General features: G+C 42.8%; 1 protein-coding gene across 11 annotated transcripts; it reads left to right on the top strand.

Annotated features, from left to right (window-relative positions):
• The first annotated feature begins 94,898 nt into the window (after window positions 1-94,898).
• On the top strand, window positions 94,899-236,418 carry tns1a (tensin 1a). Of its 11 annotated transcripts, XM_056233628.1 has the most exons (34): window positions 94,900-95,152; window positions 95,229-95,412; window positions 112,824-112,938; window positions 142,148-142,185; window positions 168,348-168,386; window positions 173,968-174,014; window positions 175,779-175,950; window positions 181,856-181,906; window positions 182,026-182,148; window positions 186,679-186,743; window positions 186,855-186,938; window positions 187,471-187,583; window positions 187,702-187,762; window positions 196,544-196,619; window positions 196,755-196,884; window positions 196,985-197,053; window positions 197,169-197,285; window positions 216,577-218,106; window positions 219,304-219,381; window positions 219,929-220,116; window positions 220,289-220,364; window positions 221,352-221,435; window positions 225,224-225,371; window positions 225,861-226,501; window positions 226,603-226,692; window positions 233,539-233,667; window positions 233,749-233,844; window positions 234,004-234,081; window positions 234,407-234,478; window positions 234,576-234,605; window positions 235,363-235,531; window positions 235,621-235,689; window positions 235,810-235,839; window positions 235,936-236,418. In XM_056233628.1, the coding sequence occupies exons 2-34, from the start codon at window positions 95,317-95,319 to the stop codon at window positions 236,075-236,077; spliced, it is 5,046 nt and encodes a 1,681-aa protein (XP_056089603.1). In that variant the 5' UTR covers window positions 94,900-95,152; window positions 95,229-95,316; the 3' UTR covers window positions 236,078-236,418. The 11 variants fall into 11 exon arrangements, with proteins under 11 accessions (XP_056089607.1, XP_056089605.1, XP_056089603.1 ...); XM_056233632.1 differs by having other exon boundaries at window positions 94,899-95,412; window positions 142,148-142,179; window positions 175,782-175,950; XM_056233630.1 differs by having other exon boundaries at window positions 94,899-95,412; window positions 175,782-175,950.
• The last annotated feature ends 51,940 nt before the right edge of the window (window positions 236,419-288,358 follow it).

Genomic DNA, 288,358 nt, shown 5'->3' with positions numbered 1-288,358 from the left:
GGAGCAATCAGGTGGATTACAAATCCGGTGCACAGGTGTGCCTGTCTAGAAAAGCATCCTGACTTGCGTTAGTGATGGAGCGATTTTCTCTTTACTCCATTCCCTGGCGAGGACCGAGACGTAAACCGGCACTGCTGCGTACTTTGAAAGGCCTCGTAAGCAAACTTTTGTTATTGAATGTCTGAAATAAATATATGTTTTGTAACTGCCGTCCATGCTTCCTCCTCCTTCATTGTTCCTCCCTGCTAAAACAACAACGCAACAGAGTGCGGCGCGGGACTAGATTTGATGGTCGAGTGCGGGCACAGGCGGTAAGGTACTCGTGTGTGTGTGGGTTGCTGGAGAATAAAACGATTTGTGGGACTCCCGCAAAATAGAAATATCTATTAATAAAACATCTAAAAACTAATAAATGCGGGCTTTTGCTGGTAGGAGCTGGACAAAACATGAATGTTGCAGGTGGGAGCGGGAAAAGGTAACATATTTTTTGTGGGAGTGGGACAGAATCCTGCGGGAGCGGGACTGAAAAATTCGTTCCGCGCAGGTCTCTAGTCCGAACCTTGCGTACTTGGTATTAAGAAACGCCCACAGTCATTATCTGGTCTCGTTGCTACCACACTTCAACTTACCTGACTACCTACCTGTTGTCCTTTGACTCGTCTCATCCGACTTCAGTCATCCAACTTCAGTCATCCGACTTCAGTCATGAGTCTTCTGTCATCTGTCTTCATCCAGAGCTTCATGCACTCTTCCAATACAGGAAAAGACAATCAACGTTCAGCTAAGTGTCTGTAATCAATCTGACTGTCTCATACTCACCCGATATCCTCGCCTGCTTCATCTCACGAAACCTGCAAAAAAATATACTTACTGGTTTGAATTCCCTATGTTGTCTCTTCTGTTACTGACAGAAGACCAGACCAATTTGCAGAGTGCCTCTGAAGCAAGCGAGGAACACCAACCGGATCAGTTCGCTAAGCTCGTCCAAGCCACGGACATTCATCAGTCACTACCATCCACAATATCCACTCACTCATTGACTGCCTCTGCCAGTTCCATGGCCCGACCAGCAGCCTAAACTGGTGAGGCGGAGGATTTCAGCGGGGGGGTTTTTCTGCGGTGCTCATTGTATTTTTAGATGCAACCTCAACAGTTCATCACTGACCGAGCTAAAATCGCCTTCAAGATCCCCCTGCTGTCGGGACATGGGCTACAATGGGCCCAGTCCATTTGGAATGCTCATGGCCCAGATAACAGCTCTTATACAGTGTTCACCGACCATTTTAAAAATGAAACTGCCTCTTCGCTGTCAGTGCACGACCAACTCTTTCGTCTCCGACAGGGCAGATCCTTAGTCAGTGAATACACTCTCCATTTCCACACCCTGGCGGCCACTAGCGGCTAGAATGAAACCACTCTGTTAACAGCGTTCCATCAGGGTTTAAACAACGACGTGCGCCAGCAAATGGACATCTATTCCACCTCAGATTGCACTCCTAACTCGTACTTCTGTTATGATAACCCCGCAACACTCTGTTTCGTATCGATTCCGGTTCCGCAGGGAATTTCATCTCCCCGTCTTCCTACAAGAGGTCCAGAAACCGAGTGCCAAGCGGAGATCCCCCACAAGTACCGGGTGTTCCAGGATGTCTTCAGTAAGCAACTGGCTACCCAGTTACCACCTCACCGGCTATTGGAGTGTGCCATTGACCTGCTGCCTGGGGCACATTTTTCCCAAGCTGGACCTGTGGAGCGCCTATAGGGCCCATCTTGCACCCAGCGCAATTGACTTTGTACACCGACGCATGTATCATTCCTATTTTGCACCCGACACACAACGGATTTTCCCGTCGTACATTAGAGAATGAACTTGCGCTCCCGGGGGTGGTTCAGCGAAAAGAGGAGGCGTGTTCTGGCGCAATCGTTCCCTGGTGCTATTTTGCAGTTTCTGAAAACAATTCCGCCACAGATCAGGAAAAACCTAGTCTAAAGTCAGTGGCGCGTTATTCAGATGCTATTTTAAGGGCTCATGCTTGGCCATAATGTAGCGTGTGCACAACGCGCATACACTTTGCTTCTCTCATTTACACAGACGCAGCAGTTCCCATTTTTGCAAACCATACATAATTACAAGGAAAAATATTACCACACGAGGGAAATCGTTGTGGAAAAAATAGGCATAAATCTAGCTTACACATTTACCCAAATTATTATACGCCTGTTTAACCGAAGCTAATTTGGGTGGGGTTTCTCCCATCTCCATACAATCTCACTTCTCTGTCTTTTACGGCCCTGGCGAGAACGTCAGTCTCCTCGGCTGTGAACCGCTCCTGGCGTGCGCCTGGCAAATGCGCCATTATAATAGCAATCCGCCATGGAACAAGCGCGCCTGCTTTTAAAGGTAATGTGAGATGACACTCTGATTGGTTTATTGCACGTTACGCCCAAACCACACCTATGAGTAATGTAGCTACTTCAGACCAACCCATTTTAGATTTACGTCGGTCGCAAGAGTCATTTATCCCGCCGGTATAGAGATCCGCCCACAAAGTTACTTGCATTTCGCGTTTGATTCTTGCGTTTCAGATCGTTAAAATAAAAGGTGTGGGGAGAGATTTTTTGTCCTAATGAGGCGGCATTTATTTAATAAATATAACAATTTACACTCAATATTTTATTATTGCATAGGCCTACTGTTTTATAATGTACTAAAATCCTGAGGTGCAAATAGTATCTAACTACTATTTACACTTGTTGCAAAGAAAATACTGCTATTTTTAAAGTGTAAAAATAATCTATCGCTATTTGCACTTAGTGTAAATAACATATATCGCTATTTGCACTTAGTATAGAATATATCACTATTTGCACTTATTGTAAATAGTATCTATCGCTAAGAGAATATGCTATTTTCACTTAAAGGAGAACTCCGGGCAATTTTTAAGTTAATCTTGATCGTTATACCTTGTGAGTACTGTCTATAAAAAATTAAAAAACGAGCCGGATTGGTGTTTGCAACACGGAGCTTCTAAAGCTAATGCCCAGAGCTCCCACTCAGCTAAAACGGCAGTTATGGGGGCATATTCATAAAGAGTGTCTTTGTGCCTCATAACAGACACAAAATGCAATTAAAATGTCTGTCCAACATGAACAGGGCCCTTACATGACAACAAGATGCGTTTAGCAACTTAGCCATTGTTTAAATTCACCTAAATAGTGTTTTAGACGGCTAGCTGTAGTCTCGCGCTGAAGTCCCGTGGGAACTCAGTTGTAGCCAGAAAAAGTTAAATAGCAGTGTGCAGGTGGGAGGAGCGTTATAATGACTAAAAGGCACATAGATTATGTCTTCTAAATATAACAATAAAATACGTGAGGAATACAATAAAATACGTGATCCCCGCCCACTGAATTGAGTCTGACTGATCGAGAAAGCAGACGGATGCAAGCTGTACTGTAACGATTTATCTTTGCTAAAGTTGTGTGCGTGCCTGTAAAGTAAGTAGTCTGTTTATAAATTGTTCTCTACTTAGTTTATGAACGTTTGAATAGCCCCGCATGTGTAAAAGTGAATGTATGCGAGTGACAATACGAACTAGCTCGTAAAGATGCCCATGTGTATAATTGCATACTAGTTTCCTCACGTATTTTATTGTTATATTTAGAAGACTATAATCTATGTATTTGTTACTCTAATAACAGGGGAGTTTTAAATTATCGCGTTAGGTAGAGATCTAGCCGTGTTAGATATAGATCCAGGTCACTAAAGACTCGAATATGTAACAATAATTGGCGAAATCCCATTTAAGGGTTAAAATGGAATATGAAAACCTAAAATAGGCCTTCAGAGGAAAATTGATATGTTTGTCAAGTGGGATATTCCTTTCTCTCTCAGTGTTGCAGTTCCTTTGGGAGATATAACAATGATGTCTGGGTCACCGGACAGCATTGCTTAAGCCATATAAAAGTTGAAGCATTGTCATTGTTTAATGAAATTGAAGCCACAGCTCTGAAAAGACAAATAACTAAAGCATTAAGTGTGTCACAAGAACTGTTTTTATTTAACAATCCTGTAGTTTATATAGAGATAAATACCAAATCCCAGAATGATATATGACACTTTTCCTTTATTTTGTAGGACAGTTGAGGAATAGTAGGGTAAGACAAGAGTGTAATTGGGACATGACCCAGGTACAGTATATAGTATAGTATACTGTGCAACTCTAAACCAGATCTCAGAACCATCACTCTCTACTCTGTACATTATTCCTGATCTCATTGTCTCCCACTTTTTCTCCATTCTCTTTTTTTGTAGCTTTACTTTACTCTTTAGTCTCTCTTTGTCTCTCACTTATGACATACAACATGTATTTTATGTGCTGACCAAGCAAGACTGGCTGCATTGGCTGATTTTATTTTAGTGTTTATACAAATGCACACCTGACTCCACAATCTGTGATAAACTTTCAACTAAACAACTAAACAGTTGCTTTGTTTTCCATGTTCCATAAGGACCCGTCCACCACAATTTACACACCCTTGTAGTCAAACTTGCAAATCATTGTAATACACATTCATTTGAAAACATAATTTTTGAATGAATTGTTTGTGTTTGTTTCATTTCAGTGAGCACATAAATGTCCTAGTATTGTTGATAAATTATTGCACACCACTATTCTTTGGTTACTGTGGTATAGTGACATTTCCAGACTGATCAAATGACATACACAATGATCACAATGCACTTTGACTTTCCCATGCTCCTCACTTACAAATACAGTTTGATGAGTTTGTTTAGCTCTCTCGCTCCCATTGTTGAGCATGTGCAAAGAAAGGCAGTTTTCAGTCAATTGAATAACTCTAGACGTGAGCTGTTTTTCTAAAGGCAGTTTTTCCAATAGACTCTATACTGATACTATAACTTTTGATTGCCACATATAAATTATTTGTATAATGCATAAAACATACTGACAGTTATGTATAAACAAAGTGGGTACTTTTGTGTTCCAGTAAACCCTCAAAGTGCACATTTACCCTGGATATATAGTTCAGTGCTGTTAAGATATTAAAATGTGATGTATACTTTGGTTAAACTACTGACTCCAGTGCATGTTCCTTCATAAGGAGTAGGCTATGTGAATTGATGTGAATGATTAACTCAAAAGAATTAAATGATTTACGTCAAATTTAACTAAAACAATGAAGCACTTTCACACACTGAATGAAGGTGTGTGAATTGCAAATAAAATATTTAAAACAAGTACACAGACATGTTATATACAGTACACATATATAACCTTGAAACACCTGCATTAATTTGTACTCGGCCTTGTATCGTAACCCATGATAGACAGAAAAGACAGAGATAAGAAGATAAAAAAACTAAAATAAGCGGTAATATAAGTTATTTCCGCTGATATAGCAGATTCTTACCAGATTTGCCATGAAAGGAACATCGCTCAGCTCAAACTGAAGGAAGGAGTTTCATATGCAAGCCAATCATATCTTCCACTAAACCGTGTAACCAGTTTCTAGCTCTGTGAAATACATGGTGATGTTTAACAGACCATTTCCTCTGGACTGCTTGCTCAGCTGGAGGAGTCCCCCCAGGTCAAGAGATGCTAACTAATAACACTTATCAGCAAAGTGTGCTAATTAGCAAAGGTGAAAAAGTTGAAGCTCCAGTGAAAGCAGTAATTAATTTTGTACAAAAAGTTAGTTAGCCACTCATTAATCAATTCATTGCTTGGGATAACCAATTATGTAAGTTATAAAATATATAGTATAATATATAGCACTCTTCACAGTGCACATTTCAAAGAAGATTTACAGAAAAATATACTTTACAGAACACATAAATCACCATTCAATAATCTTTGGTTAGTAAGATTTTTTTTTTTATATTTAGAAAGAAGATTTGGTAACACTTTCAGGTTAACACATCAAGATTAACACATCAAGATTAGTTAACTACATTAGTTAACATCAATGAAAAATTATTCTAAAGCATTTATTAGGCTAATCTTAGTTAATTTCAACATTTAGACTACCAATACCTGATTAAAATTTTATTCAATTGACCTAGGCTAACATACTAGACTAGACTAACTAGAATAACACCTACAGTCGTAACCTGAGATTAAGCTAATAAGCTCTGTCTTTCATTCTAGCTCAAAAACGTATTTCTCCTCCTTATCCATACAATCAGGACGAACAGATGCTTGAACAAATATACACAAACATAGTGTTTAAGCTTTTTTGATCATATAAAAAAAACATACATTTAATATAAAAATTTTAAGTTAAACAGTATAGTGTTATTACTTTAACAGTTATTTGTTCTTATAATGTCTTTTTATTTCAATTATTTGCCAATTTAGATGATTATATCCAACACATCAGGCTCTAATTGTATAGGCAGGCAGACTATATAAATTAATATTCTTATTCAGCTAGAGCCAAACTAGACTGGCTCCGCCCTCCTACGTACTTCCGCTCAATTTTCTTTTTCCTTCAGTACTACGTCTGGGCTTGTGGTGTATTCTTTGGTTTTCTCCGGTCAATTTTTTACCGGTCCAATCAGCGAACAGAGGGAGTGGCTGATAACGATGACGTTGATGTCGTGCTCTAGTTTGAGTCGTCATACGTCACGACCAAACGTTAGCGATTGGTTATGGCAGATCCAGAGTGGCTCTAGGCAGATCCAATAGTTTTAAACTTCAACAGAGGACCCGCCTACAAGGAAGTTTACGCTTGTCAATGGAGCGAGGCCAGACTCTCTGTAAAAATGAAATGTACGAGAGTCTGGTGGGACCAGGGGCGTAATTTGTGGGGGGGATGGGGGGGATATAACCCCCCCAATATTTAAATTATGCATTACAACCCCCCCCCCCATTATATATACCATGATCACAATATCAGGAGGCATACCCAAACTTCAACCCCCCCAATGTTCAAACCAAATCTACGCCCTTGGGTGGGACCATGCTAGAGCATTCATTATTAGAATACTTAAACTTCCACTCAGTCCACAGTCAGACTTGTTTCTTGCAGGAGGCATAACTTTCACTGTAAACACAAATGCTCAAGTTAATTAATTATATTGAGCCAGGAACTATTAAATCATGCAATTAGTTTTAAGAAATTAGCCTTATTGAGTATTTAGAACTTTCTATTTATTTTGAGTTCACCAAACTGACACCAGAACATTTTCTTACATTTACATAAACTAATATTTTGTCAGCTTGCTTTTTGATGATCATGTGGTCAAAGGATCAATTGGGGGAAATTAAAGGGCGTATAGTTCCCTTTCAAGGGAACTCGAGCTGCGTCGAGACACTGTTGGAACGCCCCAGTGTGATTGCGTCGTGAAGCATGTGTATAATCAGTCCAATGGAGAGACGAGACATAGGCGGGTGACGTCATCGACCAGGAAGCTATAAGCACACCTGAAAACAGACCACGCTAGCTTCTGTGCCTTCAGCAAGCACTCTCGTTGTACTGTCCCTGTCTATTTATTGTTGTCTGTCATTGCAAGCACAATATTTCACAGAAATATATATATATATATATATATATAATGGCGAGCAAACAAGATTTTAAGCGGTGTGTTGTTCCCTGCCCTCATTTAATCATGGGTGGGGACACACATCAGCTTTTTTGTTGCTTGTTTGGGAGTGGAGCATGCCCAGTCAGTTCTCGAGGGGGTTGACTGTGAGCATTACGAAAAGATGTCCATGAGGACGCTTCGCTCCCGCCGGGCGTTCTTCGAGGAGGACGGTTCAGTGCGTGCTCCCCAGGGTGAAGGTCCGGCTGCTGCCGAGGCACAGCAGCGACGCACATCTTAGGGTTCGCAAATGAATCTGACAGCAGGGTTTGAGATGGGTGCAGCCCTATCTCAGCCTTCACCTGCCAGATCCAGTGCCTTATCTCAGGGAGAAGCACGCGCTGCGGTTTCTTCTCCCCGGAATGAGGCACCAATGCTGCGATTATACAGTTCTGAGGAATTGGATGTCGTCAGCATTGATGCAGGGGATTATGAGAATTCGCCATCTCATACCCCTGTTGTGACTCGTGCTGTGGCTAAATTAAATATTGATTGGCCAGCCGAGAAAGAGGATGATTATAAAAAGAAAAGTTTGCTGGATGAAAGATACCTACCATCTAGATCACAGCCTCCTTGTCGAGGTTTGCCGTTTTTTCACAACCTCCACACTGAGGTGTCGAGGTCGTGGAATAAACTAGTCTCATATCGTGTTTTTAATTCACAAACATCGAATTATAGCAATGTTATTGGTATTAAATGATGATGGTTATGTGACGATGCCTCAGGCTGAAGAGACTCTCGCGAGCTATCTCTCTTCCGAGTCAGCATCGTCATTAAAAGCCCCGACGTTACCCACCAAGCCACTAAAATCCACTTCAGTGCTGGTGGGTAAAGCGTATTCGACAGCGGGTCAGGCTGCGCCATGCTTGCATACCATGTCAATTTTGCAGGCATACCAGGCTGATCTGCTTAGGGACATGGCTGATTGTGAGGAAGTCAGCGCTGACGCAATTCGAGAATCACGCCGCGCAAGAGATTTGTCTCTACGATTTGTCTCTATTTGTCTCTTTTAGACGCTCCGCTTTCGCCTTCGGGTCTATTCGGCGACGGTCTAAATACGGTCGTCGGTAGATTTCAGGAGGCGAAGAAGCAATCAGTGGCATTCCAGAAGTTTCTTCCTCGCCGATCTAATGTCCCCGAGACTGCTCCCACCCAGCACATCTTAGCCATCCACAAGCTACTCACAGCACATAGTGCAGCAAAAACAAAGCGTCGCCACTCGGGCTTCTCCACAATCGGGGGCGAATCGGGGACTGACGCCAAGGCTATCAGACTTCAAGGGTGGTCCCCTCCGGGGAGAGACGGGTTCCCGTTTCACCTCGGCGCCCTCTGGGGGATGACTCTCTGAGGAGGGTCACAGTGCTGCCAGTTCGGTTGTTCCCTGCTGGTTCGCCGCTTCAGGGCACCAAGGTGTCAGCGTCCCCAAACGATCCTCCGAGGAGGTTCGTAAAGCAGTCAGTTCGGTTGTTTCCTGCCGGTTCGCCACTTCAGAGCGCCGAGGTGCCTGCACATCTCAACGATCCTCCGAGGAGGGTTGTAGAACAGTCAGTTTGGTTGTTCCCTGCCGGTTCGCCCCTTCAGGGCACTGAAGTGACTGTTCGACCAAATCCAGAGGCCAGTCTCGAGAGACAGTAGATTTTCTGGCAGCGTGGAAGCTACTGCCAAATATATCTCATTGGGTCCTGCATACAATAGAAAAGGGCTACAGAATTCAGTTCGGTTCTCATCCGCCCAGATTTCTAAGGGTCCTCCCTACGGTGGTGGACCCCGAGCAGGCTCTGGTTATGGAGCAGGAAGTACAGACTCTTCTACGAAAGGGGGCTGTAGAAAGGGTTCCTCCTAACAGCATGGAGTCAGGGTTTTACAACTGGTACTTCATTGTTCCAAAAAAGGATGGGGGGTTGTGTCCTATTCTAGATCTGCACCAACAAAACCGCAGGGTTCAGAAACTCAAGTTCAAGATGCTTACACTCAAAGAGATCGTGTCACAGATTCAGTTCGAGGACTGGTTTGTCACGATAGACTTGAAGGACGCTTACTTCCATGAATCCATCAATCCTCATCACAGGAAGTGCCTGAGGTTCGCTTTCGGGGGCGAAGCGTACCAATATCGGGTTCTTCTGTTCAGCCTAGGTTTATCACCCCGCACCTTGACAAAATGCGTGGATGCAGCTCTGCCTCCCCTGAGACTCCAGGGCATCCGCGTGTTGAATTACATCGACGATTGGTTGATTTTAGCTCAGTCCGAGCAGATGGTGGTTCGGCATCGAGATGTCGTTCTGTCCCACATAAAGATGCTGGGGTTGAGGCTCAACGCTAAGAAGAGTGTGCTCCTCCCGTCTCAGAGGACCACTTTTCTAGGTGTGGTATGAGATTCGACAACGATGCAGGCACAATTGTCACCTGCACGTATTCAATACTCTCAGACGTAAATGGGGTAAAACTAGGCCAGTCACTCACTGTGAAAAAGTTTCAGAGACTGTTGGGTCTCAGGGCAGCTGCGTCCAACGTAATAACTTTTGGCCTCCTGTACATGAGACCCCTAGAGTGGTGGCTCAGGACCAAGGGGTTTTCTCAGAGGGGAAATCCGTTTCACATGATCAAGGTCACCCGGCGATTCCTACGTGCCTTAGTCATGTGGAACAAACTTTGGTTCCTAACTCAAGGCCCAGTGCTGGGGGCTTCTTGTTGACGCGTAACGCTATCAACGTATGCTTCCCTCACAGGTTGGGGGGCGATCATGAGTGGTCGCTTGGCGAAAGGTCTATGGCAGGACCATTTACTTTATTGGCACATAAATCCGCTAGAAATGATGGCGGTCTTTCGAGCTCTCAAGCACTTCCTGCCAGAACTGAGAGGTCACCATGTGCGTGTCCGCATGGACAACACATCGGTGGTCTTTTATTTCAACCATCAGGGGGGTCTGAGGTCACGTCACCTATGCAAACTGGCTCATCAGATCCTCCTATGGGCCCAAGGGAAATTACTGTCTCTCAGCGCAGTATATATTCCGGGGCATCTAAATCAGGGAGCAGATATCCTGTCAAGGCAGGGGCTGAGGCCTGGGGAATGGAGACTTCACCCCAATGGTGTGAAGCTCCTTTGGGAGAATTTCGGTCTAGCTCAAGTCGACCTTTTCGCATCGTCAGATACAACGCATTGTCTCATGTGGTTCTCTCTCACGCACCCAGCACCTCTCGGGCTGGATGCGATGGTTCAGGTGTGGCCGAGGCTACACCTGTACACTTTTCCTCCGATATCCATGCTTCCGGGAGTACTGGAGAGGGTTCGTCTGTTATTAGTAGCCCCGTACTAGCCAGCCCGAGTTTGGTTCTCGGACCTGGTGTCCCTTCTAGACGGCTCTCCGATGGAGATTCCGATCAGGAGGGACCTACTGTCCCAAGCAGAGGGCACAATTTATCACCCTCGCCCGGAGTTGTGGAAACTGTGGGGGCCCAGCTCATTGAATCAGGTCTCTCGACCGAGATCGTGGAGACCATACTCCAATCTAGAGCTCCCTCCACGATAAGAGTCTGTATGCAGTGAAATGGAAACTGTTCTCTGCTTGGTGCGGAGAACGCCAACTGAATCCCGTTTACCGCCCTGTTGGTACAGTACTTGATTGTCTGCAAGAACGTTTATCTGCGGGGTTATCTCCTTCCACCTTGAAGGTGTATGTGGTGGCTATATCTGCTTACCACACTCCTATGGGTGGTGCATCATTGGGGAGAGATCCTCTCATTACTTGTTTTCTTCATGGCACCCTGAGGCTGAGCCCTGCACAACGCACACTAGAGCACCGGCTTGGGATTTGGCCATTGTACTGGAAGGCCTGGCTTTGGCTCCCTTCGAGCCCATTGAAGAGGTTTCAGAAAAGTTCCTTACACTAAAAACATTATTTCTCATTGCTATTTTTTTCTATCAAGAGAATTGGAGATTTGCAAGCCTTGTCGGTTGCTCCTTCGTGCCTAGAATTTTCACCTGGTATGGTGAAAGCCTTTCTTCACCCTAGGCCGGGTTGTATTCCTAAGGTCCCTACTAATTTTGCGGGCCCAATTGTGCTGCAGGCCTACTGTCCTCCACCTTTTAACCCCCTGGGGTCGGCAGTCGCGCCGGCGATACCAGCTCGCTTTTTTTCTTATCAGTGCAAAAGAGACTCAAAATACTCTGTTGATTTTGATCTTACATATAAGTAGCCTGGGAAAACCCAGACAACTTCCGCCAAATTTAGATTTGCTCTGAAAGTTAGTCTGGCAAAGAGCTCATTCAAACCCATTTCCAATCCGTCGAAATCGAGGCACCAATCAGAAACGTTGGGGCGGGCTTTACATGATGACGACAGCGCTGGGATTTTGAAGCAGATTTTGTAGCCTACATTACAAAGATGGATGCCGCCGTCGAACATCACTCGTTCGAATCAGCTATCGCGTCTGTTTTAAGCGATTTGAACGTTTCCTTTTTGTTAAAAACCGAGCAAAGAACAACACTCGGAGATTCTCCGCCGCTCTGCAAACGTCATCTCCTTCATCGCTCTGATTGGTTTTAGGTCTATCCGCGACGTCTGTTGGTGACGCCCCTCTGGAAATGATTTGTCTATGACGCTTTGCCAGACCATAACTCAGTTACAACTGAGAATGGTCTGGTTTTAACCAGGCTAACATATAAGTGTTATACATCATTCAAAACGGCTAAATGTCTTCTTTTATTTGTGTACACTCATAATAAAAACAAAATGTTGTGTTTTTCATAAAATAAAGAAAATAAACATGATGTGCGTTCTGCCGTCTCTCTAAAAAGTTCATTCGGAAATGCAACAGAAAATTAACTGTAACTCAGTGATATGTTTGTCACACAGACTTGAGACGTATGTCTTTGCATAGCTTGCTTGGAGTCTCTATTTTTAAATGATGTAAATTATATCCAAAACAAATATTCTCTAAGTAATCAGTATGAAAGCAATGACATGTATAGTTTCTCAAAGGCATCCTGATTAACTCTAATGCATAGGTCTTCACCCCTGCTCCTGGAGGCCCACTGTCCTGCAGAGTTTTACTCCAACCCTAAACAAACACACCTGAAACCGCTAGCTCTTCAGGATCGCTTGAAAATCATAGACTGAAGCAGGTTTGATATAAACCCTGTTGATATAAACAGGGCAGTGAGCCTCCAGGAGTAGGGTTGAAGACCTCTGCTCTAATGTGACCATTGGGGTGCAAACGAGCGATTGACATGCAAATGTCCACGTGAAGGAATGCAGACCTGAAAACGCCCTAATCACCTCAAAACAAAGAATCAGAGACTTCAGTAACGTACTCCTCTACTTTTCATAGAGTTTGGAAGACTGTGTTTGTGCTGTGCTGTGCTGTTCACCTTGGATTTACCTCAGAAGAATTAGAAGAACGCTATCTGAAGATGAGAAAGATTTTTAAGGTAAGACATCCACTCATAATAGTAAGCATGTTATTGTTATATAAACTTTACATTGTAGCAACTAGTCAAACTGGTTCCAGACTAAAATGTATGTTATGAAATAAGATTGGAGTAAAAACATGAAGCCTAATGCTAAATTTATATACATGTACACAATGATGTTTTTATGTTCGATAATAAAACACAGCATGATATAAAAGTAGGCTAGTATGAGTGTTTAGTCTAATATGGTGAATATTATAATGTTTGTTCCCACTTTATATTTAGTGACCCTAATACCTGTGAACTTACATGGTTAATATGTACTTAGTATGTAACTACAGTGTAAATACACATTGGTACATAGTATTTACAACTGTAATATTTGTGTAACTACACATATGTAACAACCCACGGAAAGGTATGTGTAAGTACAAATGTGTAACGGGACATTGGTAACAACACTTTTTCCACTACAGTAAGTACACATGTGTAACAGGCATTATGTAACTACATTTTGTAACAACAATATGTATTCACACAAGTTGTTCCACTTCCACACGCAGTCTTCTATACTGTAGTTACCAGTTAAGAACACACTGAAACCATGATGATTCCTATGTGTATACCATGTATTTACTATATGACCGGCAGGACTTATGTTGAATTACAGCTAAAGTTTTCCCTTGTGGTACCAGTGTTCTTACATGGCAACTCCTCAGGAACTCTGCACTTGATACAATGTGTTAAACTGTCATAACTTACATGTATTACCCTTGTGAAAATGAAGTGTGCTTAATTGTATTGAAAGCGTACTTTTTGTGTGCTTAAACTCATAAAAGTATACTTTTTGAAAAGTGCACTTGCAGATAATATAATATAATTAAAAATAAAGACCACTTAAGTGTACTTAAAGGGAATACACTTTAATGACAATATTTATTAACACACTTAAGTGCACTTTTTACAAATGCACTTTGTAATAATATCTAATTAAGTTTAACTTAAAGAAAGTACACTTTCATCACAATATTTATAAACACACTTAAGTGTACTTTTTAAAAATGCACTTTGTAATAATGTCTAATTAAGTTTTACTTAAAGAAAGTACACTTTCATGATAATATTTCTAAACACACTTAAGTGCACTTTTTACAAATGCACTTTGTAATAATATCTAATTAAGCTTAACTTAAAGTAAGTACACTTTCATCACAATATTTCTAAACACACTTAAGTGTACTTTTTAAAAATGCACTTTGTAATAATGTCTAATTAAGTTTTACTTAAACATGCATTTTATAGTGTTTTAAAGTTATTAAAGTTAAAGTTATTAAATGAATTTTATTTTGATGTATTGACTAATATACTAAATAAAATAAGAATTTTAATGGAAAACATGGAAAATAATTTATTTTAATTTCAACTCAAGTGTGTGGTCCAAAAATAATTTGTTAATGTATTTTAATGTGTTTAGTCTATAATATATACTGTGTGCATTAATGCACTTGAAATGTATTTTTCCAATACATTTGCTTATACAGTAGGCCTAATCCAGTACAACTTATTGTTGACATTTTTGTAAATTTTTTACATAATATTTGACAATAAAATGTAATTTATGAGAGGAGTCTTAGCATAACAGTAATGTGTTGTACTTTACATCTGTGAACAGAATACTTTCAATATCATTATGTTGTTCTAAGTCAATTAAACACATTTAATTGCAATCTACACTACACTGAACAAAAATATTGACTTTTAGTTAGGTGAAAGAGTAAAGTTTTGTGAACTTACAGAGTCTAACAACACAATGAGTTAGAACAACTTCAACTTAAACATAAAAGCTGAAATAAAAATATACTGTCTATGGAAATATGCATGAAATATACGAACATGGTGTTTAATGCGCATGCGCCAGAAATACCACGTCATGATGACGCACTACTTCACTAGAATTTGAAAAATGCGCTGTTATGTTTCTGTAATGGCGGTCCGTGAGGAAACTGAAGCTTCCCAAACAAGAAGAGAACAGAAGGAGCGCCACGTTTGGCTGTTTGCAGATGAGATGTTATACTGCAAATAATCGGTCAAGTAAGTATATCTTGATGCTTTCTTTATTTAATTTTTTTCACCGTAACATGGCAGTTGATTTTGCGATTAAGAGTGCTTTTTAATCGCAGATAGTAGGCTACGCAATAGATTCGGGAGGTAAATTAATCATGTTTCCAATAATTTATCTGATGCATTCTAATAATGACTTACATCATAATGTGCTCGCGTGTGTGGGCGTGTTCGAGGAATTTGGCTGCTGAAATGTTTTTTTATTTTATTAAACCGACTTTTTAAATAATTGTATACAAACTAAATGACTTAAAGTTAAATTTGCATGCTGAATGCTGATCCAATATTGTAACCCTTAGAAGACATTTATATACATTTAATATTAATCAATCTTAACCACCATACATATTTAATATATCACCCACCTCTAGAAATAATGCTTGTAATCAAGGCCGTAACCAGGGTTTGAAAATTAGTGAGGTCCGGGGTGTTGTGTAAAGAATTTTGCTATAATAATGGTTAGGCCATTGGACCCACATTTCCCCATGGACATTAAGCTGTGACCCCTTTTTTTAATGGAATTTGGCATATATATATATATACACTCACCGGCCACTTTATTAGGTACACCTGTCCAACTGCTCGTTAACACTTAATTTCTAAGCAGCCAATCACATGGCGGCAACTCAGTGCATTTAGGCATGTAGACATGGTCAAGACAATCTCCTGCAGTTCAAACCGAGCATCAGTATGGGGAAGAAAGGTGATTTGAGTGACTTTGAACGTGGCATGATTGTTGGTGCCAGAAGGGCTGGTCTGAGTATTTCAGAAACTGCTAATCTACTGGGATTTTCACGCACAACCATCTCTAGGGTTTACAGAGAATGGTCCGAAAAAGAAAAAACATCCAGTGAGCGGCAGTTCTGTGGGCGGAAATGCCTTGTTGATGCCAGAGGTCAGAGGAGAATGGCCAGACTGGTTCGAGCTGATAGAAGGGCAACAGTGACTGAAATAACCACTCGTTACAACCGAGGTATGCAGCAAAGCATTTGTGAAGCCACAACACGCACAACCTTGAGGCGGATGGGCTACAACAGCAGAAGACTCCACCGGGTGCCACTCATCTCCACTACAAATAGGAAAAAGAGGCTACAATTTGCAAGAGCTCACCAAAATTGAATAGTTGAAGACTGGAAAAATGTTGCCTGGTCTGATGAGTCTCGATTTCTGTTGAGACATTCAGATGTTAGAGTCAGAATTTGGCGTAAACAGAATGAGAACATGGAACCATCATGCCTTGTTACCACTGTGCAGGCTGGTGGTGGTGGTGTAATGGTGTGGGGGATGTTTTCCTGGCACACTTTAGGCCCCTTAGTGCCAATTGGGCATCGTTTAAATGCCACGGCCTACCTGAGCATTGTTTCTGACCATGTCCATCCCTTTATGGCCACCATGTACCCATCCTCTGATGGCTACTTCCACCATGTCACAAAGCTCTAATCATTTCAAATTGGTTTCTTGAACATGACAATGAGTTCACTGTACTAAAATGGCCTCCACAGTCACCAGATCTCAACCCAATAGAGCATCTTTGGGATGTGGTGGAACGGGAGATTCGCATCATGGATGTGCAGCCGACAAATCTGCGGCAACTGTGTGATGCCATCATGTCAATATGGACCAAACTCCCTGAGGAATGCTTCCAGCACCTTGTTGAATCTATGCCACGAAGAATTGAGGCAGTTCTGAAGGCAAAAGGGGGTCCAACCCGTTACTAGCATGGGGTACCTAATAAAGTGGCCGGTGAGTGTATATATATACAGGGGTTAAATTTGGATTTAATTATGTGTGGGGTAGTCTCTCACTAGGGGGGTCCGGGGGTATGCCAAAAAAATAAACCAAAATGGCACTTTCTGGAGAGTTTTGTGCAAAGAAATATAGAAAAAAGTAGGTCTAGCAAGTCTTATATTTCTGTAATTCACACAGATCAAACACAAATATGCTGACTGAATAGATTGCTAGTTGAGAAACACTGCTTTAATGAATGTTTTTATGATGACTTTGTGAAAGGTTAACTAAACAGCATGAGCCGTCTTCCAGCTGGCCAGTAAGTTATTTGGCAAATTTCATTCTGTAGGCTAACATACAGATCTGTATTATGCTATTGTTTTTGATAGTGTTATACATTTCCTACAGATAATCACGATGATCATTGCGTTTGTCTTACCGAATGTGGTAGCTTTATGCAATTACAGTTTGTCTATAAGCTTTTTTTAAAAATGTTATTAATGCCGACAGTAAAATGTTGCCAGATATTGCTACGAAAAACAAGCAAAACAAAACAATAATAATAATCCGAAATAAGTTCAAAGCTTGTATTTTGGAAATAAGATTAATATATCACTAAACCTAACATGCAACTTTCCACTTTAATAACTTCCTAAAGTGTCACATTAACTCAGAAAAACAGGTCCAGGAGACTACTGCCACCTTTCCATTAGGTGGATCTGGCAACACGGAGGCTGCACCCGCGTTCACAACGCGCTCAATCTCCGTTCACTGCGCTAGCTTCTCGCAGCAACATGAATTGCAAACACTCATATGAGGTGGTTTAAACACGGCTAATTAATCATTCAGAGAGCTTGACATTTTATTTTTGAATGTAAAAAAAATGACCGAGGTCCGGACCTCGGTGACCTCATAGCTGGCTACGGCCATGCTTGTAATGCATTTAATTTCGTTTTGCATTTGATTATTTGTTTTTAAAAATATGCAATATTTTTGTGCTTATCTGGATTTAAACATTCATTTTGCAGGATCAGTTCACATTGGAGATACAGTGCAAGCGGTGTGGAATCACAGGCCTGTATTGATGAGGTGATGTTACACGATTTATTATGTATTTTTGCCCAGCCAGCACACCTTGATCAAGCTAAAACACTGCTATCAAGTCACTAACTATCCCTATAGCTTTTGATGCTTTGTATCTTTTCCATTTGCAAGTTATACATTCCCACCTGCCCATTTACATATGCCCCTATAATCATCATATATTTTACAGGTTACACACCAAGTGAAGAAGGCTGCCGCATTACTGTGTCAACCGTGGTAAATACAGGAACATCCTTCATGAAGATACTAAGATGCAAGCTTAAAATTCAAGATTACCTTTCTCAATTTGCATGGGTCTTGGGTTTGCATGGGTCATTAACCTATATTTGTGTAATTGATAAAGTTATGTTTAATTCCCTGTAAAGTAGGAATAAAAATGTTCTCTATTTTTAACGACTTTAAGACCAGTGTCAGTGAAGATGGCGTGGTCAGTGCAATCCTGCTGTATGTGGGAAATAGAGGAACCTTGCCCAGCTTTGCTACGGTGTGGCCCTGATGAGGTAATTCATCACATCACACATTCAACTGCTTCATCAGGGTAGTACTAAATAAAAAGAGAACATATACATTTTTGTGATCCCTCTTATTGCTAAAACTATTAACATTTTGCAGATACTGCAAGGTGTATATAAACTTTAAAGCGCAAATCTCTCACTTTCATTCATTTGAGCCAAATATAATAATGGACTGGATCGGTTTTATAAACAAATGTTTTCCTTCACTCCCCCCCCCCCCCCCCCCCCCCCTAAAGGTATTTTTCCGACTTTCCTGCCTCTTTGGAACAAATCCATTCACATTTACTTTGGAGAGCACCGGGACATTGACATAAACAGCACTTTCCAACTACTGCAAAACATTTGGTGACAAATGATTTTGGTTTTCTTGTTTTTGTGCCTTTGGATTTCTTCAGTTTTTGTTTTGTTTTTTGTTTTTAGACAAACTTCTATTCACTGTAATGCTGGAGTAAGCATTTTGTCCTGTTTAATGTTGGTGCTATGAAAAGGTTTAAGAGCTAAAATTAACAAGGTTCAGTAACACTTTAATTAGGTCTCATTTGTTAATATTAGTTTATGGATTAGCCAACATGATCTAACAATGAGCATTTTTTAAAAGTATTTATTAATCTTTGTTAATATTAGTTAATTAAAATATAGTTTGTTAAAGTTAGTTAATACAATTTATAGTCATTGTTCATGCGAGTTCACAGTGCATTATAATTTTAATACACAACTTTTGAATATAATAATGCATTATTAAATGTGGAAATTAACATTAACTAAGACTAATAAATGCTTAAAGTATTATTCATTCTTAGTTCATGTTAACTGAAGGAGTTTACTAATAATACCTTTTTGTAAAGCATTACCCGTTTTAATCTTAGTGTTCACATTTTGCAGTAGAACGTCACATCACATTTTGTTTGTATTAATTAATGGGTTGTGTGTTTGAGGTACTGTGTGTTTGCTTCTAAAATGATGTGTGTACTGAAATCATACAGAAGGATGTTTTCTGAAAATTTAAAAACACAAAAATGTTTTCTGTGATGATAGGTTTAGGTACCTTTGTATAAGGGAGAACATGATTGTGCATATAAGCATCATTGCCCTCCAGACTCTTTCTAAATGAGAGTTAAAGGGATAGTTCACTTTAAAATGAAAGTTCTGTCATCATATTCTCACCCTCAACTTGCACTTAAGTGATCTTATGAATCACTGACAACTCTTAAATAACTGGTTTGTAAATAATGCTATACTGCATTTAGAAATTATTAATTGATCATTAACAAAGTATGAAAATACAATTTTTAAAAACATTATAGATATGCTTATAAATCAAGAAAAAAGCATTTATAGCTGTATTTAGAAACTTCTTATTAATGTCTATTAATGCTTTATAAATTATGAATTAACTGTTAACTCATGCTTAACTAATGAATAATAGTGTGCAGTTATTATAAAGTGTTACCTTTCTTTCTTCTGCTGAACACAAAGGAAGATATTTTGAAGAATGTCAGTAACCAAACAGTTAACTGGTCCCATTGACTTCAATAGTAGGAAACAAAATACCATGGAAAATGGAAGTCAATGGGACCAGTTAACTGTTTGGTTACTGACATTCTTCAAAATATATTCTGTGTTCAGCAAAAGAAAAAATCATACAGGTTTGAAACAACTTGAGGGTGAGTATATGATGACAGAATTTTCATTTTAAAGTGAACTATCCCTTTAAAGTGTTGTAACTGTTTATGTATAGTGTTTCTTGGGTTTTTCTTGTGCATCAACAGAAAGGTTTTTATGTATTTATTTTAGAGATTGTGTTGTCGGTAAATGTAGAGGGTTTTAAATTGAATTTGTGTTGATTGTAGCTAGGTTATTAAGACTTTCTTTATTTAATTATATAATAGTGTACATGTATATTACATTAAAGTATATTTTAGTTCACATTAATTGCGTGTCAGTATATTTGGAAGTACACTTTTACCATATTTCAAAGTTCATATAAAAATTTATTAAAATCCCACTTAATTTGTTCTAAAAAATAACTCTTTAATTTCAACTAATAGCATTTAATTTGAGCTTAATCTGTGATACATTTGAAATCAATTACATACAATATGCAATTCGTTTGTCGAAAACATTACACTTAATTCACATTTAAGTGTATTGCTAACTGACATTAAAGTACATTTTAGTTTACATTAATTGCTTGTCAGTGCATTGAGCAGTGCACTTTAAATACATTTTAAAGACACTAGAAGCAATTATGAAAGTAAATATAAAGTTGTATTAAAGTCCCACTTAAGTGGTACCAAAAAATCACTCTTAATGACAGCTTATTGCATTTTATTTGAACTTAATATGTGATATATTTGAAATCAACTACACTTAATGTGCATTCAGTGCGCCAAAAACATTGCATTTAATTCACACTTAAGTGTATTTTTAACTGACATTAAAATATATTTTAAATCACATTAATTGCGTGTCATTATATTGTGTAGTGCACTTTAACTATATTTTAAATACACTAGAAGCAATTATGAAAGTAGATATAAAGTTGTATTAAAGTCCCACTTAAGTTGTTCCAAAAAATCACTCTTAATGGCAACTTATTACATTTTATTTCAACTTAATATATGATATATTTGAAATTAATTACACTTAATGTGCATTCAGTGCGCCGAAAACATTGCATTTAATTCACACTTAAGTGTATACCTTTAAAGTATATTATTTGTGTAATAAGTACACTTTATAAAAGTACACTAAAGTGCACTTTTTTTTCACAAGGGTATGCAAAACCCAAACCTCTGTGCAACACTGTATTAACAGTGTACTTACATGGTAACTCTTCAGGAACTGTCCACTTAATATAAAGTGTAAAATGGTCATAACTTACTGTCTATTATGCAAAACCCAAACCTCTGTGCAACACTGCATTAACTGTGTACTTACATGGTAACTCCTCAGGAACTGTCCACTTAATATAAAGTGTAATTGTTAGGGTCATTGTTGTGTACCACAGTAAATGCAAAACACAAGGTTACGTAGTGGATAGTAAACTCTGAAATATAAATGTGATAGTTATGCTTTGATAGATTCTGGGATATTACGGCATAGCACTTTTAAAGATTTACTCTTTATTTTAGATTTTTTTATTTGACATTGTGGTGACCTATTTGCCTTTACAGTAAATTACAGTGTTCTGTAAACAATAAACAAGAATAGCCTGCACTTTAAAACCTTAAAAATACATTGTTTAATCGTTTAACCATTTTGTAGTATTTAGTTTATACCGTGAGACACAAAAAGGTTTTCTCCAATAAAACACAACATAAATTCACAAAAAAACATCAATTGTATTAGCCTGATGTAATCCAAATCTTTAGAATCCATACGTTGTTTGCAAGAAACAGATCCAAATTCAGCTCTTTATGATCTTCATCTCCATTTCTCAGCAGCGACCGCCAACGTCAAATCCCGCGCTCAGGCGCGCTGGTGATGAATTCAAATTAAAAAAATGCGCCTTCAAGAAGCGTTACGACATGTTTTACGGCCGTGATATCAAACGCTCATTGGCTCTCGCCTGCCTCGTCACAGATTGCGACATGCCGTGTTTCAGTCGGTGTAGTACATTTGAAATGGAGAAGCGCGCGCGCCTTCACAGAGCGAACCGAAACCGGATTAACATTTTCATGGATTAATAATTTATATTCCGATCTGTACCTCATACACAACTATTATAATACTGTCAGAGAGGACTGCGGCTGCAACGCATCATCATGTGAATGACTTTTGGTACCAGTTTTGACATTTTCGCAATAAACAAATTATTGTGAAATTTATAACGTTACTTGTCTGTCTGTTATGTTTTTATTTTCTTCATAAGTGTAGCCTACGTAGTTTTAAGGAATGGTTATGGGTAGGTTTAGGGGTATGAGTAGGATTAGTGGCTCAAAATATATTTTAATGCTATTGTTAATAAAACTATGAGAGGTTTGGGTTTGCTGAGATGGTCTCTGTTATAACCGTTTTACACTTTATATTAAGTGGACACTTCCTGAGGAGTTACCATGTAAGTAAGTTACACTGTTAATACAGTGTTGCACAAAGGTTTGGGTTTTGCATAATACACAGTAAGTTATGACCGTTTTACACTTTATATTAAGTGGACAGTTCCTGAGGAGTTACCATGTAAGTACACTGTTAATACAGTGTTGCACAGAGGTTTGGGTTTTGCATAATACACAGTAAGTTATGACCATTTTACACTTTATATTAAGTGGACAGTTCCTGAGGAGTTACCATGTAAGTACACTGTCAGTACATTTGCACAGAGGTTTGGGTTTTGCATAATACACAGTAAGTTATGACAGTTTAACACATTGTATCAAGTGCAGAGTTCCTGAGGAGTTACCATGTAAGAACACTGGTACCACAAGGGAAAACTTTAGCTGTAATTCAACATAAGTCCTGCCGGTCATATAGTAAATACATGGTATACACATAGGAATCATCATGGTTTCAGTGTGTTCTTAACTGGTAACTACAGTATGGAAGACTGCGTGTGGAAGTGGAACAACTTGTGTGATTACATATTGTTGTTACAAAATGTAGTTACATAATGCCTGTTACACATGTGTACTTACTGTAGTGGAAAAAGTGTTGTTACCAATGTCCTGTTACACATTTGTACTTACACATACCTTTCCGTGGGTTGTTACATATGTGTAGTTACACAAATATTACAGTTGTAAATACTATGTGTATTTACACTGTAGTTACATACTAAGTACATATCTAGTAACCATGTAAGTTCACAGGTATTAGGGCCACTTAATATAAAGTGGGACCGAAAAGCAAAATGCACCAAACATTAGGCTTGATGTTTTTACTCCATTCTCATTTCATAACAAATGGAAACATTTGAAGTAACATATGATAATCCATATATTTTTCTCTAGTGTAGTGTTACTAAAGTGTTAATTTTTAACTATTTATTGGCCGCCTGCTATTGTTATTATTATTTTATGCAGCCCTACACGTATTTGCCTACAAGGCACAACAAACCTAGTGTTCATTATATATCTATATAGATATAAATATAGATATATGTATTTGGTCAATTTTAAATCGTAATTTTAACCAGAAAGATCTCAAATGTATTCCCAAAATCGTGCAGCCTATAGTTTATCTTGATATCAGCATGCCCGGTATTTTTTTTTTTTTTTTTTTTTTTTTACAGGGACCAGATGCCATTGAGTCCTGCTGACTTAAACATTCACATGAGACTCTGTACATGAGCATGGTAAAATGAAAAATCAAACACCATGGAAATGACAGGTATTTACTTTGTTTCAGGAATGGCAAGTTATGTGACTGTTCAAGTCTCTGTCTTTAGATCAGTGTGTTCAATAATGTGTTTTTTTGTCCTTTGTTGTGTATCTTTGAAATATGTTGTGTTGTAAATAAATCCAAACAATCAAAAAGCCATTCTTTTTTCAAATCTTTCCTCATTATTTGTGCAAGGTTCCTCGTAATGATAGGGCCTGATAGCACCTGATAGGGCCATTATGGGAGGGTCTTTGTCTTTCTCAGGTGTAAAACACATCAATATTCATGATGATTCACGCCTCCTCGCATAAAGCTTTCTTACACAAAACATGTCTTACAAATTTCAAATCAATGTAGTGTTTTATCTGAATGAGTACGCAGGATGATTTTCACATAGTTTTGAAGCAAATATTTTAGGCTACGTGATACAATTTTCAAAAGTCTTGTGAAGAAATAATCAGTATGGGTTTCATGACCTTATTTCAGTGATATATTTTTTTTTTTTTCACAAACCACGCATAAACGTCATTATCTCAAAACTACAAACTTTTACATACATGCTTCTGACATATTATTGTAGCAGAGTTTGTGCTGAATACAGTGTAATAAGACTTTAGCCATGATAATGTCACAAGTAACAGAAATAAGCACAAATGTCAGAGCATGTCAGAACACCTCCAGGACCAAGAAAACACCTCAGAGGGTTAATACACCAGATCAGGAAAAACTTATTCTGCTGTGCCCTGTGCGGGCTTTGGATGCTTACGTACACAGAGCTGCCCTGTGGCGTAAATCAGATCAACTATTTGTCTGTTTCGGGTCACCCAGAAAAGGTTAACCTGCATCCAAGCAGAGGATGAGCTAGTGGGTAGTCGAGACTATCTCACTTGCTTATGAAGTGGCTGGTCAGCCTTCACCTTTGGCTGTCCGGGCCCATTCTACCAGGAGTATGGCTGCCTCAAAGGCTTTATTATCGGCGGTTTCCCTTCATGATATCTGTGATGCGGCAGGCTGTTCCTCACCGCAAACATTTGTTAGATTTTATGACTTGAATCTAGGCTCCACTCCGGGGTCTAGGGTGCTTGCTTCTTAGTGTACGCAATGACTTCACACAGAACAGGCATTTGCTATTATGGCGTCGTGGGTATAGTGTTCCCACAGCGTCTCGACGCAGCTTGAGTTCCCTTGAAAGGGAATGTCTCAGGTTACGTATGTAACCCTGGTTCCCTGAAGAGGGAACGAGATGCTGCGTCACCCTGCCATACTCCCTGCATGCCTGTGATCAACTTGCTTCGGCCTATCAGAAGCTAGCGCGGTCTGTTTTCAGGTGTGCTTTATAGTTTCCTGGTCGATGACGTCACCGGCCTATGGCGTCTCATCTCTCCATTGGACTGATTATACACGTGCTTCACGACGCAATCACGCAGGGGCGTTCCCACAGCGTCTCGACGCATCGTCTCATTCCCTCTTCAGGGAACTAGGGTGACATACGTAACCTGAGACGTTTTCTATTCTGAAGATATATCAAACCAATTATATTTTTCGGAGTAAGATTTTCACATCACCACCTCCCTTCAACACTGAACAGCTTCTTGGCCTTTTATGATCGCAAAACTGAATTTTGATGTTTGTGATCTTTAGTCTGTCCTCTAAAAATTGCCATATTTCATAAAATGGTTTCCTTTAGTGTAATCTTGCAATTTAGATAAATGTGTTTGGTAGTCAGCAGGGTACAGTTGAAACACTACCTCCATTCTACCTCCTGTAGAATCCTATTGCCTCCATTGTCCTCACTGATGTTCTCCGGATAAGTAATTTACTGTTATACTGAGGGGTGTCAGTAAAAGGAAAATTCTCAAGCAGTGCCATTATTTATAAAGATTACTTTATTGTAGCCTATTAAGGCAAATTCTCAAGCAGTGTCATTATTTATAAAGATTACTTTATTGCAGCCTATTTGAAGAACACTATAATGTTGCCATTAGCACACTACAAGTTTACTTGGAATGCCATTGCAATGTGTTTTAAAATCACTAAGTTTGTTAATATTAATGTATGTTCAACACTCTTACAGTGTAAATGTACTCTACACACACACACACACTTTGAACATAGTGGTTATAATCTAAGAAAAATCACTTATAATGTAAAAATAATTCATTACTTTGGTTATCTGTATCAGAAATTGCAAACAAAGTAGAAACTATATCTATAGAATACGTATCTATAGAAATATATAGGTGTACCAAACGATTCATTGATTAACCATTAAGATCAGTTGGATTAAATAATAGACAAATGTATTAAACTGAACAAGAAGAGATGCGAATAAAAAGTTTGATAGTAATGGCATTATGAAAGGCAGCTACTGTGACTGAAACATTATATAGATGAAACAATTATTTTGTGTTGTGAAAAGGATACTTTGTGATTTTGAGTATTGTACTAACAGAATTGAAAACATGATACAATGTTTGAAAAAAAGTGCACTTTTGATGATCTGTTTTGATATTAGCACTAAGAGTTTTGAAAATGTACACCTTACTGGTGAAAATAGTACCACAGTGATTAAAAAACTGTAAATGTAATGAATTCTTTTTACATTCTAAGCAATTTTTCTTAGAGTATTACCGATTTCCAATTTGCGAACATATAGCAGGATAGAGTACAATGGAGAGGAAACAGTCAATAACTGTATAACATCAGATTGATCAGAGATGCATCAGAATAAGGGAGACAGATGACATCAAATAAAGTACACTACAGTATGTAAGCCATGTGATATTGTAAACTGGATTCAATTACATAAGTTAGATAATGTAAGTGTATTTTCTAATGTGGCAACTGTAGCCTGTACTGTGATTATTTCAGCAACAAGGGTAAATTCAATCTTGCATTGTTTGCTGTTGAATTAATTGGTTGTTAAAAGTACTAAATTGAAAGAAGACCATATACTTTTGTGTTTCGGTGATTAAACCAAATGTTCTCATTACATATTACAATAATATTGTGTTTGAAACAATGATTATGTGGACTGAAAAGTGTATAACTGCAATGAAAGCACAGGATCATGTTTTGAAAAAATGACTAGCTGTGTTACAAGTGTGAAAATAGTACCAAAGCAAAAAAAAAAAACCTGTAACAGACTTTAAGTATATCAATTTATATTATGGCATAAATGCATTTAGTTATACTTAATAAATTGTGCTTAAGTATACTATTTTTTTCACTAGGGAAAGAAGGGTGAGTTACATAATGTGGCAGTCTCTACAGTCTCTGTTTGTAGCACATGGCATACTCTAAAGTAAACTGCTGTATTTAATGCCACCTGTCTCCCTTCTTCTGAAATGTTTGAAAAAAGTGCACTTTTGATGATCTGTTGTGATATTAGTACAATGCGTTTTAAAAATGTATGTCTTGCTTGTGAAAACAGTACCATGGCGAATAAAAAAACTATAAATTGAAAAATTGTGGGATTAAGCGACATCTAGTGGATATCTGACACTGCATTCACAACGAAAGGATCATCTGCCATTTGTCCTCTTTAGAAAGCCAGTGTCCCCCAAGGTTCATAAGTTTGAATTTAAATTGAGTTGGCCACACCCAAAAGAAAGTAGAATTTAAATTTAAATGGAAATGACAGGATTACATATTCTGTATTTGACAGATGGATTTCATGAGATTCTGCAGCTGGAGCACAACAGTGATGCACACATAGCCTAAGAACAAAAAACTGTTGATAAGAGATAATTAAAAAAAAATGTTTAATAAATAATGAGATTTAAAGAACACAAAGGATAATTCAGTTATTTACTCACCCTTGCAATATATATGTAAGCAATATCACACGAGTAGCCGTGCGATCATTCGGTCGTTGGCAATCACAGCCGTGCTGATATATAGCCATATATCGCACGGCTACAAGTGTGATATTGCGTTTATACAACAGTATAGACCTTATTTAGAGTATATAAAGAATATAAAATAGAAAGTATAGAATATAAAGTATAGACCTTAGGGCTATTTCCGGATAACTAGAGTGCATTAAGTACAAAAATAGTTGTTACAATTTAGTAGACTTTAACTATACCAATTTAGAATACCAAAAGTGCAATTGCAGAGTATTTATATTTATATTATATTTTATATTTTATATTTATATTAAATGTACATGTATTTGTAGTATAATTAGCATTTAAATGTATTTTCAAATACATTTTAGTATATTTATTTTTTACTAGGGTTGTTACATTTTGCCACATAAATAATTGTGGGGATAAGAGATATTGATTTGAGATGAAACTGTTTTAAAATCTTACCAGTTTGTTACCTTATAATCCATTACAGTGTACAAGAAAATCGTTGCAAAATGGCAGCAGCTGTGTTTGTATGAAACAAGAGTGAGTCATGTACACAACATATTGATTTGAGTTTTAATATTTTATTAGGCAAGGCAAGGCAAGTTTATTTATATAGCACATTTCATACACAATGGCAATTCAAAGTGCTTTACATAGAAGAAATTTAAATAATCAAAACAAATAAGAATAATTAAAACAGTTTAGAATAAAAAAATCAAATAAAGTAGTACTGGTCCACCCCTATCTGAGATGGAAGAGATTGAGACGGTTTACGGTGCCACTGGACCTCTAGCCCAGGGACGTACTCTGCTGGGGTGGTGCTACACCAGTAATGCCCAGCGGGGCCCCCACAGAGCACGCTTCGTGTGCGCTGTCTGCTGCCGTTACCCTTAACGACGCTCTCAGCGACTTCTTATACAGCAGTATAACTTACTCCTTCACTCGCCTCATCGGAGTGAAGACTCTCCCGCTCTCCTTCAAAATCTCTTCCAGAGATTATAAAAATAAATAAATTAGAAATTAGAAAACAAACAAAGACAAAACCAGTACATAGAAGAAATTAAAATAATCAAAACAAATAAGAATAATTAAAACAGTTTAGAATAAAAAAAATCAAATAAAGTAGTACTGGTCCACCCCTATCTGAGATGGAAGAGATTGAGCCGGTTTACGGTGCCACAGGACCTCTAGCCCAGGGACGTACTCTGCTAGGGTGGTGCTACACCAGTAATGTCCAGCGGGGCCCCCACAGAGCACGCTTCGTGTGCGCTGTCTGCTGCCGTTACCCTTAACGACGCTCTCAGCGACTTCTTATACAGCAGTATAACTTACTCCTTCACTCGCCTCATCGGAGTGAAGACTCTCCCGCTCTCCTTCAAAATCTCTTCCAGAGATTATAAAAATAAATAAATTAGAAATTAGATAACAAACAAAGACAAAACCAGTACAGTAAAAACAGTCGGACGGACAGTGGCACAGTGCTCATTCAGTAAATGCATAGCTAAACAGATGTGTTTTGAGTCTGGATTTGAAAGTGACTACTGTATCCTGGTAACTGAAATTATCAGTTACCAGGATACAGCTCACTCATTTTATTAGCTCACCAAACGCAATATTTCCACAAAGAAAAAACATTCCTAGCAAGTATAGCCCTGACTTCAGTTACCAGGATAAGCCGTTATCAGTTTTTACCGGTTTTTACCAGGGATTAACATACTGCTGGACGGCACGATTGACCAATCAGAATCAAGTATTCCGCAGCGCCCTGTAGTAATGTAGAGTATTATGAGAGTGAGAGATCAACATAACGAGTACATTACCTGCATCTAGCTGATATTCTTCAGGTCAGTCTTATATTCATAATCACACAATCAGTTTGAATGTCCGCTGAGGAAAGTGATTGTCTTTGTCCTTTTAACAGAACCAAAGGGCCCTGATATTTGTTTTAGCTTATTATGAATATGTTAGCCTTGAGGTTATGAATAAGCTGGTGTGTAACAAATCAGTGACAAAATTTGCATTTATGAGACATAAGCATTCAAAACTTACAGTCTCTCACTTCCGCTAAAATGGATCACTGATTTTCCAATCAGGAATTTAGGCATTCAGGAATGGCAGCCACATTAAATCATCTAATGACCCGATTTTTCTAGCCGTGCATTCACGTGAACATGCGCAGATGGTGCGCATCGTGCCGTGAATGTCAGTTGGTAAATCCACCGGCCGGCCAAAAGCGCCCTCTCCCTCTTGTGCAGGTCCCCTTCGAACGAATTGGTATGGACCTCATCGGGTCATTGGAACGATCAGCACAGGGACATCGCTTTGCATTAGTTCTGGTGGATTATGCAACTCGATATCCGGAGGCAGTCGCGGCATCTCAGCAAATAGTGTGGCAGACGCGCTGTTTCGTTTAATCTCCCGAGTGGGAATCGCGAAAGAAATTCTCACTGATCAGGGCACAGCGTTTATGTCACATACGCTATGCGAAGTGTACGAATTGTTGGGCATTGAATCGATTCACACTAGCGTCTATCACCCACAAACAGACGGTCTAGTGGAACGATTTAATCGCAGGTTGAAAACAATGATACATAAGTTCGTTCAGGTCCCGCAAGCGTCCATGGGGTTTTCCCCCTTCAAGCTTCTTTACGGACGTCAGCCCCGTGGGGTTTTAGACGTCCTGACAGAACTTTGGGAGGAAGGACCTTCGGATAGCAGGAATGAAATTCAGTACGTTCTAGACCTGAGAGCAAAACTCCACACTCTGGGGTGGCTCTCTATGGATAATTTGCTACAGGCTCAGAAAAAACAAAGCCAGCTGCACAACAGGGGGACTAAGCTATGAGAATTTGCACCAGGAGAGAAAGTGCTTGTATTGCTCCCAACGTCGAGTTCAAAATTGTTAGCGAAGTGGCAAGGACCTTTTGAGGTCACACAGCGAATAGGAGATCTCAATTATGAAGTGGTTCGAACAGACAGGGGCGGAGCATGCCAGATATACTACCTCAACCTCCTTAAAAAATGGAGCGAAGGGGAATCAGTGATGCTAGCGACGGCAGTGAGTGGAGAGAAGGATCTCGGACCAGAGGCGAGCCACAAAGTACAATCTTTCGCTCTGGCCCCGGGAGGAGATTACCTTTCTCGCTCGCAGCTCAATGATGTAGCGAAATTACAAGCAGAGTTTGCGGACGTGTTTTTCGCCCCCCTACCTGGCCGAACCAATTTGATTCAGCACCATATTGAGACAGAGCCGGGCGTTATAGTGCGCAGCCGGACATAACGGTTACCTGTGCACATAAAAAAAGGTTGTGTTGACTATCGCAAGGTGAACGCTGTGTTGAAATTCAACGCATATCCAATGCCTCGGATTGACGAGTTGCTAGATGGGCTGGGTACGGCTCGCTTTTATTCGACATTGGACCTAATGAAAGGATATTGGCAGGTCCCCTTATCTCCAATGTCTAAAGAAAAAACAGCCTTGACAACGCAGTTCGGATTGCACCAATTTGTTACGCTTCCTTTCAGGTAGTTTTGGGCACTGGCCACGTTTCAGCGCCTCATGGACCGAATTCTTCAGCCCCATGCCGCATATGCCGCTGCTTACTTGGATGATATCATCATCTAATGATTGGCAGCGATATGTGGGGCATTTGAGGGCCGTTCTGAGAGCGCTGAGGCTGGCAGGTCTGACGGCCAACCTGAAGAAGTGTGCAGTTGGGGGTGTGGAGGTCAGATATCTGGGCATCCACTTGGGTCACGGACAGGTGCGTCCCCAAATTGACAAGACGGCAGCAATTTCAACCTGTCCGAGACCCAAGACCAAAAAGGAGGTGAGACAGTTCCTGGGGCTGGCAGGCTATTACAGAAGGTTTGTACCTACCTATTCTGACCTCACCAGCCCGCTAACTGATCTCACTAAAAAGGAAGTACCAGATACGGTCCAGTGGACAGAGCTGTGCCAGCAGGCTTTCACCCAGATAAAGGCTCCTCTGTGTGGTGGGCCGCTCTTGTATTCACCTAACTTTTCTGTTCCTTTCTTGTTACATACTGACATGTCGGACAGGGGGCTGGGAGCGGTCCTGTCACAGGAGATAGAGGGTGAGGAACGGCCGTTGCTGTACATTAGTCGGAACCTCTCTAAGAGAGAGACTAAGTACAGCACCATAGAAAAGGAGTGTTTGGCCATCAGGTGGGCCGTTCTCACCCTCCGCTATTATCTCTTGGGGTGGGAGTTCACCCTCTGTTTGGACCACGCTCCCCTGCAGTGGCTCCACCACCTGAAGGATACCAACGCGCAGATCACCCGTTGATATCTGGCACCAGTGTTGTAGTCGAGTCACCAACTGATGAGTCCGAGTCGAGTCTCGAGTCCCAGTGTTCGAGTCTGAGTCCAAGTCCGAGTCACCAAAGAAGAGTCCGAGTCGAGTCCAAGTCGAGTCACCATTCAAGTCCGAGTCGAGTCTCGAGTCCCGTGTTCGAGTCCGAGTCGAAATTATATAGGCTATACTTAAGCCAAATCAAGCAACATTTTTCAGGCACTCTTTCTTGCAGCTAGAAATGTGTATGATATCACTAGAATTGCCTTTGACCTTAGTTCAAATCATTGTTGCTGTGGCACGATTATATTTATCTAATTGTTTAAATACATTTTTGGATGATCAGTCAACTGGAATGGATAAAGAAAACAAAAAAGAAAGCCTAACTGGACAGAGGAGGAGAAATGCATTCTTCTTGACGAATATGGTAAAAGAAAAACAATTTTGAAATTTTGAAAAGCAAACTAAATCCCAATGTAACTGCGGCAAAAAAACAAAACAGAAAATGCAGTGCTATAAGCAGTTGTAACTCCGCAGGAAAAGAGTGGTTGCGATGTGTGACATAGTCAAGGTCGCCGTCTAGTTTGTTAGCTAAAATAAACATAATTGTGTTATTGTATGATAAGCGGGATTAAGCGCTGAGCGCGTCCGACTTTGGCTCAGTGCAGCCATAGCACGAAAGCACAGTTTAAACCTGGCAGTTATGTCACGTCACTGTACGTTCGCTCCTTAGTTGTCAGCTCAGCTGCTGCAAAGTGTGCCAAAATCGAAATTGCTGATTAGATGTAGAGGAACTCATCTAGTGTTAAATGACTGTTACGTTATCTCTCTCACGAGAATGCAGCGTAAAGTGAGTGACGTCAGTGAGTGTGTTGTCAAGCAAGGAGAGCGAGGGAAAAATAGATCACGGCCGGTCTTGGACCCCGAAACAGGAAAAGTGTAACATCTTATATCAAATTTTTATAACCTATTTAGTCTGAAACAACGTCATTCATTTGATGAATGCTCAAGTCCGATTTTATATATTCTCAATCTCGAGTCCGAGTCCAAGTACTAGTCATCAGTCCGCGAGTCCAAGTCGAGTCACGAGTCCAGAGAATAAGTCCAGGACTCGAGTACTCCATCACTGTCTGGCACTACAACCCTTTAATTTTCAGATGACCAGGTGAGGCCTGTGGCGCAGATGGCTGTGGCGGATTTTCTCTCCAGAAATGGGGGGGGAGGACTCCCCGGCCTGAGTCGGGCGGTGGGGGTATGTGGCGAGGGGGGCGTGGTTCAGTGAGGTCTGTGACAGGAGAGAGAGTTGGGAGACGAGCGGCACGTTAGTAGGTCAAGTGCAAAATGACGTACACCTGGATCTCGTTGCAGTAATTGCCATGGGGAGCCGGATAAAATCCACCTGGAAATGGGAAATTGCCATGGGGAACCGGATAAAAGCCACCTTGAAATGGGAAGCAAAGAGAGAGAGAGTGGCTGTGGAACAGTGTGGACGTTTGTGCTGCTGGAGAAGCCAGAGAAGCTGCTTGTGGAAATTATTGGAGAAAGACTGTGTTTGAGAGCACTGAGAGCACGACTTTGTTTTTGGTTGAGAAAGTATTGAATAAACAATCCACACGTTCCACAGCAAGCCGACCCTGTCTCCTTCCTTCAATACTTCATTGAACTTTGCTACACATACATATATAATTAACAGTAAATAAGCTTTTCTCAAGTTTTTTTTTAGCTAACTAATGAACCGTGAACACTGGTTAACTTTTCTGAGGTAAATGCCACATTAAGTGATATTGTTCACAAGCTGTTTTATTGACGTCTTTCGGCAGTTGAAACACAGATTGAGTGATTATGTCACGGGTGACGATTTTGGAGGCAGAACTTTTGAAGCGGAACCTTTGATTCCGGAGGCGGACCGATGAGATTGCCGGTTCCGGGTGTATGCGCGAATGACCGGATTGATGAGTGGAATTGCAAACAGGTGCAGGAGGAAGAAGAACAGAGCGGCGATTGGGGCGCGTGCTGTAATAGGGGAGTATAAAAGGGCATTTTGGTCGAGTCCAAAGGGTGCGTTGAGTTATTCAGGTGGGAGAAGAAGAGAGAGATTTGGACTCGGGCAAGGAGAAAGGCGGGCTGGTGGAGAAAGGGAGAAGCTAAAAAGAAGTCAGCATCTTGGGTGAGATAATTGTCGAACTTTAGCTGGATTATTGAACAATTGACGTCCCTGTGAATTGTATGGAATCGTATGGGGAGTGAAATTTCGCTGGAGGACTTGTAAGTTAACTACATTGAGTGAATTGTGCTTCACAGCTGTTTTCCAGCTAGCTTAACATCAGCGAGTGGTGGACGAGACCTCATGCCTGCGCCTTCTCTGTGAGTTGTGAGATTTGCAGTGCTTTATATATATATATATATATATATATATATATATATATATATATATACATATATATATTCACGTGTGATTACTTGTGTGGGTTGCAGTGAAGCACGAGTGTGGGAGTGAATTGCGGAAGCATTGGTGGTCCCAGCCAAAATACTCGTCTCTCTGTTTGAATCCAGTTGCAGAAGACGCTAAAAGCTGTGAAAGCCCATTGATGTGGTTGAAAATACTCATCTCTCTCTCTGTTAGAATCCAGTTGCAGAAGACGCTAAAAGCTGTGAAAGCCCGTTGATGCGGTTGAAAATACTCATCTCTCTTTCTGTCTGAGTCCAGTGAAGAGCCTGTTAAAGCAGGGAAGTGTACTTAACTTCCTTCTCTCTGCCTGAGTCCAGTGAAGAGCTGCTAAAGCCGTGAAGTATACTCTCCTCCCTTCTCTCTGCCTGAGTCCTGTGAAGAGCCTGCTAAAGCTGTAAAGTGTACTCACCTTCCTTTTCTCTGCTTGAGTCCTGTGAAGTGTACGCACCTCCCTTCTCTCTGCCTGAGTCCCGTAAAGAGCCCGCTAAAGCTGTGAAGTGTACTCGCCTTCCTTCTTTCTGCTTGAGTCCTGTGAAGAGCCGCTAAAGCTGTAAAGTGTACTCGGCTCCCTTCTCTCTGCTTGAGTCCTGTGAAGCGCCGCTAAAGCTGTGAGGTGTACTCGCCTCCCTTCTCTCTGCTTGAGTCCCGTGAAGAGCCGCTAAAAGCTGTGAAGTGTACTCGCCTTCCTTCTCTCTGCTTGAGTCCTGTGAAGAGCCGCTAAAAGCTGTGAAGTGTACGCACCTCCCTTCTCTCTGCTTGAGTCCTGTGAAGAGCCGCTAAAAGCTGTGAAGTGTACTCGGCTCCCTTCTCTCTGCTTGAGTCCTGTGAAGAGCCGCTAAAGCTGTGAGGTGTACTCGCCTCCCTTCTCTCTGCTTGAGTCCCGTGAAAAGCCGCTAAAAGCTGTGAAGTGTACTCGCCTTCCTTCTCTCTGCTTGAGTCCTGTGAAGAGCCGCTAAAAGCTGTGAAGTGTACGCACCTCCCTTCTCTCTGCTTGAGTCCCTTGAAGAGCACGCTAAAGCTGTGAAGTGTACTCGCCTTCCTTCTCCCTGCCTGAGCCCAGTGAAGAGCCCTCTGAAGCCGTGAAGTGTACTCACCTTCCTTCTCTCTGCTTGAGTCCTGTGAAGAGCCGCTAAAAGCTGTGAAGTGTACTCGCCTTCCTTCTCTCTGCTTGAGTCCTGTGAAGAGCAGCTAAAGCTGTGAAGTGTACTCACCTTCCTTCTCTCTACCTGAGTTCAGTGAAGAGCCAGCTAAAGCCGTGAAGTATACTCATTTCATTCTCTCTGTCGGAGTCTAGTGAAGAATACATCAAAGCTGGGAAGCATATCCACTCCTTCCTCCATTCGAATCCTGTTGAAGAAAACGCTGAAGCGGCTACAGTAATTGTTTTAAAGTGAGGTTTTAAAGTAAATAAAGAGATTTTTATACTTACCATTTGTTGTCCTGCCTGCTGTGTCTTGCGGTGCAGCTCCTCACAGTGGTGTGTGCGTCAGGGGTGACGGCCGGTTAGTTCAGCGTTAGTTCAGCGTCACCCCGACCTGTGACAATTACATGAGTCATGAATCATGATACGGATTTCGGTAAGTTGTACTGTTTCAACATTCCTTCTGATATTCATGCATGTTTTTCTAGATATAACTTTAAAGTGGAAGAAAAGACTCGCACTCTGCGCTGCTGCTTGAACAGGCGCTAAGGCGATCTGTCACGTCGCAAGAGCGTCAAAACGCCATTGTTTGAATTTCGTGATAAAATGTACAGAATTTGAAAGCTGAGACTTTGTTTCTTGTCAGAAGTAACAGAGCACAAAGCTCTCTGTGATTATTGGACGGGAGGTGCTACAAATAATTTTTTGATGTATGGAAAAAAACGTAGACCTGGTTGAAATATGGGTGATTCATAGGGTCAAAAAAAGCCTGCATTAACGTCACTATTTTTTAACTGTTAAAGCATTATTGTTGCGTAAACTTGCCCTAAATTCAACACAAGAGAGAGTTGCAGTCTGACACGGTTTTCCGCACCGTTTTGATTGACAGGATATAACCGGCACTGATCATCGGCTGTTTTTAAACAATCGACCAAAATAATAGCTTTAATTGCCCGATACCGATTATTTGCCAATACATCGGCACATCCCTCTCCAAATCTGCACACTTTTGAACTAAAAACCCTGAGGGACCATGTTTTTTTCAAGCGATTTCATGACGACCGGCTCCTGAATGGGAGCAGCTGAGGTATCGACTCCTTTTTCATTTTCATAACTCCTGACACAAATTAAGACATAACTGCCACTAAGATCTTCAGAATAAAATAGGGGTCAAATACTGAAGCTTGAGTCTTAGATCTTTTTAATAATGTATAGTTTGTCTAGGTAATTACAAACGTTTATATTAAAACTTTTTTTGTTTACATTTTATCTATAACAGTTTAGTGTCAAATTAAAAGTGATAATGTCAATATATAATGTAATTCTTTTGAGTAAGAGGATTTTTTTGTAATACAGCTATGTCATAATTATTTAACCCCTATTCAACGCTGCTGTTTTTAAAGGGATACTCCACCCAAAAAATGAAAATTCTGTCATCATTTACTCACCTTCAAGTTGTTGCAAACCTGTATGAGTTTCTTTCTTCTGCTGAACACAAAGGAAGATATTTTGAAGAACGATTGGAACTTTGGCACCATTGACTTCCATGGTATTTTTTTTTCTACTATGGAAGTCAATGGTGCCAAACAACTGTTTGGTTCCAATCGTTCTTCAAAATATCTTCCTTTGTGTTCAGCAGAAGAAAGAAACTCATACAGGTTTGCAACAACTTGAGGGTGAGTAAATGATGACTGAATTTTCATTTTTGGGTGGAGTATCACTTTAAGTCAATACAATTTTCATGGTATGGTATAAAATTGTGTTAAAACACAGTTAAGCCTTTGGAAACTCTATAACAAAACTGAATTATAGCTTGTGCTGTTAAACATGCATACATTAACTTGTGCAGCATGTGCATGTTGAATAGGAAATATAGCACAAAAGCTATAGAGAACTAATTATTTTATTACATTAGACTTGGCTATGGCTACATTATAGCCATAGACTTCTTATAGTCTATGGCTATAAGAAGATTTCCAAAACACTAAAAGTTTCTAGAGACAGGTTTTGAAGAAAAAGCATGACATCATTAAGGGGAATAAAATGTTTGATCAGAGCAACTGAGAAAAACCCTCAATTTACTGCCAAAGACTTGCAAGATGACCCGATGAAAGGAAGAAAAAAACATTTCAATTCAGAGTATAAGAAGATCACTTGACAAGCATGGCCTTCATGTTGGGACATCTTTCAAAATGCCACTCTTGACCAAGAAGAACATAAAAGGCAGACTTGAATATGCTAAAATTAATTTGGATAGGCATGTGGAGTTCTGGAATAACGTTTTATGGAGTGATGTGACCAAAGTGAAACTTTTTGGACCCATGGATCAGTGGTATTGCTGGTGCAAAAAGACAATGCTTATAAGCAGAAGAACACCATCTTCATGGTAATACATGGAGGTGGTCCAGTCTTGTTATGGGGGTGCTTTGGTGTTGCAGGAAGTGGAGATATTGACTGTATAAAGGACATCATGAATTCTTTTAAGTATCAGGGCATTTTGACAAAGATGGTGATTCCTTCGATCCAGAGACTGAAGCTTGATGATCAATGGTCTTTCCTGGAGGATAGCCATCCCAAAGTAAATGTCCAAATCTACATAAGCTTGGTTCAGGGATCAGTTGTAGAATGTTCTTGAGTCGCCTGTTCTGTGTACAGTCTTCAGATTTAAATCTCATTGAAAATATTTGAAGAAAGCATTGGTGCCATGAAAACCAAAGATTATCAGTGATCTGTAAGTTTTCTAGAGCGAGGAATGGGCCAGGATTGCAGTAGCGAGGTGACAGAAGCTTCTAACACTTACAGGCAGCGTTTATTTTTGGAGGGTTGGCTATTGGGGGTTGACTAATTTCGAACACGAATGTTTACAGCCTATTTTATTTTTTATTTTATTTTTCATTTCTCATCAACTTAACCTTCTCAGAATCACTCAAATGCATATTAATAAGCGTTATATAATAGTTTGCTGATGCATTTGTTAAATTGTTTTCATCTTTGCAGCAAAATGTCTTGCAGGTCAAGGGGGATTTTGATTTTTTTGATTGCAACTGTATAGTGGTCTACATAAACTATGTATTATTTATTGTGTCAGATGAAGAGGTCTGAAGCTATTACCTGCAATGGTCTGGTTGGTATTTTGAGAAATCATGGGCTTCTTAGTGTTTGAACAACATCTTTCCAGGCAAGTATCGCAACTTTCGATCATGTGTTTAATCTGATTGCACATGCTTGGCCAGAATAACACATCTCATGCTCTTTGCTTAGACTTCTCTTTGCCCATGTGACTGATGTGAATGCATGTGAGCATTTATTCTCTGAGTGAGGTGGGTATGACTAATTTCTCACTTTGAGAGGACATTGCAGGACACTGTCTCCTCTCCCCAGGCCATCCATCACCTCTTTTGAGCTGAACGAGCTGGTTGTCTGTCTCAGTCTCTGCACGGATCTGTCTCAGCTTTCCGTCACTGACTGGTCAGATTTTGTATACCATGTGAACCTGCACACCCATTCTTTCACTGAGATTGTCATGGTCTGTCACTATGGATTTTTTAGAGGGTTTCTGCCACAGGAATTATCTTTTACCTGGATGGTGTGTGATGGCGATTGTTTTATTTCAGTAGTTGCAGAATTATCATTTGAAGTTGTGGTCATGGGGCTGCGGCTAGTGGTTTTTTCATCACTGATTCAAGTGGCTTGTGATCAGACTCCACTCTGACTTCATATCTATACAGATACTGATGAAAGCGTTTGCAGCCAAAAACAACCACGTAGAGGTCCTTCTCTATTTGAGCATACTGTAGCTAATTTCGCATTCAGTCAGCGATCTTGATGCATAGCTGGGTATCTTTCTTTCTTGCAACAGGACTGCCCCATGACCATATTTCGATGCATCCATTTAAAGGTGAAGATCTTTCTTTGGTCATAGTATGCAATTACTACTCTTTAATTTAGCAGAATGCTGTGCATGCTCTCATACAAACTGGCTGGACTAAGCAGTGTGCAAACTTGGATAGGTAATTTACTATTCCCAGCACTGTTTCAAGTTCTGCTTTGTTCTTTGGTGGCTCCATGTGCTTGATTGCTGAGATGTTTTCGGGATCTAGCTTGATTCCTTTAGCGAATAAGCAGTGTCCAAAGTATCATAACCTTTGCAGCATGGTGTACAGGTTGTCATGTTCTTTTTTTTCCTCAATAAACCAGAATATCGTCGACAATGATTAAGACCTTCAATGCTATTTAGACCTTTTGCGGGTCTCATCAATTTCACATTGAAATTCATCCTGAGCTGAAATTATGGCAAATGAAAATGTATCGTCTGAATAGTGTTGAATGTCATCAGTTTGGAAGATTCTTCTGTTAGCTTTATTGCCCAGTACCCTGAAAGGGTATTTAAAACACTAAAGTTGCACCTGTTAGCTTGGGTGTGATGTCTTCTATCATTGGCAAGGGGTAATGTGGACGTTTGATTGCTTTATTGAAATCACGGGAATCAAGGCATATTCTGAGATTCCCAGTTCTCTGTTTTTTTTTCACAACTATGAGGGCATTAACAGTAGAACTACCAAGGCAGTCATTTGGACCTTTTTTTATTTTACAATGTAATAACCTTGTTGAAATAAAACCCATATAGCTATTAGTACCCTGACTTTTCTTAAAGGTGTGCATATTTTATTCTAACATTTTTTTTTTCATTAAAATTACAAAACACAAAAGAGTTCTGAGTATTTCTACCTTGAATGGCCGTAACTGTCAAATTGACCGTAAACACATTGCAGACGGTGTATCATTTCAGCTTTTTCCCTGCCTTTGAAGATGTGTCACTGTTGCCTAGCAACATTTTTTCTAGTTGGTTTTATATGCTATTTCTAAGCTAAAACTTAGCTTTGCCTTTCAAATATCAGCAAGAAAGAGATTGGCTGCCACAGAGGTTGTATCCTTGTTTCAGAGCCTTGATGATGCTGAGTCTGATGGAAGGAGCAGGTTCAGATAGTGATGTCTCGTGGTCTCTTGACAGTTCATCTGACACTGACTCTGAGAGTGATTCAGAGAGCACAATGTCCTTGCACTGCGTATCTATAGCACGAGTTCATGCTTTCATTTTGCATGCTCTTTATATGCAGACATTACCTTTTACGTGCATGCATCCGTGCATATGATACAAACGATAGGCAACACACCCAACAGGTAAATTTAGCTTACCAGATGCACGTAAAAGATTACTTTTGCGTATAAAGAGCACGCCAAATGAAAGCATGAACTCGTGCTATACTGTATACGCAGTGCCAGGAGATCATGTTACATCTGCTACTGTTCAAGGTATGTTAGATGGTTCTCAACTGGTTTGGCATAAAATGTAAGAATATGACTACACACAAAAAATTTTTGGTTCTTCAGTGGTTCTTCAGTGGTTCTTTGGGTTGGTTGAGGTGCTATATAGCACCACTACCATAAAAAGAACCAGTTCAGCCCAGTATGGTTCTTTAGTGGTTCTTTAGTGGTTCTTTAGTGGTTCTTTGTATAGTTGAGGTGCTATATAGCACCTCAACTATACAAAGAACCTGTTAAGGCTCTGTCTGGTTATTTAAAGGTTTTATAAACTCTGTCTTCTCATATTTTAGAAATTTAGAAATAATTGAATACAATAAAACAATGTAGCCTATTTCCTGATGATAACATATTAAAGCAGTGGTTTTCAACCTTTTTTCCCCCAGCTTCCCCAACATTTATAAAGATATATTCCATCACCTCAGAAAGTGATTTGAAACAGCTTTTGCCATTGAAAATTAATCCCTGTTAAATGTAAGAGTGTAGACCTAGTGACCACCCGAAATTTGAAGCTTTGTCCCGCACGTTATAAGCAGTGTCCCGCATTTTAATTTTGTCTGCATAGGCTAATTTTATTTCATCGTCTTTTAAATTACAATTCTACAAGAAATTTTTTTTAATAAGAAAACACTGAACATGCGCAGCGCAGCCATTAGCCTATTATTTGTTCTAGCCAGTGCGTGAAAACAAACACTGAGAAAAAACACACACACACACACACACACACACACACACACACACACACACACACACACACACACACACACACACACACAGATAAATAAAAAAAATAAAAAACTGCAACAGAAAAATGGATCTATCCGGAGCTCCCGAGAAGAAAAAGCGTATTTGTTCGTAGCCTATAATAAGGAATGGGAGAAAAAATATACATGGTTTAACCAGTTACAGGTGACCCTAAAAAGGGAGATTGCAGTGTTGCCACCGAAGTTTCACCATCACGCATGGAGGTGAGGGGATTTCCTAATGGAATTGATGTGCTTATTTCGAAATGTGCTTTTTAGCGATTAGATTTTCAATTAATTAGATTGACCCGTGCTGCTAAAATTAGTTTTATATTATTAGTGACGTTCACAGCGCCGTCATTACTATTTTTTATAAAGCCTATTAGCAATTTAAAGCATGTTAACATCACTGCAAAAAGACATCTAATATAAAATCAATATTTATTCACCTAGTATAATAATAGCCTAGTAAGTTATCTCCCTCGTGTCCCGCAAAATCAGGTCTGCTGACCTGCAACAGGTCACCCTATGGAGTAACATATTTAAAATATATGGAGATTTGGGTGGCCAGGAGAATGCAACAAGACAGGATACTGAAAGCTGTCAGTTGCAGTTTAAATTATACAATGGGCACTTGTCATTAAATGTGTTTTTGACACGGAACTACATTTGACCAGAGCACGCAGAGCCACGTACCCCTGCGCGCCTATGTGCAGGTCAGTGCGCGAGAGCGGCGGGAAAGATCTGGAAAGATCTGGAAAAATCTGGAAGTGGAAACTACTGCACCGTTGGACTCGAAAACTTGGAGGAACCGGCTTCAGAGTTACAGTACGCAGATATTTTTTTGAGGTGAGTGTATTAACTATTAACGTAAAGTTACTTGCTTGTCAGGGGAAATTTTCATTGGTATTTTCAAACATTTTAGTGCTACGTGTTTTGTAACTTTAATGAGTCATGCTAACGTTAACGTCAGCTGACCGTGAAGCCTGACCAACGGGGCGAACTTAAGGTTAACGTTAAGTTATGTTTATGGTAACTTGCGGGTAGATATTACATTGCGATATTATAGTAACTTAAGTAATTAACCAAAGATAACGTTAACGTTACTGAAATGCCTTTGATCTAACTTAACTGATCACTCTGGAGAGACAGAGAGAGCGATAATTTAATATTCTGTAACTTAAAATATGATTAATATGGACAGATTTGTTGCTGTACAAACACTTAAGTGTAAGTTAGTGTAACTGGGGTCGTTCATTTATGTTATGCTCCCTTTAAATATCTTTTATATCGCTGATAGTGGTGACAGGCAGCAGATGGCGGTGAAAATAAAATGGCGTTGGGCTAACGGCTAAACCGCATGTTAGCCAGTTGACTCCTAGAAATGATGTCTGATCCCGTGGTGACAGGCTTTATAGCTGCATGTGTAGCAGAAAAGTACTAAATATGAACAACTTAAGAATATGAAAGTAAAAAAAATGACTGACAAAATTAAGTATTAATGTTATATTACAAGAATTAACTAATAGATATAGTAACGTTAACCCACCGGTCACAATAGTGACCGTAAAAAAATGTTTCATTTCTAAGGCTATAAAAATGTTACTGAATGATCTATCAGTGCATTTCCAACAGATATTGAAATAATAAAGGGTCTCAATGAAATATGTGCAGTGTCACATGTTTACTGTAAATTGTCACATGACCAGAGCTGTTTATTTCCTGTTTGTGCCAAGAGAAGAGGATGGCAGCAAGAAAGCTCCCAAAGAAAAGATCAGTAAAGCATGTTAACATAAAGATAGGACTTAGATTTTTGATACACATCATGTTTAAGGTGTCTAGTATTGATATATGCATTTGCAATTACTCAACTTTGTTTAATGTGGTCATAGAACTTACAAACATGTCACCGGCAACAATAGTGACCGGTGGGATAACCCATTGTATCTACATGCTAATACACATAGGCTAACTGTTCCACCTTACTTTCTGCTGCTACTAACTTTCTACCTAATTTTACACACACACACACACACACACACACACACACACACACACACACACACACACACACACACACACACACACACACACACACACACACAAAGACTAGCTAGCTAACTAATTCTACCTAATTTTACACACACACACACACGCAATTACAGGTAGGCACACACACGCACACCACACACTCCACACACGCACCCCTCACACACCCCACACACACACAACCCACACGCACCCCACACACACGCACCCCACACACACGCGCACCACACACCACAGACCCCACGCACCACACACACACCACACACCCCACACACACGCACACCCCACACACACACACACACGCACACCCCACACACACACACACACCAGACACCCCACACACACACACCGCACACCGCACACCACAGACCCCACGGACACCAGACACCCCACGCACCCCACACACCCCACACACACACCACACACCCGCACACACACAAACCAGACACCCCACACACACACACACACACACCGCACACCCCACACGCACGCACGCACACCACACACCACAGACCCCACACACACACACACCAGACACCCCACACACACACAACGCACACGCACGCACACCACACACACCACAGACCCCACGGACACCAGACACCCCACGCACCCCACACACACACCACACACACCACACACCCGCACACCCCCCAAACACACAAACCAGACACCCCACACACACCCCCCACACACACACCACACATCCCACACACACGCACACCCCCCACACACACACACCAGACACCCCACACACACACCGCACACCCCACACGCATGCACACCACACACCACAGACCCCACACACACGCACACCACACACACACACCTCACACCCCACACGCATGCACACCACACACCACAGACCCCACACACACACACACCAGACACCCCACACACACACAACGCACGCGCACGCACACCGCACACCACAGACCCCACACACACACCACACACCCCACACACACGCACACCCCACACACACACACACACACACACGCACACCCCACACACACACACACACCAGACACCCCACACACACACACCGCACACCGCACACCACAGACCCCACGGACACCAGACACCCCACGCACCCCACACACACCCCACACACACACCGCACACCCCACACGCATGCACACCACACACCACAGACCCCACACACACGCACACCACACACACACACCTCACACCCCACACACACGCACACCACACACCACAGACCCCACACACACACACACCAGACACACCACACACACACAACGCACGCGCACGCGCACGCACACCACAGACCCCACACACACACCACACACCCCACACACACGCACACCCCACACACACACACACACACACGCACACCCCACACACACACACACACCAGACACCCCACACACACCAGACACCCCACACACACACACCGCACACCGCACACCACAGACCCCACGGACACCAGACACCCCACGCACCCCACACACACCCCACACACACAGCACACACCCGCACACACACAAACCAGACACCCCACACACACACACACACACACACACCGCACACCCCACACGCACGCACACCACACACCACAGACCCCACACACACACACACCAGACACCCCACACACACACAACGCACACGCACGCACACCACACACACCACAGACCCCACGGACACCAGACACCCCACGCACCCCACACACACACCACACACACCACACACACCACACACCCGCACACCCCCCACACACACAAACCAGACACCCCACACACACCCCCCACACACACACCACACATCCCACACACACGCACACCCCCCACACACACACACCAGACACCCCACACACACACCGCACACCCCACACGCATGCACACCACACACCACAGACCCCACACACACGCACACCACACACCCCACACACACACACCTCACACCCCACACGCATGCACACCACACACCACAGACCCCACACACACGCACACCACACACCACAGACCCCACACACACACACACCAGACACCCCACACACACACAACGCACACGCACGCACACCGCACACCACAGACCCCACGGACACCAGACACCCCACGCACCCCACACACACACCACACACCCCACACACACACCACACACCCGCACACACACAAACCAGACACCCCACACACACACACACACACCGCACACCCCACACGCACGCACACCACACACCACAGACCCCACACACACACACACACCAGACACCCCACACACACACAACGCACACGCACGCACACCACACACCACAGACCCCACGGACACCAGACACCCCACGCACCCCACACACACACCACACACACCCGCACACCCCCCACACACACAAACCAGACACCCCCCACACACACACACACACACACCGCACACCCCACACGCACGCACACCACAAACCCCACGCACACCACACCACAGACCCCACACACAAACCACACACCCCACACACACCACACACACACACCAGACACCCCCCACACACACACACACCCCACACGCACGCACGCACACCACAAACCCCACATGCACACCACAAACCCCACACACACACGCACACGCACACACACACACACACGCACACACAAACACACTGCACAGGTCCTATAGACCTATATTCAGTCTCTCCAATGGTTGATACAACACATTATCCCACCGGTCACAATTGTGACCGATCATAAAACTCAATTTTTCACACACTTTTCCAAGAAAATTTAAAAAAATTATGATTGATTGTTTCAAAGGGATACTAATGACACATGATTTGGATATTTTTATGTCTGGGAAAAATTTGGGATTAAATGGCTTAAAGCTCAAATAATGTATTAACGTTACCATGCAAGAGGCATATGTTACATTAGCCAGTGTAACCTAATGCTAAACACTTCTTTGCAAGTGTACTAGAATGGAAACAAACAATAATGCTGTTAAGTTAAATGTATGCTGAATTTAGGCTATTTATCATTATTTATTGATGTAAACCTATATCTTGTCATGAATATTTTAACGAATCGTGTTAATTAATTTTATTCAGTTAACAATTTAACATTACTGTTACTGTAGCTACTGTTCTTTTTATCTAGCTAGTATTTTTGTTTATTATAAGTTAGCTAATATGAGTCATTCATGTTTCCATGAGGCCTAATGTTTGTCATCACTATGTTGCAGATAGAGCTAAAGGCTAACATTCATTAGCTAACATTACAGTTTTATAATTTGATTTTTTTTTTTCTCTCTCTATCTTCAGGTTATGACGGACTTCACATGTTGGACTTTTGTCCAAGTTTGTCAATGGTTGAGAGATATTGACTTGGGGGAATTCTGTGAAACATTTGTGGGTGAGCTTCAAGTATTTCGATGCACCAGTGCCCTAACTGCCATGTAAGAACAGTCTCTTACAACAGATACCTCAAACACCTGCAGTATTTCCATGAGAATGAGCCAAATTTCATTGTTGTATGTGGACACAATGGCTGCCAAAAAAGTTACAAAAGAGTGAGTTCTTTACGTGTCCATGTTTTTCGGACTCACAAAATCTTGAGGAACGCAGAGGATTCGGAGAACAATCAGGAGATTCCCGGCACCTCACCTGCTTTTAATGATTTCGAGGAAACTTTTGATTCTGAAGAACCAAATATCTCTTTTTCTGAAAAAATATGTGGGTTCAGATCACTAATTGAGAGACATTTTGCATTGTTTTGTTTAAAACTTCAAGAAAAGCACATCCTCCCCAAAACTGTTCGGCATACTGTTACTCGTGAGGTGAAAATACTGCTTGAACTTTTTAATGAACAGTCTAGAGACCTTCTACGGTTCTGTCTTGAAGAAGCAAATATCAAGATTGACAATCATTCAAACTTGAAGTCCTTGGTTGAAGACAACTTCTTTGGGAAGTGTTTTGATGCTATTGTGTCAGACTATCAGTTTGAGAGGTACTGTATTAGAGAGTTTGGGTTAATTGAACCAGTCGAGTATTTACTTGGATATGACTCAGTAGGAAGAAAAGAGACTTTCCAGTACATTCCCATTTTGGAAGTTTTGAAAAATATTCTGAGAAGAGAGGATGTTTTTCATTATGTTGTGGAGGACACGTTGTTTGATGAGGTAACACTAAAAGACTTAACAGATGGATTAATTTTTCAACAGCATGCCTTTTTTGATGGCTCTGAGACTCAGCTGAGACTCCAGTTATACACTGATGAATTTGAAATTGTAAATTGTTTAGGATCCAAAAAGCAGATTCACAAAATTTCAAGTGTCTACTTTGTTCTTGGAAATATTCCTTTGAAGTATCGTTCCAATCTTCAAAATATACATGTGGCTGTTCTTGTCAGACACAGACTGCTTCAGAAGTATGGTTATGAGCCAATTTTACAACCTCTTCTTCGCGACCTTTGTGAACTTCAGTGCCGCGGGGTATCAGTTGAAATTGAAGACTGGTCCTGTGTTCTCAAAGGCTCTGTGATTTCCATTTGTGCTGATAATTTATCAGCCCATTCCTTGGCCGGCTTCAGTAATTGCTTTAGTCAAGGACGGATCTGTCGTTTCTGTCTGTGCCACCACCGTGACATCGGTAACAAAACTGAGGAAAGTGAATGTATTCTCCGGACTCCTGACACACACCGTAGACATTTACAAGTGTCAAATAGTAAATCCTTGTATGGTGTTACTGGACGCTGCCCTTTTGATAAACTGCCTAATTTTGAGGTTACTGAATCCTTTCCGCCTGACTTGATGCATGATATTCTTGAAGGAGTCATCCCACAGGTTCTGAAGTTAGTCTTGCTAAAGCTTAGCTGTGAAAGACTGGTAACGCTGCAACAGTTTAATGACCAGCTACAACAGTTCCCGTTTGGACAAAATGATGTCACTCACAAGCCTGTTTTGCTGAAGCCATCTGCTCTGCAGCAAGGTGTCATCCCAGGAAAAGCAGTTGAAAAACTGACCCTTTTCCGACTCTTACCTTTTTTGATCGGAAACTTCGTCCCTCAGGAAAACACTTACTGGGGTCTCTATTTGCTATTGAGATCTATATGTGACATAGTGCTGGCACCTGTGATCAAAAAAAGTTGGCTGAGTCCACTGTCTGCTCTCATCACAGAATTTCTAAAGAGCTTTCAGAAGCTTTTCCCTGACAACTTCACTCCAAAGATTCACTTTCTGCTTCACTATCCTCGATTAATCCAACAGCACGGTCCGCTGAGAGCACATTGGTGTCTCAGGTATGAGTCCAAACACCTATACTTTAAACGTCTTTCATCGATTGTAAACAATTACCAGAATATTGCAAAGACTCTGGCAAAGCGCTATCAAATGCGCCAATGTTGGGAAGCACAATCAACTAGAGACCATGGCTTGGAAGATGTCCCGTACTCTTTAATAGAGATACCTCTGCATGCACTACCCTTGCAGCTTAGGGAGATTATTGCAAAGGACACATCTGAACTGAGTGAGACTCTTTGGAAAACCAAACAATTGCTATACGACAGAGTCAAATACACCACTGGAGACTTCTTAATCCTTGAACTTGTGCATGCTGAGGAGATCCCAATTTTTTTAAAAGTTATACATATTGTTAAGTACCACAGTCAGTGGAAATTGTGCGGAAGACTCTACAAAACTTGGTGCTTCTCTGAGCATCTGCATGCCTACGGGGTCCAACCAACAACTCAGTGGGTGGCCATTACACCTGGGGAGGAAACTGACTTCCATGCACTTGACGCATATGCAGATCAAGAGGACAACCTGTACATCTCAGTGCTTCATAGGCCTGTGAGATATACTAAGTTATTTGCAACCTCAAATTGATTAAAATTTAATGATTTGTTTGATTGCAGTTAGGGATGCACCGATCTGATACTCAGTATCGGGTATCGATCAGACGAGGCCGATCCAAATCCGATATTGTGCATATTATTCTGTGTTATTGTTAAGCCCAACAACAGGCACAAAAACATTATAAAGCACCATAAAGTTTTCGTGCACTATATTATGAGTGTTTTTAAGGCATTATATATTATAATGTTAGATATATATAAATATTTAAGACATTAAATTCAAGATCATGTAAACTTTTCCCTCTGCTGTGGCTGTCAATCATTCAGCATTCAAACAGCGCGACGCGTTCGGTTACGACAGTCGATGAAACTCTCAAAAAGATGATTCAATGTTACTATTATTATACTTGATCTGTAGATAAAGGTATATGGTTTCGAATAAAACAACTGTATCTTGCTGGACTTTATTGCTGTAACTTAATCATGTTACTTTCTACCGGGTCTGTTAGATCACAACACTAGAGCAGAGTCAGAGCGCTATAATTGTTCTTCACGCGCACAGTAACTGAAATTTTAAACTGTTAAAAGAAAAGGCTCAATAAAATATTGCATAGATAGATAGATACTGTATAATACACAACGCATCAATATGTCTTTCCTTTGTGCTTTGAACTTTTCTATGCAAACTCGAAGTGCTGCGTGCTGTGACTCCATGTTGCTTCAAGCACATCAATCTGCGCTCGAGATGCGCATAAGCGCTTTGTGCCGCACTTATTGGAGCCTAGTTTCATATTATACAGTGACGCAATGAAAGATTATTAATAGCCTTTCTTGTTCTGTCCTATCTATCATATGTTGCTGCCTCATTAAACAGCTGTGCTATACATTTAAAACATGTCTCAATTTTATAGTAGGCTAGGCTATATTTTTTATTTTTGTTGAATGCATTTTACACCAATACAAAGAGCAATGTGTAAAGTTTTACCAGATTTAGTGTTACACTTATTGTCTCTTATTTATCTAAATGTTCAGATTTTATACAATTACTGTGCACTCGTGATTTTTCTAGACAAAATTTTACTGCTGAATTATCCACTAATCTGGTTTATAATAGCATTTTTGTCATAGATTATGATCATAAATTTTTTTAGTTTGCTGTTTTTCTTTATAATGAAGTCTGTGCGCGGCATCCAATAACCACGTAGAGGCTATGTAGCGGGATGGCTCGTGACTCGCTCGCACTCTGTCATCATATCTTATCAAAACAACAGACTGACGCTAACGCGTGTCTTCTCTAGGTCGTGCTTACCAGGTTGTTCATAAAAGCCGAAATGTGCCCAGATGTAGGCTTTTAAAGTAGGCCTAGTTTGAGGATTTTTAATTACTTGCGATCGTGTCTCGCCTCCCTCTGTATGCTACCGCGACAAAGCACATACGTGACAAATGACGTCAGAAAAGCGTCAGTACAATATAATCGGTTATGGTCTATTACTGAACCGATACCGAATCGTCCTCGTCTGCATCGCGATGCATCGTAGAAACGATTCATTTCGACACCCCTACTGGTATCGGATCGATTCTGAAAAAAATGGTATCGGTGCATCCCTAATTGCAGTGGTGAACAATCTGATTGAACAAATGCCTCATTCACAAAGTATAACAATAATAATAATAATAATAAGCTTTATTTTATAGAGCGCCTTTAAAAGCAGCTTCTCAAAGCGCTGTACATAAAATCACAATCCACCTGGAAAGACAACAAATCAAATTAATAAAAACAAAAAACAGGAACATTAATAATAAAAATAGCTGTAAAGCGATCACGAAGGGACATCAGCAGTCAAATGCAAGTTTAAAAAAATGTGTCTTAAGAAGAGCTTTGAAAATGCCAAGAGTTTGTGCTTCCCTTAGTTCAGGAGGGAGAGAGTTCCAAAGTCTAGGAGCATAAACAGAAAAAGCCCTGTCACCCATAGATTTTAGATGTGTTTGTGGAACAGTTAATAAATTACACTGTGAGGAACGCAGTCTGCGATTAGGAGTATAAGCAGTTAATAAGCCAGATAAATATTGCGGAGCTAAGCCGTGTAAAGCCTTGTATGTCAGCATCATGATCTTAAAATCAACACGGAACCTGACCGGGAGCCAGTGTAGGGACTTCAAAACTGGAGTAATATGGTCAAATTTCCTGGTTCCCGTCAGGATTCGGGCGGCAGAGTTCTGAACATATTGTAATTTGTTAATAGTGGTTTTAGAAACTCCAGCTAAAACAGCATTACAATAATCCAGCTGTGAGAACACAAATGAATTAATCAACTTTTCAGCGACAGACAAGTTTACCATTGGGCGTAGTCTGGCTATATTTCTGAGATGGAAAAAGGATGCCTTAACCGTGCTATGAACAAAAAAATCAAAAGTGAGGCCAGTGTCAAAAATTACACCAAGATTCCTCATCTTACTTTGGGTCTCTAAAACAGAGCCATCAACAGACAGGGACAGTGGAGCCGCTTTGCGAATTTGATGACGGGAACCTATAAGCATAACCTCAGTTTTCCCACTGTTCAGGCAAAGAAAGTTATTGTTCAACCATGTTTTTATCTCAGAGATACAGCCAGAAAGATAACAAGCATCAATATCTTCACCAGATTTAGAATGGATGTAGATTTGGGTATCGTCAGCATAAAAGTGATAATGGAGACCCAGCGATCGCAGCAGATGCCCAAGTGGAGACAGATAAATGTTGAATAGTAGAGGGCCCAGAACTGATCCCTGAGGAACACCAGTGAGCACTGAACAAGTGTCAGACCTAAAGCCACGCATGGAAATAAAATGGGAACGGTCAGTAAAATAGGATTTAAACCAGTTTAACACTGTCCCGGACACACCAAAGACACTTTCAAGACGGGTAAGTAATAGACCATAATCCACAGTATCGAAAGCAGCTCGAAGATCAAGGAGAATGAGAAGTGAGGTAGCTCCAGAATCAGAGGCCATCAACAAGTCATTGGTAACTTTGACCAATGCCGTTTCGGTGCTGTGTAATTTACGAAAACCTGACTGAAGGGGTTCAAAAAGGTTATTAGTTGTAAGATGATTACAGAGTTGAGAGGCAACAACACGCTCAAGTATTTTTGCCAAACAGGGAAGGTTAGAGATGGGACGGAAGTTGTTCAAATCATCCATAGAAACATTATCTTTCTTTGGTACAGGCGTAACAGCAGCAGTCTTTAGTACTGCTGGAACGACCCCAGTTTCCAATGACTCATTTATAATGCCAAGGATAATAGGGCACCACACCGGGAAGCATGATTTAAATAAATTCGTTGGAATTGGATCCAGCAAGCAAGTGGTTGATTTCATGCTAGAAACCTCCCTTGTGAGAGCCTCAGAATCAAGCAGTGAGAAATGAGTGAAATAAACACCAGTGAACCCAGATGAACAAAGGAGTGAGGTGGCACAGTCAGAGTTAACAGAAATGTCTTTGCGAACACTGACAATCTTCGAATTAAAAAACTGTAGAAAAGAATCACAGAGCTGCTGAGAAACAGGTAAAGTGCTAACAGGATTAACTTGAAGCAATCTGTTTATGGTTTGGAACAATTGTCTTGGATTATTTTGATTATTTACAATAATCTGCGAGAAAAAAGAGGATCTTTCAGTCTCCATAAGAGCATGATAACCCCCCAGAAGATCCTTCCACTCTTGGTAGTAGACACTCTGACCAGTACGGCGCCATTTGCGCTCCATTTTCCTACAAGCAGCCTTTCTAGTGCGCAGATTGTCATTATACCAGGGAGCAGAGCGGGCGAAAGTGACCTCACGTGATATTAGAGGAGCAAAAGTGTCAAGATTAGCAGCAAGAGTGGAATTTAGCTGCATAACTTTCTCCTCCAGTGATAAGGGATGAAGATCGCTTAGGATGGAAGCCACAGAATTGGAGAAAGCTGTCTGGTCGATAGACTTCCAGTTCCGGAAGGTTACTGTTCGGATGCTAGGCTCATTTGAATGATACAGTTCGAGGTTAAAAAAGACAGCTGAGTGATCAGACAGTCCAATGTCAATAGATGAAAACGCCGATACAAATGAGCCGTTAGCGATCACAAGATCCAGCGTATGACCCTTGTTATGAGTTGGGTCAGTTACAAACTGTGTGAAACTAAAACAGTCAATTAACGACAAAAATTCCTTAGCCGCTACTGAGTACTATACTGAGGACAAAAATTCCTTAGCCGCTACTGAGTACTACTGAGGACCTCACTAGAGTCTATAGCATACATGTAACAGCATAACAAGTCCACCAGGAATTTGCCTTAATGTCAATGGCATACAACATAGATTCACAGTTACCTATTCAAAACCTCACTAGAGTCTATAGCATACATGTAACAGCATGCTAACATAGATTTTGTTCTTGGAATGTAGCTCAGCCAATCACAATGCAATGTATAATTGATAGATTCATAACAGTGCTGGCCATTTATGAGTTATTAAACCTCTCGTTCTTTGTTAAATGCTTTCTCCTTCCCAGAGCATGAAATAGATGGGGCCACTCTTGCTGTGATTTCAGAGAGGATGTCTGAGAGGCTCATTCCAGTCATTCGCAAGCAGGGTCTGTTTTTGGCCCAGTTGGAGAAACTTAAAACCAACCGAACGAGCAGGTAATCAAAACGGTATCCCATACGTCAAAATGCAGCACTGTGCCCACTCTGTTTCTACATTGTTGTTCACCAGTTATTTGCTAACTGTTAATTTGCTATTTTTATTTTTATTTTTATTCCAATCTTTGATGGCCATCTCTCTATTCAGTGTCTCTTTTCTCCTCCTATTTTTCCTCTGTAGAGAGCACCCTTCAACAAGCAGTGATGACTCCAGCCAAGCACAGTCCAGTCCTAATACCTCTTTAGTATTTCCAACAGTGCTGAGGATGGCCATAGACAGAAGAGATTCTGATCTGAAGAGTGCAAATAAAACAAAACTACGGACTCTTTTGATCCAAACTCTTTTTGACCACCTGAGTAAGAAGTCAATGTAAGTTGCTACTACTTGTGCCTTTCTAGCATTTAGGATCAAATGTAACATGGTGATTACCACACAGTAAAATGAGCTGGAAGCCACCTCTTTACATATTGTCAGGCCAGAGCTTCCTGCCGAGTTGCAACCACATGGATGGTCTGATGGTCACACAGACACAGTGGAGAGGCCTGCCGGTTGCAGGTTTTTACAGGAGTGATATCTCCATTCAGGCGTCGTGAATTTTGAAACCGCTTTATGGTCGTGTGTATGCAGCTTTCAGTACTCCCTCCAAAAAAAAAAAAACGTAACAAATGATCGACCAATAGGTGAAGGCAGCTTTGCAGCAATGAGCTATGCGTGTGCGGCTACTCTTAGAATGCACTGTTCACTTCATGAACACCATGCTTTTCTCCTTCTGATTTTCCTGTTAGGTACCCAACTCATCTTCAGTATATTGAACTTCTGTCGATTGTGATAATGGACCATCCATTCCTCAGGGAAAGTATTGGGTCAGGATATGTAAGTTTTCATTTCATGAATTGAAACGCTATCCGATTGTAAAAGTGTGTATGCATGTGTCTATATAGAACAAACAGTCTAGAGAGCTGTATGCAAAACGCAATAGTGTTACAATGATTGCAATATTATGTTTTGTGTCAAAATGATCGCAATGTTTACCTCTCTCTCTCTCTCTCTTTTAAAGAGACTGTAATGATGCTAACATTATGGTACTAATTGTTTTCTAAAATGTTCTGATGTACAGTAATAGAGATCAATTTAATATAGCCTATGTGCGGGGTTTTTTTTAGCAGTAACAATGTTGAACATGTTGAGCACATCAATACAATAAAATACAGACCCAAATGTACAACTAGAAAGGGTTTTGATATTGTGATAATAACTTTATTTTTCATGGCAAGGTTGACATTTGCATGGAATAGCCCGTTAACTAAAACACTAGAAATAAAAGTGATCATTCAAAATGAATGCATATTTGCAAGTTATGGATTTACTTTCTAACCAAGTAGGCAGTAAAACGTTTTAAGAGCAAGATGGCTCTGTATTTAGATATGATGCATTAAGTGTTTTTTTACATTTATAAATCAAACTTTTTAATAACATACTGCAAGTAAGCATGTACCCAAAATGTAGATAGCCAAGAAGTACAGGTGAAGCTCTAATAATTTGAATATCGTGCAAAGTGAGATTTTTCATAAGATGTACGCAATCATCAAAATTATATCAAATTAAGGCTTGAAATATCTCACTTTGCATGTAATGAGTATATATAATATATTAGTTTCACATTTTAAGTTGAATTTCTACAAAGTATGTTGTCTCCCACAAATTTGCGTCTTTTTTGTGTGTGTCTGGACTCCTTTATTAAGGGAGTATGGACATATAAACAGACGTTTAAATATATTGGTATTAAATGCATTTTCTGAGAATTTATATTTTACGTTTTGACTGCAAATGTCATGTCCATAATGCTGGAATTGCTCATTACTGAAATAATTGAACTTTTGCACGATATTCAAAGTTTTCGAATTTCACCTGTATATACAACCCAAACTTGCTCCAACAGTTTTGCAGTGTGGCTCACTGTGTTAGCATAAAGTTAAGTGTTTCACCAAATCTACAATCCCCTTCTGTTTAACAGGACTCCCTGCTTGAATCGCTAAGGAATAAGTTCAAGAAGGAAAGGCAGCCACTTGTGGCCAACAGTGAAATCCAGCGAATGAAAGGGAGATTGGCAGGAAGGAAGCGGCCTCACCAGACAGCTAACCCTAATCCAAGCACCACGGTAAAAATCTCAAATTCTGCAGTAGACATTGCAATTTCTCAATTATTCACTGAAAAAGTTTTTAAGGGATTTAAAGGGATCGTTAAATTTTTTTTTTTTAACTAAGCGGTATACAATACTTGTCAATTGATGCAGGAATTCAAAAAAATAATTCAAATTTGGCTGGGTGGCTAATAACACATTTTTCTGTGGTGTGACAAATTCAGACACATACTTAATTTTGACTTTACAGGGACTTTAAGGTTTCAAAGAGTTGTCTTTCTATATATATGGTGGGATAACAACTAGGACTTTACATTTTACTGACAGCCCCCAATATGTAACAATTTAACTACCTCAATAGGTTGATGCAGGAGAAGATGAACGAAGCATCAGGGAACATCTGAGAGTAATTAAAGTGGAAACAGAGAAGCTTAGACCAAATTTAGAGCTCCTGAAAGAAAGGATGGCACTGATAAAAGGCTACAGAAGAAATTTTGTGTCAAACCACAGCACAGAGGAAACTCTCTCTGAGTTTCCGTGCTTCAGACTAGCCAAAATGGTAAGTGCAGTAGTGTGCTAACTACCTCATTATTTAATTGTATGGGTTGTAACTATATTTTAATACATGTCTTTTCTACTTTGCTTCATCTTAACATAAGCTCCTTTGGGACCTGCGAGACCACACAAACATTGATGCAGACCAACAGATTGTCACACAACTCTCTGCAATGGCACCTCAAGTCCTTCAGGTTTCACGGAGTCCACTTAAGGAGAAGTTGAGGTGCATTATTGATGACTGTGAAGATGGCAGGCTGAAAAAAGGTAACTAAATCTGCACTGCTTAGATTTTCAGTGTACCACTTAGTTGATGGACTGACACCCCTACATATTTTCCATATACCTGTGACCTATATCTTACTGTCTTCTTTTCAGCAAGGAGCCGTCTCACACACAGTAATAATTTTTTTATTTTTTTAAAGGCATTAGGTACAAGCGTCCAACATGTTATGTTAACTTAATGTTATTTTGTATTAAGGCCTACAGTTGGAAGCAGCCATTCTGCTCTTGCCTGCCCTGTTCAAGGAGGACCCAGGGTTGATGTTTGAAGTTGAGGTGAGCCATGAACAGTTGACTACAATGCAGAGTTGTAGACTCGAGTCACATGACAAATATGACTTTAAAAAAGACTTGACTCAAAAGTTATAACTGCTATAACTTGCTAGCCACCGTTATCAGGGATTTCCTACAGTTTATCAATAGACAGAAGGCTGAGTGTTAGGATGATGAGAATCAAGTACAATAGGGTGCACGGTAGCTGGGTCAAGAACTTCCACTCTCCTCAGTTGTCCTCCGACTCTGATGAGTTTGGTTTTCAGGGTCAAATACAGGAGCAGGGCTTAAAGTATTCCGGCACCGTGCCGGATCTCCGGCGTGCGGTCGTGAGAAGAAAAAAATTGGGAACTTGCATGCGGTTTAATATTTTCAAGTCAATTGATTTCACCTACCAATCATATGAGAGGAACGCAGTTCTAACTAACGTTACAAGCCTATCAAAAGCAGAGCAGGGCGGGTCATCAAAGTACCGCGAGAGTAATTAGAGAGCAGACGCTCATGCTTTTGAATCGCTCTTGCGGTACTTTGATGTCATAAACCAATCGGTCTGTGCAGCGCCGGCTCAAGTCAAACAAGCCTAGTGTGATTGAGATACGTCACGTTAGCGTCGTCGGTGAAAGCATGGAGCACAAGTTCATTAAGCCTTTTTTTTTACACGTGAAAATTTCAGATGCGAATTTCCAGACTGATCTCATGAAATAGCGTATGTATGACACGCCAATTCGTATTTCCAATTTTGGCGTGCTATCAACACGCATAATCGCTTTTCAGCGTGTTTATCAACGCCGTTGACTTAACGTACATTACTGTATATATAAAATATATGACCTACCCCAACCCCGTCCCTAAACCTACCCGTCACTGGGGTTAATACCATTTATGAGTCTTCCCCTACCATCCTAGGAAAAAAAATATCGCTCCCCAGATGTAGATCTACATTATGCTTCGTTTCGCTCGGACATTTTAACGGCGTGTACATGCACGCGGAATCACTCGGACATTAACGGCGTAGACATACACGCAAAAGATGACGGTTCACGCGGATAGCTCAAAATGCGTATAGATAACACGCCACTTGACTTGAAAGTGTCGTGTATGTTTACGCAAAAGTCATGATGTCATGTTGGAATTTCGGACTCCGTTTGCAATGGCTTTTACAGACCTAATTTCAACGCAGACATTAGGTTTTTGTTTGTTGCTCTCTACAAACTATGCTGTCAAAGAAAATTACATTTATTTTCAGTTAATGGCCAAAAGTATTTGAGCAGTTGTATGATGGTAGTTCAATTAATTTGTTTACTCATAAGGTTTGCCTTCAAATGAATGTGAGAGAAGATGGTTAATGCTAGTGTCCTCTCTTCCCCAGGGCCATGCTCAGACCAGCACTCATGGGATCTCAACACCCAAAATGGTGCTTAAAGGCTGCAGGGAAGGTCATCCTATGCAGTATGACCACATTGTGCTCATTATGGATGGGCAGGTAATCACCGAAGAGAGCGAGGACATCTCCATGGCATTGGGTCTCCTCCTGTGTGTTTATTTTGTGTTTGGGATCCAGTATCCTAAAGGGCTCAAGAAGACACTGACTTTTTTGGAGTGTGTTATTTTGAAACTGAAAGATGCAGCCGGACTTCCTGTCACAATAAAAAGAGTCTACAACTCAATCTCTGAGTAGACTGTAAAACTCAATCTCTTTCTGGATGGCCAGTTCAAGAGAACAAGGACTTTTACACTGAACTCGTTCTCTTCTAGTTCCACTTTCTTTTGTTTTTGAAATCCTTATAAACATCTTATTGTGCTGTTGACTGAACAATACTCGAGGACTGTATACGTCAACTGTATTAGCCAGTTTCACTTCTTTCACTTGCTAATTTAATGTTAAAGAAATATAGATTTTACAAATAATATATATATAGTTAAGAAGTAGGCTTATGCCTGAATAAGCCACAAAGAGATCAGCTTGCTGGGCTACAGTAACATTTTTATTTATTATTTATTTTTTTAACATATTTAAAATGTACATATTACAGTATAGCTTGTTGGATTATTTTGTGTCTATAAAAGGGAAGTATATTGTGATTGTTTTTATATATAGATATATAGTGTATATATATATATATGTGTGTGTTTGTATATTATATAAATGTTTTTTCTCCGACTTGTCAGCTCGGAATATACTTGCTGTGGAAAAAATTAATTAAAAGGTTTTTGTAAGGGTAATGCATCTTGTTTCTTAAGTATTTAGTACATGATTTAGATTTTTTTTTTGAGCCACTGTGGTAACAAATGACTATCATTCACCTTTTAAGTAATTGCAGTTGCCATTTTGAAGCATATTAACTTGTCTATAGGATCTGCCATGATTTAAGAGTCCTACTAGGGCAAAATTCAAAAACAATAAATGGCACGTAATGGTTCTATAAAGTCCCATTTGAAAAAGCTCTTTAAAAATAGGTGCCATATAGCACCAAAACAAGTTCCCCTATGATTATGAACCAAAGAACCACTGTTGGGTACTGTTAAGCACCATTTTTGTTGAAGCAATTCATCTATTTTTACAGGTGCTATATAGCACCTGTAAAGATGGGTGCTATATAGCACCTGTAAAAATGGGTGCTATATAGCACCTGTAAAAATGGGTGCTATATAGCACCAAAACTGGTTCCCCTATGATTACGAGCCAATGAACCACTTTTAGTGCTGTTTAGCACCATTTTTTTTTAGTGTGTAATACTGATGAATAAACACTAGGCCTATAATGTAAGGCTATTAAATAGCAGTCCCAAAATAGTTTTTGTTAATAAAATAAAGTTGGTATGAGCCACCAGTCATTTAAATATATACAAAATAACACAAAGTGAAAATAAAGTGGCATTTTGGGGTTATGGAAAAACATCAGTTAATATGATGAATACAAAATAGCAACATGAACTGTTAACGAAACATGGAAACTGCTCCAGATGAATAGAATACCTGCATGCAAATCCTTCCCAGCTAACACACGACGTATGTGATTTATTGGTAGCCAATTTATCTTTATTTCATGACTCACTAATTGACAACGTAACTACGACTTTGCATGCTCGTATTTTCTTTCGCGCTTTATATTGAAGTGATATACAGCGCATGTCGCCACACAGAGGTGGAAAGTAACGAATTACATTTACTCGCGTTACGTAATTAAGTCGTTTTTTGTGTACTTATACTTTAAGTAGTTTTTAAAATCTGTACTTTTACTTTTACTTAAGTACGTTTTGTTTGAAGTATTGTACTTTGCTACATTTGAAATCATATCGTTACTGAGTAAAAAATAATAATATAAGGGAGAAAAAAAAAGAAAAAAAAAATCACACTCCGGAAACTACTGCATTGATTGAAGGGCGGGAGAACAAACGCGCAAGAAAGGTGACGCAGACTCAGCTGAAGCTGAAAGCGAAGCGCCCTCGAATTCTTATGAAGCGGATTTTGGCCAGTATGGAAATACTTTGTAGAAAAAAAGCGTGGTTCTCCTCGAGGATAGATTTCCAATTTGCAAAAAATGTGGACCCAAAGTAGCTGCAAAAGGAGGATACATAGGACACCACCATCCCTCCTGCAGATAAAGGTAGGCTATGTCCCGATTATAACTTAAGGCCGAATGACTTACGTGATGCAGAGGGAATCCCGGTGTTGTGCCTAGTTTCGACCCCCTGCCAAATTATTACCTTGGGCGTAATAATTTGGCGGGGGTCGAAATTCGGCACAACAGAATCCAGTCATGAAAATGGAATTTACATAATGCAGATGTCACGTAAAAACACGCAAAATAATGGATGGATGAATACATGGAAAGTAGAACTGTGCAATAAATCCAATCGCGACTGTGATTATTTATTATCCAATCTGTGAATATTTAAGCACAAAAATACTACTATGTAAATATATAACCTATTTGTTCTGCTGAGCTGCGCCGCTTTGTCTACTACATAGCTACTCAAGTACGCGTGACGCAGGGCCGGCGATTGCTATAGGCGAACTAGGCGATCGCCCTTTGCCTACTTCCCATTAATCATAGAATTAGAATGACAAGCGAAATAAAACATGTTTATTAAACATGATCATCATAATGCGCCCCTCAGCCACACGTTTAATTACTTGTCAACTCGATTATCAGATTGAATTGATGATTATTGACGATCATTTCCTAATGGGGGGAGTTGCGTTGCGTTACGTTAGGTTAGGCAAGTGCTGGCGCGTTGATCGAAAATGAAGCGGTCTAAACCCTCTGGTGCACAGGGAAGAAAAGGAGAAAGGAACAAGATAAAAAGAAAGCCCAGTATAGAGGTAAGTCTTCCCATCTCAGCCATTAAGGTGTCAAACGAAATAAATTTACTTAGTATTGTGCAAAGGCATGTACTGGCCATCGGGACTACCGGGAGATTCCTGGTGGGCCGACGTCCTTTTTGGGCCGACGTGCTTTTTGGGCCGATACATCTCGAATACTTTTATATATTTATTTATTTTTTGTCTGAACGGCCATAAAACTCGTACATCGGCGGCCCATTCGTTTTGTTTTGTTTAATTGGTGGCGCTGGGTTATAACTTGCTTTTAAGTATAGAAATGTGTACAAAACTTATTAGGCTATGAAAGTTTCCTTTATTTTTCATTGCATTTGTTTTACAATATATGGCTATTAGTGTCATGGGATTAATATTATAACTATTATTATGCAGTAGTGTAACGTAGACAGACACTGTAACAAAATAATAATAACCTTTATTTTATAAAGCACCTTTAAAAGCAGCTTCTCAAAGCGCTGTATAGGCCTACACAATGGGCAATTGTTAAAAAAAAAAACACATCAACAAGTGAATGCAAGTTTAAAAAAGTATGTCTTAAGCTGACCTTCAAAAATGGCATAAGACTGGGCTTCCTTAAGTTCAAGAGGCAGAGAATTCCAAAGGACAGGTGCATAGAAGTGTAAGGCAGTGTATTGCCTTGTCCACAAGATGTCCCCATAACGCTATTATATTAAAACCGATTCAGGTGCCTTTAGCACTGTTTGTGCCTCTTGAGATCCCGTAGTGTTGATACGTGAGTAGTGCGTAATTTTTTCCTCAGTTCATGTTGTCAACGTTATAGACACCGTGCTGTGGAATAAACGGTCAAGCCACGATCCCAAACCTTTCTACCACCACCCACGAATATTCATAAACACAACGCAGAGCAGCAGCGGCGGTGCTAGAGGCCAGTGAGTGCGTGGAGAGAGAGAAAGAGGGTTACATCTTTGGTGCCGTGACCCGGATTGTGGCACTGCTAGACCGAAGAGGAAGATAATTCTACTGCCAGTGGTTTGAATGCTGAAATATATTTTATGAACAAACTGGAATTCTTTACCGAACTGGTGCTTTTGGGGATTTATATCTGCCATCACAGTTATATCCTTTACAGTCTGCTGGGAATCTTAACTGCTATTGAACTGTTTTAATTTCAGTAACTAGCTGTGATGTAAAACATATTTGATAGGTTTATGGAAAATTTGTAATATTTTTTATTTTATTTTTTATATATATATATTTTTGAGATTTGTGAAATTTATCTAGGATTACTGTGCATCTGCTTGATACTCAGTTAGATTTAAGTTCCAACTGACAAGCCATTTTAGTTGATGAGTCAATGAGTTAAGTGTCACCCCCCTTTTTTTGAATATACATGAAAATGCACATTTCGAATTTAAATGGTTGTAATTCAAGAATCCTTTGGAATATAGACGTAAGATTGGTCTTGTTTTAAAGAAGACATTTGGCAGATTTTTGTAGAAGTGAAATAAATTAAGAAAGTGAAACAGAAAAAAAGTTATAGAAGTTTGAGTTTATGAAAATGTACAATGTAAAAAAATTAATTATTCATATTTTATATAAAATACATATTTTCAAAACCTGGGCGACTCTAAAACTGCAAAAAAATCAAAGCCAAAAATCTGAACAAGTTGTGTTTCAAATTTTAGGTTGATATCTCAAAAAATGAGCTTTCAGTAAGATTTTGTTTGGGCGCAGTACCAAACTTTTTCACTAGATGACAACCAGACTCCATTACTGCCCATATAAGGGCGCCTCCATTTCCATATGTGTTTTGAGTGATATGAACCATTATTTCCACAATTTTCATACAATTTATGAAGTAGACATCCTATTCAGAAGTAATATGAGAAGTTTGGCAGATTTTGATATGATTTCAACCTCTAAGAAACATAAAAAGAACACGCATGTGCATTTTAGCTTCCTGCCACATCATATAATTGTTTTCTTTATATAAAAAAAAAAATTCAGACCTTTTTTTAAAAAAAATAATTGAATGGATGCTATCTTTTGAACTCTTGGCATGAAAACAAACTGAGGTTTCTACCCTTCTTTCATGATTTTTCATGTTCATCACTATTTCAAAATAAAGGTCTAAGAGTATGAAAATATTATTGTTGCAAATTGATAAATTACGGCTCCTCTGTAATTTATTTTGAAAATCAATCACCAAATATGGAAACTAGAGATTGTAAGCTTTCAAATGATATATAGTTTGTCAAGATTAGTTTAGGTTTCGTATAGGATATTACTGTTTTAAAAATGTAAAGGATTTGGGCCCACCGGTGGGCCCGTGACACTTAAGGGGTTAAGTTTTTGGGATAAGTGGGTTCAATTTTTCATTTGGCTGATCTCACTGAAACGCATAGCTTACTTTTGGACACTTTTATTTCTCTAGGACTGTATCATTTTATATTCAGCACCTCCACATAATCTAATTACACTGCCATTTAACCTGCTTGCACACAGTAAATACAGTTGGATTTTAAGACGTCACAGACCTATGCAAACTCACCACAAGACATACAGTGCTCCTCCACCAGTGCATCTAGTCTCCTAACGCCAGCGGGGCATGTCACCATTGGCCCGCCAGCCCCTACGAACTTGCCCTATGCTGAGCAGTATGTGACGCCAGCCCAAGCACGAAGGCTGCCAGGCCCTGGGGCCTCAGGGCAGGTACCGCCACTTTGCTTCGACAACAGCCCCGATGCAAGACCAGGTGGCCAGATAGATAGGACGGTTGATGCCTCTGTTCGCAAACGTAGAAGACATGGGCCCTCAGAAGCTATGACTTGGCAAAATTCTTCACATCATGTCTTTGTTGAGATGCCAGTTATGCAGCAGTCGCTCAAACCCTATCCAGTTGCCGCGCCCCATCCAGCCCAGCCTATTAGGCCTGGCCCCCAGGTTTACCCTAGTTATCCGTATCCTCCTCCTGTGCCCGCGTCGAGTCTTCAGAGCCCACCAGTAATGAATACTACAGTTAAGCACGCAGCTGCTGAGCAGGCCTTTCAAGTGCGTTCCCCCGAGGGCACATTTCTCCCCGCTCCAGGTCCAGGCTATAGTGGAGCCACTCCGTCACCCCCATCTGCTTATGCATGGGCTCCCAACATAACTCTACACAGCCCTCAGGTAGCGTTAGACCAGGCAGCCGCTGATGCTTCTACGGAGCTGTCTCCTCAACAGACGCTGATCCCAGCTTCCCATATCAACATGCATGCTGACGCTCGTTTTCCAGTCCCCCCTCCCCCTGCATCTGCTAGCCAGTCCGCCCACCCACACATGACACAATTCAGGCCTCCTGATCGGGCAGTAGCCAACCAGATCCTTCCTATGACAGCCTATGGGGGTTTCATGCAAACACATCAAGTGAAAAATGTCCAAGTCTTCACTGGAAATCCAGACTGTAAGATATTGGTGGAAGACTGGATTCGCGACATGCAATATCTCTTGGAGGCAATAGAACTCCCAATGCACCTTCGCTTCTCCACTGTTGTGCGGCACCTGGGGGGTGAAGCCCGAACTCTCATCCTTAACCTACCTCCACATGATCAGACCCCAGAGAAAGCACTGGAGGAACTGAGGGCTGAATACAGCGACACGCGAGGCTCCTTAGACCCTCTGGCTGACTTCTATGAGCGGAACAAGTATTCAGGGGAGTCTGCCTGTTCTTATGCTATAGCACTGGAGGCAAAGTTGAGAACAGTAGAGGAGAAGTAAAGAGGTGGTAAGCACTTCCTGGATCGAGATAGCAAACTAACACGGCAGTTCATGAGAGGTCGGAACGAGGAGGTGTACACCAGAATCGCACCAATGGCACCCAGGCTCTTGAGCTTCCGAGAGCTGCAGGCAGAGCTCCGAAGTCTAACTAGAGAAACTTAGAAGTTCCAGACGCGGAGTACAGCAAAGAAAACGTATGCTCAGGTGCATGTAACATCGGCAGGTGGTGGAAACACCAAGATAGATAGGCCAAAACACACATCTGAATTATCCGAGCTGACGGAAATGGTTAAGAAATTAGCCCTCGTTCAGGAAGAACAAGTGGCTAAGCTGTCACAACTAGAGTTGAGAATGACCTCTCCTCCCCTTTCCTCCCCAGTATCTGTCCAACCAGCAAAGGGAAGAACCGGCCAGAATCCAAGCTTTGTCTGTTACCGGTGTGGGGAGCCAGGCCACACGGCCAGAGTATGCCGAGCAGTGCTTCCGGATCCAAGCCTAGCTGGAGCCCAGCAGCCTAAGGTTCCTGCTGACGGACACATGCACTCTGCTCAACATTTAAACGCTTAGTACCCATGGCAGCTGGGGCGTCCATGGGTACACAGCAAGGGCCCCACCCACCGGTCGAGAGGAGTTGCACTGAAGGAGGGAAAACACCCCTAGTGGGACCCAGGAACGAAGGAGATGTAGAAGTCAACGGAAAGGCATGCAGGGCTCTAATTGACTCTGGCTCACAGATCACCAGTATTACGCACAGCTACTGGCAGAGCCACCCAGCTCTACAGAAGAAAAAGCTACGGCCTTCTAAAATACCAATAGAGGGTGCAGCAGGTCAGACCGTGCCCTACCATGGTGTTCTACACATCGACCTGAAAGTACTGGAGAAAGAGCTCAAGGCCGTACCTGCCTTTGTTGTTCCTGATTCCGACTATCGCTCTTCAGTCCCTCTGTTGGTGGGAACCAATGTCATTCGAGCCTCCCGAGACCATCTCCGAACAGCCTATGGCCCGCAGTTTCTGTACCAGGTCAAAGAGAAGCATCCAGGGTGGTACACAGCTTTACTGAAGGTGGGGAGTGCCGAGCAAAGTGAAATGCATGACGTTGTAGGTCCGGCGGTTTACAATGGTCGCACAATAAACATCCCTGGTGGAAAAGAGATGGATTTAATGTGTAGGATTAAAGAGGGCCCCCAAAGGAAGGTTTATACAGACCTGATAGAAGGCCATCCTTCCTTACAGCTCCCCCGGGACATCCTGGTGGCTAAAGTGTTGCAAATGTGAAAAGAGGTTGTGCTCCAGTTAGAGTGATGAATCTTTCCCAGCAAGTCGTTACAATCAAACGACACACAAATCTGGCCAGCGCAGTTCTGGTGGACAAGGTGGTGGAGTTCCCAGACAAAAAACATGGTGAAGCTGGGAACAGAGGTGCATGTCTCAGCCTGGACCAAGTGGTGACTAGCTGCCGGGTTGACCTAAGTGAAGCCGTGGTGGAAAGTGAGGACCAACGTGCTCTACTGAAGGATCTGCTGGACAAAAATGCAGATGTGTTCTCCCAGCATCCCCTGGACTATGGTCACACCACAACTGTACAGCATGAGATTCCCCTGGTTGACCCGAGGCCTTTCCGACTGCCATACCGCAAAATACCTCCCTCTCAGTGGCAAGATGTGAGGCGGTTATTAATGGAGATGGAGGCAGCAGGAGTCGTTCGCCCCAGTAAAAGTCCGTATGCATCCCCCGTGGTGGTTGTGACCAAGAAGGATGGTTCACTTCGATTGTGTATCGACTACCGGAAGCTCAACGCCTGCAGCACCCGGGACGCATTCCCTCTGCCAAGGATAGAAGAGGCTCTAGAGGCGTTAGGGCAGACAAAATACTTCTCCACCCTTGACCTTACATCGGGATACTGGCAGGTAGAGATCGCGGAACATGACAAGTACAAGACAGCATTAGGCACTCCCATGGGGCTGTTTGAGGCCAATAGAATGCCGTTTGGGCTGCAAAACGCGCCCTCTACCTTTCAAAGGCTGATGACCTCCTGTTTTGGGGACTTAAATCCCATCTACTTATTTATCTTGACGATATTATTATTTTCTCAAAGTCCTTTAATGAACATCTAGAGAGGCTCCAGCTGTCTTTTGATAGGCTTAGGGAGCATGGTTTAAAACTGAAACCCTCCAAGTGCCAGCTTGTAAGGAAGGAGGTGCAGTACTTAGGTCACTGGGTGTCTGCAGAGGGCATCAGGACAGACCCAGAGAAGATCAATAAGGTTAAGGATTGGGAGAGGCCTACTAATCGTATGGAAGTGCTGCGGTTTTTGGGGTTTGTGGATTACTATAGGAGGTATGTTAAGGGCTATGCTAACTTGGCTGCTCCGTTATACCGCCTTACCTCCGGTGACCCTAGAAAAAAGAAAAGAGGGATCCAGAAACGCCTAGGCCCTGAACTGCCATTTCTGTGGACTGCCGACTGTGAGGAGCCCTTTCAGTCTTTAAAAGATAAGCTGATAAGTGCGCCAGTGCTTGGTTATCCAGAATACAGTCAACCCTTTCTGCTGCAGACCGATGCTTCAGGGATGGGGCTTGGTGCTGTGCTAGTGCAGGTACAAGATGGGGTGGAAAGGATCATTGCGTATGCGAGCAGAGGCCTGAGCCCACCTGAAACGAGGTGTCCCGCACATAAGCTTGAGTTCCTCGCTCTCAAGTGGGCCGTGACGGAAAAGTTCCATGACCACCTCTATGGGCACAAGTTCTCTGTTCTAACAGACAACAACCCTCTGAAATATGTAATGACCTCAGCCAAACTCGACGCCACAGGTCAGCGATGGGTTTCTCATCTGTCCATATTTGACTTTGACATCCAGTATCGGAGGGGACAGGACAACACCAATGCGGTCGCCCTCTCGCGTATGTCCAATCAGGAAGTGGTGGAGACCCTGCAGTCATGCCCGCAGCAGGTGAGGACGGGTGGACCGAGACATGAGGAGGCACAAACCATCCAGGAGCCTGGGGAGGTCTCAGGCAAGGACACAGCGGTCACAGAGGAGCCTACAAGCGGTGAGTCCCTGGAGCCCAGTGAGGCGTATGTGGATGTGGGGATGGAGGCCCTGCCTGCTATGACCACACAGGAGCTTCGAGCGGGACAGAAGGAGGACACAGTTATCGTTCCTATCCTCCACTTTAAGAGCAGGAATCACAAGCCGAGCCACAGCGATAGGATGAAAGTGGGCGCCACTGGGAGTCTCCTCTTAAAAGAGTGGAGGAGGTTAGTGGTAAGAAAAGGGATCCTGTATCGCAGCTTCAGAGACTGCCATAAAGGGGCAGTGGAGCAACTAATACTGCCAGAGAGGCTGCGTGAAACCGTCAAAACAGCCCTTCACAATGACTCAGGGCATCTGGGATTTGAGAGGACACTACAGATGATAAGGGAAAGATTTTACTGGCCAAGAATGTTTCAGGAGATCAAGGCGTGGTGCGAACAGTGTGAGAGATGCTGCCTTAGAAAAACTCCCACGGTCAACGTCAGGGCCCCTCTTGTCAGTATCCATACCAGTGCACCCATGGAACTGGTTTGTGTGGACTTTTTAAAGCTGGAGAAGTCCAAGGGTGGTATGGAGAATGTACTCATTGTTACAGATCACTTTTCTCGTTACGCACAGGCCTACCCCACCAGGGACCAAAAGGCAGGCACAGTGGCCAGGGTCTTGTGGAGGAATTTCTTCTGCCGTTTTGGTTTCCCTGCTAAATTACACACAGATCAAGGGCGTAACTTTGAAAGTGCAATAGTGAAGGAGCTATGCAAGTGTATTGGCACCACTAAAACCCACACCACACCCTACCATCCCCAGGGCAACGGGACTACCGAAAGATTCAACCGTACCCTGATGAACATGCTGGGAACACTAGAGCTGCACCTGAAGCCCCGGTGGCATGAGCATGTGGATTCCATGACGCATGCATATAACTGCTCGCAACATGACTCCACTGGATATAGCCCGTACTACCTTATGTTTGGTAGACACCCCAGGCTTCCAGTGGACCTCATCTTTGGGTCCCCCACAACAAACCAGCCTTGTGAATACAGCGAATATGTCCAGACCCTGCATGTCTCCTAGTCGCAGGCCACTGGGTCTGATTAGCCCTGGCTAATCAGACATCTCAGCTGGCAAAAGGACAGCAGAAAAAGTATTATGACAAGAAAGCTAAGGGTGAAGACTTTAGTTCAGGGGATAGGGTCTTAGTCAAGGTCTGTCATGTAGAGGGGAGGCAGAAGTTGGGAGATCGATGGGAGAGATGGCCATATGTTGTGGTAAAGAAGCAACCTGGTTTGCCTGTGTACGTGGTGCGACGAGAGAATGGGGGAGCGGAGAGAGTGGTTCATAGGAACCTTTTGACGCAGTGTATGTTTCTCCCAGTGGAGCGAGACGAAGGAGTGATCGTAGAAGGAAGCGAGTCAGATGGTGAGATATGTGGGACAGGCATTGAATCAGAGGCAGAAGAGGGAACAAGGGGTGACGGTTCAGAGGAGATGCTGGACAGAGTCCTAGTTGGAACACCAGATAAAGAGGAGGAGCAAATGAGCACAGAGGAGGCTGACATGTGGACAGAAGAAACAGGTAGCGGAGAGGGAGTGCTTGTGACTGGTAGTGATGCCACCCCCACTCAAGGGCCCAACCCCCCAAGAAGAAACCCGAGAAGGAGCCGGCATCCCCCAAATAAGCTCTCACTCGAGACCCAAGTGGTGAATCCAGAGAGTGACCACCAAAAGATAGAAAGAGGGAAAAAGTTGTGGCTAAAGTCCAGAAATAAGAGGAGCAACAGGGCACACGTGGAGCCATACTGCATGTACCCTGACAATAGTTAGCTACCCACGCTTATTACACACATCATGTGCTATACATTCACTTACAACACATTTATTATTTTAATTGTCATAGATTAGACCACCTTGAGTTTTGGTTAATTAGATGGCTGAGACGCCATCAATTACAGAAGGGGCGGATGTAAGGCGGTGTATTGCCTTGTGCACAAAATGTCCCCATAACGCTATTATATTAAAACCGATTTAGGTGCCTTTAGCGCTGTTTGTGCCTCTTGAGATGCCGTAGCGTTGATACGTGAGTAGTGCGTCATTTTTTCCTCAGTTCATGTTGTTAACGTTATAGACACCGTGCTGTGGAATAAATGGTCAAGCCACGATCCCGAACCTCTCTGTGTCTGAGTCCCAGCTTTCTACCACCACCCACGAACATTCATAAACACAACGCAGAGCAGCAGCGGCGGTGCTAGAGGCCAGTGAGCGGGCGGAGAGAGAGAAAGAGGGTTACAGAAGAAAAAAGCCCTGTCACCCATAGACTTTAAGCGAGTTTTAGGAACAACCAGCATGCTCGATTGTGAGGAGCGCAATCTGCAAGAGGTTTGAATTTTTCTTTGTTAAATTTGCACACTGAATTTGGGTTGGAGCTTTTAATTTTGAACTCTCAAAGTGCACCAGATTGATGAATTTAACATTAAAATGCACAAAATTTTCTTAAACCCCATTAGCCTTGTAGCAGACCATTAGATTAATAATAATAGTAGTGGTGGTAGAAATTGTAATTTATCTACTACAAGTTACATGATCAGATAAAATGTATTTGTACAATGCAACTGGGGGGGAGGGGGCGCAAAACTCAATCTCGGCTAGGGCAACCAAAGGGCTAGAGCCGGCCCTGGCGTGACGTTCATGGTGTTTTCAACGTCTCACAAACAATTTGAGGACATGAATACATGAACATTTCCAGAGCTGCTCTAAGAGAACGCCTAATGAGCATTTTCATAATTTTATTTGAGAAAAACCATTGTCAAATACACTTTGAAACAGGTCTTCACTACAACCTGTCAAAATAAAAGTTCGGTTTTACTAGGAGAAATTCTGACAGAATATTGTAGGCATACAATAGAACGTACTTCTCAAAATAATAATAACAACAACAATAATACTTTTTATTTAAACATTATTTAAAGGAATATATTTTTTGTCCATGGTTTAATTTAGTAAATCTGTTTTTGCAGCGCTTCCCCAAAAAATAAAAGGACACAAGTTTAAATTTACATCGGATTACCACCGTTTTTGATAATATATTTGGATTAAATCATAAAAAGAAAATTTTCTGAATAAAATACATTTCATAGGACTATATTATTCTTAAACATTTGAATAAATTATTAATGTTAAAAATAAGTTGTTAATCTAATTCATTATCAATTATTGAATTTAATTGATTAGACATGTTTTATTGAAATTTTATTAAAAACAAACAAATGGTTTCAAGTTTGTTATAGTGAAAGCATTTGCTCAACAAAAAAACCCCCTGTTTTCATTCATTTAAATTTCATTTTAACTGATGATAATAATAATAACCATAATTGAATAATACCGTTTATTTATTTAATAATTGATTAATAAACCGTGGTATTTTCTGAGACCTTATCATACTGTGAAAATCTCATACCATTACAACCCTACACGGGAGAGTCCCCCACCCCACGCCCGCTGTTAAAAAAGTAACTCAGTAACTTTTACTCTGAGTAAATTTTAAATGAGCTACTTTTTACTTTTACTTGAGTAGATTTTTAGACCGGTAATTTTACTTGTACTTAAGTAAAATTTCATTGAAGTAGTAGTACTTTTACTTGAGTAGAATATTTTATTACTCTTTCCACCTCTGTCGCCACATTTGCGCGTGCAGTGGAAGAGTGCCCATTACGAGCACAGTATAACGTCTGACAGGACAGGAAAGTTCGTTTTTCTGAGGTGAGAGTCTTTTTATTTCGTAGCAAGCTACGAAAATAACGTTAGAATAATGACACTGACATATAGCCTGACAACATCTCATTCACATCTGACCATTAGGCACTCTTTGCTTGGACTGCGTCTGACAGAAGCTTTCACGAATGTGTTTCCAAATAAGTTTTGCATCAGAAAAAAACATTTAGAATTCTTTTTTTTTTTTTGCTGATGTTATTTCTTTGACTACACACTCCGTGATCCACTCAGAACAGTCTTGCGATCGACCCACTTTTGGGTCTCAACCCACCAGTTGAGAAACACTGTGTTAGGCTGATCCTATGAACACTATAGCCTGACTGTTATCAATAATAGTGTACTTCAATGTTATGATGAAATAGCCTATTTGTATGAAATGTTATAGAATGTATTTGTTGTGGTTTCCAGGGTACATACATACATCCATACATGCATATATAACACAAGTGAATAGAAAGAACATTTAAAGGGAAAATTTATATAAAAATAAAAAGTAATATACATCTAAACCAGAAGAATTAGATGTGTGCATTATGTACAGTACATATAAATAAAAATATGTATTTACATTGTAAGGATTTATTTATTGCCTAACTTTCAGGTGGCATAAACACCATGAGAGTATTGAATCATTAATTCTAAAAACAGGTTGTGATTGGTGTGCTAGCTAATAAAGGTGGTGATAGCCTGGGGACAGAAGATGCCTAGATGCTGTAGTGCACAGAGATCTGTAACATCTGCCTTAGGGCAGAGGTGCAAACAGGCTGTGGCCTGGGTGAGAGGGATCTGTGATGATGTTACCTGCCTGATTCTTCACTCTGGAGATATACAAGTCCTGACAATTAGACAATGTGAGTGTCCCACTTCAGGTCCTGAGAGATGGTGGAGTCCAGGAACCTGGATGACTGCTGCCACAGTGCTGTCCATGATGGTGTGTGGGGGAGTGCTGTTTCTCCTAAAGTCCACAATCATCTCCACTATTTTGAGTGTGTACTGCACCAGACAGCCAGTTGTCCAACTACCTGTCTGTATGCAGACTTGTCACAGTTGTGGATGAGCCAGTGGGGAGAGAGCACACCCCTGAGGAGCACCAGTGCTGATGGTGCAGGTGTTGGATGTGAATTTTCCCAGCCTCACTATCTGCTGCCTGTCTGTCAGAAAGTTTATGATCCACTGATGGATGGAGGTGGGTACAGAGAGCTGGGCTAGTTTAGTCAGGGTGGATATCTGAGATGATGGTGTTGAAAGCCGAGCTCTACAAACAGGATACTTGCATAAGTCCCTGATTTGTCCAGATGTTGCAGGATGTAGTGCAGTCCCATGTGAACAACATCATCCATAAACCTGTTTGCCTGATAAACAAACTGAACAGGGTCTAGCAAGGAGCCAGTAATGTCTTTCAGGTGGCCAATACTAGTCTCTCAAATAATTTCATAACCACAGGCTTGTGATTTTGGGTTTCTCGGGTACAGAGATGACTGTGGAGCGTTTGAAGCAGGAGGGGACTTCGCACAGCTCTAGTGATCTGTTGAAGATAAGTGTGAAGATGGATGACAGTTGGTCAGCACAGGCTTTTAGACAGGCTGGTGAGTCACTATTGGCTTTCCTTATCTTCTGTTTCCTGAAGACCCGCATACATCCTCCTCACAGATCTTAAGTGCAGGCTGAGATTCAATAGGGGAGGGAGGGGGTAGGGGTGTTAATGGTTGTGTGGAGAGACGGTCAGAGCGGGTGTAGGGTGTGAGACTGGGATTTTCAAACCTGCAGTAAAAAAACGTTCAGGTCTTCGGCCAGTTGTTGATTCGCCACAGTGCTGGGGTATGGTGTCTTGTAGCTGGTGATTGCTTTCAGGCCTTTCCACACAGATGCAGGGTTGTTGGCTGAAAACAGTTTTTTCAGCTTTTCAGAGTAGCTTCTCTTAGCAACTGTTATCTTATTTGTCAGTGTATTTGGTCTGTTTGTACAAGGATTTATCCCCACTTCTGTAGCCATCCTCTTTGGCCTGCAAAGCTGTTTGAGTTTTGCAGTGAACCATGGTTTGTCATTGTGTCACAGGTCGGGGGGGCCAAGCCAGACTGCGCCCACCCCTCAAACCCAGGACCACCTCGAGGAGCGTACCAGAGACCAGGCAGACAAGAAGAATTTCTAAAAGTAACAATCTTTATTGAATAAAAGCAAAAATTAAAAGTCTTAATGCGGGCTTCGTCTCTCTTTCCAGGGAGGAGGAGGCCGAGGGGTTCACTGCGAGGGCCCGGGTTACTGGCAGGCACAGAGGAAGAAGGAGTCGAACACCCGTCCGGCGTGCAGGTAAGTAACGTGGTAAGTAGACTCTTTTCGGCGTAATACAGGCGGGCAGCGACCCGGGCAGACCAGGGCCGGGGCCACGGGCCAGGAGGGGACTCTCTCCACAGGACAGGTGGGTAGCAGGTAAGTTTTTCCCAAGCGTCAGCTATTCGGTAGATGACTGGCACAGGGGGCGATGGAGTCCAGGAGGGGGACTCGCTGCCGGCCAGGTAGGTAGTCGGGCAGGCAGATCTCCTCCGTGTAGGGTGCTCTCCTCCGTGGCGTCACTGAGCAGCAGGTGTGAGGTCCTCCGGGTGCCTTTCCGCCCTTGACGGCTCCAGCCAGAGACAAGGGTCCCCTCTAATCCAAGATAGAGACAAGTTTGCAGGTTCAATTCTATTTCGGTGAAGTAAGGACTTACGGCTGGAGCGGGTGGTTTTGAACAAGCAGCGTTGCTGCTGGGATGTGTCTCTCCTCTGAACAGGCAGCACACAAGAGGCCGAGGCAGACGAATCTTCTATTTAAATGGACAAAGCCTTTGATACAAGAACGAACATGATCCTTTCGTATAATGGAGAATTGGCTTATGGCTGGACTGGGTTGCTCCACACAGGCACTAGGGCTGGGATGTGTCTCTCCTCCGACCAGGCAGCACCCAAGAAGGCAGTGGTTGCTCCACACAGGGACTAGGGCTGGGATGTGTCTCTCCTCCGACCAGGCAGCACCCAAGAAGGCAGTGGCAGGAGAATCTTAAATAGACAGAGCATTTGATACAAGAACAAACATGATCCTTTCGTATAATGGAGACTCAGGCTTACGGCTGGGCTGGGTGGTTCCCACGCCAACACTAAGGCGGGGGTGTGTCTCTCCTCCGAACAGGCAGCACACACGAAGGCGGTGGCAGAGGAACGTTCTATTTAGATAGACAAGACAAGTTAAACAGGACAATCACACTCCTCTCTCATATCACAGGACCTGGTGGCCGAAATGGAACATACACATTCAACCTGAGGGCTTTGCTCCGCAAACACTGGGCGAGGACGTGAACTGGAGAGTACTGGCGGTTAAATAAACGTGTACATCCACACACTGCAACTTCACGTCAAGTCCAATACTGTGTGACACTTCAATTCAGGCACCGCAATCCACTCTCAAATCTTCATGCAATAAGGCCAGCACTCACCCACTGTTCAATCCCTCCACTGTTGCGCTGGATCAACACTCAGAAGCTGAAGAGATGCAGAGGACTTCACACCGCATGGAACACAGCGTCTTCAACACTCTTTCACACTCAGAAGAAGATATCAGGGTTTCACGGATGAATCAGTTCACACTCTTGGTGGTAATTATATTTGTGGTCAATACACTTCACAATTCCTCATTCAGTTCAATACACGGCATACATTCACACGGATCCGGTGTTTCATTACTTATCTTTCTCTCTCGAGTGATGACATTCTCCAATCTTGACTCAATCTCCAAAATACCCTCACTTCACATCCAATTCACGTTCCAGCTTGTACTCCCACAATCACCGTTGCACCCCTTTCCAGTCAGATCCTCACAGCCGCTCCAAAGATCCCAGCAAATCCAAGCCACTGCCAAAAGAACCAAATCACAAATTCCCACACCAAACGCCCGCACCTGGTACCGCTTAGCTAATCAGCTGCCACTGTCATGGCAACTGACAACAAGCAAACCAGCACGGTGTGTCAGTGAAATCGTCCCGGGGGGGAAACACACTCCTAGCGGAAATTGGTTCCGCTGGGTTTGTCACCTTGTGACAATTGTTATATGTTAAATAAGTCCTAGTGGGAACACGCATGTCACTACAAACAGGCTTGTAGTGCCCTCTTTATTTCGTTGGTCCATCTCTTTACAGTCCTTACTACAGACTTAGCATATTTAAGTTTCATCCTGTAGGCTGGGAGAAGATGAACCAAACAGTGATCAGTGAGTCCCAAATCTGCCCAGGGGATAGAGTGATACACATCCTTTTAAAACAAAGGAGAAATGGTCCAGTATGTTACTGTCCCTGGTGGGGCATGTGATGAGCTGTCTGTTTTAAGTCAGTTTGCAGGTGGGATTATCTTTATTAAAATCACAGAGAATGATAATAAAAGTGTCCGGGTATTGTGATCAGATCAGCCTGTGATCAGATCAGCCAGTTGTTGCAGCGCTGCACTCAAACACGCTAGTGGAGGAATGTAACACTCAGCAGAATAAATGAGAAAACTTCCATAGTGAATAAATAGGCTTACAGTTAATGAAGAGAGCTTACAAGTTAGGGCAGTACATCTTCTTTAACGCTGTCACATCTGTATAGCAGAATTTGTTGATGTAAGAACATAATCCACCACCTCTGGTTTTTCCCCAACAACTCGACAACACAAACTGCTCTGAATAGCTGGAAGCCCATTAGATAAAATGCGCTGTCTGGAATGGCTTCATTCAACCAGGTTTCCTTGAAGCAAAGAGTAGCAGAGTTTGAGAATTCCTTGTTTGTGTAGGTGAGAAGTAATTTTTCATTTGTTTTGTTTGCAAGGGAGCGGAGATTTGCCAGATGAATTCTCGGCAGTGGGGTCCTAAACCCGCATTGTTGGAATTTCACCAGCGCACCAGCTCGCTTCCCTCATTTGCGTCCCTTGGTGCACTTGTACAGGATCGCTGCTCTTCTGACTAGAATGTCCAGTAAAAGTTTTTTTGGTGTGCTATGTCTGATGTCCAGGAGTTTGTCCCTAATAAAACTAATCAGAATTGCATCGGATTGCCCCTGGAAATAATCAGATGCCATCAAATACAACAGCATACTACTCCGTGATGAATTTATCCTCTTTAAGTACTTTCACTGCGAGAACTAGCTTGATTAAATCCAGGTCTACATGCTTTTAGAACGGACACGCAGACAGTTGTCTGAACTTACACCATGTATCCGGCAAGTTAGATGATTCCCAATTCATGTTCAGTGATGGTATTCCTGCAAAAGCCATTTTCTACTGACACCATGTGTTGTACACAAGTGCACTCTTTACTCAGATGCATGCAGAATGATAAGTGATGAAAAGTGGAGTTTTTTGAAGGGACAAGTGAAAGATAATTTTACATGCCTGATTAGACAAGTAGCGTCAAAAAAAACAAAACAAAAAAAAACTAGGGAATCATAAATGCGAGAATGATTCTGATTGTATTACATTTAGTGTAAGTGGTGATTGATAGTGGATAATATATAATGTATGATGTACTGATGGTAACAAGGTTGCGCTGTTGAGGCTCGCGCAGCCTTTCGAGGATAAATCTAAGGATAAATCTAAACAAAAGAGCACAGCACACACAAAGATGCTCAGTTAACAAACTGCGGTAAAAGCTCTGAGTTGTGGCGTTTGGAAAAATGTGGAGTTTTTATATTTATAACATATGACAGGTAAGTCACATCACATGACCAAGAGTGCTGTTTTCCTGAATACCATCACGATTGAAAAAGTGACACTGATTCCATACAACAGTTCAATAAATAAGTAGTTAATATTAATGTCAAGCAATACTGACTGCTTTGTTCTATTTCAGGAGCGAAAATAGTTTCAAACAACGATCAAAGCAGAACCATTGCGCATCTCATAGCAACATAATAACATACTAAACACTCATAGCGTTTTGAACGAATCGGTTGAGTCAAAGATTCAATGACCCATTCATAAACAACTGCAATCTACTGGTGGTTTAGTTTCATGTTTAAAAGTCAAATAATTTCCCCCCAAACATTTCTTTTTTTTATATAAAAAAATATTGAAAACAAACTCATAACATTATTTAATGAGCCCTGCAGTAGTATATACACAGCAGCATTGGAGGACAAAATGGTCAGCATTTGACAAATAACTATTCCAGTTCTATTGAACAGTTCTGTAAAAAAAAAAAAAAAAAATCACATCTCTGTACCATATTATTGATGATGCAGTAACTCTCTTCATTATTTTTCCTACATGATTAAGTCTGATCAGAGCGGTATAAAAATCAGTCTGGCATGTTGGGACTCTTGAGAGCGGTAGTGTCTGTAGACTTGTTGTCAAATGACGACAGAAGAACACGGAGTATAGGAAACGGAAACCCTCCAGACCTGTGACTCCATTTTTGTTTTTCACTCAGGTGAGTTATGTCGCTGTCTTTGTTTGCAGTAGACCTATGAAGGGGTCTGTATGTAATGCTTTGACTTGACGGGGATAGTTGCCTCAGGCAGTGCAACACATCTCCTTCGCATAGAGTTGTTCAGGTTGTTGATTGTGGCCTGTGGAATGTTGGTCCACTCCTCTTCAATGGCTGTGCGAAGTTGCTGGATATTGGCAGAGCCTGGAACACGCTGTCGTATATGCCGATCCAGAGCATCCCAAACATGCTCAATGGCCATGCAAGAACTGGGATGTTTTCAGCTTCCAGGAATTGTGTACAGATCCTTGCGGCCATGGCGGAAATGTCCCTTCGGGCGGCCATGGTGGAGACCTCCCTTCGGGTGGAGACTTTCCTTCAGGTGGCCATGGCGGAGACGCCCCTTCGGGCGACCTTGGCGAAGACTTGCCTTTAGGCGGCCATGGCGGAGACGTCCCTTTGGGCGGCCATGGCGGAGACGTCCCTTTGGGCGACCTTGGCGAAGACTTGCCTTTGGGCGGCCATGGCGGAGACGTCCCTTTGGGCGGCCATGGCGGAGACGTCCCTTTGGGCAGCCATGGCGGAGACGTCCCTTTGGGCAGCCATGGCGGAGACGTCCCTTTGGGTGGCTATGGTGGAGATGGTCTGGCCACCCAAATGGCCAGCATCGGCGGGCATGACGTGAACAGTCTCTGGCTCGGCAGGACTGACATGAATTTCAGGCTCGGCTGGACTGACGTGAAGAAGCTCAGGCTCGGCGGGGCTGACGTGGAGCTCAGGCTCGGCAGGGCTGACATGGAGCTCAGGGTCTGTAGACATGAAATGAAGTCTGTAGACATGAAATGAAGAAGCTTAGGCTCAGCAGATATGAAGTGAAGAGGCTCTGGCTCTTGAACGAGGACAGGAACTGAAGATTCATGAGGGGCGATCTCGGCAGGAGAAGATACTGGACGGGTGGTCTCAGCGGGATAAGATACTGGACAGTTGGTCTCAGTGGTCCCAACTGATTTGAAGGTCCGTTCTTCTGTCCATTTTGTGGTCGGTTATTCTGTAACGCTTAGGTTCTCAAATGAAGAAGATGATCAAGTAGATGAAAATAATAAGAGGATTTATTCCAAAACAAGATAATAAATCAACAAGCAAAACAATGTGTATAAGACACAAACAATAACCGACACTGAACACTGACATGAGAGGAACTTAAGTACACAGGGGAATAATGATACCAACAGCTGAAGACGGTGAGTGGTGATGATGATTGCTGGCAGGTGCGGGTAATGGTGAAGGGGGTGCAGGTGTGGGCCAAGGAGGATGTTGGGAACTATAGTGCAGACGGGGACTAACACATGACAGTGACGATGACAGTGAAAGAGACATTGACGAAGACAACTTGGTGGTGACTGTGACAGTGGCATTGTGCTGTGTGTTAAAACTGCACATTTTAGAGTAGAATTTTATGATGGCCAGCCTAAGGCACACCTGTGCAATAATCATGCTGTCTAATCAGCATCTTGATATGCTACACCTGTGAGGTGGATGGATTATCTCGACAAAGGAGAAGTGCTCACTAACACAGATTTAGAGAGATTTGTGAACAATATTTGAGAGAAATAGGCCTTTTGTGTACATAGAAAAAGTATTAGATCTTTGAGTTCAGCTCTTGAAAAATGGGGGCAAAAACAAAAGTGTTGCGCTATCTTACCAGTTATTTTGAATTCCTTAATTTAAAGCATGGCTCATGTTTAGGACAAATTGGATTATGCACATTCCCAGCAGCAGTTGACTATGTGTCCTGTGTGTTTTTCAGATGCGCTCACATCAAACTACTGTATATCGACATAAATACCATGTATATCGACATAAATGCCCGCCGATGCTGCATACCAAACCATGATCACAGGAGGGGTGGGATGTTGGTCAGCCAGCAAATAACCCACCCAAACAAGCAGTGGAGAGGCTTTGGCAGGTTCTCTCAGGTGAAAAGAAAGGGAGACAGCGCTCCTCGAGTGAATGACAGGCGCTCTATGGATAGTAACCATGGCAACGGCTTCTGTGCGCTACGCAGCTGTAGCCTTTTTAACTTAAATTAAAATTATACATAACTTTACCTGATAGGCCTGCGTTTAGTTTAGCTGGGATGCTCTGCCATGTGAATTCCCTCCTGTTGATGTCCTGATAACTATTTAGATTCAGGAAACTCACAAACAGCGAGCTGAGGATCAGTCTCTCTTCCAATGATTTGTGCTGCGCGTCGTGTACAAAAAGTTAGACAATTCAACTTCGGCAACGCGCGGGCGCGTGCGTGAGGCGAGCATGACCGCAACAATTTCACAGGAACGCAACCGCTTGTCGCTGCACCTGTGCTCGACCACTTCACCTCACTCTAGGCTGATTTATACTTCTGCGTCGGACCTACGCCGGAGCCTCTACGCTATAGACTACGCGTTGGTTTTCATTTATATATCTGCGTCGTTGTCCACGTTGCCGCGCAATTACACATGCAGAGGGAGAGTGTGAAACCCGGGGAGCGGTTCTAGCAATCACAGCGCTTGCGGTACGCGTAGAATTGACGTTACATTTTTGGAGAGATGCACGTCAGGGTACGCACGCTACACAGCTACGGCGTGAGTTCGATGCAGAAGTATAAATTGGGCTTTACCTCTGTTTAATGTAATCTTACGTGGGAAACCATGGCATGCCATAACCAAACCTAAGCTGCTATCAGAGAAGTAACGTTGGTCGACTTATATCTGTAGTAGTGATCATGACCCTTTGACTACATAGACTGTTTCTGCTGCTCCCTGATACAAGATACCTGTTCAGAAAAAAAAGAAAAAAAAAGAAAACTGGACTCGTTTTAACAAGCTAGATAAAAGGTAAAGCCCTGGCAGTGGCAAATAGCTTTGTTTAAATATTTGATTTGATTACATTAATGTTTAAGTTGAGATTTACAAGAAATATTTTATTGATACTGTGTAAAGGGAATACTGCTGGTATAAAAGCACCTTATTTGTTTAAAGTTTTTGCAAACCACATGTTATTGCACTTTTGTAGCAGTACATTTAAATCAAAAGTGCGCAATACACTACTTTAGAATTCATTATTCAATTTTGCGCGTAACAATCCGATTAATCGCGATTACATTTTTTAATCGTTGCCCAGCACTATAAAAAATATATCAATATACAAACTCGATATAATGCCCAGCCCTAGCTGACACTGTGTTTATTTACAACAGAAAGGGAGGACGCGCGTGTTGTATTGTTCATCAAAGTGATACTTACTTGTGCTAATCCTGGTTACATTTCCAATCCAAAGATTACATTTGCCTACACAATCTCAGTCGGAAAGATAGACTCCCCAACATGCCAATCAAGATCCATAAAGACATGGTTGGATGAGTTTGGTGTTGAAGATCTTGACTGACCGGCACAGAACCCTGACGTCAACCCCATTAAACACCTTTGGCATGAACAGGAATGGAGATTGCGAGCCAGGCCGCCTCGTACAACATAAGAGCCTGACCTCTCAAATGCTCTACTGGATGAATGGGCAAAAATTCCAACAGAAACACTCAAATCTTGTGGCAAGCCTTAACAGAAGAGTGGATTCTGTAATAAATGCAAAGGGGGGACCAACTCCATATTAGTCTATGCATTTAGAATTCAATGACATTACAGTCCCTGTTGGTGTAATGGTCAGGTGCCCCAATACTCCCAATACTGTCCATATAGTACTAGGGGTATGGACCGTCTCGGTTACGTATGGTAACCCTCGTTCCCTGAGTAGGGAACGGGGACGTCTCTTCGGAGGAGTTTCCAACGAATTGGGATCACGCTAGGGAGACCAATTGCCTTCGAGTGAATTAAAACGAGCCAATAAATATCGGCATGCGGGATTTGCATTCCGCGTCCCGCCTATCAATGCGGGTATAAAAGCGGAAGCGAACGCACATACCATTGCTTTACGCTGAGGAGCCGGACAGTGTGTAGTCCCCCGCGAAGGTACAGCAAACATGGCGACGGGACGAGACGTCTTCGTTCCCTACTCAGGGAACGAGGGTTACCATACGTAACCGAGACGTTCCCTTTCGTATGGGAACTCCGACGTCTCGTCGTCGGAGTTTCCAACGAATTGGGATCCCAAATAAAACGCCATGGTGCTGGCCCCTTCCAGTGCCCAGCTGAGCTACCGGCCAAGCAGTTTCTTAGTTTCTTTAGGGCGGGAGCTAGCTAGGAAAAAATCACACTGCTGTTCCGCAAGACCCGCTCAGTGGACTTGGATAACACTGGGGAAACATGCCCAACCTGTAGGAGGGAACGTGGCGGAGCCCCTGGCCTGCCCGAGGGGAGGCACTGGAATACACGCATGTACTAGCCCGTAGGGTAGTGAAACATACGGGAGTCCTTGAGGTAGCCCCAGCCCGTATGGTGGGAGCGTACTCAGCAAGGACGACAGAATTAATCTGTTGAGGGGAAGACAAGGAGCTAGCCTGGAGGATAGCTGGAACGTGGAGAGTGGTCACGTAGAAACCACCGTGAAGGTCACCCAGTCAATTAAGAACTTCTTATGAGAGGTAATAGACCTGGCGCCGGGCGATCCGCCTCGCCTGGTGCCGGAGGGTGATGGAGGAACTCACGAGGTTAGCCGTTTGTTGGGGAACCAACGGAGCAAAAAAGCGCACGGATCCGGCTCATAAGGCGGGAGTGGTGCAGCAAGCCGACAGAACCTATTCCCTCGCGCCACTGGCCGTAACGAGTAAACGGGAGGAAACCGGTTCAACACGTAAGCTATAAAACCTGGCAAACGTGTTAGGTGTCGCCCAGCCCGCAGCTCTGCAGATATCTGCCAGCGAGGCGCCTTGTGCCAACGCCCAGGATGAAGCAACACTCCTAGTGGAGTGAGCCGTCAACCTGGGAGGGCAAGGCACGTCCTGGGATTCATAAGCCCGGACGATAGCATCCACTAGCCAGTGAGCTAACCTCTGCTTGGAGACAGCAGATGACTAATAAGTCAAAATCCAAATCACAGTCTTTGCTGTCCAAACTTAATTGATATACGTAGTGAAGAACATTATATAGAAACTGTGTCTATTCCTCGTTTAGTGAAGCCAAACAATAAATCTAGTGCAGGATCTAGCAAAAATCTTATTGTAATTAAACCAGAAAATCTAAATATCAGTGAACAAAAAGAATTTCTAAAGCTAGGTCTTCTAAACATTAGATCGCTCACACCTAAAGCGGTTATTGTAAATGAAATGGTCACAGATAATAATTTCGATATACTTTGCCTTACTGAAACCTGGCTTAAACCAAATGAGTATTTCGGTCTAAATGAGTCTACTCCGCCAAGATACTGTTATAAGCATGAGCCCCGTCTGACTGGTCGTGGCGGCGGTGTTGCAACAATCTATAAAGATATTCTTCATATTTCTCAGAAAACAGGTCACAGATTTAATTCGTTTGAAGTACTTATGCTAAATGTTACGCTCTTAGATGTAAGAAAGAAATCCATATTATCTCTAGCCTTGGCTACTGTATATAGACCTCCAGGGCCATATGCTGAATTTCTAAAAGAGTTTGCAGACTTTCTCTCGGATCTATTGGTCAATGTCGATAAAGCAATAATTGTTGGAGATTTTAACATACACGTAGACAACAAAAATGATGCCTTAGGGGCTGCGTTTACAGATTTATTAAACTCCTTTGGGGTCAAGCAAAACGTCCGTGGTCCCACTCATCGTCTAAATCATACACTAGATTTAATTATATCATATGGAACCAATCCAACTGATATAGATATTATACCGCAAAGTGATGATGTCACTGATCATTACATGGTAACGTGCATAATACGTACTGCTGAAATATGTCATGTTGCGCCACGTTATAGACCAGGCAGAACAATCCTTCCAACCACTATAGATAGATTCTCAAATAGCTTACCTGATCTATCTCAGCTGCTCAGTGAACCCAAACTAACAGATGAACTAGAGGAAATGACTAGCAGTTTGAGCACCATTTTCACTAGTACATTAGATATTGTTGCACCAATTAGATTAAAAAAGGTTAAAGAGAAAACTAAAGCACCATGGTACAACAGTGTTACGCATGATATCAAGAGAGAAACTCGTAACCTAGAGCGTAAATGGAAACAAACTAATTTAGAGGTCTTTAGAATCGCGTGGAAAGACAGTATGTCACGTTATAAAAAGGCTCTAAAAGCAGCCAGGGCTGAGCACCTCCGCAAACTAATAGAAAATAACCAAAATAATCCAAGGTTCTTATTTAACACCGTGGCTAGACTAACAAATAAACAGACATCACCAGAGCAAAATATACCGTTACAGTTTAGTAGTAATGATTTTATGAATTATTTCAATGAGAAAATAGAAAGCATTCGAAACACAATTATAAATGTACAATCCTCTATGGTCTCTTATGATTCAGCCTCAATTATCGTCCCTCAAGAACAACTACACCGCTTTGCAACGATAGGACAGGAAGAGCTAAATAAACTTATTATTGCATCTAAACCAACAACATGCTCATTAGATCCAATACCCACTAAACTACTGAAAGAAGTGTTACCTGTAGTGGAAGAGCCTCTTCTTAATATTATTAACTCGTCTTTATTCTTAGGTCATGTTCCAAGAATATTCAAGTTGGCAGTAATAAAACCTCACATTAAGAAACCGCAACTAGATCCAAATAACCTAGCAAATTACAGACCCATTTCAAATCTTCCATTTATGTCCAAAATACTAGAAAAAGTTGTATCCGCTCAACTGTGCTCTTTTTTGCAAGAAAATGATATCTATGAAAAATTCCAGTCAGGATTCAGACCGCATCATAGTACAGAAACTGCGCTAGTTAAAATTACAAATGATCTACTCTTAGCTTCTGACCAAGGCTGTATCTCAATACTAGTCCTACTTGATCTTAGCGCCGCGTTCGACACTATAGACCATAAAATACTCTTGGATCGACTACAAAACTACACTGGTGTTCAGGGACAGGCATTAAGCTGGTTTAGATCGTACTTATCTGACCGTTATCATTTTGTCTCTTTACACGGGGGAAAATCAAAGTTAACGTCAGTAGACTACGGAGTACCGCAAGGATCGGTGCTAGGCCCTCTGCTATTCTCAATATATATGCTGCCACTTGGTAATATTATAAGAAAACATGGAATTAATTTCCACTGTTATGCTGACGACACTCAATTATATATTTCATCACGACCAGATGAAAACATTACCTCATCTAAATTGACAGAATGTCTCAAAGATATAAAATGCTGGATGACGCGTAATTTCCTGCTATTAAATTCAGATAAAACGGAGGTATTACTTATTGGTCCAAAAAACTACACACAAAACCTCTTACAATACGACTTTAATATAGAAGGATGCCCTGTTACTTTTTCCACTACAGTAAAAGACCTGGGTGTTATACTAGACCGCAACTTGTCTTTCGAAAATCATATTTCATCTGTTACAAGAACAGCCTTTTTCCACCTTAGAAACATTGCTAAATTACGTAACATGCTATCTGTTTCTGATGCAGAAAAGTTAGTTCATGCATTCATGACCTCGAGACTAGATTACTGTAATGCTTTATTAGCTGGTTGTCCTGCATCCTCAATAAACAAGCTACAGTTAGTGCAAAATGCAGCCGCTAGAGTTCTTACTAGATCAAGAAAATATGATCATATAACACCGATTTTATCATCTCTGCACTGGTTACCTATTAAGTTCCGTATCAATTACAAAGTACTACTACTGACCTATAAAGCCCTTAATGGTTTAGCTCCTATGTACTTAACGGACCTTCTTTCGCCCTACAATCCACCGCGTTCTCTAAGATCACTAAATTCAAGGCTTCTGGTCATTCCTAGGATATCGAAGTCCACGAAAGGAGGGAGGGCATTCTCGCATTTAGCTCCAAAACTCTGGAATAGCCTTCCCGATACGGTCCGATGCTCTGACTCGCTGACACAGTTTAAAACTAGACTAAAGACGTGTCTCTTTAGTCAAGCATTCACATAATGCTTACCTTTTAGTCCTCTGCTATGCCATACGGAACCGTTTGCCACTGAAACTGCTTAACGCACCAGTGGGGCTCGACAGCCTTATAGACAAACGGGTCGGTCCGTATGGTTGCGGTTGGGTTGCGGAGAGTTTGGGTTACGGAGAGTTGTGAGATTATGGTTTTCTAACACCTACTCCCGTGTAATGGAAATCATTATGAACATCAGCTATGCTAATTATTTCCCATCTGCCTTTCTGCTGTTATCTCGGGACGCTTGTCCCGAGAAAAATGGCGTTCGTAGGCTCCAGTTTGGTATCCTGCCTCTCACGGGGATTTCGGATGCCTCAACGCCTGTGATGAGAAGACCAACGCCTGTGAAGAGACGACTCAACGCCTGCGAAGAGACGACTCAACGCCGGCGATATGTTATCCCCTAAATATTACATGATTAACTAAATGTATTTTTTCCAGGTACTCTCTGATATGGACTTACTGTAAAGCTTCTTTAAAACCCTATGATTGTTAGCCAGAGGAGAACTGGCCCCTGACTAGCCTGGGTTCTCCCAAGGTTTTTTTCTCCATCCAATCTGATGGAGTTTTGGTTCCTTGCCACTGTCGCCTTGCTTTTGGCTTGCTTAGTTGGGGATATTTAATATTCAACAATATTATTGAACTGTGTTGTACTACTTCCATGTTATCACTGTGAAGCTGCTTTGATGCAATCTGTATTGTGAAAAGCGCTATATAAATAAATGTGACTTGACTTGACTTGACAGCCTTCCCCTTCTGCTGGCCTCCGTAACAGACGAAGAGCTGCTCTGAGGTCCTGAAGCTTTGCGTTCTGTCCACATAACAACGTAGTGCACGTACGGGACAGAGAAAAGCCAGGGCTGGGTCTGCCTCCTCCACGGGCAGCGCTTACAGGTTCACTACCTGATCTACAAATGGAGTGGTAGGAACCTTGGGCACATATCCGAACCGGGGTCTCAGAACCACATGAGAAAGGCCCGGTCCGAACTCTAGGCACGATTCGTTGACCGAAAAAGCCTGCAGATCCCCGACCCTATTGAAGGAAGCTAGAGCCAATAGAAGAGCAGTTTTTTCAGACAAAACTTTTAGCTCTATATCATTTAAGGGCTCAAATGGGGGCCTTTGAAGCGCTCTCAGCACCAGGGCTAAGTCCCAAGAGGGTACAGGGTGCAAATTACGAGGGGGATTTAACCTCCTTGCACCCTTAAGGAATCTGATGATCAGGTCGTGCTTCCCTAACGACTTCCCGTCGATCACATCATGATGGGCAGCTATTGCGGCCACATATACTTTGAGGGTGGAGGGAGACAGCCTTCGCTCCAACCCGTCTTGTAAAAAGGAAAGCACGACACTGATCGGGCAAGTTCGGGGGTCTTCCCGGCGGGAAGAGCGCCAAACGATGAACAGGTTCCACTTCAACGCATAGAGGCACCTCGTAGAGGGGGCTCTAGTGGAAGCGATGGTGTCTACCACAGCTTGTGGTAGGCCATCTAGAACCTCCACATCCCGTCCAGGGACCAGACAGCATCGCGTCCAGACCTGTGCCCCGTCTCTGAGAAAGCAGGTCCTTCCTCAGAGGGATGGGCCAGGGAGGTGCTGTCGCGAGGAGCATGAGTTCCGGGAACCAGGTCCGGTTGGGCCAGTACGGCGCAACTAGCAAGACCTGCTCCTCGTCCTCCCTGACTTTGCACAGTGTCTGTGTGAGAAGGCTCACTGGGGGAAACGCATATTTGCGAAGGCCCTGGGGCCAGCTGTGCGCCAGTGCATCCGTGCCGAGAGATCCTCCGGTCAGGGAATAGAACAACTGGCAATGGGTCGTGTCCGGAGAGGCAAACAGATCTATCTGAGCGGCTCCGAAGATTCCCCATATCAGCTGAACCATCTGGGGATGGAGTCGCCATTCTCCCGGAAGGGGCGGCTGCCGTGAGAGCTCGTCGGCTGCACGGTTGAGCACACCAGGGATATAAATGGCCCGAAGCGACCTCAGATGCTTCTGACTCCATAGAAGGAGATGGCGGGTGAGTCGCGACATACGACGGGAGCGTAGACCACCTTGATGGTTGATCTACGCCACGGTCGCAGTGCTGTCCGTACGGACCAGTACATGCCTGTGCAGAAGCAGCCCCTTGAGGCAGCACAAGGCTAAGCGTACTGCTTGCAACTCTAGGCAATTGATGTGCCAATACAGCTGAGGCCCCGTCCACAGACCTGAGACTGCATGCCCATTGTACGTGGCCCCCCATCCGTTGGCAGAGGCATCCGTGAAAACCACAGCATGCCTGGACACCTGGACTAAGGGCACTCCGGCCCGTAGAAAGGCAGGGTCCGACCAAGGACTGAAGGTTTGGCGACAGTGCGGGGTAATGTTGACCCGGAACGTGCCGCTCTGCCACGCCCATCTCGGGACTCGATCGTGAAGCCAGCGCTGAAGCGGTCTCATATGCAACAGGCCGAGCGGCGTTACTGCGGCTGAGATATGCCCCAGGAGCCTCTGAAATTGCTTCAGTGGGACCGCTGACCTGCCTCGAAAAGACCTGAGGGAGTTGAGCACTGACTGGACGCGCTCCTCGGTGAGGCGCGCAGTCTGACTGACCGAGTCCAGCTCCATACCGAGATAAGAGATCCTCTGCGTGGGGCAGAGTTTGCTCTTGACCCGGTTGACCTGAAGTCCCAACCGGCTGAGGTGCCGGAGCACCAGGTCCCTGTGATCGCACAACAGATCTCGCGAGTGAGCTATTATCAGCCAGTCGTCGAGATAGTTGAGAATGCGAACGCCATGTTCTCTCAAGTGAACAATGGCCGCCTCCACGACTTTCGTGAAGACGCGGGGTGACAGCGGGGTGACAGGGCCAAGCCGAAGGGTAGGACCTTGTACTGATATGCCCGACCCTCGAACGCAAACCGAAGAAACGGTCGGTGTCGAGGCAGAATCAAGACATGAAAGTACGCGTCCTTCAGGTCGATCGCTGCAAACCAATCCTGGGGACGGATGCACTCGAAGATGCGTTTCTGCATGAGCATCTTGAATGGGAGCTTGTGAAGGGCCCGATTCAAAACAAGCAGATCCAGGATTGGTCGTAACCCACCGCTTTTCTTGGGTACAATGAAGTAAGGGCTGTAGAACCCAGACGTCATTTTGGCTGGAGGGACCGGCTCGATCGTGTCCTTCGCCAGCAGGGCAACGATCTCTTTCCTCAGGACAGGCGCGTCGCCACTCCGCACTTGGGTGAAGAGGACACCCCTGTACCTGGGAGGCCGGCGGGCAAACTGAATTGCATAGCCGAACCGGATGGTGCGAACGAGCCACCTGGATGGTCTCGGTAGCGCTAGCCAGGCTTCGAGAGACTGAACCAACGAGCCCACTCGGACCACCGGCGTACCCGCGGAGGGGCAGCGAGGTGGAAGGCAGGGACCCGCCCTCGGAGGCATTGCTGCGGCCGAAGGTGGGGTCTGTGTGTGTGGTGCAACACTTACCTGCCTCCACCGGGGGGCAAGCAGCAGGGAAGGCCCATCTTTCTCTGGGGCGTTCGACTGCTGACTGTCCCGAGGCGAAGGTCAGAGGGGAAACGAGGAGCGAGGCTGGGGGGCGTCGAGTCCTAGGTTCCGCACTTCCTTGCCCAACGACAGACGAGAGTGACGAGGCCGAGGCGGCATCACTGGCATCTGAGCGCTGGGGCGAGGGAAATGAGAGCGGCGAGGCAACGTGGCGGCGCACACTGTCATTCTGGCCCTCTTGGACGGAGGAGACTGAGAGTGACGAGACAATTGAGCGTCGTTCTTGACTGCCAGTCTCGACCGTGGGAGACCCAGAGGAAACGGAAACTGCTCTTTTATTGAGAATTTGGGTACAGAAACAAAAGGAAAAAGAAGATTCTCCACCCGGCCCTCCTCCGGGGGAAGGAGAGGTGCAGAGGCACCCTCCTGATGAGCAGAAACCGCATCCTCTGGGTGGCCCGTCTCAGGGTCGCTTACCTCTCCTCTTGCGGGGGGTTTTGTCAAGGCCTGAGCGGGGTGGGCATCCTTCTTGCAGCCGGCACCCTGTCGCTTAGCTGGCTGCTGCTTGGGCTGAGCAGGGGCGGAGGCGGCGGCAGGAGGGCGCCCTCGGCGACGAGCAGCCGGAGGCGCGACCGACGGGGGCGGGGCAGCCATAGCCCGCTTCCGAGGCATGATGTGCTTTATAACCTCCGACTGCTTCTGGGCAGCGGAAAACTGTTGGGCAAAGTTCTCCACCACATCGCCGAAGAGGCCACCCTGGGATATGGGAGAAGCAAGGAACTTGTTCTTGTCCGAGTCCTTCATATCCAACAGGGTAAGCCAGAGATGTCGCTCCTGGACCACGAGAGTGGACATCGCCTGACCCAGGGAACGCGCGGTGACTTTCGTCGCCCGTAGGGCAAGGTCCGTCGCCGTGCACAGCTCTTGAAGCACCCCTGGGTCAGTACCACCCTCCTGCATGTCACAGAGCGCCCGGGCCTGGTAGACCTGCAGGAGCGCCATGGCATGCAGGGCAGAGGCAGCCTCTCCACTCGCAGTGTAGGCCTTTCCAGTCAGACTGGAAGAGAACCTACAAGTGCGGGAGGGGAGCGAAGGGTTACCCCGCCAGGAGGAAGCGGAGGTGGGACACAGCTGCATCGCCACTGCGCGCTCCACTGGGGAGATGCCTTCGTATCCCAAAGCTGCCCCGCCATCGAGGGTGGTGAGGGAGGAGGAGGGAGTCAATCTCAGTCTAGCCGCCAGGGGGTTCGACCAAGACTTCGTCACCTCCTCATGCACCTTCGGGAAGAAAGGCACCGGATCGGGGCGCTGAGGACCAGCACGGGCCGCTCCAAGAAACCAATCGTCGAGCCGGGAAGGCTCGGGACGCGGTGGAGGGTTCCACACGAGCCCGACCCTCTCGGCCGCCCGGGCGAGCATAAGCGTCATCTCCGGGTCCGGGTCGGACAACGTTACCACACCCGAAGGGGGCAACGCAGCCGAGTCGTCATTCCCAGACTCATCTCCCTCCGATGCCGCGATCGACATCTGGTCCTGCGGAGGGGCCCCGAAGGAAATGACCGGAGCCACACGTGATGACCCAGCGCGCTCCTCCGAAGACCCCAGTGGTACGGCGGAAGAGGAGTGGGATGTCCGAGGGGGTCTTTCACCCGGCAGATCATTCCGCACTGTAACCCTCAGACCACCAGTGGGATTAGCCGAAGTAGCCTTCCTCTGGAGTGAACCAGAAGAAGAACTAGATCGGGGAATCTCCAAAGGGACTCCCCCTCTGGTGAGGGATCGCAGTCTTAGTCTCAACACCGCGACGGTCATGTTCCCGCAGTGAGAACATGACTCATCCACGAGCGCTGCCTCAGCGTGCGCGAGGCCCAAGCACGTGAGACAGCGATCGTGACCATCAGCCGGAGGCAGAAGTTGACCGCATCCAGAAACACACGGGTGAAACGTCATCCTGAAAAGGACGCGAACTTCACTCGTGTTGCTCTTTCAAAGAAAAAAACGCTCTCTTTATTGTGCTGAAGCACACACGGATCAAACGCGGCAACACAGCGGGGAAACTGCAAGCCCGCTGCATGCACTCAACCGATTACCAGCTGTGACAACAGCTCTTTTAAAAAAGGCAGATCGCGTGCAGCAACAGCTGAGTCACACAAACACAGAGAGGTCTTCAAGGAAACAGCAGACTCGTTGAGCGTGAAGAAAAATGTAATCTTGAAGCTCATCACTCAGAGGACACTTAGTTCGGCTCCGAAGCTAAAATCAATGGTATGTGCGTTCGCTTCCGCTTTTATACCCGCATTGATAGGCGGGACGCGGAATGCAAATCCCGCATGCCAATATTTATTGGCTCGTTTTAATTCACTCGAAGGCAATTGATCTCCCTAGCGTGATCCCAATTCGTTGGAAACTCCTCCGACGAGACGTAGGAGTTCCCATACGAAAGGGAACCACACTTATTGGGGTATGGGGGTAATGTAAAACAATTTACACTCAGAGAAAGGACCAGTTCTGTGGCAAGGTCTTCAGGATAAATGTTGACTTTTCATGTTCTGTCACCTTATTTGTATGTGTCACGGGTTGGGGTGGGGTGCAGAGGAATATGGGCTTTATTAAAATAAAACAAAACACAAACAGAAACTACCCCGTGGGGGAAAACACTACAGACTAGACTTGACTAGGCAGGAAAAACACACCACAGGAATCATCAGACAGGCAGGGTAACAACAACGTGCATCGATGTGCGACAACAATCTGGCACAGGACAGCAAACACAAGGGGAATAAATAGGACAGCAAACAAGGCAGGTAACGAGGGAGTACAGGTGGGGAAACTGAACCAAAAATCAGATAACAAGATGTGAAGGGGTCAGACAATAGACAAAAGAGCACATGGCACAGGGAAGTATAACGAGACAAGCCATGTGCTCACATCAAACATGAAATCACACACAAGCACATGACCAACAATAACCAATCGCTAGCCATGAGCTTATACACAACAAGACAGCTAATGAGAGACACTCATAAGCCGTGTGTTCACACAGAACAAGATAACATGAACGCACGCAGCCAGTGAGAAACACTAGCTGCGTGTGACACAGCACAAGACAGAAACACAACAAGACACACAGACAAAGACAGGAGAATACAGGAGTGTCAGGGCTCTGTCACAAAACCAAGAAACACCCTAGACCGAGGTGACAGAACCCTGACAGTATGCAGACGGAAAAAGGTATTTCTCAAATCTTGTGTAGATTTTACCTATATAGAAAAAAAATAAGCTGGACAGAAATCATAGGTTGCAATGTGCAGTTACACACTCATTGCAGACCATGTATAATTTATAAAGCAGGGACATTTTCTCAGAGGAGGCAAGGGAGGCAGTGTCTGATAAAACAAAATCAGTAGGTCAAAAATAAATCAAACTGAATTACTCAAATTAGTAGATGAAGTAGTGTATAAAAACTATTTTTTTCTTAAGTGACACGTCTCATGCTTCCCTTGAGCTCAGTGATAATCTTAGTTGTGTCATGTGGGAAGGGAATATGACTGCAACGCAAAAAGTAGCGTGAGAGGTCACTGTGTAATATATGCCTACTAATGTGTTGTGATTGGCACCATAAGATGAGCATGCTTCTCCCAAACTTTTGTTTCAGTAATCCTCATCCATTTGATGAAGAACATTTATCAAGCCCCCAAATAAATCTATAACAAATTGAATAAGATCCATTCAGATCTGCAATGCAAATTTGTGGTATATGTCATGTAGACTATGGTAACAGGGAGCTTTATTAGCAAGGGAGCTGGGAGATTCATGTTTCTCAGATCTGGCACAAGGTCTGTTCATTTAAAAAAAAAAAAAAAACACTCAACATTCAAACTGAATATGACAGCACAGTCAATATGGCGGCAGAGTGATTATGGGAGTCTGTTGTTTTTTAATGATGGATTTGCTTGGTTAAAATAGACCCTGCAGCTGTGTTAAAAAAGCATCAGCAGCACTCACTCGCATACATTTTCTTACGTTTTGATGCTATGGTGTTCAGTAGTGCCAGAATTTGTCTTTTGGGAGAGAATATATGCAATAGGAATTAGTAACAAAAAAACATGGGGGGAAAAATAGAGTGAGTATGCATGTATGTATGAACATGTATCTGTATCTCTTCCCCCATTTCTGCTTTTTCCTCTCTACAATTTTTGGCATCTCTTGTTCTCTCGGTCTCTGCTTGCTCTCTATTAATCCCACCCCCACCCCCCTCTATGCAGTGTGAGGGTACGTTTGTTAGTGAAGCGTGGCGACTCTGCAGTGGTGCGGTGCACCTGCAGTTGGATGAGCACTTGACACCAGAGAGCTTTTACACAGAGCTCCCACATGCATTCACACAGGCACACATATGGAGTCAAAAGAAAACACAGAAAGGCTTCCACAGAAACCCAGTTGCACACGGCACGTTGTTTGTCCCCCCTTCTTCATATAGCCTCGTGTGAGAGTGCGTGCATGTGTCTGTGCGTGTGCGGCAGTGTGATGACATTCAGAGACTGCAATTCAGTTTATTTCTGCCTTCCTCACTCAGTCTCCCTCTTGTGTTCTCTCTCTCTTTCACTCCATCCTTTCTGTATCTTATCCTGCCTCTTATTTGCGTTTATTTTCTCAAGATTATGCTCTTTTTTTCCTGTTAATCACGGAAATGTTTTCTCCTTCTAAAGCCCATTCCTCTCTCGCACACATTCAGTTTCTTCTCAAACATTTTTCTCATTTTCTACCTCCTCCTCATCAAAAGCAACTTGCCTTTCTGCTATTTCTAGTTTTTCCCACTGCATGTCCCTCTCTCTCTCCCTCACTCTCTCTGCTTTTTTCTCTCACACCCTCCCTCTTTCCTCTTCATCCTCCTTCGACAGACAGAATGCTGCAGCATCCACTGAGTAAGGTAGCGTGTGTGTGAGCAAGAGTCGGGTAATTTTTGCTACCTGCTCTGCAGCTAAAGGGATCTGTTCTCCCATCAGTTCTCTGCTATTGGATATACCTGGAGAATACACAGAGAATAGAAAGGGTGATTTAAAGGCAGCAAAATACTGACAGAAGGAGGCAACCATGGCCCGGCTGAACTGGTGTCTGGCAGCAGTGATAAGCTGGGGGAAGTTCCTCTTCTCTTGTTTCTTTCCATTGAGAGCAGCTAGGAGGGATAAGGTAAGGCTGCATACTGCGCGGACTCACTCCAATACATACACACAAACTGGGGTCACCTTTCAAAACTGATTGTGAGTGCTACCAGACAACAGCCTGTTTATTCAGACATGCTTAATGTTTTGTTTCACCCTTGCTGTTTCAGCCTTCCTTTACCTGTGGTGTGTTTTCAGACACTCAGTACATGTTAAAACTGTCTTAGTAAAGTCTATTTTGTGAAGTCTTGTCCTGCTTGTATGTTTGTCCAGATTGTTGTGTTCAAGATGCTGTCCTACTGTACACGGTGCATAGTCACTTTAATTTCACTCTTGTTGCGAATATTGTGTTATTAGTGACAAGACGTTGAATCTCATATCTAGTTTTGCTGGTATGATAAAAAAAAAAACCTGAGAGGTTCAGTGTCCCCACTTTCCCCCACCCCCATTTGATATGTTATTGCCAATATATGTGCCAATTTAGAGATTAAAAGGACATGCTGCAAATGGTCCCTTAGGTTTATGCTAAGTTAATGGCTCCCATTTCTAAGGAAGGAGCAATTCTGTGGGTACATTGTGAACCCGTTGCATAAAATTGTTTGGTTTTGTTAGTGCAGTAGAGTTTTATGTGGTGTTTTAGCTTTACCAACCCCTGAACATGTTGGTGATGCCTGCTAGCTTTGTAGCATGAGATACCTAGTCTAAAGTTAATGAGAATGGTCAGATTAGGGGTCAAGTTTTCATTATTTTTCTCATTTTATGTCTCGGTGGTTTTCTCCATGCTGATGTGCCTGCCAAAAAAAAAAAAAAAAAAATCCTTCTGCCGCATAACTACTGTTTTTTTTTTCTCGTTCCATACACCCCACCCCCAAATTTCAATCTGTCCCAGCACACGCTTCTATCCTTCAGCTCCTGCCAAGACCATAACCCAGTGTTATTAATCCAATTTCCCCATCAGCTTTCACAGCAACACACCACCATTTCTTGCTCTTTGTAGACACATTCCCCTCATCCCCCTTCTTCAGCTACTATGCTGAAGCTTTGCAAAACTTAAATCTCAGTCATCAAACAAATGACAATTTCCTAATTAGGGGTGTTACAATATATAGATATGGATTGATACATCGGTCAAATGACTAACAACATGATGTATCAATGCAACACTTGAGCAAAAAAAAAGACGCATTTCTGTAATCGTGCACTGAGTGAAGTTTTCTGTGCACACACATCTGTAGCGCGCACAGAGAGTAAGATCTTTTTCACTTCTTTTTGTCCTTGAATGGACAAATGCATATGGAATTGTGTCAAAATGCCAGCCTTGGCAAATATCCTAGTAAACACAGTCAGTTATATCTTAAGTAAACAAAAACTAGTGATGCGTGGATCATGGTTATATACATGGACGCTGCAGGTAAAGTAATAACATTCCAAAAATTGCTGGTGGGTCATGGTGAATGAGAGATAAATCCTTAATGTGTTGATTTTAATAAAGACACTGAACTCTCATTTCATGGTAAAAAGCGACAAACGTGTGTCACTCTTTTTTGTTTTCAACAACAATGTACATCTCTTCAGAGAATAACAATCAAAGAAAACATATGCCTAGAGCACCTCCTAGTGGTCATTATATAAAACACAAAAGAACCTACATAAGATTGCTTACACAAGCTTAAAGTCTGTGGTGAAAATAAAGTTTTTAATGTTGGTGTTTGTGTTAATGTGTTAATGTTAATGTGGTGATTTTAATATGCTTTAAGAAAAACTATGTGCAAATTGAAAAATATGAAAAATCATGTAGATTTAGAAATATAGCGGGTATGATGTATATTACAATGTTATGATACATTACATGCCTTTCTCCACTGACGTTCTATGTTGTCCAAAGCATGTCTGATGATAGTTAGAAGGCAGCTGTCTGTCTGAGATGACAAACGGAAACATGGTTTGTGTAACATTAACAGCATTATTAGCAGTTTGATAAACATACTCATTCAACTGAGCTCATGTCAACAAAAGCTATGGAATGGGGTTCATTTTATTCATCCTCAGCTAATTTCAAGATCAAAGACCGCAATGGGAGAGAGAGCAGCATCAGCACTGGTAATATAATTTAGTTTCACTATTTTTAATGAAGACAACTGTGTGTTAAGGTTCAGGATGCGACACTGAACATTTAAGTTTCATTTGCGGCAGTTTGCGCATCAGCTTGCTGAAGAGATACTGAGCTACTTGAAACACATGAAGCGACCAGCATGAATGGAGTTTGCACATGCATCACCGTCATTGTGTGTGGAATTTCAATGGGACTTTACATACTTTATACTGTATCTCTGAAATGTATACCATTAACTTTGTTTTGTTTTTCTCAAAGCTAAGTGCAACAAATAGCGGAACAAGCTGTAAGCTGTCAGTCAGAACTTTTGTGTGCGTGTGATGCACAGCGTTCATGCTTTCAGAGCTGCGCGCTTTTAGCCTGGCAAGCCAGACCCACATCAAGATGTTGGGTCTGGGAACTCACCATTGGCAGAGCTCAATCCGAGGGGCAGGATAAACGGTTGTCTTTCAAATTCCCTCTGCACGCAATAGGATAGCGCTACAACCAACCAGAGTGTTTTCCCACCAGCAGAGCTAGTTGATAGATTAAACTTTTGCCATATCTGGTCGGCAAAACTACGAACACATCTTCCTTTTTTAAGAATGACTTAAGTGCCGTTCTTTGCTCTTTTCTCAAAGAAAAGCTTAACTCCAAGTCCTCCAGAGTCGCGTCCAAAGCCGATTTGAAAGGCCGCTGTTCACCAGCAGCAGCAGCCATTCTTTGTTTTTAAGTAGGGAACCGTCGCAACTCTGTCGTCATTATGTTAAGCCCGCCCGCCGACTCTAATTATTAAAAATTAAAATAATTAAACACAATTAAACACATTAAAAATAATTAAACACATACCTACACATCTCTTGTTTTTGCTCACATGCTAGCAATTACCCCTATGTGTGCCATATAGGTTGCCGACCCCTGGTTTAGGCTATTAAAGAAATGTAATTTCGCCAAAGAAGAACTTATGTTTTAAATACAATTTCATTCTGGCATCCATTAACCCCTTGGTCTGTGATTTCTGCCCAGGGGGACCACACCACCCTATAGCATCTTTACATTTCAAACATTGCTGTTTATTGCTCTGGCCACATTTGCAATCTATGGCATGTTCACACAGGTAAGCAGGGAGTCAGTCTGTTTAGTGTCCTAAATTATTGTAACTGTGACCTTAAAGGGATAGTTCACCCAAAAATGAAAATTCTGTCAGTAATTACTCACCCTCATGTTTTTCCAACCCCGTAAGACTTTAGTTCATCTTCAGAACACAAATTAGGATATTTTTGATTAAATCTGAGAGCTGGATCACTCCTCCATAGGCTTCTAAGGGAGTTAGTTTGTTAGTTCACAAATTAGTTCATGTAGTTTAACTGCGCAGCACTTCTGTGTTGTACGTCACACGCATCACACACATGACCAGCATTGGCCAATAGTGAGCCTACGTGTGACGTACAACACAGAAGCGCTGCACAGTTAAACTACGTAAACTAACTCGAGGCCCACAGAGAAGGAAATGAATAGTTGAATAAAGTCGTTATTTTTGTCTACCGCCTGTAAGCTGTTAGTGTCTTATGGACTGGTCCACAGGTGCATGTGCAATAATTGTTTATGGTTCACTGAACAAGCATGAAAAACATTGTTTTTAAACCCTTTCCAGTAATACGTTGTAAAGCTTATTTGGATTTTATATTTACAAAATTATATTTAAAATACAGTATCCAGACAAAGAGATGCTTTTTTGCTGAGTTTATTTGAAAGGATCCATTAATCTGACACTCTGAGCTCATCTACCATTAATGTCCCTTGAGCAATACATTTAACCTTAGGTTGCTCAAGGGGGATTGTCCCTGTTGTGTATACTGGATAATAAAACCTCCCTTCCCCCAGCCTCCTTCCTTCAACCTTCAGTATAGATCTTTCAGTTCATTCTTTCCAGAACTTATTTAATTTAGTCAAAAAGAGAGATAGAGAATACTCCATCCCAGATGTACTGATCACTCTCACTGGGGAGGAGGAGGTTTGGTTAAAAGTGGTAGAGGGATGTGGGGTCATGGGGATGTATGTTTATTTTTTTTTACCCTGAGAATAAACTGTCCATCTATTAAGACCTTTATGAAGGCTCCCACTACACATCTCTCCCAGCAACCACATTGGACATTAATCAGTCTGTTTTTTTTTTGTTTTTTTTGTTCAAAGTAATTTCATGTTACATTTAATTTGTTCACACTGTTTACGGGTTAATGTAACATAGTTTACTTAGGACTACACTATAAAGAAATAACCAATGCTTAAAGGGGTTCTATAATGCCCCTTTCACAAGATGTAAAATAAGTCTCTGATGTCCCCAGAGTGTTTATGTAAAGTTTTAGCTCAAAGTAGTCACCTTGTAGAGGGTGTGCATAAGTGTATTTGTGTCCCTTTAAATGCAAATAAGCTGCAGGCGGAGATTCAAGAGCTCATGTGTTAGCAGCTCCAATTACCTCACACAGACACACACTGAAATAAATAAATATTAATCTCGTTTCCGGGGGCGGGGTTTATGTCAATTTTAGGGTTAGTGATATCACTAACCCATGAAGAAGCGAATTGTAGTCCCTATCAGCCGTTTGTTGTAGTCCTTAAAAGCAATTTCTGTAACAGAAAATATCTCCCTTTTCTTTGAACTTTGAGCGTTGTAACTTTGCAGATGTTGTTTATGCTAACAGCAACATTACACACTAACTAAAGGGTCAGGGCCCCCCCAAAAGGTTGTGGCCTGTGGAATGTTGGTCCACTCCTCTTCAATGGCTGTGCGAAGATGCTGGATATTGGCAGGACCTGGAACACACTGTCGTATACGCCGATCCAGAGCATCCCAAACATGCTCAATGGGTGACATGTCCTGTGAGTATCCTGGCCATGCAAGAACTGGGATGTTTTCAGCTTCCAGGAACTGTGTACAGATCCTTGCAACATGGGGCCGTGCATTATCATGCTGCAACATGAGGTGATGGTCATGGATGAATGGCACAACAATGGGCCTCAGGATCTCGTCACGGTATCTCTGTGCATTCAAAATGCCATCAATATGCACCTTTGTTCGTTGTCCATAACATACGCCTACCCATACCATAACCCTACTACCACCATGGGCTACTCGATCCACAACGTTGACATTAGCAAACTGCTCACCCACAGGACGCCATACACGCTGTCTGCCATTTGCCCTGTACAGTGAAAACCGGGATTCATCCGTGAAGGGAACACATCTCCAAAGTGCCAGACGCCATCGAATGTGAGCATTTCCCCACTCAAGTCGGTTTCGATGATGAACTGCAGTCAGGTCGAGACCCCGATGAGGACGACGAGCATGCAGATGAGCTTCCCTGAGACGGTTTCTGACGATTGTTGCAGCAGCTGTTCGGGTGGGTTCACATTCCTGCAGTCAGCATGAATTGATGTGTTTGGGATGCTCTGGATCGGCGTATACGACAGCATGTTCCAGGTCCTGCCAATATCCAGCAACTTTGCACAGCCATTGAAGAGGTGTGGACCAACATTCTACAGCCCACAATAAACAACCCCCCATTAGCTGATTACCTTGATTAGTTCAAGTGTGTTTAATTAGGATTGGAGCTAAACTCTGCTGGACATTGGTCCTCCAAGAGCAGGACTGGACATCCATGTTGGTACCAGGAAACCGCAATAAATGACTAAATGCTGGCCAATTTGTTCCCAGAATTAGCGGCTGTCTGATGTGTGGACTAACCGCAATCTCTACACTATGATTTGTTCCCCTAAATTGAATAGTGACAGGCATTACGGGATATTTTACCACATCCCCGTTCACACAACTTACCGAAACCATGCGGCAGGTTGTATCAAGCTTTGATAAATGGAGGTTTAGTTACATTCTGAATCCACCAAAGCTTGATAAGTACCCCCCTTAATACTCACAGGTATTTGGTACAACCCAGCCTGATCGAGGGCAGCCTGCGGTGCGTCCGGGACCCGGTCCAGGGTCCCCAAGTCCATCACCGGACACCTGTCGATAAAATCCCGCAACGACAACAGGCCTGCCAGACTTCCCTGCCACCCTAGTGGCATGAAGTGGGTCAAGGTATTGGCACGGAGAGAGCGGAGGAATGGGGCTGGACATCGGCCCCACATGAGGGAGCCCACGGGGCAGCTGATGACTCTCCAGCTCCTCCACTCCTCTATCGGTTGGAGCTTTAGGTGGAAGGTTCCTGTGGGTCCTGGGAAACGAAACAGGTCGAGAGAGAGAGGGAGGGAGAAGAGAGAGAGAGAGGAACAGAGGAGGAGAGAGAGACAGATGGAAGGGGTTTGCCGACCCTGGGGCACGCCACCATCTTCCCTTGACCACCAGCCATCTGCGGCACGCATCCCGGAGCTGCTGAGCCAACACAAAGGGCTGGCCACTTTCACCCAGGTCCAGTGATCTGAACCGCTGACGGTGTTGTACAGGGGTGAGACCGACCCGCTGGAGAATGGCTCTCTTCAGGTCTTGGTAGACCAGGAGGTTCTGGACCGGTAGCTGCTGGGCCGCCATCCCCCGTCAGCAGGGGGATGAGGCACACCGGCTAGTGTTTCTGTGCCGGTTTCCTCCCTGTCCATCCAGCTCCGGAACAGCTCGCGGTCCTCTTGCTGGGCGCGGACAAGAGTTTGGAACCGGCGCACTTGGTCCTTGCGCATGTCCAGCAACACCTTGTGATGTTCCTGATGGAGTTCAGCGAGCGAGTGGATAATGTCCGCAAATGGCGTGGCTGACGGAGTTTGCATGATGGCGACGGCACAATTCTTCCTCCCGGGTTTCGGCACCAATGTAATAATGTTCGTTGAAGGGAAGGAAGAAGTCAGGGTCGACGTTACTGAGGATCGTGGGTTTTTATTGATCATGGCACAAATCCAACATAAAGAAGCGCACACTGAGCTATATTGACCTATATGGCACCAGTTGTATCGCGTCTCCACCTATCACGACTTCTCTCCCTTGGCCTCGTGGGATAGTAAACTGTCAATCAGATGCACCCTCTGGAATCTCTGCGAAAATCGTAGGTTATCCAGGTACTTTTCACTTATAGTTTTTAGAATACTGGGTAGTTGGTAGCAGACAAAACTGTAACAATCATTCACTCAGAATCAAAAACAGAACATGCAGGCATATTTAAATAGCAGTCATTTTGTGGTTTAATCACAGGCACTAGTCTATATCGTATAATTGTACAGTACTAATTTTGATTTAATAATTTAATACAGAATTTTGCTAATTCTGTGACACTGTACAGTGAATTCCATTTTAATGGCTGGATTCTGAAATTCTGTCTGCATTATTAGAATTGTGGAAATGTAGTCCTATTCATTTCAAAGACAGTACATCAGCAACACGTTAATTTAAACAAATTCAACGATTAATTCTAACTTTGGTAGTATATTACCTCAAATAAAGTCCTTGTAACAATAGTGGTAAACACACACAAAGACGAAGAAGATTCAAAAACACAGTCTTTATTATTATCTAAACACTCAGGAGAACATAGGAGAAATGCTACCACAACTAATTACAAATGAGAACCGACAAAGGACTGAACATAACAGAGTATACACACAAGACAAACATAATGAGAGACAGGTGCAAATCATACATAACCATAAGAAGAAACGAGGACATAATCAGTAACCAAGGAAATCGAAACTAAACAGAGCAGAGAAACAGGAACTAAGGAAACAAAACACAATATCAAAATAAGAGTGCATAACCGCGACAGTAGTCTCCCCTCCAGGGAAGGTGCGTCCTTGCTCCATTAATTACATTTTAACTGTGGAGGGAGAGAGGGAGGGAGCTTTGGAGGAGGGCACGGAGCTGGTGACTGACAGGAACCAAGAGGAGCTGAAGCTGAAACTTTTGCTGAAGGTCCAGGCAGAACCTGGAGACTGACTGACGGAGGCAGAACCAAAAGCAATGGAGACTGAGATGGGGATTGGGAAGCCAGAGGTGGAGCCGTAGAGTTGCACAGAGTTAGAGGCAGAGGCAGAGCTGATGTGTTGGACGGCACCAGATGAGACGGCGGATACAGGGGACTGGACTGAACCAGCGGTGGAGAAAGAAATAGGAAATCGGGTGGGAACATCGGAGGAGAAAGGTCTCCGGACCGGACCGGAGCATCCAAACTGGAGCAGCGGAGAGGCGTCGATTTGAGGGTTGGAACTTGGGAAGGAACTGTTGACCACAGGTCTATAAGGCAGTGGTTTGCTCTTGGCCCTCGGATGGACTGGACAGCGTGCTTCGACTCCGGGGGATGGTTCTGGTTCCGGAACAGACAAGATTGCTGCCTCTGGCTTGCATATTGTGAGAGGGGAACCGGTGGGCAGAAGCACCCACCCCAAATAATTCACCAAAGTCTTTTTCTCGAGGAGACGCACAGCAGGTATGTCCATACTTCTAATGCTTTCACTATCAGAACCAACAAGGGACTGCACATAACAGAGCATAAATAATAGACAAAAACAGGCGAGAGACAGGTGCAAATCATACTTAACCATTAGCTAAATCGAGGACATGACCAGAGTAGGCAAACCAGAACTAAAAGGAAACAAACCAGAATATCAAAAGAAAAGTCCATAACCATGGAGGAGGGGGGGGGGGGGGGGGGGGGGAAAGATCCCATTTGACTGATGCATATTGTTTATGTTGATTTTAAAAACTTTTAAATTGTATCTCCGGAAAAACAACGCTACCCATTTTGCAATGTAGTGACAAATTGCATCTGGCATTTGCTGGGGCTTATAATAATGCTTAGTCTTAACAGTTGTCAATTATTCTGAGTGAGGATTCCTAATATGCATTTGGTTTCACAGTATGTTAACGGAGCATCAACTTATATATACCTCTTTGACAGAGACAATGGCTTTCAATCCTGTGTTCCTTTTTAAAACTGCCAGATGTTTCTGTGATGGACTGCTCAGGGAATTCAGGCAAGCTAAGCAGGGGAAGCCATGGAAAAGAAAAGAGAGTAGTGAAAGATAGAGAGTAGAGGGGCAATGAAAAATTTAAGTAACGTTAGCAGAGACATAATCAAGCAGGCATGCAGGCAAGATGGAAGAAAGCAGAGAAGGGAGGAGGGAAACAGAAAAGGAAACTAAACATTGGGGGTGGGCTGTGTTGCTTGAAAGAGAACGGCACTTGAATAAGATAGAAAAAGAAAAAGAGGAGGGAGCACAGAGAGGATGGAATAAGAGTGTGAAGGAAAAGGAGAACACATATCTGCCCTTCCTTGCATTTGCTGCATCATTCATCTCCAAAACCACCAATGGATGTTGAACAGAATACATGGGATTTATATAATTTTGAATCCGATTCAGAAGAATTCTGATCGGGTTGCCATTATCAATGGAACCTGGTTCTGCATGCATTGTCATCAACCCAAGAAGAGGTCAACATTAATGAATACATTCACTTCCTACAAATTTGTGGTCTATAGAAATAGCTTCAACTTTCTAAAGAAGGGGTCAGAGAGCAGTGAGAAACAAATAAACAGCTCCCTAGAGAATGACAGTCTTTCAACACATATCACATATACTCAAGATCCAATGTGCAGGAAAGCCTTGGCTATATTCACAATATAGCATGAATATAATCACAATAAAAATATTAAGGACAATATTTCATTAAAGCAAAATTAAGGAAATAGATTAGGGGCTATTTTTCTTCTTAAAATGTACTGACATAGACATTGCTATGCAACAAAATGGGAGCTACTTTCATCTACACATTTTAGAGTGAAATGAAAGCTTTTTTCACGGAACAGCATTTAGAATAGCCTTTTCAAGGTATAACAGAGCGTTGTGCTTACATTGACTCAAGCATTTCTTTTATAGTTTTGTTAGTGTATATGAATTATGGAGTGAGAGGGTAGCTGTCTTTTAAGATATTTTTATTCTGTTATGCTCGTGTATAATTTAATCTGCTGGTTGCAGAAAACAGAGTGCTCTCAGTCCAGGGGGCTCCTAAAGCCTAGGAGACAGCCAGGGTCGCAGGGCAAGAAAAGATACCCATTATTTCCAACACTTTAGCGAGGATTCCTTAGGGACTGGTGAAAACCATGCAAGCTGAAAATGTATGTTTTATTGTTAAAGGTCCAATCACCAATTTTGTTCACCTGAAGTATGTATTGTTTGTGTTAGCTTTCTTCTTCTTTGTATTATTATTAATGGTTTAGTTCATGCAAAAATTTAAATTATATATGGATTTAATAATTTGAGTTCATCTTTGGAACACAAATGAAGATATTTTTAATATTGCCTCATAATTTTTTGCCTATTGCTTTTATCATTACTTTTTTTTTTATGGACTCCCATCAAATTCAATTTTAGTAATCAAAAACCAGGTCTAATTAATTGAAATTAGGGATGTCAATTTACACAAATTCCCATGATCGGTCGTCGCTTAAATTAACAATCAATTAATCGATTAAACGTTGGCCTTAAAGGTTGTTACTGTGTTGGTTATTTTTGTCATGTTTCTGGTTTGTGGTTCACTGGCTTTGGTTTTTTCATTCAGTTTGTACCTCATTTCTCTGCCTTGTTCATTGTATTCTGTTATCTCCAGTCATGTCATTATTAGGTCCCTTGTTTCAGGTGTGTTGTCTTGTTAGGTTGTATGGTCCTGCTCGTTGTTCTGATTTGCCCCAGCTGTGTCTTGTTCCCTGATCCCGTCTGTGTATTTAAATCCTGTCTTCTCTTTTGTTCATGGTCAGTTATTAAATGTATGTTTGAATGTGCGTACCACGAGTTTCTGTTCTGAGTCTGTATATCATAAAAGTCTATTGCTGCATTTAGATCCGCCTACTGCCTTTGCTTCCACGCAAATCGTAACAGAATAACTGACCCACTAGGATCTAGCAGCCATGCCTACCTGGAGTCCTGATGTCCAGATCCTCCGTCTTCGCCAGGAGAATCGCGCCATCGAGGATTATGTCGCAGAATTCCTCGAGCTGGCATATCTCGCGCAAATGAACACCCACGGCCTGAAGATCTTCTTCCGCGGAGGATTATCGGAACCACTCCGGTCTTTGATGCCCGAACCTGGTCCGCACGGTTCTTTAGAGTGGTACATCGACTTGGCCCTGTTGTGGAGCGGCTCTTCGTTTACCGTGGGCGTGGAGAAGCTGCCAGAGCCTGCACTTCACGTCAGCCCGGTCGCGCCCGCGCTTCACTTCAGCTCTGCCGAGACCACGCTCCACAAGCCCGCGCTTCAGGTCTGCTCAGCCGAACCCGCGCTCCCTCAGACCGCGCTCCACGTCTTGCCAGCAATCAAGCCAGCCACCGGATCGGTCTATGGCCGTACGGGACCGATCTCCAGCGTGGCTGATCCTCCTATGAGGTCTGCACGTGCTGCCAGGAAGACCATCATTTCAGGGTCCCGCCATGTCGAACCCGCACGTCACTTCAGTCTCGACGAACCCAAGTTAAGTGAATCAAGTGAGTCAAGTCCCGCCGAGTCAAGTGAGTCAAGTCCCGCCGAGTCAAGTCCCGCCGAGTCAAGTCCCGCCGAGTCAAGTGAGTCAAGTCCCGCCGAGTCAAGTGAGTCAAGTCCCGCCGAGTCAAGTGAGTCAAGTGCCGCCGAGTCAAGTGAGTCAAGTGCCGCCGAGTCAAGTGAGTCAAGTGCCGCCGAGTCAAGTGAGTCAAGTGCCGCCGAGTCAAGTGAGTCAAGTGCCGCCGAGTCAAGTGAGTCAAGTGCCGCCGAGTCAAGTGAGTCAAGTGCCGCCGAGTCAAGTGAGTCAAGTGCCGCCGAGTCAAGTGAGTCAAGTGCCGCCGAGTCAAGTGAATCAAGTGCCGCCGAGTCAAGTGAATCAAGTGCCGCCGAGTCAAGTGAATCAAGTGCCAAGTCAAGTGAATCAAGTGCCAAGTCAAGTACATCAAGTGAGTCAAGTGAACCGACTACCGAGTCAAGTGAGTCCACCGAGTCAAGTGAGTCCACCGAGTCAAGTGAGTCCACCGAGTCAAGTGAGTCCACCGAGTCAAGTGAGTCCACCGAGTCAAGTGAGTCAAGCCCAGTGACGCGTCGTCGCAGAGGGAGGAGAAGGAGGTCTCGTGTGCCCCGCCGGGTTCCGAAGGGCGTTCCCAGACTCTTCGCCCTGCCGGCCCCGCCTCTGCGCCTCGCCCTGCCGGCCCCGCCTCTGCGCCTCGCCCTGCCGGCCCCTCCTCTGCGCCTCGCCCTGCCGGCCCCTCCTCTGCGCCTCGCCCTGCCGGCCCCGCCTCTGCGCCTCGCCCTGCCGGCCCCGCCTCTGCGCCTCGCCCTGCCGGCCCCTCCTCTGCGCCTCGCCCTGCCGGTCCCGCCTCTGCGCCTCGCCCTGCCGGTCCCGCCTCTGCGCCTCGCCCTGCCGGCCCCCGCCTCTGCGCCTCGTCCTGCCTGCGCCCTTCAGGCTCCGGGAGGCCTGCCCGGAACCCATTTACCACCTGGAGGTTCCTCCCGAGGATTTCCCCAAGTATTTTTTGGGGGGGGGGCAGAAGGTACTCCGTGAGGGCCATGGAGACGACGTCGACATGGTCCTCATCCTCGTCTGAGTCTGCTCCGACCTGGCCACCATCTCGTCCTGCTCCGCCCTGGCCTTTCCCACGCCATGCTCCACCCTGGCCTTTGCCACGCCATGCTCCACCCTGGCCTTTGCCACGCCATGCTCCACCCTGGCCTTCGCCCCGTCCTGCTCCACCCTGGCCTTCGCCTCGTCCTGCTCCGCCCTGGCCTTCGCCCCGTCCTGCTCCGCCCTGGCCTTCGTCTCGTCCTGCTCCGCCCTGGAGGCCTCCTGTTCCGGGCAAGCCACGCCCTCGTCAGCCTCCAGGGCGCCCACCCTCCCGCCCCTATTTGATGTTTATTCGGCGCGGGGACACGCCTTATGGAAGGGGGGGATAATGTTACTGTGTTGGTTATTTTTGTCATGTTTCTGGTTTGTGGTTCACTGGCTTTGGTTTTTTCATTCAGTTTGTACCTCGTTTCTCTGCCTTGTTCATTGTATTCTGTTATCTCCAGTCATGTCATTATTAGGTCCCTTGTTTCAGGTGTGTTGTCTTGTTAGGTTGTATGGTCCTGCTCGTTGTTCTGATTTGCCCCAGCTGTGTCTTGTTCCCTGATCCCGTCTGTGTATTTAAATCCTGTCTTCTCTTTTGTTCATGGTCAGTTATTAAATGTATGTTTGAATGTGCGTACCACGAGTTTCTGTTCTGAGTCTGTATATCATTAAAGTCTATTGCTGCATTTAGATCCGCCTACTGCCTTTGCTTCCACGCAAATCGTAACAAAGGTGGGGTAAGCGATATTTTAAAGGGGCACTTGGCAGCTATTTCAACTTAATAAAACCGTTTAGAAATCATTTGAATGGTTCAATAACCTGTTCTGGAGAGAATGGTGACTTTCCCCGCTCCCCCCAGCGTCCCCAGGCGGAAAACCAACCTTGCAACATGGGGACTAACGTCCCGGCAAGTTGGAAATAGAAGTCTCGTGAGAAGCGAGAACGAGCGAGAAACACGAACTGCTAAATGGCAATTCGACATAATTCAATGATACCGTGTATTGTTAATTCTTAACCAAATGCATCATATATGAGATAAATCAGACTTACACAAATTAAACACAATATTACAACTTACATTTGCACAAAAGAAAAGGCTGTGAATGCACACGCAAACTTATAGTCATGATGAAGGTGTAACTCTAGCTGTAAAATGGTCCCAAAAATAACTCCGGCACGCTTGCAAATTGTTCCTTGTGTCTGCTTTACATGTTTCGCAGTTTTATCAATTAAATGTATTATTGACAATTAATCGATAATCGATTAATCGTTAACAACCCTAATTGAAATCATGAAACCTATACAATTTAACAATAATTTATCAAAAGTTTTTTAAAAAATTACATGTTTAGGGCCCTATGAAATAGCCTGCTTTTTTTTTTTTTTTAAATTCCTTTTTTTTTTTATACCAAATTACGTGTTTTCTGTTTTAACTTTTAAGTTTAGTTAGTTCAGACTGGTTGGCGCCCACTTCATTTATGGTCCTAGATTGTTCTGTTTGAACGAATCATCTCGTTTGTTCTTCTCTAGTTGTTTTTATTCAATAAATCCCATTGTTATTTGTACTTCTTTGGAGCTAAAACGTTACAGAATACCGGACACAGAATGTATTATGCTGTTGCATTCACTGCCCTAGCCAGGAAAGGACTTTCATTTGTTAAATATTCCATCCATTTCTCCACCCTCGCACACGATACGGCCTTCGATGATGGGACTATCCACACCAGAGTCCACGTCATCAGACCCAGAGCCCAGCCAACCATCACCCCACGACACGGAAATGACACCAGAGCCCACTGCAGACAGGAGCTTCCGCCCACCGTTACGACGGAGCCTGTGAGGATTACAGCGCCGACCATCGCTTCGGAGCCGAAGCCCAGCAGTGAGTCTGACCAGGTGTGTGAGCCGGCAACAGTCGTAACAGTAGGGTTGGGTACCGAAACTCGGTGCCAATAGGGAACCGGTTCCGACGTAAACGGTAGTAACCAGACCGAATAAGAACGAAAATTTCGGTGCCTGATTTCGGTGCCTAACTTCATTAGGCACACACGCACACACACAAGGTCTCTCGCTCTCTCTCTCTCCGCCGTGCGTGTGCTACACAGTTTGGAGCACAGTCTCTTCTGTCTCGCAAGCGCGCTCTTTCTCGCAAGGTTTGGCTGCATTTCACGTGTAAAATTACGTGTCAGAACGCCCTCTGGGTGTGCCGATAGTCTGAATCCCATATAGAATCAAGCCAATTCATTGGCTGATGGCGCGGGCGCCGCATCGACGCACTTACGTCGTCATACTATGTTGGCGCGCGCGCGCCATCTGCTCCTCAGATTTCTTTGCTGAAAAAGGAAGCTGGTCGGCAGCGCGAGGAGCTTGGCAGCGTCTCGTTCCCTATTGAGAGATATGTTACACCAGTAACCAGAGATGTTCTCTTTCATAGGTTCACTCAACGCTGCGTAGCTAAGAAGCAGTGGATTTGTAGGCTGCTGTATCACGTGCCGTTTGAACTGACGCGCTACAGCGATCTGTCACATTTCAAAGAGCCAAAACGTTAAACGTTATAAAAATATTGACAGAATCTGACAGCTGTGGATTTGTTCCATATCAAAAGTAACCTCCTCTGTCTTGTCTGTCCGTGTCCTCTTTGTCCGCGATTTTTCTGTGTGAAAAGGGTCATTTGCGTGAGTCTCACGGTCAATGCGTGAGAGTTGGCAGCTCTGCCTGCTAGTAATCTCTATTAATCTCCAGTATTATTACATTGTTTGATACAATATTGTTTCATTTGATATTATGTAAATATGATTTTTTATTTTATATTGGTTTTATTATTACCATATGTTACTTGTATTTATATTGTTTAAAGATTTAAGTTAATATTGTGTCCAGTTTGGCCCTGTAAATTAAAGGGTATTATTTTTTTATAAAGTGTGTGCGGTTTCATTTTCTTAAGTACCGATTTAAGAACCGTTTAAGCACCGGAACCGTTTAAAAAATACCGAGTAGGTACTGGAATCGGATAAAACCCAAACGATACCCAACCCTACGTAACAGTGGGTGATTTGGTGGAGTTGGACACTAAAAACTCCACCTCAGTCAGCCGTTACCCTGCCTGCACCACGGACTTACGAGCCATCCACTGTGCTCCGTCTCTCCACCCCTTCGGCTCCAGCGGGCTCGGCCCTCAGTCTTCGGGCACTCGGGTTCCTCCTCGACTCCGTCTAGGTCTCCAGTGCCATCGGTGTCGCACAGTTCCATCTGCTCTCCGTCTGCACCCTGGGCTCCACTTTGAATGGCTCCATCTCCAGCGGTCGTACCCCGGATGTCGCCTACAAAGTCACCATCATGGCTCCTCCCTCCATCGACTCCGCCGTGGGCTTTCATCCTAGCTGTTCTCTGGGTCACCAACAACTGACCACTCCTACCATCATCTCCACCATGGATGCTACCTCCATCATCGCCACCCTGGTCTCTCCTGCCTATATGTCTGCCCTCTTACAGGCCTTCACCTGCTCCTCATCCACCTCTAAAGCCCCCACCTTCCCTCCCTTGTATCATCTCTTGCGGCGCAAGGTCACATCGTCCCGGAGGGGGCGTTATGTCACAACTATGTTATGTCTGACACGCTGTTATGTTTGTTCTTCTCTAGTTTGTTTTATTTAATAAATACAATTGTTATTTGTACTTCTTGGACATCTTTGTCTTCTTTGGAGCTAAAACTTTACATTGTTATAATTATTTATCAGATGGTACAACATATTATAAGGTTGTTTGTAAGCATTATGCATGAATTATAATGCATTAAGAATACCCTTATAATGCATTATAAATACATTCTTCATAGAAAGTGTTAGCTAATTTTTCATTTGTTAAATCATCTGGAAGCAATGATTCATTATGTTTTGGTGGTGTCCCATAATAACTACTTGACCTGTTTGATACTAAAACAACTGTATGCACAGCATACATAGGATCTGTTTTTTGTGAATCTGGCTTGTTTGATCATGTTCTCCATACGTGTTTGGTTTCTTTCTTTCTTTCTTTCTTTCTTTCTTTCTTTATTTATTTTCATTATGTATGACATGTTTTACATTCTTTTTATTTATGACACTCTAATTATTAAGATTTTTTTTATTGATGTGAAGTCTTGATGCATATAAATGCACATGCCTCTCGTCAAGGTCACTGTTAAACACAAATCATTCCCATTCTGAGTGAATGCTGTACTTACCGTAATGGTCTTAATGGTTTAATAGAATTGTTTTAGTAAATGTCCAATGATTGTCCACCCTTCTCTCTGGCTTTCTACAGCCAAGGTCACTGATGCCAGGCTTTGCAGTCCTGAGCTTGAATGGTCTTGTCAATGTGTGACAAAAAGGCATTAAGATTTAGGGAGATAGTACAGCTGAAAATGCTGAGGATCATACTTTTCATTACCTTGACAAAATGGCTTTGCGGTACAGTGACTTAATACATGTGTAGTGTGTTTGAGTGTGTAACTGTAATGTTGACTTCCTTTCTGTCCTTCTATCAATAAAACTGTACAGGATCTGCCATCACTTAAAATTAGCTGTGAAATTTGTGTGAGGCTTAAAAATATCACTACCATAAAAAAGAGATATATGGTCTAAAAATTTAATTACTCTGATTAACCTTGTTCAGCTTATTGAATGCATTCTCTCTCTCTCTCTCTCTCTCTCTCTCTCTCTCTCTCTCTCTCTCTCTCTCTCTCTCTCTCTCTCTCTCTCTCTCTCTCTCTCTCTCTCTCTCTCTCTCTCTCTCTCCCCCCTTTAGCCAGAAGACTTTGAGGATGTCCATTCCCACACCTTCAAGGCTAAGACCTTCAAAAAGGCAAAGAGTTGTGCAGTATGCAAGCAGGCTTTGACGAAAGAGGGCCTGGTCTGCAAAGGTCAGTACTGCCGTTACAACATATTCTATAAGATTATTATTATGATGGTGACATACTATGATTCAGCACCAGACTATCCTTGGATAGCTCATCAAAAGATCTGTTTTCATTATTTTATCAAAGTATGGTTACTGAATTTGTGTTTTTGATACAAAATGTTTATTCTAAAAATGTGAAAGAACAGAACATCCATATTATTATTAAATCTAGTTATATCTTTATTCTTTTCATATACCATACAAATATAAGAAATATATTTTGGCAGCAGCAAAATATAATTTTATGCTGTTAAAATTAGCCTGCTGTTTTAACCTATGAACTAGTGTAAAAAAAATGCCTTTCTGAATAGCAGACATCCAAGATTGAAGTGGGGCAGCAAGCTTTACAAAAACACCACAGAGCTTGACAAACTCACTAGCCATCCGTTACTCTTTTGTTCCTTCAAACATCACACTGCCCTTGCCTGTTTACTCTTTTTTTTTATAACATTTGTAATATCACAAGTTTATTTCTCTCTTTCCATCAAAAATGGTCAATTAAACAGACAATAGTACCACTTTTTGTTAATGCCCTTTAGTTTTCCTGTCTTTTGACGATTGATTGAATAATTTTTTTCTTTGTTTTAAACAAAATCAAGTCAAGTCAAGTCACCTTTATTTGTAAGGTGCTTTTTACAATACAGATGGTTTCAAAGCAGCTTTACAGTGATAACAGGAAATTAAGGTAACAAAGATTGTTTTAGCTGTACAGCAGATCTAGAAGAAAGGCATTGTCCAGTTTAAGTAAGTTCAGCATTAATTCATTTCTATTGTAAAGAACACTTAATGAAGCACCATTATGATGTTGTTAAAGGCAACAAGTGATGGAAAACATGTACAATTTGGTTGTGTTTAAGATAGACTAAAGCTCTATCAGGGTTTTCCCTGGGTCAAACATGATCTTCGGTGGTGGCGGACGACCACAGTCATCCACACACACACACAATAAAAAGTACCCTACCTATGTGAACTGTGAGCCCAGTACTGACAATAAATCAAAAATAATTGCAAAGAAACCGCTTGTAATATTAACTTATCCTATTTATTCATGAAATAAAAAATAAACACTGTCAGGACAGATCATATAACAAAGTGCTGAGAACTGTTATATTTAAAATTCTGTAAATTTATATGTAAAAAGTCACTTAGTGACTGATTTGAAAAGTTAGTAATAAAATGAACAACAACGGAACACATTACATAGAAAAAGTCTATTATTTTGCATTTACACCAATAATTGATGCACAGATTTTGTTCTGCCCATTGCTATGGTTATCACTGTCAATCGGATTCAATCGCGCATTTACATAGGTTGTCAATTCAGACACTTTGATGTGAGCAAAATATCGCTGCCATTAATCAATGAAGCTGTCAATTACTTAAGTTCAACGCGAGGTACACAAAGCTGCACTCTTGCCAAAACTCTCGTTATAATCAATGAAGCTGTCTACGCTGTGCAATGAATCTTATATTGACATTTTGCTTATACTTTGTTGGTTATAATAATAGGATTCACGAGTGTGCAGTACTCAGCTGCACCGTCTTAAACAGTGTTGAGCGGATTCTGACTAACTTAAAGCTGCAGTAGGGAGTTTTGAGAAAACGTTGACTTAGCCTGAAAATTTGAACAAGCACAACTTACAGGTCCCACCCCCTTGCTCTCTGCTGCGCTACAGCCCTCCCTCCACAGCTCTCCCTCCACAGCGGAGCCTGTCGTGAACGCGCAGGCTAGTAAACAGGGCCACCGATAACAGCGGATAAAAAGTTATATGGCACATTCACTAATAGGGACTAAATGTCAACAATATGCTTTACATTGACGATGGCCTGCCCATAATTTGACTACAAACTTGGTCCTCAAATCATTATGTATTTTCCAATAGCCTACATGTAACTTTATAACGTTGCACTCTTTCTATAAGTTATAAATAGCTAGTAAGATAACGTTAATATAACGGTAACTAACATCACAGTATGTAAGTAATTATTCTAGCGATATATAATGCTAGATAAGGTGTGCTAGTACATTATTCAGCAACATGACAAGCCAGTGAATTAGCAGGTTTCAATTGTTGCTTAGCAGAGTGCGTGACATTTTATCTACATGTTATGCGGCTAGAGTTTTGACACCGAGTCAATGGGCTCTGTGTAATTCTTTCTTTTTCGCTTGTTTATCGTCATCAGTCTTTTTCCTTTGACCTCTTTGTTTTATGAGCAGGTGTCACTCGAGAATTGGCAGTTTAGGTTGTTTCTCCGTCATAAGCACAGCTGCAGCACGCCGGCAATCTTGAGTTTGAACGACGGCTCGCGCGACGCACTGTGCAAGAGAAGGGTGTGATCAGCGCGTACACGAGCGTGATTGACACTGCTAAGACATTCCTCCTGGCTCTGATTGGTTGTTTCTGACCGGGAGCGTGTATTTCTTGCAAATGGCAATAGGACCACTGGGAGGAGCCAGAGGAGCTTGATTTTTACACAGATTATCTGTCTCATATTCTACTGTCAGGACATAATGACAGTTTTAGCAAATACATTTTTTCAAAAGTTACCTACAGCAGCTTTAAACACAATGCTGCAAAAACACGCTGTAAATAGAAACATTTAACGCTCTTCACAGAGCACATACACAAACAGTCACGCAAGCATTTTAAAGCAGCCGGCTATCAGACAGTAATGCAGAACGGCAGGTATTGTCACATTAAATTATAAAATAAATCTTTGGTGGCTGCCAAAACATTTGGCTGTCATTCAAGAAAGTGCTTTGAAATTGATGCAGAACAGAGCTTTAAGGACAACAAAACACCTATAAACATCTGGAACATTAATGTAATGCTCAGCATTTTTAAAGAAATTATTTTGGAACCACCAAAACAAATCTTTCACGGAATTTTACAAGCAAATAATTTTTTACCAGATTGCTTTACCATTAGAAAAAGTTATAATTGACCATTATGCTTTCTCTAAGAGGCACACATGATCAGTCACTTAATGTTTGCGGACACCATTGAAATGAATAAGTTTAATATTGAAATGTCTGTGACTTATCTTATAAAAAAAATAGTTGTTGTTGTTGTCATACTATATAGCTGCAAAATAGCTTACTCCAAATTAACTAATTAAAAAAACATTGAAGATAAGCAAACAGGCTGTCAATACATTTTTCCTCACAAAAGTAGTTTGTTTAGCATACTGATACTCTCCTTAATTTACATTAGGGATGGGCATGAAAACCTGAGTACTAAAGTACTCAGTACTGATCAAAACCATAATCACTTGACTAATATATTAGTGCTGTCAAAATGAATGCGTTAGAGGCAGGGTAGGTGATTTGTTCCAGAAACATTTTTGTTATGCTGGTTGAAAGTCTCTTCACGTCCTGTTAGCGAAGGGAACAATGCCATGGTCACTTTAAGGAAGTATTTTAATAGTTTATGGTCATGTGGCCCAGGGTGACAAGTCCTTTTGTTCTGTTGTGATATACAGTATTACACACATTTTTGTTTTGTCATGTATTTCATATCAAGGTTTCATAGATAAGAATTGTTTAATGATTTATGTGTTTGATGCTTTATTTATAAAGTTAAGAGCAGATAGTGAACACACATTTAAAGCATATTTTAAAAACTTAATTACAAATTTACATTAATTTGTTTCATATTAACACCAATAATAAGATATTCCTTTTGTCACTGTGTAGCGTTGTTGTGCTAACATTCCATGTGAAGTTACTGAGGAAATTACGTGGTCTTTCATTGCTCCCTTTGCCAAGAGCATTAAATGGCTTCATTATGACACACAAGTGTCATACTCCCTCCAAAGTCCCCACTTTAAGGGCTTTGGTCTTAAGAGTTAGTAGGGCATAGGGATGGTCACTTCTGCTTGGAATTTGCCCTGTATTTTCATACCTTCACGCACGCACCCTGCTCGCGCAGACATCATGAGTCATCAGCGCGTTTCATGCAGAATTCGACACTAGACAGATGTCAGTCACCTTGCACTGCAAAAGAAACAGCAGCCACCTTTTACAGTTCCTCCTGAACCAAAACAACAAACTTATGCTTCGTTCACACCATAACTACTGTCATTTGGAAGAGATGGAACCCTGAGTTTCAATGGAAGCACTATCAACGCCAAAATGAATATTGCATATTTTGAAATCTGGATATGCCAAATGCAGCATTTCTTAAAGTCACCATGAAATCTAAATTAACCAATTATATGCCCTCCTAATCTTTAATCAAAATAAATTCCCCCTCCCACCAGCGACATCTCTTCTCTGATGAAGTGTTTTTGGCGCAAGGATGGGACAACCTTGGCACTCACATGAGATTGCAAAGCAATGGCAATCGACAACAATCCAATCAATTCCCGGAGGACAAAATTAAGTTCCGCCCAACATTTTTTCTAGTTTGAGAAGCCGTTTCCCTCGAATATGTCACACTATGACTATCACTACTTCCATTTAATAGACTTTAAATTACTTTAAAAAAATCTTACATTATTATGCTTTATAATCGACATTGTGTAAGGTAAATGCCTTAAAAAATGTATTGGTTATAAGGTAACCAATATATATATATATATATATATATATATATATATATATATATATATATATATATATAATGGAGGTAATTGGCAAAAATGTGCGTTATTTATTTATTTATTTCTTGGTGTGAGCAATATATATATTGCTCACACCAATAAATAAATAAATAACGCCCATTTCTGCCAATTACCTTCATTGTGTGCATGTGTGGCATACATGCCTGCAATTTATCATGAAAAACAGTTTCAAAACTCGTATTATTGTGCATTTAAATGTACTTACTGATATCAGTGTAGTTTTAGACAGGCAGTGAGGGCAGTGTTTTAGAGACAAAGTCATGGAGTAATTTCTGTGTATCATTAAATATGTGTACTAATAATAACCCTTTATTATTATTTTTTTAAATCAAGTACGCTCAAATGAGTTAAAATATAGTCACATAATTAATCAGCCTAATGAAAGCGGTTTTATTTAAATGGAGCAGGTCACCTCAGGAGCTGACATCATGATCACATAACAAGCCGAATACAGTACACTTTCTTTTGGTAATCCCCTTTATTGGACAATTTCTCCCCTACAATAACCATGAAGAACCATGGCTGAATTGTGTATAAAATATTGCAAATAGTAAATTTCTACAATGGCAGGGTACAGTTTTTTTTCTTAAGTAGTAACACCATACAATACTATCCAACATCAAAAATAGAATGACTGTTACATATGTAAATCATTTAAACTTGATAGGTCTTTGACTTCTGCTAGGCAATCAGCTCGCTTGCTCCTTTTACTTCAAAAATTTAAGTAGTCTCACTTATGGTCATTTTCTGGTAAGCTGGTGATAAGCTACTAATATAATTTAAAAAAAATCAACAAAACTTTCTATTTGATCAAATGGTTGCTAGAGGTCTTTTTAAGGACACTAGATAAAGTAGATGGATGCTGATAAGATGGCTCTCTGGAGTGGTGATGGTGGGGGTTTGTGTTTTATGTTCAAGTTTATATTTGTGCAACCACAGCAGCATGTCAACTTGCTCACTGCAGCATGTCTGTGTATGTATTAGCAGTTGCACAGCTTTGTACTTGCAATGCATCAGCAGTGTAAGCAGATCCACTGTGACCAACTACTTGTCATATCCATAATAACATGCTAAAGGTTTATCCTGAGAGTTGTCATGACTGAAATATGTTTAGTTATAAAATTTTACATGGTGCATGCTAGGGGTGCAACATTTCAAGTTTCTCATGGTTCGGTTCATATTGGGGTTTTGGGATCAAGGTTTCATTGCGATTTGTTTGGGGTGGAGTACAATGTATATAAAAAGTCTACACACCCCTGTAAAAAAAAGCTGGATTTTTTTTTGTGATCTAATAAATGAAACAAAGAAGATAAATTGGCATCTTGGCTTGAGAATATTTTCCTACTCTTCTTTGTAAAAAACGTTCCAGATCTGTTAATTTCTGAGGGCATCTCCTGTGCACGTACCTCTTCAGGTCCCCCCACGGATTTTCTATAGGATTCAGGTCTGGGCAATTAGAAAACATTAACCTTCCTTTGCTGAATCCATCATTGTTATGCCGAAAGGTGAAAGTTCTGTTCATTTTCAGCTTTCTAGCAGATCAATCTTGGTCTCATCAGACCATAACACAATTTTCCTCATAGTTTTGGCAAACTAGTTATATGTTTTTGCAAAGTTTAGCCGTAACATAGTATTTTATTTTATTTTATTTTTTTCAGTAAATGTAAGAGACTATTATATTATATTATATTATATTATATACGTTTGCGTATTTTTCAAGATGCCATTCCATCCGTGCGTTTCTGGGTGCGGTAGGGCTCTGTCCCCCTCTGACGGTCACAAGATTTGTATCACGTGTTTGGGCTTAAAGCTTGCTGAGGCAGCTCTTGTGGATGAGTCATGTTCCTATTGCGGGAATATGACCATCTCGGTGTTAAGGTCGAGACTCGCCTTCGTTCGCGAAGGTGGAGGCCCTGCTCTATAGGGTCTCTTCTGGGCTATACCTTCCCAGAGGCCTAGAGTGCCATCTGGGCTGGGTGACCTGAGGATTACAGTGAGGGGTAATCCGCCCGGCAAAGCCCCGTGGATCCCTCACTACTCTCTTACACCGCAGCCGGTGGAGCTCCCCGATGAGCGTGCTGGTCCCTCTGTGGTGGACCGACCAGCCGTCTCGTTTGGGGCCCTTTCAGAGGACAGGATGTCCATCACAGCATCGGACGGGGAGCTGGGCTCTGGAGATGACGACTCGGCTGCGCTGCCTCCCTCTGGGAAACCAGCGTTGCCCAAGCCGGATCCAGAGATGGCAGCTATGCTCAAGAAGGCCGCCGAGGCGGTAGGGCTCGAGTGGAACCCTCCACCATGTCCCGAACCATCTCGGTTGGATGATTGGTTTCTCGGAGCGGGCCGGTCTTGTTCTCAGCCCGCCGCTCCGCTACCTTTCTTTCCTGAAGTGCATGAGGAGTTGACAAGGGCATGGATGGCACCTTTCTCTGCCAGAAATCGCCCGAGTAGCTCCTCCCCCCTCACTACCCTTGATGGGGGAGCGGTAAAGGGTTATGAGGCTATCCCTCCGATGGAGCGGTCTGTTGCGATGCAGCTGTGTCCAGCGACCGCTAGCTCATGGAAGGAGGATCCTCGTCTCCCCTCTAAGGGCTGTACGTTTTTTGTCCGTTCTCACGGACAAGGCTTACAAAGCCTGTGGGCAAGCCGCTTCCTCTCTGCATGCCATGGCGTTGCTTCAGGTTCACCAGGCCCATGCACTCATGAGCACGAGGGTAGCCCAGACCATGAGCTCATGGGTGAGCTCCGCACTGCAACCGACCTCGCCCTCCGGGGCACGAAGGTTGCAGCTCACGCGATCGGTCTGACGATGTCCACCCTTGTGGTCCAGGAGCACCATCTCTGGCTCAACCTGGCGGATATGAAAGAAGCGGACAAGGTTCGGTTCCTCAACTCTCCCATTTCTCAGGTTGGGCTGTTCGGCGACACGGTAGAGAACTTTTCCCAGCAGTTCTCGGTCGCCCAAAAGCAGATGGAGGCCATCCGGCACATCCTGCCCCGACGACCTGCTCTTGACATGTAGTTGCAAAGTTACTTATAGTCAACAGAATGTTCAAAAGGGACCATCAAAAGAAAGTGTTACCAAAATTTGTGATATTTACTCAAATAATCCGCCTAATGGTGCACAGGTTATTAAACAATCATGATTTATGTATTTATTTAACATGTATGTTTGCATTAAAAGTAACGAGAATGAGCCAAATGAAGATAAATATGCGTTCTGAAGACTGACGTGTTTATTGAACCAATCAGATAAGAGTAAATCGAGTGTCAGCGAGAAGCTCATCTGATTGGCTGCATGATGAAGGTGGACCCGCCCTCCTCTTCGCGCTTGCAAAACTCATTCAGTGAGAGAATCGTGCCAAAATTGGAAGGGCAGGTAAAAGAAAGACGCAACTGTACAAATCGGGTTATTTCGGGAACTTTTTTGCCGCATGTACACAATAAGTAATTTAGACATTTGCAACAGTTTATTTATTTACACAAAGTTTGATTTTACGCGATCAATCTGTTTTGCAGTCCCTGACTCTGTTGTTTTGGTTGCAAATAGCTGTTCACAGGCTTGCAATGCTTTTGGCCGCATTTGTGCGCAAAAACCGTGCCAAAAGTGTAAGTGCGGAAAATGGAAGTCAGAAGAATACAGATCCTATTTATTTTGCGTTAGCATGAAGCTGCAGTTTCACAATATTTATTTATTTATTTATTTAAAAGGGACAATGCATATTAATGAACATCTTAGCTTTTCAGCAATGTAAATATGCCAGAATTAGCCCCAGGGCTACTTTACATCTGCAGTCCCCTGTCAGGTCATCACAATATCAAACAAACAAGGCTAACATTTAAGTATGATGCTAAACAGTTTAGAGGACACCTTAATATTCAAATAACATATTACAAGAGACACCACTATTTTCAGACAGGTTACACATCCACATACAATAAAGTGCTATTCTATGTACTTTAGGTACATTGCAATTATGCTAAAATACTAAAAATTACAATAAAGTGCTATTCTATGTACTTTAGGTACATTGCAATTATGCTAAAATACTAAAAAAATTACAATAAAGTGCTGGATCTAATTTGGTATACATACAAATACTTAGACAATACTACAGTGATCTTATCCATATACCTCGATTTGCAAAAATAAATTTGTTGATGGTCACAATTTTGATGTGTCTTGAGCCATTGTTTAAGTTGGTTCTTAAAACTGGGGTACGTCGGACATTCTCTAATAACAACCGGTAATTTGTTCCAAATCTCTGACCCCTTAATTGACAACACATATTGTCCAAATGTTGTACGCCTGTAAGGCACCACACAATCACCCCTGATGGAAGCCCTGGTAACACTTCTTCCCTCTCCTTGTTTTTTTAATGTAATGTATTCACTCAGTGGGGGTGGGGCAAGTCCATGCAGGATCTTATATACAGCACAGGCATATTTTAGCTTTAGAAAATTTTCAAAACTTAATAAATTATATTTCTGTAATATTAAACAGTGGTGATGTGAAGGCGGTTTTCTATCAAATATTTTTAAGGCTCGTTTGAAGAGTGACTCAATTGGTTTAAGCGTTGTGACATTTGTGAGTGACCAATTTATAAAACAATATTCAATATGAGAAAAAATCATAGAATGAAGAAACATTCTGGCTGCTTTACATGAAAGTGATGGTCTGATATATTTGAAATTTGCAAGATTAAATTTTATAGTTTTTGAAAGACAATTGACATGATTTTTAAAGGACAGTGTAGGATCTAATACAACACATACATACATACATACATCTTCTTCCGCTTATCCAGGGCCGGGTCGTGGGGGCAGCAGTCTAAGCAGAGATGCCCAGACTTCCCTCTCCCTGGACACTTCCTCCAGCTCTTCCGGGGGGACACCGAGGCGTTCCCAGGCCAGCCGGGAGACATAGTCTCTCCAGCGTGTCCTAGGTCTTCCCCGGGGTCTCCTCCCAGTGGGACGTGCCCGGAACACCTCCCCGGAAAGGTGTCCAGGAGGCATCCGAAACAGATGCCCGAGCCACCTCAGCTGACCCCTCTCGATGTGGAGGAGCAGCGGCTCTACTCTGAGCTCCTCCCGAGTGACCGAGCTTCTCACCCTATCTCTAAGGGATCGCCCAGCCACCCTGCGGAGAAAGCTCATTTCGGCCGCCTGTATCCGGGATCTTGTCCTTTCGGTCATGACCCAAAGCTCATGACCATAGGTGAGAGTAGGAACGTAGATTGACCGGTAAATCGAGAGCTTTGCCTTACGGCTCAGCTCTTTCTTCACCACAACAGACCGGTACATCGACCGCATTACTGCAGAAGCTGCACCGATCCGTCTGTCAATCTCCCGTTCCATCCTTCCCTAACTCGTGAACAAAACCCCAAGATACTTAAACTCCTCCACTTGAGGAAGGATCTCTCCACCAACCTGAAGTGAGCAAGCCGCCCTTTTCCGACTGAGGACCATGGCCTCTGATTTGGAGGCGCTGATTCTCATCCCAACCGCTTCACACTCGGCTGCAAACCGTCCCAGTGCATGCTGAAGGTCCTGGTGTGAGGGGGCCAACACGACAACATCATCCGCAAAGAGCAGAGACGAAATCGCGTGGTCCCCAAACCTGACACCCTCCGGCCCCTGGCTGCGCCTAGAAATTCTGTCCATAAAAATTATGAACAGAACCGGCGACAAAGGGCAGCCCTGCCGGAGTCCAACGTGCACCGGGAAGAAGTCTGACTTACTACCGGCAATGCGAACCAAGCTCCTGCTTCGGTCATACAGGGACCGGACAGCCCTTTGCAAAGGACCCGGGACCCCATACTCCCGGAGCACCCTCCACAGGCCGCCTCGGGGGACACAGTCGAATGCCTTCTCCAAATCCACAAAGCACATGTGGACTGGTTGGGCAAACTCCCATGAACCCTCCAGCACCCTGTAGAGGGTATAGAGCTGGTCCAGTGTTCCACGGCCCGGACGAAAACCACACTGTTCCTCCTGAATCCGAGGTTCCACTATCGGCCGTATTCTCCTCTCCAGTACCCTGGCATAGACTTTCCCAGGGAGGCTGAGAAGTGTGATCCCCCTGTAGTTGGAACACACCCTCCGGTCCCCCTTCTTAAAAAGAGGGACCACCACCCCGGTCTGCCATCCCAGAGGCACTGTCCCCGACCGCCACGCGATGCTGCAGAGCCGTGTCAGCCAAGACAGCCCCACAACATCCAGAGACTTGAGGTACTCAGGGCGGATCTCATCCACCCCCGGTGCCTTGCCACCGAGGAGTTTCTTGACTACCTCGGTGACCTCAGCTAGGGTGATGGACGAGTCCACCTCTGAGCCCCCAGCCTCTGCTTCCTCAATAGAAGACGTGACGGCGGGATTGAGGAGATCCTCGAAGTATTCCTTCCACCGTCCGACGACATCCCCAGTTGAGGTCAACAGCTGCCCACCTCCACTGTAAACAGCGTTGGTAGGGCACTGTTTCCCTCTCCTGAGGCGCCGGACAGTTTGCCAGAATCTCTTCGAGGCCAGCCGATAGTCCTTCTCCATGGCCTCACCGAACTCCTCCCAGGCCCGAGTTTTTGCCTCCACAACCACCCGGGCTGCAGTCCGCTTGGCCTGCCGGTACCTGTCAGCTGCCTCAGGAGTCCCACAAGCCAACCAGGCCCAATAGGACTCCTTCTTCAGCTTGACGGCATCCTTTACTTCCGGTGTCCACCACCGGGTTCGGGGATTGCCGCCTCGACAGGCACCGGAGACCTTACGGCCACAGCTCCGAGCCGCCGCTTCGACAATGGAGGCGGAGAACATGGTCCACTCAGACTCAATATCTCCAGCCTCCCTCGGGATCCGGTCGTGGCTCTGCCGGAGGTGGGAGTTGAAGATCTCTCTGACAGGAGATTTGGCCAAACGTTCCCAGCAAACCCTTACAGTACGCTTGGGTCTGCCGTGTCTGTCCAGCTTCCTCCCCCGCCATCGGATCCAACTCACCACCAGGTGGTGGTCAGTTGACAGCTCCGCCCCTCTCTTCACCCGAGTGTCCAAGACATACGGCAGCAGGTCAGATGAAACGACCACAAAGTCGATCATCGACCTACGACCTAGGGTGTCCTGGTGCCACGTGCACGTTCAGGGGATTCCCCCGGGTCTATTTTCGGATGCCCCGCGGGTTTCCCTTGATGCTCCAGAATCGGATCTGTTGTCCATCGCAGCATCACAGGGCGGGCTAGAATCTTCAGGAAGTGAAGATTCGACAGTGCTGCCACTTTCAGGTGTGCATATGGCATTTGTCGAGTCAGATCCTGAGAGATGATGGCCATGCTTTCCCGGGCCGCTGCGAGCATCGGACTAGAGTGGAACCTTTCACCCTGTCCTGAGCGCTCGCTGCTGGACAATTGGTTTTTGGGTGTGGCCGCTGACTCCTGTCAGCATCCACTCCAATACCTTTCTTCCCGGATGTGCATCAGGAGATCTCGAAATCCTCGAAGACCCCCATGTCTTCCAGCGATCCCTCGTTGATCTCCTCCGCCCTTCCTTCCCTCGATGGGCCGCTGCCCATGGGTACACTGGGGTCCCCCCGGTTGAACGCCCTGTTGCGATGCTACTGTGTCCTCAGAGTGCTTCTTCTCGGCGCGATCCTAAGCACCCGTCCGAAGCCTGTAGTTTTTCGTCTACACTTGTGGCAAAATCCTATAGCGCTACAGGACAGGCAGCCGCCTCACTGCATGCCATGGCCATTTTGCTGGTCTACCAGGCCCAGATGCTCAGGGACATGCACAAGGGCAGGACTGACCCAGGGCTCTATAATGAGCTGCGCGCCGCCACTGACCTTGCTCTCCGAGCGACGAAAGTGGCCGCACGCTCCCTGGGTCAGGTGATGTCCACCAATGTGGTCCAGGAACGACACCTGTGGCTCAACCTGGCTGATGGGACTCAGTTCTTTCCAGGAGGTGGTAGCAGGCCACTCCTTCCCCCGGTGGAGGGCTGGGGGAGAATCCTCTTTTCTCAGAAAGAACTGACTCTCCCGTCTCTGAGCACAGAGTTCTCGGACGACACGGTGCGCCGCCCTCGAGCCGTGCACCCCTCGTCCTCCTCTGTTTCAGAGTCGGATGACAGTGCGCGCCGTCCCCGGACCGTACCGCTCTCATCCCCCTCTGTCGCCAGAACCCTGGCAGAGCAGGCCCCCGCGGAACGCTGGTCCTTCCCTGGCCTCCTCTCTCAGGGCGCTATGCCGTCCACGTCCGGGCCGGGCATTCCGCTTCGCTGCACCACCGAGGGGACGTCTGTGGTTCGCTTTACTCCGCTGGCACAGTTCTTGGGAGCCTGGCTACAGCTTCCCAATCTGTTCCGCTGGGTCGTGCGAACCATCGGCTCGGCTATGCGATTCAGTTCGCACGGTCTCCTATATGGTCGGTGGCTATGCCCCTATCATGAGAGCGGAGCTACCCTACTGGCGAAGGGTACGATCCAGAATGTCCCTCCAGCCGAAATGAGGTCCGGGTTTTACAGCCCCTACCTCATTGTCCCGGAGAAATCCGGTGGGTTACGGCCAATCCTGGACCGGCGCATCTGAACCACCGCCTTCACAGGCTGCCGTTCAAGATGCTCCTGGCCAAACGCATTTTTGAATGTGTGCGGCCACAGGATTGGTTTGCAGCGATCGACCTGAAGGACGCCTACTTTTATGTCTCCATTCGGGCTAGCCCTGTCTCTTCACGCCTTCACAAAGGTTGTCGAGGCAGCCCTTGTTCCTCCGTGGGAACACGGGGTTCGCATCCTGAACTTTCTCGGCGACTGGCTATCCTAGCTCACTCTTGAGACCAGGTTTGCGAACACAGGGACGCAGTGCTCCGGCACCTAGCTCGTCTGGGGCTTCGGGTCAACTGGGAAAAGAGGAAACTTTGCCCCGTGCAGAGGATCTCTTTTCTCGGTATATACTTGGTCGCCTTCTCCACTCAGCCACTGCTGACTTGCCTGAGACAATCAAGCGCAAGAGTACGGTTCCACTGAAGTTTTTTCAGAGGCTCCTGGGGCACCCCTGAACTGTTTCCAGGGTTGTAGTGCGCGGACACAAGCAAACATGAACATGAAACATGAAAATCAGCTTCCATCACAGACTGAAGAACGTAAACTGGAACGAATGCTTAACATTCGAAAAGGAAGAGACTTTAGGAATGCATTTAACCATTTCAAATGTAAGTTGAAAATATTCTGGCTGACCCCCCAACGTGAGATTTTCAAGGCGACCGTTATTTAGAATGTATCACTTTATTGTTTCCATGGTGACGCGTCATTGCTTGTCACGTGACACACCACAGCCACAATAGCGCTGAATGACTGAGGATCTGATTTGATCTGATTCTTCATTTTTTATTTAAAATATTCTCAAAATTGTTAGCTATAGCATGAAATATCTGAAATTCAGGTTGTCAAATATGTGCAAGTGGATGTGTTTTGTTGTTTAAACACCTTTATAACAATCGTGTTAGTTGAGCTATATGCGCAATGGGCGCCGCCATGTTAGTTTGTGCCACAGTTCAGAGAATCGGTTCAGTTGGATTTACAACATGTGAATTTACCCACTTCTCCCGAAATACATGAAAGTAATTGGCCGGTGAACTGAGAGAAGAATAGAGTAAATTTTACTTACACAATGTGTATCCGATATAAATAAAATGTGTTGTCTAATTATAATGGAAAGGATTATTATTGCCACTTCCATAGACATCAGTGTGTATTTTACAAACTCTAAATGTATTGCTTTGTTAGTACTTATGGTGGTGATGGCGCAGTGGATAAGACACATGCCTTTGGTGTGAGAGACCCGGGTTCGAATCCACTGTGAGACACCAATGTGTCCCTGAGCAAGACACTTAACCCCTAGTTGCTCCAGAGGCGTGCGACCTCTGACATATATAGCAATTGTAAGTCGCTTTGGATAAAAGCGTCAGCTAAATGAATAAATGTAAATGTAAAACACTGAAATAAACATTATGTGGTTGAAAACACTGAATAGTTGTGATATATGGCAACCGCTGAGTGCGTCCGTCCCTGGCTCAGCGCCAGCCAAAGCGCGTTTGAATTTAGCAGTTGTTCACGTGATGAATGATCCTATCACACCGGTGTGATCGTACGCTCCGGGGACCATCCAAGACTGATCACACCAGTGAGATCGTACACGTCAAAGGGTTAACCCTCTGGGGTCTGAGATGTTTTCTGGGCCCTGGAGGTGTTCTGACATGCCCTGTCATTTGTGCTTATTTCTGTTATTTGTAACATTTTCATGGCTAAAATCTGATTACACTGTATTCAGCACAAACTCTGCTACAATAATATATGAGCAGCCTGTATGTAAAAGTTTGTAATTTTGAGAAAATAACGTTTAGGTGTGGTTTGTGAAAAAAAAAAATTTAAGTCACTGAAATAAGGCCATAAAACCCATACTGATTATTTGTTCACAAGACTTTTGAAAACTGAATCACGTAGCCTAGAACCGGGGTTTTTAAAGTGAGGGCCACAGCAAGTTGGGAAAGAAAAACCGAAAAAATATTTATATTATTATTAGGGCTGTCAAAATAACGCGTTAATTTCGATTAATTAATCTTAGAAGAAATAACGCGTAAAAAAAAATAACGCAGATTAATCCATTGATCCGTTTTGACCTTTGCGGAGCCGTTCTAGCCGTAGCCACCATTCGTGTAAAAAGGAGGGAGACAAGAACGCACTGCTTGGATCATTGTTTGGAACATTTACTTATAACAAACGGAGTTCGTCAACTCTAAAGTACCACATCAATGCAAAGCATCCAGGAGTGTGTGCGTGAGTCGGTGAGTGTGTCTGAGAGAAAGCGCGCTTGTGTGTGTGTGTGTTGTAACTTTTCACGCGCGCTCTCACGTCACACAACCATTTTCTCACGCACAGAAAAATCGCGCACCAAACGGAAACAGACAAGACAGAGCACGTTACTTATGATATTTAAAAAATCTCAGCTCTCAGATTCTGTCAATTTTATTACGAAAATCAAACAATAAATACCGTTTTGGCGCTTGTAAATGTGACATGAGTCATGACAGATCCCATAGCGGCACGTGAACCGATCATCTCTAGCTAATAGTAAAACACGAATGACTAATGTTGAAAGATAAAGTAGGGCAGCCTAAAACTTACCGAAATGTATATTCCTCGATCAATCAGTGTTTTTCCACCGCGAAAAGAGGTCAATAAAATAGCTGGAGAACAATTATGTCACATAACATTTAGCCTAAGTTACCTCAGGAAAGCCATTTCATGACCACATAGCACGTTATAGTTGGCTATAAAAAAAGAGCTATAGAGAGTATTTTTCTAAATTTATGTAGCCTACTACTATATTACATATGTATTATATTTTTACTTATATCAAAGTTGTTATTTGTAATAAACACGCATTATATTTAATTTGAGCTATTTTTAACCTTAAATACTACCAGCTGATATGGCTCTCTGTATTTTTACAGCATTGGGTGAGATTTTTTTTTTTTCTTGAGAAAAATGAATGCCTATCTTGTGTACCTATTTATCCAAATGAGTCAATATTGCATCAAATCACAAGAATTAAATTATATTGAAATCGTGAAATTTGTGTCAAGCAATAATAATAAAAACGTAGCTTACCAGAAATTGTACCATGTAAACATTGTAAGATTGTGTATGCGATTAATTTAGATTAATTAATTACAGAGTATGTAATTAATTAGATTAAAAATTTTAATCGATTGACAGCCCTAATTATTATGAGTATTGTTATGAAATAGCATTATAATAATTTGTCGCATAGCCTATCTGAACATTATACTTTTAATGCTAATCTTTTAGAGATGCACCGATTGATCAGCTGGTGACCGGAATTCGCAGAATTTTCACGTGAACGGGCATGACAAATGTCAAATGCACTCGGGCACCGCATGATTAAATTCGGTCAACATTAGCATCCCACGTGCACACGGAACGCACATGTAGGAAACCTCGTGAATTATGGCCATTTCAGACCGCAAGCGCAAGCAGCGTGAGTGAGCAGTGCATGTTCATCAATGAGTGCATTCACACCGTGAGCAGGAGCGTCGCGTGAGCAGCAGTGAAGCGGGGTTTTCGGCGCCTGTTTTTAATCTAAGTCTATTCTAAGTCTATTTTTGCTGCGCTGCTCATGCTCAATTAAGTGAAAGCACACTTTTGATGGACAAAATAAATATGATTTCACACAAAAAGTGCCTAAAATGCACATAATTTGCATGTCTAGTGTGTTTTAACAAGAATTGGAGTAGGCTATGTCAGAAAAGAAAATGAAGACTTACCCAAAGAAAATGTACCCATTTAAACTTGTTTTTATTATTCAGTTTGGGTAAAAGTATATGGTGTTTTATAAAAAAAACAAATATATAGAAATAAATATTTGTGTGTGCTGTAAAGTGGTTAGAAAAAATGAAATCGGAATAAAATCTGTATCTGCAGGTAAAACTCAATGAAAAATCGGAATCGGCCTAGAAAATTGTAATCGGTGCATCTCTATAATCTTTCTGATTGTCTGGTATCAAACACCATCACATAATCTGATGTTCACCTAGATGTTTTATTTATTTATTTGTACATTTGCCGTAGTATTGTCGATGGGTTCAATAACACATCCCGCAAAAGGGGGGCCTTGGCCAGAACCTAGTGGTATTTGGGGGGCCTTGTCATGGAAAAGTTTGGGAACCCCTGGCCTAGAATATTTGCTTCAAAACTATGTGAAAATGTCCACTCACTGCCCACTCATTCATATAAAACAATATATTGATTTAAAATTTGTAAGACATGTTTTGTGTAAGAAAGCTGTATGCTGGGAGGGCGTGAATCATCATGAATATTGATGTATTTCACACCTGGGAAGACAAAGACCCTCCCCTAATGGCCCTATCAGGTGGGAGGGAACTATAGAACAAAGAATGTGGAGAGATTAAAAGAATGGCTTTTTAATTGTTTGGATTTATTTACAACACAACACAATCCAAAGATACATAACTAAGGACAAAAAAATCACATTATTGAACACACTGATCTAAAGACAGAGACTTGAACAGTCACACACCTTTGTTCCATTCCCAACATACCTGTCATTTCCAAGGTGTTTGCTTTTTTATTGTATCATGTTCATGTACATAGACTCGTGTGAATGTTTAAGTCAGCAGGACTCATCAGTGGCATCTGGTCCCTGTAAAAAAAGCAAAAAAACAACTGTGAACATGCTGATATGCAGGAGCAACTATAGGGCTGCACGATTTGGGGAAGAAAATCTAATTGTGATTTAGATTTGCGATTTAAATTCACAACAAATATAAAGAACACCAGGTTTGTTGTGCCTTGTAGGCATATACTTGTAGGGCTGCATTAAATAATAATGACAATAATAATAATTTTTACTTTACAGAAAACGTCTCAGGTTATGACTGTAACCTATGTTCCCTAATAACAGGGAATGAGACACTACGTCGATGACGCTTTGGGGAACGCCTCAGGCGTGACAGGTGTCTGAAATCACAATCAAATCACGGCAATCACATTGACCGGCAGACAGCCCGTGAATCATTAGCGTGAATGATTAACATGTGACCTGGAAGTATAAAAGGGCCCTTTGCAAACATGACAATCACCTTTCATCTGAAGGGACTGTTTGGTAGGCAGGCCCCGAGGCATAGCAAGGAGACGCAGTGTCTCGTTCCCTGTTCTCAGGGAACTTAGGTTACAGTCGTAACCTGAGACGTTCCCTTTCGAAAGGGAACTCGCACTGCGTCGATGACGCTTTGGGGAACGATATACCCGCGCCCCATGCTAAGGGGAGTGCATGCCCATTGGCAGTGACAACTGTCAGAACCAGCAATTCAATGAAACGCTAGAACCACTCACCCCCAGGTCACACTGGGCTGTCAGTGACAGCATTCCCTACGGTCATAGCCCAAGCTATATGTTCCACAGGAAACCTCCATAAACATAGTTTAATGAAAGGCCTACCTGGGCCTGCTCAAGGGCCTAGGACCACAACTTCAAATTAGAAGGGGTCCCTTCTAGGGAATGTGGCTAGGGAACCTGATGGAACCCCAGCCAGTCACTATTCGGGGACGTACCACCCAAAATGACCTGGTGTCACTTAGATAGACACTTCAGTCTGGCCACTTCCTGTCTGTCCGAAGACAGAGCCTCTGGACACTTGCCTTTAGGTAAGGCATCCAACCCGAGGGACTGCGAAGCTGGCAGTGAACCACTCGGCCCGGATCTCAGAGACGGGGTATCCCGGAGAGCATGACTCAGTTTAGTGCTTACAACCCTTGCTAGCGAGGGGAGTTTACTCTGCTCGATCCACGGATCTACCCAGTTCTTATTTTTCAAAGCACTGAGAAGGCCTGAGAAGGCCTAAGGACTGACCAACTGGGCTTGTTTAAGCCAGCCTCCTAAAAGTCTTCTTAATAAAGAGACTAACTACCATGGGCCAGAGGTGTCGGGGACAGAGCTACATGGTGGCCTGATAAGGCCAACCGCTGCTGGGGACTCACCTATCAGGGAGGCCTGGTCGGGCCTACTAGCTGATAGCAAGTCTATACTGCTACAACATACACTGTTGGGAACCATACTATTTTAACATATTATTGGGCCCACCCACAGGAGGCCTATTAAGGCTAGCTACCTGGTCGTGGCCATAATGTATGTCCCACAATGTTGGGACCCACCTCTGAGGAGGCCTGTTAAGGCCTACTACCCATCAGTGAGTCTACTGCCTGAACTACTAAGGCCAACCTCCTGAGGTAAGCTGGCCTAAAGAGCCCTCTTGGGGGCTGCCCGGTCAAGGAGGCCTGCTGAGTCCTACTACCTAACCACGAAGCCTTCATTGGCAGAAAAACAGTTTAACAGCGCCTACAGCATCCTGGTACCTAATCACATTGCCAAAGGCAGTGTACTCAGCCAGCAACAAAGCAATAACCTTACAGTAGGGGAGTACAACATACGCCACTCTGCCTAGTGGAGGCCCCAGATTGAGGGGCCTACCATCTAAATGCATGGGCGTCAGCTTGCTACTGGCTACAAGGGAGCATAATTCAAAAACCAGAAAAAAACGAAGTTTAGAACTCTCCGCTCAGCCTGAGCCATCGTGGTGTGAGGTAGATTGATACAGAGCTGAAAATGGAGTACTCAGAACTCTGTACGGCAGGGTCTGGCAACGATCTCTTCGCAGAGCGAAATATGGCCTAACCCTGCCTGAAAGACCCAAGGGGTCGACTACCAACCTGCATTACTCTTAGCACCCCTGAATGCAGAGAAGGGGGTGGGCCTTGGCCGAACAACTCCCTAATATGGGAGGAGGCTGTAACCTAGGGAGGAAGGAAGCCAAACTCACATAGTGAAAGGCCAGAGGCAGAAATGCTTCAGAAGAATGCCTCCACTATCCCTAGCATAGCCTAGTCCAGCTACAGAGGCAGCCCTGGTGAGGGCCAGCCTATAAGCATATATCTACCTGAGGGCTCAGAGGAGCCACAGCCTTACGAAAAAAATATTATTATTTTTTCGAGGGGCTGCAGAACTGCTCAGCCTACTGAAAACCCAATCAGAGCTCAGGGGGGCGATGTACTCAGGATAAAAAATGTCAGGCGGTCCCGTGGGCCGGACATAAAATCTATATGAAGCAGCAGCGTCAGTCTATACTCCAAAACAAAACCTTTTGAGAGAGACCAACTACTCTACCCTGAGGTGGCTAATAGCCCGAGGGCTAATACCGGATTAGCATTAACACAGTTTACAGCTAGAATGAGCGGTGGCACGCCCCGCATTATATTACACATAAAACAACAAGGGAAGCCATCACATACTCACAGAAGAAGCCCAAACAACTGGAGCTTCTCTATCGTTCTTAGCCACCTAACAGGGGGACTTCAGGGCCCTAATATTTCCAAGAAATTTCTTCTTACCTTATGACATTGACATAACCCCCTAATTCTATACAGGAAACGACGTCTGTAGAGAGATACTTTTTAGTGTTAGTTGCACACAAAAATTACTCTTAAGAAGACCAGTCAGCTCACCTGCAGCGTGCGGAGTGAAGACTCGCCAGATCGTTTTTATGAAGCTGGGGTCCACCACTTTACATGCCTGAAAGAGGCGCTCTTACTGACCAAGCCGAGGCAGGCCATCAGAACATGGTTCTCATCATGGGCCCAGCCCCAGGCCTGATGTAAAGAACACCTGGGGAGTCGGGAAGCAAGGAGAGGGCTGTAATGTAATGAAGCCCTCCGGGGAGATTATCCATCAGCGACGCTGTGTGCGCTTGTGCTGGATAACCTCCCTCAGATCCCTCTTTTTTGCGGGAGTTACGCCTCTTCTGCGCCCTGCTCCTCCATGGAGGGGGCGCACGAGAGGCAATTCTGGCCCATGAAGGGCCAGGCCCTCCCGCCTGCCTGGGCGTGGACCTGGATCTCAGCGGTATGCAAGTCCTAAAAGCAGCTGAGCGTGCCTTCGCCTCCCTGAACTTCCCAACCACCGCCTCCACGGAGGTGCCGAAGAGTTCAGAGGTCGAAACCGGCGAATCAAGGAGAAAGGCCTTCTCTTTCTCCCCGATGTCGGCCAGGTTTAATCGCAGATGTCTCTCCGTGGCCACCATCGCCGCCATCGACCGCCCGATCACGGGCAGCAGTTTGTTTGGTGGAACGGAGAGCAAGATCCGTGGTTCGGCGCAGCTCAGTGACCGCCTCAGGGGACATCCCTGCCCCCTGGTCGAGATCCTGCAGCAGGTCGGCCTGGTACACCTGTAGTACCGCCATGGTGTGCAGAGCAGCACCGCTGCTGACCCGCTGCCGTGTATGCTCTGCCATTCAAACACGCTGTTGTCTTTAGCGGTTTGGATGGCAGGGTTGGAGCTCTCAGTGTCGACGCCTGCCCAGACACGAGATAGTTTGCAAACGTCTTGTCAATGGGCGCCATCGACACATACCCATGCTCTGCGATCCCCTCAACATCAGCGAAACTACCCCACTGATGTCGGTGAATACGGGCAGAGTATGGGCTCTTCCTTGCCCTCTCGATCTCCGTGTGAAGATCAGGAAGGAATGGAAGGCTCACCTGAGCTGGTGCCAAGGCAGCTGCAGCCTGCCGGTGATGTGCTCCATAACATCCACCAGCTCCGCATACACGGGACAGGGTGGTTGAGAGGGCTCAGGATCTACCTGATTGTCACCCTCATCAACCATCTCCTGCTCATCCAGAAGAGCACTCGCTGCAGGAACAGTAGGAGAATAATCCTCGTCATCCACCTGCAGGTCACCCTCGTCAGCCACACCCCTCTCTAGACGATCGGCAAGCTCCATCTGGGAATCCCATGATGCACGTTGCCACTCTGCCTCAGCATGAGCGGGACCTGAACCATGAGGTACAGATGCTGAGCCCTCTTCCCTCAAGAACCTCCCGTGCGTGCTCTTCACCCAAGCAGAAAACACACAGTTCATGTGTGTCACCCGGCGACAAAAACCTTGGGCACGGGTCGGCACACTTCAGAAAACGGTCAGCCTTCTCTGTGTGTTTCATTTTGAAAATTTTTGAAAATTTTCTCACCGTAAATCCTCCTTGCGATACAGACAAACAGTCCCTGAAGACGAAAAAAGGTGTTTGTCATGTTTGCAAGGCGCCCTTTTATAGTTCCAGGTTGCACGTTAATCATTCACGCTAATGATTCACGGGCTGTCGCCAGTCAATGTGATTGCCGTGATTTGATTGTGATTTCAGACACCTGTCACGCCTGAGGCGTCATGGACGCAGTGCGAGTTCCCTTTCGAATTTTTTTTTTTTTGATGCGAGAAATGCATGCGGCCTAATAAATCATTAGAAAGGAACACTTCAGTACACTACACTAGAGAAATATCTGGATTATCATATGTTACTTCAAATGTTTTCATTCGTTATGACCTTATGAAATGAGATTGGAGTAAAAACATGTAGCCTAATGTTTGGCGCGTTTTGCTTTTCAAATGCATAGCGGGAGTGACCCAAACTCACAGCATTTGAAGATAAAATTTACTGAAGTGATCGAGATGCTCCTCACTATGAATGAAACATTGTTACGACATTATAAACATCTACGTTTGAGCAGATATCCATGAACACAGTATTTCATTGGAACAAGCATCCCAGGGAGTGTGGATAAAATGGGATCTGCCGAAGCGTAAGATCCTTCCTGCTGCGCTCCGTGTACGACACCCTTCCTTCACCATCTCACTTGCACACATGGGGGTTGAGGGATGACCCGTACTGCAAGCTCTGTGGTCAAAAGGGGACACTGGCACACATATTGTAAGGGTGCAAAATATCTTTAAACCAAGGTCGATATAGGTGGTACATATACACCATATATACGATATACGCCACGACAAGGTGCTCCTGTCCCTCGCCGACACACTTGAGTAAGAGAGCTGGAGGAAGAGGATAGGTCGCACAGACGAGAGGAAAAAAAAATATCACCTTCATCAAGGAGGGAGCCAGACCCTTCGCAGCCAGCGCATCAGCAAAATCCAATCTGCTGCAAACCACAAGCTCTTGGGAAATGAGAGTCGACGTCGGAAGGAGGCTGTAGTTTCTGGAAGTGGTCCACACGGCTCTTCGCCCAGACATCGTCCTGTGGTCAGCCAAAGACTGTAAAATCATTCTAATCTAGCTGACCGTGCCATGGGAGGAGTGCTGTGAGTAAGTTCATGAGAGGAAGGCCTTGAAATATCAGCCTTTAAGTGCAAAGACAAGGGATGGCAGGCATGGCTGTTCCCTGTGGAAGTAGGGTACAGAGGCTTTCCTGCCAAATGAGCATGGCGGCTGTTGTCAGCTTTAGGCATGGACGAGAAGAGCAAAAAGAACGCTACTCGCAGGATGGGAGAGGAGGCTGAACGAGCTTCATGCTGGATATGGAGTAAGAGAGAGGAAGACAGCTGGAAGCCAGGAGCAGATGGGCAGTGATGTGACCACCACTGCCGACCCACCAACTGGAGAGTGTTGTGGTTAAGGGACGAAACACTCAAGGAAGCTGGTCAGCCAAAGGAGCAGATGGGCAGTGATGTAACCACCACTGCCGACCCACCAACTGGAGAGTGTTGTGGTTAAGGGACGAAACACTCAAGGAAGGTTGGGTACCACCTGATGAAATCTGCTTCTGGCTGAAAGCTACGGTTACCTTAAGGGTAATCGATGAAAGCACCAAACAGGTGTATTCCACAATCATTTTAAACATTGGTCTAAACATTATAATATTCATCATGTTAGTGTAAACACTCATACTAGCCTACTTTTATATCATGCTGTGTTTTATATTATAGAGCATAAAAACATCCTTGTGTCGTACATGTATATTTATTTAGCATTTAAAGGTTGCCTCCCTGTCTATAATTTATATTTCAACATGTTTCCGTCGATTTCATACATTTCAGTCTGACACCAGATCAATGAGTACAATGTGAAGTTTATGCAACAATAACAGGCTAACTAATATAACTCAGAATGCATTTCGTACCTTAAAAATTGTGCTTATCTTCAAATCGTGTTCTTCTTCTTCTGAGGTAATTCCAAGGTAAACTCACAGCATGTCTTCCAAACTCGATGAAAAGCAGAGGAATGATGAAGTTTGATGCTTTGTTCTGAGGTGATGGAGGGCGTTTACAGGTTTGCGTTCCTTCACGTGGACGATTAGCATGTGAATCGCTTGTGCACGCGTGGGTGTGGTCACATTAGAGATAATGAGCAGAGCTTGAGTAACTGTACATCTCGTTGGTTTCATACGGATTACTTAAACAGAGAATATTTGTTTTTATGAATTGTATCATTTAAAAATAGCACTTCAAGCTTTCTAAAGACATTTCTCTCATGTCTGCGTGGTAAGTATTCACTGAGTTACAGTTCTACCAGAAAGACTCGGGGGAATAAATACTGTAACAAGTATACATTTATTAACAGCTCAGCAAGCAGAATTATAATATAAAGTTCTTTGGCGTAGGCCCTGTCTGTAGCTCGCATTCCGAGGGTACGGAATCTGCATTTCCTGCCTGAAGACGAAGGCAGGGGCACAGCCGACACCCAGGGAGGTATAGGAAGGGACCACCCTTGTGGTGGTGGGGAGGATGGAGGGGAATGAACCATCTTGGTGGTGGTGGGGAGGATGAAGGTGAATGAAGGCTGACAGTTTCATTCTTTTCTCTAATACCTCAGAGACATTGGGCCCAAAAAGATGTCCCATTACAATTTGTAGTTATCTCAGGGTCTTTTTACAATCTTCAGGTAACTGTGCCTGTGCAAGCCATACTGCTGGGCTGTTAGCTCACAAGTCACACGACCCATAGGCAATTGAGTAGTTTGTAGGAACTGAGGCACAGAAGGGTCCACATTTGAGGGCCAAGTCAATTAAAGTCAAGAAGAGGCTGGTAGATGGTATTCTTTGCTTGAGTTATATAAGCTAATTACTCATATGGCTTCTTCAATAATATGTCAGTACATCCACATTGTGCACTTGGGCAGTGTACATTGCCTCTTCAGGAAATATCACCAATGCTGCTACTGTCTCGGGCACCTGCCCCACTTTTATTTATTTTAAACCACCGCTTTACCTTCAATGTAAAATACTTTATTTAACATATGGCTTTAAACTCATTTGGCAACATGTTCCAGAGTTGGAAGCCCTTTACAGAAAAGGCTCTTTGCCCTTCTGTAGTTCTACGGAAATCAATCCAACAATTCCTACCTGCTGTACTCCTAGTGATTCTACTTGTATTGTCCTGTCTCTTTATCAATTTAGTAATGCTTAGGAGAAGAATAAAGTTTTAGTGTTAGTTGTACACCACATGGAGTGTGTTGTAAAAGGGTGGAAACACCACAACGTCGTCTGTTAGTACCGTAGGAGCTCAAACAGTGAAAAACATGAGCCCGGAAAAAAACAATCGTAGATTAAATATTTATGACAAACACTCACACACGTAATCACATGTAAAATGGATAAAAAACCGAGCCTTTGGATAGTACCGTGTGGCATACAATAACCTACTCGACAGATGACATTTTCGGTTAGGACCGAAAGATTTATGATTGCGACAAACACTCAGAATCACACGTAAATTTAATCAAAAACTGCCCTTCGGATAGCACCGCGTGGCATACAACAACCCACATGACAGTGATTATGCAATAAAAAGTAAACCACAATAAATTCGTTTTGTGAGGAAATGCTAATAAAGTGTGATCAAATACCAGCCACCAGGTAGTACCGTGAAGCACAGGGTGTCGCCGACACGAAAAATCAAATGCACTCACGTAATGAAGAAAGATGAGAATCCGTCCTGATGATAGTATAGAGTGCGCTGTCACAGTTTTGGAGAGCAAATCTTCGCAACTCTGTTAAGCTGCACTAGGCAGCGCGAATAAACGATCTATCATGAGCGAGAAAGCGAAAGAGGCTGGGTTACTGGGTTACACCGAGTTACTGTCATGACGTGAGTTTGTTGTTATATTCTCTTGACCTATCTGGCTGGCGCTGTGAAAATCCACTAGTGCTTAGCACCGCCTCTGGCGGTCAGGAGGAATTAAACTGCTCTCTTTGGGGCTCATAGTGGACTAAGGCTTCTGCTGACTGAATAATTTATTTTGCCTGTTCAAATGTATTCTCTTGTTCAACACTCCATTTGCACTTGTAATTAGAACTGTGAAGAAATTTTGGCAGAACCTTCAGCTCTCCAGTGTCCACCTTGTATCCTTGAACATTTCCTCCATTCCCATTAATATGCTTCTCACTTCAGTCGTAGCTCTGCTCTTTGAAGTCTTGGCAGTACTGTGGCAAGAGTCTGGAGGTGCTTGTGGTCAACTTGTAGTCCCAACATAGTCTCACTGAATTGTCAGGCTTTAGTATGGGTACTATGCGTGCTGAGTTATTCATTGGCTCTATTATCATAGGTTTAAAATTATAGAGTTGTGTTGTGAGCAACTTACAATATGTTCCTCACTTCATCTGTGAGTCTTTTTTTCTGTTTCCCATGTACTGTATGTGATGTGATCTTTGCACTTTTCCTTGTTTGTCTGTCTTGTGCACTGTGCTCCCCCTTTAAACTCTGCAGCTTCCATTTTTGACTTGTATACCTCCAGTATGTCTTTTTAAAACATTTATGTCATTTTATTTTTACTTAATGAGTGACACCCTCACTACTGCTGCTGCTGCTAAGCACGACATCTGTAGCATGTTTTGCTTTGACCCCCTCTTTGCTTCTAGCTTGGGCCAGGTTACACCACCGTTTGTGCATCTTCATGGCACTTGGGTATCTGCATTTTGGGCCTGCAAATCCCTCACATTCTTGTTGGCTGTCTCTATTGGTCTGTTTCTTACAATAACCTGTGGTCACTGTGGTCGTTGGATATTCCACAGACCAGCCTCTTTCTCTGTGCATTTCTGTTGATTTGTTTCCATAATTGCATTTTCCTTAGCATCTTTGCGTAACATACATATACTGTATATTCTGCGTCTCTAACTAACAAAAATGATTTCTGTCTTGCTGCATCAGTAATATTTATTTGACTCGATGTTGAATGGCATCTTGCTGCCTACCATGCTAGCCATCTTCTTTCCCTTTCTTAAAATTTTGACTTCACAATCAGTAAAGTTCCTGATCTTTCTGCTCTAGAGACCTCCTCAGTCTTTCCTTTTTTTTTCTTGATGGCATTTATATAATGATTTGAGACTTGAGGTTTCAGTCAGGATGTTCACTGAGAAGCTATCCCTTGCAAAAATATAGTGTTCTGACAAACTCCTGTGGCAAACTTATGGTGAACATTGCCACAAATTCATTTTTTATTTTATTTTTTACATGTGAGCTTTGTGGCGAACAGTGTGCAGCAACTTTGCAGCAGACAGTTGTGGCAAGTCTATGGTAAATATGAGTGTAATACAAGTGCTTCTACTTTTTGGTGTAGATTCAAAGTATTTTTTATACCATTTAAGGTTTGAATATATAAAACAATTATCTCTTGACAATACACATTCAAATACAACAACAAAAAATCAAACACTATGTGCAATACTTGGTTGAATGGAATGGTTAGCTCTAATTCAATACATAATATTAAATAACCAAGATAAACAATCAATATTACATTTTATCAATATTTTTAAAAAACAACAACAATATTATCATAACCTCAGCCATTAAACACTATAAATTCATTCATTTACTTGTTTTTTATTCACATATCCTATTAAGCATGACTACTCCCCTACAGGTACGAGTTCACTTCTTTGTTGAAATCTGCATCTTTCATTTTCAGATGATCTGAAAATGAACTGAAAAAGAGAGTGAAACTAAACTGTATAATGGGGTGACGGAACATTAAGCATGTGTTATTCATTTCATTGCTCAGACTTTATTAATTTTAACTTAAATGCTGTTGATGTCTTGCCATACAGATCACATGATTCTTAAAGTCCCTCCATGAGTTTGTGAATGGTGAAGCCTGGGCCTTCATGCTGGAACCTCTCAAGAGTTGTTACAAGCCATGTTTTTAAGACTGCCAATGACTTCAGTATCAGGGGCAGGCTTCATTCTCTTTCAGGATCAACTGGTAAATAAATGAGTTTCTAAACAATCTATATATACAGCTGATACAGAATATGAGCATGACAATTCATCTAATCACATCTAACATCATCAGCAGGCAACATATTTACAGTCATTGAAATGAAAACCTCACTTACATAAGTAAATATAAAGTATTGGAGAAAAGAGGGACACAGATTAAATATGACACACAAGTGAGATATAGATAGATAGATAGATAGATAGATAGATAGATAGATAGATAGATAGATAGATAGATAGATAGATAGATAGATAGATAGATAGATAGATAGATAGATAGATAGATAGATAGATAGATAGATAGATGTTACTTAACTAATTTGCTGTTTTGAATAAAAAAATCACTTACATGATTCATCTAGATCTGAAGAACTGTCACATTAGCAGAACTTCAGTCATATCTATTGACATAAAGTTCATGCTATTTTCATATTTTTGTCATTTATATAATTTGTTATGAAGTAAAATTGCCTCACCTCAGAGAAACTCACTGCTTTTAGGTTGCTGCAGATTTGCCGCAAAGTACCCATAAGTTAGCCGCAAAGAAATGTTTTTGCAAGGGACATGCTATTTTCACTGTAAATAGTGTTACAGTGTAAATAGTGGTAAATGCTGTTTGCACCAAACATACATAGCAACAAATAGCATCTTGTTTGCATTAAATACAAATAGTGACATGCCATTCACATAAAGTGTAAATTGAAGTAACTGAATATTTGTACTATTAAATAGTACAAATAGCCATAGCCTATTTGCACCTGTCTTGTAGAACAAAGATCAGATCATCTTTACAAAGCACTTTTGTAGTGTGAATTGGTACAGTAAGAGTAAATGATTGTATATTGAACTTTGAATTCAATAATTCTATGATCACATTTAATGCATTTTTTTTCTTTCCTTTTCCTGCAGTGTGCAAGTTGTCCTGCCATAAGAAATGTGAGGTAAAGGTAAATCATGGACATATTTTTCATATTTGTCTTTCTTTTAAAAGGACTTTTACAAAAGGATATCTTTATATTCTCTTTCTAGCTGTGTATCATGCTAGATTCTGACACACACGATTTTATTGGTGTGTTTTATTTAATTGACCTTTATTGACCTCTGTGTACATGTGTGTTAAAATCACCCTGCTTTGCAGTGCCAAATGTATGAAACAAAGCAGTGTTTACACCTAGAAGCTAATCTGCTCTGTTTAGGACATCCTAGAGATCCAGATGCTATTCAGTTTAAAGAGAAACCATGTTATGTACTTACCTTCATGACATTCTAAACCCCTATGTCATTATTTTTCAAGTTCATTAGGTTACAGTGGAACACAAAAAGGGCATTTTTAAATCATTTTAACTGAACTTTTCCATGATGACAGATCATAGTGAACATGTCTGTCCAGCTCCAAAAGGACAAAAACACAAAAACGTATCCAAGTTTTACATACAACCCATGCACCATATTTAAAGTCTTCTGAAGTTGTAAAATAGCGCGTTGTGAGAAACAGATTAAAATCTTAGCTGAAGATGTTCTCATTTGCTGCAGATGTAAGATATTATTCCACAGACAAGATCCATCAATGACACTGAACCTTATTAAATCTGAACACAGTCATGAATCAGCGAAGGGAAAAACTAACAGGGAATAACTCTTAAATTGTGTTCCTCTCTCTCTTCTACTGCTTTCTATCTCTCAATGAGTGTCCTTTTCAATAAAGGCAAAAAAAAAACCTTTCACTATTACACGGCTCTCTGAAATGTTTGATTCTGATTGGTCAGCTCCGAGGTCAATTATTCTCTGATAATAAACATCGTCAATAGCAACAATGTATAGTGACCGCTCATATGGGTGTTTGAGGTCGGCACTTCTTTATTGTATCCTATATCACACCACGTACGTGCTCTCTTATTTCATCCAAATGCAGCTAGTGCCATCTTGCACCTTAGTTATCGATTATATCCACCATAAATTAAACCACATGACTTCAGTATTAATAGGCCTACTGTAATACACATTATCCCACCCTTTGGTGCTCTTTGCGATTTTTTTTATTTATTTCAATGAAATGAAATTAATGTATTATATTTTTGCTCGATACTGTTTTGTATTTATTATTTTGTATTTTAGGGGATTTTATGGTACTAAATTATATTTATGCTGTAGTTATAATCCATTTATTCACTTTTTGAGCATAGACCTGAAAATTAAATTTCCAACATAAACTGTTGTAAATCTTGAATGCTTTAGAACACAAACTTTTGATCTCGTTTGATCTCTTTTCAAAGACGATACTTAGCAAATTATTTCTGAAGTGAAAAGTTTAAAAAATGTTACAGAATTTTACGTTTATTGTTTATTGCACAAAAATACTATTTTCAAGTTTTATATGACATATATTTTCAAAAGACCTGATTACCCTGTCAGGGTTTATTTTGTGACAACAACTGACTGGATGTACTTGTGCATACCAGCATATCCTATAGGGCAGTTTTTTCTGCATGCTGGGCTCCCAAAACGGTGGCCAAGCATGTCTTTGTGTAGCGTGCTGCATGGTGGGTGTGGCCAGTAGTGGAACAGTAGATTTTTAAGACCAACATCCAGGGCCCAAGAATCACATCCTGAAATGATGGCCGCATATTGCATATCGCTGTGTAAACGTGATGGGGACGAGTTTTTGTTCTGTTTTATCCAGGTTGTAACAACTATGACTTGGCTGACAAACCTTCCCAAATCTAAAATTGAATAAAAAAAAACTCTGTCCATTAAAATTATTTTCTTGCCTAAGTCTATAGTTGGTGTCGTAGTCAAGAATGCAATCTGCAAGCCATGCTTGGGCCTCATGGGAATTCTTGTCTGTTTCGACTCTTTGCTCAGCCCCACAGCAGTCAGTGAATTATCTGTACAAGAGTTGGGATTCAGGAGTCATTTTTTCAGTGCCCCTCCTGGGAGAATGTTGCGCCTCTGTCCCCATGATCCAAGGGCTGTGTTGCCTCTGCCAATTTCACTGCCTCCACTATTTCATTAATAGATACTGGGTTCCCACAGCTTACCTCTGTGGCCATGGGATTGAACACACAAGCTTGTGTACTATCACTCATTCCGCCACCTTGAGCAGGTTTAAATCGATCGTTCACAACAGTATATAAGAGAGTGAAGAGACACGCAGGAGAGGATTGTGTGTTGAGCTGAGACAGAACAGATTCCGGGTTCATTTCCTTGTCACTACCTGCTGAGAGAGAAGTTGTTACTCATCTTTCTGGTTTGCCATTGGTTAAAACTCCCACCAGTGATGATATAGATTGTTCACAGATACATCAAGTAATGTCGCTGCACCCTCAGCCAGGTGTTCATGCAAATGTGCTCCAAATAAAAAAGTACATCAAAGACTCTCTTTGGTACCGACAACTATTAAGCCGCATCTACATATGCAACTTCCAAAAGGGACATCATCTATTCATTTTGAATGAGAGCTGGCAACTTCTGGTAAAACACGACTTGGCTTGTCCAGGGGCTTCAGAAACTTTATAAAAGTTTAATTTAATGCAAATAAAGAGCTTTTAGGAGTGGTAACCAATAGGAGTGAAGACTGTCATTGGAAATCACACATCATCCTTCTCGAGTACAGGCAAGACAGGACTCCTACTCCCAGGCTACGTCTACTAGCGTCTACTAAAACTCATAGCTTCATACAGATAACTTGTCTTTGTTGTATTGTTTTGGTTGTTGCTGTTGTGTATACTTGCCTTCACACTATGTAAAGCGACCTTGGGTTTGAGAAAGGCGCTATATAAAATAAACTTATTATTATTATTATTATTATTATTATTAATCCAGATACATTTGAAAATGGTGTTTTCACTTCAAAATGCTCTCCATCCATGCTAGCTTTTTCAAGTGTTTTCTTTGTTTTTTCAAAAGTTTCTCGTCCACACTGAAATGTCGGAAGATGCTTAAAGGTACAATATGTAAAAATTTTGTTTCGAAATATCCAAAAACCACTTGCACAGTGTTATATATTTATTTAAATTGTGTACTTACATTATCCTAAATGTTTCCAAGAATTTGTAAATTCAGAGTAATTCACAATTTTAAATAGTGCCCGTCCCTTGTCACCTGTCAATGACGTAATATCCGCGTTATCCCTGGTTTCCGCTTGTTCTGCCATAGTAACCATGGCGACAGACGTGGACAACTGCGTAATGTCTAGCGGCACGCTGTTGTTGTTTCTTTTAAACATTATGGACAATGTCAAGCAGACTTTCGAGACAAAAGGAGAAATAAAATGAGGATCAATATTCAAGATGCAGAGAGCTCCACATCCGCGACAAACTTCTACTTGACAGAGCTTCACGACTTGACAGAGACGCCGCTCTTGCATGTATTAGACAGGTGAGCAACTGTACATAAAACGAATGAATGTTATATAGCTCAACATGATGAAATGTTAGAATATGATCAGTATATTATTCTAATGTTGATCTAGCTTACTGCTAGACTCATACAGCCAACAAACTAACACATAGAATAACATTATAACTTTCAACTCACTCAAATGCAGTTTAGTATGATAGTGTAACCTAGACCAAGTGAAACAGTGCTGCGTTACCTCACATTAAGTTAAATTTGTCAAATAAAATGACCAGTTTAAGTAGTAATTCAGCACTTGTGGTAGTTCGGTAGAATGAAATGTCCTCGTTCCTTTATATCCACGGGACGCGGTCGCATGTGGCGCTGATCTGTCTCTCATTAGCAATCGCGCCCTGCTTCATACCACAGCATGTTAAAAAACATGAATGTATTCGCTCATCCATAAACATTATTTCCCCTTAAACATTATTAACGTTAGATTCATCGGCATGAAGACAAGTTCCATGATTCCATGCTCATTTACTGCATCATCAATATATGCCTTTGTAAGAGGTTAGCGACCCCTAGCGGCGAAAAATAAATGACAGATTGTAGCTTTAAATCATCTTTTTTTGTAAATGGCATTTTCAAATTTATCCACTTGGCAGAATGTCTTCAAAAAATGCTCAGTTGCCGCAGGACAAAAACACTGTCTCTGTGTGGAAGAAACAGTCTACCACTCTCAACTGCAGTATGCTACTTTTTTAGTAACTAGAAAATAAATTCCTTGTCAAATTAGAATGATAGGATAAGGTTTACCCACAATTAAATATCATCTTAGACAGCATTTTCTAAAGATATCAGATGTGCATTTCATCTCAACTTTATTATTAAAATAAAACTCCATATGAGTGTCATTTCAACAATATGGAAAAAAGGTGGACAGAAGAACAGTCTCAATTAACTAAAGTAAAAAATGATGCGTGGCCATAAACATTTGCAATAACATAGGGGCATTATTGAACCCCATAATCAGTTTACGTGTTCACATACTGTACATTAAAGAAAAAAATCATAATTTGCAGTTTTTAATATATTTGTTTAAATAGATTTGTAGACATGCAGGTTATGCCAGTATAAAAAAAACAGAGCAGAGTTAGAATTGTAGCACTTCCTGTTCCATCATCCCAAAGTCAATGGGTTTTGGTTAAATGTCTGAAATAAGGTCTGTGTGTAATGTTCAGGCAGGGAAGAGGTGAGGTGAGGATGTAATTCCAGCTTTTTAGTCACGCAAAAAAAAAAAAAAATCCAAGAAGAAACCAAGTGTTAAAGAATCAAAAACCACAATAACTTCACATACACACAAAAGCTACATTTTCACCGAAATTACCTGTAACAATTTGTCCCAGGAACTTTTTCCCCACCAGACATGCATGCTGCCTGCGTTTCCACCGCGGTCTAAAGTAGGCTACCGTGAAGTAGTCCGGTGACGTAGGACTACTATGGGATGAATATACCCACTGAGCAAGCGACGTCTGTGGACATACAAAACAGGTTGATATCACGTCCGTCCGTCCAGGCCATAATCTGAACGTCCATTGACATCCAGAATTAGTTGATTAATGACAATGAGAAATTATGTCCAATCTGGCTATAATCTAAACGTCCACTGACAGCCAGAACTAGTTGAGAAAAGACGTTCATACTGGCTATAATCTGGACGTCCGGTGACATCCAGAATTAGTCGATGAATGACTTAAAAAAATATGTCCAATCTGGCCATAATCTAAACGTCCACTGACAGCCAGAACTAGTTGAGAAAAGACGTTCATACTGACTATAATCTGGACGTCCGTTGACATCCAGAAATAGTCCATAAATGACGTGAATAAAGATATCCAATCTGGCCATTATCTTAACGTCCACTGACAGCCAGAACTAGTTGAGAAAAGACGTTCATACTGACTATAATCTGGACGTCCGTTGACATCCAGAAATGGTCCATAAATGACGTGAATAAAGATGTCCAATCTGGCCATTATCTAAACGTCCACTGACAGCCAGAACTAGTTGAGAAAAGACGTTCATACTGACTATAATCTGGACGTCCGTTGACATCCAGAAATGGTCCATAAATGACGTGAATAAAGATGTCCAATCTGGCCATTATCTAAACGTCCACTGACAGCCAGAACTAGTTGAGAAAAGACGTTCATACTGACTATAATCTGGACGTCCGTTGACATCCAGAAATGGTCCATAAATGACGTGAATAAAGATGTCCAATCTGGCCATTATCTAAACGTCCACTGACAGCCAGAACTAGTTGAGAAAAGACGTTCATACTGACTATAATCTGGACGTCCGTTGACATCCAGAAATGGTCCATAAATGACGTGAATAAAGATGTCCAATCTGGCCATTATCTAAACGTCCACTGACAGCCAGAACTAGTTGAGAAAAGACGTTCATACTGACTATAATCTGGACGTCCGTTGACATCCAGAAATAGTCCATAAATGACGTGAATAAAGATGTCCAATCTGGCCATTATCTAAACGTCCACTGACAGCCAGAACTAGTTGAGAAAAGACGTTCATACTGACTATAATCTGGACGTCCGTTGACATCCAGAAATGGTCCATAAATGACGTGAATAAAGATGTCCAATCTGGCCATTATCTAAACGTCCACTGACAGCCAGAACTAGTTGAGAAAAGACGTTCATACTGACTATAATCTGGACGTCCGTTGACATCCAGAAATGGTCCATAAATGACGTGAATAAAGATGTCCAATCTGGCCATTATCTAAACGTCCACTGACAGCCAGAACTAGTTGAGAAAAGACGTTCATACTGACTATAATCTGGACGTCCGTTGACATCCAGAAATGGTCCATAAATGACGTGAATAAAGATGTCCAATCTGGCCATTATCTAAACGTCCACTGACAGCCAGAACTAGTTGAGAAAAGACGTTCATACTGACTATAATCTGGACGTCCGTTGACATCCAGAAACAGTCAATAAATTACGTAAATAAAAGATGTCCAATCTGGCCATTATCTAAACGTCCACTGACAGCCAGAACTAGTTCAGAACAGATGTTCATACTGCACTGTAAAAAAAATATCCTAATTTTACAGTAAATAACTTCCTATGTTCATCATTGTGGTTGCGTTCATGTGTGTTCAATTCGTAAATACGATCTTTATGACATGTCTTGAATGCATCAATAGCTCTATTTTAGGGACAATCCTTACAAACAATCATTGCTAAAATACATTACAGACTGTCACAGTGAGAAGATCTTTGTCCTTTATAAATGCTAAAGACCTAACCACTGCAGTCAACACCTTGGAGTATCCATGCTGTTAAATAAAAGTCTGTAGACAAGGGTTAAGGTTAGGGTTAACCCCTTAATTTCTAACCCCCGGTTTCACAGACAGGGTTTAGATATAAAGCCAGGATTAGGCCTTAGTTAAATTTGGGCATTCAATTATAGCTTTTAAAAATGTACCTTAGAAGAAAAAAACATTACTGGTGTGCATCTTGAGACAAAACAATGGCACTGACATAAGATATGTCAGTATAGCCTACAAGTTGCTTTCAGGTAATACAGCTCAAACGTGCATTTTAGTCTGGACTACAGGCTTAAAGGAGAACTCCGGCGCAAAATGAACCTCGGGTGTAATAACACATTGGTACAGACTAAATCGTTCCCTGAGATTTGTTTTCATGATAATCGAATGTAAAGAGTTTTATCTCTAAAAACAGTTTAGCTTATAACGCTAGTATATTGGGCATAGCGTAAGCAAAAAGAGATCGCTAGTTAATACCACCAACAAGGCTCAAATTAGCCCCACACTTACACGGCAGCATAATGAGGGTCCTTACATGCAAACCGAAGCATTGAGAACTTTGTAAGTGTATAGACAGTTTAATAAGAAGATACTTTACACAGACAGTACAGTTAGCGCATACAGACAGGAGCCATCTTGGAAAACAGTCTCGATCAGTCAAACCACGAACACGGTGATACGTGAGCTGAACTGTGACTTGGAATCTCATATGGTCCGTTGTTTCCGGAAGAAAGCACTGAGCGCGTAAGAGAAGCACTTAACGCAACAGAGAAAATAAAAAAATAAATATAATTTATCTTATCTTCAATATCTACACGTACTGTTCGCTCACCCTCGTGGTTCGATTGGTCGAGACTGTTTTCCAAGATGGCTCCTGTCTGTATGCGCTAACTGTACTGTCTGTGTAAAGTATCTTCTTATTAAACTGTCTATACACTTACAAAGTTCTCAATGCTTCAGTTTGCATGTAAGGACCCTCATTATGCTGCCGTGTTAGTGTGGGGCTAATTTGAGCCTTGTTAGTGGTATTAACTAGCGATCTCTTTTTGCTTACTCTATGCCAATATACTAGCGTTATAAGCTAAACTGTTTTTAGAGATAAAACTCTTTATATTCGATTATCATGAAAACAAATCTCAGGGAACGATTTAGTCTGTACCAATGTGTTATTACACCCGACCCGAGGTTCATTTTGCACCGGAGTTCTCCTTTAAGCCTTGCCTGTGAAACCCAGGGTATTATGTTGTAACTTAATTATACCAATGTTAGCAAGTGTTGCGTTGGACAGAGGGATTAACCCTAAACCAACATGTTGTGTAACAGTACCACAAAGCATGTTGACATTTATTAGGCATTAGAGTGTTTCTAAAGGAAAGGTCAAGAATTTGTGAAAGTGCAAAAGGGTCATTATGGGTCACATGAATGTAACTCTAATGTCACCACCATGATACCAATCCATTAGTTTTTCACATACGTCATACAGAATTGTATGAATGGATATGCAGTGTTTGCTCTGTTTAATTATACTGTTTGCTCTATTAAATTGCTGTTTATCAGAACAGTGATAAATAAATGTTATTATATATGGTATACAAGTTACTGTTTAATCTTTCATTTTTTATCTTTCATTTTTTATCTTTCATTTTTAATCATACACTGCAATGAAAACACATTTAAACAATTGATTAAATATAACAGCCAGCCTACAAATACAACTAAATAGCACGTGTATATTTTTTTCCTATTCTTTCATTTAAAACATTTCATATTGTCCTGTTATTGCAATGTTTTCACACTATTGGCTGTCTCTCCGAGTTGTTTTGAGCATGATTGGTTATTCTGACTGTCATCCAGGAATCTGGCCAATGACAACTATGCGCGCCTTTACCAGTCAAGTTTGAATACGTCAGTTGAAGTGAGTGGGTGTGTGTGCTGCTGCTCGGGACCTACTTCGGTTTTGTGGCTTTTACATTGTTTAAAACATGGATTATTTTACATCGGACTGCTAAATGTTTATTTTGAGCGAGTTGCGGGATGTAAATGAAGAACAAACAAGGAATATGGACAACGAATAATGGACATATTGCAATCTACGGAAGGTAACGTAAATAACTTTTTATTTTATACAAATTCTAATACATCAAAATATAGTGTATTAAATGGAGAATCTAAACGCGATTAGAGAAATATTGATATTAGTACGGTATTCCAATGTATTAGGCTAATTATGTGCTGAGCTAGCATGTGTATTGTCAGCTAACTTAGTTTATGATAAAAAAATAAAATAAAACTCAGCATTGGAGCTTTACAATGAGTGAACTGAGAACATTGTCTCTTTAGACAGAAGAACTCGAACCACACTCCTTTACTCGAGTCTAGAAGAATCTGCAAACTAGGCTTTTAAATTGTTGATCGCGGATTTAACGTTAAAGTTAGGCCTAACGTTATTGTCTTGGAGCTGGTGAGTCAATTTTGCAAGCTTTTGCAAATGTCTCTGTTAGTAGCCTAAGTAAAAACAAATAGCTAATATTGCTGTGTGTGTTTCCTTCATGATCCAGGCATTTTGGGAGTAACGTTAAATATTATCCAGCCACACGATCTTCAGATGGTGAGTATTGTCATAAAATACACGTGAAATAGAGGCAGAACATGGACACTCTGCTCAAAGGCACACTGGTTCAAACCCTCCAGACAATGTTTTATCTTCTATCTTCTTGAGTTTATACAGGCCTAGCTGACCCAAAAATAAATGTCTAACTTACTTTTGTGAAACACAAGAATGTTGGGAATAAAACAACTGTATGAGAAAAACAAAAACAAATAAGGCATTTCTCAAGATATCTTAATTATGGTTCTACATAAGAAACTCATACAGTTTCAACATGAGGGTGAGTAGGCTAAATAATGAGAGAACTTTTCTTTTTGTTTGGATGAGCTGTTCTTTTAAGGACATTTGCTAAATTAACCATGGTTTTTATTATAGTAAAGGTGTAGAAACCATGTTTTTTTATGGTGGATTGATTACAATATTTTATTACCATTTGGTTAGTGTCACAAAACATTGTTAATTTTAGTAAGGGTTCTCCAGATTTATATAACACATAACCTGTATAATTTATTTAAGGAACACATTCAAAATGGTCCTATGTCACCCAGATCAATAATCTATTAACGCACTTTTTAACTTTTTTTTTTTTTAGATCAAGCATTGGAACAATGTTTACGGAGCAGAACAGGCACCAACAGAGAAACAAGTCCATCACTAGTAAGTATCCATTGCAGTATCTAAAACCGTAGTCAATTTTAAAGGCACAGTGCACTCCAAAATAAAAAAAATATCTCTTTTTTCCCGTGCCATTCCAGATGTATATGACTTTCTTTCCACAAAGATTTTTTGAAAAATTATCCATTATTGTTAGCCAATATAATGCAAGTGCATGCACCAGAAACTTCATACAGTACAGCCTGCTGTGTTGTTCACACAAGATGTTTTCTGCATTTATCATGTGAGCTTTACAATGCTCTTGGACTTTTTCGACCTTCCGCATTTTGGTGTCTATTCACTTGCAGTATTTAACACAAACACAAGAGATGGATAATTTTTCTAAAAGTCTAGTTTATTTTTTCTAAAATGTGTTCATCTGAAGAAAGAAAATCACATACCCTTTCGGACGGCATAAGGTAGAGAGAATAAAGGGGGTATCAGTTTACTCTCCTTTAGCTACTATTTATAAACCTTACATGTGATTTAATAAATTTACAATTAAAGGGGTGTTCCAAGCAAACAGGTGTGTTTATATTAGGGGTGTACGATTCAGAAAATGTCACGATTCCGATTTTTAGGCTCAAGATTCGATTCAATAGCGATTTTCGATGCAAAAACGATTCTCGATTTAAAAAAACGATTCACAGTATGTAAATGTAGTTACTTTTCCTATGTAGGTATTAGGGATGTGCATCTCCATAACTGAGGCCGATGCGATACGCATGTCGATGCATAGCCAACGATACGATACATTAAAGATAGGCTACATATAAGCAGCTACCGATGCAATGCAATGCGATTCACTATTATTACGATGCGGTGCGATTTGATTTCAACTCAACGCGATGCGATTCAATGTAATACGATGCAATGGAGAAAAATATGATGCTATGCAATTCAATATTCAATTTTTTTATTTATTTTGTTCATATTTTGTGCCATCTGACTTTTAACGCATGGCTCTTTCACATACAAAAGATTTGGTTTTCAAAACAAAAAAAAACATAGCGTTGCGACGTTCGTCTGTTATAGGACAACTTAGTTTGAATAAACGAGCAGACACTGCTACTTGCTCTACGTTTATTTAGAATTAACAGCCAGACAACTAGCAGTGACTTGAGCTTTCCATTAAATGAATCACACACAGTAAACAAATCCTTAAAGACCCACTCCGATGAAAATAATGTTTTTCTAGGTGTTAACATGTTCTTGTGGCATTTTTCTGATGTTAGAGGACATATCTTGAGAAAAATAAGCTCAAAGTTGTATTTCTGAGTATTTCTACATTCAAATGGCCGTGAATCAGTAGCAGACGCTAAAATGCCGGCTAAAATAGACTGGAGTTGTGACGTAGTAACTCCACTGGGCGTCTCCACACGCGATGTCTTGGAGTGAAATAATGATTGGTGATCGGTGATAACTTTGATTAACTTCGGATAATAATAATTAACGTGTATATAATACTGTTGCCCCACCGGTATTGGGGGTGTAAGCTAGCGGGAGAGACAGAGCTCTCAGCAACGGGCAGGGGGAGGGTCGTCTCCGTGCCAACGGCTCCGCCCACAACGCAGAGGCGAATTGCTAATGAGCTACTGCCGCTCTGCTGAAGCGAAGTCCCAGAATACGGCACAGGTTTTGTGATTTTGGCTAAAAATGGCATAATCATAATTTAAAGACCACTGGGAATGTTTAAAAATAGCTCAAAATATGATCGGAGTGGGACTTTAACAAAAAAAAATCAAACAGGCCTATTCTGGTGGGTGCGGTGATGCGGTGGTGTAACATGTAAGGCTGGTGCTGCCAATAAGCACCTAAAATCTGTCACAAAGAACCGGCAAAAGTAATGATTATGAATATGTAAAATATAGCAATGAGATATTTTAATTGTTTATTAATAAACAAGTGTTTTCTTTGCCAGTGTCGGCTGCAAAGATGAAGTTGACGATGCTGACTCACGATCTTCGCAGTAGTCAACGCGCCAGAGAGAAATACACAATTCATACGGATTATTACATAAGCAGAGAGCAGTCTGTAGTCTGTTTTCTTACGTTTTGAATTGTTCTGTTTAAAAGTAGACCTGTCTGTGAGGCAAGTAGGCTACCTTATATGCTGAGTTTCGGTTCATTTATGAGACGAGCTCCAGTTCACGCGCCGGCGCCTCCGTGTTTATCGTCTGCTATATTTACTTCTTATTTATTAAATCCAGGCGATTGGTTGATGAAACATTGATTAAAATTAAGATACAATTAATACAAAACTAAATGCACTTTAAAGAAAGGTTTTGTGCTTTCTGTTTGGTGTGTCTGTGAAATTTTTAAAGCATCTTTTAGTGCCGCGTTCAGAGCGCTCACGTCTGTAACATTGTTTTTTCCTCATAAATGCAAACACAATTTTTTTTTTTTACTTTTTTTTTTGTTCTGTGGAGTAGAGCCCGACCGATATGGATTTTTGGGGGCCGATGCCGATACCGATATTAGGGAGTAAAAAAAGGCCGATACCGATATATCGGCCGATATTATTTATGTGTATATTATAATACAGTAGCAATATTATTTATGTGTATTATAGTACAGTATACCAGTCAAAAGTTTGGACACTTTCCTATTGGTGTGTACAAACTTTTGATGGGTACTTTACACAGTATAAACAGAATAAATATATTTTATAAACACGTTTTGCAATGATCACTCAAATGTGGTGATCAAACACTTGTGTGACACAGATATGTAATGGATGCAGGGGGAATGATAGAATGAGAATTATACAGCTGAGCTGTAACCAAACTAGTTTGCATTGCATGTTATATTATATTATATTATATTCTAATACTGTTGCATAATCTTCACTAACGACTTTGTCTTTTAATTTAGTCATAACTTGTATCAATAAATATATAAAAAGTGTCACTGACAAAACCTTAATATCTTCTATTTTTACTCTTAATTCCTCTAATCTCTACCAGTGGAGGAAGAACTCAGATCTTTTTACTAAAGTAAAATTAATAATATCATAATGAAAACGTTTTTAATTACATATGTACAGTACTTTTATACTATTTTAAATAATTAGTAAGCAAAATGTACTAAACGTGAAACTAGGCTACTCTTAATGCAAAATGGCCCTATATAAAGTGTTATAATTATATAAATTATTGGAATATTGCTTGATGTTGTAACGTAGCGTTATCAGGCAGAATGAGCTTTAACACTGTCTACACCGGACGCGGCCGTTACTGCTTGCGTCGCAACAGCTGTTTACCCGAGACAAAGCAGAATCAGTTTACTGTCGGAGATCGCTCGCGCCACGCATTTTAATCAATGTTTCATCAACCAATTGCCTTAATAAATAAGAAGTAGGCCTAAATATAGCAGACAATATAATCAGGACTTCTCAGTTGCGCGCTTGCAATAGTCACAAGCTCACACAATACGTGACAGAGGCTGTAGCAGAGAAATCAATTCTGTGAATTACACTGCGCAAATCACAATTAGGCTACTACCCACCGGATGAAGAAGGGTTGGCTCTCAGTCTCCACAGGCTACATAAAATATTCATTTTATTTATTTTTCGTGTTCGCATTAAGGAAAAACAATGTTACAGACGCGACAGTTCAGCACTACGGACGTGAGCGCTCTGAAAGCGGCACTAAAATATGCTTTGAAACTTTTACATAGACATCAAACAGAAAGCACAAAACCTTTCGTTTCAAAGTGAATTTCGTTTTGTATTAATTGTATCTTAATTTTAATCAATGTTTCATCAACCATTTGTCTGGATTTAATTTATAAGAAGTAAATTTAGCAGACGATAGATAATCTCGACACGGAGGCGCCTGCGGGTGAACTGGAGCTCGTCTCATGAACCGAAACTCAGCGTATAGACCTGAGAATTGAAATATATCTATATTGAAATGTCTGCTTTTAAACAGAACAATTCAAAACGAAAGACAGACAGACTTATGTAATCGAATGAAATGTGCATTTCTCTCTGGCACGCGTTCACTAAAGATCGCAAGTCAGCTTCGTCAACTTCATCTTTGGCTGACACTGACTGAAAACACTTGTTTATTAATAAAAAATTAAAATGTCTCCTTGCTATATTTGTTGTATTCATAATCATTACTTTTGCCAGTTCTTGTGACAGCTTTTAGGTGCTTTATTGGCAGCGCCACCCTTACATGAATCACCGCACCCGCATTTTTTAAAATATTCATTTATCGGCCATTATAAATGCCGATACCGATAGTTAGGAAAATGCCTAAAATCGGCCGATAATATCGGCCCGCCGATATATCGGTCGGGCTCTACTGTGGAGATTACAGTTAGGCCTACTCATAATTTGTATTCTGAATACGTAACGCTGGTATATGTATTCCGTTACTCCCCAACACTGATATTAGTATAACCTTATCTGCAATATATTTTAATAACACGGTTTTGGCGGTTATAGAGTTCTAATGACGGTGTTCAACTATAACCATCGGTCTCACGGTTATATAATAACCGTCACACCCCTAGTTTTAACATAAACAATAATAAAAATAAAAAACCTTTCACAAACAGGTCTTTGATAACTGTATTCAAATGTAAATAAATATATATGTTAGGGGTGTGACGGTTCACAAAATTCACGGTTCGGTACGTTTTTGATACAGCAAAAAGAAAGAAAAGCCAGAGAAATTTCCTTGATTTAATTTTTTTAATAATTTTTCATCAAAGTATGATAATTTTTTACTTTGAGCAGTGATGGAGCTACACTTGACTCTTCTTAGGAGCATATAAAACAAAAACAGCTCCTTGCTCCTTGAAAAAAATTAATTGTAATATTGTAGTAGTTATAAACAAAGGTTTATTTTATTTCAGATTAACATTTGAGGGCAGCAATTTTATTCATAATGTCGAAATAAAACCGACGTAACGTTACTTGAACGCATTATAGCCTACTATTCCTGCCAAACTTCCATGGTTACAGTTAGTAGTGTTACTACAGTAAATCCATGGTGAATGTTGCTGATCTGTGGGCACTGGATAGTTCATTCATGGCACAATGTTTATTCCTGTTTTCCACGTCAGCGCTGTTTGATCCGTTAATAACGAAGAAATGTGAATGTTTCTCACTAGATCTCGCTGCGATATTATTACTTCAGTGGCAAATTCAACTGCTTTCTTTACTGGATCTCTTAGTGCTGTGTAGTAACAGTGTCGCTTGATCAAGACGCTGGATTGGTCCAAACTGATAAACGATCCGTCAACCACACAATAACGAGTAGCGCAGCTGCAGTTTCGTTCCGCTTACATTACGTTTGCTATTTGATGTTGGGCAATGTTGTGGTCGCAGCAGCGTCTCTTACATTATGAGCACGCTTGCCACGCCCCTACATTTTAAATAACGAAATTTTGGTCAGCAGGAAAAATGGTCCAACAAACCGTTCGGTTTGTAATGCACACTGAACCGAAAGCCTCGTACCGAACGGTTCAATACGAATACGAATATATTAGGGATGCACGATGATATCGGGACAACATCGGTATCGGCCGATAAAAGCTTAAAATGACCATCATCGGCATCGGCCGATATGAATATTTCTGCCGATGAGCCTTGCCGATAGGGTGGCGTGTTTCCTATGCGCACGTGACGCGAACGAAGCATGAGCGCCAGCAAAACTTCCAACTAGGGGTGTGCGTCCCACGGTTTTTGATCGTGGACGATTAAAATGTCTCCACGATCTGCTTTTGAAGAAAAATCATAGTATCGTGCATTCTATCAGTTCAATTCTGGCGCCTTCATCTCAACATACTGTACAACGCGACGTACATTCACATCACATCACATGTAAACGCAGAGGTAGAGTTACACTCACGGTCACGGGACACCGCAATTCACAAAAGTTCATTATTTGCATGTGCGTCAAAGTCTTGCTAGGTAAACATATCATTCACGTGCTGATGCGCTGTTCTAACATCCGCTTTTCTGAGCGCGTTACACCCGACGCTCACAGGAACTAAAAGCCTGTCACAGAGTCTGCATACCGGACTAATCTTTCGAGTCTTATTGCGCTGATACTGTCAAATACACACACGGTTTACATAAACAAAGTTGGTTATGTCTAAAGTGAAAGCAAACAGAGAAAATCTGCTTGTCAAATGCGTGTATATTAGACGCGTCGCGTGCAGTTCTTAAAGAGACAGTAATAATATGCTGCCGCTTGTCCTTAAAGAGATACTGCACCCAGAAATAAAAATTCTGTCATTATTTACTCACTCTAATGTTGTTCCAAACCTGTATTCATTTCTTTCTTGTGCTTAAATATACTATGGAAGTCACTGAAGTACAGCAACTGTTTGGTTAGCCACATTCTTCCAAATAACTTTTATAATTTCAACAGAAGAAAGAAACTTGAGAGAGTAAATGATGACAATTTAAATTTTGGGGAGAACTATCTCGTTAATGTTAATAAAACAAAAAAACACAAAGAGGAAATCACTCACTGCTCTTGACTGAGAACTTTAATAGAAGCTTTAATAAGCTTTTTTTGCACTTAAAAAAACACACAAATATATCGGTATCGGCATCGGGCAAAATTAGTCTGAAAATATCGGCATATCGAATATCGGCCAAAATCCTATATCGTGCATCCCTAGAATATATATATGTGTATGTGTGTGTGGAATGCTTTATATCAGGCTTGATGTAATTTTACTTGATTTGTGATTTAATAACTGTTTCATTTCATTGATTCGAGTACTAACATTTTCTATGCATCTCTGCTGCAAGCTAAACCACAACAGTGGCGTTTGTATTTATTTATTTTACATGTGTATTTTTTTGCTTTGATTGTAGCTGCTGTCATGAAATGGGACCCAGCTGCAACAGAGGCCCAAATAAAGTCTGCAGCCGATCATCTGAAACATGCCCCCGGGAGAGTCGGGGCTTGCCGCTATAAATGAAGCTTGTGAAGCTTATAGCAGCCACATTTTGTTAATTGATATGTTATACTGTTTTAACAACATTTTATAGATTATTTAAAGGGAAATTGTGTTAATTTATAACTTTACTGTTCTGGCTTTTAAGTTTTGGTCCAGTAGAACAAAATAGTAATAAAATATATATTTTGAGATTTAAATAGTTGATTTCTTGGAGTGATCAGTTTGGTTTACAGGCAAATGGTAAGCAGTTTATTACAATTATATTGATAAGATATACAAATGCAAGACTCTACACAGTTCCCGTATTCAATTGAGTATTCAATATTATCAAAATTCTTTCAAATCTTATTTAGGTCTATGGTCTGTGTGTCTGCAGTTTCATGACACGACAACCATTAACAATGAGTAACTGGGTTTTTCTCAGTGAGAACTAACTCACTGCCACTGTTTTGAAGTAAAGATTTTTTAAAGTTGGATCCTTGCAAAATGCACAAATGGGATTTCCGTTTCAATATAGGTCTTTAACAGTCTTCTTTGACATTTCTACTACAGAAAACGTGACTAATACAACTTTTATTCTGGCTGCCTTTAGATGTCTAACAATTAACTCTGTAGCATGTCTTTAATTGACGTCTAAACAATGTCCAAAAAAAATTTATAAAAAACGTTCATTCTGGCTCCTGTGAGGACGTCTTCTGGATGTCTAACAATTACGTCTGTAGCACGTCTTTAATTTACGTCTATACAACGTCCAGAAAAGACGTATAAAAAACTTTCATTCTGGCTCCTGTGGGGACGTCTTCTGGATGTCTAACAATTACGTCTGTAGCACGTCTTTAATTTACGTCTAAACAACGTCCAGAAAAGACGTATAAAAAACTTTCATTCTGGCTCCTGTGAGGACGTCTTCTGGATGTCTAACAATTACGTCTGTAGCACGTCTTTAATTTACGTCTAAACAACGTCCAGAAAAGACGTATAAAAAACTTTCATTCTGGCTCCTGTGGGGACGTCTTCTGGATGTCTAACAATTACGTCTGTAGCACGTCTTTAATTTACGTCTAAACAACGTCCAGAAAAGACGTATAAAAAACTTTCATTCTGGCTCCTGTGAGGACGTCTTCTGGATGTTTAAAAATTACGTCTGTAGCACGTCTTTAATTGACGTCTAAACAACGTCCAGAAAAGACGTATAAAAAACTTTCATTCTGGCTCCTGTGAGGACGTCTTCTGGATGTCTAACAATTACGTCTGTAGCACGTCTTTAATTTACGTCTATACAATGTCCAGCAAAGACGTATAAAAAAACTTTCATTCTGGCTCCTGTGAGGACGTCTTCTGGATGTCTAACAATTACGTCTGTAGCACGTCTTTAATTTACGTCTATACAACGTCCAGAAAAGACGTATAAAAAACTTTCATTCTGGCTCCTGTGAGGACGTCTTCTGGATGTCTAACAATTACGTCTGTAGCACGTCTTTAATTTACGTCTAAACAACGTCCAGAAAAGACGTATAAAAAACTTTCATTCTGGCTCCTGTGAGGATGTCTTCTGGATGTTTAAAAATTACGTCTGTAGCACGTCTTTAATTGACGTCTAAACAACGTCCTGAAAAGACGTATAAAAAACTTTCATTCTGGCTCCTGTGAGGACGTCTTTTGGATGTCTAACAATTACGTCTTTTAGACGTATTATAGACGACTCTTTGCTCGCTGGGTAGTATCAAAATGATTAACACGTGCAAGTACAATTATCCATGAACTTGATAAATTTTGCAGATATGTTTTGCTATCCACAACAACTTGCGTGTGCAAAATTCTAAATTTAATGTGATGTGAAATGAATTATAGCAATTTGTACAAATAGAGAATTTTTTTTTGTGAATACAAATGTTTTCTTTTGTATTAGTGTATCATAATTTGCGCATGCAACAAAGAAGATGTGCATGTGTGGATCAGGTGACACGCGTGCATTCATTGACGTCTTTTCTGAGTCAATTTCATTTGATTCATTTGGATTTTGAGACTTTCTTTTCGCGGTTTTTAAGCATTTCACAACCCACACACAAACAACTACAAATGGATAGGCCTGATGCTAATTATTAATGTGTGCACAACCCATCTATTTAACAAATTCACAAATGTGCGTCACTACATTTAAACTAATAGGAGCAATACAACTGCTGAGTGCAAAATCCAGAATCACATGAATGTGCAGCATTTTGTACAAATAGAGACATACTTTGTTAATTATGGCGACAAATCAATGACTAAAATAAACGAGCGCACAACTGATGCTGGCACGTGCGGTAAATGACTTTCGCGAGAGGATAAGATCTACACGCGAGGAAACGGGAACTCGCGAGCTCATTCAAACCCTGCGCGCGTGCATTACATCTCCTCTGCACGCAATACAAGCCCTCGCGCGCGTGCATGGTCATTCCCCACGCTCTCGCGCTCGATCTGCTCTGGCCTGCTGCTTTTGCTCGCTCGAACAATTTTATTTTTGGCAGTCGAGGGGCGGGACTTACTGTTTTAATAACCTCAAATGTCATTGGCTACTTCCCCTTTTCCGGAAGTCAGTTGTGATTGTACGCCTGTCCAATGACCCGTAATTCACTTGACTTGAGACATGAGACATCACTTAATTTGTTTTATTTGTTGTGGTTTATTAATGTGTAATGTGTTTTAATGCATTGTTAATATAGAACAGATTCTTACCAGATACTTTATTAACAGGAAGTCTTACTAGTGATTGCATTGAGTTGTTAAGAGCTATTTTGTTGTTAAGAGACCATGCGCGCGCGCGAGGGCTTGTATTGCGTGCAGAGGAGATGTCATGCGCGCGCGCACGGTTTGAATGAGCTCGCGAGTTCCCGTTTCCTCGCGTGTAGATCTGTTATCCTCTCGTGAAAGTCATTTACCGCGCGTGTCAGCATCAGTTGTGCGCTCGTTTATTTTAGTCATTGATTTGCCGCCATAGTTAATACAAAACCTCGATTTTGTTTTAATGTAGGTCAGAATTTGTGCATGCAACAAGTAGGCTAAGATGTGCATTTGTGGATCAGGTGACACGCGTGCATTCATTGACTCGTTTCTGGGTCGATCTTATTTGATTAATTTGGATTTTGAGACTTTCATTTCGCCGGTTTAGCCTTGCACGATCCATACACACCTGTCTGAGAAAACCTGCTACCACTAGATGGCAGTGCTAAAACAACGGCAGCGTAATCAAGCGTTCTTCTCCATTTAAGATGCTTTTGTGGATTAAGAAAGTGATATTGAAGCACCAAATTTAGTACAAAATATAGGCCTACCTTATTAATAAAGCATACTTTGTAGAAACAAACAGATTAAATCAGATTATGAACAACACCCATAGAAAACCATTATAAAACGCTTAATGTGCAATAGCGCGTTGCATGTTCAATAAGGTGTATAGGCTACTCAGTTTTAATATCACCGTCTTACTGCATTAACATTAAGCTTTTTCTTTATAATAGGCTCTATGGGAGGAAAACTATACACAGACAATAGCCTATATGAACGCGAAGTTTCACGTTAAGGGCATTTTGCTTCCTTAGAGCCTGTTAAAAAGAAAAAGCTTAAAGGTGCAATGTGTAATAATTTTGAGTATCTATTAACAGAAATGCAATATGACACCCATAACTATGTTTTCAGAGGTGTATAAAGAACTTACTTAATAAACCGTAATGTTTTTATTACCTTAGAATGAGACATTTATATCTACATAACCGCGGGCACCCCCTTCTATGAAGGTCGACATAATTGTGACGTCATGTTTCTACAGTAGCCGAACGCGAACAAACAGCGCTACAGACCGCGTTGCGTCACTACCTTGAAAGAGAAGCCGCAGAAACCTAGAAGCTAGCCATAAACACCGTTAGTAGTGACTTTTCCCTTGTCAGTGGTGTAAAATATGTAGTTGGACTGTTTCATGTAACTTAGTTCTTCTCCCTCGCTGTGTTATGGCTTTGCTATGTGGGGATAAATGTGCTGGTTACGTTTGTGAGACAGCTGATTAGTACTCTTGTCATTGACCGTAAAACAGTATGTTACAGGAATCACCAACCCGTCGATCGCGGTCGACAAGTCGATCTTGGAAGCATTTTAAGTCGATCGCGAAGAGTTTTCAAAATCAGATAAAAAAGCCTATTGTGTGTAGTAAATGGTGTCTAAGGGATGCGGAGGCGCGCGCGCTGTTACAATCATGTCATTTTTGCCGCGCGCACCTTTGGGCTCATATCATGCGGACGCGTCGAGTTTAAACAAGGCTTTACGCTTTAACCAGCTCAGCCACAGTAACAGCTCATATTTAGCCAGCTAAACTTTCACTACCCTGTTAGAAAACATATATAGTTGCATAGTTTCATGTAGTTCTTCTCCCTCGCTGTATTATGGGTTTGCTATGTGGGGAGAAATGTGCTGGTTACGTTTGTGAGACAATCAGCTGATTACCATTATTATATATTAAGACCCTTGATCCTCACCTGACTATGGCTTTGTAAACGTTATCCATGATGTGGTTTATAATGGACTGTGGTACAGAAACAGTGACAATGTTACACACTCTTGGCTTACTCTGGCTATTATCTGCTGTCTCCAGACGACAATATGTTTGTCCCGTTTTAGCCACCGTAGCTTCTTTGGAAGGGAGGGGTGAGCAGTGGGCTGAGCCCTTAGTGCAAACTCGTAACCGAACCGCTAGATGTCGCTAAAAATCACACACTGCACCTTTAAAGGTCCCATGACATGAAATTTTCACTTTCTGAGGTTTTTTAACATTAATATGAGTTCCCCTAGCCTGTGTATGATTCCCCAGTGTCTAGAAATTTCAATCGGTGTAAACCGAGCTTTGGCTATCTTTCTCCGTCTTTGAGAAAATGAAAGCTCAGACGGGCTGATATTGAATCTTCCCCGTATGACGTCATACAGGGAAAGGTTACCTCCCCTTTCTCTTCTTTTCCCGCCCAGATAATTTGACCCGCCCATGAAAAAATTAGCTAGGAAGTACGAACGCGCGATAATAGAATGTACAAATGAACATAGGAGTATTTTTTTAGTTCCTTCATCCATCTCAGCTTCTGTGTGCATGGTAGCACATTTTCCACAACGGCACCTATACAAAAAGGTACATGTAATAATGGCAGAGGTCTGACTAATATAGTGGTGCTGGTGTGTATATATATATATATATATATATATATATATATGCAGGTGTTGAGTAGAGTTAGCTCTTGAGGAGTAAATCATTGGTTATGTGTAACATGACTTCAATATACGAGGACATGGAGAACTTTGTCATTAAAAAAATAAGCCACATTACAGTCTTCTCTAAACTACAAATATTATTGATATAAATGCTAATACAGGTTTAAAACGATAGCAAATCAGAGCAACATGAAAAGGCAACAGAAGGCTAGCGTTAGCTACATGATAATAACTAACAGCATACGTAAACCATCCGAATAAAGTACCGTATCCAGACATAATATTTTAAACTAACCATTCGGAGATGTCCTGCTGGAGCCCCTGAGTTGCAACTTCTTCATCCATTGCTTCTCCATCCGGATCAGATTCTGGGTCAAACTGAAATGCTTGAACGACTGCGTGTCTGCGTGCCATTGCAATATATCCAATGTAAACATGCATGGTACCATTGCCGCAAGATGGTCAAGGCCACACCCGCCCTACACCTTGACCCGCCTTTCTCCTCCTCATTAGCATTTAAAGCTATAGACACCGAAACGGCACGTCTGAAGGAAAGCTCATTGTGGGACTGGCTTGTAGTGGCTATAATTCTGTACCAAGGCTGAATTTTTGGAAAAGGATTTCAGATACAGTACTAGGGACCACTAAGGCCTATATCAAAGCCTACAAAAAGAAGCATGTCATGTGACCTTTAACGTGAAATTTCGCAGTTGCGTTCAACTTTGCATGTGTAGGGGAGAGCAACCGCTCAGGGAGCGCAGTAAATTAAGTTTTAGGTTTGATATTGGCCACATTTTCTAAGGACCATCTGCAAAGTCCTAGCCTGACATCATTATACTCAGATTCTAGTCAGAATGTGAATCTGATACTGCTCCATTGGGCTGTGATTATGGGGCGTGTTTCAACCGAACCAGGAACAAAATGTCTCTGCACTCAATTGGATAGACCGAATCCCGTAGGAAGGACGGTAAAAACATCTTTCCGATCGATGGCTTTATTGCAGTTCTCTGTTCCTCTTTTAAAATGAATGCGCTGTCTACATCTTCTATAACAGATGTGATGGCTGAATCTACACATCTAAATTCTCCAGCGGCAGCCATTCTTTGTTGTAAACTAATTCAACCCAAGCGCTCTTTGGTGACATGGATGATTACGTTACTGTTGATCATCTGTCCATCATCGCATAAAGCCCGCCCTGACAATTTTATTGGTCCGAACAGCTCTGGTTCGGGCATACTAGCTTCACAACGGATCAAGTCCTTCCCATCCTCAAATGTTGTGGGCGGGGCTAAGTTCGGCTGGCATCCAGGCTAGCAAATTCCACTCACAGTCCAAAAATATAAACGTCCAATCATTCACTCAAATGAACGATACTTACAAGGTTATAGTAAATGCCTAGTGGGCAGAATGACTTACTGTTTGAGCTTCAATCAATATCTCGATTGAACAGTACAATCTTTTTTTTAATTACTGTAACTCACCAAGTGTTTTTTTTTTCACCTGTAGTAAGTCAGTCTAGTCACTAGGAACATACTACAACCAGTTTGAACATGAAAAAACCCTTTTGGTGAAATACAGTATTTTTTTCTGAAAATAGTTGTGTAGCCTACTGTACATGTCTGTGTATAGTTTTCCTCCCATAGAGCCTATTATAAAGAAAAAGCTTAACATTAATGTAGTAAGACGGTGAAATTAAAACTCAGTAGCCTATAGGCCTACACCTTAGTGAACATGCAATGTGCTATTGCACGTTAAGCGTTTTATAGCCTAATGGTTTTCTATGGGTGTTGTTCATAATCTGATTTAATCTGTTTGCTTCTACAAAGTATGCTTTATTAATAAGGTAGGCCTATATTGTGTACTAAATTTGGTGCTTCAATATCACTTTCTTAATCCACATTAAGCGTCTTAAATGGAGAAGAACGCTTGATTACGCTGCCGTTGTTTTAGCACTGCCATCTAGTGGTAGCAGGTTTTCTCAGACAGCTGTGTATGGATCGTGCAAGGCTAAACCGGCGAAATGAAAGTCTCGAAATCCAAATGAATCAAATAGGATCGACCCAGAAACGAGTCAATGAATGCACGTGTGTCACTTGATCCACAAATGCACATCTTACTTGTTGCATGCACAGATTCTGACCTACATTAATACAAAATCGAGGTTTTGTATTAACAACTATGCTTCTATTTACAAATATGTTTCTATTTGTACAAAATGCTGCACATTCATGTGATTCTGGATTTTGCACTCAGAAGTTGTATTGCTCTTAGTTTAAATATAGTGACACACATTTGTGAATTTGTCAAATAGATGGATTGTTGTGCACACATTAATAATTAGCACCAGGCCTATTCATTTGTAGTTGTTTGTGTGTGGGTTGTGAAATGCTTAAAAACCGCAAAAGAAAGTCTCAAAATCCAAATGAATCAAATAAGATTGACTCAGAAAAGATGTCAATGAATGCACGCGTGTCACCTGATCCTCACATGCACATCTTCTTTGTTGCATGAGCAAATTTTGATACACTAATACATAAGAAAAAAATTTATTTAGAATTTTGCACACGCAAGTTGAAAGGCATTTGGTTGTGGATAGTAAAACATATCTGCAACATTTATCAAGTTCATGGACAATTGTGCTTGCACGTGTTAATCATTTAGATACTACAGTATATTCATCCCATATTGGACTGGGCACTACTTTACAGTTCCCGCTGTATTTCATCCTCTAAATTTAAGTTTAATAAAGCCTGAACCTCGTCGTCGGTCCATGAATCGAGACTTTCACAGCGTTTAAAATCATACTCTTGAAAACTATTCTAACTCAAATATCTTTCTTTTTTTCTTTTTTTTTTTTTTTTTTTAAATAAAGACTGAAAGTGTTGTCAGAAGTTTAGTAATGGTGATGCGACCGTGGTGTAGTCCGTTTATAGCCTATGTTAGCTTTTCACTTCTGCTGATTTTATTTGGGCTTCAAAATTCATAAAAGTTGTGTGTGAAGATTTTCATGATGTACAAAATGTGTAAGATCATAAACTTTTGTTGGTCACAGAGATCCTATTAGGATTTTGCAGAGGGAACCAGGGTGATGCTAACTGTTGTACCAAACTTTGGTAGAATTTCATAATATAGAAATATTGGATTACATTTTCATTAAATTATGCTTTATGTAAAAGCAGCAGTATTTTAAAAGCATCTATTTTATGAAAGAATGTAATTACGTAATTAGCTTTTGCTAATTACTAGAAGTGAGAGTTGTATCACTTAACACTTTTTCCCTGTGTCCCTTCACTGCTGCTACCACCTATTCTTATCTACATTCAAGGCAAAGCTTTTGTGATCTCAGATGGGCCTACTGTTTTGCACTGTTTTTGATTCAATTAGTCACTGGTATGAATCAAAATTGCGAACATTGGTCACCCATATGTCACTTTAAGCAAGAATATATATGTAAAAGTATGTGAACCCTTTGGATTTACCTGGATTCCTGCCTGAAGTTGTCATAAAATTTGACTTGATCTAGTACAGTGCTTTCCAAACCTGTCCCAGAGGCCCCACACCACTGCATTTTGTAGAGACTGCAATATCTGAATTAGTTGTGACCATTATGGAGACATCTAAAATGTGTAGAAATATGATAAACAAATTATATAGTAATTCAAAGTGGGTAAAAATTACAATTATTTATTTATTCACGATGTGTACAAGATATTTCATCTGCAGCAAATTGTAAAGTTTAAAAGTTACAAAATTCAGATTTCAGTATCCAGTACAGTATTCTACACAAGATAACCTGAAATTGACAATGTGTTGATTACAATTGTTATATACTGTAGGTAAAGAATATGGTGAGGGAACAAATCACATTTTTCCTGCTTAAAATACTGTACTGATATATTTAGACTCATTGTGGGTTAAAAATATAGCTGATGTTTTCAGTCACAGTTGTCTTTTTTCTCCCTCTATCTCCTTCTCTTTTTATCTGCAGGTATCCACAGCCTGTGAATCTACAACTAACAACAGTCAGGTTAGCTCTTTTTTATTTAATACTTATTTGCTTGGTTTTTTTTTTTTTTGGTTTGGTTTTTTTTTTTTTTGTCGCTCAATATTCCTCCTTTCATTCAGCACAGAATGAATTTGAGTTATTCATGAAACAACACATAGGCCTATTGTACAATTACTTTATTACTACAGATTGGGTTGCTTTAGTTTTAGAGCTAGTAATACTAATAATTGTGTTTGATCTTATTTTGCCAGTTGTCTTAAACACTAAGGTCTCCATCACAATTTCAATTAAAACTACAATGAAATCGGTGATAAAAAAAAATGTTTTTGTCTTGCTGCAATGTAAGTAATTAAGAACTAACTTTGATGCAGGCATTTCCATGTTTGTCACTTTACAGTAGTGCCATCTTTTATTCAAATGACACCAAATATTGCATGGTGGTGATAAAAATGCATACAGGTCAATTTGACCTTTTTTTTTTTTTACCTATATCCATGAAACATGTACATGACATTGCTGAGATATCAATGGAAGTCCATTCAAAAGATCTCAAAGTAGTTGAAAAACTGATGAAATTTGGCATGTGTTCTCTCTTACTGTTGTCCATGTGTATCACAAATTCGAACAATGTGGCAATAGCCATTATGGACCACACCTAAAAACAAATGGGTAATATCTGCTTAAACATTCATGTTTATTATACTTTGAAAATATATATGCAATTATACTCTATATTGCCAAAAGTATTGGGACACCCTTCCAAATCATTGAATTCAGGTATTCCAAATCACTTCCATGGCCATGGCATGCAGACTGCTTCTTCAAACATTTGTGAAAGAATGGGTTGCTCTCAGTAACTCAGTGAATTCAAGCGTAGTACCGTGATAGGTTGCCATTCGTGAAATTTCCTCACTACTAAATATTCCACGGTCAACTGTTAGTGGTATTATAACTAAGTGGAAGCAATTGGGAACAACAGCAACTCAGCCACGAAGTGGTAGGCCACGTAAAATCACAGAGCGGGGTCAGCGCATGCTGAAGCGCACAGTGCGCAGAAGTCGCCAACTTCCTGCAGATTCAATAGCTACAGACCTCCAAACTTTGTGTGGCCTTCAGATTAGCTCAAGAACAGTGCATAGAGAGCTTCATGGAAAGGGTTTCCACGGCCGAGCAGCTGCATCCAAGCCTTACATCACAATAAAGCACAACGCCACTGGACTCTAGAGCAGTGGAGAAATGTTCTCTGGAGTGATGAATCACGCTTCTCTGTCTGGCAATCCGATGGACGAGTCTGGGTTTGGCGGTTGCCAGGAGAACGTCTCGGGTTACGACTGTAACCCTTGTTCCCTGAGAAGGGAAGGAGACACTGAGTCAACTACAACACTTTGGGGAACGCCCTTAGCGTAGCGTCTCTGAAGCATGAATGAAAGTAAGCCAATCTTGATTGGTGTTGCGTCATGACGTAATGTGTGACGGCATACACAGAAGCTACAAAGAGCACACAGCAGAGTTAGCTTCTGCGATGAAGCAAGTCGCTCCCAGGCAGGGGAAGGCGTGGCAGAGGGACTACGACACTTTGGGGAACGAGTATCCACTATGCCACAACGAGCCCTGCCTGTCCCAGTGTAAAGCTGCTCACAGGCACACTTAGGATGAGAGCACTAGAGTCCCTGGCGTAGAAGGAATGTCCAAGCTTTAGAATGTGATGAAAGTATGAGGGGTGGCCCATCCTGCTGTATCGCACACTTCTTGGATCGGGGCCCCTGAAAGGAGGGCTCTAGAGGATGCCATGCCTCTGGTTGAAAGAGCCCTCACGGCCAAAGGTGAAGGCAGCTGCACACCTGATAGGCCATAGAGTTAGCCTGAACGACCCAGTTACTGATGGTCTGTTTGGATGCGGGAAGCTCCTTCTTGGGCGACCCGAAGCACACCAGCAACTGATCTCACTTCCGCCATGAAGAAGACCTCTGGACATAACTCTTGAGAGCTCTGACAGGGAAGAGTAAATTAAGTCTTTCTTCATCCGCCATCACGTGAGGTGGAGGATGAAAAGCCTGCAGAACCGTAGGCCGTGCCACATTAGATGGCACTTTAAGCACATTGCCCGGCCTGGGATGCAAGATAGCCTTAATGTCGCCTGGAGCAAACTCCAGGCACCCATGAGATATAGAGAGCACCTGAAGATCTCCTACTTTCCTCAGAGATGTAATGGCTAATAAAAAAGCTACCTTGAGGGAAGGTTCTTGGCCTCAGCCGACTCCAGAGGTTCGACGGGTGCCTCGACCAGCCCTTCGAGAACCACTGCTAGGTCCCATGTGGGAATTCCAGGTCTCATCCTCCGAGCCCCACATAGGAAACGTACGACTAGCTGATGTCTCCCCAGAGGCCCATCACCCAGAGGAGCGTGGAAAGCCACAATGGCAACCACGTACACCTTGAGTGTGGACGGGGTAAGCTTTCTTCCACATAGGTAGGGAACGAAGGCATCTGCGCGTAACCCTGATCATGCGGAATGGGTTCCCCTTCGGGGAGAACACCTTGGTTTTCAACCATCACTGCAGAGCCCTCATGTGCAGCAGGCCAAATGGAATGATGTTGGACGCTGCTGCCATGAGTCCTAACACTCTCTGAAAGTGTTTGACTGTGATGGCTTGGCCTAGCTTTATCCTGGTCACCAATGACCAGGATAGACTCGATCCATGCAGGAGACAATTGTGCCCACATCGTGACCGAGTCCCACGCCACTCCCAGGAATGTGGTTCTCTGGGCTGGTGCCAACACGCTCTTTTTCGTGTTGAGTCTCAAACCCAGGCTATGGAAGTGGGCAAGGACGACATCTCGATGCCGAACTGCCAGCTCTTGTGACTGGGCCAAAATCAGCCAGTCACCCAGAAGCCTCAGCGGTGCTAGAGCTGCATCCATGCATTTGGTAAATGTGCGAGAGGAGAGAGCTAGGCCGAATGGAACTTCCTGTGAGATGGAAGGATGGATATGTGGAAGTATTCGTCCTTCAGATCTATCGTGACAAACCAATCCTCGGATTGAATTTTATTCACAATGGTGAGCATCTTGAACCTGAACCTCCTCAGAGACCGATTCAAGTGCCTGAGATCTATCATTAGATGCAACCCCCCATCCTTCTTGGGAACTATGAAGTAGAGGCTTTAAAACCCGGACTACCTGTCTGGTGGAGGAATACGTTCTATAGCATCCTTTACCAGCAGGGAGTTTACTTCTTGTTCCAATACCCGACCCTGCTTTGGGTCGACTACAGTCCAGACCACCCCGTTGAAATTTGGTGGGCGGAAACCGAACTGCAGTCTGTACCCCAAGGGAACCAGCCTCTCGAGGCTGGCTTCGGGTATCGTTCGAGATTCGTTCAAGATCTCCTGAAGCGGCTCTCGGTCCGCAGGCTTTGGTCGAAACAATTCTTGATGTGCGGACGCGAGCGCTGCCTGGCCGCAAGCCTGTGGGGCTGACAGAGCAGCGTGTGTTCACTGGAAACCGATGTGTCCCGAAGCGCACTTTACGGCGGGATACAGACATCGAATTCCTGAGGGCTCCCCAGATAGGAGGCTTTCATTCTCGACACCCTGAAGTGGAAGACCAGCAGGGAATAATCGAAAACAGTTTCCGATGTGCGGACGCGAACACTGCCTAGCCACAAGCCTCTGGGGCGAACACTGCAGCGTGCATTCGTTGAAAACCGATGTGTCCCGAAGCGCACTTGACGCTGGATAAAAATATAGTTTTCCTGAGGGCTCCGTGGAGGAGTGATTCTCGCTCATCCCTCCATGGGGGGACAGCCCTGCTATTTTCGTCTCGTTTACGATACCCTGAAGCGGAGGACCAGCAGGGAAAAATCGAAAACGATTTTTGACGTTCGCTGCTCATCATTTTAATTCCTCAGAATTAAATGCAGCCATAAACACTGGATAAGTGAAACACGGTCTGGATGGTAGGCTGAATTAAAATATCTAAATTCTTAAAGTCAGATAATATTCCATCATTTTAATTTCATAGAATTAAATGCAGCCATAATCACCAAACAATACTGTTTAAATATTATTTACGGTCTCGTAATCTACACGCTGCCTCGGCAAACATAAGAAAGAAAGTCAACAGGTGCGAGGCTGAAACTAGATATTTCTCAATGAACACTGCCAGCACCCTCGGGAGCTGACTGTGAATGTCTCACACCCAAACAGTATTATTTCACAGATCGCGTGTGTCCCTTTTATTGCAGACCCGTAATCTACGCGCTGCCTCGGCAAACGCGAGATTCGAGTCATTCACAATATATTTGGCTTTTTCATCTCTCGAGAGGAAAGTCAACGGGCGTGAGGCTGAAACACCCGAAAACGCACGGAGCCAGGTGTGCGTCGAGATATTTCTCAATGAACACAGCCAGCACCCTCAGGAGCTGACTGTGCATGCCTCGCACCCACACAGAATCTTTATTGCAAAGTAGACCCGTAATCTACGCGCTACCTCTGCAAACACGAGATCCGGGCCACTGTAGATTCTGTATTGCAATGCAGACCTTTAATCTACCCGCTGCCTCAGCAAACGCAAGATCTCAGCCACAGAATCTTTATTACAGAGTAGACCCATAATCTACGCGCTGCCTCTGCAAACGCGAGATTCGAGCCACTAGATTCTATATTGCAATTCTTATAGGACAAACAACACCAAATAGGACAGACAGTTTGACACAGAGCGCTTGCTGAAGAGGAAAAAAGCTAACTCTGCTGTGTGCCGGCATTTCTTTGTAGCTTCCGTGTATGCCGTCACACATTGTCTTGACGCAACACCAATCAAGATTGGCTTAGTTTCATTCATGCTTCAGAGACGCTACGCTAAGGGCGTTCCCCAAAGTGTCGTAGTCGCCACAGTTCGAGCTCCCTCAAAAGGGAATGGTACTTGCCCGACTGCATTGTGCCAAGTGTAATGTTTTGTGGAGGGGGGATTATGGTGGGGGTTGTTTTCAGGGGTTGGGCTTGGCCCCTTATTTCCAGTGAAAGGAACTCTTAATGCTTCAGCATGCCAAGACATTTTGGACAATTTCATGCTCCCAACTTTGTGGGAACAGTTTGGGGTCCTCACACTAGTGCACAAAGCAAGGTCCATAAAGACATGGATGAGCGAGTTTGGTGTGGAGGAACTTGACTGGCCTGCACAGAGTCCTGACCTCAACCCGATAGAAGACCTTTGGGATGAATTAGAGCGGAGACTGCGAGCCATGCCTTCTCATCCAATATCAGTGCCTGACTTCACAAATGCGCTTCTATAAGAATGGTCAAAAATTCCCATAAACACACACCTAAACCTTGTGGAATGCCTTTCCAGAAGAGTTGAAGCTGTTATAGCTGCAAAGGGTGGGCCAACTTCATATTAAACCCTACGGATTAAGAAAGGGATATCATTAAAGTTCATGTGCATGTAAAGGCAGATGTCCCAAAACTTTTGGCAATATAGTGTATTTGTGGAAATATATGTGCAATTATATTTGTGAAAATATATGTGGATTGTGTGTGTGTGTGTGTGTGTGTGTGTGTGTGTGTGTGTGTGTGTGTGTGTTTCTATCATCATCTATGACTAGGTATCCACAAAGTCTCCCAATATGGACTCAAAACGAAGACCATCCAGGTATGCATGCTAATATACACTTACATCATATCCTGGAGTTTTGTAGAGTAATAACTATTCAGTGCATTTAATGGCTAGAGTTTGTCATTTGTGCTTGCCATTGATCTGCGGTAATCAAGTTCAGTATTTAAATTGATTTGGTTAATGTAATTTGAATCGATTAATTTGTGATGATTTCAGCTGACAATTCAGCTACAATTGCGAAGACTTCAGATGACGCCAACTTTGGATCGACATACAAAATCGATCAAATATTATCCTTACATTGTATATTATCTTTATAGTGTAATCATTACCAGTGTTGGGCAAGTTACTTTTAAAAAGTAATTAGTTACAGTTACTAGTTACTTCTTCCAAAAAGTAACTAAATTAGTTACTCAGTTACAAATTTTAAAAGTAACTAGTTACTTAAGAAAGTAACTATTGCATTACTTTCAAGTAAAATTAAATTTTAAGTGCTCAAATGTGACCCCACCTCTACCCTGTCCGACTATGCGTTATGATGGGTCGTTCGCAATTCATGAGCGTTAGCCGTTAGTGATGATGGGTCGTTCGCGAATGAGCGTTAGTGATGATGGATCGACTCGTTCGCGAATGAGCTTTTGATGGGTCGTTCGCGATTCGCGAATGAGCCGACTCTAAGAGCCGGCTCTTTTAAGTGAACGTCGGGAGCTGGCTCGCATATCTGAAGAGCCGACTCTATTTTTACAAATTTAGCCTATAGAAATTAAATAATTATGTAATAAAAATTGAAATATTATAGTCAAAGTCATTTAAAGAGCCGTTTGTGAGCCAAAAGAGCCGGCTCTTTTCAGTGAGCTGAGTCAAAAGACCCGAATGCCCATCACTACTGTGGGTGCTTTCGAACACCCGCCCAACTCTACCTCTGATTGGCTTACAATGACATTTTACTCTACCTCAGCCAATCGTCAGCATTTATGCGCTTGTCTCGTGCTCTGCCCACTAACCAAGGAAGAACAAAAAAAAAGTATTTGCCTCTGGCTCAAAGATCTAGTTGGTCTGATGAAAAAAAAAAACAGCTTCATCAGTTATAGTAACGCGCCGCATTTTTTTGGCAGTAACGGTAACGGCGTTATTAAGATGAGAAGAGTAATCAATTAGATTACTCGTTACTGGAAAAAGTAATGCCGTTAGTAACGGCGTTATTTATAATTATTTATAAATAATTATAATTATGAATAATAATATAAATATAATAATAATTATAAATAATTATACTTGCAATAATTATAATTGCATATTATATTTATTTATTTATTTATTTATTATTATTCCCATCACTGATCATTACGAGCACAGTTTGTAATTGCTACGCTACCTAACCAGTTTGCTGTGTCTGCTTAACTGAATACATGACATTAATTAAGCACATGCCATATTATGTTATAGCAGTGTATTACTGCCATATGGACATTATTTTGACACTTGACATTATTTACTTTGTAAATTGTAACACTGAAATAAGAATTTTTTTGTAAAGTTGCTTTGAAACAATATGTTTCGTAAAGGTGATATATGGTCTGTGTGCTTATGCAATATGTCTGGTATACACTATCATACCAGGCTGGTTATGGCTGGTTTATCATATTTTATATTTTTATATCGTATATCTTTGTGTCTTAGATCAATAAACAGCAAGATGTTTCTACAAAAAAAAAAAAAACATGCCCAATTACACTATATAAAGCAGGTTATCTGCGTCTTTTATTTATTGTCTAGCATTTGTTATTTCTCTTCCCTAAGAAGCCTGAGTCTGGTGCAAACAATGGAAGAAATTAATGAGGTGGACCTGGTCTACATCACAGAACGCATCATTGCTCTGTCCTTTCCTGGTGGAACAGAGGAGCATAAATACAGTGTACACCTGAGGGATGTGACCAGCATGCTTCGTTCTAAACACCAGCAGCACTATCTAGTAAGGATCCTCCAAACCTTGGAGCAATTGACAGTCCCAAAAGAAAGAGAAAATAAGTTCTAGTACATTATTTTTGGTGAATTAGAGTTTAGTGTTCCCTTTCAAGGGAACTCGAGCTGCATCGAGACGCTGAGGAAACGCCCCTGTGTGATTGCGTCGTGAAGCACGTGTATAATCAGACCAATGGTGTGACGAGACGTCATAGGCGGGTGACGTCATAGACCAGGAAACTATAAAGCACACCCGAAAACAGACTGTGCTAGCTTCTGTGCCTTCATCAAGCACTCTCTGTATACTGTCTCTGTCTATTTGGTGTTGTCTGTAATTGCAAGCACAATTCACAAGAGTATCTATCTTTCCATCTATCTATCTATCTATCTTTCTATCTATCTATCTATCTATCTATCTATCTATCTATCTATCTATCTATCTATCTATCTATCTATCTATCTATCTATCTATCTATCTATCTATCTATCTATCTATCTATCTATCTATCTATCTATATATCTATATATATTAGGGCTGTCAGTTAAACGCGTTATTAACGGCGTTAACGCAAACTCATTTTAACGGCGTTAATTTTTTTATCGCGCGATTAACAGTCTTTTTGGCCTAGCAAACTTTGTAGTTTTTTTCACATGCTTTTGCAACAGGACGCGGCATGCGCGGCGCTGCGAAACCCATTCATTTCAATGGCTTGCGCCGCGCGAGGACGTTTTGAAAGCGCTAGCGGATCTAGCTAGACTGGAAACAAAACAACAGGCACGCCGCACACACTTGTTTGGGTCTGCGAGCCGGCCAAATAGTTGGTTAACGTTACGTTTTGAGTAGATGACGAGCGCGAGACGCCGAAATGGATGCCAATAAGATTCTGAATGGAAAGTTTACTTTTAAAAAGTTGCCAAATGGTTCCATTGACAAGATCAAAGTGATCTGTGTGTTTTGTCGTTGTGAACTGAGCTATCATCATCGCGATCACAGGACGTCCAGTCTGAAATACCACTTGATGATGGCCAAGCACACACACACACACACACAGCTGATGCGAATTCTCTGCTCCCTCGTCAATATCAGGACCTGTCAGTATTTCTTTCACCCTTTTATTGATGGACAGTGTGTGAGAGATTATTTGCTCCAAGTGAAAATGTTTTAGTGTGAAATTGAACACAGTATATGCCAATGTTGTTTTCAATAAAAAAACATTTGCACAAAGCAAGCCGATCCACTTTTCCATGTTGATAAGAGCATTAAATTGAGAAAAAATAATGGGACAAAAAGAAATCAAGAGACATTTAGAATAGATAAAAATGTGCGATTAATTGCGATTAATCGCGATTAAATATTTTAATCGTTTGACAGCACTAATATATATATATATATATATATATATATATAAATAATGGCGAGCATGCAAGAGTTTAAGCGGTGTGCTGTTCCCTGCCCTCGTTTTATCACGGGTGGGGACACACACCAGCTTTGTGTTGCTTGTTTGGGAGTGGAGCATGCCCAGTCAGTTATTGAGGGGGCTGACTGTGAGCATTGCGAGAAGCTGTCCGTGAGGACGCTCCGCTCCCGCCGGGCGTTCTTCAAGGAGGACGGCTACACCTTGGGGTTCGCAAATGTATCTGACAGCGGGGTTTGAGACGGGCCCAGCCCTATCTCAGCCTTCACCTGCCAGATCCAGTGCCTTATCTCAGGGAGAAGCACGCGCTGTGGTTTCTTCTCCCCGGGCTGAGGCACCAATGCTACGATTATCCAGTTCTGAGGAACTGGATGTCGTCAGCAGTGATGCAGGGGATTTTGAGGATTCGCCATCTCATACCCCTGCTGATGAGGAGCTTTTGGAGGTTGTGACTCGTGCTGTTGCCAAATTAAATATAGATTGGCCAGCCGAGGAACAAAATGAATATAAAAAGAAAAGTTTACTGGATGAAAGATATTTACCATATAGGTCACAGCCTCCTCATCGGGGTTTACCGTATTTTTCCCGACCTCCAGACTGAGGTGTCGATGTCATGGAAGAAACCAGTTTCATATCGTGTTTTTAATCCACAAACATCTATTTATATCAATGTTATGGGTATTCAAAATGATGGTTCCCTTTTGAAAGGGAACTGGCACAGCGTCGATGACGCTTTGGGGAACGCCTCAGGCATGACAGGTGTCTGAAATCACAATCAAATCATGGCAATCACATTGACCGGCGAAAGCCCGTGAATCATTATCGTGAATGATTAACGTGCGACCTGGAAGTATATAAGGGCGCCTTGCAAACATGACAAATCATCTTTTCGTCTTCAGGGACTGTTCTGTCTGTAAGCGCTTGAAAATCAAGTAATTATGAAATGCACTGAGAAGGCTGAGTGCTTTCAGAAGTGTGCAGACCCATGCTCAAGATATTCGATGCCGGGTGACACACACGAACTGTGTTTTCTCTGTCTGGGAAGGAAGAGCGCACACAGGCAGGTCTCGAGAGAACTGCCTGTGCAAATTGTGAGCGTTTTTTCTTTGAGAACGCTCCGCTCACGTCTGGCCCTCTTCTCGAGAGAAGAGGGTTCAGCGTCTGGACCTCGCGGCTCAGGTCCTGGTTGTGCTAAAAAAAAGAAAAAAACCTCTCAGACGATTCGGCGGCGAAGAAAAAGAAGAAAACTTAGTTCAGCAGCGAGTGCTCTTCTGGACGAATAGGAGATGGCTGATGAGGGTGGTGATAATCGGATAGATCCTTCTCAGCCACCCTGCCCCGTGTATGCTGAGCTGGTTGGTGTTATGGAACGTGCCGCGGGCAGGCTGCAGCTACCATGGCTACACGTTGGGGGAGAAATCGCTCGCGATGAAACAATGCTCTGATGCCCCACCTCGGCTTGGTTAGTGAGAGTGCCTCTTTCAGGCATGTAAAGGTGGTAGACCCCATGTTCATAAAGAACTGTCGGGTGAGTCTTCACTTCGCATGGATCTGTCTCTCCGGGCCACCAAGGAGACGGCCAAATTAGTAGGCCGTATGTAACCCTGGTTCCCTGAAGAGGTAACGAGACACTGTGTCGCCCTGCCATACTCCCTGCATGCCTGTGATCGACTTGCTTCGGCCTATCAGAAGCTAGCGTGGTCTGTTTTCAGGTGTGCTTTAAAGTTTCCTGGTCTATGACGTCACCCGCCTATGATGTCTCTTCACACCCTTGTTTTGGATCTAAGGAGAACAAAGATACCAGTGACCCCTGTTTCAATCCGTGGGGTCCATGTGGACATTGTGGAGCATTATAAATACCTGGGAGTGCACACATAGACAATAAACTGAACTGGGCCAAGAACACTCAAGCACTTTACAAGAAGGGCCAAAGCCGTCTCTATTTTTTGAGGAGGCTAAGGTCCTTTAACATTGACCGGACGATGCTGAGGATGTTTTATGAATCGGTGGTAGCTAGTGCTATCCTAGGCAGATGCAAATAAACTGAATAAATTGATCCGTAAAGCCAGTAATGTGGTGGGGGTTGAGCTTGACTCCTTATCAGTGGTGTCAGAGAGGAGGATGCTTTCCAAACTGAATGTCATCTTGGATAATGTCTCCCATCCACTCTATGATCTGCTACTCAAACACAGGAGCACTTTCAGTGCAAGACTTATTCTACCAAAATGCACCACTGAGCGCCACAGGAAGTCATTTCTGCCAGTGGCCATCAAGCTTTATAATTCTTACCTCTAAGTGTCTGACACAGGAACCATTAGTTAGTAGGGGTGTGACGAGACGCTTATCTCACGAGACGAGACGAGACGAGACACGAGATTGGGTTCACGAGAACGAGACGAGACGAGATGTGTGCACAATTTTTCAGAAATCCTCAATGACAAAATTCATGACTGGAAAAATAGTATGCAGGTGCATTTTGCAATGTTTAACTAATAATCTTATAAAGTAGACCTGAAATGACATGCATTATGAGTATGAATTATCAAATGCATTGAAAGAAAACAATATACAAGCACTGTAAAAGGTTTTTATTGACTGGCTTTTCTCTGTATGATTTTACATTAGTCTCAGCCCTTACTGTACATTTAAGAGCTTTCAGAACTTCTGATTGAGGCTGTGTGTGACCTCCTAACTGAACTCCTTGAAGTCTTATTAAGCGCAAACAGGCCGGGTAGAGAGAAAGGAGGCTGGTGTGTTTGTCTCTACAGTTGTTCTTGCGTTCCGATTATAAGTTCAGAAACAGAGCCTCCCTTGTCTGTTGTCCTTAAGACATTACAGTACTCTCTCAATATATTCGAAGTGCAAACTGAGACCATAGCCGCAAATAAACAGTCCAGAGATGGGTATTAGGAGACGGACTATTGTATGTTCGCGGCCTAATTTGTGCGCAATGCACATCAGGGAGCTTGTGTTTTACTTTAACTTTCGTGATCGCGCGTACTCTGTGTATAGGGAGCAGCGGTGCTGAGCGTGCATTCTACAATAATACATTTATCAGACGTTAGTCTATGTTGTGCAACGAATCCTCCGCTATCCTCACGCCATCCTTTTGAAATGAAAGCGTAGCGTAAGTTCTGCCAGGAAGACTCAATTGTTACGTAATTTATTACCTTCTCATCTATCCAATCGCGTTCTAATACGTGAAGTATAAAAGATCCTTACTTACACTCGTCTGAGTTCGCAGATGCTGACGCTTTCACTTACCACCATCCTCCCCACCTCCACCAAGACGGTCTTCGCTCCATCCTTCCCACCACCACCAGGTCGGTCCCTTCCAATACCCCAAGGGGGGGTCGGCTAGGCCCCTGCCTTCATCTTCAGGCAGGATATGCAGAATCCGTACCCTCGGATCGCGAGTTACGGACGGGGCCTACACCAAAGAACTTTATTGCATATATGGCTTGCTGGGCTGTTAATAAAATGCATAATTGTACAGTATCTTCTCTCCCGAGTCTTTTTGGTAGAACTGTGATTCGTGCTGCACTGATTGCAATGGCAACTCGTGCTGGATGAGCAGAGCAGACTTTTACATTATTTTATAATGGTTTTTATTTTTTTTATAAAAACAGCAAAACGATAGTTTAGGCGAATGTGAGTGTAGCGGTGGAATATTCTATGGTAATCTCACCCTCACGCTCAGTCATGGCGATATCGCGAGACAGCTTTTCACTCGACGAGAAATCTCGTCATGTTTTAGTCTCGCGACATCTCGTGGCACGAGATCTCGTCACACCCCTATTAGTTAGTTTTAAATTGTTAATATTTTGGTTGCTGTGCAACATTATCCGTTTAATCTGATCTGTTTTAAAATTAATGTGTAATATTCTCGTTGTTATTTATTTCCTTGTTCACTGGAACATTATATTTAATGAATATGTTTATTATAACATATCCAAATAACGGAAATGCTTTTATAATCTTTATTGTTATTTATTATATATGTGGGCAATTGTGACAAAGAATTTCCCCTTGGGGATTAATAAAGTATTACTCAACTGAACTGAACTGGACAGATTATACACGTACTTCACGACGCAATCACGCAGGGGGGCGTTCCCACAGCGTCTCGACGCAGCATCGGCGGTTACATACGTAACCTGAGACGTTTCCCTGTATGACTATTAACTGGTCATTATGTGGGTTTTTTTTTGTTCCGTCCATGCAGTAAATGCGTGTTCTTGAATGCGCAGGGTTTTCTTGCCTATTTACTTCTCAGGTAATGTTAATGGTTTGACATGGTTTGGAAATCAGTCAGCACTGTACAAATATATCTTCATTTTTATAAGTAAAGCTACATATTACAAGTAGGCAATCTATTTTTCAAAACATGTGTTATGTTTCTCTGAAGAAGAGAATGCATACAGGTTTGGAATTAGAAAGAGTAAAGAGGATCTTAACTAGAAGCAATTAATGTTTAATGGTTTTTGTTTCCAATTTCAGCTGCTTAATCTCAGTGAACGGAGGCATGACATCACCAAGCAGAACCCAAGGGTGATCTTTTGAATATTTATTTACAGTATTTATATATTTATTTATTTACTTTTTATTTTACAGTTCCTGTCAGCTTGTGGTCTTAGAGTTGATTTTATGTATGTGTGCATTTATGACAGGTGCTGGATTTTGGTTGGCCTGATCATCATGCTCCTGCTCTAGACAAAATTTGCAGTATCTGTAAAGCCATGGACACCTGGCTTAATGCAGACCCTCACAATGTAGTGGTACTGCACAACAAGGTGATTATCATAGCACACCTGTCCTTAGGCACCCAATCTCCACCACCCTCGCTTTGCATGACTGTCCGGACTGACGTGCAGTTGTTAATTAGTATGCTGTAATTGGAACTTTTACAATGAAGTATACAATGGAATTTACAAAATGAAGATGATGTTTTCATGAATTGGAATTTCATATTTTATGTTGCTGGTTGTTAGCTGTAGTAATCTGATCACAACTGGACACACAGAAGGATTCTTGTTGTATCATCTCCCTAATTGCGGAACCTGATTTCACCAAGTGCTACATGTTCCTGGATAGTCATCTTTGTTGATCCTGGAACAACATTCCAATCAACCAATCAGATTTGAGGGACAAGTTTAGAGTTTATGCTTACAAGTTTACACTTAGAAACAGGGTTTGGTGCTTCTACACCTATCATATCCCTCTGATTGTAGGGATGACTTATTGGAAGGGTTAGGTTTAGGAGTAGTTATATGGTTAAGATTAAATTTTCAGACAGGAATGTTGTTCCAGGATCAACAAAATATGTTGACCCAGGAGCATGTCTAACTCGGCAAAATCAGGACATGCTGGGCTTTCTAGACATCTGCAATCTAAGATATATAATGATGAAGATAATTATGACCAGAGGTGACATAATTATTTTGTGTCATATCCAGAACAGCAGTCATGGTGCTGTTAACAATTGATGGATATCTAAAAGTTATAGTTTTTTTCACCTAATCTCTTTGTAGAGAAAAGTTCGGGGCTGCGTTCGGAATCGCATACTCAATGAGTAGGTACTTAATTTCAATGAGTACTTACTTAACGAGCGCTAAAAGAGTAGGTACTTTATAGCCAAATCTCGTTGAGTATGAATGCGATCCGGACATCATCCGCCATGTTGACGTTATCATGTAACCTACGACGCGTTATCACAAGCGCAACAACTTAAAAGATGAACGACACGTTTAAATCATCTATCTGTAAATATCTTGATATTGATGAAACTTGCTCATTTTGTGGTATTTTTTTATTTTATACCCAAAAAGTTTCTCCTTTATGTTTTCCTCTTTTCTTGATAAATTTACCTCTCGTTTCATCCCTCAGACTTATAACAACAAAACATTTTTTAATGTATTATGAAGAACTATTTAAAGATATTGAGCCTTGTTATTGTTCTTTTTTCCTGTGTATAAATATCATATTATGATGTACACAAACATCTTTATGTTTTGTCATTATGATTGTTCATTGTTAGATACAACTATGGTATCTTTCAATGATCTTTATGTAATAAGTTTATAAGTTTAAATTATATGAGCGACAGGTGTACTAACACTTCATAACATCAGTAACTCGACAGCACAAAATAGCACAGTTTTCCTCAGCGTTTGTAATGTCTGCACAAAGTAGACGGGCCGCTGCTCGAAGATCTCCTTTGGAGAAAACTGTTGACTTTATACTCGAAAAATGTAAGTATCGCTCCTTAAAAATTAATATTACCTCAGAATGAATTGCATTGTTAGCCCACCCCAAAACTTAAACAAAATAACATTAAATGCTGACCAATACTTAATTATATTACTTTTTTTATATACTAAAAATGATATAATTTAATAAAACAAGCAAAATGTAATTTGTTTTGTCATATGAGTTATGCATGAATACACGTGAACATCTCAATTGTCAGTCAAGCAATGAATTAATGCATACATTAAATAATTATATTTTATATACTGACAACAATAAGAAACATGAATAAATGAGTAAATGAACAAATAAAAGTAACCATCACACAATGAACAAATGCATATACAATTCAACAACACATGAAACAAATCTTTATTCAAACTACAAGCATGTATTTACAGGCGCTGAACCCCACATACTGCCATCTCAATACAGCGGTTCCCATTCTGCGGCTTTATTCACCAGAGGTGACCGTGCCTTCGTGCCGGAGCTTGTTGCTGCGCTGCGCTTCACAATCTGAGGCGATAAGGGCCGGTGGAGAGGATTCCAGGATTCAGCTCTGGGCTCCTCATCCTCAGTGCTCACACCAGTCTGAATAAAAACATGTTTATTACTTTATAGATTTGTTTATTTACCTTATTTACAGCACATTTGTCTGTCAACAGTGTTGACAACAGTGAATTAACGTTATCCTATAATAATGCCACACACATACATCACTCAGATGTCTTTTTCATGTTGTGATGTGCTCATCTGCAATATGCCAATACTTACAATATTTTCCTTTCAGATGTAAATAGACATTTTAAATAAGCGGGTTTATGGTTATGTAAATCCACTTTAGAGACGTTACGTGTGCTTAGAGCTCCCCTGTTAGCTAGCTAATACAAAACATGTTTTTACAGCAAAATCACAACTATACCATACTGTCTAACTACTTTACACCTTCAGTTAAAACATTTACTCTATAGTAGTTTAACACATAAGGAACCGTGTTTACTCACATTTGAAAACCCCCGCGTCGCTGATCTCCGTGATGTTTGATAATGACGTATGCTCTCGCGTGGCCTCCTGGGATAGAAGAGTATCCATCGGTTGAGCACTCAAAAATCTGGGCTGAAGCAGTAAGCCATCGGGGAACTTCTCCCCTACTCTTTTATGAATACTGATGTTTCGAACGTACTGCTTCCTTCACGTACTGTTTTCGCCTACTATATAGTAGGAAAGTAGGCATATTCGAACGCACTTAAGTCCGAATCTCGCGATAATTAGCACGTCACCCAGGTAATTCTCGCCTACTCTTTTATGAATCGTACATACTTTTCGCTCGCCTACTCTTTTTCCCATACTATATAGTAGGGAAGTATGCGATTCCGAACGCAGCCGGTGACACATCTGAGATGTTGCTATATTTGCATCCATGGAAATAATAAAATTTTCCTTCAGTTTCCCATGTTCAAAGTTAGCAGTCAACCACTTGAAGGATACCTGCACATACACTCACCTAAAGGATTATTAGGAACACCTGTTCAATTTCTCATTAATGCAAGTATCTAATCAACCAATCACATGGCAGTTGCTTCAATGCATTTAGGGGTGTGGTCCTGGTCAAGACAATCTCCTGAACTCCAAACTGAATGTCAGAATGGGAAAGAAAGGTGATTTAAGCAATTTTGAGTGCGGCATTGTTGTTGGTGCCAGACGGGCCGGTCTGAGTATTTCACAATCTGCTCAGTTACTGGGATTTTCACGCACAACCATTTCTAGGGTTTACAAAGAATGGCGTGAAAAGGGAAAAACATCCACTATGCGGCAGTCCTGTGGGCGAAAATGCCTTGTTGATGCTAGAGGTCAGAGGAGAATGGGCCGACTGATTCAAGCTGATAGAAGAGCAACAGTGACTGAAATAACCACTCATTACAACCGAGGTATGCAGCAAAGCATTTGTGAAGCCACAACACGCACAACCTTGAGGCGGATGGGCTAAAACAGCAGAAGACCCCAACGGGTACCACTCATCTCCACTACAAATAGGGAAAAGAGGCTACAATTTGCAAGAGCTCACCAAAATTGGACAGTTGAAGACTGGAAAAATGTTGCCTGGTCTGATGAGTCTCGATTTCTGTTGAGACATTCAGATGGTAGAGTCAGAATTTGGCGTAAACAGAATGAGAACATGGATCCATCATGCCTTGTTACCACTGTGCAGGCTGCTGGTGGTGGTGTAATGGTGTGGGGGATGTTTTCTTGGCACACTTTAGGCCCCTTAGTGCCAATTGGGCATTGTTTAAATGCCACGGCCTACCTGAGCATTGTTTCTGACCATGTCCATCCCTTTATGGCCACCATGTACCCATCCTCTGATGGCTACTTCCAGTAGGATAATGTACCATGTCACAAAGCTCGAATCATTTCAAATTGGTTTCTTGAACATGACAATGAGTTCAGTGTACTAAAATGGCCCCCACAGTCACCAGATCTCAACCCAATAGAGCATCTTTGGGATGTGGTGGAACGGGAGTTTCGTGCACTGGATGTTCATCCCACAAATCTCCATCAACTGCAAGATGCTATCCTATCAATATGGGCCAACAATTCTAAAGAATGCATTCAGCACCTTGTTGAATCAATGCCACGTAGAATTAAGGCAGTTCTGAAGGCGAAAGGGGGTCAAACACAGTATTAGTATGGTGTTCCTAATAATCCTTTAGGTGAGTGTATATCTGATGGTTAATAACTTATATTCAGTGATGTCATCATCAAATTCCCAGATTCAAATTGGCTTTTGCACCAAATGTCCATTTACATCAGAGATGTGCTTCTGCTGGCTGAACGGTTTTCTATCATATTTACACAAACAATTCCAAACATTCTTTTTCCACAATTTTGCCGTCAGCCAGTCTGTGTTGTCATTGCATAATTCAGTAATTACGCACATGGCATGTATGGCTCATGTGATTGGCTTAAAATATCCTGTGGTCCCATAAGCCAAGATGGCATATTTCAAATGACGGTGCCTGCTTTGTTTTCACTTTGCATATTCTCCTTTATAAATCTGGCACAAATTCTTGCAGGGAAACTGGGGGAGAACTGGTGTGGTGGTTGGTGCCTATATGCACTACAGTAACATATCTGCCAGGTAGGACATTCTATTTGAAACATTTTGGTTGTTAACATTTTTGGTGTTAGATACGTTAGAGAGGATAGTGCATTTGTGTTGAGTGTTTATGTTTTGTGTTCATTATTTCAGTGCTGACCAGGCATTGGACAGGTTTGCCATGAAGCGTTTTTATGAAGATAAAGCCATGCCCGTGGGCCAGCCTTCCCAGAGAAGGTCAGCAACGACTGATTACCCTGTCACACAAGCCTATTTTGACTCTGCACCACAATATCCATGCCAATTATTTAATTTGTATCATGGAATTAAACGTATTGCCCGCTGAACCACACTGTGACTTGCTATTTTTTTTTTTTGAGAAATAGGTCATTGTGCTTTAGATGTCTGCGAATCACATTACATTGCAAAGTCTAAACTGAGTCCATGCACTTGCAGTTTTGGGATGAACCAGCAGATGATACCAAAGTACATGGAATTACAGTGGAACATAAAATTATGTCTAATTAGCCATAATGTTGAATGTCAACCAATATGAATAATGATTCCCTATAAGTTAAGTGGCATTTGGGGGAATTTAATGCCAATTTGGAGCTTTAGGAAGAAAATGATGAGAGAGAATACATTTTCCATAAAGGCTCCAAAATACAACAAAGCATTAATGTGATAGTGATCACTAAAATGACTAAAACCTTTAAACTTTTGCTAAATTTTCATGTGGTTTTATTTAATCGTTTCCCTTGCTGTATAGGTATGTGCATTACTTTGCTGGTCTCCTTTCTGGGCACATAAAAATCAACAACAAGCCCCTGTTCCTTCACCATGTCATCATGCATGGCATCCCTAATTTTGAGTCTAAAGGAGGTAGGTGCAAACACTTCTACACATTCAAATCCATCAGTGTGATTTATGTATATTATACTATGTTTGAACAAGTGACCTTAAAATCAGTGATGTGCTTTACTATATCTAACCCTGTCAGGTTGTCGACCCTTCCTCAAAATCTATCAATCAATGCAGCCTGTATACACTTCTGGAATTTAGTAAGTAAATTGCTTCCTAGTATGTATATGCTAAATTATTTTAATATGTAAAGTGTGGTTGTGATCTCATTATGTTATATATGAAGTCTGGTTGTTGCACACATACTTTTTCATTTATGTAGAGACATGTACATCTTACATCACTGACAGCTTCTAAAATATAAGCAAACTTTAGCAAATACGTTTCAAGATAAGATCGAAAAATACATTTATTTTAGTCAATAGATAATAAAAAAATCCAAAGTAGTGTATCTAACAGATGAAGTTTGTGAAGATCAGAGTATAGAGAAAGAAAGGCCCAAAAGAAGTAAGATGAGTATATGATATCAAAAGATAAATTAAACAAAAAGAACATTCATAAAAATAATAAAATTATAATAAATTCAAATATGAAGGATTTCGCACACACCAGTATTTAATCAGTTAGATTTTTTAAATAAGTTCAATTCCATCACATTTAATTAACAGATTTACCTGATTTTACATTATAACGGTTCTGTGTGATCTCTTTTGCCGCATTCAACTTGTTTTGAAGGAAGTTTATGTTTGAAGGATGTTTACGTTCACGAGAGCACCATGACGCATGCGTGTTGTGTTGACGCAACAGCAGACGTCATTGCATGAATGGGCATTGGAGATTAATATTTTGTAAATAAAGTGGTAATTTGTTTTTTGTTAGCTTTTTTTGCGCAAACAAAAGAATTTGCGTCGCATCATAAAATTAAGGTTAAACCACTTGGGTCCCATGGATTGCTTGTATAATGTCTTTACTACCTTTCTGGGGCTTGAAAGTGGTAGTTGTTTAGGCTGTCAGTGGAGGGACAGAAAGCTCTCAGATATCATTAAAAAGATCTCCATTTGTGTTTCGAAGATGAACGAATGCCTTAATGGTTTGGAACGAAATGAGGGTGAGTAATTAATGACATAAATTTTATTTTTTGGGTGAACTAACCGTTTAATCACTTTATTTTGTTATATTTTGGGTCAAAAATATGTGTATAATAGTATATGTTGACCTATTATAAAATTATTATTACTTTACATGTATATGTAAAGTACATGTACATGTAAAGTAATACATGTACATGTACTTTACATATACATGTAAAGTAATACATGTATATGTAAAGTACCCCCCCCCCCCCCCTACCCCTCCCCGTCCCGCTACCCCTCCCCTTCCCCTCATATCCCCCTGAGAAAAGAAAATGTAATTTTTAGTTTGGAAAAAATCCTCCGATGACGCAAAAATCGTCATTTTGCGTCATCGGAGGATTTTTGTGCCAGAGGCTAAACACTACAGCCAGTGTTCCGCATGTTCTCTTACGAGAGTATCTCTTACGCCATGGGGAAAACCTCTTTTCCTCGAGATCTTGAAGCCAAAAATTATCCTTAATTTTTAATCAATGTAAAACGCTTTGCGGCAGCATGCAAACATAGGCGAGGCGGCTCGCGCGCCTATTGGCTGCCCTGCGGCAAAAGCAGTAGCCTATCAAGAGCGGCTCTGCGTGACGTCTTGGCCAATGGGGGCACTTCGCGCCCATTTCGTCACGTCCCGCCAGAAAGGGCGTGGTCTCGCCCTATATAAGCAGGTCGATAGCAGATACAAACTGATTTTCATCTCTTCAGCGAAGCTACATGCATCGCTGGATCCGGAGTGAGAAGCCGCGCCGTCGACGCAAGCCTTCAGCGGGACGAGCCCTTGAGCCTGAAGTCGCTGGCCTTCACCTCGCCGCCTTCAGCCGCCGTACCTGCTGCGCTTTCCGGCGTACTATATATCCTTTACTCTGCTCTGTGTGTATGTGTGTGTGTGCTCCGCGACTCACACGTCTATCATCTAAAAGAGCCGCGTCTTTTTAAAGATGCCATCCTCCTGTGGCTCGTGCCGAGCCACAATCAGCGACGGGGACCGCCATGTAATGCGTTTCCTGCCTGTGAGAGGATCATGCAGCTCTCGCGCCCCTGCCGACGGCGGCTGCCCTCACTGCGAGCTATTGCCTACGGTGACTCTGAGGACTCGCCTGGCATCCTTCAGCGAGACTGCACTTCCACCCGCTACAGTGCCGCGCCGTAAAGCGCCGTACTCAGCGGGTCCCCGAGCCTTCTCCAGCCCGTGAAAGCTCGCTGGTTCGCCCGCCAGCTTCACCAGCTTCACTCGAGTCGCTCACTGACGGATAACGGCCGCCGCGCGCCGCCGCTTCCGCCATTAATGACGACGAGATAGCTGCATCTGTAGAGGAGACCTGCTGCTCTATCCTGGCGTCGGACAGTGAGGACTGGGCGAGCTCTGTGGACCTCCCCCCTTCTGTCCGCGAGTCGTCAGGGAAACGGGCCAGCATCAAGACCGCGAGCCCTAAAACCGCGGCTAGCTTTCTTTATGTTATAAGAAATCTACCCCGCCCCCCATGGGTGTGCGTCACCGGCAAAATGAGGAAAGAGTGTGTTTTAGTCCCGCCGAGGCCGGACTAATCTCCATTTCTCAAACATTTCTCAGCTCCTCTTAGTTTGAGCGGCTGAAAATGTCAATATTGCAGCAATGAGCCTGTTGTATAACACGCACACCTGCAAACAAACGCCGACACACACAAAACTGTGATGACACTCTCTTATCTGCTTGCACTAATGTAGTTCTCCCCTGTGGATCAGTGGCGGAACCTGAAGCCTTCGCGCGAGAGACCCGTGTTCGATCCCGGCTCTCGCAGCAGATAGAAATTTAGTCTCGCCGCGGCCAGACTTCCAACGAAACTTTTCGCTCGTTCAGTTCCAGAAAATGCGACTGTTCCAGTGTATTTTGCAGTAAACAAGCCGGTACCACGGCCCGCTTGCCTGCACATAAATGCCATTTCCACGGCGACCCAGAAAAATCATATAAGCATTGTATTTTCTGGTTTTCCGGCCACAGCCGATGGTGTTATGAGTGTAATAAAATGCCCACAGCCCAGTGTTAATTTCTACACACAAACACAGCCCGCCACGGTACAGGGCTCGCACAAATGAAATCGACGCATGTCAATTGTGCATTAAATGTAGTGAATGTGCCCACAACCCAGTGCCCACAAACACTACCACGGTTTCTGTAAAACGAAACCAACACAAGTCTTCCTAGCCTCCTAGGAAATCGACGGTGTTTCAGTCTCGCCGCGGCCAGACTTCCACCGAAATATTTCGCTCCTTCAGTTCCAGAAAATGCAACTGTTCCAGTGTATTTTGCAGTAAGCAAGCCAGTACCATGGCCCGCTTGCCTGCACACAAATGCTGTTTCCACGGCGACCCAGATAAATCACATAAGCAGTGTATTTTCTGGTGTTCCGGTTAGGGTCAGGGTTAGGCGCTGTCCCGCGCCCACATTCACTCACAGACATGTTGAGCCCCACGGGGCTCGCCCCGCTCTCTCTCCCTCAGCAAACTGCTATAAGGGATTTGAGCGCGGCCAGGCTGCCCCCCGCCTCACAAACTGTAAACACAGTGTCTGCGTTACAGCACGCCGGAGCTCCCTTGCCGTCACTATGTCACGGCCAGAGCCCAGATCTCATTCTACCCCTAGCTATTAACGCGAAAGTGTGGGCACAGCTTCCTGGGGTATCAGAATGGGTGCTGAACACTATAAACACAGTGTCTGCATTACAGCACGCCGGAGCTCCCTTGCCGTCACTATGTCACGGCCGGAGCCCAGATCTCATTCTACCCCTAGCTATTCACGCGAAAGTGTGGGCACAGCTTCTTGGGGTATCAGAATGGGTGCTGAACACTATAAAAAGAGGCTATTCGCTACAGATCGCTCGACGCCCCCGCCGTTACACGGCGCGCGTCAAATCCACGGTGAAAACAGAAGTAGCACATCTATAGCGAAACTACTGAGCAAAGGTGCTATAGAACCTTTATCTCAGGCTCAGAGCGAAGGGGGCCTATACAGCAGATATTTTCTGGTACCGAAAAAAGATGGAGGTCTCAGACCCATTTTAGATCTGTGACAGCTGAACAGAGCACTTGTGAAGCGCCAGTTCAAAATGCTTACAACCAGGAAAATCCTCGCGCAAGTTCGCCAAGAGGACTGGTTTATGTCAATAGATCTGAAAGACGCCTATTTCCGAATACAAATAGCGTCCCATCACAGGCGATTCTTGAGATTCGCCTTCGAGGACCAGGCATATCAATACACAGTCCTGCCGTTCGGCCTGTCCCTAGCACCCCGTACATTCACGAAGTGCATGGACGTGGCTCTCGCACCCTTGAGACTTCGGGGCATGCGAGTTTTGAACTACTTGGACGATTGGCTGATTCTAGCTCGATCACACTCAGAGCTCATAGAACACAGGGCCACATTACTCGAACACCTCGAGAATCTTGGCCTCACGGTCAATTGGGCAAAAAGCTTGCTGTCTCCCAGTCAGAAAATTTCTTTTCTGGGAACAGTGCTGGACTCGCTATCCATGACAGCACGCCTGTCACCGGAGCGCGGACTAGACATTCAGCGCGTCTCGCTGAGAGCAGCTCATGTGCCTGGTCACCTGAATGTGGGACCAGACAGACTGTCCAGAAACAATGTCCCAGCAGGGGAATGGTCGCTGCACCCGCAGACGATCCAACTGCTGTGGGAAACGTTCGGCAGAGCGCAGGTGGACCTGTCCGTGTCCCACGAAAACGCTCAGTGTCCGAACTTCTTCTCGAAGAGCAGGGATGCGCTGGCCCACGTCTGGCCCCGCGTTCCCCTATATGCTTTTCCCCCTGTCTCACTCCTGCCTCAAGTGTTGGAACGAAGCAGGGAAAACGGATGCCCAGTGCTGCTCGTGGCCCCGCTCTTGACAAACCAGACCTGGTTCCCAGTCCTGATGCAGCTGGCCAGCACTGCCCCGTGGCCTGTACCACTGAGAAGAGACCTCCTCTCTCAGGCAGGGGGCTCGATTTGGCATCCTCGCCCGGATCTGTGGTCCCTGCACGCATGGGCCACCAACGGGTACCCGCTAACCTCCCGGAGGGAGTGTTAAACACGATCACGCAGGCTAGAGCTCCGTCTACTCGACGGCTCTATTCCTCGAAATGGTCTGTATTCTCTGCTTGGTGTCAAGCTCAGGGCTTTTCACCCGTAGACTGCGGGGTTACGGAAGTGCTTTCCTTCCTTCAAGAGCTGCTGGATAAGGGCAGAACCCCATCCACGCTCAAAATATACGTGGCGGCCATAGCAACGTTTGCAAAACCGGCGTCTGGCCAGCCACTGGGGAAGAACGACTTAGTCGTGCGTTTCCTCAAGGGAGCTCGGAGATTGAACCCTCCCAGGCCCCCTTCAGTCCCGATGTGGGACCTTTCCACGGTGTTGGAAGCCATGAAAGGTGCCCCATTCGAGCCGATCCATTTGTCAGACATGAAACATCTGTCTTTCAAAACGGTGTTTCTCATGGCTCTCGCTTCAGTGAAGCGCGTAGGGGACTTACAAGCGCTTTCGGTAAGCGCGTCATGTATGGAGTTTGGGCCAAATGACTCAAAGGTCATACTCAAACCTAGGCACAGGTACGTGCCGAAATCCCTCAACACACCGTTCAGGGCCCAGGTGATTTCCCTGTCCGCCCTTCCGGTTCTCAATGAGGAGAAGGACGCGAGTCTCCTTTGCCCTGTCAGGGCACTAAGAGCTTATGTGTCCCGCTCGTCTGGTTTTAGACAGACTGAGCAGCTTTTCGTTTTGTTTGGCGGACGTTCTAAGGGACTTGCCGCATCAAAACAGAGCCTATCCAGATGGATAGTCGATGCCATAGCGCTGGCTTACACCTCTAAGGGCCTGTAGTGTCCCTTGGGTGTCAGAGCGCACTCCACGAGAGGCGTGGCCTCTTCGTGGGCATGGTCTAGCGGGATTACCCTGCAAGATATTTGTTCGGCCGCGGGCTGGGCCTCGCCGTCTACATTTATAAAATACTATAACCTGGAGGTCCCCGCCTTACAAGCTAAGCTTTCGGCGGTCTAGAATTCAGTGCGATCTGCCCCGCTGTGTCGGCCCAGATACTGAGTTTGGCCTGCGTATCGCTCACTGACTGATACAGCAGCTCCACGAGTGTTGACACATGTATGGCCACCCAGTTTAGGCTGAAAGTGTTTTCACCCTGGCTGCGTGGTATAATATCTATAAGATTAGCTCCTCTGGATGCTATTTTATAAGGAATGACGCTTCTAGCCCCTCTTCCTTCACTCTCTGTAAGTCTATGGTGATTATGCACTACATGCGCCCCGGGCCTCTGCCCTGGCCTCTGCCCTTGGAACTTTGGTGTTGGATCCCTGTATGCACGGCGTGTTACACTGTGTTCCCCATAGCGTAAGATATTACGCAGTACGAGAGATACTCTCGTAAGAGAACGTACTCGGTTACTAACGTAACCGCTGTTCTCTCTAGAGAGGGAACGAGTACTGCGTATCTTGCCGTGCTTACAATACGCTCTGGATCGCTTCGGCGATGAAAACCAGTTTGTATCAGCTATCGACCTGCTTAAATAGGGCGAGACCACGCCCTTTCTGGCGGGACGTGACGAAATGGGCGCGAAGTGCCCCCATTGGTCAAGACGTCACGCAGAGCCGCTCTCGATAGGCTGCTGCTTTTGCCGCAGGGCAGCCAATAGGCGCGCGAGCCGCCTCGCCTATGTCTGCATGCTGCTGCAAAGCGTTTTACATTGATTAAAAATTAAGGATAATTTTTGGCTTCAATATCTCGAGGAAAAGAGGTTTTCCCCATAGCGTAAGATATTACGCAGTACTCGTTCCCTCTCTAGAGAGAACAGAGGTTACGTTAGTAACCGAGTACGTTTTCACCACGCCCATATGGGGCGGGATCTCACTCACAGAATGTAAAGAGAGTTTCAGCCATCTTTCTGTAGAAGCTAAGCTAACAGGCTCTTGCCTCTTGGTCTGTGTAGAAAGTTTGTATAGTAGGCTAATCACGATGGCGGAAGGTATTTTTGAAGTTGAAATGGCAGAAGGGGATTTCGAAGATCTGTTGCGAAAATCTGATGCTCGCGGCTACCTGTACGAGCCGCAATACAGCGATGAACAGTTGCGGGAGATGGAGGAACAAGAGCCGGAGCAGCTGCTGCAGCAGCAGGGGAGCGAGACCTGAGCCCGGCCAGACTCGAGCTGGGGCGGACTGGTGGTGTCAGTGCTCTCGCTGTGCGCCTATGGTAACAGACATAGCGTCCTATTGCTGTCGCTAATCTCAGCGATGCCATTTTCTTCTGGACGAGATTGCTGAATCCGCAGAGCTTTGAGTGTAAAAGTGTTAATATTAATAATTTTTTAATTAAAAGTTATAACTCACATTGGTTGTGGTTCTTTTTATAAACCTTTATGGTGTGTTCAAACGCGAATTTAATTATTTGCGCGAGTAGATTACATACAAAGTCAATGCAAAGACGTGAATAGACGTGTCATTCGCGCCGAATTGGGCGACGCTTTTGCCGCGAACGTCTTCCGTGCAAGTTGAAAAATTTGAACTCAAGCGGAAGATTCAAGCGTCTAACTAGACGCGTATTTGACGCTCTATTCGCGTTCGGTGTGAACACACCATTAGTGTTACTAGAGTATGGATTAGCCTAGATAATGTATTAGCTTAGAGAAATGGTGATTTCAATTGGGGGAAAACAGTTCATATGCAGAGCTACTAAGCTAGGCTACTCTGTTGACATGGTCCTGCCTTGCATCATATTTTTAATGTGAAAGTCTAAGTCGTGTTATATACATTAGGCTAGTACATCCCGGTACAATGTACGCAATAGCACCATTTCTATGGAAATTTATCAAATAACTCACGATGTATCAAAGCAAGCCTAGTTGTATCCATTTTTTGGATTCTGCCGCCTGTAACCGGTAGGCGTGGTTTGGGAGTGGCCTCGTAAGGGCAGCAAAGCAAGAGCTTTCTGGGAGTTGTTGTCTTTCAGCCACATGAGTAAAAAATACATTTTCTGCCTTTTCTCAGTCTAGAATGCTTCAATTTCAAAAATAATTTCACATTTCTACTATATAAATGACCAATATTAAATACAGATTCATCTTCCCAGAGGTGAAGTATCCCTCTAAGTCTGGATTAGGCCTTAGTTTAATTAGGACATTTAAGTAGCTTTTATAAATGTGCCTTAGAAAAAAAAACATTACTGGTGTGCATCTTGAGACAAAACAATGGCACTGACATTTTTAGAGATATACCAAGTTGCTTTCGGTTAAAACAGCTCAAACATGCATTTTAGTCAGGGACTAGTCTTAAGCCTTGTCTGTGAAACTGGGGGTATAAATGTTGCATAATTATGAATTCTTATAATATCAGGCTGAAAGTGTGCATGCTCTAAGCTACTGTATATTAATATATGTGTGCGAGAGTCTGGTATAACATCTGTTGCCCTCTTGTTAAGGGATTAATATCTTAATCTGTACCTTTGTGTGTATGTGGAAGTTGGCAGAGACAGTGACAATGACAAGACTGCAGTTCATTTGTTAACGTTTGAATGATAGGGTCCTCTTTGCTCTCTGCCCTGGCCAAGAAAAGATCATTGAATTATTTTCTCATCTGACTTTTGCGCCAAACACTTGTCCATCTCTTTTTATATCTGTGTTTTTATGGCATTAATAACCCGTGTAACTCCAGAAATTCCACTGTTGCTAGTTAATTTTTTATGTTCTTGTTCAGCAGAGGATAATATTTTAACAAGCTAGTCATCAATTTAGGCTTAGTTTGTATAATTCAGCATCGAGACAGTTTGAAGTATGCCTGTAATAACCCCATTCATCATTTCTTCCCCTTCCCTCTCTGTTTTACAGTAACGTTCAAGGCGACAGCCATACAAGCATCTGTATCACCATTGAGCCTGGCCTGCTACTAAAAGGAGATATACTGGTAGGAAGTGCAACAGTACCAATATCAACACCAAAATTATTGTTATAGTTGAAGAAGAATCCAATAAATGTATTTTCCATACTATTCCAATATGTTTCATTTTCTGTCCCTTTTTTCATATTCTCCATCCTGAAGCTGAAATGTTATCACAAGCGTTATCAAAACCCCAATAGGGACGTGATCTTCAGAGTGCAGTTCCACACATGTGCATTACACAATTTAGCTCTGGTCTTCACTAAGAATGACCTTGATGAGACATTTAAAGGTTAGTGTGCTTTATGTTTATTTGTAATTGCGAATAAAAAAAAAAAAAGACTAAACACCACCACAGTGGCATGCAGACTGATCATAAATTTGTGATTTAGCAGATGAGAGGTTTCCTGAATATGGGAAGGTGGAGTTTATCTTTTCTTTTGATCCAGAGAAAATCAAAGGTAATTTAATATTACCAAAACTGTAGTTTGTATATCTTTTCTGCACAGAGATATGATCTTGATAAAACAGATCCGCATGATTCAAGACCTTCAAGATCTTTTTTGTCCCGCTAAGGGTTGGATCATCTACAGAACGGACCTAGTGTCTCTGTGGACTACAACACCCAGGATCCTCTGATCCGCTGGGACTCTTATGAAAACTTCAACAGGAGATTTGAAGACATTAAAGATGGTGAGAGGAACTTTTCTTGGTGTGCTCAGGCTCAAGGTGCTGACTGGTCAGATATTTGTGATATCTGAATCTTGGCGATTCAGAGATTTTTTTTTTTTTTTTTTTTTTTTTTGCTGCAATCGACGGTGGGAACAAGGTCAAAATGTAATGATCATTTGGCCTTGTATGTACACCATGTTTAATTTCCTTTTACGTGCTGTGGGTTAATGGAATGATTGTGCTCTTGGCGAAGGCAGCTTCTTTATGGAGATAGAGGGGGTCAGTTGTTCTGCTAGCTTGCTGAATGGCATAAACACCCAAGTGAACAAGGAGGGCTAAATGAGATATATGGATTCTCCTCTCATTGCTACTAAAAATCTCCTCAAGACTTGTTTCATGGATTATGATTGTTCTTCTGGGTATTCATCATATTTCAGATTTGATCAAGTAATTTGGCTTTATGATAGGATAGCTCTGTTTGCTTATTTCCATCAATCAAAAAATAAAAATAAATAAATAATGGTGTATCGGGTCATTAGGACACTTATACCTTGGCTTATTTTTTTTTAAACCATGTGGTCTGCCATAAAGAGCCCTTCCCATGCCTCCTGCCAATCAGAGTTTTAAATAGCATCTAGAGAAATAGAAGGCGTCAGTGGCCCTGCTGGCAGCCCCATGGAGGGGTGGAAAACTGACACTCCTCTCTTCAGTGTCCTCTTCTGGGAGGAAGGGCTGGTGGGTAAGGCCAGGAGACGTGGGTACCCCAAAACACACACGTGCACACACAGACACACACACACACACACACACACAGTTAAATACACAATGGATACATTGACAGTAAAAGAAAGATTGGTGCAGTCTTGACATTGACAGGACTTTGGAAAATGGCGCAGAGCCCTAAGGAAATCCACAATTACAAAGCCCAATTAAAATTAATCTGTAATGGATCTGCATGCAAATAAATAACTATACAGTGTGCTGTGTAGATAAGCAACATTTTTATAACTTGCTTATAACTTTTTAGGTATTTCTAAATGATCTAATCCTGCCAGTCACAACACAAGAGTAATCATATACCGGTATAGAAGGCTGCTTACCTCACTCCAGTGACAATTTTTCCAGCAACCCTCTACCTCCCCATCTCAACCATCTCAAGCCATTTTATTACTAATACTTATTTAAGGAATTTCAGGGGTGCTTAGAGCTTGAGTCAAGTTTGTTCAACCAAATATGTAAACCTTTATCTCTTTCGAAAGGATTATATATTATAATGGTATGCAACATGTAATTAAAAATTTTGGCTAAACTAAATAAAAAAGCAAAATAAACTGGAATGTTATCAGGCACTTAACATAACTTAAGACACAAAGCAGCCATTGAAAAGAGCAGTCACAGACAAACATTGCTTTTAAAGGAAGAAAGAGTCTGCTGAGGTTAAGGGACACTTTTTACTTCATGGTTTAGAGAGTTTAAGCGATATGAGACTCTCAAATCTCTATCTACATATTTACATTTGTGTGTGTTTCCAGGTAAAGGGTATGTGGTGTCTGTGTGCATATTCCTATGACAGAGACAGAGGGGTGCTCTGGGGCAGTATAGCCACCAGGGCTTGTTTACAGCTCAGGCTCCCATATTTGGCTGCTGCACAGCTTCATGGCATTTTTGGAATGACTAAGAGGGAAGTGTGTGGAACAGATAGAGAGAGAGACAGAGAGGGGTGACTGTGACTCTTAGTCAGAGTGACTCACAAAAGAGAGCGACTGATTAATGAACTAGACACAATGATCTCACAACGAAGACACAGAGACTGGCAAAGTCTCTGGTGCAGCGCTTAATACCGTTTTTGGAATCAGAGCTGAATTTTATTTTCCATTGGGCTTGAAAGTAGGTGAGTGTTACAGTCAAAGTATCCTCATTCAAACTATCTACTCATTCTCAATGCATGTATATGTGTGCGTTCAAGTGACTAGGTGTAATTTTTATGTTCTGCTACTGTATATCTTTTTTGTCTTGTCACAAGTAATGTTATCATCTGTGGTGCTGTGTGATATGTGTGATAAGCATTTAAAACAGAGAAAAATGATGAGGTAAAATCAAGAAGAAATATGTAAGACTGTTACAATAAGGTTTCATTTGTTAACATTAGTTATTAACTAACAGTGAACAGTCTATACTTCTAAAGCATTTATTAATCTTAGTTAATGTTAATTTTAACGTCTACTAATACATTAAGATTGCATTTGTAATTGTTAACATTAGTTAATCCACTCTGAACTAACGTGAACATGAATATTTTATTAACTGCCATTAACAAAGACTAATAATGTTAGTTATTGCATCAATAATGTTAAAGGGGTCCTATTATGCCCTTTACAAAGTCTTGATTTTGTTTTTGGGGTGAATTAGAATATGTTTTCATGCTTGATTGTTCAAAAAACACATTATTTTTCACATATTTTAAATTATTACATCTCCTCTCTTCCCAGTCTGGTTGAACGCATCGTTTTCAATGAAACCCCTCCTCCCGAAATTCGAAATGTGCTGTGATTCGTTAGCTGGCTCAGTGTGTTGTGATTGGCAGCTCTTAGCGCATGTTCTGGAAATGTCACGCTCCTTCATAACTGCGAGCTCTACTCAGATATAAATATTAATGATATAAATATTAATGATGGCATCAATTTCAAACCATTTAGAACCCGATTCAGACCCTGACAATGTTAATTAACAAGAGGACTGTAAGCACAGACTTTGCAAGCACGGATTTCCCAGGACGTTTCAAAGTGGTATGTTTTTTTTGTAATGTTCTTATAGATACGATGTTATCCACCATTTAATCATATTTAACAGTAAACTATGGTAATACAAACCGTAATCGATCACAAAATCATGGATAATTTTCCTAAAGCCGGGTGAACACTGTGAGATTTATTATCGTCCTTTACAATTGGTGCTTGTCAGACTGTACGAACATGATCATCGCTGTAAGCCATGTCACACTGTAAGATCTCAGTTGTCATTAATGTCAGACTGTACGACAGTCAAGACACATTAAAAACGGACGCACGCAAGAACTTGTACTGAGTTTTACTTCATCAATCAATGACATGTTCAGTGATGTGAGCTGCATTATACACGGCATAGAAATGGTGGCTACAAAGAAATCTCTAATGTTAATTCTGGTCACGCCTTGTCTTGAAAAACGAAGGCCATTTGACGGTCGTCTTAGGAGAAGCCACAATGCAGGACTGTGAGTCAAATCTTCTGACCCTGCTAGAATTTCGTCGGAGAGAAAAATTTTATCGCAATAATGGTCTTTAATCGGCTGTTGGTGAACATGTCAAACTAACGTTCAAAGACTTCAGATTTTAGCCTATAGGATCAGAGGATTCTTTTAGGATTTGCTAAATTTGTCTCAGACAGCCAAATCGCGGCCAAAATCGCATAGTGTGCGCCCGGCTTAAGGGGTGGTGAACAGTCTTACAAAAGCAAGACCTTACAAAAGCTAAAGTAAACACTACATCAATACTGTAATGTTAATTAGCAGGCTAGCAGAGGCATAGCTTTGCCCTTCATTTACATCATAGCTATCATAGCAACTACATAAAGCTTATAATTGAAACTGTTAATAGAAAACTACAAATAATAAGACATAGTTGTGATCTATAAACAAGATTGTCCCGACAAAATGGGAATGGCTACGTCTTTCAGGAGAAGCTTTTGTGCATATAGCCTGCATTGTACTCTCTTCTGGAAGCTGTTTTCCGTAAAATGTGCAGCGCACAGACAAACATTTAGGTTATAATGTTCAGGAACAGTGTTAAAAATAAATGTTAACCTCTTACAAAGGACAAACTTTTTCTGGGGTGGAAAAAAACAGCGACCACAACTCTTCCTCTTCTCTAAAGCACCCCAACATGGCCTCATCATGTTGTAATTTTTATGTACATTTATGTAAATTTTAGGGTTTGTGATGTCACCAACCCGGGAAGAAGCTTGTTGTAGTCCCTACCAGCCATTTGTTGTAGTCCTTCCTAAGTGATTTCTGTAAAATAAAATATCTCCCTTAGCATTGAACTTTAAGCGTTATACAGTAACTTTGCAGATGTAGTTTATGCTCAAACAGCAACAAAGACCCCTTTAACAAATGAGACCTTATTGTAAGGTGTTACATAAATATGTAATAATTTAATAACTAGATCATTATTTCTCTGTCCCTTATCAAATGTAACCAAATGTCATTGGCACAAGACATCTTTGCTTCCACTGAAGTTATATTATAATAAGTTATAATATTCTCTAATCATACTGGGACCATCAGGTGAAGCATTAACTTGTCCATGCAAGTGTGTGTGCATGGTTTAGTAAAACTACATGTTTTTAAACCCAACCCTAATAGGCTGGACATTATTTAGGGGGCTTTACTTCCTCAATATCTCAGCCATCCTATAAATCTTTTAATAAGTCAGCTACCCTTAAAATCTTTAATTAAGCAGAGCAAACTGAACCCAGCTGAAAATTTGACTGGCCCCATTCAGTGCCCCAATCCTATAAAATTGTGTGTAATGTGAAGCCAAATGATCCTCTGGCCAAACACTCCAAAATAAACATAGATTTGTGATCTCATTTTACATTCTATTTTAGTATTTTTTTTATTTTATTTTTTTTATATATATATAATGTGAGCAAGACTCTACCTCTACTTAAAGATGCAGTCCGTAGTTTTTCCTCTTTGTCGCCATCTCGGTTCGAAATCTGCAATTGCAGTTATTCGTGAAATTATCAACTTTACGTGGGTTGTGCCTCGGCACGGCACAGCGCGGATGAATCCAATGGTTTGAGGAGAATGTGCGGCTTTCAGTCACCGCGACTGTGGAAACTGTCATTCGGAATCACAGATTCTACTTTTTGGAAGTATGATCAACATAAGAATTTTCACTGGAAAATGTCATGTGAACAAGTAAGTAACATCCCCTTTTTTTCTGACCAACTAAGGGAAAAAAAGCATTGCAGTAAATCGCGCTGATTAAATCTAACGATCGCTTATCATATCACGTCAAACCGTGCAAATTATACTTTGTTCTCAAATTGTTCATTTTAACAACATCAGCATTGCGTGACTACATTTAATGTGTATTAGGGCTACCTGTAGTTCAGTACTCCGTAACTGTATGAATTAAGCAAACAAGTGTGCTACTGTAATTGAACCATTGAAATGTCTTACCTGTCCAGCAGAAAAAAAGCCGTCTCTGCGTTCGTTTTGAACCCCTTCAAAACACGAAGTTCACGCCACCTTTCAAAAGCCCTTCCGATATTTATTCTTGTTTTCGCATGGGCCCGGTTGCAGTCTCTTTTTTTCTGTACCCACTCCGAAGTCTTTTGCAGTTTACAATGGGTGAATCTCCAGTTGTCACTTGTGATTGTCGTTTGAACTTTTTTGGATCTGCCATCAAATTGAAAAGTTTAATTATATCAAGTGTTGTGAGAAAAGGCTATAAATCTCCACCTCCAACATCCTCATACGCAATATAGCCTACTAGCCAGACTCCTTCTTTATGTGTACAGATGTGAAGTAATGACGCAAAGACATGCTCGAATTTCTCGCGGAAATCCACCAGTACCACTGGAATTTAAAACATTATTACAAGCTTACCGCTTTGAATCGAGCTATGGCAAGCAGATATTTTTGAACACTGGCTAGTGTTTTGAACACTGGCCAATTATTTTGGATAATTTTTAACCCAAAAAAGTTACAGAATGCAGCTTTAAGATTCTAATGAAATCTTACATTTGAGGCAAGAAATGCAACTGGCAAAGGATTGCAACGAATTTGAATAGTGTTTTATTTGAGATCTTTTAGTCTCTCTCTCTCTCTCGGTTTAGAGGTACGTTAAGGGTTAGGGGCTGGAATAAGCAGTTTGTACAATATTTTTTTTATAAAAAAACATTATTTATATGGATAAGTCCCCATAAAACATGGAAAACTGTGTGTGTGTGTGTGTGTGTGTGTGTGTGTGTGTGTGTGTGTGTGTGATGATAGGATGTTATGCTCAACATGAATGAGCTGTGCTCTCTCACTGAACAGTAGCTGGATCGCTATGTGACTTCATGTTGCATATAAACAGTCCACCCTCCCCCTTTACTGGATCATGATGTCTCTTATGCTTTCACATGTCACTGCCATTTTGTCAGCTTACCATTGGCCCATTTAATTTCTGTAAAATGTCTGTAAAATACCCCCCCTCCATGTATCCCCCATGTATGTCTGTCAGTCAGTCAGTCTGTCTGTCAGCCATTCTATATAGCTGTCTACATGTCTGCTGTCCACCTCATTTTCTTTTTTCAACCTCTCCCTGCTGTCTGTCTGCCATGTGTCTGTCGCCTCTCATACCCTGACCTTACTTTTTTTTTCTCTTTGTATATACTTTTGTTATTTATTAGAATGTTCTTATCTTTTTCTCTCTATTTATACATTTGGCCAGTATAACAAGATTATGGTATGTTGCACTGAAGTTGCTCTCTGCCTCTTCTCTCTCTTGACCAATACTTTGGCATTATTTACCCATGATATCATTCCCTTGGCCCTAACCTAATGGCATGGCTGTTGCTAGACAGACTGAGTAGGACTTGGCTATCATTATGCCAAGCAAGTTTGTGCATATTTTCGGAACCCCAAACAACAATCATTCATTAGTTACGCAAAACTACTTAGGTATAAGTTACCAGGGGCCAGTTGCATAAACATAGCCATTGAGTTTTTCTTAGACTGTGACTTAAGAACTAATTTGACCAACTAGCAGTTAGTTAGTTAGTTAATCAGTCTACTTTTCCGTGTCAAATTAGACCAATCTACATTTTTACATAACTGACATAAAAAAGTCACAGAACACAGTGGTGATTGGGCAAATGTGGAATCTTTTAAATATTATAGTTGCTGTCTCATTTGCCTTGTCAAACCTGCAACTTTGGCCCATTAAACCTCATTAGCCCATTAGCCCTCATTAGACTTCCACTGTCAATGATTTCTAATCATTATAATGCAAGAACAAACATGGGACTACTGTACAGTAGCTGTCTCACCATTTCATCTTCCTTTTTTCATAATTTCCTCTCAGTGTCATTGCATTTCAAAAGTTTGTACAATCTGAATGACAGTGGCAATTGTTTATACTGCACAGTAACACTGTACTGCTGAAAACTGTCCTTAAGTCAGTGTTTATGTAGCATACTAGCCTTTTAAGAACAACAGCCAGTTCAATGTGCTGTACAATATAAAAAGTATTAAAGGGGTGGTTGATTATGATTTCACTTGTAATGTTGCTGTTTGAGCATAAACAACATCTGCAAAGTCACAACGCTCAAAGTTCAAAGCAAAGGAAGATATTTGCTTTTAAATAAATCGTTTTTAAGGACTACAACAAACGGCTGGTAGGGACTACACGACATTCCTCCCGGGTTAGTGACATCACTAACCCTAAAATTTGCATAAACTCCGCCCCTGGGAACACACAGTCCATGTTGAGAAGAGGAAGAGTTGTTGTAGTAGAGCACATTTGTGAGTCTGCTCAAGTTTTCGCATCCGTCTTTTCACATGCAATACAGTACGTAACACAAATGCAATAGCATGTCACTCTGTATGCATTTTACAACAGTTCCAGTTCACGGTTCACGAGCCATTTATAGATTATCATGAAAGAATATGCTAATCAATGACTTGAAGATAGTTAACTCCACATCAGGAACATAAATTCATCAACTAACCATTCAGAAACATCCTGTTGCATTCTACATGTTGTCACTTCTTCTTGAGTCTCTCCTCCATTGTCTGACTCCAGTTTAAACATAAAAGGCAGAACAGTTTCTGACATCTTAGTGCTTGTCTGCGTGAGGTAATCAGAGCTGCTAACACACAAGTGCTGCGTCCCAATTCGCCTACTTATACTACGCCCTAAAAGTATGTACTCTTTTTATGAAGAAAAAGTACATACTTTTGAGTGTGTAGCAAAAGAGTAGGCAAGCTTTGGGACATACTACTTCGTCATTTTTAACGGACAGATCTGTCGCGTGCATCCTATCACCGTAAACTGCCCTGTCAATCATCTCGTCACAGTTAAAATCCTCCATTCAATCTAATATAACTTCTTACCATTTCGGAGAGAATTGTTGTCGCACGTTCATCTGCCAGTCGTGGGTCTTTCATGCGGAGACTCTCCTCGTGTGTTTGGAATTTGAATATAAATGCATTTAAAAGTCAATGGCTAAAACGTATCTTTGCAAAAGTTCACAATGCTGCTGCAGATGCAATATAATGTGGTCAACATTGAATAAATACATTTTCGTCAGGTTAGATACTGATAATTAATCACTCAAACCCCTTTATCTAAACCTCTCTACATAACCGTCGGACTCGCGCGTCCTCCATGTCTGTAGTTTTTGAACACTTTTCACTCGTGTTTGTAGTTCTAACCGAATCCTCGTCCAACGCGCGATGGGTTGTGGGCAATATCAGCCATTATAGTGTGCAACGATCTGCACTTCGGATTCTGACCGGATATAGTAGACCATCCGGGTCTCTTTGGGACACTCATTTCAACATACTACGATTTGGGACGTACTAATTCTATTTTCGAATACTATTTAGGACGGATAGTATGCGAATTGGGACGCAGCAACGCTCTTGAAGCTCTGCCCTCTGTGCCGGGAGCAGCAGCTCATTTGCATTTAAAGGGACACACACAAAACGTGCGTTTTTACTGACCCTCAAAAAGGGACCACTTTAACCTGCTGTCCAAAATTATCTGTGGGGTATTTTGAGCTAAAACTTCACATACACACTGTGGGGACAACAGAGACTTGTTTTACATATTGGGGGCATTATAAGGGGCATTATACCACCCCTTTAAAGTAAAATATTGAGGCTTATATGATTACCTAGAAAACAACTATGGTTAGGTCTGTGAGGTGGAGCTGAGAATCATCAGTATAGTAATATTAGAATTGCATATGTGGAATATTGAAGCCAGAGGGAACTGAGCATGTAACGGGCAACAGAGCCCTAAAATGAATCCCTAGGGATTATCACATGTGACAGGCACAGTTAATGAGGAAAAAATCGTGATACTAACAACAAATGTCCTCTGCAGCCTATACCAGCCAGACAGTGAGAGACACTTGACTGAAAACCTGCATCATTCTAGCTGTTAGGATGGATTTCAAATGACTATAAATCAACATTGCCAGGCAGATACAGGCTATATCAGCCAGACAACAAAGGAATTCAAAGATTACTATCTGCATCTCTCTCAACTTAAAGGGATAGTTCACCCACAAATTTAAATTAGCCCATGATTTACTTACCCTCAAGCCATATTAAAAAATGTCCTGGCTCTTCCAAGCTTTATAATGGGAGTGAATGGGTATATTTTTTTGGAAGTCCATCAAAGCACATCCATCCATCATAAAAGTGTTCCACACGGCTCTGGCGAGTTCACGGGTTCACACTTGCATACAATTAGAGGGAGTAAAGTTCAATGCGTATTTGGCGTGCTTTCCGGGGGGAGGGCTCCGAGCTCGAAATTCATCCCGAACCCAGAGTACTCCCCCCGTATGTAAATGGTTAGGACTAGAAGAGTGGAGAAGGGGTGGTGGAGGGATGCTGCAATTTTGTCAATTGATTGAGGTGAGACTGCTGAATCTATATACACCTCTTATCATTGATTGTTGAGTGCTCTCCACCCGTGTTAATTATCTGAACGTGCTCCTCCCGAACTTTGTTAATAAAACATCATTCAATAAAGTCCTTCTGAAGTGAAGCGATGTATTCGTGTAAGAAAAATATCAATATTTAAAACTTTTTCAACTAAAATAACTAGCTTCCGGCAGACGGCCTGTATGTAATGCAATGCTATGTTTCCTGTTTAGCCACCTGTGTCATGCATCAGAAGTTTGCGACCAATGTACTATTTTTTGTTGGGAAATATGACGATTATACCTGCTGGGCAAAAGGTAATGTCATCATTCTGTTGTAGAGCAAAATCAGGTGACAGGGTTGGTGTCATTGCCCCAGAGACAAGGTGTGTCAAAAACTCAAATAACTTGACCTCACAAAGCCTTTAACTGCTGAAAAAAACTGTACTGGCACATACAGTTTTATGCAAAAGTTTTGGCATCCCTGATAATTATCATAATTTCAGTTTAGAATCTGCTGGGCTTTCGAAGCAGCAACTTCATTTGGATATAATTTATACCTTATGGAAACAGTAAGATTTCAGTTCTGAAATAACATTTATTGAATCAACAGAAACAACACAGTGTGAGTCATAACAAAACCAGACAGGTCCAAAAATGTGGGCACCCCAATAGAATTACCACATCAATATTTAGTAGAGCCTCCTTTTGCTGAAATAACAGCCTGTAGTCACTTCTTATAGCCACTGATAAGTCCCTGAATTCTGGCTGCAGGAATTTTGGACCATTCTTCCTTGCAAAATGTCTCCAGTTCAGTCAGGTTTGATGGTTTCCGAGTGTGGACAGCCCGCTTCAAATCATTCCATAGATTTTCGATGATGTTCAAGTCTGGGGACTGTGATGGCCATTCTAGAACATTTTATCTGTGTCTGTGCATGAATTCCTTGGTAGATTTGGAACAATGCTTTGGATCATTGTCCTGCTGAAACAACCAACCCCGGTGTAACTTCAACCTCTTGACTGATTCTTGAACATTGTTCTTAAGAATCTGCTGATACTGGGTGGAATCCATGCGACCCTCAACTTTGACAAGGTTTCCAGTACTTGTGCTTGCCACAGAGCCCCATAGCATGATGGACCCTCCACCAAATTGTACAGTAGGGAACAGGTTCTTCTCCTGGAACGCTGTTCCCTTTCGAGGGAACTCTCGATGCGTCACTTGACGCTTTGGGAACGCTCCCAGCGTGCATGCGTCTGAGCATCAATGTCAACTAGTCCAATGGAAAGAATGAGCGTCACGGGCGGGTGACGTCATGACCAGGAAGGGATAAAGGCTCACCCGGTGAAACGCGGCATTAGCTTCTGTGTCTCAGCAAGCGATCTGTGTCATTTTGTCTCTGTCTATTTACTGTTGTCTGTTGCGGAAAAGGATGGAAACTAAACAAGTGTACAAACAGTGTGCTTCTCCCTGCCCGCGTTATTTAACGGGTGGGGACACACACGAGCTTTGTGTCATTTGTTTGGGAGTGGAGCATGCGGTCTCAGCCTTCGAGGGGGCTGAGTGCCAGCATTGTGAGATGCTACCGCTTCGCATGCTCCGCTCTCGCCTGTCACTCTTTGATAAAGAGAGTGGGCAGGCTCGCGATCCGCAGGGATCAGGACCCGCGTCTGTCGAGGCAGCGCGGAGAATGCATTCCTGGGGATCGCAAAAGGATCTTTCGGAGGGGTTGGAGACGGGTCCGAGGGCTCTTTCTCCTTCCTTACCCAAAAGATCCAGCGCTCTCCCCCCGGTGTCGGAAGCACGCTCTGCAGTTTCTTCCGCCCGGGGAGAGAGCCCTCCATTACTTCATTGCTCTTCCTCCGAGGAGGTCGATGCTATGAGTTTGGAGAGTGAAAGCACACACATGGGGGAAAGAGATTCACAATTTATTTCCCCAGCATATGATGAGCTGGTGGATGTTATGTCGCGGGCTGTAGAAAAATTAAAGATTGAATGGCCATCTGATAATAGGGGCGCTCGTCCTAAAAGTAAATTAGATGAGCGCTTTTTATCTTCTACTGCTTCGTCTCCACCACGAGGGCTTCCATTTTTTCCTGATCTTCACAATGAGATTTCTAAATCATGGAATAAACCATACTCATCACGACTTTTCAGCCCTCAAATTAATATTTATTCAAGAATTAGAGGGCTGAAAGAGTATGGTTATGAGGCGATGCCCCAGGCGGAACAGAATTTAGCCAGCTATCTTTCCCCTGGTCCCGCATCGTCTCTGAAAGCCTCGGCTTTGCCCACTAGACCGCTCAAAGCCACTTCGGTGTTAGTGGGCAAAGCTTATACGGCAGCAGGTCAAGCTGGAGCATGTCTGCATACTATGGCAGTGCTTCAGGCTTATCAAGCTGACCTGCTGGGGGATCTGGATAATAGTGAGGGAGTTAGTCATGACGATATTCGAGAACTTCGTCGGGCTACCGATCTTTCTCTCAGGGCTACTAAAGAGACCGCCAGAGCAATTGGGCGGTCTATGGCAGCTTTGGTAGCTACTGAGAGACATTTATGGTTGAATCTTTCAGAGATTAAAGAAAAAGATCGTGCTTTTTTGTTAGATGCTCCGCTTGAACCTTCTGGTCTCTTTGGTGACGCAGTCCATACGGTCGTCGAGAGATTTCAGGAATCAAAAAAGCAAGCGGACGCTTTCAAAAAGTTTATCCCTCGCCGTGTCCAGCCCCCTGGGGCTGCTGGGCGTGAGCAGCCCCAGCCATCAAGCTCGTCATATCGTGTGCATCAGAAGGAGAGTGTTGCGTCTCGTGCACCTCCACGTGGAAACTGGAGACAGACGCAACCCTTTCAGCCGAAGTCTTCTAAGTCGAAGCCGGATCTGAGGACCGTTCTTCAGGCGAAGAAGACTTCGGCTCAAAAAAGGTCCTGATGTTCATGCATCAGGCCTGTGAGGACAGCCCCGACCGAAATAGAGTGGTGTACACCTCATTATACGGTGCCCGTTCCATTTCGGGGTCCTCACGAGACCGTTCTGCCAACCCTGCCACCCTTGGTGCTTCAGGGCGCAGCGGTCTCCAGCGAGTCGCTGATGCTATGCTGCGGCACAGCATCGGTTTCGCGCCCTCTGAGGGGGGCCTTAGAGCGGCCAGTTCAGGTAGTTCCTGCCATTATGTTTCAGGCTCCTGAATTAGCTGTCTCGATAACACCAGAGACCAGCCTCGAGAGGCTGGTTCCTTTAGTAAATTTTCTGGCAGCGTGGAAGCTTCTGCCGAATATTTCTCGTTGGGTCCTGCAGATTGTAGAGAAAGGATACAGAATCCAGTTTGGTTCTCGTCCTCCTCGTTACAACGGGGTGCTGCCCACAGTGGTGCATCCCGAGCAGGCTCTGGTAATGGAGCAAGAGGTAAAGGCCCTGTTAGCAAAGGAAGCTATAGAACAGGTGTACTCACCCGACAGAGAGTCGGGTTTTTACAGCCGTTATTTCATTGTTCCAAAAAAGGATGGGGTTGCGTCCTATTTTAGATCTTCGTCTGTTGAATCGTTCAGTACAGAAACTTAAGTTCAAGATGCTGACACTCAAACAGATCATGACTCAAATCAGATCCGAGGACTGGTTTGTCACGATATATCTAAAAGACGTATACTTCCATATCTCCATCCTCCCTCAGCACAGGAGGTTCCTGAGGTTTTCTTTGGGGCAAAGAACACCAGTATCAGGCATTTCCTTTCGGTCTAGCTCTATCACCCCGCACATTCACGAAGTGTGTAGACGCAGCTCTGGCCCCGCCAGGTTGCAGTGTATACGCATTCTGAATTGCATAGATGTCTGGCTGATTCTAGCGGAATCAGAACAGTGAGCGGTTCGGCACCGAGGTGTCGTTCTCGCTCATATGCAGATGTTGGGGTTGAGGCTCAATGCCAAGAAAAGTGTGCTTTCTCCAGTACAGAGAACCACTTTCCTTGGTGTGGTATGGGGTTCAGTGACGATGCGGGCCACTCTGTCGTCCGTTCGTGTAGCTGCTATCCTAACAGCCACAAAAGAGCTGGGGCTAGGCCAGTCACGCACTGTAAAACAGTTCGAGAGACTGTTGGGTCTTGTGGCAGTAGCGTCCAACGGGATTCCTTTTGGCCTGCTGTACATGAGACCTTTGCAGTGGTGGCTCAGGACCAGAGGGTTCTCCCCGAGGGGAAACCCACTTCGTATGATCAAGATCACGCGGCCGTGCCTTCGTGCCTTGGTTATATGGAGGAAACACTGGTTCTTAACCCAGGGTCCGGTGTTGGGAGCTCTTTGCCATCGAGTTGCTATCTCGACAGATGCTTCCCTCACCGGCTGGGGAGCGGTATTGGAAGGCCGCTCAGCTCAGGGCTTGGGAGGAGTCATCATCTCGCTTGGCACATGAATTGCCTAGAGATGATGGTCGTCTTCAATGCGTTGAGACATCTCCTCCCAGACCTGAGGGGCCATCATGTGTTGTTCTGAAACAGTGACTGTTAGGCCTCAGGGCAGCAGCGTTCAATGCTTTGAGCTGCTGTACGTGAGACCTTTACAGTGGTGGCTCAGGACCAGAGGGTTCTCCCTGAGGGGAAACCCACTCCGTACGATCAAGATCACGCGGCAGTATCCCCGCGCCTTGGTTATATGGAGGAATCTCTGGTTCCTGACCCACAGACAACACGTTGGTGGCCTATTATTTTGGTCCCTCAGGAAATTACGCTGTCTGAGGGCAGTGTATATTCCAGGGGGGCCAGAATATTGGAGCAGACACCCTGTCGAGGCAGGGGCTGAGGCCAGGGGACTCCACCCCGAGGCGGTGGAGCAAATATGGGAGTTTAATGGCCAGGCAGAAGTGGATTTGTTCTCGTCTCAGCATACGACGCACTGTCCACTCTGGTTATCCCTCACTCAACCAGTCCCCTCGGGGCTGGTTGCTATGGTGCAGACGTGGCTGAGGCTACGTCTGTACGCATTTCCCCCTGTTGCTCTACTCCCAGGAGTTCTGGAGTGATTCCGCCAGGATGGAATAAGCCTATTTAGTAGCTCCACCCTGGCCGAGCTGAATTTGGTTTGCGGACCTAATTTTTCTCCTCGACGGACCTCCCTTGGAGGTCCCGATCAGGAGAGACCTTCTGTCTCAGTATTGCACCCCCGGCAGGGGATTTGGAAACTGTGGGTTTGGCCTCTGAGGGGGCCCAACTCATAGAGAGTGGTCTCTCAACCGAGGTTGTTGGGACCATTCTAAGCTCCAGAGCTCCCGCTACGAGGAAACTATATTCACTATTTCGAGAGTTTTTCACTTCTTGGTGTTACCAGCATCAGTGGGATCCGGTTAACTGTTCAGTAAACACAGTATTCGAGTTTCTGCAAGAACGCTTTGTATCAGGTCTATGTCCTTCCACGCTTAAGGTATACGTGGCGGCCATTGCGGCTTTCCACGCCCTGGTGGGTAGTACATTTTTGGGTCGAGACCCCCTGATCACTCGTTTCCTTCGTGGCACTTTGAGGCTGAGGCCTGCAACTTGCACCTGGGTGCTGGCTTGGGACCTTGCAATAGTTCTAGAAGGCCTATCTGGGGCTCCCTTCGAGCCCTTGGATTTGGTCTCAGAGAAGTTCCTTTCTTTTAAGACTATTTTCTGCTAGCTATTTCGTCCCTATTAGAGTCAGACCTTCAGGCCCTTTCGGTCCCCACCTGCCTTGAGTGCACCGGGGATGGCCAAGGCATTCTTACCGGAACATGGATATGTTCCAAAGGTGCCTACCATTATTCCGAGGCCTATTGTGCTGCAGGTTTCTGTCCTCCTTTTACATCTGCGGACCAGGAAAGGCTGAACCTCTTGTGTCCAGTGCGAGCACTGGATACTTATGTTCATCGGACATCTTCAATGAGGAAGTCCGACCAGTTATTTATTTGCTTTGGATCACCTAAGAAGGGTCTTCCTGCTTCTAAACAGACGGTTAGTAAGTGGATAGTCGAGGCTATTTCACTTGCATACGAGTACTCTGACCATCCGTGTCCCTTGGTGGTCAGAGCTCACTCTACGAGGGGTATGGCGGCCTCTAAAGCCTTGTTATTTGGGGTTTCTCTCCAAGACGTTTGTGATGCGGCAGGCTGGTCCTCACCGCTCACATTCGTCAGGTTTTACAGTTTGGACCTGGATGCTGCCCCAGGTTCTCAGGTGCTTAGTGCTTAGTTCCAACAGACTGACACTCAGGTACTTGGAATTCTGGCGTTTTGGGTATTCTCGTTCCCAAAGCGTCAAGTGACGCATCGAGAGTTCCCTCGAAAGGGAACGTCTCAGGTTACGAATGTAACCGTAGTTCCCTGAGAAAGGGAACGAGACGATGCGTCACCCTGCCATACTTCCTGCTTCCCTGTGATCGGCTTGCTTCGACTTTTTGAAGCTAATGCCGCGTTTCACCGGGTGAGCCTTTATCCCTTCCTGGTCATGACGTCACCCGCCCGTGACGCTCATTCTTTCCATTGGACTAGTTGACATTGATGCTCAGACGCATGCACGCTGGGGGCGTTCCCAAAGCGTCAAGTGACGCATCGTCTCGTTCCCTTTCTCAGGGAACTACGGTTACAGTCGTAACCTGAGACGTTATTTTTCTGCCAAACAAAGCGCATCTGGTTGTGACCAAATAACTCTATCTTAGTTTCATCTGTCCACAGCACATTATTCCAAAATATTTCTGGCTTGTCCAGATGAGCTTGCATACCTCAAACGACTTGCTTGTTGGCAGTATGCAGAAAAGGCATTTTCTGCATCACCCTTCCATTGAGCTGTTCCTTGTGCAAAGTGCGCTGGACAGTGGAATGTAGTTGGAGTGGAGTGCAATGTACAATGACACCATCCGCAGCAAGATGTTCTTGGAGCTCCTTGGAGGTGGTCTGTGGTCTTTCTATGACCATTCTAACCATTCTTCACCTTTCAGATATTTTTCTTAGCCTACCACATCTTTCCTTCACAAGGACCTGTGGCCCTCCATTTTCTAACTATGTTTCTGACTGTGGAGACAGAGACCTTAAACCTTTGTGATAACTTTTTGTACCCTTCTCCTAATTCATATTGATGAATTATCCTAGTTTTTAAGTTATTAGAGAGTACTTTTGAGGTGGAATGTTGGAAATGTTGAAACTTTCCAGTAGATAATCAAAGAGAAACACAACTAGCAATTAGCAAGCACCTGTGTTTTCAGTCTACTGTTCATTGAGCCAATTAAATTAATTATGTGTTGCAATCAATCAGCATTTAGTGACTACAGGTATTCAAATCAACACAATTGAAAGGGTGGTCAAACTTTTGCACAGCCTATTTTTCACATTTGATTTTATTTCATACAACTCAAAACTGCTACACTAAGAAGTTTTGTCTGAAAAACATCACATTATCCAGCTTTCTCTAGAAATGGAATGGCATATCACTACGATCTTTTTTTTTAAAAAGACAGAGAAAATTATCATGCAACCTCAGAGGGGTGCCCAAACTTGTGCATAATCTGTGATGGCCAATAACTTTTTCTTCTCTAATTTTTTAACATTAAATGTCCCATGACATGAAATTTTCACTTTCTGAGGTTTTTTAACATTAATATGAGTTCCCCTAGCCTGTGTATGATCCCCCAGTGTCTAGAAATTTCAATCGGTGTAAACCGAGCTTTGGCTATCTTTCTCCGTCTTTGAGAAAATTAAAGCTCAGACGGGCTGATCTTGAATCTTCCCCGTATGACGTCATACAGGGAAAAGTTACCTCCCCTTTTCTCTGCTTTTCCCGCCCAGAGAATTTGACCCGCCCATGAGAAAATTAGCAGATTTGAGTTTTTCCTCGAGAGACATGGCGGGTGAACGAGCGAAGCACGGCCGTTGCTCAATAATAGAATGTACAAATGAACACAGGAGTATTTTTTTAGTTCCTGCATCCTTCTCAGCTTCTGTGTGCATACTGCATGGTAGCACATTTTCCACAACGGCACCTATACAAAAAGGTACATGTAATAATGGCAGAGGTCTGACTAATACAGTGGTGCTGGTGTGTATATATATATATTTGCAGGTGTTGAGTAGAGTTAACTCTTGAAGTGTAAATCATTGGTTATGTGTAACATGACTTCAATATACGAGGACATGGAGAACTTTGTCATTCAAAAAATAAGCCACATTACAGTCTTCTCTAAACTACAAATATTACTGATATAAATGCTAATACAGGTTTAAAACGATAGCAAATCAGAGCAACATGAAAAGGCAACAGTAGGCTAGCATTAGCTACATGATAATAACTAACAGCATACGTAAACCATCCGAATAAAGTACCGTATCCAGACATAATATTTTAAACTAACCATTCGGAGATGTCCTGCTGGAGCCGCTGAGTTGCAACTTCTTCATCCGTTGCTTCTCCATCCGGATCAGATTCTGGGTCAAACTGAAATGCTTGAACGACTGCGCGTCTGCGTGCCATTGCAATATATCCAATGTAAACATGCATGGTACTGTTGCCGCAAGATGGTCAAGGCCACACCCGCACTACAACTTGCCCCGCCTTTCTCCTCCTCATTAGCATTTAAAGCTACAGACACCGAAACGGCACGTCTGAAGGAAAGCTCATTGTGGGACTGGCTTGTAGTGGCTATAATTCTGTACCAAGGCTGAATTTTGGGAAAAGGATTTCAGATACATTACTAGGGACCACTAAGGCCTATATCAAAGCCTACAAAAATAAGCATGTCATGGGACCTTTAAAAGTGTGATGATGCTAAAACTGACCTGCTTTTGGATGCGTTACCATCCAGGATAGGCAGCCATCCATACAGGTTCATGTCTGATGTGGGGATCTGTTGCTGATTATATGATATATGCAAATAGCAGAAGAGACTCAAACAGAAGGTGTTCTAAATAATTCTAACTGTGATAGGTTGTGCAAGGTACAGAATAAAATTGTAATTGTTGTTCACTGAAAATCTTCCCCTTTGCCCTCCAATATCATCATGCTTTTTTAAACTTGCTGTGTCATGATTGGTCACATGACACATCATACCAAAGGTCAACGTCAAACCTTGTACTGTATGTTGAAGACTAGGGATGTGCCCGTAGCTGAATGCTATGTTCAGAAAGGAAATGACACATTCTACGGAGCCCCTAAACAGTCCTTGGTGATGGAAAAAATATGAGATTGGAGGAAAAAAAAATATTTCAATGTTAATTTCTTTAAAGAATTAAGGGGGCACAACGAAAAAAGTTTGAGAACCACTGCTTTAGGGGCTCCGACCGTTGAACATTTTTTGTGCCTTTTAGAATTCTGATTTAGGCTTTGGGCATATCCTTATTAAAGACACTACTTTTTAAATCGAACTTGAGCGCAAATGACATTTGAGAGCTCAGGTGGAGGGTAAGATTTTCAGTTAATAACGGATTCAATTTGATCTGTTGGCCTCCATTGTCAAATCTATCATTTGACTTCAGAAGAGAAACTGTCCAGAATAGTGGATGTGTCATATGTACTAAGATGTATAGGTTCAATGACGTGAGCAAATGATGGCAAAATTTAAATTTTTTAATACGATTTTTAATGCAGAAAACGAACAAATTGAGTCTATTAATGCTATTTTTATAACCTCTCTTTCAGACGTTGCTCATTCTCAAGGTCCAGTAAACAGCAGCCTTTACGTCCAGGTTCAGAAGAAAGACTCTCTTGAGGGTATTGTGTCTGCCAGTGGGGCTTATTCAACTAACCGTGCTCCTCCTGTAGTTGAACACGCTCTTCCTCTTCCAGTGGCCAACCATCCACTACCAGCTGCAGATCACGCCCTTTCTGTCAGCAGTGACTCAGGCAACTCCACTGCTTCTGTTAAGACAGACCGCACAGATGATGCTCAACAGTCTTTGTCATGCTCAGGCCCTGTGAGCCAAGTTCCCCCTGAGACTGCAATCAGCCCTTGTGAGAACCGAGAGTTGGAACAGCTTCTGAGTGGTTCTGAGGGACCACCACATCTCTCTCATCAGAATTTCCTCTCTTTTGCCAACACAAGCCCAGGGGGTGGTGTGCGGCACCTTGTGCCTGCCCAGGTCCACGTTAACGGACAAGCAGGTGCTGAGCGTGAAACTGATATTATTGACGACGAGTTACCGGAAAGCCAGGTGGGAGATAACAGTGCAGGCAGTCTTGGCACACTGTCCTCCTTTGAGGGTCAAGATACACCAGCTGACAGAAAAGCAGTCACTGAATCCACTGTAGTAGAAGTAGACGGACAACGTGGTACTTTCCTAGAGCGAAGGCCTAAAAAGGAGATGCCTGTACACCAGCTTCGAGGGTCTTCATCAGCACATGGACTGATAGACTACAGTGGGCAGAACGAAGGAATGTATCGCTCGCAGTCATATGGTGGCCTGGTGCTGGATGGAGGACCCCGGTACATGCCACAAGCTCCTGAACGTAATACCAGCAGCCGAGAGGCAGTGCAGCGAGGGCTCAGTGCTTGGCATCAATATGGTCTTGTGGATGACCCCTTCTTTGGCTCGAATGGTACCCTGCCACACTTCCCAACTCGTGGAGGAGGATCACAGCAGGATGTAGAACAGTCTATAGATGCCCTAAATATGCTCATGCTTGACTTGGAGCCTTCACATACACCAGTTCCCAAATCTCAGAGTGCTCCCCCTGGTGAGAACATCTCAGCTTTCCAACCACCTTTTGCCCAGACACTAGCCAGACCTTCTTACCAGGCTGACCAGGCCATCTATAGCGTCACTGGTGGCCCACCTCTCTCTTCTTCTGCCAGTTTTGGCCAGTCCTCACAAAGATCATCACCTGCTTACCCCATGACTCCACTATCTGAGCATCATCAAAGGGGTTTTCAGTCCCCTCAAGCCCATTCACCAATCTATCAGCAAGATCCCTACAGTATCCGCGGAGGTTCAGTTACAACACCATCCCCAACTTTACCCCTCCCATCTCCAATCAAGCCCCAGTATGTCTACCCAGGAACTAGTGAGGTGTCTTACTCTCCAGATCTTCAGGGCACATTCCCAGGCCCTCAGAGAAGCTACAGCACATCGTCATCACCACTTCCCCCTGTTACCCTTGTAAAAGAGCCTGAGCCGAAGTCTGAGGAAGAGATGCTAAACATTGAGGGTCTTGTGGCCCAACGTGTGGCAGGTAAGGAAGATGGAAACAGTTTGGTCTGAATACATGATTTTTTTATGCATATGCAAGATGTTTGAAATTTGAAGAAGAAAAAAATCTGTAAAATCTATAAATAATCTATTGATTATGTAATACATTTTCTTGGTTTTACCTCTGTAGTTTAGAGAAAACAAGAAAAAATGTTTTTAGCTGAAGCTGGCTCACAATTATGGTTCATTATCGAAGTTTGTAAGTGACAACTTGATGGATAATCAGGACATGATTCTACCTAGCCTCAGTGCTCATTTTGACATCATGAGAATATATCTTAGTTTTCTCCTGTTTTCATATAACTCTTCGGAATATGGACAAGTTATCTCACTCACTCAAATAGAGTGCATGATCTAATATTTAATCATATTTGACAAAGAAAATAATACACCAAGCACTGGTAAGCCATAAAACTGTCATCAAGTTTTATCTCCTGATTTAGTCCTATAGGAGTTAGACCAAATATATAAACATTGGAAAAGTTCCCTGAAAAGTATGTCCCACTGCATGGATACACAATGAACACATGTTCTAATAATGAACTATAAAGTTGACCTACACACTAAAGAATGACGAAAGGAGATTATAGATGTGTCATCATTTCTCATGTGGATGTAAAGTATTCCTGGCAGACAATCACACTGTTCACATCAACGCTGTGTTCTATGTAGGAGTGAATAGCTCCATAGATGTAAGTCACCAGCAACCAGAATAGACCCTTACCATGCTGTGCTTCAGCTACTGTACCATGCATTCTCTGGTTTGAACAACAGACTATTGAATTTACAGGAAAATACATAGTAGCACCACCTTCTGGCAATTAATTGAATTGCTGGGAAGAGCTCACTGAAGCAAACTTATTCTAAGGAGGCTGTTGTGTCTCTTGTGCCGCTCAGTACTATAGCAGGCCACTATATTGTTTTGGTTACTTAATTATTTAGTCACATATGGAAATCCACATATAATTACAAAAACAGATTCTAGTAATGTAGAGTTGTACTATAATTAAATATGACAAGGTCCAGAAATTACAATTCAGATTCACCATTTCTTCATTTTTCTTGTTGTTCACCCTTCTGTCTATCTCTGCTTTGGCATGTGGACCACCCCTCACACCACTGATACCCCACCTGCACTCTCCTCTTCTTCTACTTCAACCCACTCCATTCCTCCACCCAGAGTACAACGCTCGCATCCGGGGCATCTCCAAGAGCATGTCCATCCGGTCCGAACATCATCGTTCCTATTCCTTCTCTGGTTTGTCCCCTCTCACAATCCTCCACCTCTCACTCTGTCCCCTACTCCCTTCTATTCTCTCTTTTCTCTGTCTCTGTCATCTTACTTGCCTCATCTTATTTTAGTTTTATATCACTGGAATGCTTGGATAAATTAATGCAAATTTAAATAGGATTTCATATCAAAACCAGGTCAAAGTTTAAATTCCAACATGGCTGCTCCACTTTTACTGAAATGGCCTTAACTTTTGAATGCAACCAGCTATGATCACAAATGTTGGTACACAATATGTAAGGCTCGGATCTGAGGAGTGTTCAGTCATCAAAAACATTGCATCCAGAGGCCACTGAAGAATGTAGGGCCTGGTCTACCTTAGTAAAATGGCTGTAATTTGTGATATTAGAAACAAAATACACATTTAATAGAAATTTAGCAAAATACAGTAAAGTAAGGAATATTTATGGCCTGTATATTTTCACCTGCATCGGCAAAAAGTTAAAATTAGACCCTGGTTGCACATGATCTGGATTTGTTTAACGAACTTAGAACACTCTTCCATGTTCTTTAGGATCCCATTCACGTATAGTAACCCCAGATGAAGCCATGCCAACTATACGCCGACGAACCACCAGTGAGAGCCAGTACCTCAGTAGCCAAAATGACAGTCCAGCCCTCGGGGTGTGTTCTCCATTGAAACCTGTGTCTCCAGAATTTGCCAACACAATTGCAATGAACCCAGGTGGACAACCCAAGGAGGTATATAATTTTACAAATACATGTATATAATTTAACTTTAACATTTTATTTAACATTGTATTGTTTTAAATAAGTTATTGTACATTTGTTTTACTTCTCTCAGTTGTATTACCGTACATAGCACAATAGATTATTATTGTGATAGATTGAACACGTTTTTTTTCCCTTTCAGAAGCCTGTGCATAGTTACAGGGATGCCTTTGAGGAGATGGAATCAGTTCCTTTTAGTCCTACCCGCAATAGTGGTGGTGAGACATATCTCCTGTCCTGACCCCTACCTTTCCTGTGTCGCCAAAAACATTACCACATTCTCTTTAACATGTAATTTTAGCCTTCCTGCAGAAATCATGATTCATATCAAACAATAAACAAAAAGTATATATATTATGGACAGTTAAAATTATGTCATGACTTTAGGTGAGGAAAAGTAAAGGTAAATGTGAAGGTAATGTCTTTTGTATATAACAATTGCTTTTTTTACTTTCGTGATATTTTTATTAATTGTATACCACTTACAGAATGTGAAAAACATTGCATACTTCCATTCCATCATAATATTAATTCCTCTGTTGAAAAATGTTTTGGATGGACTAAGCACATATGGAAGTTATAGCTTTCAAATACCAAACAATGATGAAAATATTCTTGAAAAGAATTTGCATTGAATACTGAACTTACATAGAATTGCTGAATCTGCTGTGACAAGGGAGGCTGCAAAACTGTTCTGTGGCAAGGTTAGGCTAAATGCTGAATGCTTAAATGCCTTTTACCCTGACCTATGTATTTGTTTGTTTGTTTATTTATCAGCATGTTTAAAGGTGTGAGAAGCGGTCCATGCATAACGCGAGGTTGGATACTATGTATCAGTACATACGTAGTAACTGATTTTGTTGTTGTAACTACCTCTGAAATTAGCTATACTTTCCGTATGTATATTGTGAGTAGTTTAGCTCCTTCATGCAAAGCTAATGATTTAAGGGAAGCCTATTATAAAACTTAAAGTGACTTATATTTTCCACTTTCAACACTCTTGGAGCCAACACTCTATATTTCCCTGCTTGACTCATGTCTTCCTTGTGGCTTCTGAGTTTGGCCATTTGCATGCATCAAGGGCACATCCTTACTGCTTAAATTATTGACATTGATATATATCTATAACATTTTTGAGATGGAGAGCTTAAACCTGACAATCAAAGTCTTTTTTTCCCTGCCTTTATCCCCTTTTGTTTAAATAGGCCATTCTGGGCAGGCCACTCTGCCAGCCACAGGCCTGAAGGCCCAGAACCCTGCAGAAGCTCTGGTACAACAAAGCAGCTCAGGTGAGTTCCTATAAAACCAATATAGTCCAATATAGTTGCATTCTCACCACATTCACACTGTTAATAACCCCCCCCCCCCCCCCCCCCCCCCCAAAAAAAAAACTGTCACTGCTCCTCTTTCTCTTTTTATGTCTGACGCTGTCAGATTCTGATTCTAGTGATGGTATGGAAGGTAAGAGTTATTTTTGTCTGAGATGACAGTGGAAACCCATACAATGACATGATGTCATTATGCTCAAGAATGCTACACATTCCCTCCTGCACACATTCACTCCTGTTAACTTCTGAAAACCCTTCTTGTTTATGTGGGTTCTATTGAAATGGTATTTCAGTATTATAGTGTAAAAATATTTGGTAACGCTTTAGATTACAGCCCGGAAAGTACTGTGTAATTAAGAGGAATTTACAGAGTAACTTTCTGTAATTATAGTGTACCTATAAAGTACTTACATGTAAGTATAAGGGAACAATATGTAAAGTTTGGGGAATAAAGGGGTAACAACCAGGAGAATTAAAAAAATATGTATACTGTAATAAGGGTGCTCCGATTGATCGGTCGCCGATCATAATCGGCCGATAATTGCTTTGGGATGTGTGATCGGCGGTCTCTATAAAGGCCGATCCAGAAAAGCCAATCAGATGACGCAAAACTTGCGAGACAATTTTTTTACGCCCTGGTAAAAATGGCTTCACCGGTCTGGCAATTCTACAACAGGGCTCTCAAGTGTCAAGCATTGAGCGTGACAGTCATTCATTTCGGTCTTTTGTCACGCTCTCCCGCCACACATTGTATTTCTCACGCTGAAAAACTATTTGTAATATATTTAATATGCCGCAGCGGCCAAAACTCTGGCCGCGCCGCTCTCACTGTGGAACCGGCATGAATCAAGCGCGTTTCCTCTGGTGCTGTTCGTCAAGCTACACAATAGCCAATCAGAAAATAGCACTATTGTATCTGGGTAAGATTTAACGCAACAACCAATGACCAGTGATTACACCAGAATGAATAGAGTCCGCAACGGCGATAGATTTAAGCGCGTGTCCGAGTGAAGCCTGCGCGAGGCACAGAGCAGTGTATCCATGCAACTGATCGCCGCGGCAACGAGCGCGCAGCTTGAGTTCAAAAACACATTTTAGCGCTAGATTTCTTATTTAATAGCGAACTAAATGAATGATCTGCTAGTTAACTGAAGATGTTTTATTTATTTGAATTAGGTACATGGTGGGACAGACTTCACTGGATCTAAAAAAAATCAATCTAACCATAGATGTGACCAGTAGTGGTGGCTTTCTTAATCTGTTTAAAATAATTTTGCAAGGGAATTATTTCACACACACACACACACACACACACACACACACACACACACACAAAAGGTTTCTCTACCTCTCTCTTCCTCTCTAAATACCCACAAAATCTGACTAGGCATCCCAGAAAAAAGCAAAGTTATAGATACAGATATGGAAGTTGTTAGTTTTTTTTTTTTTTTTTTTTTTTTTTTTTGCTGTGCACTTTACTACCTGTGGTCCTTTAAGTGTATTAGAAAAACTGATGGCTGACTGACTCAAAACATTATTTTGGCTATAGCCTTTTTTGTTGCTGTTTTTAGTTTAAAGTAGTCTAAAGCTAAATTTAAAGACTCAGATGTTCTGTCTTTTATTCATTTTATTTTATATTCTACAGGAAAGTTGTATGTCAAGCCCTAAGCTGCTCCCAATAACCAAGCTGCTATAATACATGTTGCTTGCAAATAAATACACAGGTGTCAATTCATTATGCATTGTCTTCTCTTAAATGTAATACTTAATGTACATTGTTGTTAAATATAGTTTAATAAGTAATGGTACATGATAAAAAGAAGTCTTCAAATAGACCCTGTAATCGGTGATCGGTATCGGTATCGGGTGATACAGCTTCCAGTAATCGGCGATCGGTGATCGGCCCCAAAAATCCTGATCGGTAAGTATTATATACTGTAAGTATTATAGAACTAAGGGGTACTTATTCTACTATTATGACACAACAATCTCACATTTGGGAGCAATTTAGCGAGAACATACACTGCGTAAATTTTTGTAATAATTGTGTACCAATACATACTGTATAGGCTTTTTAAAAATGACAGGGTACATATCTATGCATTTATAATAAAAAAACATTTTATTTTTATTTATTTTTTTGACTGCAAAAGTGCAGATGTTCATGTTTGGGCTAACAGGTTTCAAGGCAAGAAAAGCTATGACTACTACAATTTTTTTTTAAATATACTGGGAAATATATCTGGTTTCATGTGGTTACAGGGTAAGTGGTGCTTGTATAATAAATAAAGGTTTCCGAGTCAGTGATATAAGATTGTGTGTATGCATTTTTATTTTACTTACCCTGTAACTACATGGAACATGAAACAAGAGTATCTTTCCCCAATATTTAAGCAAAAGTTGCAATAGTTTTCATTTTCCGTGCAGTTTTGTTAAAAAGATTACTTTATAAATGCATAGATATGTACCCTGTAATTTTTAAAAAGCCTATACAGTATGTATTGGTTCACCATTATTTCAAAAAGGTACACAGAGTTCTCACTAAATTGCTACCAAATGTAAGATTGTTGTATCATAATAGTAGAATAAGTACCCCTTAGTTCTATAATACTTACAGTATAAATATTTTTTTAATTCTCCTGGTTGTTACCCCTTTATTCCCCAAACTTTACATATTGTTCCCTTATACTTATATTGTAAGTACGTTATAGGTACACTTTAATTACCGAAGGTTACGCTGTAAAATCGCTTTAATTACACAGTACTTTCCGGGCTGTAATCTAAAGCGTTACCAAATATTTTGACAAAGGGCTCTTCTCGGTGACTCTGAAAGTTGTTTCCCAGTAAAATTCAAATGATAAATAAACATGCTCAAACACCTTACATTTCTCCTAATAAGGCAGCATAAAGTGTAACAAAAAGAAAAATACATATTTCATGAACCAAATTGCTCCAACTCACCTGTCTGGATCATGTTCAGGTGTGTTTGATTAGAGTTAAACTCTGCAGGACTGTTGCTCTCCAGTGCTGCGTTCCAGTCCACTTTTCGACACGCACTTGCGAACTTCCCTAAGCACTTCCCCTCGGGGGAATCCCTGCCGCCATTTTTAAGTGTGTTCCACTTTGTAAATTTTTTATTTAAAACAACCCAAACACATCTATATACATTTGGATGCTGCATTAAACAAATTTTTAAAGGGACATTTTTTTTAAATAATAAATCAACTCCATAGCTGATTCCAAGTGATCAAGGGCTTAGGACGTTCCAATTCAGCCCATTGCAGTTTACGCCAGTAGTGGGCACTCATGCAACGTAAGCAATGACGTGAACGAGTGAACGAGACGGAGGGAAGTTAGTGAGTGAAGGGCATGACAATTTTGGACTGGAACGCAGCACAGGAGCGGAGGACAGGAGCGGGGTCGGCTACCCCTGATTTATACAATGCCCTGAGCATGCTCAAAGTCCCTTTCAAGGAAAGTCTGTTCACTCGGCAGCCATATTTGCAAAGCCTCCTATTTCGGTCATCCAAGACCAAGTCCTAATACAATATTACCCATCGTACCCATCTGCCATTTTGAATTTTGTTAAAAACCAACTGTTTTGAACTCATCCTAGAGCTTTAATCACATACTGCCCAAATTTGTATTATATAATGTTGAGACAGTGGCAGTAAAAGTTATTCACAGATATATATTGTTTTCGTATTCCCAAGTTATATTTCTTGTTTATGTTTTTGTTTTTCTTATAGAGCCACATGGTTTCATGGGGACAGGAGTCCGAGGAGGAGGATTGATTTCTCCATTGCAGCATCCATACTCCTCTGCTTTTGAAAGACCAGTTCCTCCTGCACACACTTTCAACCCACCTCAGCCAGTTAGCAAATCTTGTTCTGATGGGTAAGTGCTGTTATCTGACCACCATCCCTTTTTCAAATCCAAAATATGGTAAAACATCAGAATAATGGTCTGTCATAGGAAGCACTGCAGGAAAAATGGGTAGTGCTACATTAACACTTCAGCTACTACTATTAACTAATATGGAAACAAGATTAACTAATCAGTAAGTAATAACACATTTATGACTGAGATACTTCCTTATTAGATAATCAATAATTACTGAATAAGATTAGCCTCATTAAGAACTATTAACTATGACAAATCATAAAGAATTACCATTAATTACTAATCACAACATTAACATGTGCCTGAGATGTGAGCAAATTTGGCTTTTTTACTCTGAACATGGTGCTAAAATGCATCTCTAATTACATAGTTCCTCAAGAACTACACTACAAAAATATGTGTCCTCATTTGTTTGGGTGAAATGTATCTGTTTTCTTTTATGTACTCACACTTTCTCTTTTTATCTCTTTTGTTTCCAAACAGTTTTGGCAGTCAGCCTGCCTTTCCATCATTTCCATCTGAGCCCATCCGGGCTCCTCTCTTTCCAGACACCTTTACTTACCTTAACCCTGATGAGGCCACTGTTAACATCATGGGTGTTCATCATGTTCCAGGAAGCCCCAACACACTCCACCGTACGGTGGCCACCAATACACCGCCAAGCCCTGCCCTTCAACGTAGGTTTGGTGGTCAGAGCAGCCCTGCTTTGGGGCGACGTATACCAACAGCCAGTGGCAGCAGTGAACCAACCACTCCCAACAGTCCTCTTTTGGGTCGCAGTGGCAAATTCATCCCGCCAAGTCCTGTGCTAGACCGTCACCCCTCACCTGCAGTTGCCTCTAGCCCAGATCACAAAGCTCCATCTAGGGGCCAGGCCACTCCAGATGAGAGACATGGGTCACAGTCCAGGCAAAGCACCACTTCTATGGTTCAGCCTGGACCTGCTACCCCCACATTTCCCCTAGAGCAATCCTGTAGCCCCTCACTGTTCTTGCCCCTGGACATAAGAGCGGGATCCATTGCAGTAAATTCTGAAAGTTTTCCAGCAGACAGCTCAGAAAGTAGGAAAGCTCCAACTCCTACACAATCGCCACCACAAGGACCTGAAATCACCTCAATATATGGTAAGATAAGAAATACAGCTAACCATATAAATGAAATCACTAAAAGAAACAGATGTGTACTTACTTGATAAACTATTCAGCAAACCATTTATTGTTTTCAGCCGATGGACCTCCAGATATTAGATTGAATATCAAATTTGTTCAAGATACATCCAAATATTGGTACAAACCAGAAATCTCCAGGGAACAAGGTGAGAGATTTAATATCAGTTTTCACATACTGTTTTCCCTGAATCCGTGTAGAGTGGAGCCGAACCCTTCTGTCACAGGAGCGGCCATAATAAAACACAGGGGTGGGCCACTCTGGCTCTCAAGATCCACTTCCCTGCAGAGCTTATGCTGCCTTCACATGCTATTGGAAATTTCGTAAATACGAGTTTCCTAGATCATTTTGATGCCCGAGTTCTCTTACGAGAGTATCTCTCGTACTGCGTAATAGCTTTACGCTAGGGGAAAAACTCTTTTCCGCGAGATATTGAAGCCAAAAATTATCCTTTAATTTTTTATTAATGCAAAACGCTTTGCAGCAGCAAGCAAACATAGGCGAAACAGCTCGCGCGCCTATTGGTTGCTCTGCAGCAAATGCAGCAGCCTATCGAGAGAGACTCTGCGTGACGTAATGACCAATGGGGGCAATTCGCGCCCATATCGTCACGTCCCGCCAGAAGGGGCGTGGTCTCGCCCTATAAATATGCTCGTTAGGCTGATACAAGCTGATTTTTACCTCTTCAGCGAAGCACACGCATCGCTGGATCCGGAGTGAGAAGCCGCGCCGTCGAAGCAAGCCTTTCAGCGGGACGAGCTCTGGAGTCGCTGGCCTCGCCACCTTCATCTGCCGTACCTGCTGCGCTTTCCGGCGTTATATATCCTTTCAAATACTCTGTGTGTATTTCTCTGTTGAGAAGTGTTTGTTCGCTTACTTGACGCGACTTACACTTCTCTCACAAAAAGAGAAGCGTCTTTTTAAAGATGCCTTCCTGTGGCTCGTGCCGCGCCCCGCTCAGCGATGGAGATCGACACGTCATCTGTGTTTCCTGTCTGGGTGAGGATCACGCGGCTATCGCGCTCGCTGACGGCGGATGCCCTCATTGCGAGTTTTTGCCCATGGTGACTCTGAGGACGCGCCTGGCATCATTCTCCGAGCCTTCACCAGCCCGCCGTGACGCCGCGCCGTAAAAAGCGCCGCGCCCAGCGCGCTCCCGAGCTATCTCCAGCCCGCCAAAGCTCGCCGGTTCGCCCGCCTGCTTCGCCGGCTTCGCTCGAGTCGCTCACTGACGGACAACGGCCGCCGCCTGCCGCCGCGTCCATCCACGAGCCTGACGAACCCTCCGAGGCGTGTTCTCTTCTGGCGTCCGATAGTGAGGATTGGGCGAGCTCCGTGGATCTCCCCTCCGCTAGCGTTTCCCGCCAGACCACTGGTAAGAGAGCCGGCATTGAGACTGAGCTGATGCGTCTGCTCTCTCAGGCCGTTGAACCTCTGTGGACCTCCGCCTTCTGTCCGCGAGTCGTCAAGGAAACGGGCCAGCATTCTACCCCGCCCCCCATGGGCGTGCGTCACCGGCAAATGAGAAAAGAGTGTGTTTTAGTCCCCGCCGAGGCCGGATTAATCTCCATTTCTCAAACATTTCTCAGCTCCTAGTTTGAGCGGCTGAAAATGTCATTATTGCAGCAATGAGCCTGTTGTATAACACGCACACCTGCATACAAACGCCGACACACACAAAACTGTGATGACGCTCTCTTATCTGCTTGTGCTAGTGTAGTTCTCCCTGTGGCCCAGTGGCGGAACCTGAAGCTTTCACGCGGGAGACCCGTGTTCGATCCCGGCTCTCGCAGCAGATAAAAAATTTAGTCTCGCCGCGGCCAGACTTCCACCGAAACTTTTCGCTCGTTCAGTTCCAGATAATGCGACTGTTCCAGTGTATTTTGCAGTAAACAAGCTGGTACCACGGCCCGCTTGCCTGCACATAAAGGCCGTTTCCATGGCGACCCAGAAAAATCATTGTATTTCTGGTTTTCCGGCCACAGCCGATGGTGTTATAAGTGTAATAAAATGCTCACAGCCCAGTGTTCATTTCTACACACAAACACAGCCCGCCACGGTACAGGGCTCGCACAATTGTGCATTAAATGTAGTGAATGTGCCCACAACCCAGTGCCCACAAACACTACCACGGTTTCTGTAAAACGAAACCAACACAAGTCTTCCTAGCCTCCTAGGAAATTGACGGTGTTTCAGTCTCGCCGTGGCCAGACTTCCACTGAAATTTTCGCTCGTTCAGTTCCAGAAAATGTGACTGTTCCAGTGTATTTTGCAGTAAGCAAGCCAGTACCATGCCCGCTTGCCTGCACACTAATGCTGTTCCCACGGCGACCCAGATAAATCACATAAATGGTGTATTTTCTGATATTCCGGCCACAGCCGATGGTGTTATGAGTGTATTGAAAATGCCTACAACCCAGGGCTCATTTCTACACACAAACACAGCCCGCAAAAATGCAGGGCTCGCACAAACAATCCGGCCACGGCCGATGGTGTTATGAGTGTTGTAAGAATGCCCACCCAGTGCCCATTCCCACACCCAGACACAGCCCGCCACGGTGCAGGGCTAGCACAAATAAACTCGACTCAGGTCGATTGTGCAAACAATGTAGTAAACGCGCCCATGTCACCATGCCCGCTCACACTACATGCTGCGTGTCCCATGGTTTCTGTAAAAACGAAACCAACACACATTCAGTCGGCCATGAACGACAGTGTTTTCAGTGTATTAAATGTGCCCGCAGCCCCGCGCCCACATTTTCTCACAGACACGCCGATTCCCACGGGATCTCCCCCGCTCGCTTTTTCTGCACAATCTGCCATAAAAAAGCTGAGCGCGGCCAGGTCGCCCGCTGTGATCAGCGCGCCCCCCGCCTCGAACGCTGTAAACACGGTGTTGTGTTCCCAGTATGCCCAGGCTCTCGAGCTGCCGTTTTGTCGCGGCCAGAGCCCGGATTTCATTCTGCCTCTAGCTATTCACGCAGATGCGTGGTCAAAGCTTCCCGGGGTTTCAGAATGGGTGCTGAACACTATAAAGAGAGGCTATTCGCTACAATTCGCTCGACGCCCGCGCCGTTATACGGCGCGCGTCGAAACTACGGTGAAAAACGAAGTATCTCATCTACTTCGTGCCGAAATAGCGAAACTACTGAGCAAAGGGGCTATAGAACCTTTATCTCAGGCTCAGAGCGAAGGGGGCCTATACAGCAGATATTTTCTGGTACCGAAAAAGGATGGGGGTCTCAGACCCATTTTAGATCTGCGGCAGCTGAACAGAGTGCTTGTGAAGCGCCAGTTCAGAATGCTTACGACCAGGAAAATCCTCGCGCAGGTGCGCTTCGGGGACTGGTTTATGTCGATAGATCTGAAAGACGCCTATTTCCAAATACAAATAGCGTCCCATCACAGGCGATTTTTGAGATTCGCCTTCGAGGGCCAGGCATATCAATACACAGTCCTGCCGTTCGGCCTGTCCCTAGCGCCTCGTACATTTACGAAGTGCATGGACGCGGCGCTCGCGCCCCTGAGACTTCAGGGCATGCGAGTTCTGAACTACTTGGACGATTGGCTGATTCTAGCTCGATCACGATCGGAGCTCATAGAACACAGGGCCGCATTGCTCGAGCACCTCGAGAAGCTGGGCCTCACAGTCAATTGGGCGAAGAGCTCACTGTCTCCCAGTCAGAAAATTTCCTTTCTGGGAACCGTGTTGGACTCGCTGTCCATGACAGCACGCCTGTCACCAGAGCGCGTGCTAAATATTCAGCGCGGCGTGAAATCCTTCCGCCACGGCGCGATAGTCCCGCTCAAAAGGTTTCAGAAAATGCTGGGGCTGATGGCCTCAGCAGCCTCTGTACTCCAGTTGGGCCTGCTCCGCATGCGCCCACTGCAGATGTGGCTGAAGACGCGGGTTCCACCCAGGGCATGGACAGCGGGTCTGTTTCGCCTCAGGGTCGACCTTCAGTGCGTTTCAGCTCTGAAACCTTGGAGAGAAACCGACTGGTATCAGTCAGGTGTAAGTCTGGGGACCGCTTCGAGCGTGAAGGTGGTGTCTACGGACGCCTCCACCTCGGGGTGGGGAGCGCTGCTCGAGGGCAGACCGCTAGCTGGCCTGTGGTCAGAACGGGAAAAGCTCCTTCACATAAACTGCTTGGAGATGATAGCAGTCGACAAAGCGCTACGGCGTTTTTGTCCCCAGATAACAGGCCACCACGTCTTGGTCCGGTCGGACAACATGTCGGTGGTGGCATACATAAATCGCCAGGGCGGCGTCAGGTCACGAAACCTTTACAGGTTGACGGAACGCCTCCTGGTTTGGGCTCAGCACAACCTGCTCTCACTGAGAGCGGCGCACGTGCCTGGTCACCTGAACGTGGGACCAGACAGACTGTCCAGGAACAACGTTCCAGCAGGGGAATGGTCGCTGCACCCGCAGACGGTCCAGCTGCTGTGGAAAACGTTCGGCAGAGCTCAGGTGGACCTATTCGCGTCCCAAGAAAACGCTCATTGCCCGGAGTTTTTCTCGAAAAGCAAGGACGCGCTGGCTCATGTTTGGCCCCGCTGCCCCCTGTATGCTTTTCCTCCTGTCTCGCTCCTGCCTCAGGTGTTGGAACGAATCAGGGAAAACGGATGCCCAGTGCTGCTTGTAGCCCCGCTCTGGACGAACCAGACGTGGTTCCCTGCCCTGATGCAGCTGACCAGCACTGCCCCATGGCCTGTACCATTGAGGAGAGACCTCCTCTCTCAGGCGGAGGGCTCGATCTGGCACTTTCACCAGAGCCTTTCACCTGTGGAGTGCGGGGTTGCGGAAGTGCTTTCCTTCCTTCAAGAGCTACTGGATAAGGGCAGGACCCCATCCACGCTCAAAGTATATGTGGCGGCCATAGCAACGTTTGCAAAACCGGTGTCTGGCCAGTCGCTTGGGAAAAACGACTTAGTCGTGCGTTTCCTTAGGGGAGCTCGGAGGCTGAACCCTCCAAGGCCCCCTTCAGTCCCGACGTGGGACCTTTCCACGGTCTTGGAGGCCATGAAAGGCGCCCCGTTCGAGCCAATCCAGCTGGTGGACATGAAACACCTGTCGTTCAAGACAGTGTTTCTCATGGCTCTCGCTTCAGTGAAGCGCATAGGGGACCTACAGGCGCTTTCAGTAAGCGCGTCGTGTATGGAGTTTGGGCCTAATGACTCAAAGGTCATTCTCAAACCGAAACACGGGTATGTCCCGAAATCCCTCAACACGCCGTTCAGGGCCCAGGTCATTTCCCTGTCTGCCCTTCCGGTTCTCAGTGAGGAGGAGGATGCAAGTCTCCTCTGCCCCATCAGGGCATTGAGAGCTTATGTGGCACGCTCGTCTGTTTTCAGACAGACGGAGCAGCTTTTTGTTTTGTTCGGCGGGCGTTCCAAGGGACTCGCCGCCTCAAAACAGAGCCTATCCAGATGGATAGTGGATGCCATCGCGCTCGCTTACTCTGCGAAGGGCTTACATTGCCCCTTGGGTGTCAGGGCGCATTCCACGAGAGGCGTGGCCTCTTCGTGGGCATGGTCTAGCGGGGTTTCCCTGCAAGATATCTGTACGGCCGCGGGCTGGGCCTCGCCGTCTACATTTATAAAATACTATAACCTGGAGGTACCCGCCTTACAAGCTAAGCTTTTGGCGGTCTAAATTCAGTGCTATCTGCCCCGCTCTGCGGCCCAGATGCTGAGTTTACTGCAGCCCCATGAGTGTTGACTCACGTATGGCCACCCAGATCAGGCTGAATGCTTTCACCCTGGCTGCGCGTTTGATGGTCATATAATAGCCCCGCTGGGTGCTTTTTATAGGGAATGACGCTTCCAGCCTCTCTTCCTTTACTCTATGTGAGTTTATGGTGATTATGCACTACATGAGCCCTGGGCTTCGGCCCCTGGGACTTTGGTGTTGGATCCCTTTACGCACGGCGTGTTGCATTGTGTTCCCCTAGCGTAAAGCTATTACGCAGTACGAGAGATACTCTCGTAAGAGAACGTACTCGGTTACTAACGTAACCTCGGTTCTCTCTAGAGAGGGAACGAGTACTGCGTATCTTGCCGTGCGTGGAATACGCTCTGGTTCGCTTCAGCGATAAAAACCAGCTTGTATCAGCCTAACGAGCATATTTATAGGGCGAGACCACGCCCCTTCTGGCGGGACGTGACGATATGGGCGCGAATTGCCCCCATTGGTCATTACGTCATGCAGAGTCTCTCTCGATAGGCTGCTGCATTTGCTGCAGAGCAACCAATAGGCGCGCGAGCTGTTTCGCCTATGTTTGCTTGCTGCTGCAAAGCGTTTTGCATTAATAAAAAATGAAAGGATAATTTTTGGCTTCAATATCTCGCGGAAAAGAGTTTTTCCCCTAGCGTAAAGCTATTACGCAGTACTCGTTCCCTCTCTAGAGAGAACCGAGGTTACGTTAGTAACCGAGTACGTTTTCTTCTGTGACTGGTATATCTTTATTGTGTGCTTTGCATGGTCGTTACATCCATCAGGCACATTTAATTAAGTATAATATTTAAATACTCATAGTGTTAGATTTAAGCCTATTGATAATTGTTTTGGGAGATTTTTCATTTTGATTGATATTTACAACAACAACAAACAAAAAAACATTGTCACAGTGCAGCATTCCACTTATCAACATTTATTTACATGTATTAGATACTGTTTGTGTTTTTCTTTTTCTTTCTGTTGGTCTAACATCTGGTGTATGGTGTTAAAATAACATTTCCCCAAGAAACAGGCAAGTATGAATCCTCCATGATTCCTAATTCTTTCAAACAACAAAGCATTTGAACGCGACAAACATTGATCAGGATTGGAGGTAAACTCTGCAGAAAAGTGGATCTCGAGGACTAGAAATGCCAAGCCCTCTCAAAGCCCCATTTTGGTCATTACAGAAGATTTTTTGTTTACTGTGTTTTGCACTTTATAATGAAGTATAACTGACTGGTGACACATTTTCTCATTTGTATGTTTCAGCCATTTGTATTCTTAAAGATCGTGAACCAGGAGCATTTGTCATTCGAGACAGTAACTCGTTCAGAGGAGCATATGGTTTGGCCATGAAAGTAGCCTCTCCCCCTCCAATGATGCAGCAGAACAAGAAAGGTAAAATAACTACGTGGCATCATTTCAGTCATCACTGAACAGACCTTCCTCCTCATTTATCTTTTGTTCTTTACCTTGAAGTTGGAGACATCACAAATGAGTTGGTACGACACTTCTTGATTGAAACCAGTGCCAAGGGCGTGAGACTTAAGGGTTGTCCAAACGAACCATACTTCGGTAATAATGAATTCCGACAGACGTTTGTATTTCTGTCTGCTGTCTATTGCACTGACTTAAATTGGTACCCTTTGAATACAATGTCTGTAGTCTTCCACCCATCAGCTTGTTTGTGTACTGTAACTTGTCTTTTGTGTGTGTGTATGTGTGTCTTTACAGGGTGTCTGTCTGCTCTCGTATATCAACATGCCATCACACCTCTGGCTCTTCCATGCAAGCTTATGATTCCTACAAGAGGTGAGAATGCCATTGTCACCCCATTCCTGCAGCCTCTGTAATTTACCTCTTCTCAGGCCACGTTTACACAAAGCCGGGTATTTAGAGAAACGAATATACAATGATTATACAATGATTATTTAGAGAAACGAATATACAAGAAATAATCGTTTTCTGTGATAAAAATGGGGTTTTCGTGTAAATGAGAGGCCAAATCGCAGGGAGCGTTTTCCCTTCGTGTAAACAGGGCCTTAGTGGATGGTGTTTTTGTTTGTGTTCCCTAAACACTGGCTGTTTTTTCACTCAGTGTCAATTTGTATTTCATCTTACTTTTATTTGTGAACAGATCCAAATGAAGAGGCCTTGGAGTTAGCAACACCAACTTGTTCCACCATGGAATTATTACACCAGGGAGCAGGTGAGTCTCTCTCTTTCTGTTTCGTTTTCACTTCCTTTATTGCTCTCTATATATCTTATTTTTCTCCTAATTTCTTGTCAATTTTCTACCACTTCAGGACCTCCTAAACCTACTGAAGATTTTTATGGTAAATATGGCACATCTTATCCTAGGTTTGCATGCTAATTTTGTATTAACTACTGGCTATGAACATCATCTACAGTACTTTCACCATGTGCACCTGAAACCGGTCCTGGAATAAGGTGATAGCAGCTGACTTGACTTGTCAAACCAACAGAGCCATCTGAATTAATTTTGTATTTAAAACACAAACATAATGTTAAAATCAATTTATTTTTATTTTATTTTTAAAGGTTAATATCAAAAGTAGAAGTCCAAATCTGCCACTTAAAGTACTACAGTGCATCTTATCCTCATGGACTGCACTAGACTTGTCAGTTTTTACTGTGAGACGTTACCACACTCTTCCACCAAGGAACTTGCAAGTTCTCAAACACCTCTGGGGGTACATATGGTTACACGTGGTTTGGCACTTTTTTTCCTGAGTTTATATTTAGTATCTTTTACCCAGAGGTGTAAAGTCCAGGGGTCAGAAAGTAAAAGTCCTGCCATATGTTTATTCCACCCATGAACTCAGCCAGCTGATTTCACTAATTAGTTCTATCTCCTGGCTGAAAAGCTGTGCTAATTAGCAAATCCAGGTGATTGGAACAAAATACTGAGGAGGACTTTTACTTTCTGATCCTGAAGCTCTGCTTTTACTTCAGATCATAGCTATGACATGTTGTTGTTTTTTTTGCATGATACTGTTTTGGTGTTGTTTGAGACAAACAAGTTTCAGGATGCAGCCTCTATTTTGCACTTATTTTATCTTTTTCCCCTAGCATGTAATGTTTTGTACATAAACTCTGTGGATATGGAATCTCTGACCGGTCCTCAGGCTGTGGCCAAAGCCATCACTGAAACGTTTGCTGCCAAATCTGCTCCTATGGCAACCATTGTCCATTTCAAAGTGTCCATACAGGGCATTACACTCACCGACAATCAGAGGAAGTGAGTGGATTTAATAGGATTTATTTTTAAACTGTTGTCTTGAATCAAGCATGTGTCCTTTGTATAACCAAACTTCTTTTTCCTTGAAGGATTTTTTTCAGACGTCATTACCCGATCAACATGATAACATACTGCAATTTGGACCCACAAGATAGAAAGTGAGTGTTTTGGTTAGATATTTTAGTTTACTTTTCTGCATGATCCATGTACATTTAATCATTTCGGAAATATGTTTGCCATTAAATTCAATGAGATCCTCTGGCTCATTGTTCTTACAGGTGGAACAAAGCAGAGGGTGGTGTAGCAAAGTGAGTATGCCACATTGAAAATTGAATCATTGTCAAATTTAGTTAAAGAGAGAAATATATTGCTCTAACAAATATTCACTCTGGTTTATAATGCAGACTGTTTGGGTTTGTGGCTCGAAAACAAGGCAGCACAACTGATAATGTGAGTCACCTGTTTGCTGAGCTGGAACCAGACCAGCCTGCTTCAGACATTATCCGTTTTGTCTCCAACGTCATGCTGAACACTCAGAAACCTTGAGTGGCTGCCAAGCAACCATCTTGATTTCTCCACACAAGTCTGAATTTTCTTGCCAAAGAGGATTTGGTTATTCTTATCTTATTTTTCCAGAGTGGATTATTCTTTTTACATACTGTATTACTTTATTTTTGTTGAATAACTTTGGGGGTTGGGCTCTTACTCTTTCTTCTTTGTGAAGATTTGAAAACGATGCTGTTTTTTTAGTAAAGATCTTGCTGAAAAGCAGATTTTTGCAGAGTGTGCCAGGGTTAAGGTAGTAAGTGTATATGGCAGGGATAAAGGTAGTCCCTCTGGCTTTCCATATCAGGAGGCAGAACTTTACAAAAAAAAAAAAAAAATTTAGATAAAAATGCCATTATTGTGATTGAACAACCAAAGGTAGAAAAAAAGAAGAAAAAAAAGAAATAAGATCAGACAAGTCAAAAACTCTTTCTGTGTCCTCATGTGAAAAGTATGAAGATTTTGCATGTTTGCTTGCAAGATTCACAAGAGTAAGTCATTTTCTCTGAATTCAGGGGACTTTAGTTTGCTCTGCTGTTACTCAGAAAAACATTTTGCAGAATTTAGCTTTTCACTTCATCTTCAACTTCAAATAACAGACCAAATCTGTTGGGGGAAAAAAGTGGTCCAAAAAATGACGACAAAAAAAAATTCACCTTGCCCCCAGGCTTGCCAAATTGATCAACACAAAAAGACTTTCTACACTTGCCTGTGGACATGGAACTAGCAACTTCACTGCAGTCACTGGAAACTTTCTGCTGAGATATCCATATGGATAGTAAAGATCCCACTGGCTCTACCCACAATCTCCTGGCTGTGGTAGTAGATGTTTAGCTTTTTTCTGAACTGTGCTCAACATCCCATTCACAGCTTTGCCCCTGTCAGTGACAAATATACAACAACATTTTGTTGCATACTATTTGAGTGCATGGGTAGGTCCATTTTGTACTTGTCTAAAATGTATTATGACAAACCATGACATTTACTGAATATTTATTTTTGTTGCAGTATTACTCATAAATAATATTTAAAAATAGTGTATAGTCTACAAGAAAAGAAAAACGACTTAAAAGTTAAAAATGAATTATTTTAGCTAAAATATGAAAATCAGGTTTTGAGAAGCTCTTGATGTAAAATGTATGTTACAGTTTTTGTCTTTATTTGAATGTGTTCACTGTGTCATTGTTAGGTGTTTTAGAATGAAAAGGCATGAATGTGGAAGAAATTGAGAAAAAGTATTTTAGATTAAAAAACACCAATACACGTATATATTTGCCATGAGTGCTGCCATTATGTGTGTGAATCAAACAGCTCCTGCAATTGACATGGATTATGTTATTGGTCAAAGGGAGGTCAGTTATTTGCCGTTGTCTATGGAAATGTAAAAGAGGCAATGTAATGTGTTTGCCATAAGAATATGGAATTTCATGTAATGCACCGTCCATCCTGTCAGTAACTAGGTTGTTATAGGATGTTCCTTCTCTGTTCACCGTCATTAAGTGCTTTATAATCATAGATGGGGCAAAAGAGATTGAATATAATAAATTATCTAAATTAATTGACAGGATGGAGGGTGTTTTGTTATAGATTTCTCTATAACAAGAGGCAATGACGGTGCAAGTAAACTCTGAGTTAAGTACGCCATTGGTAGAAAGTCAAAGCAGTTAAATAATAATGTTTAATAATTAATGTAAGGTTTTACTGTTTTTCAAAGTGAGTTCTAGCTGCAACTGCAATGTTCCACGGTTTTAAGGAGAGTGATCATGGATGAAGTGCGAGGAACTGTGGGGTTTACAGTCATTTTGTCTATTTTCAAATGGTCAAAAAGGAGCAATTTGACAGATCATGTGCAGTTGAAAATAAAAACAAAAATCACAAAGTGAACAACTTTTAGTTGTATATATTTTTAGGATGTTTTGTGGTTGGTGAATGCTGACCATGTTGAAATACATTGATAGAAAAATCCAGTGTATTGTGATTAAACAGAAAGGTATGCTGTCATTTTGTGGAATTGCAATGCAGTTTAGAAGCTTACTAATAACAGGGTTGTGGACTCGAGTCGCATGACATGGACTTGACTTGAACTCGAGTCCCAAAACTGATGAGTTGTTGCGACTCGACTTAGACTTTGACAACAATGACTCGCGACTTGACTCTGACTTGAGCACTGTGACTTGGAAAGACTTGACCTACCTTCTAAAACCACAGATCAGATGTAATCACTGTAGTAGCACTGTATCATTGACGCAGGATCACAGCGCCGATTAGCGCTGCTTTTGCACTTTTGGCACTGAGCCAGAGAGCGCTTAATAAATGCACATTTTAGCCTATAGGTAACTATAGAGTCTTCTCCCTGTTCACCAGCCACACACTTTCATGTCTTTTGGGAGAAATGGATGATTTCCGTTTTGTAAATATGACCCAAAAAGTGTCACGTGACGCTTGATACGTCGCCATGGGGCTGTTTGCAGCATATCATAAGAGAGAGACAGAGGCAAAACATTGGAACCATTCCAGCATATCAGCTAAGTCACTACATTGACATATCTGAAGGACAGAACGCCCTCTGGTTCTGGACTATAAACCGGAACGCCCTTCCTGCACTATTCCGAGTGGCCATCAGGGTCTTGGCAGTGCCTGCCTCTAGTGCTCCAGTGGAGCGTGTTTTCAGCCATGGAGGCATCATACTACGACCCCATCGTGCACAACTGTCTGACAGACTTTTGGCCAATTTGATCTTTTGCAAGTGCAATGCATCATAGTGCCCAAAGAAAAGATCAATCACTCTTACTGACTCAAACATTCATTTCACTCACATTGGTTCTCTCTTAGTATTAAGTATGGTAGCACATCATTTTTAAATGACTGTCTTCATGAGTTTGTCTCCATTCATGTTGCATGTTTCCTCTCTCACTTGTAAAGCATGGTATGGTAGCAGTTATTTCTTATGCATCTGTGTTTCTGTCATGAACTGCTCCGAGACAAGAAGGTGAGGATCCAAATGCAGTATTTATTGAACAGGGTAATCCAAAGATGTAATCCAAAGTACAGGCAAGGTCAAACACAGGCAGGCAGTCCATACAAACAAACACAACAAGGCAGGGAACACAGGCAAAAGAGTAATCCACAGAACAGGCAAGAAATCCAAAACCAAGAGACATGAAACCAGGGAGAATGCTCGGAATTGCAGTGTAACACTAAACAAGACTTCGCAGATAATGAATGAGAAAACCAGGCTTATATGGGGTGAGCTAAACAAGATAATGAGACACAGGTGATTGTGATAACGGATGAAGAGTCCGGGCAGTGAGCTATGGGAAATGTAGTTTGTGAGGGAATGACAATAGTCTGATGTGGAGTGCCCTCTGGTGGCTCTCAAGTGCACTCCAGCTGGTGAACGTTACATACATTTCAGTAATTAACACTGAGACACTAATTTGTGCAAAAAGCACTAATGACTTGTTTAAGACTTGAAGCTTAAACTTCGAGGACTTGCAACTTGACTTGAACTTGCCTGTCTTGACTCGGACTTGACTTGGGACTTGTCTGTCTTGACTCGGGACTGAGCTCGGTTTCAATAAAAGCTGTTTTTGGACTAACAAAGGAAGTTTTGATTTCTTGAAACTTACAGGATATTTTATGCACTTTCAAAGCTAGTTCTTTATGGAACCTTTATGGAATAAGAAAGGTTATATTTGGCACCAAAAAGGATTCTGCCATTTTTACAAACCGAAGAACCATAATTTGGTAGTTTAGAACCATTTTTCTTAAGAGTGGACCATGCATGACATTTCAGTTATTTTATTTTTAACATGTAGATAAATAGCTTTTGGGAATTTCATATATTATCAGAAGTTCTTACCACATTCTTTTATATTTTACACAATACATTTTTGAGTAACTTCCTTAAAACTTTACTGGATTGCCTCATGATTGCGCAGTGATTAATAAATATAGTATCATTATTGACTGACAGAGCACCAGCTATTTTATAGAAGGACAATTTATCTGTTGATTTTTAATTAAATAATTAGAATCAATGTAATGACAATGAGGCTTTGCAAATTAAAAAATTATTCCTAATAATTAAGATTGTCTAAAAACAGAACACACATAGCCTTCAAGTGAGAAACTTCTAGTGTAAATTGTTCAATGAAATAAATGTATAGCCTATCTGTTTGCCTCCTGCCAGCTATCTACTGGTTTTTGTGAGAATTGGCCTCAAGATAGCGCTGTAAGGAATGATTGTGGGGACACTATGGTATGTTTGTTTGTTTTCTTGTGGGGTGGGGTTGGGGGATATGGACTTATTAAACCTTATATTTAGCACATACAAATAAACTGAATTTAACTTAAAGGGGTGGTTGATTATGATTTCACTTTCCTAACTTTAGTTAGTGTGTAATGTTGTTTTTTGAGGATAAACAACATCTGCAAAGTTACGACGCTCAAAGTTCAAAGCAAAGGGAGATATTTTCTTTTAAAGAAATTGCTTTTTAAGGACTACAACAAACGGCTGGTAGGGACTACACGACATTCCTCCCGGGTTAGTGACATCACTAACCCTAAAATTTACATAAACAACGCCCCCGGAACACGAATTATAAACTATCAAGACAGAATGTGCTAATCAATGACTAGAAGATAACTCCACATAAGCTACATAAAATTCATCAACTAACCATTCAGAAATGTTGTCTACATGTTGTCACTTCTTCTTGAGTCTCTCCATCTTTCTGACTCCGCTTTGAACAAAAAAGGCTAAACGTTTTTGAAATTTTCAGTGCATGTCTGTGTGAGGTAATCAAAGCTGCCAAGGACACAAGTTGTTGTAGCTCCGTCCTCTGTGCCAGGAGCAGCAGCTCATTTGCATGTAAAGGGACAGAGACAAAAACGGTGCGTATTTTACATCTTGTGAAAAGGGCATTATACCACCCCTTTAATATACAGTAATGGTGAAGAAATGAGGAGTTAACCTGCTCTATTTAAATAAAATAGGTGTTAATATTTTATCAATGCTAACATTGTTAATGGTCTCAAATCTGACCAGTTCTAATCTAACGTTTTTTGTTTTTGTTTTTTTAAAGCTGTAACATCCCACTGTAATGCATCTTGAATTCATCTTAAATTAAGACTTAATACACTGATTAAGTAATTCTATGTACTGTCTACGTGTTTCACCTCATCATTTACTCTTAGAGTTAATTTCTTACTCTTTCCAATCCTTACTGACTCTAGAGATATTTTTTACCACTATATTAGACATCATACCATAGAAGGCCCTATAATCTACTTCAAACCCTATCCAGATTAGCCTGAATGGAATGTATGTGGAGAGGGAATTAGAAATGCTAAAGATGCTACTAAAGGGCCGTACACACCGGGACGAATATCGGCGCGTGTTATTTGCCAGCGATTTTCAACGCGTTTTTTGTGTTCACACCCAAGCGATTTTCGCTGACGATGAGCCGTGCACTGTGCACACTCACATTGGCGCCCTTTGTTTAGTCACGAGGCGTTAAACGTCGGCGAATATCGCGCGCGAAATTCGTCCCGGTGTGAACATGCCTTTACATGTCAGAACAGATGTTGCAATCATGTTCTATTAGTTCTGCACCTTACAGTACTGTACAGGCATCCTGTTGAAAGTGAATGGGAAACAGATGTAAAGAATTATTATGGTACGGTCGGTAACATTAGTAAAATTGAAGACCAGCATTCAAGAGAATTAAAATAGAAATTTAAAAAATCCTTATTTTGGCTTTAGTGCGCTGTGGGCCAGATAGCGCCATGGCCAAGACGCAAAAAGCGATCGATGTGAAACCGCAGTGTGCGTGTTATGTACCAAACCTGCAGTTCATCAGGTAATCAGCGCCTGTCCCCACCCACTATACCGTAAATTGCGCGAATTTAAATGCGGAATTGAATGGGCCTCCTCCTCTCACTGCTGATGCTATGACTGTTTGAAATGATCCTGATGCCAATAATGTAGCGAGGAGTTTAACAACTGCTGGAATGGAATGTGAACGCGTCGGAGATTCTATGTCATCTTTGATTTCTTCCAGTAACTGTAATATTGCGTAGCTGCGTGACGCTTAATGATTTCGTTTTCACTCAACTGAAAAAGTGTGATTCTTGTGGCAAAAATCTTTTCAGCTTGTCTGCTTAGCCTATGTCTTCGTCTTGCTCGGATTACTGCTGCCATTTCACCAGGAGGCATATGCCAGGAAACCCGCTTCCTAAGTTACACCTGCTTTTAAGAGGCGGAGAATTTTCAGCGCAAAATAGAGGCACGCTTTCACCGGCTTTTTCTGATAACGCGGAATACATAATTTGGCACAGTTTATGCTTCCCCTCCCATCTCTTTATGTGACACTCCCACTTTCCCCTTGACCATCCCATGAATGCATATGCATGACACGAAAAGCGCATTTTGCCATTTTCAGTTCCCGCGACAGGCAGTCTGCACTTTCATCTGTGCGTCCCGTTCGTACATACCTCGCCATGGTTTTATGTGCACTTTGCGAAACAAATACGCCTGAAGTGGGCGCAAAAGCGTTAGTAGTCCTACATCTGGCCCAGAGTGTCACTTTTTTTGTATTGTTGTGGTTTCATTGTTTATCGTAAAACAGATAATTTTCAGAGCCATAACTAGTCGCTAGTCATATTTCTAGTTTATTTCAATTTATTTAGAGCTTTTTATAATAGGCACACAATGTCCCAAAGCAACTTTACAGAAAAAAAAAGAAAGAAAAGAAAAATAAAGATGATAAAGTAAATTAAACTAGTCAACATTCTAGGCTTTAGGACCCAGGTAGTGTGTATAACTGCACATCTTTGAATTATTCATTAGAACAGCTCCACTATACAATCCGTCTAGGCTGAATTAATATCAAGTGCAAATCTGATTCTGGAACTCCCCAAGAACAGTCAAGCGATGCACTCAAGATTTGCATTCAGCCCCTCCTTCTCTCACAATGTTGTCAGTGTTTATTGGGCATGCAGTAAGTCTCCACTGATCATTTTCTTTCATTTTTATATACTTTTACTTTTAGAAGAGTTATTGAATACAAGAGACAAGTGATAAAGATGCGATCTCTTTGGTCTATTTTGGGATTATCGCTTTACCTGGTACTTATGAAGAAGGTAACGGAATCTCACCGTACAGGTAACAAAATCGCCTGTTCCTCTTATCGAAATGTTGCAGTATATAAAAAAATGTAATTAATGAATTAGAATGTCCAGCGTCCACTAGAATTGTAGATATATAACATTGGCCTATATATTTTGTTTTGTGTTCTTGTGGACATCTCACAGTCTTCTTTATGAATGTTAGAATAATTATCCGCTGCAAATGTGTAGGTGCAATAATATTCTTCAGTGATTAAAAATGTATGATATGTTTGCCAATACATGTGTTCGTGTTTGGACATCTCGACTCAGCCAATTTTAATATCTTAAGCCACATAATTTAAGACATTATTGTTTATTAGTTGTATACATCTCCAAAGCAACCTATTGAAACACAACAGTAGGCTAATTGAAACACAATAAACCATTAGAGTTTACATGTTTACAACAATTAATTTTAAATTTGACACTATATATATATATATATATATATATGTGTGTGTGTGTGTGTGTGTGTGTGTGTGTGTGTTTTCTCTTTTTATTTTCTTTTTTCAGGAATAAAGAAATGGCTTTCATCTATGAATATGCCTATCCATTAAATTCATATTATTGCACTTTGATATGAAATTAATGATTGTGTTGAACCAGTTTGTTCAAAGCTTGATAGGATATAAAACTTTCCAGGCAAGGCATCCTTTGACATATAATCAAAGGATCCCTTGCCTGGAAAGTTTTATATCCTATCAAGCTTTGAATAAACTGGTTCAACACAATCATTAATTTCATATCAAAGTGCAATAATATGAATTTAATTGCTTACAGTATGCAGGGCTGTTGTTTTTGTAATGTTTTTTTTATAAACCAATGAAACAAACGTGTGTTTTTATGGGACAGTGTCTATTACCACTACCTGTCATATTGACTGTACCCTTATGAAACTAGCTATCCATTCCACTGTTGGCAAAGAAAATCCACTAAATTATGTTATATCAACAGGGAACTCTTTTCCTGTTATCATAAGGGCAGTACTGGCAAGGCATGTCCATAAAGCGTTGCAAAGAAAGACAAAGGCTTGTTCTACTAAGTATTGCTTGGATTTCCAATGTGTGTTAATTGTGAGTGAAGAACTGGGAAAAAATCCCAAGGCTCCCCACACAGACAAAAATGTAACACCTCAATAGATGGAGAGAAGAAATCATGGCAATTGTGTGTATCGAAGCTTTTAGTGAGGTCAGAAAAATAATTTTGTTCAATTTTGCAATTGACAAGGCATAGCTATTGAAGTAGCCTGTACATGCCACATGTAATTTATTTTGAATGTTTACGGCAACAACAAAAAAATAGAAAAGAGCTCTAACATGCACACTATAAAGTTCACACAATGCATGATTTCATTGGAAGTGATTGTCCAGTTTGATGCATACAGTAGCCTAATATTTAGCTGACAAATGTAATCATAATCCCTGTCAGTATTCTTTTTTCTTTCAGTTAACTTGAATCCCTTTAGTTTTCTTGTAAATGAGGGAATGTGCCTCTGTGTCCTTCTGTTCTGACTTCTAATGAATGCTGCATTGTGAAATATATGGAACATTCATTCCATTACCTCACTCTGCCTAATCCCACTCTTATATGGCATACATGTTGAAAAGTTTGTGACGGGATGATACAAAGCTGAGAGGGAGTAGAGAAAACCCTCCACAGGGCAAATATTCTGGTGTGCTAAAGAGTATCTTTTAAATCTTTTAAATAGACAAGAATTGTTGTATATTACCACATTACAAACATTCATTTAAAGCCAAAGATTTCAGAATCTGGCGATTAAAAATTGCTTAATCTACCGTATAAGACTAGTCATTCAATATAAGTATAAATATGTCTAATTTTATGTCTAATACATTTAACAAAATATTTCAATTGTATTCTGTGCAGGTATACTCAAATATTTGTCTAAGTGTATGGAGCCAGAATCAATTTTCTAATTATTTAAGTTTTATGTGAGTGGAAAATCATTGCTGAGTGTCTTGTCACAGTTTCCACTTCCATGGTAAGGACTTTTAAATTTGATTGATCTCACATGAGATTATGGGTATTTCTTTCTGCGAATTAAATTCAGCAATTAAGATGATTTTTTTTAACTAGATTATATCACACTGGCATGACTGAAGCATAGATACGTCATAGCTTAAAAAAGTTCTTGGTTGGTTTGTCTTTAAAGTTTACAGGTTATAATTAAAGAGGAATTTTTACTGTCCAGAAAGTTATAGAGATTTTGGCAGTCTATCTGAACACACAGGTTCGGAATAGTGTATTTATTTTCCAGCAGATGGTGCTCTTTCTAAACCGAGGAGTAAAAGCAACATCTCTGACTATCAAAACATCATCACTTTTTAACAGGGGAGCAAATGCATAGTCTGACTATAAAAACATCATCACTTATTGTTGTTGCATTTAGTTTAAGGTCATTCTATGCCCAGCATTTTGTGCAATTATTGTTTTAGACTCAGCCCTTTGACAATAGAGTGTGCGTTTATATCCTTAGTTTAGGTTTCCTGTACTGATTTTCATTTTACTGCTAGGATGTAGGCCTATTTCCTTTGGAGATCCCCTTTTTCTCACAAGCACAAAATCTCAGGAGTAATGGTGGCTATGGTAGAATAAAAAATATAGCAGAAGCCAAATCTGTTCTCTGTCCTTAAATGTGGTTGTCAGAATAACAAAGAGTCGCGATAAATCCATTTTGATTAATTTGAGTAAAAATGTGTTTTCTTTTTCAAGCAAGTGGAAAGATGAAAACCACTATTTTCTGTTGCAATTTTACATAGCATCTTTAGGTTATTATAACATAAAACATTCAAATCCAGATTTTGACTTTTTTAAAGATTTATTATAAAAAATGTCAATGCAATTAATCCATTAAATCAATATAAAATTATTTTTCATATTGAAACTGTTGGAAATACACAACAAAGTAAGTTTATCCACATATAGTCTCAGCCTCAGACGTCACGCCCACGGAACGTTGGCTAAACGTCTGATGCATATGGTACACTTAACGGGAAACACTTCAGGAATGTCGAAGTCGTCATCTGATTGGTTGAATTTTATCGGATTTCCGGGGGGCGCGAGTGTCGCGTTTATTTTCGGTCCGCCGGGAAACAAAGCGCAGACGTGTGATTCCGGAAGAAAAACTGTTGTGTTTACATGAGTGACAATGAGCATTTATCAAGATCAGCTAAACGTAGGATTCTCAAAAGTATGCGAGGTTCACGGCATAGACTCTTGAAGTTTTCTTCTTCTTCTATTCTTGATTTTCTATGCTGACTGACTTGTTGCACACAGGTCTGTTGTTGTGGGGACATTTCCACGCCCCGAAACGTGACGCTGAACGAAACGATCTGTAATTGATTGTTTTACATGTCGGTCAAACGGCCTTATGGGTGGGCCTTGGCCAAAGAAAGCTGCTATGAATTCCAGACCTTCAGCCGTCAGTCTGAAGGTCTGGCTACGCGAGACTAATCCACATATGACAGCCTCTGAACTTGGTCAATACTAATCATAGGCTACAGGCACTGGACTAAAAATACATTCAATCAGCCATCGCTCCCAAAATGAATTCGGGTAGTGACGGGTCATCTGTCACGGTGTGGGTTTTGTGTCTTGTTCCTTGTTCCTTGTTCTTGTCTGTCATGTGATTCCCTGTTTGTCATGTGGTCCTGCCATGTGTCTTGTCATTTGTTAATTGTCTGATCATTGTTCACAGGTGTTCCTTGTCTTGTAATTAGTCAGTGTATTTAAGCCCTCTTGTTTGCCCTGTGTCTTTGTCTAGTATTGTATGTTACCAGTGAATGTTTCCTGTCGTTGTTCTAGTTTCTAGCCTTTGTTTTATGTTTGATCTCCAGTTTCTAGCCTTTGTTTTATGTTTGATATTATGTTTATTATTAAAGTTGCATTTGGGTTCGCTACATCTTGCCTCCGGTGAAATCAATTCGTAACAGAATACTAGACCACATCATGGACCCAGCAATCCGCCTCTTCCGCCTCAGCCAGGGAAACCGTCCAGTTGCAGCTTTGCCATGGGGAGGATTTCAATGATGCTGTATTAAAGGACATGTTCTGCCATGGACTCAATGACTACGTTTACATGCAGCCAATTTTCGGGTTATGGTCGGGTTAAGGTCACTATTCGGGTTTCTGAAACATTAGGAATAACCCGTTTACATGCGTGAGCAGAGAGAGTTTCTCCTGTATACATGGAATTGCAATATCCCGATGTAAACGGCAACGCACGGTTAGCGTCAAGACGTACGGACAACCTTAAGACGCACTATGCGTCATTTCCGATTCTTCTTCCTGTATCCAAAGACAACAACAATAGCAGCAGCACGCGGATAATGAATAGTTCGGGGCAGATAGCGATCGCCTTTGTTTGCGCTTTGGTGCTGGTACTGACCTCGCTCCAAAAGTATGCTGTGCTGCGTCTCGCCATGTTTACTTCCGGTATACTGCACGCGGGTTTTTGTATGCGCTGAGAAGTTCCTCTACTCAAAAGACCAAGATTCCTTGCGAATAGAACATGCGCAGAACACAAATCACTATGGGGATATGCCGATGCGCGTTTACATGACCAAAAATTCGGGTTAGAAAAGGGGTACCCCAGGTATCATATCCCGGTTTTTAAAATCCGGGATATGAGCATATTCGGGTTTTTGCCGGTGTTTACATGGCCGTGCGCGACCGGGTTATTGCTAATATCCCGGTTTTGAACGGGTTATTGGCTGCATGTAAACGTAGTCAATGACTCACTTTACCAGCTCATGCCAGCCAATACCCCTCGTAACACTCTGGTGGAGTATATTGACTTTGCCCTGATGTGGAGCGGCTCGTCGTTCACGGTGGGCTCTGCGGATGAGGAGCCCCGCAAGCCCTCGGTATCCTCTGAGCCTGAGCTTCACATCAGTCCCGCTGAACTTGAGTTTCCTCACGTCACGCCAGTCCTCAGACCGGCCACCAGATTGGACTCTGTGTCACGGTGTGGGTTTTGTATCTTGTTCCTTGTTATTGTCTGTCATGTGATTCCCTGTTTGTCATGTGGTCCTGCCATGTGTCTTGTCATTTGTTAATTGTCTGATCATTGTTCACAGGTGTTCCTTGTCTTGTAATTAGTCAGTGTATTTAAGCCCTCTTGTTTGCCCTGTGTCTTTGTTTAGTATTGTATGTTACCAGTGAATGTTTCCTGTCGTTGTTCTAGTTTCTAGCCTTTGTTTTATGTTTGATCTCCAGTTTCTAGCCTTTGTTTTATGTTTATTATTAAAGTTGCATTTGGGTTCGCTACATCTTGCCTCCGGTGAAATCAATTCGTAACATCAACCTGTTAATGCTATGAATTAATTATAACAATAAACAATTTCTTCATGAACAACAATATCACATTAGACCACAGAAATTCCAAAATGACATTTCCCTTACATTCAACTCCGAAAAATGCATTCATCTTTGCCATGTTACATTCATTTCGTTGACTAGTGCTTTACGCTGTATTAACAAAAACAGCAATGGCATTAATAAAAACATGTTCTTTGTCATATTAAGAACACTGTAAAGAAGAAAGATTCACATATTATATCATCAATTTTATATCATTGTAGGCCTATAAGATTTTTTTTAAAGGGCCCCTATTATGGATTTTTGAAAATGACCTTTCGTGTAGTGTATATAGCTCTAAGTGAATGAAAACATCCTGCAAAGTTTTAAATCTGAAAGTGCACCGTATATTAAGTTATTGTCTTTCAAAAGTAAGAGTCGACTCTGAGTCAATTAAATGAATCGTTTTTCAAACGAGTCATAAGCAGTTTCGTCGTGACGTCAAGACGAAACATTATGGTGTGTTCACACCGAACGCGAATTTAATTATTTGCGCGAGTAGATTACATACAAAGTCAATGCAAAGACGCAAATAGACGCATCATTCGCGCCGGGCGTTGCGAATGACGCGAATTAAGCGACGCGTTTGACGCGAATGTCTTCCGGGCAAGTTGAAAAATTTGAACTCGAGCGAATCTTCAAGCGTCTAAGACACGATAGACGCATATTTGACGCTCTATTCGCGTTCGGTGTGAACATTGCCCGCCCACGCACGCGCAGACACCAGGGAAAACTTGAACCTCGAACCTCAACCCGGCAGCTGATTCCTGTGGACCCTAGTCACAATCATGTCGAGAAGACGGCGCTGTGCTCTATAATATGAAGGTAAAGCCAGTTTATTGCAGGATTCGCAAACCGCTTGCTCTTGAAAGATGGTGTCCAAAAAACTTAGTTTTGAGCTTTATATTGTGTAGGTCTCCCGCTAACTCACATTATTACTGTCTTACTGAAATACTTCTGCTGATCAGCTGTGGGCTATTATTACCTAAAACTGTGTCTATTAATGCAGATTGTCTGTCGTTCTCACTACTTTGAGGAAATATCTGTTATATTAATGTTTATGTTACATCAGATCATTCACTCTAGAGCTCGGCTAATGTATCGGTCTTTGTCAGATGACGTCACTCTCGTGATACACGAAGTGCATTATGGGCGTAGCCGCCATTTGTAAGGTATCGATGCTGGGGTATTCTGTTGTTGGAGAATTGTTTTTTTTCCATTCTTTTTTCAAACTAAACCATCCTCCTTAACATGACATTATCATCATCAATACAGCAAACCTATATTTGCTGTTACTAACTTTACATGATTTATTTACATTCCTACCGAAGGATACAGTAACTTAAACAGCCGTTGGAGAAATGTCCGCTGGCTTTAAGAGATTTATAGTGTTTCAATTGTTCACTGTTATATGCGCTTATACCATAAACAAGATAGTTGACAATGCCCAAGTATGAGGATGAGAAAGCAATGCGGGATCAGCACTCCAACTTACTGCAGTCAGCTCATATATGGATCTATGTTCTGAATGGATGACAATTTCTCCAAATAACGTACCTGCCATATTTATCAAGTTCATTGCGGTAAGGCATTTTCTCAGTTTTCGGTAACGCTTTAGATTACAGCCCGGAAAGTACTGTGTAATTAAGAGGAATTTACAGAGTAACTTTCGGTAATTATAGTGTACCTATAAAGTACTTGCATGTAAGTATAAGGGAACAATATGTAAAGTTTGGGGAATAAAGGGGTAACGACCAGGAGAATTAAAAAAATATTTATACTGTAAGTATTATAGAACTAAGGGGAACTTATTCTACTATTATGATACAACAATCTTACATTTGGGAGCAATTTAGCGAGAACACTGCATACCTTTTTGTAATAATTGTGTACCAATACATACTGTATAGGCTTTTTTTTAATTACAGGGTACATATCTATGCATTTATACTTTTATTTATTTATTTTTTGATAGCAAAAGTGCAGATGTTTAAGTTGGGCTAATATGTTTCAAGGCAAGAAAAGCTAAGACTATTGCAATTTTTTTAAATGCTGGGAAATATATCTTGTTTCATGTGGTTACAGGGTAAGTGGTGCTTGTTTAATAAATAAAGGTTTCCGAGTCAGTGATATAAGATTGTGTGTATGCATTTTTATTGTTACCCTGTAACTACATGGAACAAGAGGGTAACAAGCACCACTTTAATTTACAGCCCGCAATGTCACACTTACCCTGTAACTACATGGAACAAGAGGGTAACAAGCACCACTTTAATTTACAGCCCGCAATGTCACACTTACCCTGTAACTACATGGAACAAGAGGGTAACAAGCTACATGAAACACGAGTATCTTTCCACAATATTTAAGCAAAAGTTGCAATAGTTTTCGTTTTCAGTGCACTTTTGTTAAAAAGATTACATTTTAAAAATTACAGGGTGCATATTTATGCATTCATAAAGCCTATACAGTATGTACTGGTTCACCATTATTTCAAAAAGGTACGCAGTGTATGTTCTTGCTAAATTGCTCCCAAATGTAAGATTGTTATATCATAATAGTAGAATAAGTACCCCTTAGTTCTACTTACAGTATAAATATTTTTTTAATTCTCCTGGTTGTTACCCCTTTATTCCCCAAACTTTACATATTGTTCCCTTATACTTATATTGTAAGTACATTATAGGTACACTATAATTACCGAAGGTTACGCTGTAAAATTGCTTTAACTACGCAGTACTTTCCGGGCTGTAATCTAAAGCGTTACCCAGTTTTCTTGTGCTTTTCCAGTTTTGCGAGTTATTTACTTGTTATCTCTACTCTTCGACGTCTACTCTAGCTATTTTTAACACACTGAATTTGTTGTCTTGCGCATACTATAAACCCATTGCATTAAAATAATATCTGTGTAAAACTGTGCAAAATAGAACTGTAAAGAAGATTGAAAACTGATTTGCACATGACACCTCTTGTATTAGACTACAGAAAATTACATTCATATTTAAGACATCTTTGTTGTATTGAATTGATTTTACTATAAACCCATTGCATTAATATAACAATATTCTTTGTAACATTCGTCTCTACTGGAATACATTTAGTCACTTATAACAGTTCTGGAGCCATTAAGTGTAATTAGACTGCTATGGAAGGGGAAAAAAAACATACCACACACAAAGAGACACCTAATGGCCTATAAAAACATAATTCACTGCATGTTTTATTATGTATTGTAATCACATTTAGAAGGCAACTGTTTGCATCTGTTGGATGTGTTGTTTCTATTCATAAATAGGATTTATTAAATAGGCCTTTTAAGCAGTTGTTTGCCAACTTTTGTAGACTGAATAGAAATGTTATGTAGAGTTATACAAATATTTTATTCTAAACACTTGTTTTCTTATGCATACCTGTTTTATATTGTGTAGGCTATTTCTAATATGTTTCAATTTCAACCATAAAATTATGTTCAACACCAAAGTAAAAGAAAATAAATTCCCCCAACTAGCCCATTTTCAAACTTGTCTTTTGAATAAGTTATGATATGATATGTTCTCCATATTGCTCCCTGTTTCATAGAATAGTACAAAAGAGAGAGTAAGTATCTACAATATTTTTTTACATTACATTTAGTAACAACTGCAATCAAATATGGGTACAGTATGGATTGTTCACAGATTGAACATATCCAAATCTGCACGCATGGAATTAAGAGCTCTTATAAACAGTAATGTACTGCATTCATCCTTTTAAGTCATGTGACATTTTCTTCATAGCTGCCATATTTATGACCATATGTGACCCTGCCTGTGAAAACCCAGCTAAAGTATTTTTTTGGTGATTTACTGTTTTCTACATAAAATCATCCTACATAATGTAAAGAACATTCTGTGAAAATATAACATTGGTATCTTTAATATTGACTGAGTTTTCAAAAAGAAAGATTTGCTGAATTTCAGACTCAGAAAAAAAAGCTTCTTTTTAAAACTGCAACACATTTGATCCATAATTATCCTCCATATGTGCCATATACCACATTAAAGCTGAGATTCTCCCCTTTTTAGTGATATATGACACATTTATGGGAAAATTCTTAAAGTTTTGTAAAAACAGACCTATTTATTATGATGCGCATGTCCAAAAAGCTAAAAGCATAAAAACATTGTAACGAATGGGGCCACCACAAGAGCTTGATTGTAGCAACAATTACCATGTCAATTCAGTTGAATGATTTGTATAACTTTATTAGTAAAATGAAATATCAGTGAAAATATAATATCAATAATATATCAATTAATTAACATATAACGTTTCGGTAGAAAAACTCATTCTCTTACTGAGCCATGGTGTAACATTGAGTAAATCTGGAGTAAAAAATAAATAAATACAATTTCAAGGGATAGTTCACCCAAAAATTAGAATTCTGTCATCATTTAAAATGGATAATGAATCATTTTATATGAAAATATCAGACTGAATCTGATTAATTGAGGGGATGACATAGGGACAAGAAACGTCTCGGTTACGTATGTAACCCTCGTTCCCTGAAGGAGGGAACGGAGACGTAGTCGACGTGTCGACTGATTGGGATCTCACTTAGAGAGCCTGACATCTTCGAGTACTATTAAAACGAGCCAATGAAATTGGCGTGCGTGAAAAGTATTTACATACGTAACCGAGACGTTCCCTTTCAGTCGTTCACGTTCGACGTAGTCGACGTGTCGACTGATTGGGATCCCAATAAAAACGCCATCTAGTGCTGCCACCTTCCAGCGCCTAGACAAAAGCCTCCAGATCCCCCCGCAATAGGCGGGGAAGGGACAGGGCTTAGGCCAGGGAAGTCACTGCTGTTCCTACAGGACCACTGGGAAAGCGTTCCCTGAACATGGAAGGAAGGGACGCTGCGGAAGCCACATCCTGCCCGAAGGGAGGTAACATGTGGAGAATACACATATGAACTGGGCGGATGACCGGGCAGTACAACATATGGAATGTCACTGGGGTGGCTCCAGCCTAACAGGGGGAGACTCAACCGAACAGTGACGGCAGAGCAGGCTCTGCCAAGGGAAGACACGGGCTCGCCGCAGGGAGCCGTACCGTGGAAGAATACACATATGGGATCGCCGTAGGGATCACAGCATATGGACCCAGCCTAACACAGGTTCCACCAGTGCATACGAGTGATAGGCCTGGCTTCGGACATTCCGCCATGTCCGTTGCCGAAGGGTATGGAGGAACTCAACAGGGTTCGGCTAAAAAGGGGAACTCAACTGGAGCAAGAATTGCGCACGTATCCAGTCCATAGGAGGGGAATGGCGCAGCAAGCCGACACAACGAACCGGGTCTTACAGTGAAACTGGCTTAAAGTGAAGGGAGCCCACGGGAAGCAGCGGTTCGACTAAGGTGTCGCCCAGCCCTCAACTCTAGAATATCTGTCAGCGAAGCACTCTGTGTCAACGCCTAAGCGGGAGCACACACTCATTTAAGAGGAGCTCACCACCTAAGTGGACATGTGCATCTCGGGATTACCAAGATGAAGGCAGCCACATCCGTGGGCCAACCTCGCTTGGAAACAGCCTTCCCTCTCTGCTGATTTCCTTAACAGATAAGAGCTGATCTGAGGTCCTATGGCTTGCGTTCTGTGCACGTAACCCCGCAATGAAGCGGACGGACAGAGAAAGCCAGGGCTGGGTCTGCCTCCTCCAGGCAGCGCTTGCAGGCTCACCACCTGGTCCTTTTAAGGGAGAGGTAGGAACCTTGGGCACCTATCCAGGCCGGGGTCTCAGCTAGTGAGAGTTAGCCGGCCCGAATTCCAGACACAAGTCGTTGACCGAAAGCGAGCAAGTCCCTACCCTCTAGAAGAGACCATGCGAGCAGGAGAACTGTAAAAACAGAATTTTTAACTCCTGCCTGCAGTGGCTCAGGGGCGGTCTCTGATTGCAAATAGCACCAGAGACAGGCCCAAGAGGATAAAGAGGGGCGCAGGGATGACCCTTGCTCCCTCAGGAACCTGGCGATCAGGACGTGTTTCCCATACTTCTGCATATGATGTCTGTATCATATTGAGGGTAAAGGAACAGCCTACTCCAACCCAACTTGCAGGAAGAGAGCACTGAAATGACCGAACGCTCTCAGGATCTCCTCACGGAGAGAAGACTCAATCAACGAATAGGTTCCACTCCTAACTAGCGAAGCACAACTGCCTTATCTTAAGGGGGTGCTTGCAGAAGTGATGATCACTACCACATATCCTTGTAATAGCGACCTGAACCTCCCCGTCCAGTTCCTTGAACGTGGGTGCCATCATGCCCCGTCCCTGAAGTATTCAGGGGAAGTCAGGAAGGCTGTCGAGGGAACTAGATCTGGTTGGGCCAAAAAGGGGCAACTATCAAGACCTGTTCCACTCCTGACTTAGCACAGTAGGTGCAAGCGACATGCACGCACAAGACAGGAGCACTGCTCAACACTAGATGTGATAATTCACTGAGCTTCAGGAGCATTTCTGCTCAACACCTGAGTGTGATGAACATCACTGAACTTGAGCAGCGCCAAGCGATAATGAATCGCATAGCCGCTTTCTTAGAAGGCTCACTGGGGAACGCATTTCTGCTGGGCCCCGGGGTCAGCTGAAAGCCAGTGTCTATCCAAGGGATGTCCGCTCAGACAGAAACACAACTGGTAGAGGGACGAGTCCGGAGGGCAACAGATGCAACTGTGCGGCCCCGAAGTGGTCCCTGCCCAGCTGGACCGCCAGGGGATTGGAGTCTCCACTCTCCCTGGCCATAGCTGTCGTGAGGCTCGTTGGCGGCACGATTGAGCAGGCTGGAAGAATTTTATAGTGGAATGAAGCGACCTCAGAAGCTTCTGACTCCAAGGAGGAGGTGACGGGCGAGTTGTGACATGCGAGGGAAGCTTAGCGCAACGGTCGCGATGTTATCCTTTCAGACCAGTACCAGCTCGCTGAGCAGCGGTTGCTCAAAGCGAGGTGAACTGCCAACTCGAGGTAACAAATACCAATGCAGTCGGAGGTCGCCCAGGCCTCCGTTAAAGCATGCCCTTTGTACATGGCCCCTCAGTCGGTGTTAGTGAACCTGAAGGTCTGAACACGGGCTGAGAGTTTGGCGGCAGGCCGGGGTGATCTTTTATCACACAGGGCGTGCCGCTCTGCCACGGTCACCTCGGGACTCGATCATAAAACTAGTGCTGAAGCGGTCTTCATATGGAGGAAGCCAAGCGACTGCGACTGCCATATGCCCCAGGAGCCTCTGAAAATTCTTTCAGTTGAACCCTTTCTCACTTCTAGCACTAGCCTAACACACTCTTTGAAGACATGTGTTGGACCGAGTCCTTCTCCTGAACTGAAAAGAGATACTCAGCCCGTGGGCGAGATTACTCTCTCCCAGTTGACCTGAAGACCCAACTGGCTATGGAGCACTCGAAGGGTAGGACTTGTACGGATACTTCGTACCCTCGACGCCAGACACAGAATGTTCTGTGGAGCGGAGGATAGAAATCTGAAGTACTGTCCTTCGTCGAACGCCACAGGCCATCCTTGGGGACGGAGCATTTGAAAATGCATCTCTGTGTTAGTAATTGAACAGAGGCTTTCGAAAAAGGGCCCGTTTCAATTGACACAGGTCCAAGGTGGCCATGACACACCACATATCTAGGGTACAATAAAGAACAGGTTAAAGAAACCGGTCTTCATATCGGCTGAGGAAGAGGCTACATCGCGTCCTTCGCCAGTAGGACTGTGACGTGCGCACACAGGCCAGGAGCAGTGCTCAACACGTAGGTGTGATAATTTATCACTAATTCTAGGAGCATTAGCTCAACACCTAGGTGTGAAAAATATCACTGAGCCAGGGCGGAAGCCAAGCGAAATGAATCGCAAGCCGAGTCTGTTGGTAACTCAGGGCCAATGGAACGGTAGGAAGCACTTTAGGCTTACACACACCATACCAGGGCCCAGAGACCACAGACGTACCCGAGGTGCGGCAGCGTGGTGGAGGACAGGGACCCGGCTCGGAAGGCCCGTGGGCGGCCCGAAGCGGGGTCTGAGTGTGCAGTGCAACACCTACCTGTCTCCACGGGACAGCAGGAGATGCGTGAGAAGGCGGATGACCGGGTCCTCGAACGCGTCGTGCTGCCGGCTGGCGAACAAGAGGGGGCTGAGGGGTGCAAGGCTGTACCACAGGGTCGCACACCGCCAACCTCGCCCTCTTGGGACCCAGGGACGGAAGAATTCGCTCTTCTGACAATTTGGGAACCACTGGACTCCGGGGAGCCAGTGGTGGAACAGTAACCATCTGAAGAGCTCGTCCCCCCAACCCTGGGTGGCCTGTCTCAGGGATGCTTCGTCTGACACTCGCCCCCTGGCTGGGCAGTGCCTGAGACAGACGGGGCGACCTGCCTGCTGCTGGCTCTACGCTGGGGCCTGAGTGAAGGCTGTTGCGGGGGCCCCGCGGAACCGGAGGCAGCGGCAGGGGGATGCCCTCGGCGACGGGCAGGCGGAGGAACTGTCACTGGCGGCGGGGTGGAGGCAACAGCAGGCCGCCAGGACAGGGTGTGTCGAAAAACCTCCGTCTGCTCTTGGGCTGTGAAGAGCTGTTGGGTACAGCTCTCCACCGCGTCGCCGAACAGCCCAACCTGGGAAATTGGGGAGTCCAGGATCCGAACCTTGTCCGCATCCGCCATCTCAACCAGGCTGAGCCAACGATGGCGCTCCTGGACCACTAAAGTGGACATCGCTAGACCGACCGCGCACGCTGCGACACTCGTGCCCCGGAGGGCGAGGTCAGTGGCAGTGCGGAGCTCATTTTTACTCATGAGCGCACGATCTAGACTGCCCTCGTGCATGTCCATGAGTGTCTTGGTCTGGTAGACCTGCAACAACGCCAGGGCATGCAAAGAGGAAGCAGCTTGCCCGCCAGCTTTGTGAGCTCTGACTGTCAAATCTGACGCGAGCTCACAGGCCTGCGAGGGGAGACGAGGATCCCCCGTCCAAGATGCAGCGGCCGTTGGACACAGGTGTGTCGCAACAGACCGCTCCACTGGAGGGATAGCCTCATAACCCTTCACCGCTCCTCCGTCAAGGGTAGCGAGGGGGGGAAGAACCACTCAGGCAGTTTTCAGCAGTAAAAGGTGCCGTCCACGACCTAGTAAGCTCTCCATGCACTTCAGGAAAGAAGGGTACTGGGGCGGCGGGCTGAGAACCAGCACGGTCCGCCCCGAGATACCAATCATCCAACCGAGACTGAGCAGGACACGGTGGAGGGTTCCACTCGAGCCCGACAGCCTCGGCGGCCCGTTTCAGCATAGCTGACAATTCCGGATCTGGCTCGGGCAATGTTAAACACAGTCGAGTCGTCATCTCCAGAGGCCAGCTCACCCTCCGATGCTGCTATCGACATCTTATCCTCTGAGGGAACCCTAATTGAAACGGCTGATCGGTCCATTACAGAGGGACCAGCACGTTCAACAGGAATTCCATCGGCTACAGTGTGATGGAGGAGTGAGGAGCCCACAGGGAATGGTTACCGGGCGAGATCTCCATCACTATTCTCCGTTCACCCATCCCACACGGCACCCGGGGGTGGGGCATGGTAATGGGGACTCGCGCTTCGCGGACGAAGGCGAGTCTCGTTCTCAACACCGCGACAGTCATATTCCCGCAATGGGAACATGTACCGCCCACAAAAGCTGCTTCAGCGTGCTGTAAGCCTAAACACGTGATGCAACAATTGTGACCGTCAGAGAGGAAAAGGGAACGACCGCATCCAGAAGCGCACAGGTGGAATGACATCTTTCCAAAAAAAAAAAAAAAAAAAATGTTTTTTTTTTTTTTTTTTTTTTTTTTTTTTGAAAAAGACGCAAACGCACCCGTGTTGCTCTTTCAGGAAATAGGACCCGTCACCAGTGCCGGAGCACACAGGGGAATGACCGCGGGCAACACTGAACAGTGAACTGAAACAGTGAAGCACTCACTTTTCTGCCCTCTAACCAGCCGTCAACACACACAAACCTTTAGAAATGTGTTGCTGTTAAGACAGCAGTTGAGAGATCAAAGCTCGCGATCACCGCTGCACTCGCGCTGTAGAAACCACCAGCACTGGGAGAGTTTTCCAGAAGAACACCGACACACTCGCTCGTTGTAAACAACAGCACTCTTCAGAGACATCAAAGACGATCGGCTCCGAAGTGAAAGACACTAGTGCGTGGATCCACTTCCGTATTTATACCCGCGGGGCGGGGGCGGAGTGTGTGATGCTTTTCACGCACGCCAATTTCATTGGCTCGTTTTAATAGTACTCGAAGATGTCAGGCTCTCTAAGTGAGATCCCAATCAGTCGACACGTCGACTACGTCGAACGTGAACGACTGAAAGGGATCTCACTTAGAGAGCCTGACATCTTCGAGTACTATTAAAACGAGCCAATGAAATTGGCGTGCCTGAAAAGCATCACACACTCCGCCCCCGCCCCGCGGGTATAAATACGGAAGTGGGTCGAACGTGAACGACTGAAAGGGAACAGGTAGGCCATGGATATGGCCATGGCTTCAATTCAGAGTGTAATCAAACAAATAAACATCATGTCATAAACATAATTAATTTAAACTGACTCAATCCCAATCAACAAATGTAATAAACATTTAAATCCACTATTTTTGCATCACAAGATGAATTCTGTGTTAGCATTAACGTTACATTGGCTGAACACTGACAAAAAAGAATGACAAAAACTTACCGTTAAATTCCTCGTCAGTTTCGTCAAAGAGTGTGTCCTGTTCATCATCACCATCATCCTCCAGAAAATAATCCGCTACAAAACCGGTTAAATCATAATTTGGGGCAATTCCACCGAGATTAAAATCTAACAAGTTGTTTAGCAACCCGCTATTTTACGTTCCTGCTCATGCTTCGGTGCCGCCGGTGCTGTCAGATGTCAAAATGACGCAGTAACGGTCCTTCAGCAAACACATTATATTATTGACACATAGCAGGCCTAAACTGTTAAGATTAATTTTATTGGCAGAATACTGAGCTACAAAACAAATAAGCTGTTCTTAAATGTTTGGCGATGACACGAAAAATCTCCTCAGACATCTGGGGCCTCATTTATAAACGTTGCGTACGCACAAAAGAAGGCGTGCGCCGCTCTCTACGCAATAATTGGTATTTATAAAAAGCAAACTTGACGGTAAAATGTGCGGTCCTTCACGCAAGCTCTGACCCAGGCGTACGCTCAAAAACGTGTGAAATGAGAAATGGCGACACCGTCGGCAGATGGAAGAAACACGTGAAAGTGTGTCAAACTGTAGACCGTTGTGTAAAATAAATGGCAATACTGCCTCTCATAAATAACACGAAGACTTCACAAAGCAAGTCTTACAATTAACAGCCTACACGAACACCCGTTTGATCGATCTGCAACAGAAATGCAAATTAACACATATTTGCAATTCACGAGTTCACACTTACATCAATTAACCCTCTGGGGACCAGAGTGTTTTTGGGGCCCTTGGGATGTTTTGACATGCACTGACATTTGTGCTTTTTTCAGTTATTTATAAACATGTTAATGGCAAAGGTGTAAATTCACTCTATATAGCACAAACTTGGCTACCATGAGATCTGAGCAACATGTATGTACATGTTTGTATTTTTAATAGAATAATGTTTATGCGTGGTTATTGAAAAAAATAAAAATGAAAGTTGCTGAAATAAGACCACAAAACACATATTGATTATTTCTTCACAAGACTTTTGAAAATTGTATCACATAGCCTAGAATATTTGCTCCAAAACTATGTGAGAATCATCCTGACTACTCATTCAGATAAGTCAATAAAGTCTTTTACATTTTTAATGACGTGTTTTGTTTGAGAAAGCTTTATGCAGGAGGCTTGATCTCTCATTAATATGTATGGCATTCCACACCTGAGAAAGACAAAGACCCTCCCATAATGGCCCTATTAGGTGCTATCAGGCCATATCATTACAGGAGCCTTGCACAAAGAATGAGGAGATTTAAAAAAGAATGGCTTTTAGATTGTTTGGATATTATAAGGAAAATACAGGGTGCATACGTCTGGACACTTCTATCACACACCCTTCACCATATAGACATGGTTTTATTTCAGTTCAAAGTTAGAGTTGGAAACATCTTGAAAAGAAAATTGTCTTTCTCCATAAATGTCTTAGTTTGATCATACATATTTCAAAGTTGAGGATTCATTATTTTGATATAGCTTGAACAAACACTATAACATCTTAGTTGATTAGTTTATTGACAAAACATACTATATATTTAACATATGAGCAGAAACTCCTAAAAAAGCTTATTTGATGTCTATTTTAGAGTAAAAACTTTATCCAAAACGAGTCAACGAAATGTTGTCTGTTATTTAGTCTGTAACAGTGCGTATCTGTGCGTTCATTCATTCATTCACACACACACACACAAACTGTGTGACACAAACATGATTCACATTTAACAGTATGCTATTTTTCCGTTTACAGACACTACGTTATTCTATATCGCGATTAGAACAAAGCACTTGCAAAAAACACTTACTTCTCAGCTGAATCTGTTCATCCTCGAAGTGAAAATAACCCAGTGGTAAATGTCCCAGGATTGTTCCACATATAGCCGCGCAAGACGACAGTAGATTAATCTGACTAAAAAATAATGTGTGTTTTCAGAGTTCATGGGCGTTAACGCGTCTCAATGTGTTGCTTCACATATTTGCGTTTGAATAGCGCGTGCTCTCCGTAGGCGTGTCACATTACCACAGATAATCAGCTGAGAGAACGATAATGAGATGGGCTGACACGTCTCTCTTTTTATATAGATGACATAAACGGAGAATAATAATTTTAGTTTTGAATCGGATCATTTAAAAGTACAAACTCAAATGATTTAAAAGATATATTGCTTATGGCTGGGTGAATAGTATTAGCTGAGTTGTGTTGAAGATTAGAGACGTGCTCCAGAAAAAAAGTTCACGGTGACCGAGAGGCAGAACGCACACCCTGTTTATTTTCTTTATTTTACAAAAGCACAATATTTTATTTCGATTGTATGTGGGCACATAAAAAAGTAGACATTTAACAGATTATTTTCTCATATTTCTTAACTCTATATGAACAGAAATGATGGTAGTACTTTAAGTCTATTTTTCTGCTATGTGAAAAAAAACGAGCAAAACGCGCCGGCGCGTTTCTGGTCCCCAGAGGGTTAAACAGAGTAAAGATTATGCGTATTTGGCGTGCTGTCCGGGGGGAGGGCTCCGAGCTCGGAATTTTGCCCGAACCCAGAGTACTCCCCCCGTTGTTGTAAGAGTATTAGGACTATAAGTGAGGAGATGGGGTGGTGGAGGGATGCTGTTAAACTGTCAATGAACGGAGGTAAGTTTGCTGTATATATACACAGCGCTTAACTCGTTGATTAAGCACCACTCGTGTCTAATTAGGTTTGATTATCTGAATGTGCTCCACGTGTGTTTAATTAGGTTTAATTATCTGAACGTGCTCCTCCCGAACTTTGTTAATAAAACATCATTTCACGAGTTCACACTTACATCAATTAAACAGAGTAAAGATTATGCGTATTTGGCGTGCTGTCCGGGGGGAGGGCTCCGAGCTCGGAATTTTGCCCGAACCCAGAGTACTCCCCCAAAAGGCAAAAAGAGCAAAGGACAGCCGCCAGACTAAAGACCCCCCAAAACGCAGAGAATTTGGCGGGCTGGCGTTTTGAGAATAAGCCTGGTTGCTTGACCAGGAGAGCCTGCTGGCTCACGAACGGGGAGCAGTCGTAATTTGGAACAACAGTTGGGAGGGCTCGCACCGTTTCTCGACGGGAGCAGCTCACAGCGTCAGACAGGCGAGCTCTACCGGCCGATGAACAGCGTGATTTATGCCGCCTGACCAGGAGGGCCCGTGTTGCCTCTGGCGGGAGCAGCTCACTGCGCTGGGCGGACGGGCCCTACTGGTTGACAAGATTTGGGAATGCCCAACCAGGAGGGCCCATGTAGCTTCCGACGGGAGCAGCTCACAGCGTCGGGCTGATGGGCCCTACCGGCTGACGGTGGAGTGGCGCGTTTTTTGGAAGCCCGGACTGGAGATTTCTTGCTGTCCGCTGGGAAATCGATACCTGTTGGATGGGAAAGAGAAAACATAGATGCATGCAAAGTCCGCTGGGAGACCAATGCTCGCTGGACAGAAAAAGAGAAAACATAGATGCATGCAAAGTCCGCTGGGAGACCAATGCTCGCTGGACAAAAAAAGAGGAAACATAGATGCTTGCAATGTCCGCTGGGAGACCAATGCTCGCTGGACAGAATTATGCAATGTCCGCTGGGAGACCAATGCTCGCTGGACAGAATTATGCAATGTCCGCTGGGAGACCAATGCTCGCTGGACAGAATTATGCAATGTCCGCTGGGAGACCAATGCTCGCTGGACAGAAAAGAGGAAACATAGATGCTTGCAATGTCCGCTGGGAGACCAATGCTCGCTGGACAGAAAAAGGAGAAAACATAGATGCTTTGCAATGTCCGCTGGGAGACCAATGCTCGCTGGACAGAAAAAGGAGAAAACATAGATGCTTGCAATGTCCGCTGGGAGACCAATGCTCGCTGGACAGAGGAAGAGGAAACATAGATGCATGCGACGTCCGCTGGGAGACCAATGCTCGCTGGACGGAGAAAGAGGAAACATAGATGCATGCAACGTCCGCTGGGAGACCAATGCTCGCTGGACAGAGAAAGAGGAAACATAGATGCATGCAACGTCCGCTGGGAGACCAATGCTCGCTGGACAGAGAAAGAGGAAACATAGATGCATGCAACGTCCGCTGGGAGACCAATGCTCGCTGGACAGAGAAAGAGGCATCACGTAGGGGTTTTAACAGGAATATTAATTCTGAATAGTGAGGTACTGGAGAGGAGACATCACTGCTGCGGCAGTGGAAAAATAGCCAGAGAAACAGAGCTCCTGCGGGAGCAGAGGAGACATCACTGCTGCGGCAGTGGAGAAAATAGCCAGAGAAACAGAGCTCCTGCGGGAGCAGAGGAGACGTCACTACTGTGGCAGTGGAGAAACTTACCTGGAGAAAAAAAGAGCTCCTGCGGGAGCGGAGGAGACATCACTGCTGCGGCAGTGGAGAAAATAGCCAGGGAAACAGAGCTCCTGCGGGAGCAGAGACATCACTGCTGCGGCAGTGGAGAAAATAGCCAGGGAAACAGAGCTCCTGCGGGAGCAGAGACATCACTGCTGCGGCAGTGGAGAAAATAGCCAGGGAAACAGAGCTCCTGCGGGAGCAGAGGAGACATCACTGCTGCGGCAGTGGAGAAAATAGCCAGGGAAACAGAGCTCCTGCGGGAGCAGAGGAGACGTCACTACTGTGGCAGTGGAGAAAATAGCCAGGGAAACAGAGCTTCTGCGGGAGCAGAGGAGACATCACTGCTGCGGCAGTGGAGAAAATAGCCAGGGAAACAGAGCTCCTGCGGGAGCAGAGGAGACGTCACTACTGTGGCAGTGGAGAAACTTACCTGGAGAAAAAAGAGCTCCTGCGGGAGCAGAGGAGACATCACTGCAGCGGCAGTGGAGAAAATAGCCAGAGAAACAGATCAGATTATTTTATTTAATGCCATGTCAGCATCCAGAGCTATTTTCATGGCAAAAATTCAATCACAAAAATACAAATATCATATAAATACAATAAAAACAAAGCAAATATAAACAACAAGTCATATTATATAATATATATATTTAAATTAACATGATAAAAAAATCTAAAACCTTTTCAGGCATAATCTCATTAAATATGTCCTTCAATGAAGAAACTTCATAAAAGAGCATTCTGCTTGCATGAAGGGCAGAACAATCTAATAAAACATGTTTGACAGATAAGGGAATTTTACAAAACATACACAAAGTTGGGTCTTCAACTTTAAGCAAAAAGCATGGGTCAAACTTGTGTCCAGAGAAACAGAGCTCCTGCGGGAGCAGAAAACTTACCTGGAGAAATGAGCTCCTGCGGGAGCGGAGAAGACATCACTGCTGCGGCAGTGGAGAAATTTACCTGGACAAATTGAGTTCCTCTGGTGTGAGGCTGAGCAAAGGGAGGAGTAGGTTGGGGCCTGGTGGGCCGATGCTCGTCTTCTTGCGCGTTAATCAAAAACGCGAAGAGGTGGTGAGAGATTAAATCCTTGCAGGATTATGCGCATCTGAAGTTTAAGTGGCCGAGCAAAGATAGCAGTTCGCGTTTTAGATCAGTGGGAAGGTGGGCGAGATCAAAATATCCTATCGATTTTTTCTTGTGCAGTGAGGCCTGGAAAACAACTCTATCCAAGTTAATGCCCAGAATTCAAATGGACGAGGCTGAACCCATGGTTTTAACCTGTGCAATTGGAATCCCGAGCTCAGCAGAAACTGTGCGGGGCTGAGAGATAGATTATTAAACGTACGAAAATGTTCTTATTTTCTCCGTTTATTTCGTTTATTTTGATCATTTCTATGGGTCATATTACCTGCCGATTTGTTCGTTCTGAATCAGAAAAACCAATAGTGAAACTGTGGCTTTAAACTAGCCTACCTACTTCAAAAAAATAAAAATAAAAATAAAAATGCATTTATGCTATAACTTTAAGTTTCTAAGCGATTTTTGTAAATAAATTGCATGACAGTGTTAACGAAAGGTTCTTAATGATTCTGTGTGCAATCTGCACGTAATGTGCGACCTATTGTTTACGTGTGAGTTTACCAAAAGGAAGCATCGCGTTAATGAACGGCAAATCATTTGTACGGAAACTATTTAAAACGCGCGTTCCCCCGATCAAAATTAGTATCCAGATAGCATAACTTGCTCGTGATTCAACAACTGAAGTGATACGAAGTTCAATTAGGGACAGAAAACGAAAAGGTTTTGAGCCAAGCACTCACAGAGTTTACCCGGCAGATGTTGAGTGTGGACTGACCGGGACTGAATCTGCAGCGCGGCTTACTTAGGGCCTGCTGGGGCGGCCTGACGCTGGAGGAAGACCCGTTCCTTCGAATTAAGAGGGCGGCATTGCCTTATGACCATTTCTCTATGGCAGGAATTATTGAATGGGACAGTTTAAAGAAATACACGGAAGTAGATTGCTGATGTTTCGCCCGCGGTGGCGAGGACCCATTTGTTTGGCCTGACGCCCACGAGATAATACCAGAGGATTGTGGCAAAGATTCCTGATCCTGAAGGACGAAAGATTGTTCATCAAACGGGAAGCGCTCGATTCGGGCATGTTAGGAAGGTACTGCGGGGCCAAATGCTGTTAAACTGTCAATGAACGGAGGTAAGTTTGCTGTATATATACACAGCGCTTAACTCGTTGATTAAGCACCACTCGTGTCTAATTAGGTTTGATTATCTGAATGTGCTCCACGTGTGTTTAATTAGGTTTAATTATCTGAACGTGCTCCTCCCGAACTTTGTTAATAAAACATCATAAAGAAAATTTAAATATGTTCTGCAATAATATTGGCATGTTATACAATTCATCCTCATAAATAAGATGGTAAACAGAACGAAATAATGTACAAAACTGACATTCTCGCCAATGTGTCCGTCAGGCGGAGCAGATATAGATGCAATTAGATAGTCAGATAGATAGATAATTAGGGAGATAGATAGATAGATAGATAGATAGATAGATAGATAGATAGATAGATAGATAGATAGATAGATAGATAGATAGATAGATAGATAGATAGATAGATAGATAGATAGATGTATTATTTGTCCACTGGGGAAAGTTGTTTTCATAGTAAAAATGTCTTCATCAGCTACGGAATCATGGTATTCATGCATATGCCTTTAGTTTGTTTTATTTTTGATAAAATAACGTATGACGTAGACCTATGTCTCAATCATTCAGAAAGCTGCAAGAAATTACATTTGCGCTGAACTATTTCCCATTTCCAAGTAGATTATAACCGACATCTGTAGCTTGTCATTTCTTTTTTATTTCGGCCACAGTCCAAGGTTGTGAGGCTACAGCATTTACTGTCATTATCATTAGTAATGCCCACACTGTGCCCTCCAAACAACATTTTTCTCCTCTTTTCCACCTCGCCAATGGTAACTTCTTCACATTGAGTGAAGTTACGTTTTTTTGATTTCCTCTCTATGTTTGCCATGATTTCGCAATCGATGAATATTAACTTGTGGGCGTTTCACAGACTATTTATGGGCAACTATGGGCGTGACATGAAGCCGCAAAAGCTGCGCTACATTTAGAATTGATTGTGATTTATTAAGGGAAAAATGCGTAGGATGTGCATGCGCACGGTTTTATAAATCCAAATATTTCTGTGCGTACGCACGTCCTATGTTTCATCCGTACGCCACTTCTGACGCAAATCCTACGCAAAGTTTTAGAAATGAGGCCCCTGAACCCGGCTGTAGTCGCATTTTTTTTTTTCACTGTGTTGACCTGATTGCCGCTCGTGCGGATTGATATTAATGTCTGTTTACTATTTCTAATAGAAAATAAGTAGAAAAGAAGTCCCTGAACTGAATGATATAAGAATCAGCAGGTGTTGTTGCGCCGAAAAATAAACCCAGAGACGATTGAAATCAATGTTTAGGAAGCCCACGTCCGTTTTTTTTTTTTTTTTTTTTTTTTTTTGCAAAAGTATAACGTAGTGTCAATAAAATCATTAATTTTAGTATTTATCATGTTATAAAGGAAAATGTGAGTATTGCATCTCAAAACCCTTGGAATAATCTATCATTTACAGCAATAAACACACATGACCTATTTTTGTCATTTTTATGGCTATGACTACTTTGGCGCTCTTTTACTCATAATTAGATTCTGCGACTTTAGCCGGGGGTTCACAGGCGGGTTCACATATGTGAGGAAAAACTATGGCAGGAAATTTGAAAATACATTGGTTCCCTTTTGAATAGGAACTTGACGCTACATTTACGCTATGGTAACGCTTCCATGTGAACCGGCGTCTACACTCTACACGTGTCAATCTGACCGGCTGAGAGCATGGCATGATGCATCTCTCGCTCCCTCTACCAGCTTAGGGCTTACCGCTCTGGATACTGAAGCGTGCTCTGTGCTCTGAGAAGCTCATGTCTGTCTGCATCTGATTCTGAGGGGTTGGATGTGGGCATGCAGGCAGTTGCCTCAGCTGAGCAGTTGCATTTGTGGAACTGCTCGAGGTTGTTATTCATGCCATGGCCAAATAAAATTTGGATTGGCCAACTAAGCTGAAAACTTTGTCTGTTCTAAACAAGATGATCGTTTTCTTACATCCTACAGAGAACAACCTTCCTGCCGCCATCTCCCATTCTTTCCCGATCTCCACGGTGGTTGGTATGTGCAAGCAGGGCTATCTCTCCCCTCCTGCTGCATCATCGAAAGCTGCCTTGCCCACCAAGCCTTTCAGAGTAACATTCAATCTGGTGGGTATCTGCAGCAGCAGGTGAGGATTGTGGCTTGGGACTAAGCCAGGAGGCGTGCCCAGCAAGGATCCAGCTCTAGAAGTGAGGAACAAAAAGTGAGCATGGCGTATACCATCAGTGTTTCTAATACCCCGCTGGTATACGCCATGCTCACTTTTTGTTCCTCACTTCTAGAGCTGGATCCTTGCTGGGCACGCCTCCTGGCTTAGTCCCAAGCCACAATCCTCCCCTCCTGCTGCATCATCGAAAGCTGCCTTGCCCACCAAGCCTTTCAGAGTAACATTCAATCTGGTGGGTATCTGCAGCAGCAGGTGAGGATTGTGGCTTGGGACTAAGCCAGGAGGCGTGCCCAGCAAGGATCCAGCTCTAGAAGTGAGGAACAAAAAGTGAGCATGGCGTATACCAGCGGGGTATTAGAAACACTGATGAGTCAAGATCAGTCCAGGTTTCTACATGAAGAACTGCAATCTCTTTTGGCAAGGGGGCCATAGAAATGGTACCCCCTCCCAAGAGAGAAGCAGGCTTTTATGGCAGCTACTTCATTGTACCCAAAAAGTTCAGGAGAATGCATCCAATATTAGATCTGCGTTGCCTGAATCATACTCAGATGCTAATGCTCAATTGTGTCTCAAATTCATTCCGAGGATTGGTTTGTGAGAATACTGTTTATCTCAAGGACGCCTATTTTCACATCGAGATTCAGCCAGAGCACAGGGAGTTTCACGAGTTCACACTTACATACAATTAAAGGGAATAAAGTATAATGCGTATTTGGCGTGCTGTCCGGGGGGAGGGCTCCGAGCTCGGAATTCGGCCCGAACCCAGAGTACTCCCCCCCTGTATGTAAAGTGGTTTAGGACTAGAAGAGTGGAGAAGGGGTGGTGGAGGGACGCTGCTGAACTGTCAGAGAATGAGGTGAGACTGCTGAGTCTATATATACACGTTTTAATCATGATTGCCGAGTGCTCTCCACCCGTGTTAATTATCTGAACGTGCTTCTCCCGAACTTTGTTAATAAAACATCATTTCTCAGGTTCGCTTTCAGGGGAAGCTTACCAGTATTGAGCTCTTCCTTCTTGTTTAGCCTTATCACATGTGCATGGATGCATTCATGTACTCAATTGCATAGATGATTGGCTTATCTTAGCACAATCGAAGGAACTTGCAACACAATATTGAGATGTTGTACTTGCTTACACGATGCGTTTAGGACTAAGAGTGTGCTTTCTCCTTTTCAGTTAACCACTTTTCTGGATGTTGTATGATATTCTACAACGATGCATGCACGCTTATCTCTTGCATGAGTAGATGCCATCCTAACTGCCACGAGTTACACCAGGCTAGGCCAAACATTATACGTCATTCACATTCTAGGTCTCATGGTGGCAGCAGCCAACATTATTCCATTGGGTCTGCTGCACCGTTTCAGCTCTGGCTCAAGGTCAAGGGGTTCCATCCTCTCAAAAATCCTTCCAGAGTAATAAAGGTTACACGTAGAGGACTTCGTACCCTTCAACTCTGAAAGAAACCTTGGTTTCCGAACCAAGGTTCTGCTCAAAGGGCGTGTTGTTGTCAAAAATCTCTAACAACAGATGCTTCTTTCATGGGCTGGGGTGCAGTTCTCGATGGCCACCCAGTTCGAGGCCTTTGGAGGGACCTTCAGCTTTTGCGGCACATCAATAGCCTGAGATTGGGGCAGTATATCTGGCATTGCATTACTTTCTCGATCAGTTGAGGGGCTACCACGTGTTAGTCCGCACAGACAACACTACGGTAGTCGCTTACATAAATCACCAGGGCGGACTGTGTTCGTGTCCTCTTTTCAGACAGGCACAGCAGATCCTGCTCTGGGCAGAGACCAAATGTCTCTCCCTGAGAGTGATTTATATTTCGAGACACCTCAATCTTGGGGCAGATATCATGTTGAGGCATGGACTGAGGCCAGAGGAATAGCAACATCAATGAGTGGTGGAGTGGGTATAGCAGAGGTGCGGCGGAGAAGGGGATCTCAACACACTGGTTTCCTCTTCAGTTCCACTGGGTCGACCACACAAGTGTGGTCACACAAGTGTGGTCAAGACTACGCTTGTATGCTTTTCCTCTGTTAGCTCTGCTCCCGGCAGTTTTAGCAAGGGTCCTTCAAGAACATGTTCACCAGATCATAGTGGCTCAGTTCTGGCCAGCCCATGTTTGGTTCTCGGACCTGATTTATCTCCTGAATGGCATTCCAGAGGTTTCTGTCCGGAGAGACCTTCTGTCTCAAGTGTGGGGGACGATCTTTCATCCCAGACCAGATATTTGGAAGTTTTGGGTCTGGCCCCTGAGGGGTGCCAGCTCATAGATTTGGGTTTTTCAGTTGAGGTCATAGTGGTTGGTACAGTACTGAAGTTTGTCCAAGATCGCCTCTCAGCAGTGTTGACTTCTACTCTTAAGGTATGTGTGGCCGCTATTTTGGCTTGCCACATATCTTTGAATAGGGCTTCGGTTGGGAGACACTCTTTGGTGCCACAATTCTTGCAGGGTACCAGACGACTGAGGCCTATTTGTCGGTCATGGGTACCTTCCTGGGACCTATCTCTAGTCCTGGGAGCATTAGCAGAAGCTTCGTGTGAACATTTGGAGTCGGTTTCTGAAATGATTTTAACTCTCAAAGTTGCCTTGTTTTTTAGCTTTGACCTATTTGAAAAGAGTAGGGGATTTATAAGCCTTATATGTGGCTCATTCTATCTTGGTTATTGCCTCTGCACTGGTCAGGGCTATTCTGCACCCAGACTGGACTATATCCCTAAGGTGTCTTCTGCAATTGGTCACCCTATAATTTGTAAGCCTTTCTTTCCTCTGCCTCATGACATAACAAATAAAAGCAAGAAAGTCTTCATTTGAAATATGGAAATATGGTCACCAAACAGCATATTTCATCACTGGTCTTATAGTCTCTCTTATGAGGCGCATGGAATGACTTCACCTCTACTAAGAGTGTGGCATGAAATACACACAAAAATAGCCTATGTCAAAATGACCGGCTTGGAAAGTATTCACTTAAACACAGTAAGGGCCCTATTTTAATGATCTGAAGCGCAAGTATCAAACGCGAAAAGCAAGTAACTTTGTAGGTGGATCTCGGGCGCTGTTGCTATTATACCGGCGGGATAAATGACTCTTGCACCTGACGCATATCTAAAATGGGTTGGTCTGAAGTAACTACATTACTCATAGGTGTGATTTGGGTGTAACGTGCAATAAACCAATCAGAGCGTCTTCTCACATTCCCTTTAAAAGCAGGTGCTCTTGTTCCATGGCGGATTGCTATTATCTTCATGGACACGACAATGATTTCCCTCGTGTGTTAATATTTTTCCTTGTAATAATGTAGCTATGATTTGCAAAAATGGAAACTGCTGCGTCTGTGTAGATGAGAGAAGCAAAGTGAATGCGCGTTGTGCACACGCTACATTATGGCCAACCATGCGCCCTTAAAATAGCATCTAAATAACGCGCCACTGACTTTAGACTAGTTTTTTCCTGGTCAGTGGCGGAATTGTTTTCTGAAACAGCAAAATAGCACCAGGGAACGTTTGCACCGGAACTCTTTTCGCTGAACTGCCCCCGGGAGCGCAAGTTCATTCCCTAATTTACCAATGTGCATCTCTGGAGGGAAAAGTTCGCTGTAAGTCGGGTGCAAAATAGAAATGATACATGCGTCGTGTACAAAGTCAATTGCGCTGAGTACAAGATAGGGCCCTTAATGTCTTAAATGGTCATAAATAGTTGGGATAAAATATGAGTGTAATAATTAGGGCTGTATTCAACCAAAGAAAATCTTGGTCGACTGAAGTCCTGACATTTTCGACTAAAAATCTACTAAAATCGACTAAAAATGACGTTAGAAAAAAAACGTTAAATTAATTAGCTGCGCACAGTGCGCAGTACTTGGTAGCCTTGTTGTCCGCCTAAATGAATTATAAATAAACATAAAAAAACTAGTAGGCTATTTGCAGTATATTAAATCTTTTTGACCGAATTATTTTGCACTGAAATGAGTCTGACACACGAGTCTGTCGGCTCTGACAGCGTTGCATCACGTGCACCTGCGCAATATCATAGCCTATGATTTCCGAAGATAGTACTATGTTGTCAACTAGTGATATCATCACAAGAACTGTTGAGGAATATGCAACATAATTTAGACAATTATTTTTGTCATATGTTATAACTGTCAGACATTATCATTTCAGCCGCTCTGTGCATGTCCTCGCACAGGCTGAACATAGGAGAGATCAGCTTCGCGGCTGAGACACGAATAGACTATAAACTTAAAGCTTTTACTCTTAATAAACACATTTTAATAAAAAAAGAATATTTATTAAACAAACCAGATCAAGAGCAGAAACGAAATAAAGTGCATAACTGAAAAATAAAGCATCTTAGGCTCAAAACTAACACAAACAGTCGGCACAGCGCAATTGCGCATTAGGCTCCAAACTAAAAAATAAAAAAGTTAGGTTATCACACTAAAACATTGAAATATGCAAATTCTGATTTGTTCATATAGCCTACTCAAAACAGACAGGGCAAGCTAACGCAGACAAGTGAGCTTACCACTTTTAGATGATATGTCATGTTTGTCGTCGAGCTGTGGTTTCTTGCACACTTTGCATTCGACCTTTTTCCCGTTTCAATTTTAACAAAATGCTGCCACACTTTCGATTTCTTTGTTGTTGACATGTTAGAAGAGGACTGACTATTAAACGCTCTCACAATTAAATAAATAATATTCAGCATCAAACCTTCTATAGCCTACTTATCGTTCTCTCTTGGGTTGGGCTAATCCAAAAAAGGTGAAAACAAGGGGGGTGTTCTGAAGACAGACTGTTACCTGTGAAACAAGGGTACGCTGAAAACACCCCCATTAGCAGTTAGTGCTTTCCACCTGATGAAATGAGCGCGCCTCAGCGCGGCAAAACTGATGAAATGAACGCGGGGAAAAAAATCGACCAATCAGAATTTTGGTCGAACCAGAACGTATCGACCAATTAATCGACTAATCGACTAGGACAATACAGCCCTAGTAATAATTATTAAATCAGAATTGGTCTTAAAGTGGAAGCAGTTTAATAAACCTACTGACGATTGCGTCATTAATGTAATTGTGAATCAAACAACAAAAGGCAAAGAGAAAATTACTCAGTTCTTGAATGAATAACTTTAGCTTTAATAAGCATTATGCTGAGCAGATCTGGATTCAGGTTAGGACCAGTAAGTAGACAGTCATTCAATGATGGAAAGCCAATGTCATGTGATGAAGCATCAAACACTACTCTGAGCTTTGTTGTTACCTTGTCCTCCCGAAGAACAGCATGATGAGGCATGTAATACTTTACAGTGTTTGGAGCTGATCCATCCTCCATTACGTCTTCGACGATGCCTTGCTTAAGGTAATCATTCACGACTTCATTATATCTGTGATACAACAATACATCTGACCGCCACTTTCTTTTAAGTCCTTCAAATCTTTTCCTTGCGATTCTGTAGTTATCTGGGAGTTCTGGTTTGTCAGGTCGCCATGGCAGCTCAAATTCATATCGCCCGTTTTTGTACTGAGTAGTTTTTTCAAACATGTGAAGAGCCTCCTCTTCTTCAGGGCTGTCTGTCTGCTGCATGGTAATGCCAAGGGACTCTATTTCCCAGAAGGCTTTCAGACGTTCTGAGACCAGCATGTCTTCATTAATTTGAATGTGCATGTATGCTGTGTCAGAAACACTGGACATTGTAACTGGGCCCTGCACTGACCATCCAAAAATGCTCTCAATGGCCACAAGTGCATCTGTGATTCTTTCCACTTGGCCTGACACTATATGCCAGTAATAGTCTGCACCAATCAGCATAGACAACTCTGTATCACAAGTGCTGGGGTCTGGGTAGTCTGCCAACTGCAAGCCTTTTTGTTTCAACTCTGCTTGGATGTGCTCACCTGGAATCTTCATCACAGCAGTGCACACTTGGGGGGTCTCGAGCGCTTCTACTTCCACCTTCTGCTCTTTATTCCAGATGCTTTGTAGAATGACTTTCACTGTGTTGCGCCTTGATGTTACTAGTGCTGCAGAGCCAAAAGTAAGAAGAGTGAACGTTTCTTGCTTTGTCACAGGAAATTTTAAAGCTCTTACTGTGTTCTCACTGATGAAGCTTCTCTGACTGCCCCCATCCAGTAGTCAGCGAATGCTTTTACGTCCACCAGGTCCTTCTGCCCATGCTCTTACAGTCTGAAGAAGCACAGTGTTCTGTTTATTGGGCTGTATCTTAACAGAATGTGAAGCAAATGAAGAAACTACATCATCTTTGTTGTCAGTGTCTGAAGTGTTTGTTTCTCCTTTCTCACACACAGCACTATGATGTCTGCCTCCACACACATTACAGCACACCTTGGCCTTACAGAATCTTGCAATGTGTTTCGGCCCAAGACAAACAAAGCATCGTCCCAGTTTCATCAATTTTTCCAAACTTTTCGAGCAGCAATATCAGTTCCTGGACACAGTTCTTTTTTGTGTGCTGCACTGTCACAGAAAAGACATATCTGTATTCTTTGACTGGTGGTTTGCATTACTGCAGCTGACGGCATGTGATGCTTTTTCTGCTTCATTTCAATTGATGTGTCTGGTCTTTTAAATGGTTTTTGATAGCTCTGCCTGTCTTTGGAATTACCTGGCTTAATCAGTTGCATGGCTCTTTCTCTGCTCAAAATCTCTTTCTGTAGAAATTCCATAACTTCTGAGACCTTCCATTCATCACTGGTTCCTCTTTGCCGACTGTACTGGAGAGTAATGTCGTCTGGAATCATCTGCAGCAGAACAGGGCATAGCAGGCTGCCGTATGCCTATGATGCAACACCCAGCGATTCTAAGCTACGGATCTGTACTTCACATTCATCGCAAAGTTGTCTCAGAGCACTCACATCGTGTGATTTCTTTACTGGGCAGAGATTCAACAACTTGGTCATGTGGATATTAATGAGCAGATCCTTTCTTCCGAACCGGTTCTGAAGCAGATCGATCGCGTGATCGTAATTACCGTCTGTCAACATCAGTCCCGATATTGCCTTTGAAGCAGCGCCGGTTACGTATGTCTTTAAGTAATTAAACTTCTCTGTTTTGCTCAGCGCGTCATTTCTGTGAATAGCGGTTTCAAACTGATTCCAAAAGTCTTGCCACAAGCTAATTTCACCGCTGAACTTGCTGATAATTAACTTGGGTAACTTAACTGTTTGTCCGCGCTGCAATGGCACTGCGTCACACGGCCTGCTGTTAGTGCTTTCCCGGATTCTCTGCGTCACGCGCTGCACGCGAGCCTTCGCGCTGACGACTCGCTCTCCATACTCCTCCGCATCAACAACTTCATTTTCCAAATCATCCATTTCTGTACACTCCTGTATTTCGCGATTCAACTCCAGTAGCGTTTCCTCTTTTGTAGATAACAGGGCTAACAGTTCACATAATCTGTCAACGATCGGATCTTCTTTGCCAACCTCTGTTTCTACGTCTTGCAAAAGTCTTGTCGTGGAACCGCGTATAGCTCTCCATTTTCTGAGTAGTCTTTCAAGTCGCTCCGCCATTTCGGATGTTGCCTGCAAGTTATCCCGGGTTTCGGCACCAAAGAATGTCGTATCTTTTCTTCCTTAACAAGCAGTAATGACCACTGACGACTTGAATTAAATAAAACGCACTGTTTACTGAACTTTATGAACAGGATTACACATTTATACAGCGCACAAACATGGAGTCATTTTCATTTCGCTCTTCTCTCTCTAGTTCTATCTGCGCGCTCTAGCCCCCTATGCATTTTGGGTAAACTTTTCTTAAAGCTGAACAACCTTATAAGTGACAACACTGTTTCTGTTATTATTAAAGATAATTATTTAAACATTTCTATTCTAATTAATTCACAACATGGTGAAAGGAGCGAGGACTCAGGTGCAGAGTTGATGGGCTTTATTTTAATAAAAAAATAAAACAAAATACAAACAAAAACTACCCCAAGGGAGAAAACAAGACAGACCAGACTTGACAGCAGAGAAACACACTGTACATACGACGACGAACCAGCACAGGACTGAAAACACAAGGAGAATAAATAGGGAGCAAACAAGGCAGGTAACGAGGGAGGACAGGTGGGGCAAATTAACCAATAATCAGGTAACAAGATGGGCGGGGTTAGACAATTGACAGGGGAGCACATGGCACAAGGACACATACATACACACCATGCCCCACACATGTAACAAGGCCCGTAGACAAGTGAGTGCACGGCACGAGCACGCTCGAAACCACGCACTCAGACAAAGACGAGACAAAACCAGGAGTGTCAGAGCTCTGTCACAAAACCAAGAAATGATCTAGACAGAAGTGACAGAACCCAGACACTGGGTAAACAGACCAGGCAGGCTCCAGCAGATCAGGAGTCCCAGCATAAGGCCAGGGTGGGTCAGGCGGGTCTGGATCCCTGGCAGAAGGCCAGGGTAGGTCAGGTGGGTCTGGATCCCTGGCAGAAGGCCATGGTGGGTCAGGCGGGTCTGGATGCTTGACTGGGGCCCTCACTGGATTCGGGACAGGAGACGGAGTCATCTCCAGACGCTGGTCATACTTGGGCAAGACAGGGACTAGATCCCTGGAAGAAGGCCAGGGTGGGTCAGGCGGGTCTGGATCCCTAGCAGAAGGCCATGGTGGGTCAGGCGGGTCTGGATGCTTGACTGGGGCCCTCCCTGGACTCGGGACAGGAGACGGAGTCATCTCCAGACGCTGGTCATACTTGGGAAAGACAGGGACTAGGGTGAGGAAGGGGAACCCCACAATGATTACTGCTCCAAGGGAAGCACGGCCAATGCGGTGGGCACAGGGCAGACAGTTCTCTGGGACAGCAGACTCTGGGACGGCCTCTGTGGCTGAGAAAATGGGCGCCTCTGGGGGGGCTTCCTTGGCCAAGGCTGACTCTGGGGACTTCGGGGCTTGAGCCGACGAAGCCAGGAGGGATGTGGGTGTGGCCCAGACACACAGAAGGGCGAAGGCATAGCAGGACAGAGTGGCTTCAATGGCCTCCATGGCCATATCACTGAGAGCGGGCAGCTCGGTGACGGCCTCAATGTGCTCAGTTCTTCATCCTCCTCTGATTCTGAGTCATAGGAGGGCTGGGAATTCCACTGACTGAAGGTGGAAGGGGGAAACAGTCAGTGTGGAGAGAATTCATGCTGCGAAGGGACTCCACCTTCCCTCGCTGATGTAACTCACACACGAATTTCCAAAACTTCAGGTGCCCCAGCCTTCCCATCTCCCAAGGGCTGAGGGGCTTTGTGAGGCAGGTGTTAAAAACCTCTTTAAGCTCAGCATTATCGCTGTAGTCCAGGTCATCCACTACAGCCAGAAAGTCAAAGGCAAAGTCTTTGAGGTTGCAACCTTCCTGACGAAGAGAGACGTACCTGACGAGTTGGACCATCTGATCCTTCACCGAGGCCCCATTGGAGGGAGATGGGAAGAGGAAGGTACACATTGTCTGCTGAGTCCTCATTTTTGCTGGTTCATTCTGTCAGGTGTGGGGGTGGTGAAAGGAGCGAGGACTCAGGTGCAGAGTTGATGGGCTTTGTTTTAATAAAAAATAAAACAAAATACAAACAAAAACCACCCCGAGGGGGAAAACTTGACTTGACTTGACTTGACAGCAGGGAAACACACAGTGTACATACAACGACGAACCAGCACAGATGATCTTCTTCTTCTTCTTCTTCTAATTTATTGGTGGTTGGCATACCAATTTGGTGCATTACCGCCACCAACTGTTTGGGATGTGGAGCTTCAATGCGGATTTGGACAAAAAAAAACTAAAAAAAACTAAATGATCTTAAATTCTATCAAATACACCGGTTTCTTTTAAGTATCTCATAAGAACTGGCCATGCTGATGGTTTTAATGTGGAAAAAGAAAGCAAACCCTCTACTGATAACTGCGTATAGACTAATTCTTTGATGTTTTCTAACAGTATGGTTCTCTCTGTGCTATATGCTTCACACTCTAATAATACATGTTCTACAGTCTCTCTTTTGTCACAATTAATGCATATTCCAGTTGCATGTTTTCCTAAATGACTGAGATTATAATTGAGACCTGTATGTCCAATCCTTATTCTTGTGATCACGGTTTCTCCCCTTCGTTTCCAACCACCCTGCCTCCTTGTAGTCTCTTGCTTCTGCACTTTATATAAAAATCGACCTTTTGTCTCCCTTTCCCATTGCTCTTGCCATAACTTATTGACCTCTGTTTTAATTACACTTTTAACTTCCGTTTTATTCAATGGAACTATCCATTGCAGTTCTGACTTAAGAGCCTTTTTAGCCATGCGATCAACTACTTAATTACCCTCTATTTCAACATGAGATGGTACCCACATAAAACACACTAAAATATTAAGATTTTGTAACCTATACAAACTATGAAAGATTTCATAAATCAAGTCAGGCCTACAAACTGATTTGCAATTTGCAATACTTATTAACGATGTCATCGAGTCAGAACATATGATATATTGGTTAGGCCCAACGTCTTCTATCCACGTGAGTGCTAGTAAAATAGCAAAAATTTCCACAGTGTAAACCGCTAAATGATCTGATGTTCTTTTAAATATTGATTTCTGAAAATGTGGTATATATACTGCTGCTCCCGTCTTTCCTGTATTTGGATCTTTTGAACCATCTGTAAATATTTTAATACTATTATTATACTTAAGACCTAAATATTGTTGTACCAGATCGTTCATCCCATCATATTCCTTGCATTGTTTTGACATCTTTGCGATTTCAAGCCAGCACATATCTGAATACACAAGGAGAATAAATAGGGAGCAAACAAGGCAGGTAACGAGGGAGGAAAGGTGGGGCAAATGAACCAATAATCAGGTAACAAGATGGGCGGGGTTAGACAATCGACAGGAGAGCACATGGCACAAGGAAATATACATGACAAGCCATGTGCTCACACCAAACATGACTAGAACACAAGCACATGGCCAGTAAAACAAATCACCATCCATGTGCTCACACTAAACGAGACATGAACACGCAGCTAGTGAGAACACTCATAAGCCACATGTTCACACAAAACATGACAACATGAAAGCACACAGCTAACACAAGCTGTGTGCTACACAGCACAAGACAAAACGTGACATGAAAGCACGCGGCCGATGTAAACATGAACCGTACGCTACACAAAACACAAACACATGGACAGAAGAGCATACGGCCCGAGTTAACTCGAAACCGCATGCTCACACGACAAGACAGAGCGCACGAGAACGAGCAAAAACTCATGCTGTGCCCTCACAACAGAAAACAAACACGAGGAACATGGATGTCTGAATCCCGACACAGAACCGAAACCAAACTAGACTGACGAGCAGGGATCCAAACACCATGCCCCGCACATGTAACAAGGCATGTAGACAAGTGAGTGCACAGCTCGAGCACGCTCAAAACCGCGCACTCAGACAAAGACGAGACAAAACCAGGAGTGTCAAAGCTCTGTCACAAAATCAAGAAATGAACTAGTGACAGAACCCTGACAGTGGTCTCTCTGTGTACTCTACAACCAGAAAATAAGCTGCCCATCTGAACAGGATTATTAGGACAATGAGCCCAGTATACAAATAGGTCATTAAGACAGCTGTTCATGCTGAATCAAGTGCCATTTGATGAGCCTTATGAGCATAATGTCATAGTGCCAATATATACACGTCAATTATGGGGCAGGGTTTTTTTTCTTTTCATTAGTTAACAAGAGCATACTGTATATAATCTTTTATTTTTAGCATTTGTTTTGCATTTCATGATGTATGCATTATACTGTTTATCAAAGTTATAGGTAGATAGTGGAGATTTGTAAGTCTGTCTCTCAAACCAAACACACACAGGTCAGTGTATGACGTGTGGGTGTCATATCAAGCAGTTCAGTTTTGTTTTATGGTGAAATTTGCAATAGGCCACTGACCTTCTCTGCCTCTATAAACACTGAGCACTTTATTAATATGCCTCAGAGTGGGATAAACTCATCCAGCATTGGTCTCATGTCTGGCCCCTTGGGTTTTTGTCTGCCCAGCGGATACCCCTGATCTGATCCTCCCATGCTTTTTAATTCCAAGTTTGTGAGAATCATAGGACAGCAGGGAGAATATTAGGTACAAATATTAGAGTTGTTAAATAGGGTATATCATTGGCATATTGTTCACACACATTAAGGTTAGACATCAGTTAAAAGCTCAGGACTACGCAAATAATTTAAATTACAAACTGATTAGAAATAAATGTACTATTCTCAAAACATGAAATTGGATTGGATTTAACAAAAATATATTTCTAGCTGCAGAAAATCAAATGTACTTAACCCTCGTGAGTCTTTGATGGCTAAAGTCTGATTACACTTTATTCAGCACAAACCAGGCTGCAATATTATGTGAGCAACATGTATGTACATGTTTGTATTTTTTAAAGAAAATAACATTTATGCTTGGTTATTGAAAAAACAAAAAATTTAAGTCACTGAAATAAGGCCAAATAACACATATGTTCACAAGACTTTTGATAACCGGTTGCCAGATTACCGCTAGACTGGCCACATGAGCAAGAGACCCCCAAATGCTTTAAATTAGAAGACAGATTTCTGTCTGGTGGCCAGGGGGAGTGACCCAAACACCATGGCGGTGTTGCAGGCGTACCAGGCTGACCTGCTGAAGGACCTGAGAATGGGAAGTTCCATCGACGAGGAGGCGTTCTCGGAGCTTTGTCGAGCCACAGACCTGTTCCTCTGTGTGAGGAAGCAAACGGCCCACATCATCGGTCGGTCGTTCCACGGAGGGGCATCTGTGGCTGAACCTCACATGCACCAAGGACAAGGACAGAGTGTTCCTGCTTGATGCAACTCGATCAATACAGTCGTCAGCAGGTTTCGGGAGGTGAAAAAACACGAGGAAGCATTGGGATCAATCACATGTAATCATCCTGCTTAGACTTTGAGCCGTCATCAAAACAAACAATCTCACATTGGTTGAGAGATGCTATTGCCCTTGCCTATGAGGCGCGTGATCAAGCTTCACCCTTAGGCGTTAGGGCTCATTCTACTAGGGGGATTGCTTCCTTCACCTTTAGGCGTTAGGGCTTATTCTGCTAGGGGGGTTGCTTCCTCCCAAGCTTTGGCGGCAGGTTTGTGATGCAGCAGGCTGGTCTTCTCCACACACATTAATAAGATTTTATAGTTTGGATGTTAATGCTACTCCGGGCTCACACGTACTTGAGCCTAAAGCCTCAGACGAGCATGCATTCCAATGATGTCACCATCTGAGGCTGTCAAGTTCAATGTTAATTTAATTGACGTGTTACACACTTTATTCACAGCTGGTTATATCAAATATGTATTTCCCATAGCGCTCAGTGCAGCATCTCATTACCTCTTTTTCAGTGAATAGGGTTACAGTCAAGTAACCCGAGATGTTTATCATGTTTAATAAGATAAAGTTGCTTGATTTTAAAAGTCCCCTATGGTGAAAATCGACTCGGTTACTAACGTAACCTCGGTTCCCTGAGAGGAGGGAACGAGTATTGCGTAATAGCTTTACGCTATGGGAAAACTCCTTTTCTCGAGAAATATTGAAGTCTTTATGTAAAACGCATTGCAGCTGCACAGCATACAGCAATGAGCGAGGCACCTCGGTCATTGGCTGTGCTGCGGCAACTTGCACGAACCAATGACGGGGCGACTCTGAACCCGCTTCCAATGAGCGTGCTTCGCGCCCACGCGCGTCAGAGCCCGCCAAGATGGGCGTGGCCAAGGGCTATATATTGGTCTGAGTTCTTTAGGTTCAATGTACTGAAGCAAACTGACCAAGCACAAGCACGGCAGATTACGCAATACTCGTTCCCTCCTCTCAGGGAACCGAGGTTACGTCAGTAACCGAGTCGTTCCTTTTCGAGAGGTTCCTCTTATTGCGTAATAGCTTTACGCTATGGGAACGCCATGTAAAACGCAGTGCGTGCTGACTTCGCTCTATTAAGCCGGAGGCAGATGTCTGAGCCTTTGAGCAAAGTAAATATCCAACGAGCCAGCCGAAGGCGGGCTTTATAAAAGGACAACTTGGAACGGCCCGATGGGCGTCCAGAGACACACACACAAGCACATTTTCATGTCATGTATGAAAATTCCTCTACATCAGTCAAAGACGGATTTTATGAGGGGGGGAGACAATGCTCAGCATGTACACACCTCAGCCTATGCATAGTTAGACCGACAGTATGTTAGAGTGCAATGAGGGGACCTCTAGGTTATAAAACCTGATAAATGTGGACGGTGAGGCCCAGCCTGCAGCCGCACAAATATCTTGAATGGGTATCCCACTCGACCACGCCCACGAGGAAGCCATGCCTCTCGTGGAGTGAGCTCTGATGCCCAAGGGGCACTGAAGGCCCTTGGCTTCATAAGCCAGCGCTATAGCATCAACTATCCAGCGCGATATTCTTTGCTTTGACACAGCCAGACCTTTAGTGCGGCCGCCAAAGCATACGAACAACTGCTCTGTCTGTCTGAACAGGGCAGAACGTTCCAAATATACTCTGAGTGCCCTGACCGGGCAGAGTAAATTAGCACTAATCCCTAGTGTGCGTCCTTCGACCGGCTCATGTGATGCTGCTATGGCAGCCACATATACTTTGAGCGTGGAGGGGGTGCGGCCTGCCTCCAACAGCTCTTGTAAGAAAACGAGCACACTCGGCACTTTGCATGTCTCAGGGTTCAGGTTCCTGGGTTTACACCAGTCACTGAACACCTTCCATTTCTGGGCATATAAGCGCCTCGTAGAGGGCGCTCGCGCCTCAGTGATGGTTCTCAACACTCCACTAGGGAGGTTCCCGGGAATCCGTTGAGGGGCCACGCATGGAGGGCCCACAGATCGGGGCGGGGATGGAGGATCATCCCGTTGGCCTGCCTGAGGAGATCTAGCCTCAGTGGAATCGGCCATGGGGCAGATTGCGTCATCTGCATCAGTTCTGGAAACCACGTCTGGTTCTTCCAGAGTGGGGCTACCAGGAGCACTGCACATTTTTCCTCCCTGATCCGACTGATGACCTGAGGTAGCATCGCGACCGGGGGGAAGGCATACAGCGGTCGGCTCGGCCAGACTTGGGCGAGCGTGTCTGTGCTCTTTGAAAAGAAGAGAGGGCAGTGCGCATTCTCCTTGGAGGCAAAGAGGTCGACCTCTGCTCTGCCAAAGGTTTGCCATAACCACTGAATCGTCAGGGGGTGGAGAGACCATTCTCCTGGGAGAACTTTGTCTCTGGACAGCATGTCCGCTCCCTGGTTCAGAACACCTGGCACATGCGCTGCTCTCAGCGAGCGCAGGTTGCGCTGGGACCATAGGAGGAGCTCCCTGGTCATCGAGTGCAGGGAGCTCGATCTGAGTCCGCCCTGACGATTTATATGCGAGACTACCGTCATGTTGTCCGTTCGGACTAGGACGTGCTCGTCCTTCAGGTACGGGAGCAGGGCTCTGAGAGCCAAAGCGACCGCTTTCAATTCCAGACAGTTTATATGTAGGCGCTTCTCCGGGTTTGACCATAAGCCGGAGACAGGCCTGCCCTCGTAAAGGGCCCCCCAACCTATTTTGGAGGCATCTGTCGTGATAATTTTTCTCCTTGTGTTCACGCCCAAACTCACGCCGGACTGATACCAGTCGACAGCTTTCCAGGGCGTCAGGGCTTTTATGCAGCCGTGATTTGCTCTGATTAAAAAGTGGCCCGAGCGCCACGCGTGAGTGGGGACACGGCTTTTGAGCCAGCGTTGGAGAGGACGCATGTGCAACAATCCTAGCTGGAGTACAGCTGATGCTGAGGCCATGAGACCGAGCATCCTCTGAAATCGCTTGACGGGGGCGCGCGCACCCGCTCTGAACGATGTTGCAAGGCGCCGAATAGTGAGCGCGCGCTCTGATGAGAGGCGCGCTGTCATCTGCACTGAGTCTAGCACTATTCCCAGAAAATAAATATTCTGGCTGGGGGATAGCATGCTTTTTGGAAAATTGATTTTTAGACCCAGGCACTCTAGATGACTGATAACCCAAGACCTGTGTGTCACTAACTGGCTCTCTGATTGTGCTAATATTAGCCAATCGTCGAGATAATTTACTATTCGCACTCCCCGCTGTCTCAGGGGGGAAAGTGCTGCATCCATACATTTCGTAAATGTACGGGGTGCCAGTGACAGGCCGAATGGTAGTACTGTGTACTGGTATGACTGTCCGTCGAAAGCGAATCTCAGAAATGGCCTGTGATGAGGCGCTATTGGAATGTGAAAGTAAGCGTCTTTCAGATCCACTAACAGAAACCAATCCCCCGGGCGAACTTGCGCGAGGATATGCTTGGTTGTTAACATTCTGAACGAGCGAATCATTAAAGCTTTGTTCAGATGTCTGAGATCTAGAATGGGGCGGAGACCACCATCCTTTTTCGGGACGAGAAAATAGCGGCTGTAAAAACCTGCCTCGCTCATAGAGGGGGGCACTGTTGCTATAGCGCCTTTCTCTATCAGTTTGAGCATCTCGGTGCGTAGAACATGTGAAACATCTTTTCTCACTTTCGTCTCTACCACTGCTGTGAAGCGGGGCGGTCTGCGAGCGAATTGGAGCGAGTAACCGTGTTTTATTATGTTCAAAACCCATTTCGGCATGTCGGGGATATTTTCCCAAGCTTTCGCTCGCACAGATATGGGCTGAATGCTGGCCGGGGGCGTGTCGCAGTGACGTATGGCTCCCGCCAGCGAATCGTTCTGTGTTAATACCGAGCTCACAGCTGTCAGCGGCGCGGGCGCGCGCTGAGCAGCTTTGTTGAATGCTGAGTGCAGGGGTGCGTGTGAGATTACAGGCACGCTCGCTGTAATGCTCACAGAGTGAGATGGGGAAATGTTTAACACTGTGTGTATAGTGCTTATGGGTGGGGGTGCATAGACTGTGGTAGGCACGCGCGCCACTTTCATAAAACTTCCCGCTCGTGGCGGGAGGTTTTTGGCCATATAAACAGTGTTTGTGAGTTGGGGTGCGTGCATAACAGCGGGCACACGCGCTACTCTTATACAACTTCCCGCTTTTACTGGGGAAGTGTTTATAACTGTGGGAACAGTGCTTGTGTGTAGTGGTGCATACGTGACAGTTGGCACACAATCTACATTTATGGGGCGTCCAGCCTGAGCTGGGAAAACATTTGGCACTGAATTTACAGTTTTGATATGTGGGAATGCGCACTTTGGTGTGGACACGTGACCCTTTAATGACACAGGCAGAAAATAGCTCTTTATGTGATTTCTGTGTGTCGCCGTAAAAACGGCGTTTGTTTGCAGGTGGGCGAGCTGTGTGGCTGGCACATTGGCTGCTGTATAGACATTTCCAGCCGCCTGTGAGGGGACTGGGTAATGCTTTAAACGTTTTGGAGAGAACGGTCCGGCTCTTGCGAGAGTCCGGCCCTTTTCCTCCCTGTAGCTAGGAGGACTTACGAGGCTCTGGGTTCAGCAGAATCCTGGGCCGAGGTCCCCGTCGCTCGGGCGGTTGCTTCCTGTTGGCGGAGCGCGAGCGGCGTCGAAAATCCGTTTCAGGTTTGGGCTGAGAAACGGGGGGCGCCGTCTTAGCTCGCTGCTGCTGAGGTGGCCGTTGGCGGCTCTGCGATGAGCTGGATCGCTTGGGCAGGAAGTGACGCATAGCCTGTGAGTCCTTACGGGCTTCGGTGAAGCGCTCGGCGAACTCCTTCACCGCTGGTCCAAACAGGCCGCTTTGGGAGATAGGCGCGTCGAGAAATGACGCCTTATCTGCATCCTTCATTTCTGTTAGCGTCAGCCACAGATGGCGCTCAAGTACAGTCAGGTTAGCCATAGCACGGCCGATGGATTGGGCGGTGGCTTTTGTAGCTCGCAGCGCTATGTCGGTGGCGCTGCGTAGGTCCTTAAATGCCTCAGGATCGGGTCCAGACTCGTTCATACTGCGGAGAAGTTTGGCTTGAAATACCTGGAGGACAGCCATAGAGTGAAGCGCTGATGCAGCTTGGCCGGCGGCGGCGTATGCGCGACCGGCGAGAGCTGAAGTAGATCGGCAAGGCTTCGAGGGATGAGAAGCTTTAGCTTTCCATCCAGCGTTGGAGGGTGGACATAGATGATTGGCCACGGCCTCCTCGAGGGGCGGAGTCCCCTCATAGCCTCTTTCTTTCGCGCCGTCCACAGAGGAGAGCGACAAAGAAAAAGAAGGCTTCAGGCGAGCGGAGTGCGGGGCTTTCCACGACTTCGTGAGTTCGTCGTGAACTTCCGGGAAGAAGGGGGAGGGTCTTTGTCGAGGGGCCTGTCGGCGCCCCTGCAGGAACCACTCGTCCAGTCGGCTACGGGCGGGTTCTTCCGGGGAAGACCAATCGAGCCCGAGGTCTTCCACGGCCTTAGAGAGAATGCGGACGATCTCAGAGTCCATGCTGGAGCCCGCGCTCGTGCCCGCTAATGTCGATGGCGCGGGGTCGAAGGACGAGCCCGGCCAATCGTCGGATGCAGCATCACAGGAAAAACTGTCATCCTTGTCATCGTCATCCCCTGACGCGCCAAACGAGACGAGCTCCATCGCTCCGCTGGAGGGGTGCTGGTCCGCCTGTGTGAACTGGACTGGCGGCGGGGAGTCTTCGGGTGGTGGTGAAGCACGCGGGGATTGGCCCGGCGTGACATCACTGCAAACCGCGTGCTCCGGCGGCCTCTGTGAGCGGCGTTTTTTCTTTCGCGGCTCGACTAGAGGAGATGGCAGCACGGAAGAGGTGGGCTCTTTCGCGGTGAAAACGGCGAAGCGAGCGCGCAGCTCGGTGAGGCCCAGGGCGTCACACTCGGGACATCCGCCTCGAGTAAGGGCAGCCTCTGCGTGGTCCGGTCCCAAGCAGCGGGCGCAGATGATGTGACGATCCCCGTCCTGAAGAGGGCCTCGACACGAGGCGCAGGAAGGCATTTGAAACAACGCCTTGTTAGAAATTTGACTCTTTTAGAAAAAGTGTCGCGGGGGCGAACACTGACAGTTTTTGAAAAAGGATATAGATGGTGCGCGCCGGATGGCTTAGCAGAAGGGCGATCGAAGGCGGCTGAAGGCGCCGGCGTCCTCGAAGCAGTCCTGCTGTAGGCTTGTCGACGGCGGCTGCGAAAAGACTCCAACAAATCCGGAGGATCCAGCGAAGAGAAGGTTCTTTGCTGAAGGAGATTAAATCTAAAGAACTCAGACGACGGGGCGCCCAATATATAGCCCTTGGCCACGCCCATCTTGGCGGGCTCTGACGCGCATGGGCGCGAAGCACGCTCATTGGAAGCGGGTTCAGAGTCGCCCCGTCATTGGTTCGTGCAAGTTGCCGCAGCACAGCCAATGACCGAGCTGCCTCGCTCATTGCTGTATGCTGTGCAGCTGCAATGTAGCCTAGAAATCTAGACGCACCCTAGCGGCAGCAAAAATCATTTCGCCGCAAAGTGTGGTCTAGCAACTCTCCATAGACGGTTTAGCTGGAAAACCCCAAACCTTGCCGGGCCAATCACATCGTGTATAGAGTTGGCGGGCGGGCTTAACATAATGACGACAGAGTTGCGACGGTCAGAGCAAGCTCGGACATATTCGGTTTGAAGTCATTCATCCTCGGATGCGGCGCCGCGCGCGCTGTTACAAAAAAGCTGTGGCGAAACGATCAACTTGTCATTTTTGCCGCACTCGTGCGGACGCGTCGAGTATAAAGGCTTTATTTACTCCGTGTCAGCGCGCGCTCTGATCGGTAAAGGACCTCCGAATCATCTCCAGCACTCCGAAGCACCACTACTCCGCCTCCGTTTCCCTCGTAAGCTGATATTAGTATTTAAACATTCTCTATGATATTATTTTTTTAATGACAAAAAAATGTTTAATGACTCTTTCTCTCTCTCTCTCACACACACACATAGGCTAGTTATAAACTCTTTAGACTTTTAATGATTATTGTTTTATTTTTAAAGTTTGTGGGTCGTGTAAAAAACAAAAAAAATCCCTTATTTTGGGGATGGATTCCTGGAAATCTCCCTTATTTTCAATGTTCAATGTTGACAGCTATGGACTGGATACGGTAAAAGTTTAATATATCAACTTGCTCCGCTGACTACGTCCCCTTCTTCGTTGCTCTGATTGGTTGTAGCGCTATCCAATTGCGTGCAGAGAGAATTTGAAAGAC

The sequence above is a fragment of the Rhinichthys klamathensis genome, unplaced genomic scaffold (assembly GCF_029890125.1).
Source record: "Rhinichthys klamathensis goyatoka isolate OS25496 unplaced genomic scaffold, OSU_Roscu_1.1 h1tg000372l_1, whole genome shotgun sequence".
Lineage (NCBI taxonomy): Eukaryota > Metazoa > Chordata > Actinopteri > Cypriniformes > Leuciscidae > Rhinichthys > Rhinichthys klamathensis.
This window is presented reverse-complemented; position numbering and strand designations above follow the sequence as displayed.

Coding starts and splice junctions, on each gene's coding strand:
- tns1a (XM_056233628.1), top strand. CDS start 95,317: ATGGCCCGGCTGAACTGGTGTCTGGCAGCAGTGATAAGCTGGGGGAAG. Junction 186,744..186,854: donor TACAGTAACATATCTGCCAG/GTAGGACATTCT, acceptor TCATTATTTCAG/TGCTGACCAGGCATTGGACA. Junction 234,479..234,575: donor ATTATTACACCAGGGAGCAG/GTGAGTCTCTCT, acceptor CTACCACTTCAG/GACCTCCTAAACCTACTGAA.